This window comes from Elgaria multicarinata, chromosome 3 (assembly GCF_023053635.1).
Source record: "Elgaria multicarinata webbii isolate HBS135686 ecotype San Diego chromosome 3, rElgMul1.1.pri, whole genome shotgun sequence".
NCBI lineage: Eukaryota > Metazoa > Chordata > Lepidosauria > Squamata > Anguidae > Elgaria > Elgaria multicarinata.
Window position 1 is genome coordinate 1182097 of NC_086173.1, and position 271593 is coordinate 1453689.

Genomic DNA, 271593 nt, shown 5'->3' on the forward strand with positions numbered 1-271593 from the left:
AATGCCCGTACCACTATGGCCAAGCTATCCCTGTCCTGGAGAGGCCGTAGTCGGTGAACCAGACGAAGCTGGTAAAAGGCACTCTGAGCCACCGCAGCCACTTGAGCCTCCAGCGACAGAGATGGATCTTGGAGTACCCCCAAACTATGAACCTGTTCTTTCAGAGGCAGTGCAACCCCATCCAGAACAGACAATGAGCCTGTCTCCCAGACTCGGGAACCACTCACCCACAGGGCTTCCGTCTTGCTAGGATTCAGTCTCAGTTTATTGGCCCTCATCCTGCCCATTGCTGAGTCTAGGCACTGTCCATGACCTGCACAGCCTCACCTGATTCAGTTGTCACAGGGAGATAGAGCTGCATGTCATCAGCATATTGATGGCATTTAGCTCCAAATGCCCTAATGATCTTCTCTTTATCTTGAGATTATAACATTGTATTAAATTCTTGTACAGGGCTTAGAAGTTTTAAGTTTGTCTTATAAATAATCCACTCTTACTATTATGAGCTGACAAAAGGGCAGGTGCTGCTCCATAACTTAGACAAATTCTGGCTCAGATACTGCTGGAAGGCATAATGATAAAGACTTTGCATCTTTAATGTCACGATAACAAAGTAATATTGGCTGTCCAGAGTGGAAAAAGCAAAGTACAATTAAAAGAAAGTCAATTAAAATGTAACTGGGCCTTGGTAGTCCTTTCTTTGGACGAACAGAGGAATTTTCTTCTGCCTTAATTGTCATCCAACAAAACAGTCACACTAGGTCTTGTGTAATTTGGCTTTTCATGACAGCAGTAGAACAAAAGCTGGACATGAATCACTGAAGCATTCAAGGATTAACAAACCTTTTGGCAAATAATGTAGATAGGTGTGACGTACCTGGAAGAAAAGCAAGCATCTTAGCAATACAGGAATCTCCTGAAACCACTGCAAAAGGCAGAGTAAAACCCAGAGGAAGGAAATGAATGATGGCATGCAAATCTCGTTCCTGGCACAAGTCATCGGGTTTCTAGAAGAAGAGGAGGAGGAGGAGGAGGAAGAGGAGGAGCAAGCTCTTGAAAGCAGCTTAAAAGACAAGGAACTCAGTGCCCTTTCATAGTTTCCACAGCAGAGCAGAGATGGGCTCCTGGATTTTCCTTGTGGCCCTTCTCTTTCATTTAAGTACTGCAGAAACTCCAAAGCCGTAAGTAATTGTATTTATATACAATGTTCTCTTGTTTGGGATTCAAACACCTAGTGGTGGTAATAGCTAAAACCTAACTCCGGTGATGGTTCATTAAGTGCAGATGTTTCTTAGGATGTATGATAAATGATTTCCATCCGGAGCATGACCTCTCCGCCTAGAAGCCCCCAATTCAAGCTTTATCTCTTACATGAATTCACTGGGCGAGTGAGTGGGTTTATTTAAGTTATTTATGTACTACTTTTCTACTTTATTTCTAAAGTGCCCAAGGCTGCTGACATCACTGAAACGTAAAAACCACTAGCTCAAAAAATCCTGAACTATTGCCATAAAAATTATCCTCATCCTCATCTAATTGAGCACCATCAGTGTGCTTTTCAGAGTGGAGCCTGCTTAAAAGCATAACACAAAGGAAATAACAACAACACAATACAATCCATGGCAGACTTAAGAAACTGCACATTTAAAGGAAGCCTCTCTCTCTCTCTCTCTCTCTCTCTCTAAGCTTCTGAAGATACTATCATTTTAAAAACTTTATTGATGGGTTAGATTCATGAAGGTGTCTCAAATCAGACTAAGGGTTTCTGTACTCTTATTTATCTATTTACTTACTTAATTATTTTTATACAGCCCACTAGCTGAAGCTCTCTTGGAGAGAGGCAGCAGGACAGACCTTGAGGTTATTGCCAGACATTGCCCAAAACACAGTATTAGGAGCAGCTGTGAGTCAACTTGAGGAGCTGACTTACAGATTTAGAGACATTGCCAAAGTCCTGTTTGAGGAGTGGTTCTTATTGCTACAAGGAAAGAGAAAGCTTGAGGCCCCACCCAGGGGAACGTACAGCTTATTAAAGCAGGGACACAATTCATAGAAAGCAAAAGGCAAAAGCAGGTGGAAGCAGAGCTGCAATGAAACCCTGACATTACCAGTTTATGGCCAGATGCAAGAATCAAGAGTAAGCACAAGGGGCCTGATCCAGATCAAGACTCTAGCATGGGGGTTAGAGAGGCTTTATTCCTCCAGATTGGGACTGGCATACTTGCTATTTCTATTGCCAAATAGTAATCTGTTTGCTTTAATGGATCACTTTTGGCAATAGAAATTGCAGCTGTGGGCTCCCAGCAGTAACAGAAAGAGTTAAAGCCCCATACCTCCAAGATAGGGTCCCAATCTGGATTGGGATCACTATGCTTACTCTAGAGGAGCACAGGAATTAGAGGAGCACTATAGAGGAGCACAGAAAAAAGAGTTGCATCTTTAAAGTAATGTTTGCTTTGGCTTCTTTACCTTCACACTGAATGCATGTAAGTTGGGGGTGGAGGGACCGGAGACGCTGGCTTTGGACCAAGCAGCTCTCATCCCTCCTGTTCATTGAATGTTCATTCGGAAATGCCATAATAAGGGCTCTGGTGTGTAAAGCAAATGGTAGTATTTACATTTTTGGTGCTTTGTAATGCCCAGTTTCATAATATTTGAAATTTCCTGGGTATTATTACAAGGCAGGGAGACACAGGCCCAATTCAGACATAACAACAAACCATGATTGTTATTACATGCATGACCTAAGGTGACCATATGAAAAGGAGGACAGGGCTCCTGTATGTTTAATAGTTGTAGCCTAGCATAGCTAGACTACAGTGACCAGATACAAAAGAGGGCAGGGCTCCTGCAGCTTTAACTGTTGGGGTGAAGAGGGAATTTCACCAGGTGCTGCGTGCATATGAATGATACCTGCTGAAATTCCCTTTTCTATTCAACTGTTAAAGATACAGGAGCCCTCTCCTTCTTCCCATGTGGTCACTCTACTATAGTGAGCCTCAGGCTGTCACCCTCTTCCTTCCTTTATGTATGAAAGGAGATGTCAAACTTCCAATCATGGTTTGTAACAAACTGCATTTTTATCCTGGTCTGTTAACTAACCATGGTTTGTTCAAATCACAGTTTCCCATATTCAGATGAAATCAGAAACTGGTTTGTTACTACAATAGAAGCTTTAAATGCCTTTCCCTCCTGCACAAAAGATCCCTTTTATCCCAAGGAACATCAATTGCATCCCACAGGCCAGATTCTGGTTCCAGTCAGGCTCCCTTTTTCATGCTTCTTGTTTTATCTTTCCCTTCTTCTGCCCCTCCTTTTTTCCATTCCAGGTAACTCTTTTTTCAAGCATTTCTAGTTATTTGTTTATTGCACTTCTATACCACCCCTCTCTGGGTGGTTCACAAAAGTTTAAACCATGAAATACATAAAAGTACCATATAAAAGCACAACCAGGATAAAACTGAGCAGCAATGCAGAGATTTATGCAGATTTTAAAAGTCAAAAGATGATAAACTGTTAAAATACTGGGAAAATAAAAAGATCTTCACCAGGTGTCGAGAAGAGTATAACATGGGTGCCAATCAAACTTCTCTAGGGAGCTCATGGGAGGAACGGAGCTCTAGATCCGGATCCGCAGCAGAGCAGAGGCGGATCAACCCAAAGCGGAGCAGACACGATCCGAAGGGAGCAGATCAAGATCCGGAGTGGATCTGGGGGTCCGTGTACAGCCCTAATAAATAAGAGTGTGTCCTTTTCTCTGGATGCCTGATATCCCTTATAATACATTTCCTGTCCCTGAACAGAGGAAAGAAGAGGCAAGACCTAGCTTCTCATATGTGGTTGATAGTTTTCATTTTGACTGGTGGGACTCTGCCCAACCTACCCCACGTAAGGCGGATTAGAGTGCAGTGTGACCTGTGAAAGCCATTGGTTTGGGAGGGAAATAGTCGGCTTTTTTCAGCTTTGTGTGCTGCTAATGGACCAAAGCCGATTTCAGGGAAAAGTGGAGAAAGGCTGAAGGCGATTCTCAGTGCATTTCAGTGAAGATTTCCCCCTTGTCAATGTCCTTGTATGTGACCTCTCCACTTTGTGGCTCCCTTTGACATCTGAAACATACCAGGAGATTGACTACACATATCAAACTTCTGTAAGTGCACACTTGCCAAAGACGACGACGACTACTACTACTACTAATAATAATAATAATAATAATAATGCTAATAGCACGTTTTTGCGGTAGCAGAGGGGATCCAGGAAACAGGTGGCAGTACTTCCAAAGTTCTCTTTTCGCATTGGTGGAAGGGCAGTCACTGGACAGATGGTGAAGAGGCAGTGGCCCAGGGTTTCTGCTACTCGTGCTGAGCAGCTCCGTGCAATTTGTTGCAACCCACAATAAAATCAATCTCCTGGGTTCAGATGACATGACAACCTGCTATGGGCACAAACAGCTCTGCCTAAAGTCATGGTTTCTTGATGTGACTTATTCACACAAAAATAAGTCACCCTGCAGAAAATGCTCCCGTTTCAGATGACATGGTAGGTTGTCATGTCATGCAAACCCAGAGTATGAGTATAATTTTTTGAGTCTCAGTTTGGGGACAAAATGCTCTGGATGTAAGCCCCTGCCAAAGGAAGTGAGGCAGGTGGCTACTAGGAGGAGGGCTTTCTCCGCTGTGGCACCCAGGTTGTGGAACGAGCTCCCCAGAGAGGTCCGTCTGGCGCCTACACTGTACTCCTTTCGTCGCCAGCTGAAGACCTTTTTATTCTCTCAGTATTTTAACCCTTAATTTTAACTTAAATTTAAATTTTACTGTTTTAACTCTGTATTTTAATTTTATATCAATTTCTGCTGTGTGTTTATATCCTGGTTGTGCTTTTTATACTGTATTTTGTATTTGTGTTTTTAAACTGTTGGTTGTTTTATTATGGTTTTAATTTTTGTGAACTGCCCAGAGAGCTTTGGCTATTGGGCGGTGTGGAAATGTAATAAATAAATAAATAAATAAAATAAAATTTCCCTATTGTAAAGCCCATGTTGCCATGGGCACTAGTACTCCTGCTGCTTTTCCACCTTTTTGCCCCTCTGTCCCCTCAACGTAGAGAAGCTCACAAATAATGCAAATGTGGCTTAATTTGCATGTGGCGTGGCCCTGCCCCCTCCCTCACCCGAATTGTCTCCCTCTGTCCTGTTCCCTCCCCCCACTGGCAGCAACAGCCTAACTGGGTCATTGTGCTTGGGACTCACCTTTGCACCACACTGATTGGCTGAATAGGGTTGTCTGTCATCCCGCTTGCAAAGGAGCTGGCCTGCCTGTTTGGCATGCAGGAAATTAATTGCTATTAAAACACAAGCTTTGAACTTTTTTGAACTTTCAAATTTTTCTGCACATCTACACTGATCAACTTCAGTTTAAAACAAAAATGAGCAAAATCAGGCTTGTAGAACTCGAGTTATAAGCCTTACATTATAACATTGTTATAGAGTTTTATGAAAATTCCATTCTAGTCATCTGGATTATTTTAAACTGCATGTCTTCCTAGTCACTTGTGATCTTCTGTTGTTGTTATTATTATTATTATTACAGGCAGTACATCCTGGTAGTTCCGGCAGTAGTGCAGAGCGGCTCCTCAAATGTGGCCTGCCTGGAACTCCAGAACCTCAATGAGACAGTCTCTGTGAATGTTACACAGCAGTACAACACTGAACAATATCTTCTGTGGAGTGAGTCTGTGACCAGGAAAAACTCCTTTCAGTGCATCAGTTTCACGGTACGGAATCTTTATTCCTCCTTACCTTATCCTGCATTGCCAAGAAGAGAGAACAACCTGTAAAAGGGGAAAGATTACTTTATCGTTTGAAAATCTTTGCATTCATTTAGGCTGAATGTTGGATTCAGATTAGGCAAAAGTTTAATTTAACATGTCAGTTTGATCCTAGCTGTGGAAACAGGGAAGAAGAGAGAGCCAGGTTGAACCCACAAAAGCTCAGAAACATTTTCATTGCCAGAAATACCAACCTGAATAGAACCAAGAATAAAAGCTTAATTTATAAATAAATGGTTCCCCACATACATGCTGTTTTTATTATACCATAGTTCTAAACTTTTAAAGCTTTTTATTGTATTTTATCATCTATATGTTATCCTTTGATATTTTATGGCTTTAATTGTTGTGAACCACTCAGAGAGCTTCTAAATATATAAATACATCAATATGTTAAAACTTGACCTTTTTTCTTAGCTGGCCTGATGCTACTAAAGCTGTCTGGATTGCAGTCAAGGGGAATGTAAAAATTAATACACCAAATGGGAGATATTGTGTGTGTGTGTGTGTGTCTCTCTCTCAGGGTGTGTGATGCTGAGTGCTCCCTCTTCCTGTCAATTTCCCTGCCTGGAAATAGCCCAGATTGTATCCAAGGTTCAATACCCAGACATCAAGCATATCAAAGTCATATGACGCCAATTAAAATCGGGAGATCTAGCTGTTGATTGCATGATGCACAAACAAGACTGTTCACCTGGTACAGAATCACTTTTTGTACATTTGTAGGGTAACAGGAGAAAGAGGTGGCAAGTTTTTTTTTCATATAGTGGCCACTTATTCATCACCAAAAAAGTGGACAAAAGATGACACATCTGCATAAAGTTTGCATATCCTTGTGTGTGTGTGTTTGTGCGTGTGTGTCTGTAGAGATGGAAATTTAGAAATCCTGTAATTTAAATAGGAATACAATCCATCTAGCTATAGTGAGGAAGATTATGACCAGTGTGCCTGCTTAATCTGCTGTCTAGGGACTGTTGGCGGGCAATTTCAAGGTCCACCTCTCCTTTCTTACAGTTCTTTGTCTTAAAACCAGACTTGGACTGGATACCCTTCAAGTAGAGGAGGCCTTTATTCCGAGGACAGGCAGCATTTCAAATAAAGGGCACATGGCCACCCTGTTTCCTTAATTTCTCCCCTCTTAAATGTGTTCTTGTCCACAGGTTCCTCCAGCTTTGCCTAACCCACTAGCTTTCATAGTTATTTCTGTCAAAGGCTCCTTCATCAGCTTCTATGAAAGGAGGTCTGTGGCTGTTCGGAACGTAACTACAGCAGTCTTTGTCCAGACAGATAAACCTGTCTACAAACCTGGCCAGAATGGTAAGTAAAGAATGCGTTATAAATCCCTGGGAAGGGTCACCACGAATTTATAGGCAAACAGTACAGAATGAAGACTTTCCTTCTCAGGTCTGCAGTGAGCAAACACTGTCAGTCAAGATTTCCAAAACACGTCTCTTGCAAAACAAAAAGCAAACAAAATCCCTGCATTTGCTTTGTCTTTGAACGCCTTGCTGGGTTTTTAAGATGCCTTGTCCTCTTTTCATCATGAATCCTAAGCTTGTAATGGATAAAGTAGATATTAGGGCTGTACTCCGCTCCGTTTTGGATCATAGAAGCGGCATCGGAGCAGCCTAATTCACCTCCATTAAAGGTGGAGGTGAAACGAGTCAGGGGGGTTAGCGAAGCATCGTGAAGCAAACCGCCCACTCGCGGAGCGATCCACTTGTCACGAAGCTTCGCCCGCCATTTTGGAACTTTCCCCCCATAGGATTGCATTGTGTGAAATAAGCATGTATAACTTTTTTGTTTTTCAAGCTACATCCCTGAAACTTACTGTGCTTAGAGAGTGATGATTGGGGGTCATTTGTGTCGATTTTCAGAGTTTTTTTGTCATGCGGTTTACTTGCTATTAATTTTTATAGAATGGGTAAAACGGGAGGGGGAAACTTTTTTTGAAGTGATGAGAGGCAGATTCAACTCCCAATCGTTATGAGAAGTGATCGCCTCATGTGAAGCATCCTCCAATCCCAATGTTGGAGGGGGACTAAGCCAGAGCCACCAAGAGACAGTTTTCCTTTCTCTCTCTTTGTGGGTTGGAGTTTGTGGAGAGAGGAGGCTAGTTAGATAATTCTGTGAGAAGCTACCTCACACTTCAACTCGTGCCACTCCATTACTTCACCAGCGCTTTAGGCTTGGGCTGTTCTCCAACCTGAACAGGAGGTAACCTGAGAGGAAGATTCTTATTTAGGTTTGTCTTTAAAAATTTGCGAAAAACCAGGGCATGCTTGGGTTTCCTTCAAAATGGGCATGAATAAGGATCAATGTGGAAGCTCTGATGGTGCCCACTTAGAGGTCTGTATGAGGAAAAATGACGGAGATACATGCATTTCTGTAAATGGGGGGGGAATATTTTTAAATATTCCCCCAAAACCAGGGCATGCTCACATTTCTTTCAAAATGGCAAGTATCTGGATACATTTATAAGCTGTCATGTTGCCCATTTTGATGTTTCTAACTTTAAAACTAAAAAAGTTATAGGTGTTGATATTTTCAATGCAAGTCTATGGGGGGAAAAACACGGAGCTCCGATTCGGATCCGGAGCCCCACAGTGGAGCAGAGCAGACCACAGGCGGATCGACGTGGGGCAGAGTGGACCCGATCCAGAAGTTGTGGATCGGGATCCAGAGCAGATCGAGGGGTCCATGCACAGTCCTAGTAGATATCTCTCTGCAGAGGCTCCGGCTGCAAAATGGGTGCAGCAGGGAGAGGGTCAGGGTCAGATTCTAAATTCTGAAGACACCTCTGAGTTAGGCATAGTGTTTAAAATTTTGTTAGATTGATCCCCCAGCTCCTCAAAACAACCCTCATTCTGAGACGTGACCCAGCTGCCCTCACACTTTCTCAGAGTGTTGGCAGCTGTGTGGAAGCAGAAGCCCTCAAGCACCAGAACTGGGAATTGGGCAGGAGGGAAGCCTTGGTTTCCTTCCGCCTGAGGCCTCTGAAGGGAGAACTGGGCTTGAATCCAATTTAGAGGGCCCAGTGTGGGAGAGAAGCTGGCCTCAGAAGCACGCCCAGCACACGCCTCTGCGGCAAATGCCCAGGGAGGGAGCGAGCTTCCCCCACCCTGCGGGCCCTTAAGGTGCTTCAGTTCCTTGAGCTGCTAGGAGGAACACAGTTTGCTGTGGTCATCCTTTGAGCACACACCTGTGGAGCACCCCAAGTGTGCCTGCCTCTTCCTCTTATCACAGGGCCTGGAGAACTGCCCTTTGGTTTGAGCTGTGTGCTTCACATCTGGAGCAGAGGAATGGCCGAGGGGCTGCCCACAAAGCCAGCTCCATGGAGCTGGGTATCCTGATCCAATTAAAGACATGGGTCCTGTGGATCCACGTGGATCCTCTTAGTGGAACAAGAGCAGGTGTACACAGTCTGCTGAAAGTCATGCAGAGTTAATAGTCATTTGTACTTGGAAAGTACATTCATGTCTCCTCCTAATTCAAGTAAGGAGATCCACAGTTGTTCATATCTCCAGATGCATATTTTAATAGGAAAAATCAGGAGCTCAATTGTAATCACCAGGGGAAGAGCCTTCATATATATTCCTTTCAGCGCCTCCTGAAAACGTCATTATTCCAGGAAACCTTTCCTTAATGACCAGCCATGGTTCATTGTACATTTTGCTTCTTTTAAAATCTATTTTAAAGTGTTTTATTCTGTTTTTATTTTATTTTATCTTGCACACTGCTCCGAAATTTTCAATGGAGAGCGGTATGTAAATGTTGTAAATAAATAAATAATCATATATGTATTTTTAAGATTGATAAATAACCAGCTGAAAGGATTGGGATTGCCAAAGGTATTTCTGCAATAGCATAGAAGTGTTCATGAATATTGCTGTCAGAAATGTGATTTTTTCAACATACCATTAAAAATATATATTAAATGGGCTTTTTATCCCTTTTCCTTTCAGTGATGTTTAGAGTTGTTACTTTGGATACCAATTTCAAGCCAGTTAATGAAATGGTGAGTGTAATTGAAAGTATATAGGTTTTTAAGCAACTGAAATCTTTAAAAAACTAAGTTCGTTCTGTTGCTGCCTTCCAAGTTTAATGTTCTTTTTCTTTCTTTGCTCTCCAGTATCCATTGATCTACATCCAGGTAAGAGTAGCACCTCATTATTTATTTATTTATTTTGGTCTTGCTGAGCTTGGTTCAACTTTGATCCTTCTGGTCTCTCAGTTATGACACATTCTGTGTATAGCAGCACACCTTGCCAGCTCATGAGCAACAGGAAACATAACATAAAAAACAGCAAGCTGTTTCTAGATATAAATATGTTATATGAACACTGACCGAACCTAATCACCAGCTTGCTAGCCTGATTTTTAAAAAAAGGAATGCTCTGTTTTAAAGGTCTTGTAGATATTATGATATCCAGAAGGTATATCTGGGGAACTAGGGTTCTACTATGACCTCAAGATGTATTTCCCTCGCTGGAACAAGGGTAGAAGAATCTCCCTAAGTGCCAACCTCATCAAATTAATTCTCCATAAGGAGAATTAAGGACTGCACGGCAGATATAAAATATTTCCATAGCATTTAATTTTCCATTGTAATCTGTAGGGGTGTGCATGGACCCCCCCCCGATCCTCTTCGCGCCTGATCCACAAATTGCGGATCGGGCCCGCTCCGCCCCGCCTCGATCCACCTGGGGGCCACTCCGCTCCGCTGCGGAGCTCCAGCTCTAAATCGGAGCTCCGCAGTGGCGGGGAGTGGCATTAGATAAGGCCCTCCTCCCCCTTACCTGTGTCCGTCGCGTCCCATCCCAGCTTCACTAGAGTCCGCGCTGCGGGCTCTAGTGAAGCTGGGATGGGCCGCGACGGACACAGGTAAGACCCCCGTCCCCCTTGCCCCCTTACCTGGCTCTGCCGCCGTCGCCGCACGGGCGGCAGCAACAGCGGCAGGGCCAGGTAAACCCCACTTACCTTTTTTGCGGAGCTCCGGATCGAGACGAAGGATCCGCCTTCACCTCGATCCGCTCCGCAACGCTCCGCGGGTCCCCCAATCCTCTTCGCCTCCGCCTTAAGGGGAGGCGAAGCCCCCCGATCCGCTCCTGCTTCTCCGGTCCAAGGAGAAGCGGAACACATCCCTAGTAATCTGCTTGCAGACAATGCGGTGAAACTATAACTGCGGTGACACTATATACATTTAAAACATTTAACCCAGCTCATGTTATTTTATTAATTTATTTATTCCATTTTTATACCATCCAATAGCCAAAGCTCTCTGGGCAGATCATAACATTTTACAAAAATCCAAGGAATATCAGACATGCATAAAATATTTTGCTCTAAGTGCTGATCTAAACCAAATTAAGTTGTGCTAAGTTACGCTACATGATACATTAAATACGTAAATAAGTGCAGGCAGCCCCTGTCTGGATCAGGGTCACTGCATGTGGATAGGGAAGGTTTAAACATTTTCCCACACCCAGCCACTTGCTTTGTAAAGTTTGCCCCTCATGTGCGGGGGCTACAAAGAAGTAAAAGCCTATTCCTGTATCTACTGACATTCTCCGTGAAATTGTGCTAAATTACAACACTATACCATTTTAAAACTATTTTTTATGTCAAGAGTTTAGTTTCCGTCTGAGCTACTATGGAGGTTACGTTGACTGTGATAACACCTCAGGATTCCTTTTTCCATGTCTAAAGTGCATAAGGGCCAAACTGATCCATCCTATAATTGGACACCCAAATCCTGTGCTGAAATTACATGGGTTTCAGGGATTTCTAAAAAACAATAAATATGATGTTAAATTAAGAATAGCCTGTATATGGGGCATATTCAGGGATGGCTGGCTTGTGGTAAAAAATAATTCAAGCAGTTCCTTCTCGTATGGTCAATACCCAGTTGAACTCTACATTGTATTATGATCTTTCATAAAGATACTGAAAGATGCTGGCAGATTGTCAGTGAGGTGTTCCAACTGACATTGAATAAATATCAATAAGACTTTTCTTATCTTGGTTTCATATTTGACTCATCGCTCTCCTTTATTCCTCATATTGAGGCAGTAGCTAAATCCTGTCGTTTCTTCCTGTATAATATTGCCAGGATTCGACCATCTCTGTCTGTCTCTTCTGCCAAGACGCTTGTTCATGCACTGGTTATTTCTCGGTTGGACTACTGCAACCTTCTTCTCTCTGGCCTTCCTTCTTCTCACATCAGTCCATTGGTTTCTGTCCACCACTCTGCCGCTAAGATCATCTTCCTGGCTCGCCGCTCTGACCATGTTACTCCACTTCTGAAATCTCTTCATTGGCTTCCAATTCACTTCAGAATCCAATATAAACTTCTCCTGTCGACCTTCAAAGCTTTTCATGGTCTAGCTCCTTTCTATCTCTCCTCTCTCATCTCACACTATTGCCCCGCTCATGCTCTTCGCTCCTCTGATGCCATGTTTCTCACCTGCCCGAGGGTCTCTACTTCCCTTGCTCGGCTTTGTCCATTTTCCTCTGCTGCCCCTTACGCCTGGAATGCTCTTCCAGAACATCTGAGATCCACAAGTTCAATCGCAGCTTTTAAAGCTCAGCTAAAAACTTTTCTTTTTCCTAAAGCCTTTAAAGCTTGATGTTGCTTGGACTTTATACTGTTAGTTCTACCCTACCCTGTGCCTGTTTACCCTACCCAGTGCTTGTTTGCATTCTCTTCCCCTCCTCATTGCTTTACTATGATTTTATTAGAATGCAAGCCTATGCGGCAGGGTCTTGCGATTTACTGTTTTACTCTGTACAGCACCATGTACATTGATGGCGCTATATAAATAAATAATAATAATAATAATAATAATAATAATGGACCTTATGAATCATCCAGTCATAAACTGAATCTCACTAAGGAAGTTTCAAAGAAGGAAGACGATAGGAAATGAAATAGTTGTCCTCCTCTTCCCTCCCAAGGATCCTCAAGGAAATCGGATTGCTCAGTGGCTGAATCAAAGGCCTTCCTTTGGCATCCTCCAACTGGAGCTCCAAATGGTCCCAGATACAAATCTCGGAAGCTACCAGATCGTTGTTGAGAGTACATCAAGCGAGGAAATACCAAGCAGGAAGATCTATCAGTGGTTCAGTATAGAGGAATATGGTGAGTGAGTACCACAGTGAGGTTCACCCAGATTAGAATTTTTAGCTGTGACTCTGTTTCAGTACCAGTATTTTGGTCCAATGAGAAATACTTTCCTTTAAATGTCCTAACACCACTGCCCTACAGAATCTGCACCTGTGGGCACCTGATTGTTGCGCAAAAATATGAAGTTTGGTAGACCTGTACAGATAAGACATGGCCAAGAGTGAAACTGAGCGCTAACAAGTTTTACCTAGGGGTAAATAAGCTAAGTAATAGTCCTTTTCAAACATCACATGAATATGTGGAAGGTGAGAGGTGTTGTATCACATGTGAAGAGCTCTCTTCATGTGAATGGGAACCCTGAAAGGGAACGGTTCCCAACCCCAGGGAGGAGTCCTGGCAACATAGTTACAGTATAACGCAGGGTTCTTTCCAGTAATAAAATACATGCATGGCGGTCGGGTGCAGGTGTGTGGTCCTGCCCCTTCCTTCAGTGCATTAATATAATGAGCTCCATCACACCACAGTTTTTTTCTACGGGTTGTCACCGCACTACCCACTTCCGTTTCGACAGCATGTCAAGCGCTGATCACTTTCTCGTGTCTGCGTTGTTGCGCCATTTCAGTGCGTGCATCCTTTGACCTGTGCAGGCTCGCATCGCTAACCTACTGCCCTGTCACCTCCCTTCTTCTTCCCCTTGCAGTTCATTGGTTGTTGTGGCTGGGAGGGACTTTGAGATGGGATGTGGGACGTGGGTTCCTTGCCCCGCCCTAATTCTTATTTTCCCATGTTTTATTTTTTATTTCTGCGCAATTGCAACTGAATGCAATTATGGTAGGCTGAAATAATGTAATGATGCGATGGCGTAATTAAGGAATTATGGAAAGTCAACCCCTTGCATGTGCATGGACTGTTCTACCTATCCTCCGTTTCAACAAAGTATTGTTGCACTGTAAAACTTAGGAGAAAGTGAGGTGGGGGGAGAAATAGAACACACAATGCTTTCCCTAAGGTCCTTTTAAATCACATTGGGGAGTTGGGCATTCATGTATACAACCAGTTTAGCCTACTTGACCAGCACAATGTGCCCGCGTTCCCTCCCCTTTCCCAGCTGAGCGTCCCTATGGACTACAGTACCCCCCCGCATGAGAATGAGGAAAGCAAATAGAAATGGCACGCTGGAGGAGAACCACCCTGGTCCTCTGCTTTCGTCAGCAACGCTGCCCTACACACACGCCCTTCCACAGACACACATACCCAGCAGAAAAATCAGGACTATCCGAAATAGCATAAAAAAGGAATTTAACAGCGATGTTATCGCGCACGGAGAGAAGAAACTGGACTTTCCTCATACCAAAATAAAACAGAAGAGGAGGGGGAAACAGTGTGATCACAGCAGGATAGGTACAAAGTCATGTGAGTACCGTGCTGCAAAACCAGACACCAGGCATGTCAAGCGTGTGTTAAAATGCTGGTGTTATGGAGTTCAACGTTTGAATAGGCCTAAGTAAGTAATAACAGATAGGAGGAAGTGAGTGACCAGTAGACAAATGTCAGGCCTGCAGGCCTGAAAGGGCTGGCTGTGAGCAGAACTGCTGCTGCCCTACAACAGAACAACTTGCATATCTCAGCTATATCGCAAAACATTAATCCCAAATGATCCCATTTGATATTTTCCTCCAATGTAATTTTGTCTGGATTATTTAATTTTGATCGATGTACACATTTAAAGTGTGTGCGTTTTATCCTCAGAATTAAATGATACACATCCTTGTTCCTTATAATGTGTTTGCCCTTCTAACACTTACTCTTCATCACTGTGCAAGCATTTGCTCCAAACTGACCCTCTTCGCCATGATATATTCAATCTGTTATGTGACCAAGCTAACACTTGTCGTATTTACATTCACCAAATATTTCCAGAGTTGCCAAGGTTTGAGGTGAACATCAAAGCACCAGAGAGACTCTCTGCGTTCGATGAAGAATTCAAAGTAGACATTTGCGCTCGGTAAGTTTTGAAGCTAGGAGAAGTGCCTATGGTGCTGCTTTTAAGCTTGCTAGGCCTCTTTGGAAATGCCTGGAATGGATTTCAGGAATCTAGACTTTGCTGGAGTGGAATGGATCTATTCTGCTCACTGTTAGAACTTTGTGGAGAAGACCCATTTGGTCTCTCTCTGCCCTGGCTTCTCATTGAACCTGTGGTAGGGGGTGACTTGAAACCCAGTCTGCATCTTCCCCTATCTCAACTGTATTTATTGGTTTATTTATTTCTTAGGTATACCTATGGCCAGCCTGTCCAGGGGAGAGTCCAGCTCAGAGTGTGCAGACAACGCTATTACCATCCAAGATGCAATCGAGATTCCAATGGGATTTGTGAAGCTATTAGTGCAGAGGTATAACTGTAACAGGGCAACTACTCTTTTCCTATAACTTTGGTCATTCAGGCCACCGTAGGAGTGTTGGAGTAAAAAGAAAATAAAAACTGGGCTGTCTTCTGAATTTTGCCAGGATACATTTGAACAACATTGAAAGGAAAAGGAGGCTTTCTCCAATTGTCTTTATTATGGCTACATGAATGATCAGAAATACTATCCCTTACGTGCTTCAAACATATGTGGTCTTTTATTTGGGTATTTAGCTGCTACAGAAGTATTCTGTAAACATATATAGAGCCCATAAAGTATGTTAGGCCTCAACTAGACCAGGGGGGTTTACAGAGATGATCTCGTGATATTATGATTGTGAGATCATCGCCCTTGTCTACACGCAGTGCGTGACATCGCACCTGCCATTTTGTGTTTTTTGTTAAAGGCAATGGAGCGCACGAGCGCTCATGTTTTTTTTTTTAAAAAATACTTTCCCCGCTCCCCCCACCCCACCCCCAATGGGCACAGAGCACGTCTCATGGCTCCTCGTGTTTACTCGCAAGGAGCTGGGACAAGCCGTGACGCCTGCCCACACATTCCACGGTCTCAGGTTCAGCTCAAGACTGCAGAAAAAGCAGGCTAGAAGTGTAGGGCGAGATCCCGGGGAAGGGGAGGGATCATCCCTCCCTGCTCCTGGGATTCCCTATGCGTCATGTGGACGCACAGGGATGATCCCAGGGTGATCCCTGGGATATTGCCTCGTCTAGCTATGACCCCAGTGTGTTAGTGTTAATAGTGCTTTCTTGCATGACGTCTTGGTGGAATGAAGTATGTAGGACAATGCTGTTCTGAAAAAAGACAACTAGTCTTTTTAGCCAAATAAGACTTATAGTAGTCTTATTTAGTAACACCAATTTAACTACATAGCTTGTATGCAGTTGGCCAATTTCAGTAGGCAAAGCATGAGATTCACTAGCAAACCTTAGGCCCATCATTAAATGTAAGTTTCATGAAATGCTGCGTATGTGCAATTAAGCCCAGTTTGAATATTGCTTCTGTACTGGGGTGATGGGACAGGACGGGACGGGGGACACATTTGGTGTATGCTTGCTTTGACACCATTTAAAGTGTTTGATCGTCTCTTGTGCACATAAAGGCTACAATGCTTTACTCGGTTAACTGGAAGTAAGCCTCACTGAACTCAATGGGACTTAGCTTTGAGTAGAAATGTATAAGAGGCAAAAGCCCCATCCCATCTAGCTAGAAACGTGCAGCTCCTGTCACTTCTCCGACGTTGCTCCCTGAAAACAGGAAGTAACGAGGCCCGTTCAATCCGGCAGGAGAGAGCAGCAACTGGAGTTTTTCTGGGGTGGGGGTAGGTCGGGGGATTGCAGCGCAAGGAAGGCCAGAAGGGGTGGAAGACGCGCAAGAGGCAGACGACGTCATGTGAGCAATTTGTGAGTGCCCAGTAACAAGCATGCAGTAAAACGCTCATCGGATGGAGCTTTTAGAGTAAATAATTACAAGAAATAGACCACTTCAAGAGGTGTGGGGCTTGTTGTATGTTTTTTTATTGACCACTAATGCTCTCTGATGGAGCCAGCTAGATGGGCACTAGTTGACGATGATCCTGTAAGCCTGATCCTTAAAGATAAGATCAAAGAAGAATTTGTCAAGGCCTTTTAAAGAACAGTTATCATACTCACTGAGCTTAATGCTGAACCAGATTACATTAGTACCCTTTGATACTGTAGGGTGGCATCCAATGTTCGTCTAACTTGAGTCCCTTTCATTTCAATGGGTCTGCTCCAGGAAGGGCTCACACTAGATACAACCCCTAATTACAGAATCCTTTGTGATTGGCAGACGTTGCTTCTTCACTACAGAAAGCGAAGATTGTTTCTCTTTAGATCTTAATGTTTTCTCGCTTGCTATGCAACCAGTCTGAAAAAGCTCAAGCCCATAAAAACTTATGTCACAACCATGCTATTAGTCTTCCTGCTTTGTTGTTGTTTTTGCTACAACAGACAAATGGGATGACCCTCTGAAATTCAACATGCTTACCATAGTTTTTCTTCAATTTCCAGCTCGGCAAAGATGGCTGCATTTCCAAAATGATTAGCACTAAAGCATTCCGCCTTTATGCAAATCTGGATACAGAACGTTTTTTCTTTTTGTCACTCCAAGTGGAAGGAGTCGTCACAGAGAATGGAACAGGTGATGGCTATGGAACAGGGCATGGCAGAATCTGGTTAGCAATGGGGAGTCTTGAAACGACTGCTCTGGGAGTTGTTGTCTTGAGAATAGTCCACTGTGGGTGTCCTGTGCAACACTCCAGTACTCCGTGTACGAGCTTATTTGCTTTTTGAAACAGCTGCTTACAGGTTCTTTCATTTTCATGTGACTTGCAGGCATCCAGATATCATCCTCTAGCTACATCTCTGTCTACCAAACAAGGAAAAGCATAACATTTGAGGACGTAGAGCGATACTATAAAAGAGGGCTTCCTTTAACTGGAAAGGTAAGGAACCGGGGAAGATCTAATCTGTGAGAAACAAAATCTTCCTAGTAGGAGAAAATACCTTATTCTGGAGCATCTCATGATACATGTTCATCCAAAAGCTGGATGGATGTGCTAATTTAACAGCTCGGAAGGCTGGTTAATAAACCTCTTGAAAGAAACATGAAAAAAGTAAACTTGGTATTGTTCTTCATTGCATGGACAGGCTTCTTTAGGTCTCTAATACATGGCCATGTTTTGACAGTAGCTATCCTTTCGGTATTTTACTATCCATTTTTATTTCTCAATTTTGTCCAGTTCGTTACTGCTTTCAGTTTCTTCAATTAATATGTCTTTCCTCCCTCAACACTGATGCACATGTGAAAGTATTGATATTTGATAAAACACTGCAGAAAAACAAATATTGCTGTAGTAAAATGCTTCATTAATTTGTGTAATGGCATCAAGCTTTTCATATGGTGTTTTACCAATTCACAGGATACCATACAAAGGCCAGATCTATACCCAGTAGGATATGACACTTTGAAAACAATTTGAAAACTGTATAGGGACTGTGTCCTGGGCCCAACAGTTGCCACTACTGTTATAAAACGTTTTAAAGCACTAGTGTAGATCCTGCCAAAAGGAATCTTGTATACAATCACATCAAGACTGTGTTTAACCACCACTTTTATCAATGCATGCATTCACATCAGTACCATAGTGAAATGGTGGAGGGGAGATGCAAAGAAACTGAAGGAACAGAAAGCTACAGCAAACTGCCCATGTGCTAAAACTGCAATTAATTTAAACGTCTTCTAGTTAAACTAGAATTCAGGAGGACTGGAGTGCAGAGCAGAGTGAGCCCTTGAAATAACCAAAGAACAGAACAAGGGAAGTCTTCTTGTCTTCTGAATCTACCACTAGCATCAACCCCCGACTGGTTTTGACAAATACTGTATTGCCGTGCACCTGCTGTACTTGTTCAATACGCTATTTATTTAATAGCAACAACCGCTGTAACCGTGATACATGGGACAGTATTTTCACACAGGAAATGCTGAACAGAAGAGCTGATGTACTTTCTAAGCGATATTTCTGAGTTTCCAATAAAGAATACGTGGCCGTTTATGAATCACCAAAAAAGAGAAGTACCGTAACTCCCACACTTTGTGGGGAAGACTGGGACCAGCAGGGCCTGTGCCTGCCTGTTTAGTCTGCTGGGACTAACTGGTTTTTGTGGTTTGTTACCTTTAACTGGAATTGGAGAGGGCAGCCTTTCAGATAGAGAATCTGTAAAAGGAGACACCTGGCCACCCTCACAAACTGCTGGGCTTTGAAAATCAGGGACAGCCCATGTGGATTTAGCGTGTGTGCATGTCTGAACAGACACTAGCATCAAGGGTCTTAATGGGCTGCAGGAGATAATCTCAATGGGAGATCACACACACACACAAACATGGCTGGATTGTCCCTCTGATATGTTGATGCAGATGAATGATGTCATCAGACGGTGCATTTGTGCAGACTGCACCTAGGGTTAGCAACACTTGTCTAACCATTACTGCCATGACTACCACCCCAAAAATAGTGGACAGGGCTCATCTTCTCTTCCTCCACAGGCTCAGCTTAGCTCTGCCCTTGTCAATGTATGGCATTTCATTGTAGTCTGATGTAGGAATGCTTGAGGAATTCTGTATTTGCGAACTCCAATGTGAAAGAAACAGGCCCAGTTCAGAAGACACCTTAAACCACGGCTTTAACCACAGTGAATAAGGCAAACGGCTTTGTTCACAGTGGTTGAAGCTGTGGTTTAAGGTGTCTTCCGAACAGGGCCACAGATTAAAACTTAAGTTATTCACTGGCTTTTGCAATTCCTGAAATTCCAGTGTAGTTCTCTCTCTCCCTGCCCCCACCCCTCTGTGTGTGTATCAGGCTGCATTTTAAAATTGAGAGAAAATATACATTTATACATGTGTACTTTGAGAAAATAAATCTGTTTTAAATACATCTATAAAAGATTAATGCAGAAACAAAATGGAATAGATCCACAAGTGAACGCGTGTGAATGTGACATGGGCTGGAAACGGATCCCTACTTCTCGCCCCCTCAGGTCATGCTGAGAGATGAGGATGGTTTGCCCCTGGCAAATGGACTCGTCTTCCTAGAGTTCAATGGGAAGACTGTTGCTAACTTCACCACAGGCAAGGATGGCAGTGCTCCGTTTTCAATTGACACTTCTGACCTCTTTGAAGCTCGTTATAAACTGAGAGTAAGTAACGGAAGACTGAGGAGCAAAGTTTGCCAGGGAATATGGCCGTGAAAGAAGCTGTCATTTCTTAGCCACTCTGCTGGGTCAGGGCGATGTGCTTGCTGCCCCATTGCTGCCCAGACATGCACTGCAGCCATGTCTGTGGAACCACCTGGGGGTGTGTGACTGATCCCCTCTTTCTTCCCCAGTGGGTGCTGGATGCTGTGCTTAAGTAAGGGAAGGAAAGGAACCTCTCATGCAAGCACTTGAGTCATTACTGGCTCTTGGAGGGACGCCAGCTTTCGCTGACGTTTTCTTGGCAGGCCTTAAAGCGGGGTGGTTTGCCGTTGCCTTCCCTGGCCGTTATTCCCTTTCCCCCAGCTAGCTGGGTACTCATTTTACCAACCTCGGGAGGATGGAAGGCTGAGTCGACCCGAGCCGGCTGCCTGAAACCAGCTTCCGCTGGGATCGAACTCAGGCCGTGGGGAGAGTTTCAGCCACAGAAACTGCTGCTTTACTGCTCTGCGCCACACGAGGCTCATACTTAAGTAAACCCTCTGGTATATTTTGCTTTCCTTCCTGCCCTTCTCTTAACAGGCTTTCTATCAACCAGATCAGTGCACTGACTATGGCTGGCTAGAAACATACCAACCAGAAAGCGTTTACTACATCCAGCGCTTTTTCTCCCGGACGGACAGCTTTGTGAAGATAGAACCAGTTTTGGAGGAACTGCCATGTGGTCAAGAAAAGCCAATCACTGTGCACTACATCCTGAATAAATACCAGTATCAGGATACGGAGCCAAACGACATTATCTTCAGTTATATTGTAGGTGCAGAAAGGCAACGTTGCTTTGCTATGACGCTTCTGCTGGCTCTGAATCCTTGTTGAATGTTAGATAAGTAAGAAATTGCCTGTAGCTTAACAAGTCCAGGTAGCATTTCACTAAAGATTGTGAGCTGAGAAATGGGCTTCATGGGACCGCTAACCTTCTTTGTATTGCTGATACATTCGTTAATGCATTAAGACCGTACAAAGTCTCATATATATATATATATATATATATATATATATATATTTAATTAATTATGTCACAACTGTTTTATGACCATGAGAAGTCCCCTCCCCCAGATACAGAATTATTTAGCTCAGATGAAGCATTTCAGAATAACAAACGCAAGCATGTTATAACCTCATTTCTTGGTTTCTTTTTTACACACAGCTGATGGCCAAAGGTAAAATTGTTGACAGTGGTAAACAGCAAGTCAGCATTAGGGGTAAGAGCTTCAATTTTACTACCAGAGAGTGGGGAAATGAAGGTGTTTTCCTGCCAGAGTGAGGTCACTCTGGCTCTTCTACAATCTTTCCTTGCTCTGGTGTCGCGCTGCGAGCATTCCCAGGCGGAAGGTTACCTCTGATCATAGAATCATAGAATAGCAGAGTTGGAAGGGGCCTACAAGGCCATCGAGTCCAACCCCCTGCTCAATGCAGGAATCCACCCTAAAGCATCCCTGACAGATGGTTGTCCAGTTGCCTCTTGAAGGCCTCTCGTGTGGGAGAGCCCACAACCTCCTTAGGTCACTGATTCCATGTTCGTACTGCTCTAACAGTCAGGAAGTTTCTCCTGTTGTCCAGCTGGAATCTGGCTTCCTTTAACTTGAGCCCGTTATTCCATGTCCTGCACTCTGGGAGGATCGAGAAGAGATCCTGGCCCTCCTGTGTGGCAACCTTTCAAGTATTTGAAGAGTGCTATCATGTCTCCCCTCAATCTTCTCTTCTCCAGGCTAAACAGGCCCTGTTCTTTCAGTCTCTCTTCATAGGGCTTTGTTTCCAGACCCCTGATCATCCTGGTTGCCCTCCTCTGAACACGCTCCAGCTTGTCTGCGTCCTTTTTGAATTGTGGAGCCCAGTTCAAGAAGGATGCAGACAAGCTGAAGCGTGTTCAGAGGAGGGCAACCAGAATGATCAGGGGTCTGGAAACAAAGCCCTATGAAGAGAGACTGAAAGAACTGGGCATGTTTAGCCTGGAGAAGAGAAGACTGGTTGCTGGAAGCTGGGAAGGGCCAGGGGCCAGGCCCAGCGGGCTGAATGGCTGCTGGAAAGCCCGCACTGCCTCCTCCAGTGACGATTACTCACCGCCACCCTGCAGCAGCGAGACTGTGGGTTTTGTCGGCAGAGCGGTGCCAACGCAGCGCTTTGAACGCAGGGTCCTAGTCACAGAGTGACTGCTGGTCATATAGCTCAGCTCCAAGAATAACAACCAGAATTAGAGCTTCCATGTGTTTTTACATGGCCCAAAGTCACCCAGTGGGTTTCCATGGCCGAGTGGGGACTAGAACCCGGATCTCCCGACTCCCAGTTCGACACTTTAGCCACTACGCCACACTGGCCAAGGATAAACCAGTTTCTTTTGGTCTATCCTCCTGTCTCCTCCTTTAATTTCATGTTCTTCCCCACAGCTGGACAATACAGCACCACCTCGATCCCACTGAAGATTGATCAAAAGCTGGCCCCAAGGGCAAGGCTGCTGGTCTACTCCCTTCAGCCGCACGGTGAGGTGGTTGCGGATAGCATCTCTTTCCAGGTCGAAAAGTGTTTCAGAAACAAGGTAAGAATGGAGCCATTCGCTCCCCACCAGCAAAGCTTGTTTCTCTTCATATCTTGGTAGTCAGAGCGCAATCAAATCAATATTAGCAATTTTTTTTGAAAGTAGAATGGATAAATGGCAGTGGTCAAGAAGCTATGGGTATGCGCTTCTGACATTAACCTTTGCCCTCAGCATGAAAGCTTAGGACGCTCTCAGAAGCATTATTGAAAGTTTTCCTTTTAGATTACATCACGCTATGCAATGATTCTGATGACAAAGCCTCCAGCAGGGAGAGCTGTGCTGCCCCCTAGTGTCCCAGAGTAGAAAGGCAGGCAGAAAACACATGTCTGGGAAAGGAGAAGGCAGGGGACAGACAGAAAAGGCAAACCAAGTTCAACCGGAGTTGGGCCAAGGGGAAGAAGGGTTGGAAGAAGGACTAGCCCAGAAGAATGGCATTGAGAGGCCCTAGAGGAGTTTGGGTGGGCTGAAAGCAGAGCTAGATCTGGGAGAGAACGCACAGAAAGACGGGCATCTGGCTAGGAACCGGACAGCAAAATAACTTGAGAAAGCCAGCAAATTGTTGGCTTTGGAAGGTGATCTGATGTCTCTGTTCAATTCCAGGTCAAGCTGCAGTTCTCTGAGCAGCAAGTGCTGCCAGCCTCCAAGGTGGGCCTTTACCTCCAGGCTTCCACCAATTCCTTCTGTGCCTTGCGGGCGGTGGATAAGAGTGTCCTGCTTCTGAGACCTGGAGATAATCTGTCACCCGAACAAGTAAGCCCTAAATTTCCCATTCAGAAGATCAGGGCTCTTCCTTCAGTGGAGGTGGAATCCTCCAACCTCGTGTGTGAACACAAGGAGGCGGGACGTGAAAGAACTTCAGGGAAAGCCAGTTTATCATTTTGACGGGATTTGGGGGCTTGTTTATACAATTGAAATGACCTTGAATATCTCCAGAGACTGTTGTCTCAAACCAAGACAGAGTGGACGTGCCCCATCTCTTCACTGGAACCTGGGAAGGAAGAGGCACATTAATGTAACAAAATTCCCTGTGCCCCTGTGTGTGTAAACACTACTATGAAAACCAGTGGAATTTGAAAATTGGGCTGAAAGAGGGTCGGATCTGCATCCTGGGGGATGCCTGTGGATCCAGCGGCTTCTGTGACACAAAGTGCCTCCTCATCAGCCTTAGCTGGTGCATCAATTCCACCGTACCTGGATGGCGATAGCTTGGTCACAGTTATCCATGTTGTGGTCACCTCCCATTTAGACTAATGCAATGCATTTTGTATGTGCCTTTTTTAACAATAACTGACGTTTGTCCAAATCAGGGCCACCAGGTTCACTGGGACTGGGTGTTTCGGCCACGTTACGCCTGTGCTTTGGCTGCTGCACGGCTCCCCAGTCTGTTTCTGAGCCCAATTTAAAGTGCTGCTTTTAAACTTCAAAGCCCGTAACAGCTTGGGACTAGGGGGGATTCTACATGTCGTACTGAGGGCGCTTCCATACGCCCCCAGTGCGCCCCCAGAGCGATCGTGTAGCTTGCCTGGAGAAGAGACGAGGAAGAGGCATCCTTGCCGCCGCCGCCACCCACCTACCTCCTCACCGGCCGGGTCGGAGAGCTCGGTGGAAGAAGGCGGGGTTCACCCAGCCGGCGAGGAAGTAGGTGGGTGGTGGCGGCGGCGGCGGCAAGGACGCCTCTTCCTCGTCTCTTCTCCAGGCAAGCTACACGATCGCTCTGGGGGCGCATGGAAGCGCCCTCAGTACGACGTGTGGAATCCCCCCCCAGGTTGCCTCAAAGATCACCTTGTCACATGTATGCCTACTTGATCCTCGAGATCCTCTTTAGATGCCCTGTTCCAAGTTGCCTGGCTATGCAAACTGGGGTGGTGGTGGGGCTAAGAGGAGAGAGGCTTCCTCTTACCAGGGTTTAAGGCCGCGTGAAAACCTACCTATTTACCCAAACTGTCTAATCATCTAGGGTTTTTTTTGGGGGGGGTGTTTTTTACAATCTGGGCATCTCAATGTATGATGCATGTCTTGCCATCTTATCAATTGTTTTATTTATTTATTTTTTCCTGCAACAGAAATAACCATTTTATGCTGCTTTTTAGTATCTTACAATTGTACTTTAATATTGTTTTATTTAAGCTGCCCAGAGAACATAATTTACTGGGCAGCCACATAAATGGCCTCCTGAAATGGCCTTCTCTGCCCCAATTTTGGGAAGTAAATTTGGGATGATGACTTTGTTAAATATCATCTGGTGAGGAGTGGCGGAAGGCAAAAAAGGAAATGACTCAAAGTTCCCACCTGAGAAATTGCAGCTCAGTTAATACTGAATGAAATTCTGTTCTCAGAATATTTATCAGAAATGTCTTCATCTGAGAAATTTTGGGGCAGTTCAGTTCTGAATAATCACTCACATATTTCATCAACAACCCTTCAGCATTTTCATACCTCCCTTAACCGAGTTATGGCCATCTTGAAGTTTGCTTGTAGCAAATCACTGCTGGCAAAGGATGCGTTTTTATGTCCCTCCACGGCTTCCCCTCATTCTCAGCTAAGTACAATTCCCTTTTCCTTACCAGGTGTACAACCAAATGCCTTATCTAGATCTTTATGGTTATTACTATGGTGGGCTGGACCTCGAAGATGATCCTAAAGAGCCGTGCATTGAGCTGCAAAACACATTTTTTAATGGCCTGTACTATATTCCCGTGAATGTTAGTAATGATGGGAGTGTCTATGATATTTTCCAGGTATGTTTGTCTGTATATATACTTCTCTTTGGCCTGGCATTGCTTATATCTATTTTGTGGTCAATGGGTTTATTGCCAGAAGCCATACTGAAAATCTAGGAAGCCACAAGCAATTTTCTATATAGAATTTCTCTTCAATTTCCATGTCTAAGTATGCAAAGACTAAGTCTGTACTTCCAGTATAATTATGTAGCAGGAGTAAACAGATCTGGAAGCTGTAACAGTGTCGTAGGAGGCCACTGTAGGGAACAGGTGGCAACAGAGTTTGGGGTGGGGTGGACTGATGAACGCTGTGAGACCGGGGTGAATCTGAGAGAGCGTGCACAGGAATGTCGGAAACCCAAGTGGAGGCAGCCAGTGGTGAGTCCAGCAGGACGAGAAGGAGGTGGCTGATGGGCCAACCCCCTTCCTTCTTTCCTTCCCACTGAGCTTGCTGCAGCCCTATGGCCCAGCTGGCAGGCACCCCCTTTCCCCAGCAAATTATGCATTGTTGTCTATGTCAAAGAACTATTTAAACGGTATCCTGAAAGGCAGGGATAGGCAATCTGGTGCCATCAGTCCCAGCCAGTCTGCCCAGTGGCAAGGAATTATTATGGGAGTTGTAGTCCAAACCATCTGGAGGACACCAGGTTGCCTACCCGTGCTGTAAGTACTTATGGTAAAGGTAGATCGTTCTGCCATTCATGTAGAAGTAGAGTCTGTCGCTTGCATATTTATCCACTGGGTATCACCGCACAATGCTATGCCTGTGTACTCAGAAGTAAGTCATGTTTTCAGTGGGTCTCACTTCCAGGTTAATGGGGTTAGGATGGCAACCTTGGTCATCCACAGCCTCTTGACACATCGTGGATATGTGTTTGGGAGAATGCTCCCACAGGGCACAAGGCCTGTATCCCTGCTTGCACACAAGTGCATAAATATGACAATCCCACTGCCTTGAGCCATTCAGCCTTCTGAGCAGAGGTGGACTTGAGAAGCCTTTTATATTGTATTTGAAGCACGAGATTAAGTTTTCACAAGCAAATACCTGTAGCAATGCAATCAACAACACCTTTTTTGCAATGCAATACCCCTTGGTTTTGGGGTGGTGTTTTTTTTAAGGAAAGAGAGTTGTGACATTTGCCTATGTGCCTAGTATGAAGGCCCAGTTAATAATTAACAGACACTCTGTATCCAGGGAGATAGCCGTGTGCTGTAACTGAGAAATACTTTATAAGTAGTGTGGAAAAGGGTGGTGCCCATTCTACCCTCCCTAAATGCCCCCCCCCCCCCCATTACTCACCAAGCAAGAAGCCTTGCTGGGTCCAGGAGCAAATTGCCAATGAGAAGGTCTTAGAAAGTGTGGTTCATTTTTCTAGTTAATGAAGAAGAAATTAATTAAGTAGCATTTATCTATCCATTTTAAGAACATGGGACTCAAGGTTTACACCAACTCTACGCTGCGAAAGCCCGTTGTGTGCCAAGGTGACTTTGAGTGCAAGAAACTTTCCACTGATGATCCTGATGGTGGAGTTGGTGCTGGTGGTGCTATCGGTAGGTATTAAGGTGGGAGAAGAATTAAAGCCTTCCCCAACCCAGTGCTGTCCAGGGCAGTTCCCATCATCCCAAGCCAGTGTGGCCATTGGCCAAACTAACTCAGGACTACGGGAATTGTAGTCCAACTAGAGGGCACCAGGTTCGGAAAGACTGGATTGAATGAAATTATATGAAGGGAGTGATAGACTGCCATTATTTTACCTGCCCATTCCAATCCTACTTCACATGTAAAGTGAAAGAACCACTCAGTCAGTCTTTTTCGAAACTAGTGCAAATCCCATGTTGCCAAGGGGGGGAAAGCAACAAAAAAGTTATTCTTAAAAAAAAAAAAGATTGCTTACTATTCCTTAAAGTTTGAGGTCTTGTATCCTTTCAGTCCTTTCTCCTCGGCTTCTCTTCCTCCTCCTCTGACTATCACCAACCACCTTTCCTTCAGCCCCTTTCTCAACATGAAGCTCCATCGAGCATGAATGGTGCCGAGCGGACTTCTCCACACACACCCCACCCGCAACCGGGTGTCTTCCAGATGTGTTGGGCTGTGACTCTCACCATCCCTACCCTGCATGGCCATTGGTGCCGCACATCTGGAGGGCAGCAGGTTGGGAAGGCTGTTGTGGAGAGGAGTCTACTTACTTTGGCAGCTCTAAGTACTGCCTTGTGCCAATATGGAAGTAGGTATAGTTTAATGCAGCGTTCAATAAATTCTGAGTATCAGATGCAGTGTTCTGAACAAATACTGGACTTTCTCCAATACCATTCTATTAGAACAGCTAGTTTCCCTCTTCATTGTGTCTTTCTTCTGCTTTCCAGCAGAAAAGGGGATTGCTTATGGTGCTTCTGCTGACCATCTGATAGAAACTGTGAGAACATACTTTCCTGAAACCTGGATTTGGGATCAAGTTCCAGTCAAGTGAGTCTTTCTACTATTCCTCTTGGTTATTGTTTTTTTCTATATTCTGAAATACTGCTTCTATTAGGAATATTATCTCAGACCATCGATAGACCTAAGGTTTATCCCTGGATCGTCCAGGGGTCAAACCTGTTCATCTAGGTGCCACACAGAGGATCCAGTGCTCAGGCAGAGGCGAACCCTGGATGATCCCAGGATAAACCTTAGGTCTAGCTGTGGCCCCAGTCTCATTTAGCTGGAAACTATTTCTAGAGCAATCATCTTTATCATTATTTTGCTAGTTTCATGATTAGATGTGTGTTGAGCTCTTGAAGAAAAATCCCCAAGTACCTAGGTTTTGAAAAAGTGTACTACAGGTCATTAATGACATGTAGGTCAGCCTTCCTCAACCTGGGGCGCTCTAGATGTGTTCGACTGCATCTCCCAGAATGCCCCAGCCAGCTGGGGCATTCTGGGAGTTGTAGTCCAACACATCTGGAGCACTCCAGGTTGAGGAAGGCTGATGTAGGTATTAGTAAAATGAACTCAGAAGCTGGTGGCAATGTCAGCTTTCAGTAGGAAATCCATTCAGGGTATCTAATGGGAAATGCAATTATCTTTTTTGTCAGATGCACTCCAGGGAGCTCTTATCCTCTGTGATGTGGTCTGTGGCTTGTATTAGTAACTAACTTCACCTGTAGTGGCCAACACACTTTCCTGCTCTTATGTTCCATTTCCAGCGGGAGCGCCACCCTCTCCTACACGGCACCTGACACCATCACAGAGTGGCAAGCCAGCATGTTCTGTGTGGAAAGCAGCACTGGGTTTGGCATGTCTGCACCTGCCACTCTGAAGGTTTTCCAGCCGTTCTTTATTGAAGTGACCTTACCCTACTCTGCTATCCGAGGGGAAACATTCCTCCTTAAAGCCAATGTCTTCAATTACCTGGACTCCCCCATTGAGGTACTGCTTCCTCTTCTGCCTCCACTTACCACACTTCTGATCTGTTTCAGAGTGTGGCATCAATGCAGATATAAACTGTATGATCCCATAATGGTAGCACTGCCTCTGCAAGCAAAAGTAAGGGTGACATTTTAAACTATGTCTGGCATTATGACCCATCATCATCATCATCATCATCATCATCATCATCATCATCTATTTATTTCTTCCCCTCCTCTCCCTTTGGATCCAGGCAGGGAACAGCATTAGTACAACAATTGTTGTTTATTCGTTCAGTCGTTTCCGACTCTTCGTGCCTTCATGGACCGGCCCACGCCAGAGCTTTCTGTCGGCCGTTGCCACCCCTAGCTCCCCCAAGGTTGAGTCTGTCACCTCCAGAATATCATCCCTCCATCTTGCCCTTGGTCGGCCCCTCTTCCTTTTGCCTTCCACTTTCCCTAGCATCAGTACAACAATACAATACAATATAAATCAAATACATAAAATTAATTAAAAGAGCATATAAAACAAATCAAGACATCTTAAAATTCTTGGTTTAAAATTCATCTGGGTAGGCCTGCTGGAAGAGGCTAGTCTTTATAGCTGTCTTAAACTCGGAGAGAGAGTTAAGTTGACGAATCTCCTCCGGTAGGCCCTTCCACAATCTGGGGGCGACAGAAGGAAAGGTCCTTTGGGTAACAGTGGTCAGCCTAGTTTTGGCTGACTGAAGGAAGTTCTCCCCAGAGGATCTGAGTGTGCAGGGCGGAGTGTATGGGAGAAGGTGATCCAGCAGGTAACCTGGACCCAAACCATGTAGGGCTTTAAAGGTGATGACCAACACTTTATACTTCACCCAGAAACTAATTGGCAGCCAGTAGAGTGATTTTAAAGTTAGTGTAATACGCTCACCCCTACATGTACCAGTGACCAACCTAGCTGCCATATTTTGAACTAATTGAAGTTTCTGAACTAGGTACAATGGTAGCCCCATGTACAGCGCATTGCAGAAGTTGAGCCTCAAAGTCACCAGCGCGTGCACAACCGTCTTTAGGTCTTCCAACTCTAGGAAAGGGCACAGCTGGCATAACAGCCAAAGCTGGTAGTAGGTACTCCTGGCTGTCACATCTATCTGGGCTGTCATTTGGAGTGCCAGACCCAGGAGCACCCCCAAGCTAGAGGGAGTGAAGCCCCATCCAGAGCTGGTTGACACACCTCCAAACCCAGGTCGGGGCCCTTGACAGCAAGCATCTCCATCTTGTCTGGATTCAGCTTCAGTTTGTTTTTCCTCATCCAGCCCATTACCGCCTCCAAGCATTCATTCAGAGGAGACACACTAGCCTTAGCTGATGCTGTTATTGAAGGCATAGAGAAATATATTTGGGTGTCATCAGCCTCATGCCTCCGGATGATCCCTCCCAGCGGTTTCATGTAGATGTTAAACAGCACTGGGGATAGGATAGTGACTTGTGGTATGCCACACAACAGCTCCTTCTTTGAGGAGCAGCAATCCCCAAGCATCACCATCTGGAACCTACCCAAGTGGTAGGACCGGAACCACTGGAGCATAGTGCCCCCGATTCCTAAACCCCTCAGGTGTTCCAGAAGGATAAAATGGTCAATGGTGTCGAAAGCTGCTGAGAGGTCCAAAAGTACCAGCAGGGACACCCTCCCCCTGTCAATACTCATGCGGAGATCATCCACTAAGGTGACCATAGTGGTCTCAACTCCGTATCCTGCTCTGAAGCCGGTTTGAATTTATTTATTTATTTATTTCATTTCATTTCTATAACGCCCAATAGCTGAAGCTCTCTGTGCGGTTCACAAAAATTAAAACTGAAAATTTTAAAAATTAAAAAAAATCTGTATCATCCAAGACTGCTTGGATTTGGAAGGCAACTACCCTCTCAATTACCTTGCCCAAAAATGGAAGATTTGATACCGATCTATAATTATTAAAGTCCAGGGGTTCTAGGGAGGGCTCTTTTAGAAGCGGACGTACCACTGCTTCTTTTAAACATGTGCAAAACTCCCCTTCTTGAGAGATGTATTAATAATATGTTGTAGTTGTAGTCTAACTGCATCTTCTCCTTGGGTGACCAGCCAAGAAGGACAGGGATCAAGAGGGCAAGTTGTGTTCCTTACTTGTCCAAGCAGCTTGTCCATATCCTGGGTACTCACCAACTGAAACTGATCCAGTTTCATTGTCCACTTCTCTTATAAGGACAGCATCTAAACTGGCTCTTATCCGGAGATTTTACCTGTCAAATGATCATTAAATGCATCACAGTGAACGACTGAAGGCTCTAAAACCAGTTTCAGGGGGGAAGGTGCCTGAGTTAGACCCCTCACCACCCTGAACAGTTCTGCTGGTTGCCACTTCACAGACGCAATGCGGGCAGAGAAGAAAGCTTTCTTCGCTGCCCATATTGCCACCCCATAGGAACGAAGATGTTCTCTATGTCGTGTCTTGTTGGATATAAGTTGAGTTTTCTGCCATCAGCACTCCAGTCATCATCTTTCCTGCTTCAACTCCCTGAGGTCTGCTGTACACCAAAGTGCCCAGTTGGAAGCAGGTCAGAGAGGACATTTGGGGGCAATCATGTCAATAGCCCTAGTTAGGTCTTGATTCCATCTGTTGACCAGGGCTTCAACAGGATCATCAATGATACCAGCCATAGAACCCTCTAAGTCTATCTCGAATCTGAAAAGATCCATCAGCCTTTGAGGGTGCACCATCTTAATAGGTCTGCCACCTCCGCCCACAGATCCAATTGTTCAGAATTAAAACAGCATCGAGGGTGTGACCTGCTGAATGTGTGGGTCCATTAATTCCTGAGCTGCACCTGACAAACTGGTCTCAAATTGGATGTTGAAATCGCCCAGGACCAAAAGCCTAGGTTACTCCAACACCAACTCCAAGACCAGTTCTGTGAGCTCAGCCAGGGAGTCTGATAGTCATCACATATTATTTTTGAAATGTAGAATCCACTACCTTTTATGCATATGTTAACCACATCTTCCTCGGAGGATGTGTTTAGCCACGTAATGGCTGCTGTGGGGATCTGGCTAGTCAAAGGGGGGCTAAAAAAGTGAGGGAGGGCAGAGAAAAAGGAAGACTAGAGGCTGAACAGGAGGGAGAAACAGGAAAGCAAAGTGACTGAGACCTTCTCCCGTCAAATGGGCAGAACTAGTCCAGGGGTCTGATTTGACGTATTCTAGCTCATTATTTCTATTCCCATTGGTTTTTCCTGTTGCAGATAACTGTTACACTGCACGAGTCTGAAGATTTCAAAGCAGAACATCTGTCACAGAACCATATCTCAAGGATAAGTGCAAATGAATCAAAATCCTATACCTGGACAATTAGTCCTCAAAGGCTGGGTAAAGATCTCTGCTCTTCTTTTGTAGTGCTTTGCAATGTTAGCCTTCCTCTGATGCTTTAGAACGTTTTCCCCTGAATTACAACTTCCCCTCGTAAACAATCTGTCTTTATGTTAAAAACATTTGGGTGCTCGGGATGTGTCTGTCTGTGTTATGGACCCAATTGCTTTGAGCAAACCTTGGGGGACTTTTGTATTTATAACACTTCTTAACCATCTTTTCATTAGAAATGCTCAAAGCGTGGTATATAAGTGACTAGTATTTCATTTATCTAAAACTGCCTGCCCCAACCTTGCACCCTGCCAGTTAGGGCTCATGGCAGGTTAGGGGCAACGCTGGTCTAGAACATGCGGGACGACACTGAAGAGGTCTTTCTCGTTTTGCTTCTGGGCCATGCCTGGGATCACGAGTACTTTGGAGATCATAAACGGTCTTTTCATGTGCATTTGGGTTTTCTTTCAGGTACAGTGAATTTCACTGTTACCGCTGAAGCCAAAGCCGGGGACCAAATGGTGGGACGAAGGGACACAGTGACCCTGCCGCTTTTGGTTGAGGTGAGTATGAATCTGCATCTGCTGCAAGACGTGAAAAAATGTTTTGGGAACAGGTAGGAAGTAGCCTGTGAGCCTACACTCACCTTGGGAGAGGAATGCCCATTCTGTTAATACAACAGGGAGATGGGAGGCACACGTCTAGGTTCGTCATGGAAGGGAGAGGAAGGACCTCGAAGATCCAGGCAATGGGTGGGGTGAGCAGACACTGACCGACCCGGTGTGCTGGACCAGGAAGAAAAGGGAGGAAACCATTATTCCAGTGGTGGGATTAATGGCTTCATTAGGAGTTGCAGACTGCAGAGACTTAAAATAACGCATAGCAGCTATTTAAAGTTATAGATGTTTTGTACAAACGTTCTGCACAAAATACCCAAAGAGAGACATGTTGTCCATAAGAAAAAAATCCAAAATCCTTATTGGGTAATACCTTTATTAGGCCATCACAAAGGTCACAAAAGAGATCTTCACCAGGCACGATGTTGCAGAAAGCCTGTTGGTGGCTTCCATGTGCTACTGCTGGGATTGCTGCTTTGCTTCTTAATGGTGTATTCATATTGTGTTGCCTATTTTTCCATTTTTTGCATCATCCAGCCAGAAGGCATCAAAAAAGAGGTCACCCAGAGCGCTCTCATCTGTACCAAAGGTAAGGGGGAATTTTGTGAGCAGCATGCAATGAAGATGCAAGCTTTCTACCATCACTTTTAGACTTTGGCATTAGGAATTTAGGAACAGAGGAAGCTGCCTTATACTGGGTCAGACCATTGGTCCATCCAGCCCAGTATTCTCAACGCTGACTGGCAGCCATGACTCTCCAAGGTTTCAGGCAAGAATCTTTTCCTCACCCTGCTTGGAGAAGCTGGGAGTCGAACCTGGGGCCTTTTTCATGTGCTCTGTCACACTGAGCTATGGACATTTCCCCAGATATTCTGTAACGGTTTTTATTTTGGCAGCTGCAAATATGAAATATGCTCAGCTGCCAACTGCTAAATATGTGTTTATTATATTCAAATTTTCTACTAATTGTTGACTGCCTTGAAAATCCTTTTTATGAAAAGGCAGAAGAGAAATGCTGTAAATAAACATTAATACCATTTCAGTTATGGCTGCCACAGAATAAGACCCTGATCACAACAGAGCTAGGCACTAAATACCTTTGCACACAACAATGTGCAATATATTTGGATATTTGGCTTCATTTCACTTCTCTTTGCCAGTTCTCTCACCAGAAAGCAATATGGCTTTGGCTTGTCTGATATATGCTTTGCTCTCATGTTGTATAATGAATGTTGAAAGGGGACCCTGCCACGACACAGGCTCTGAACACCAGACCCGGCCGCGGCTGCTCCCTGCTCAAGCCAAGCACCACCGCTTGATATGCCTGAGGCAAGGGATAAAGCCCACCTTCCTCCAAACTATGTGGAGGAAGCAGATGGAGAAGGATTTCACTATATAAAATTAAAACACTGTGAGTTATATGTGCTGAGGTGAATGATTGTCAGAGTAGGTGTTAAATGAGTAAACTTTAGATGATAAATGCCAAACAGACACGTGGGATTTTTGTGGTAGTTTATAAACAAAACAATCAAAATTTATTTTCAAAAGTTCACAAGTTTTGTTTCAAATAAAACATTTTAAAAACCTTTTTGAAACCTTTCATACAATCCTTTCACTCACTCACATACGCACTTTCCTTTTTCTCACACAATCACTCTTGAACTTTCTTTATTCTCAGTATTGATTAATATACATCAACTATGTGCACACCACAGTCTAAAGACACCACTCTCTACACTGACCCTCAAATTTCCCAGAACTTAAGTACCCTAAACACAGAGAGCACTAAAGACTTTAAGAGTACCTAAAAAGTCTCTCACAATCCCCTCACTCCTTCCCTTATATATCACTCCCCCCCCCTCCCAAGACCTTCTCACTCCGCCCACTCAGGCCAACATACTAAACTCATCACAGACTTACAAACTGCAGACATACATTTGGAAACTGACTTGTAGGGTGTAACGCCACAGACCCATATTCCCATTATCTATATCTGTAGTAGGCACGCCAGTCTCTGAATCAGTTGCATTGAACTTGCCTGAAAACCTGGTGAAAGGATCAGCCAGAGCCTCTATTTCTGTCCTTGGTAAGTTTTTAAAATGTGCTCATTTTTATTATTTCTTGTCTATACTTCGTGTCTGAGGGTGTGTCCAGGCGAAGCTTTTATTGGGCAGTCACCCATGCCTTCCCACGCCTTCCCACAACCACTTTTGTCTTTTATCTTATCAGGAAAAAAAACCTGTCATGTAGAAAAAGATAGAATAGCTGCACAATGCCTTTTGATTGTTAATGCTAAGAGCCTGTTGTGGCGTTTCATATTGATTGTGAATTTCCTAGTATTGCACTGCTCCGTGAATGCATTGGTGAGCTTTTTTCAAAGCCCAACTGCTTTACCTCAGCAGACACTGGAGCACTGGAGTGTGCAGCAAAATGCAAAAGTTGCCTCTCATCCTTTTACATCCACACCCAAGATGGTTAATAGTGCAGAAATATGTGCATATAGAACTTGAACTGTGAATTAAAATGGTTGAATGAGAGTATAGCCTTTCTTGAGCTTGTGCCTTCCCTTACCCAATGTTTAGGGCAGTGGGCCTGTTCAGACAACACGCTAAGCCATGTTTAGGCCCCTAAGCCTTTTGCAGCAAATGGTTAGTGAATGTGTTTAAACCATGGTTATGTAGCCACCATGGTTAGGGATGGTTCACACGACATGCTAAATCATGGTTCATATGCCATAATATTCAGCTCGAAATGCTTAACCGCATAGCTGAGCGAGGTCAGTGTGGTTATGGCAGTGTGGCTGGGGTGGGTGTGGGTGAATTGTCTTGGTTGTTTACATAAATGTACTGTTTCAGCATGCCATACTGGGACACTGCCAGAAGCTTTCATAAATGAGCTGATATTGTCATGATCCAAGGAATGGCATAATCCATTCCTTGGATTATGTGACTGCAAGGAAATTACGTTAAAGACATGCTAAGATGTGGAGAGCGGAGCACCTGATGCCAGGTTTATGCTCTTTGAACAAGGCAAACCCAGACAGTACATATCAGCTCCGGAATTTCCAGCAGTGCAGAGTATAAAATAGAGTTTGTGATCTAAACTGTTCTGATTGTCCTAGATCTGTGAAATATTTCATATGAATGCATGGCAAGTTTGAAGTTCATTGAAAGAAAATGGTTTGTTCCCTAGTTCCGTTTTTCCATTGTATATTGCTCCACAGGTGACATTTTGGGCACAGCCTTAAGGAATGTTGAGAATCTTGTCCAGATGCCCTATGGCTGTGGAGAGCAGAATATTGCCATGTTCTTGTCCAACTTCATCGTTTTGAACTACCTGAACAGCACAAAGCAGCTGACGGAAGAGAAAAGGTCCAGGATTGTTGGGCATTTAAGCGGTGGTGAGTGGCTTCTAAAACTGGCACCCTGAATTTATGCGACTGGGTCTGCGATACCTCCTTTCAGTGGCTGGAATGTTACTCATTCAGGTCCACATAGATCAGCCTTCCTCAACCTGGGGCGCTCCAGATGTGTTGGACTGCATCTCCCAGAATGCCCCAGCCAGCTGGCTGGGGCATTCTGGGAGTTGTAGTCCAACACATCTGGAGCGCCCCAGGTTGAGGAAGGCTGACATAGATGTAGCACGATGAGCACAAAGAGGGCATTTGCCATTCGGTATTTACCTACTTTGTTGAAGCCACAGACAAGCTGTTTGACTTGGGCCATAAGTAGACGGGGCTTTATCCCAGGGCAAACCCCGGGATTGTCCCTGTGCATCCACATGACGCACAGGGGATCCCGGGATCAGGGAGGGATCATCCCTCCCTTGCCCTGGGATAGAGCCCTCCCCTTTGGCCACGGTTTTTCCACGGTCCCGGGCTGAGCCCGACACTGCGGAGCGATTACTCGCGCAGAGCTGGGAGCCGCACACGGGGCGCAGCGCTCCTCAGGAGCACTGTGTCCATCGGGAGTAGGGTGGGAGGAGTGGGGAAAATAATTTAAATTAAAAAAAACCCACTTACCTTTAGCGCACGAGCGTTCGTGCGCTTCTGGTCCTTTAAAAAATGGCGGACGCGACGCCTCTCTTGCTGAGGTTGTCACGTGTCACGTGTCAGAGGCGTGCCATGTCTCCATCGCAGGATAGCAGGTAGGTCTAGCTAAGGCCTTGGAAAATGGAAAATATGAAATTAGTTGAATATAACACAGAAATTCTAAAGAATAAAACACATTTGTTTAAATATATATAGGGGGGGAAATCAAGCTAAACTCATTGATTCCTTCGCTTGAAAAATGGGTCAGTTTGCACCTAACAGCCTGTGGAGCAGTAGAGGGTGGACATGCTGCCCCCTCCCCGCAAGGCTCCACGTCCACTTTTACCCAACCACCTGTCATTGGCGTGTTCATAGATTGTTGAGCATGATGTGCTTTTAGTTTTCTTGCTTAGTCAATTGCTGGGTTCCTTAGTCCCTAAACAACTCAGTGCTCTGAGTTCACACATCATGCTCAACAACCTCCAAACAAGCCAATCATAGGTTGTTGGTTAAAAGTGACAACCCGTGGGTTGTTTGAACCACAAGCTGATGTTATTTATTATTATTAATTATTTACAATATTTATATACCGCTCCCCATTGAAAATTTCCGAGTGGTGTGCAAGATAAAATGAAAATTAAAACAGAATAAAACACTTAAAACAGATTTTAAGTGGCTGGACATTAAGGAAAGGCTTCCTTGAATAATGATCTTTTCAGGAGGTGCCAAAAGGAGTACAAAGTTGGCGCCTGCCTGACCTCCAGAGGCAGGGAGTTCCACAGGAGGGGGCCCACCACGCTGAAGGCTACATGCAAACCGAGTCCCTGAGTCATTGGACTTTGCTCTCAAGCTTGGTCTAGTTGCATTTTTCGACATTTTTCGCCCAAAAGAGATAAAATCAGAACAGTGATGCCTGCTGCTGTAGGGGGATGCGAATTTTAAGTGATGTAGAATTCTTGGAAATTCTCCAAACGAACCTGCATTTGGTATCCTTTCTTCTGCTTTAGGATACCAAAGGCAGCTCCTGTACAAACTCCATGATGGATCGTTCAGCACATTTGGCAGCAGGAACGCAGAAGGAAGCCTTTGGTAAGAGCTGTGAAACTGCTTTAAGATTACAAGTAGAGAGAAGAACCTGCGGCGAATTGGGCAGAGGACTGTTCCTTTAAACAGGGGTGTGATCGGCTGCTACCAGGGCTGAATATCTGAAGTGGCTTCAGATAGCGGGTTCCACATTGACTTCATGGCGAGCACTTGGGATGGGCAGAGGGAAAATGTACAGGTTTTAATCTTGTAAAACCACCTTGAGTCCCAGTACTGGGGAGAAGGGAGGAGGAGGAGGAGGAGGAGGAGGAGGAGGAGGAGGAGGAGGAGGATAATAATAATAATAATAGTTACTTTTCGCTTCCAGACTAATCCTGTTGCCATTGCTGAAGCTGTATCCAGTTGTGCATGAATCATAGAATCATAGAATAGCAGAGTTGGAAGGGGCCTACAAGGCCATCGAGTCCAACCCCCTACTCAATGCAGGAATCCACCCTAAAGCATCCCTGACAGATGGTTGTCCAGCTGCTTCTTGAAGGCCTCTAGTGTGGGAGAGCCCACAACCTCCCAAATCAAAAGAATTGTCTTGCTAGATCAGACCAAGCATCAATTTAGTCCAGCCTTCTCACTCCATCAGTGGCCAACAATACGTTGTGTTAAGCTCACAGGCAGGGCATGAAGGCCCCCCCACACACACACACGCACTGTTTGCCCCTCAGATTTAGAGGAATACTATCTCTAATCCATTTGGATACACCAGAACTATCATGGCTTATATCCATTCCTAGACCTAATTCCCTGTGACTTTAGCTAATCCCTTTTTTTAAGACAGCCTCTTCTACTCTCTTTACTTTCAGGCTTACTGCCCTTGTCTACAAAACCTTTGCTCAGAGCACACCCTTCGTATATATAGATGACAATGTCCTCAATCAAGCACTTATCTGGATTGCAAGCAAACAGGAGGCCAATGGCTGTTTCAAACCAGAAGGGAAAATCTACAACAACGCCTTACAGGTATAACGGAGAACTATTTATTTTTATATTTATTTATTACATTTCTATACCACCCAATAGCTGAAGCTCTCTGGGCAGCTTACAACACTTAAACCCCTAAAATACAAGACAATGAAATGCAATATAAATGTTTAAAAATTTAGAACTTCAGTATAAAACGCAAAATATTAACTAAATAGAAGCTACCAGTAGTGCAAAAATACAATACCAGATATAAAAGAGAAATTGAAAATCTAAAATGCTTTAGAAAATAAAAAGGTCTTCACCTGGCAATGGAAGGAGCACAAGGTACATGCCATGCAAGCCTCTCTGGGAAACCCATTCCGCAACTTGAGTGCCCCAACCACAAAGGCCTCTTCTTAGTAGCCACCCACCTCACTTCTTTTAGTGGGAGCTCCCAGAGAAGGGCTGCTGGAGATACCTTCAGGTCGTACATGTGGGAGGAGACAACCCTTCAGATAACCTGGCCCCAAGCCGTGTAGGGCTTTGGAAGTTAATATCAGCCTGGAAATGGACTGGTAGCTGGAGCAGATGGGAAAGTAGTGGAATAATATGATCATGTTTTCCAGCCCCTGTTAATAATTTGGCTGCCCTATTTTGGACCAGCTGACATTTCCGGACCATTTCCAAAGACAGCCTCACATATAACACGCTGCAGTAATCCAAACGAGAGGTTATCAGAGCATGGATCACTGTAGCTAGGCTCTCTCTGTCCAGATAAGGGTGTAGTTGGTATATCAACCTAAGCTGATAAAAGGTGCTCTTTGCCACTGAGTTCACCTGTGCCTCAAGTGACAGTTCTGGATCCAAGAGCACCCCCAAACTATGGACCTGGTTGCACTCCAACTCTTTATCCCTACTCGTAGTACTTGACTCCCCCCCCTCACACACACACACACACACACACACACACACACACACACACACATTCTTATCGCTCTTTACCTGCTGGTAGCAGCAGCAGCAGGGTATCATGTAGGCATGGAAATGATGCTTGCATGCCAGGGCAGGGGTAGATGGCTTAGAGAATACCGAAGCACCATTTAAAACATTATAAACAATTGCTGTTCTGATAATATTTTCAATCTAAACCACAGCAACTAAATTTAATGCATTTATTGTGGGGTTCTGCAATGACACAAGAGCAACAATGGATCTTTATCGACTTCCAGAGTAATTTGTGAAGCTGTTCACACCATGCTTAGGACCGCCTCTTTGTGGGGCTTGTCTTCACGAAGGGTTTGCCCCGGGGTGGATTCCGAGTGGCAGCAGGTCATCTACATGACGCAGCTGCCATTGCGAAGCCATCCAGGGGCAAACCCCCGAAGCTCCGCTTTAGAAAAGCCGACTTTTCCTCTCAGCAAGGCTCAGGTGCACATTTGCTGTCTGCCACCTTGCGTTGGAGCTGCTTCCGAGGCGTGTCTGGGCAGATGCCGAACCCTGATTGGTTGCCATCTGCCCAGACTGGGGGGGTGGGGGAGATGGGCCAGCACAGGGAGAAGCCCCCCCCCAAGTTTTTCAAAAGAAACGAAGAGGGATGCCAGGAGGCGCGGCTGTCCCCTGCACGCCTCCTCCAAAGCAAAGAAAAGCAAAACAAAATGGGGAGGCGAGGCGGCACGGGCGGCCTGTGCATGGGCACCCCTCCTCACTTGCAAAGCCCCACACTCGCACTCCTTCCCATGTGGATGATGAGAAGGAGAGCAGGGCTCTGGGGGCTTGGCCCTGGTCTCGAGGCATAATTTTTGAAATGGTGCTAAAAGCCGTTGAAATAGAAAAGCCCTTGCGTGCGCTCTCTCGCTCTCTCTCTCTCTCTCTCTCTCTCTCTTGGGGCACTGAAGGCCAAAAAGCTAAACTTTTTGAGGAGGGCTGAGTCGCAGCTGACCTGCTGGGCACTGGTCCACACACCTTCACACAGGGGATAGCTGGGCAACTTCTTCCTTTCCTTATTGAGAAAGGGATCCTGTGGGCTGTCAATATGCAGAGAAAGCCCCACGGTGGCTGCAAATCTGCGGTGTCAGCTATATCCTGCAGCTGCAGATTTACACTCACTGCAGGGCTTTCTCGCGAAGCTGCACTTTGAAAAAGTAAGGGACTTATCCTGCTTTTTCATTGGGAGTGGGTCCATAGGGCTCTTCCGCCATCTGACCTCACTCCAGGGCTGTTTTGGGGGGGCGGTCCTGGTGGAAGGCAACCGATGATTGGTTGCCTTCCACCAGGAAAGGCGGGGGAGGGCTCAGGTACCTGGATGACATCTGGAAACCCCTCCCTCCTCCCTTAGCATTAGAATTACCTGACACCACCCCAGGGGGAGGCAGCGCCAACTTGGCACCACGAAAACGGCCCCCAGGTGACTTTGTGTTGTCTTGAGATGCCAAATTCTTTCTAGTACAGAAGGCGGAAAGAGTTGGGGATAGGAGTCTCCCAGGATGTATACAAAGTGCGTCATATTTTTAATTTGTGGTAATTAGTAAGTTGCTGTCACTGAATTTCACCTAAAATGGAATCCAAATGAATTGGGGAGGAGGGGGGAGTGCTTCAGTAATGTTTTTATTTTAGCAGTTTGAAACAAAATATAAAATATGTTCAGCATAATTTCTCATGGGTGGGAAGGTGTGTTTTTGCATCCCTGTGGTCTGAACTGGTTTTTCTTTGCAAACAGGATGGAGCAGATTATACCATTCTCTTCACGGCTTATGTCACTGCTTCTCTACTGGAAAGTGGACTTCCCAACTCGGTATGAAATTACTGTGAATCTAGTTAGTTCTCACTGGCAGCTCCTCTAAAACCGTGCAAATGCTGTGCTTGCTCATTCCACAGTGAAGTGGAGCAACAGAAGAGGCCCTCTTCTGAATAGCCACCCGCCTCAATGGGCAATTTTCCCTTAGGCAGAAATAGCTTGGTCTATTTTCTGAATGAGAAATCAGCGATCACCCTGCTGCTGAAACGGCAATTGCCCTTCAGGGAAACGGCATTTTCCAAGGGCCAACCAGGCTTTTGTACTAATTCACTGCTGTGCAGCCGGCCAGGGTTCCCCAAGGGGAAGCCCTCCTTCTGAGTTCTTTCTCTGCAGGGCAGGAGCATAGTGGTGCTCCTACTTTTGCCGCTGCTGCCAACCCAGCCAGGTAAATTGGATTTAAAGAGAAGCAGGAGTGGCAGAGGGGCTGGCTAGGAGGGAGGGAGAAGGAGTTAACCTAGAAATTATTCTTCATAGAACCATAGAATAGTCCTTTATTGAAAGGGAGCAAAAAGGCCATCTAGTCCAACCCCCTGCTCAATGCAGGAATCCACCCTAAAGCATCCCTGACAGATGGTTGTCCAGCTGCCTCTTGAATGCCTCTAGTGTGGGAGAGCCCACAACCTCCCCAGGTAACCGGTTCCATTGTCGTACTGCTCTAACAGTCAGGAAGTTTTTCCTGATGTCCAGCTGGAATCTGGCTTCCTGTAACTTGAGTTTGGGTTTTATTCTGAGCCAGAGATTTGTCCTGCTTGACTCTTCTTTGAAGTGAGTATTAAAAGCCCCCAATCCACATTTCTTGGCTCAACCCGGTGACCTTCATTGGCATCTCTCCAGCTTGGTTCGCTCTTTGCTGGAATGCTGGCCTCACTTCTGGGATAAATCTCTGGCTTCATTGGCATAAAAATGTCCCATCTTGAAACTTTCCTAGTGACCAATGTGACTTAGTTTGTGAGTATACCAAAGCTAATTTTTGTAGGTGGCCTGCAAGTAATTTAACCGTTTGGATCTTCATTTATTGTCTCCATTTCTAGGGAAACACTTCCAAATACCTTTAAAATGTTTTGAGTAATAAAGGGCTCTTGTCCTGTGTACAGCTCAACCATTTTGGCATACATCCTCCTTCTGAGGGAGTGATATACAAATGCACTGTTTTCAGAGATTCCTAGCACTAATTCTTAGGTCTTTTCCGTATGTGCCTGTATCCTAACGATTTTGATACCCTTGTAAGTTAGTGTCTGTCTGTATATAAGTATATCATGTGTAAATAACATGCATCTTATACTGTAGTATCCTGTGGTGAGGAATGGTCTCTCCTGCTTGGATGCTGCTTCCAACAGGGATATGGAAAACACTTACGAAAATGCTCTCTTGGCCTACATGTATGGTTTAGCTGGTGAAATGGAAAAACAGAAATCTATCTTGAATGCCTTGATGAAATCTGCCACCAAAACTGGTAAGTGGCCTGCCCTTAGACCAGGAATAAAGAGACCCAACGCCATTGTTTGTGTTTAAATGAGAGACATACCTTTGTTGATAACCCAACATCTCTTCAATAAGGCAATCTTTGCAAAGTGACAAGTGCCGGTATTACTACCAAGGTCAAGCTGGTGGGTGGTGGGAATAGCCCACCCCTGCTGGCATCAGTAAGAATGTAATTCCAGCTCCTTCCAGCCACATCTGAAGATGTATGGAGGGAGAATCTAAATCATATGTACCACTTTCCACTTCACCCTGGGAGCAGGACAAGGAAAATTAGTTGGATTCCACCCTGGACTGCTGCCTGCACCTCCCCTCAGTAAATTCAAAGGAAAATTATTTCAAGGCAGCATTTGGGTGTGGCTTGCTCTTCTACGTTGGACTTCACTTGTGCATGCATCGGTTGCAGCTGGTCGAGATGAAGGACAGGAAGTTAGATCTAGAAGTATATGCAACCAGGCCTTTTTTCCCTACTGATTGATAGTCTCTTTGCCATTCTCAGGAGGTCTGGTGCACTGGGAAAGGAAGAAGAGGCCTCCAGCAGAGAACGTCCCATCTTTCTATTCTCGTGCCCCGTCTGCTGAGATTGAGATTACAGGCTATATATTGTTGGCTTTCCTTGGTCAAGAAAACCTAACCCAGGAGGACCTGACACTGGCCTCACAAATCGCGCAGTGGATTGTCAGGCAGCAGAATCCCAGTGGAGGCTTCTCCTCCACCCAGGTGACGTTTACCTGAATTATGTGCTGTCTGCAGAATGACTTCTATTTGTCCTGAGTCTCCTGCCAGCCAATTGCATTGGATGACCCTGCAGGCAGGCTGGTATTAGGGAGGGAAACGTCTCTCTGCCCACTTTCTCTACATTATGCATAATTTTATAAATCTCTATCATTTCCCCCCTTAACTCTTTCTGTGCTTAAAAGCCCCAAATGACTTATTACTTGTATGACGTAAACCCCCCATTTTAAAGCAATTGATTCTGTTCCGTATTTGGAAGCCTTTAAACCAAAACCCCCAACCAGTTAATTGGCAATGGTCATCATAGCTTCTTATTTACTGCTGTGTGTAGCCCTATTTTCTTTCCCCCCCTCCTTTATTACTTTGTACTTTCTCTTTTGAGTCTTAGCACATACTGGGAGGAGCCAGGGGTGATGCAGTGGAGAGTGTTGAAACTGGACTAGAGAGTCCTGGGTTCAAACCTCTGCTTAGCCGTGAAACTCACTGAGCCTCACTTGGCTCTCAGGGTTCTTGTCAGAAAATCGCTCAATAATCCCCATTGCTCATCGCCCTGGGTTACGGGAAAGAAGAGTGGGTGTCCAGGCCGAGAAGTGAGAAGGCCTCCGTTGCTTTCTAACCCAGAGTTGTATTGTGCTCTCCAGGACACTCCTGTGGCTCTCCAAGCTTTAGCTCGGTATGGGGCCCTCACCTTCACAAAAGACGCTCAAAGCACGGTAGAGATCAGTGTCGGGGGATTTTTTCAGGAGCTTTTCCAAGTAGACAGAAGCAACAGCGTTCTGCTGCAACAAGTTGCCTTGCCCAACCTCCCAGGGATCTACATTGTGGGAGTGAATGGCTCCGGATGTGTCTACACACAGGTAAATGGCAAGCCATGCCCTTCAGTGAACACCTTTCCTACGTATTAGAGCCACAGCTCCATAGCTATGGATGAAACAGTTGCCTCTGCTATATAAAAGCACCTTTTTTCTTCTTTCAGACAACCCTGAGGTACAACATCATCCTGCCTGAACAGGCCTCCGGGTTTGCTCTGACTGTGCAGACAAGAAATGCTTCCTGTACAGGTGACTTCCTGCCCAGATTTGAGGTTGTGCTGACAGCCAGGTAATGTCCCATCTGAGTCAAGGAATGGGAACAGACATAACGTTCTCCCTGGCTGATAATTTTGCAAATGCACCAATATAAATGGCTCTTGTTGTTGCTGGTGTGTGCTGAGAATCCATTTTGTCTATATGAGGTAGAATGTATGAGCTCATTGCTAACGAAAGCAGACTGCGATTGGCAGAGCTCTGTGTATGCTATGATTCTGTGGAAGCAGAATTCAGCTACCTACAATGCTCCAGTTTTCATTTAAAAATAAAAGCGAGTCTCTAGCACTCATGGTTGTAAAGAGACGCTTGGAAATGTAAGGGTCTTGGAAGTGAGAGGGAAGAGGCTGAGGAATTGTTCCAGTGCCTGGTATAATGCCCTTTTCTTCTAATTCACAGAATTATTATTATTATTTTTAAAAGAAATGGTGGGAAATGGAGATTAAGTTATACATAATTCTGAATTTTGTGTTTAGGCCATAGAAGGGAAAAGGAAAGGAACCTCTTGTGCAAAGCACTTGAGTCATTGCTGACTCTTGGAGGGACGCCGGCTTTCGCTGACGTTTTCTTGGCAGGCCTTATAGCGGGGTGGTTTGCCGTTTCCTTCCCCAGCCGTTATTACCTTTCCACCAGCTAACTGGGTACTCAATTTACCGACCTCGGGAGGATGGAAGGCTGAGTCGACCTGAGCCGGCTGCCTGAAACCTGCTTCCGCTGGGATCGAACTCAGGCCGTGGGGAGAGTGTCAGCTGCAGAAACTGCTGCTTTACTGCTCTGCGCCATACGAGGCTCTCTTAGGCCATAGAAAGAACCCCCAAATTTAGTGAACGATGTAGGGTAGTGAATAGTATGTCATATAAAGAGCTCCTCAGGATATATTTGCAGCTTGCTTTTGACTGGGCTCAGTGAGAATACAATAACCCAGGTTTTTTTTATTTTATTTTATTCAAGTTACACTGGAGAGCGCAACACATCCAATATGGCCATCATTGATGTGAAGATGCTGTCTGGTTGGGTTCCCATCCCATCATCCCTAAAGCAGGTAAAAGCTAAGAACTAAGTGAATGGTTCTATCTGGAGCAGGAGTGAGCCCCATAGCTCAGCACATGCGTTGCATGCAGAAGGTCCCAGGTTCAAGACAAGAATCCTGCCTGAAACCCTGGAGAGCTGATGCCAGTCAGTGTTGACAGTACTGTGCTAGAAGGACCAATGGTCTTCCTGGGAATAAGGCAGCTTCTTATGTGCCTAACTTGTAGCACTTCAGATGTTTCACTCTACAAGTCCCATCAGCCTAAACATCCTAGCCATTGATGAGGGCTGATGAGAATTGTAGGCCAAAACGTCTGGAGTGCCACAAGTTGCCCACCTCTGATCTAGATAAAGTGTCAAGCCTGAAAAAGTGATTGAATAAGCTACACTATTAAGTAATAGGAAAGGAAAGGAACCTCTCGTGCAAGCACTTGAGTCATTACTGATTCCTAGAGGGACGCCTGCTTTCGCTGATGTTTTCTTGGCAGACTTTGTAGCGGCGTGGTTTGCCATGGCCTTCCCCAGTTGCGGTTCCCTTTCCACCAGCTAGCTGGGTACTCATTTTACCGACCTCGGAAGGATGGAAGGCTGAGTCGACCTGAGCCGGCTACCTGAAAACCAGCTTCCGCTGGGATCGAACTCAGGCCGTGGGGAGAGTTTTGGCTGCAGTAGCTGCCGATTACCACTCTGCGCCATACGAGGCTCTTAATTAAGTAATAGCATAGCAGAAAGAACTTGAATCCATATCCTGAACATGATGGGCAGAAGTTGCAAAGAAGGTTGCTACAAATGTATGCCATTCTGCTTCCCCACTTATTCTACAGAAGAGTGAATTATCCTCACATTGACTGGATAAAGGCATATTCCAGTCGTGACAAAAGAGGTTAAATTTTTGATGTCCTAAATGACTGTGCCCTGGAACAGTTGGTCATGGAACTTGTCAGAGGGGAGGCAACCCTGGACATAATCCTAAGTGGTGCTGCCCAGGACCTAATACAAGATGTAAATATTGTTGAACCAGACAGTAACAGCAATCACAGTGCTTTCAGATTCAATATATACTTAAGTGGGAAATTGCCCCAGAAGTCCAACACAGTCACGTTTGATTTCAAAAGTGGAAACTTAAAATGAGGGAACTGGTGAAAAGAGAGCTGAAAGGGGGAATCAAGAGGGTTAAATCCTTGGAAAATGTATGGAGCTTACTCAAAAGCACAATAATAGAAGCTCAACTAAAATGTATTCCACAGCTTAGGAAAGATAGTGCCAAGTCCAAGAGGTCACCAGCATGGTTAACAAGCAGTGTCAAAGAAGCTATTGTAGAGAAGAGGGCTTCCTTCAAAAAATGGAAGTCTTGCTCAAGTGAGGAAAATAGAAGGGAGCACAAGCTGGCACAAGGGCGGTGCAAGCAAACAAGAAGAGATGCAAAAAAGCATTTTGAAGAGCACATCGCTAATAATATCAAGGCCAACAATAAAGAATTCTTTGAATATTTCAGAAGAAGGAAACTAGCGAGGGAAGCAGTTGGACCAGTAGATGACAACGGAGTTAAGGGAGTACTAAAGGAGGATAGGGAGATTGCAGAGAAGCTGAATGAATTCTTTGCATCGGTGTTCACTGCAGAGGATATAGGACAGATGCCTGTGCCTGAACAGATGTTTTCAGGAAGGGAGTCTGAGGAATTGAGGCAAATAGTGGTGACAAAAGATGAAGTTCTCAACCGTATTGACAAATTGAAAGCAAATAAATCACCAGGCCCAGAGGGCATCCATCCTAGAGTTCTCAAAGAACTCAAATATGCTCAGACATGCTACCCAAATGTGTGGTGTTTGCATCTCAGCAGTACCAGCAAAGTCCAGGGGAGGCTTCTACACGCCGTACTGAGGGCGCTTCCTTGCGCCCCCAGTGTGGCCCCAAAGCGCTCGTGTAACTTGCCTGGAGAAGAGACGAGGAAGAGGCGTCCTTGCCGCCGCCGCCGCCACCCACCTCCCTCCTCGCCAGCCGGGATGGAGAGCTCGGTGGAAGAAGGCGGGGCTCTCCACCCCGCCTTCTTCCGCCGAGCTCTCCGACCCGGCCGGGTCAGAGGTAGGTGGGTGGCGGCGGCGGCAAGGATGCCTCTTCCTCGTCTCTTCTCCAGGCAAGTTACACGAGCGCTTTGGGGTCGCACTGGGGGCGCATGGAAGCACCCTCAGTGTGGCGTGTAGAAGCCCCCCAGTACTAGCATGGGAATCTCCAGGTGTTGGTGCAAGGGTATGCAGTAAAAAAGCTTTGAAATTTCTGCCTGGAAGGACCCTGAAAAGGACGAGCATTTCAGCATCAGTAATGTTTCAAACAGCTAGAAACTCTACAAAAAGAAAAAAAGGAAGGAAGGAAGCCATCTGAATTGCCATGATGCTGCATGAAACTATTTTTCTCACTTTGGTGTCATTTGCATGACGTGCCCTCTTTCCTATAAGTAAGTAAATTCCTCCTTGCTTTTCTTCTCATTCAGCTCCGGGACCAGGTAATGCGTGTGGAAACCAGGAATGACCATGTCTTCTTCTATCTCCTAGATGTGAGTTTTTCAGGAATAAAAGCTTTTATTGTAAAGGTGCAACATCAAACACTCTCAAAAGAAGCTCTCTCTGATCCTTTCTCTCTTCCTGTGTTCAGGTATCATCAAAACCAGTTACTTTTGCATTAACTTTAGAACAAGCCCATCCTGTGACCAATAGCAAGCCAGCTGAAGTTAAGATCTATGATTACTATGAAACAGGTAAGACCTCTGGAAGTCCTTAGAATAAGAATTCTATAGAGCTAATGGCAAGTAGGTTGGTGACCCTCTGTGACTTTTTGTATTAATCAGCTGACATGCTTTGTCCATTTTATTTGTACTAACAGGTGAGGAACTCTTTTTTCTATCCTACATGCTGGATCCTTCTTATCACTGGCAGCTAGGATGTTGTTTTTTACAGTTGCAATTTTCTTTTGAAAAGAAGAAACGTCAAGTTTGCACCACTTGCAGTGAAGATGGGGGTTGTGGATTTCTCACCAGATAGCCTCTCTACCTCCCTGTCTGTCTTAGCAACAGCACTATGCTGATTTGTAAATGGTTTTCTTTCCGACAAACAGTTAAAAATAACTGTTTTAATAATACTTGGCATTTATATAGTGCATTCCAAGCGTTTCCTATATAAGCACGTCTGTAATCTTGGAGCTGCTGGGTAAGGCAGGCCAGTGAGATTCACATGTTGCAGTTGGCAGATCTGAGGCTGAGGGGTTGTAGGCTGGTTTAAGGCTACCTAATAACCAGTTTATGACCCGAGGCGCTTAACGCTCACGATTCAGACTCTTAGCCACTGCACAACACCCTTTGTAACCCTGGCATCTATGTCCACTCTGTCTCTGTAGTCCCCAGAAGCCACTTTTAATGTCACTAGGGTTGCCAGATGTCTTGTTTCTACTGCTCCCTAATCTGCAGATTCTAGTATGCAGCGAAAAGCTTCATCTGATTATTCCTGCAGCGCAACTGCTGTAAAAGACACTGGAGAAGTTATGCTATAGTTTTTGTTTTACTTTTCAACAATTGGCAATCCAAAGATTCCTTAGACCAATGAATATGCCGATCTTATGTTTGTATTTCAAAGGCGTTTCAATTACTTCTCCTCAAATTAAAGTCAGCTGTCTTTTTCCTGAATATCTGAAAAAGGAAACTGGATCCATGCAGTATCTGATTTATACTTGTGTGACCTATCTTTCTTTCCCCCTTACCAGATGTGTTTGCCTGGGTAGAATATAACACACCGTGCCAGCAAACTTCAGGTTGAAACCCAGAAAAAGAACGGTAAGAGATGCTAGCTAATAGTAGGTGTAAGGTGGGGTGGGCAGAAGGAGTATCTCCAGGTGTTTCAAATTTTCAACTCCCAGAAGTCCCTGCCAACATGGCCAATGGTCAGGAATGCTAGGAGTTAAAGGCTAAAACATCTGGACATCTACTTTCTGCCCATCTCTGATGTAAGGAAGAGAAAAATGGGTACCATAAGGGCAAGGAAAAGCAAAAATTGCCTAAATAAAGAACAGTGTAGGTGTCTCTGCTATGGCTAAGGACTGCCTCTTGGTGTTAAGTGCTTCCAAAAAATATAGAACTTCTATAAGCACCAGTAAAGGTAATTTAATTTATTTAGAACAGCCTTCCTCAACCTGGGGCGCTCCAGATGTGTTGGACTGCATCTCCCAGAATGCCCCAGCCAGCTGGGGCATTCTGGGAGTTGTAGTCCAACACATCTGGAGCACTCCAGGTTGAGGAAGGCTGATGTAGGTATCAGTAAAATGAACTCAGAAGCTGGTGGCAATGTCAGCTTTCAGTAGCAAATCCATTCAGGGTATCTAATGGGAAATGCAATTATCTTGCTCCCAGGCTGGGGCATTCTGGGAGTTGTAGTCCAACACATCTGGAGCGCCCCAGGTTGAGGAAGGCTGATTTAGAACAATATATATCTTGCTCTTCCACTGGAAAATACTGCACTCAAGGAATTTCTCTGCTTACAGACAGTGAAGCAGAAAAAACAAAATATAGTGAGAAGTAAAGTCAGGCTAGTTAACTTGCCTGCCCCATGAACACTAGTTTGAGCAGACATTGGGAAATTTAAAAGCAAGGGGACTAAATGGAACTCCTGTGGAAGGAACACCCGCAACTGGGGTGCAGCCACAGAGAAGGCTGTCTCTTCCCCACCAGTCTTGCTTCAGCCACGAGTAGAAACACAGAAGGGCTCCCCACCAGGTCTTAGGCTGTGAGAAAGATAGTACAAAAGGATGTGACCTTTCAGGCAACCTGAACCTAATGTAGAGCTTTAGAGTAATTATCTCCACTTTGAATGGTGGCTAGAAACATATTGTAACCAGTGCCAGCTGTTGTGAAAATGGTGTAATATGCCGGTCTGCTCCAATATCCAGGCCTCCATTAACACTGCTGCTGCCCCCACATTATGGGGCAATGGAGACTTTTCCGAGGCAGCCCTATGTAGAGTGCCTGACATTAGTCCAATCTCCATGTAATTATGGTCTTTGTTACCATGGCCTGGTAGCATCTAGACTGCATATGGGGTGGTCGCTAAGAGTGGTTGAAATTTTAGCTCACCCAATCCCAAATGTTGAGTGTACTACAATAAATCTAAACACAATGGAAACAAATTTAAAATTAAACAAGAAAATATGGAAGTGTGACCCCTTTTTCCATCTCCTTTCCCACTATTCCACATGAAATAGTGGAATTATTAAGCAATTATTTGCTTAAAATTAAGCAAATTTTGGCTCAGCTCTGTTTTTGTGTCTGTTTAACTGTTGAACAATTTTCACAGAAAAAGATAGTGTTTCAATTATTTCAGTACAACTGCATCTTGTTAGCTTTGTCTGATGCATTTTTCCGGGTATTGGTGTGTCCCTGGGGGAGTCTACACCACACATTTATTGCAGGATTGTATCACAGTTGTCACCAACGGCACATGACGTTCAACTGCTCCCATAGTGATCTCAGCTCCACCTCCCAGTTTTCCCGGAATATCCCTGACTGCTTTTGTTGTGATTTTTCCAGCTCTCTCACATTAATTCTGAAGAATGTTTGCGGTGTGTCCCCCTTGGTGGGGTTGCTGCTGTTCACCAGGAGTTCTGGGCTCAGCGAACAGCCAATCAGCTGTGAGGGGCGTGTGCATGGGTATCGGAGTTGTGTGGGAGTGGTCCTGTCCACCATTTCCATGACATATTTTGGATGGCTATTGGCATGTTTCATCACCAATTGTCTTTGTTTTTTTAATACAAGCATACCTCTGTGCAGGAGCGCATATTCGAAGGAGTTCCTATCCTCCCCATGTGTGCGCTCCTACGCATGCATCCCTCACGAGTCATTAAAAAATCTCTGCCCCATAACCATATGCCTAGCCCTACCCACTTCTAGCGATACACATGTGGGACCGCCGTAATGGGGCACCCGTGCTCCCACAATGGCACTCCTGTAATTTTGTTGTGAAAAATCAGTTGTGTGATTTTTTGTGTGACAAAAAAAATCAGTTGTGTGTGCCCCATGAGTGGCGATCGTGGAAGCAGGAACTGTCAGAAGCATTCGTCTTCCATAGCGAAAGGGCTGCAGGTGTAGATTAGCCTCCGGTTTATAATAATAATAATAATAATAATAATAATAATAATAATAATAATAATAATATTTTTGTTACCTGCCTCTCCCTCCGGATCAAGGGGGGGGGGGTACAACACAAATACAAACGCCATAAAATACATATAATTGATTAAAACGTTTAAAACTAATACATTATTAAAAGCAGCGCATTATTAAAAGGCATCTTAAAATTCAACTGGTAGTATACTTCAAAAGTAGTATACACCACGACAATGGCAAGTGGTGCTCTGATAGGAGGCAGAAGGGAAAAAAAGTTTGTTCAACATGTTGACACAGATGAGGACCAAAATCACATTTTTTAGTTTATGTATTCTTTTCTGTCCTTTCTTTAAAATGAGAATATTTATTTCAGCAGGAAGATCTGAATCTGTGTCCCCAAGTCTGATGTGGAAGAGAAAATCACCATTCAAGCAATTGCCCTAAAATGTTACAGGACGCTGTTTATGTTTTGGCTCTAGCAGATTTATTTTCCAGTTCCTGATCAACAGTTTAAATGTCTCATTTACAAAATAAACATAATCTGATTGCTGCAGCCATTTGGATGGATCTATTTTTTTGCTGTAGCTTTTCATTACGATTTCACACTCCAAGAATTAAAATGCTGGTTGATCCTCGATTAGCCGGTCAAGTCAGTGGAACAGAGAAGAAAAAAAGCAGTGCACAACGCTATTTTTTTTTTCTTCCATGGTGGCAGAAACACATGAAGCTTTTATTTTTAAAATTTATTTAATAATGTATGTTTTGCTTTCCCTTACCTGAAGGCAAGCCCAAAAGCAGTTCACAAGTTAAAATCAGCTTAAGCATCGTGGAGGTAACACACATCAAAAAATTAAAAAATGAGAGCAAAACAATAATCAACATACTGTAGAAAACGCCTGTCCGTAGAAGCAAAATAGTTCAACAGATTACTATAATGAATAACATTACAAAATATTGGGTTAATATCTAAAAGCAGTGCTGAATCAGCCAAATACTGATGTGCCCCTTTGTGACCCCAATGTTATGAAAAGCTGCTGCTCTTGGTGAATGCCTGCTGAGCTTGATTTGGCTTTCCCAGAGCAAGACATCAGATGTCGAACGCTTCCAGTGGCCCACGCAAGAGGCAAACCTGACCTAAGGTGATCCTTGAGATACCAAGGGTCTGAACCACTGAGGATGGGGTCCCTGGCCTTTTGGACCCATGGGCACACTTGGGAATTTAAGAAACTGCTGTGGACACCACCACAAAATGCCTCAACGGTGAATCACTATTTGGCATCTACCCGACGTGTCTAGATTTATTCCACAGACAAAAATAATAATAAGGGATTGTCTAATTCAGCCTTCCTCAACCTGGGGCGCTCCAGATGTGTTGGACTACAACTCCCAGAATGCCCCAGCCAGCTGGCTGGGGCATTCTGGGAGTTGTAGTCCAACACATCTGGAGCGCCCCAGGTTGAGGAAGGCTGGCTCTAATTCAAGTAAATATTGGTGGTGCAATACAGCTAACGCTTCTTTTAAACATACATTTTGTCAGTGCCCAGTAGTTGCTTCTTTCTGAGGGAGAAGTTATTGCGCAAATAAATTTTGTATTGGAACAGTGTTTAGTACTTATTGATGTACACCCTCTTTTCAATTATTTACCTACTTCATGGAGATTAATAAATGGTCAATGTAAATTGATTCTCTGCACCCTTTTGAGAGCTAAAAGACATATTATGACATTGGAAGAATAAACACTCACCCCCTATAATGAGGACCTTATAACACTTTCAATATTTGAATAGGTGGCACACTGAAGTGTATATTTATATTTATTTATTTAAGCATTTTTATGCCGCCATTCAGCCAAAAAAGGCTCTCATGGTGGCTTACAAAAGTATTTCTTGACAGTCCCTGCCCACAGGCTTACAAGCTAAAGGTCATGACACAAAAGGAAAGGGGATTGGGAGGGAGGAGGGGGGAAAAGGAAAGCAAATTCAGGCACTACAATCTTAGTTGGAAAGTTCAGCAGTTACAGTTGACGGTAGCAGGAGGAAGGGGGCTTTCAGCTGGAGCTGGACTCAGGCACGATGGAGAGGTGCCTGGCTGCTGCTTCCTCCCTCACTGGTGGTCTCTGCAGAGACAGTTGGTAGCAGGAGGAAGGGGGCTCTCAGCTGGAGCTGGACCCAGGCATGATGGAGAGGTGCCTGGCTGCTGCTTTCTCCCTCACTGGTGGCCTCTGCAGAGACAGTTGGTAGCAGGAGGGAGGGGGCTCTCAGCTGGAGCTGGACCCAGGCATGATGGAGAGGTGCCTGGCTGCCGCTTCCTCCCTCACTGATGGTCTCTGCAGAGACAGTTGGTAGCAGGAGGGAGGGGGCTCTCAGCTGGAGCTGGACCCAGGCATGATGGAGAGGTGCCTGGCTGCTGCTTCCTCCCTCACTGGTGGCCTCTGCAGAGACAGTTGGTAGCAGGAGGGAGGGGGCTCTCAGCTAGAGCTGGACCCAGGCACAATGGAGAGGTGCCTGGCTGCTGCTTCCTCCCTCAATGGTGGCCTCCATAATTGCTTGGAAGTTGTAAGCATTTCATACAAATCACTGCTCATATATTTTAAAATGGGGGAGGGGGATCGGGCACCCTTGGGCATCAAGTTGGGGATGCTTTCATTGGTGGCATTGGAAGTGCCTGTGGGCGCCACATTGGGGACCACTGATTTAGGAATTTAAAGGTCAAATCCATTGCCTTAAATTAAACTTGGAAACAAACAGGCATCCAATGCAGGTAACACAAAGTTGGAGTAATATGCTCCAGTCTCCAAGTAGTAGTAGCAGAGGGTGGGTGGGTGTGGGTGTGATAACCCAGCCCCCTCTCTCTCAGTATGTGGGACAAAAGTGGAAGTAAGTGCTTAATTAGAAAAGTGAGACTAAAAGGTCAACAAGTGGAGCCCCGCAACAAAATACTACAGTGTGTTATATTCAAAGGGTCAGACACCCAATTCCATTCTCCCACTATCAGTCAGCATCTGGTGCCAACTGAACATGCCCAGCCCTCATTGGCACGTTTTTGTTTTTTTCGTGCCAATTTGGAGTTTCCCTGGGGGTTTGGGTAGACACACGCCTGCCCAATGTCAGCCACATAGATCTTTGGTTTCTCCATTGATGACAACATTTCATGCCATTGAGTGATCATAGACTATGTGGGGGTGCTCACTCCCTTAGGATTCTTAAAATTGTTCATATTCCTACAAACCTCAGGCTTAGCCCAAGTCTTTTGATACCATTTTCTTGTGTGTGGCTAGTGTGGTTTTTGGCAACATTTGCACAAGCATAGGAAAATATGAATTGGTATTGAAAGGAATAATTATGATAAAAACACACAAAGCAAAGTCACCAATGTGAGCCAAGAGTCAAAACGTTTTGGAGTTAACAAGCGAGGTGCAGGTTTATCAATGCCCATCATCCAGCCCTTGAAGCAGTGTTCTATTTGCCTAATGACACTGCTGAGAGATATGTACTGTAAATTCTGAATCACCCAATCAAAGTCCTAATTCAGACCAAAGCAAATGGCGTCAACGCTGTCAGTTTTAGAAACTTCACTTATGCTCTTTCCTCCTCTAAAATATTTTTTCTTGGGTACAGTGACCATTTGAAATGGAACGGCCTGGGATGTTGAAACCTCTACCCAGGGTTAAATTATCTTTGCTTTCTTGGGTAGGCCCTTAATCTGTGGATGGAGCACTCCACCCAGGTGGAGGAACTTTCTATAGCTGCATTGTCTATTGTCATGAACAGATCACTATGTAGCAGTAGGGCTCAGAACCTCTGCAGTAGTGGAAGACTGATTAAGAAGGGCCATCCCAGGGGGATATGTAGGTTGCTTACCTGTAACTGTAGTTCTTCAAGTGGCTATCTATGCATTCACACATATGGGCTCTGCACCAACGCGGAGCCCTGTACTGGAACCTCCAATAGCTAAAAGAAACGTTTCTGGCGGGAACCATCCCCCCAACGCTACTGCGCCTGTCGCTGTGGTTCCCGCCCATACCTTAGTTATCAGGAGTCCAAGATTGTGGCCCCATAAAAGCAGGATTAAATAAATACATAAATTAATAAAAGTAGCACAAACCACCTAGAGGGGATAGTGGGTGGGTTGTGTGAATGCATAGATGACCACTCGAAGAACTACAGTTACAGGTAAGCAACCTGCATTTCTTCTTCATGGTCTCTATGCATCACACATATGGGCGAATAACAAGCTGACGTACCTGGAGGTGGGTTAGTGTGTCATCTGAAAACTTCCGAGAGGACTGCTCTGCCAAATGAGCAATCTTGCCATGCTTGGACATCAAGGCTGTAATGGCGTATGAATGTGGATGGAGTCGCCCACGTCGCTGCCTTGCAGAGGTTCTCTAGAGGGATTCCTCTTCGAAAAGCTACAGAGGTAGCCATCCCTCTAGTCGAATGGGCTTTAACAGGCTCTGTTAACTGAAGTCCTGCTAGTGCATAAGCCAACTCTATGGTCTGAGTTATCCAATGAGATAGGTGCTGACAGGATACAGGGAAGCCCTTGTGTGGTTCACCACAACACACAAATAACTGTTGCGTCGGTCTAAAGTGCTCAGTTCGTGACTTATAGAAGGCAATAGCTCGTCTTACGTCGAGTAAGTGCAAGGTGGATTCTTGTGGTGATGTTGGATTTTGAAAAAAGGCAGGTAAAACGATGTCCTGTGTAGTGTGAAAGGATGACACCACCTTAGGCAAAAAAAACAATATCAGTGCGAAGCACAACCTTCTCCTTATGAAAAATAAGGTAAGGTAGGTCTACTCTTAGTGCCCTAAGCTCACTTGAACGGCGTGCTAATGTTATCGCCACTAAGAAAGCGATCTTCATTGATAGTAATCAAAGGCCTACAGTGGCTAAAGGTTCAAAGGGTTTCCTTGTGAGCGCTTGTAAAACTATGGACAGACTCCAAGTTGGAACTACTTGTCGAATTGTCGCCGTGTTCTTTACACCATGCAAAAATCCTTTTGTTGTAGGGTGAGAGAACGACGAAAATCCTCCGAATCCTGGGTGTTTTGCAGAGATAGCTGTGAGGCGGATTTTTATAGATGACAATTTCAAACCCCCTTGATGTAGAGATAGTAAGTATTCAAGCATATTTTGCAAGTTGCACGAGGTTGGCTGAAAATTGCATTCCTGTGTGAATAGGGAAAACCGTCTCCACTTGTAAGAGTAAGATTTTCTAGTGGACATCTTACGTGAGGCTTGTAATATCTGCCTGACTGTTACTGGTAACGAGTGTTGTGGCTGTGAGGGTATATCTTCCAAGCTGTCAACTTCAAAGTTTTTTAGTCCGGGTGTTGAACCTTGCCCCCATTCCGAGTCAATAGTGTCAGTATCGAGGGGAGCTTTATGTACATCCTCTTCGATAGCTGTAGGAGGTGGGCAAACCAAGGCTGGTGCGGCCAACATGGGGCTGTCAACACACAATCTAACTTGTGCTGTTGAATTTTTGCCACCACTCTAGTCAGAAGCAGGAATGGTGGAAATACATACAGTAGAGTCCCTGTCCACATTCTTGCAAAAGCATCTCCTAGCGACTGTCGTCCCCAGCACGCTCTGCTGCAATATTTGGGGCAAGCTGAGTTGATGCCAGTCACAAAGAGGTCAACCTTCGGGTTCCCTCAATAGCGAAATAGATTCTTCCTGATCTTCACATTCAGTTCCCACTTGTGAGAAGTGTGGAAGGACCTGCTGAGAGACTCCGCTATGGTGTTCTCCTTTCCCGCCACATGGATGGCAGTAAGATGGAATCCTCTCCTTATACACCAATGCCAAATACGAAGGGTTGACCGAGTCAGTGGATGGGACCTTGTGCCACCTTGCCTGTTGATACAACACACAACTGTGGTGTTGTCCGTCGCGATAAGAACATTGTGTTTCAGTATTATGGACGCAAAAGCCTTCAGCGCTTTCTCAACTGCTAAAAGTTCGAGGTGGTTGATATGTTCCCTGGTCTGTGCGGGTGACCACCAGCCCTGAACGAGAAGGGGTCACAATGTGCTCCCCATCCTATCATGGACGCATCGGTTGTTATTGTTTTCAATGGTGTCGTGATGTGGAAAGGTACGCCCTTGAACAGGTTTTTCATTGACAGCCACCAGATTAGGGAGGATCGGACTGAGATCGGTACGGTTAGTTGGGATTGTCAGGCATCTTCATGTAGGTCGAAAATCCTTAGAAACCAGTTCTGAAGGATCCTCATGTGGAGCCTTGCAAATTTGATGACTGCTGTAGTGGCTGACATTAGACCTAACGGCCTCTAAATAGTTCACGAGCTGACTGAACATTGATTGTTGATCTCGTGGATCAGGCTGCATAACGTTCTTGCCCATGCTTTGGGGAGGAAGGCTCTTCCATCTATGGAAGACAGGGTGACTCCTATGAAGTCTATCCTTGTTTGTGGTGTTAAAATGGATTTTTTTGTGGTTGATCCAAAGGCCCAGTCTGTGAAGGAGTTGTAGTGTTATGTTGATGTTCCCTTGCAGAGTGTGTCTGTCGTCTGCTACCAAGAGCCAATCATCGATGTATGGGTAGACTGCTATGGTGTGTTGTCTTAGATTTGCACAGACTACCGACATACATTTGGTAAACACTCTGGGTGCTGTTGCGAGTCCAAACGGAAGGACCACAAACTGGAAGGGTTGGTCTCCCACCATGAAGCGAAGGAAGCATTGGCTGGATTCTCTGATGGAGATATGAAAATATGCATCCCTTAAGTCTATGACCACAAACCAGACACCCTTGTGGAGAAGATGGAGTATAGATGCAATGGTGGTCATCCGAAATTTTTTGGGGGGTGATGAATGAGTTGACTTGCCTTAGGTCCAAAATCAGTCGAAGCCCCCCATCCTTTTTTGGTACCGTAAAGTAACGGGAATAAAAACCTTGATTCATCTGGGATATCGGTACAGATTGGATAGACCCTTTGTCAAGGAGTGTGTTTATTTCCTGCAGAAGTATTGGTGATGGTGGTATAACTTTCGGTCCCCAAAAAGGAGGGAGGGTATCGAAGTCGATATGGTAACCATTGTGTATGATTTCCAGTACCCACAAATCTGTGGTTATGCGTTCCCATTCATGGGCAAAACTGCAATCGATTGCTGGAAGGTGGACTGTGTTGGAGCGGGGGGCGGTCAAAGGTGCTGCTTCTTCCCAAAATCGGGTTGTCAGTGGGCAGGTTGATAGCAAGGAGGATAAGAATGTTTCCTCCGCATCTGCTGCTGTTGACGAGGCGGCTTGTCATATTGGAACCTTTGTTGTCATGTAAACGGTTGTTTATTCCATCAACTCGGTTTGTACTGAGGAAGTGTGGTGGAGAAACCCGTTCTCTTGGCTGTGGTATGTGCCTTATGGATTGAATCCATAGCCTCATCGGTGTTTGAATTAAAGAGACCTAGTCCATCAAATGGCAAGTTCTCAATACGTGTCCTGTTTTCTTGACTCAATCCAGCTGCCTACGCTTAGCAATGGCTCCCATCATAGCCTTGGCATTGCCGTCCGCCTGATGCCTAGCGGTATTAATTTGCTGCCTGGCAATTGCCATAGCCTCTGCTTGGAAAACTCTCACCAGTTCTCTCTAATCGTCCGGTAAATAGTCACATAATAAGCCAACTTTCTCCTAAAGGAATAACTGGTAGTGCGACATTGTTGCTTGGTAGGTGGTGGCATGCAAATCTAGTGATGTGGAGGAGTAGACCCTCCTCCCCCATTAGATCTAACTTTCTCCCCTCTTTGTCCACTGGTGCTGAGTGGGCCCTGTGGGATTTACCCTGGGATGATTCAACAACAACTGAATTAGGTTTCAGGTATTGAAATAGAAATTCCGCATCTTTCTCTTGGATCCGGTACATAGATTCAAGGCATTTAGAAGTTGGTGCGACTGATGAAGGCCCCTTCCATGAAAGCTGCACCATTTGCAGTAAAGTAGGTGGAAAAGGAATAGTGACCAGTGCATTGACTTTGGTATGGAGAACATTAAATATAGGGTCATTGAGTTTCTCTATCAGTTGTTGGGTCTCCAATCCCCGTGACTGTGCCATCCGTAATATATGACAGGGATGAAGAGTCTCGAGAAGCCACAGAGCCATCAGGAGATGGCGTGGATGGTGCTAACGATGCTGATGATGCAGAGTCTGATTGGTAATCTTCCTCTGGAGAAACAGATTGTGGTGCTGGGGTCGGTGATGGAATCTGAGGCTGAGGCTGTTTTTCTGGCTGACGAGGCGGTGCTGTCGGTATGGGCACCATATTCAGAACCATGGTTACTTGCTCTCGGTATCGACATGATGTCAATGGGACATTGTCAATGGGACATGTCAATGGGACGTGATGTCAATGGGAGTGGCGACTCTCGCAGAGATGGGGCTGGAGGCTCAGGGAATTCTCTCGACACCGGAGGCGGTGGATGGAATGAGTCTCCTGTAAGTTGTCGGTGCCAATATTGATAATCACCATATGGAAAGGAGTGGTATGGTTGGTAATAGTCCCAGCCACCCCATTCATAGGGTCGTCGTTGAGAAGACGTCCAATCCGACCTCCTGTCCCACTCAGAGTGTGGTGAGCGTGACCTATCTCTATAGGTTCTTGGACAAGGTGATCATTCCCTAACTGGAGAGGTTGGAGGGGGTGTTAACCTGTGGGATCTTCTAGTGTCTGATTGATGTTGCTCACACTGAGTGAGTGCTCGCTGCTCACACCTAGACAGCGTCGAGTCTCTTATCTCTCCCTCAGAGATAGATTCCAAAGGTCTCGGTAGCAATGGCAGTTTTTTGTATGCTCTCATAATCCAGTGTAAAAATACAAAACTAACATGTTGCATGTTTAAATAGTGTATTTTAAACACTGATTTGTTAAATGTAAACTACTTAGAGATTTTAATATATTAAACAGTATATAGGTATTACCAAATAAATAAATGAGACTCTGGTCCTTTCGCACAACAAATGTGTGTGTAGAATCATGGCATGAGGTTCACACTCTCTGGCCTCTCTCTGCATTGATGCGTGTTCTCTGAGCTTCTATGCTGTGCAAGCACAGTGTGTACACGTGTGGGTGAAGTTCCGTGATTGATCCTATTGGGCACCAACCGTGATTCTGCACCAACCTGTGTAAAACAACAAATGGCACTTGTTTAAGGCAGAAGAACTTCTACCAGCATCCAATGAAAACTAGACATTTGACCCTCTTATAGTAACTTGTTCTCCTATCTATTCTGTTTAATGCTCTGAGTTTATGAATCAGAGCAACAGAGCCTGGCTTCACTGCCACTTCTATGACCTCAGTTGTGTGAGTAAAGTTCTGAGTGTATTATTGCCCTTGACGTGACTGCCTCTGCTTATCCTCTTAACTTCTTAAGCAAACTTTCACAAGATGATGAAAAGATGTCTTCAATACACAAAAAAGCAATGCACAATATGTTTACTTAACTTGGCTTTTGTTCGCCCTTGGTATGTGCAAGTGGCAGTAATTTATAAGCAAATATTACAAAACAATTGTAGTACGCAACTGATCTTGAGTGGGTTAGCCTGACAATTGAGCTGCTCAGTTATGTACAATTTTTGCCTGAAATCTCATTTTTATTTATTAATAAAAGGCATCTGGAAAGTCTGCAACTGAACACTTTTCCAGGGACTGTGGAAATACGAGCGTCATCACACAGGGGAAAATCACTTTTCCTTACCGTCACTTCTACACCCACGCTTTTGTCCCTCATTACTTCCTCTTTTGAACGAGGAGTAAACAACATGCACATGGACCATTCAGTTGGGCCATTTTGATCATGCTGCTTCTCCTGCACACAGCAGGAGATAGCGGCAAGTTCCGTCACAAAAATATTTTGGATTAACCGGGATCTTCTTTTGTCATGTGAAGAAGGCTTGAAGGGGCAGGATGCAGCCAATGTCATGAATAGGATCTGTGAAAATCCGTGAGTGCCCAGTAATGAGTGTGCAATAAAATGCTTGTAGATGACACCCTACATGTTGCTGTTCCTCAACTCCTGGAAAATACATATATTGGCTGCATTTTGGTTTTTTCATGAAAACCAAGGGTGGGGGATACACATAATTGAGGCCTTAGCTAGACCAGGCTATATCCCGGCGCTTTTTCTGCAGTCTTGGGCTGAGGCCGAGACCGCGGAACATGTGCCCCATTTCCGCGGCTTGATCGCGTGGCGCCGGGAGCTGGGTTCTGGCATGAGACTTCCTACTTCCTTGTAAAGATGGCTGTGCCTGCCAGGGAAATAAGGCCCAATGCAGCTGGGGGCTGGGGGCGCCCCTGTTATCCTGGTAAGTGGGCCCCCAGCACCGGTTGCACCAGTCAGGCTTGCTTCTCCGGAGGTCTCCGGGGTTCCCCGGTGGTGACGGTCAGCCTAGCTGCGGCCAATTCTTTTATTTTCAGGAAATGGTAAGTAAGTGGGAGGGGGGAGTTAGAATGGTGAGCAGTGTGAATGGCGTCATCTGATTGGTTGGTTGATTGGAATGGAGAGAGAGGAGGGAGAATGAGAGGGCAGTTTTGACAGTTGGACAGTGGGAGAGATAGAGCTTTATCACACCAGCATTATACGGTGCAATCACTGCAAATTGCATGCAAAGTACTCAGAAGTTTTCCACCTTATAATCTGCTTTGACTGTGAAGTACTCCCATGTATCCTGCCTTAATTGTGCAACAAAGCAAAAAGATTTGCCGTATTTAGCCCCTACTTTTTGAGTGTATCTTCCGAGCTGCCGCTGGGGCGCAGGAGCAGGATTTTAAAGAAATGCTTTCATCTGCGTAAGCTTTAAAGATAAAGACACCAAAATTGGCACAGTAATAGATATTAGGGAGAGCTTTAAGCATACCAAATTTGAATTGAATTGGATCATCCGTTGATTTTTTATGATTTTTTACATTTCCCCCCTTAAACTCACTTCCTGGTATGCAAAGGATCGCCCAGTAGCAAAAATAACAACCGCGAAAGCTTTAGCACTACGGGGACAATCTGAGGGAAGCAGGTAGGTGGGATGAATCTTTTAGTTAGAAGGAAGGAGTTAGTTAAGGAAAGTTAGAGGGGTCAGTCAGGGTTTTGTGGAGTCAGGGTTGAGGGTAGGAGTGAATGATATTTAGTGGAATAATTGTTAAAGTGTCATTTAAAATCTGTTTCTATGTGAATAAACTTTGTTCTTAGTTTGTTTAAAAATCCATATCTGTTCTATCATTGGCATTACCTCAGGTATACAATACACTCTCACCCTCACAAAAGTATATTATTCCCTCATTCTTTTAGAAAATAAAGAATAGGGTGGTGGCAGCAAAAGAGAGGTTGGATAATAGGTGTCACTGAGGTAGGTGACGCCACACTTGCCTTTTATTATGTACTTAAAATTTACAGTGCAATGTTACATCTGTTTACTTGGAAGTAGGTGCCCCCGTGTCCAATGGAATTATTCCATAGTGAGCATGTTTAAGATTGCAGCTTTAATCTCGGTGTGTGCATTTGGTTGAGGAAGGAGCTGCCTTAGTTTTTGCTTCCAAACAAAACTCAGGTTTCTGCCCAGTGTGACTTCAGAGTGACAGTAAAAACTCATCAAGAAAAGCTTATGTCTTAAAATGCCTTTTAATGCCATTGTAGAATAGTGAGATTGTGTCCATGCAGAAATTGGTATTGGGGGTGTGATGAAGGTGAGTCTCTCCTAGGTTGTGCCACCCCCAAACTGGCAGGTGGCTACATGCCAGATTTGCATTCCTTAATGGTGGAAACCATGTGCTAGCAGACAAAGGGGCAAAACTTTCAACAAATGGAGCGTTGAATGTAACCTATGATTCATTGAGATTGTGCACCTTAACTTGAAAATTGAACGTAGCTTAACTTGCTAATCCAGAACTGACCAATAGAAGGGTTAGAAAGAGACTAACACCCTCTTGTAGTCAGGGCCTATATATAGTGAGATTCCTTTGTTCTGGGTGCCACCATTTTGTAGAACCAGAGAGCACCCCCATACTGCAGTATCAGAAGTAAATGAATTAAGAGCATTCTCCAGCCTCGTGTGTTTGATTGACTACTAAAGCGCCGGGGTAGCGAGCCTTTAACCCCTGGTTGAGGGGCAACAGTATTACTTTAGAGACTGTAGATTGAGTCCAGTGTTGAGTAAACTGTACCCATTGGGAAATGGAAATTCATTTATTCTTATCAGACTGTTTCTGCTATTGAAAAGCAAAGTAAACTGGTAATCTCTGCCACCGTTCAGACCTTTCATGTCATCTATAATTTTGTGTGGGATGTCTGGCTATTTTCAGTTACAAACTATTTCAGATAAATATTAATGCTGCATCATTTTCTGGCAAAATTTCAGTTCCATAAACTCAAAAACAAGAGCAAACAAAACTCTAGGAAAAATTAAGAACATCCAAGAACTGCCACTCTATGGAAAATACTTCAGCCATGTCCAATCCAGTCCAACTGTTCACCGCTAAGAAAGTCTCTAGTCTAACTGGCACACTATCATAAGAGCTTTGCACAGAGTGACCAGATCTACACTTCGTGTGAAATCATTATGATCCCATCATGGTAGTGCTACATACCTATTGTTGATATTATTATTATTATTATTATTATTATTATTATTATTATTATTATTATTGTTACTGTTATTTATATCCCGCCTTTTCCCCAGTATGGGACAAGACAGTTTACAAGATTAAAACATGTACAATTTATTTACTTATTTATTTATTTATTTATTTATTACGTTTTTATACCATCCAATAGCCGAAGCATGTAAATATAAATTGCAAAAGTTAAAATAGAATTAAACCTACAGTGAAATTAAATTCAGGCCCGAACTCCCCCCCAAAATGGCAAAGATCCTGCTGAGTTACCTGATAACTTTGTTTTAAATAGAGGGTTTACACTTACTAGTAGGAAAAATAAAGATTATCAAAATAGAAATATGAATACATCTGGAGGATTTAAGAGAGAAGTTGGAAAAGGGGGGTGGAATTAACAGAGCTGTGGAAAAAATCCACAGATCTGAGAATCCTGAGAGAGAATTTCAAGTAAACCCTTTTTTTGGAATACAGACAAAAGTTGTTATAACTGCATTTTAATGGATCATATTAAACCTAATTGTCCAAGACTGGGAGAGAAGAATGAAAAAACCCACCTCAGTCCGGCGTGTTCAAATACGGAGGAACACAGAACTTGAGCAACCTGAGGCTTCACTTCGTTAAATGTTGAAGTGGGATCAAGTAAATGAATTTGATGACACTTTAAGGAAGAAAGTGACCCTAAATGAATATGTAACTGTTCTTGACCCTGGTGCTGCAATTTACCTAATATGTTCAGATCTATTAATCCTGAGAATATTTTATTCCAGAAAACCATTAAAACTAAAGGTATAAGAGAGGAACCTGTTCAAATTCCTAGCCCTAACCCTAACCTATAGAGATTCTGAGGAAGAATTTGAAGTTGGGGTTAACTCTGAACAATGTGAATTATTTATTTTGGGGGAAGATACTCACAAGAGGCAAATCTACATTGTGACCAGGAACATTACTGCTGTCTATAACCTTGGCGGTGGGAATCCGAACAACCCTATGGCCCCCACAACACTGTCTAGGGGCATAGGACTGCTGTCTAAGTTGATGTGATCCCCAACAGCCTTGGGGATAACACCAATCCTTGTGGTACACCACATGACATCCCTCATTTGGCTGGCCAGGGCAACATGAGAATGAATGAATGAATGAATGAATACATGAATAAAATAACTAGATTTCAACAAGCAGGATAGGTAGGTCTTACCAGAGGTGGCACATGGTGCCATACACACACACACACACACACACACACACACACACACACACACACACACAGTAGCCAGTCCATGTCCTCAAGGCTTAACAGGTTCACAGTGATCCAAGCAAAAGCAACAAGTGTCTGCCTTCAACCCTTCTCTTGTAGTTTATGCATCAATGACAATAGCCATGGTCACACTGGATGTGAGTGACTTGACTCAACAAAAAATCTAGCAAAAGTGTCACAGTGGGCTGCAGGTATTCCTTACTCAGGTGAGAGAGACCTTAGGTGTATCAACCCATTCATCACTAAACAGCTCCACAGCCCTTTTCAGGAGTTTTGAGGTGTGCGACGTCTCCATGGCCATTCTCATCAATCTCTCGACATGGTGACTGCGTGAAGAGAAGAGCTTCCTGTATCAATGGAGACTCTCCAAGGGAGTCGGAACTTTGAGTCTAAGTCACATGAAGAGCCTCCTCAGCAAGGCCAGCCCTCCCCAAAGGTGGAGTGAGTCTCCTGCGCCAGGCAGCAGACCACGGAGAGCAGCAAATTGCACACTCCCCCCCCCACTAGGAGGGCCCCAGAGCCTCACTCCAGTGGGTGCTCCATGGAGCCCTGTCAGCCACTCTCCCAGAGTGTCATTTGCCCATTTCCACAAGGTCTCCAGAGCTGCCAGCCATCTAGTGACACTAGAGCAGGTGCTTTAGGGAGTCCCACCAGACATTCTCCTGCTGTGGCCTCGGCTGCAGCAGGAGAGTTGGGCCAGCAGGACTCTCTGGAGCTACCACCCACTCACAGCACTACAGCAGGTGTTCTAGAGAGCTCCACCAATCCCACTCTTGTGCCACTGCCAATGTCACAGCCAGTGGGCCTTTCCAGAGCAGCTGCGTGCCCTCTATTTCCTACTAAGGATGCCCTCGGAGTGAGACATAGGGTGGGCCGGCAGACTCTCCAGATCAGCCACCCACCGTCAAAGTGAAATGGAGAACAGGTAGCTGCTCTCAGCCACCTGCCATCTGGCTTGTTCTGAAGATCTTGTCTTGCCCTCACTAGAGGAATCCTCCTGAGAGGAAGAAGTAGAGCCTCCAGAAACCAGGGGCATGCTACATCAGTCACTGGCACCAGACCAGGATGATCCTGGGCCTTTAGGGGAGATGGCTTCAGGCCCTTCCCGGTCACAGGGAGGGGAATCTGACCCTGGAGCAGACGCTGAGCAATCCCCAGCCCCAATCCTCAGGAGCACCATTGCCTCAGGTGACAAGCCAGTAGGCCTCCTGCAAAAAGGAGGGCTGACTTACAAAGATGTCTCCTCTGGAGATAGGGACTCCTCTTGAATAGAGCTCTAGCCAGAGAGCTCTAATGGACAGCAGCTGAGCCTGGGTGGGGGCTCAGCAGCCTTTGTGATTAAAAGCCTGCTGTCAGAACTTGCTAGTTGCTGGAAACAATGGCTGAGTTTGGTCCACACGCTAATCAACGGGGGCGGGGGGGTGGTAATAGGAACACAATGGGAAACAACGGTTGATTAGCGTGTCGTCTGAACTCAGCCAATGTCTTCCCAGCTTCTCCTGCCTTGGCTCCTGGTTTCCTGACCCTGCCTGTGCTTGAACCCCTCTGTGATGATCTTGGATTCCTGCTTGACTCTACTACTGAATTGTGTTTGCATTGGATCTCTTAACTGTGCTTTGCCTATTTGACCACGCCTGTTTTGCCTGAATGCCCTTGAACAAATGCCTGTCTGCTGGAACGCTGGGCTGGGTTATTACTTGGCCTTGTGGCCAGCCCTATCATTGGACTGCTACAGATCCTCTCGGTGCAAGCCAGGGGGAAGGGGCTCTCCGTAGAGCTCTGTTGGCTGCAGGAAGTGGCCAGCATGGCTCTTCAGAGAGCAGAGCAGACCCAAATACTTCCTGAGAGCCAAGCACTGGGGGAGGGGAGGGGAGGGGAGGGGAGGGTCAGAGCAGCAAAGCTTGTGGTGCTGCTGCTCCTCAGATACAGGAGGCTGTCCGCTGCACACAGCTACCCTCCATGCCTAGAGGGCAACAAGAATCATGATGGTGAGGGTGGTGCTCATGTGCTCATCCCCATTCTTGTGAGTTGGGCATACATGCTTTACAAAGCCTGAAGAGAGCTACATGCAGGGCCGGTGCTACCATAGAGGCCACTCAGGCGGCCGCCTAGAGCGCCAAGCTAAGAGGGGCGCCAGGCACAGCGCATCACTCACACGCGTTGGCTGTGAGACGGTCTGGTCTGAGGATTCAGCTGGGCCTGGGCGGGCAAGATGGCGCCCTGCGCCCGCCCAGCCAAAGCGAAGCCAGGAACACTGGGGTGGGGGTGGGTCGGCTCCACGTTCGGACTTCCGGAACGCGCCCGGAGGAGAGAGAGAGAGAGAGAGAGAGAGAGAGAGAGAGAGAGAGAATGTCTGGGTGAATGGGGTGCATGGGGTCTTTGAGTGAATGCATGTGTTCATGCGTGTGTTTGTTTGGAGTGAGTGATGCTGAGTGTGTGTGTGTGCACGCGCGTGTGAGTTAGGGGGATGATTTGGAGGTGATATTCCTATTAAATAATGCATTTTACACCCATAGACGTTCCTTTCCAATTTGTTTGCTATAATTGGCATGACGTATTCCTTGCACTTTAAAATAAATTTAGCAGTTTGAAGTTTTGTGTTTCTTATTTTTTTCCCCAGGAAATGTATGTTCTTAAAAATCAAAGTTGGCATTTGGGTGTGTGTGTGTGTGTGAAAGTAGCTCACCTTACCTAGGGTGCAAATAGTCTAGCACCGGCCCTGGCTACATGTCTGTTAGGCAATGGTGGTATTTTGCATAAATGGTGACTTGATACCTACAGAGGGGGAAAGGGTCACATACTTGTCATTGCTGTATGATCTTTAGATATCGCTACCTCAAGGACTGGATGATTCAGAGGATTCTATGGGTTGTTGTTTTTTCGTGTGTGTGTGTGTGTGTGTGTGTGTGTGTGTGTGTTTAACTTACACCAACTTCTTCAGCCTGTGGAAGCATTTTGCTCAGAGCTGCTTAGGGGCAGGAATGCCACCAGCCAGCCGTGACATCACACCCAGCATTCCGGTCCCCCCAGAAGGCCTCCAGGAGATGTTCTCATTTCTTGGTGAGAATGGGCTGGTCTATAACCTCCTTCCATCCTCAGAGACCCTCTCAGTCTTACCACATTTAGCAGAGAGACATGAACTGATGGCCTCCTCGATAGTGGCCTCCATTTTCTAGAATGGCTTCCCTTACAGATTGGACAGGCATCCATGGTGCTGGTGTTCCACTGGTTCGTAAAAATGTCCCTATTCTCATGGGCGTTCCCAGACAGTGGCCTATTGAATTTCTTCATTTTGGATATTTGCTAGATATTTTTGTGGTTTTCTTGTAGCACTTTTCTTTTGTAAACCACCTTGTTATCTCTTAGGATGAAAGATGGCCTATCATAATCAGCAACAACATGGCGGTGTCTTAGATTCCCAAGATCGAATGGGGAGAATGGATGAGGTCAGGAAAAGTTCTGAATGGAACAGAATGGTGGCCTGTTGGCCATCAGTTGACCACCCCTCTGACAACTCTTACAAAAACCTGGGTCAGTGAAGTCAAGGAAATCACTTTGTCATAAAATTACAGCATAATTCCCTGTAATAAAATAGCACGGTAGTTAAGGCAAGTCACGAAAGATTCTGGCATTATAAGCCTCAAAATGCTTACAAAAATGAAACCTGTTTGAGCTTTCATACAGAAGCTCAAAGCAAGGACATTGTGCTTGCTTTGTGCTTCTGTTTGAAATGAACATAGTTGGATATGCAAGTGGTTTGTTTGGCTGCATGAAAGACAGCATGTGCTTTCAGTATATTTTTGGTGTTCAGCACAGTTACACCAAAGTATAATTGTGAGAGTGTTCTATGCACGCACTTCTGAATTAGGGAAGGAAAAATGAGAAGTGGGCCACTTTGGATAATGATTGCTCTTGTCTATTACTTTTTATCTCTTACTTTGCTTTCATGCTGCCCTGCATTGTTTGATAGTAACCACACAAGATTTGCAAAAGTTATTTACCTGACCAACTAAAGAAGGTTTGAAGTTGCAAACCTAAACGGTTTGGGGCCAGGTTATTTGAAGGAACGCCTCCTCCCATATGTACCTGCCCGGACCTTAAGATCATCTACAGGGGCCCTTCTCCGTGAGCCCCTGCCAAAGGAAGTGAGGCAGGTGGATACTAGGAGGAGGGCTTTCTCCGCTGTGGCACCTCGGTTGTGGAATGAGCTCCCCAGAGAGGTCCGCCTGGCACCTACACTGTACTCCTTTCGTCGCTAGCTGAAGACCTTTTTATTCTCTCAGTATTTTAACACTTAATTTTAACTTAAATTTAAATGTTACTGTTCTAACTCTGTATTTTAATCTTATATCAATTTTGCTGCGTGGTTTTATCCTGGTGTGCTTTTTATACTGCATTTTGTATTTGTGCTTTTAACCTGTTGGTTGTTTTACTATGGTTTTAATTTCTGTGAACCGCCCAGAGAGCTTTGGCTGTTGGGCGGTATAAAAATGTAATAAATAAAATAAAATAAAATAAAATATGTGAAGTAAGTTTGCTGGTCTTTGGGTGCTAATCCATTCTGGAATACAAGAATGCAGAGCAAATATATTTGCCAGGAAGTGCTGGGACCAGGGAAACCTGAGGGGAATTCCCTCCCTGACATCCAACTGACAGTAAAGAGGGTTTGTATTTGATTAGCCAAACTGGTTGAATAATAGTCTTTCAGAGAAGCTGTTTCACTATCCCTGAAGGGAAAGAACAGGCTCCATGGTGCGGCAACTGCCGTCATTATTGACACAAGAGATTAGAGTCTTCGTTTGTTTTTTAAAGGTTGTTTCCTATGTTTGTGGCTTTCCCCCCACCTCTGCATTGTTCTCAGTCTTACTTGTCTTTTGTGACTATCCATGCCTCCCATAGAAGCCATTTTGTGGTGGTGCCCAGGACATTTTCTCAAACTGCCAAATGTGCCCGCTGGTCTAAGAAGGCTGCGTACCCCTGCAATCCACCATTCTACCTCAGTCCTACATGGCAGGGAAGTGTTCTCAGGGCTAACCCTAGGATAAAGAGCACCCTGGCTGAGGAGCGCTTCCAGCCTCCCTCCACCCACACCCAGTGGTGCCAAGTTGTGTGGCTTGTGCAGTATTGCAAAACCCCAGCAGTTTAGCAAGGGCTCCACTGCTTCCAATGCAGATTGAAAATGGTCATCTAGTGTTCCTGACAGCCAACCAGGTTACGCATAACTCAACTGCTATTTGTCGTTTTAATCAAAGTGCATTTAGAGCCTTGATGCCTCTGAGCCCTCCTGCTGGCTGTGGCACAATTCCTTGTTTCCTCTGCCGCTGCAATTGGTCTGCCGGGGTTTCTGCAATTGGTCTGCTCGTGAAGAACACCTCCCCCACCCCCATGAAGGTGGTAATGCTTTTGCAATATTTTTTTTTTTTAAAAAAAACACCACCATGGTTTTGTGCTTTTGCACAAGAGTGGCCCTGTTCAGTATTGAGTCCCAGGGATACCCATAAGCTCCTCTTGTCAATGCCCTTTTCAATTTCATGCTCCATTTCCCCTTTCGGCCCTACCTGGAGCTCTTCATGGTTCTGTCTTATTCTCATTCTTGCCTTCCTGGGAAACCTGACTTGCCCCAAACCCAGATCAAGCCCTGATCCATAGTGTAACCCTTCAGCTTAATGGTAAGAGCAGGCTTCAGGTTCAACTTCCAGCATCTCCAGGTAAGGCTGAAAAACCTCTGCCTGAAACCCTGGAGGGTCCCTGAGAGTCCCTGCTGATCATACTGGGCGAGATGGACCAATGGGCCCAGTATAAGGCAGCTTCCTATGTGTCCTTAAGCCAGGCCTCACTAGTGCCCAATGAAACTAAGCAGTCACCATGTCAGAGGCAGAACAGAAAACAACACGCACACATGGCCTGTGTGAGTTGTGAATGCTGCGCTTTTGCATAAAGCAAATGAGGCTCACCTGGTGCCAACGTTGTTATCTTTTTGGCACTTGGTCAAGACTTTTCTCTTCTCCCAGGCATTTAACAGCATTTAATAGCATGTGCTGAGTGGGTATTTTTAAACTGACCCCAGAATAGTTGTTTTAAACCGATAGTGTCTGTTTTGTTTGTATTTTATGCTTTTTATGGTTTTACATTTTGTATATTTGTTTTTAATGTTCACTGTTTTTAATAATAATAATAATAATAACAACAACAACAACAATAATGCACAAATAATAAAGATGGTGCCCAATATTTTCTAACTTTAATCTTCAGTTTGGAACTAGCATATTCAATATAATAGCCAAACAAATTACTGAATAATACTTGCGTACCTAAAACATTTACATTGTTTAATTGTTGTTCAGCACCCTTTTGTTCCCTTGGTTGCTTCTTGGCATCATTTCCTTTTTCTTCCTTGACCTCACTGTCATCAGCTACCTTTGCCCATAATGACATTCAATCCAATTAGCAGTAGTTCCCCACATGATTTTGTTTCCAGTTATTCAGGACATCACCACGTCAGACACAGCTTCATTATGCCATTGACAAAAATCAAAGGAAAACAAAAGAAAATAGTGCTGAGAAGAACAGCATCGAAAACAGTAATATGGTTTTTGATACTTACAAAAATGAATACTAAATGAGGTGGTAATTTACTACAAGTCCTAAAACTGATGATAAGTAACATTTGAAACTCTATAAATTCCTCTAGAGCAGCCTTCCTCAACCTGGGGTGCTCCAGATGTGTTGGACTACAACTCCCAGAATGCCCCAGCCAGCTGGCTGGGGCATTCTGGGAGATGCAGTCCAACACATCTGGAGGGCCCCAGGTTGAGGAAGGCTGCTCTAGAGGTAAGGAGGTGGGAGAACTATTGCAAATTAAACCAGTCTGACAAGCTTATTCTGGAATTTATTTCTTTTTTGTTCTTTTGCTTTCTTGCATCAGGTTTGGAAGCATGGCTCATTGGCTCCATCTTCTTGGTAAAAGGTCATTTAAGATATTTAAACCACCACAACCGGACATAGTTGGATGGCAGAAAGTGCAGTTATTTCCTGATAGGTTGTGAGCGGTCTCAGGGGATGGACTTGGAGACTTGCTAGCATTATAAAGCTGCTGTCCTCTAAAAATAAGAGGTCAGGGAGGCAGAACTAGCTTGGTCCATTGAAGAGGCTGGAACAAAGCATGCTCAAAGACTGTTAAAATAGCCGAATAACCACAGAATCCTAACTGGAAATCCCCCAGCTCTGTTCCTTTTCTCAACTCATTCAGGGCCATGATGTGGCTTCAATTTTTTCTTGGCATATTCATGTTGATTTCTTGTGCTGATGTAAGAGGCAAAGAGGCAGACCTGTAAGTGATAACCTGCTTTTTAAGTCTTTTTTTATATAATTAGCTTGGTTTTAAACATTTAATGCTGTTTTTAACAGTTGCTTATATGTTTTTGGAAGTTAGACTTAGAATCAGACTAACTTTTCAAGTGAGATAGAATAATTCTTCTAGCCTAAGTCCTTAATCGCATGTATTATTAAAAGAGCATGGACGAGGGCAAGGAAACAGAGTTTAATTATAGGATATCTCATCCAGGATTTCACCTTGCTTTTTCTTGATTATGGGTGACGAGGGCCAAAAGGAAAGAAGGCCTCTGTACATTGAGTGGTTGCTAGAAGAATGTAGAAGGTGGGTGTTTCCCCCACACACACAGTCTTGCATGTCAAGCGGCATCTACTGAAGCACCCTTTTTTGCACAACTATTATGCACTAGGGGGTTGGAAAAGGGGAGCTGAACTGTCTTTGCTCCTGTTTGTGTGTGAACAATAAAGTCTTGAATCTGATAATTATCTGATTTCTTCTCACTGAGTTAATCCATACTGCCATGACTTACATGGGCAACTTTCTTCATGAATCCTAAACAATGCCTGCTGCCCAAGACACAACAAAACGATTAGTTTTTCTGTTACCATGATTTCCTTTTGCTGCTAACACAGCTACCTCTTTGGCTTTTCACAGGCAGTACCTCCTAGCAGTGCCTTCAGTACTGCAGACTGACTCCCCAAACACAGCCTGTGTGCATCTCCTCAACCTCAATGAGTCTCTGGACCTGAACGTTCTTCTGGAATATGAAGGACGGAATACCACTGTTTTGGCAGAGCACGTGACAGAACGGAACATCTTCAAATGCAGCAACTTTATGGTAAGTCTTTGTTTCTTGCAGGACAATTAGAATTGTTGCAGATAACAAGCTGAATATGAGCCAACAGTGTGATGTGGCGGCAAAAAAAGCAAATGCTATTTTGGGCTGCATTAATAGAAATATAGCTTTCAAATCACACGAGGTAGTGGTTCCGCTCTATTTGGCAATGGTTAGGCATCATCTTGAGTACTGTGTCCAGTTCTGGGCTCCATACTTCAAGGATGCGGGAAAGATGGAGGGGGTTAGAGGAGGGCAACAAGGATGATCAGGGATCTGGACATCAGGAAAAGCTTCCTGACTGTTAGAGCAGTACGACAATGGAACCAGTTCCCTAGGGAGGTTGTGGGCTCTCCCACACTAGAGGCCTTCAAGAGGCAGCTGGACAACCATCTGTCAGGGATGCTTTAGGGTGGATTCCTTCATTGAGCAGTAGGGCTGTGCTCCGCTCCGTTTCAGATCCCCAAATCCAAAGCGGAGCAGGCCGATCCGCACCTCTGAAGCCCGGATCCGAAGTGGATCGGGGGAGGTGATGATTGGCGCAGAGCAATTCAGACCATTCTGAAGCTCCGGATGCAGGTAAGTGGGCGAGGAAGGGGGCTTACCTAGTGCCGGCGCCACCGACGCAGTCCGTGCAGCAACGGCGGCAGAGCCAGGTAAGGGGGCAGGGGGGAGGGGGGGCTTAACTGCATCCATCACGGTCTGGGTGGCAGCTTCAACTGAGGCCCAGGCCTCAGCTGAATCCACCGCCCAGACCGCGACGGACGCAGGTAAGTGGGGGTGAGGGGGCTTACCTGGCTCCGCCGCTGCAGTCCATGTGACAGCAGCGAACCAGGTAAGGGGGCAGGGGGAGGGGCTTACCTGGCACCACAGGCGCCACTGTCCATGCGGAGATGGCAGCGCCGCCAGGTAAGTGAGGGAGGGGGGCTTACCTAGCTCCACCACCACCCCGCCGCCCCAATCCGCGGTCCTTGCAGCGGCGGATGGCAAAGCCAGGTAAGGGGGAGAAGGACCTATTCGGCCACCATTTTGTCCCCCCTTCCCCACTTACCTGCCTCCGTTGTCCACTGCGGAGGCAGGTAAGTGAGGAAGCGGGGGCAAAATGGGAGCCGAATCTCGATCCAGCCCTCTGGATCTTGCTCCGGATCCAGTTCCGGAGCAGATCGGGAGAGGATCGGATCGACCCGAACCGGTTTGGGGTGGTGGTGCACATCCCTACTGAGCAGGGGGTTGGACTCAATGGCCTTATAGGCTCCTTCCAACTCTACTGTTCTATGATTCTGTGAAAGAGATGTAGAAGGAGAAAAAAAGGAAGCAGAAGAATGAGATGAAATCATAGAAAAGAAGAGAAGCAAGTATTTAGGAAGTGAGTGAAATAACAGTAGCGGGTTGGTTAACGGGTTTTGGAGGAGGGGCAGAAAATGTGAAGGAAGGCTTCAAGGCTGGCCATTCAGTCTGCCCTAAAAATTAACTGCAAAGGCAGCCTTTAAAAAGTTTCCAGCTGGAAGTGGGCACCTTCGGCATGATGACACTCAGAAGTCACAGGTGTCTTCTGAAGGATTCATGGAACAGTCAGTGTGGAAATGTTGGCAGTATCAGAATCTGCAGGTTTGTCTCAAGAGAAGCACTAAAGAACAATGAAGACCTAACAGAGGATGGCCTTTGAGCATGTTCCATCTTGCAGACAGTCTTGCATGTTACTTCTGGAGTGAAATGGTTTAGGTGATGGAGCCCTGCCAGGCACAAGAATCTGCCTTGGAATATCTTCCTCCCTCAAGGTGGATCAGAGCACATGGCCCTGAGACAGAAAATCCAAATGATATCCCCTCCTAATGTTAATTGGCACAACTCTCCAGGATGTTCTCCTACACATGCTCCAGTGAAATGGAGGCCAATACCTTACTTCCTGTTCATTTCACTGGGACTTGTTCAGGATTACAGCCTGGAAGACGGTACCACATGGATGAGATTTCTTTTTTTAAAATCCTTAATAGTGTTTAAAACCTGCTACCAGCACAATTGTCCCATCTTGCTACATGATCGGTTGCCTCTGCCACAGAATTATACATGTTGGACCCACAGTCTAAAAAACACATTGCAAGTAAAATTGTATCTTACATTGGAGCAACTTGTCATTGGAATCCTGCATGCTTTCCACATTTTTCATCAAGCTGTGGGTATTCAGGAAAAAAAAGAATCCCATTATCTGTCTTCTTATATGCCCATACTGATCATTACCAGGCAAGGTTGTAGCCATGAAATTCAGATCAGGTAGTAGTGAAGGCTGGAATTGTTTGCAAAAAAATGCATGGAAACCTCAGTGGAGGTATTCTTAGATGTCCACTGCCTCACTGTTTGGGTTTCTCCCAGGTCCCTCCTGCCAGCTCCAACCCTTTGGCTTTCATCACCATCTCTTTCAAAGGCGCCATCCTCAATGGGTCAGAGAGAAGGGCCGTGGCCATTCAGAATGTAGGCAGTGTTGTCTTTGTCCAGACCGACAAGCCCATCTACAAACCTGGACAGAATGGTGAGTAAGGCATCATTTTATTCTCACTTCTATGGCAGTATTTGTGTTCAAAGACTTTTAGCATAGGATCATAAAATCATAGAATTAGAAGGGGGCTTGAAGGCTATTGAGTCCAATGCAGGAATCCACCTTAAACCATCCCTGACAGATGGCTGACCAGCTGCCTCTAGGGTGGGAGAGCCCACAACCTCCCTAGGTAATTGGTTCCATTTTTGTACTGCTCTAACAGTCAGGAAGTTTTTCCTGATGTCCAGCTGGAATCTGGCTTCCTTTAACTTGAGCCTGTTATTCTGTGTCCTGCACTCTGGGATGATCGAGAAGAGATCCTGGCCCTCCTCTGTGTGATGATCTTTCAAGCACTTGAAGAGTGCCATCATCATCATCTACATAATCTTCAGAATAATAATTCTTATGTTATAATTATAGGAAACTAGGGCAAGAACTATATGTTCAGAATCAGAATAATTTATTACAGTCACAAGACCAGCAAAAAGCAGCAGAACGAGGTCTGAAAAACTGTGCCACTACTTTTCAAAGCAACATTAGTCGAGGTGGAATTACCTGTGAGGCAGAAAAAGCAGGCAGAAGAGTGCTTAAGCCTCCCCGTCCAGCCAGGGTGTCTTGGAAGATCACATGAGGTACAGGGGATCCCAGGATCAGGGAGGGATCATGCCTCCCTTGCCCTGGGATCTCGCCTTTGCCTTTGAGCCCACTTTTTCTGCAGTCTTGGGCTGATTCCAAGACCGCTGAACGTGTCTGCAGATGTAAACAGAAGGGGAGATCTCACAATAAAAATATCACAAGATCTTCAACTCTCTGTCACACTAGACCAGGTAGGTCTAGCTGAGGTCACAGTCTCTAAATGGTGCAAAGAATTCTCAACATAAACACCAGATAAACGTAAGCACCTTTACAACTCCTCCCACACTAGTTTTGCCAGGTAGGGATTGTAGTTAATATGTGCGTAGAAGTCTTCCTGCACCTATTGAGACATTACCAGAAAGAGATTGGAGCTGCTACGCCATGCACTGTATTTTCCTAGTGTTGACACTAGGAAAGTGTCTGTTTCCTCACAGCCCCCAGGAAAGCCAGGACTTCTGAGTAGAAGTGAAATTTTGCTGTAAGTTTACAACCCTCATAACACTTACTTGGGAGTAAGCCCCTTTGAACACAATGGGACTTACTTCTGAGTAGACACAATGGGGATCAGATCTGCCTGCCTTTGTTGTAAGGAGGCATTTTCCCCTCTTTGTTTAAAGCCCTTCCTTGGCAGGTTCATAGCATCAGCTTTACATGCTGCCAATTTTGTGGCATTTGGGATTTATTCCAGTTTTTCTGTGGTTTATTTTAAAATGGAATTGGGGGGGGGGGTGTTTTCCTACAGGAGACCTCCTGTTTGTTTACTACATCATTGAATTGACCCAAACATTTTTGTGAGTGGCCAGGACGAACATGCTACAAATAGCACGTTTAGAGACGCCCAGTAGGTATAACCCACATACATTTTAAAACTCAATCCACCTCACAAAGCCTCTGTTCATAGAAGTGATCTCAGGGAGGGAATCTACACGTCGTACTGAAGGCGCCTGCGTGCGCCTCCAGTCCGCCCTCAAAACGATGGTGTAGACAGAGAAAGAAGAGGCGGAGGAAGAGGCGGAGGAGGTGGCGGCTGGGGAACCAGCACGGTGGGAGTGTGTGTGTGTGTGTGTGTGTGTGTGTCGCCTGAGCAGCCCTGAGTGAAAGGGAGGAGGACAATGGATCGCGGAATTCAAAGGAAGGCAGGAGAGAGAGAGAGAGAGAGAGAGAGAGAGAGAGAGAGAGAGAAATCCCTCCCGAGGGAAAGGCCGGGATGCAACATGCGCCGCCGCCGCCACCTCTTCCTCCCCTTTGCCCTCCGCTGCCAGCAACAGTTTGCCTCTCCAAGGAGAGCGCGGGGGAGATCCCCAGCCACACCAAGTGGCTGCGTGGAAGGGGGTGGCGGAGGAAGCAGGCTGGAGACACACGCGCACACACACACACACACACACACACACACAGACATCCGGGCCCTTTGCACATGCCTCTTCCTCCCCCCGCTCTTTGCTAGCCGGATCTACACAAAGACTTTCGGGTGGCTCTTACCCCGGCAGCAGGAGGCCTGCGGGGAGGCGGAGGTGGCAAGGACGCGGCCGGTTCCCCAGCCGCCTCCTCCTCCGCCTCTTCCTCCGTCTCTTCTTTCTCCGTCTACACCATCGTTTTGAGGGCGGACTGGAGGCGCACGCAGGCGACTTCAGTACGACGTGTAGATTCTCTCTTAATTTATAGCTGAACCAGAATTAGAATGCAGAGTTTTAAAGCCCAAAGCTCTATTCAGTAGACCCCATTTTTTGCTGGAATCCAGCTACCCAGAATAAGAGCTCACATTTCAGTAAGAAATAAGCAAATGAATTTTCCTCAATAACCTTTCAATTTTCTTCCCAGTGCTCATTCGAGTTGTTGCTTTAGATACAAGTTTCAAGCCAGTTCCTGAGATTGTAAGTATATGGTCATGAGGGGGGAAATTCAAAAATCTCCTTACTTATGTTTAAATCTTTGGGAATCATCGCATAGAACCAGTGTGGTGGCCATCAAGTGGCTGAAGTGTTGGACTGAGAGTTGGCAGATCCAGGTTCTAGTCCCCACTCAACCATGAAAACCCACTGGGTGACTTTTGGCCATGCGCAGACTCTCAGCCCAACAGGATTCTGGTTGTGAGGATAACTTGGAGAGGATGAAGACTATGTACGCCGCTTTGGGTTCCTTGGAGGAAAAAAGGCGGGATATAAATGTAATAAATAAATAATAATAAATAAATAGAATCATAGAATAGCAGAGTTGGAAGGGGCCTACAAGGCCATCGAGTCCAACCCCCTGCTCAATGCCGGAATCCACCTTAAAGCATCCCTGACAGATGGCTGTCCAGCTGCCTCTTGAAGGCAGCTGGACAGATCTAGTTGCCGAAGTTATAATTACAGTACTGAAGTGCAGACTGAACTGGGACCTCCATTCTCCCTCTCCCCACCACCTCTTTCTATATGGATAGGATGCCCTTCTTATAACAAAGGCCAACAAAGTAAAGAAATACCCAAAGTCGGAGGCAAAGTCTTGTGGTCCAGTGTTCACTTAGCCTGATAGACTGTAGTAGGTTTCTGGATGTAAGTCTGGATGAGACCATATCAACCGTGAAGCTGATGGTGTGATTGTTGGCCAGTTCCTGCCTCTCAGCCTCAGACAGTCTTTGTGACCCCGACGACATGCTAAACCACAGTGGTTAAGCATTTTGAGCTAAACATTATGGCTTATTGTGTCATGTGAGCCATTCCTAATCATGATGGCTACATAACCACAGTTTAAACATGCTCACTAACCATTTACTGCAAAAGGGTTAGTGGCCTAACCGTGGCTTAGTGTGTTGTCTGAACAGGGCCACTGTTTAATATATGTTACCAATGCAGGCAGGCAAACATTTGAAAAACTAGAATTACTTTCCTCTTCTTACTGATTATTATAGTCTCATTATAAAATGCATTTTCCATTCGCTCTAACAAAGACAGGATCATTGTGTATGGCTGTCTCCTTGTAGGAAGCATATTTTTTCCTAGACGCATTTGCTTATCCTCATGCTGTAGTGTTACAGTTTTGGACGGCATTGGTGCTTGGGCTGCAAATCCCCAAAGAGGGCTTATTTCTAATGTTGCTCATTGCCAGCAAAACGGGTCCCTGTGTTCTTCCACCATCACTGAGACCTGAATAATTCTCTTCCACATATTTAACAGAGCTAAGCTGTGCAGTTTTCATCCAGTGTTAAAAATCATCCCTGTCAAAATCTGCCTATTAGGAGTTCTGCTGCTCAACTTTAATAACTTAAAAAATATTCTTCAAATACTAACATTTCCTCCCCATTCATCTCTTTCAGTATCCTTTGATCACCATCCAGGTAAGAGACTCTCTTTTTAAAAATACCGTGTGAAGGTGAAGCCACTGACTCTGAGAGCCACATGCGGGTGGGCGTGGTGAGGATTGTGTTTCCTTACCATGGCTTCTCCAGCCCCATTTCTGTCCTTCATTACAAGTAAACAAAGACCATGTGGCCCGTTCAGGGGCTGTTTTTATCGCACCGCTTTTCCTGCATGCAGCAGGAGGTCGCGGCACGTTCCACTTTTTTTAAAAAAAGTCAGATTAAAAGGGGTCTATTTTGTGATGGAAAAATGAGCAGAAGGAGGAAGATGTCGTTGTCTAAAGGACGCACAAACATCTAAGTGGGCAGTACCAAGAGTGCGATTTAGCACTTGTCTGATTGGCTACGAGACTAAATATGTTTCTTGGAAGCATGTTAGGGATTTTTAAAACAAATAATACTTGCTATGTGTATGTATGATTTTCATCAGGACCACAGAGGGAGCCCCCCACCCCTTTCCTTACCCAGCTGTCATCCCTCTTCGCCTTTGGAAAAAAGCTCCCTTGGTGTAAATAGGAGCTTTATTTCTATGAGTAATAGCAGTGTGGGATGGGAGTGGGATTTTTGTCAGGATTATGGCTGGGAAGGGGTACAAAAAAAACAACCGGAATGAATACAAACAATCCCCTAAAAATTAATACCAAACCAACGGTTATGAATATGTATAATGTACAAGGCGAAAAAATTAAAGTTGATTGATACAACTTCTAGGGGAAAGAGGCTTAATAAAAGTAGAAAAATAAAATTTAAAAAGAAAAAAGGAGACAAAAAAGGAAAAGAAAAGAAACAACAACAAACCTAAATCATAAATGTGCTGAATTCCTTCATTTGTTGCCACAATGTCCATATATTCAGAGTTGAAGCAGGCAGACCTTGTTGTACATTCGGTTGTGATGCATATTGAATGAATCTCCCCCATATGGCTTTGAACAACGTTGATTCTGATTTTCCTTGAATTTGAAGCAAGTCATAAGTTATTTTTTCTGACATTGCCACAGACCGTATGTTTCGAGACCATGCAGATAAATTCTAATTGTCCAACTATTAGCTCCCCAATTGCGAATTGAGAGAGCTTTTTAAACGCTTTACCCAAAAATGAGTATTGATGTACATTAGGTGCATATAATGAGGCTAATGTAATAGGTTGGGCCATCAAGCTTTCCTGCTAGAAATAAATATCTTCCGTCTGCAAGTTCAAATGCTTTGCCATAATAATTGCTACTCCTCTAGCATGATAAGTCCCACTCACTACATACTGAGACCCAAAATATGGACGAGGTAAGAGTTTTTTCCCTGACTCACCTGCTTTAAATGTTTCTTGTAAAACGACAATGGAGGGCTTACGAACCCAAGATGATGATGATGATGATGATATATTTATTTGTTACCCGCCTCTCCCTCTGGATCGAGGCGGGGTACAACACAAATAAAACACCATAAAATACATAAAACTAATTCAAACATTTAAAACCAGTGCATCATTAAAAGCAGCACACCATTAAAAAAAAAAAAAGATCCGAAACTCTCCGTATCACTTTAAATAATAATAAAAAAATATATTTTTAAAAAAATGGCTGGGAAGGGGTTATAAATCTCCTTCAGCACCTATAAAAAAAGAGCAACCCCTGACTAATTTACGTCCCATTCATTTCAATGGGTTTACTCTATGTAGGTTTTATATTGGATTTGCCCGTTGTGTACATATATGTGGTCTTTGTTTGTTTGGGTTGGGATTAAAAGATTACACAGATCATTAAATGATTACACAGACCCCATCTTTGGTCGTTGCTGACCACTTGTCTAAGTTCTTCCAACTGTAAGCAAGTGTGTAGCATCTTCTGCTTCCTATCTGAACTTGCCTTTATTCTGCACTTCCAGGATCCCCAGAACAACCGACTATTTCAGTGGATAAACGTAACATCCAGGTTTTCCATCATCCAGCTCTCATTCCAGTTAATTTCAGAGCCAATGCTGGGGAACTACCAAATCATGGTGGAGAAGAAATCAGGAACAAAGTTCTATTATTCTTTTAGTGTGGAAGAATATGGTAAATATTTTCATCTTCCATTTTCTAAGAAAATAGTTACAGAAGAAATTGCTGGAATTTCAAATGGTTAGTTTTAAAAGAAGGGTCTGGTAGAAAAACTTGGTTATGGCTCCCATGTGCATGCGTTTCCAGAATCCGTTGGGGCGGGGTGGGGGATTACCATGCACTTACATTAAAACACAACTGGGACCAAAATATACCTCAAATTAAGTTCTGTTGTGCTTTTTAATCTGTGACTGAATATTCCCTGCCTCTTGCCAGGGGTTTAGAGAACAGAAAGAAAATAATCTAAAATCTTAATTAAAAATGAAATGGCAAAACACTCAGTGAGTCAGCAATAAATGAGTCATACATTAAAATTTAAAATGGCAACTCACCAAATGGCTTTTTGAAAGAGAAAAGTCTTCATCTGTCTCCTAAAAGCCAGTGTGGTGTAATGGCTAAGGTGTTGGACAGGGAGTTGGGAGATCCAGGTTCTAGTCTCCCCACTCGGCCCTGGAAACCCACTGGGTGACTTATATTTACCTGAAGTTAGGTGGCGCTGGAGCTCTGGGGGTGGGGTGGGGGACATCTGGTCGCCGCCATCAGTGTGTAATACCTGCTCTCAGGTATCCTTTGTCCTGCATACCTGCACTTAACCTTTCCCCTATATGGTGAGGTCTGGATTTGATGGGATTAACTCAGTTGGTGTTCTTTGGATCTGACAAGGCTAGGGGGCTGGGAAAGTGTCTACATGCTGCTTGCATGGGGGTAAATGGAGTTCTTCACTGGGGGCATCTGGCCACTCCCCCCTCCCTGCCTTGTGCACCCCATTACGTTTTCTAGGTGTGTGTGTGTCAGGGGGAAATAGACACTCCAGTTTTTACGTCACTATGCCCTCACTGACTCCCTGTCCCACAATCCCCAGACCTCCAAGACCCCCTTATTTGCCCAGATCCTGAAAATAGAGTACAATCTTTCTCACCCTTAGGCCCTGGGTTTTTTAAAATTCTTATTATTGGTTCTTCTTTGTTTATGCCTGCCTGTTTCCATTGTCTTCTCAGATTCCTGTTTTGTACCTCAGTGTTGCCTACCTTGTCCTATGGTGTTACGACCATTCCAGCTCTTAACCAACCTGTTTAGTACTCCTTTCTTGCTGCCCACAGCAAGCGTTCCCTCCTGACCTTAAGGCCAACCAACCCCTTTGTGTCTCAGTTCTCTGCCTCTTGTGCCATTTTCCACTTTTCCTTGCGCTCATGTTCTTCGGTGAACGGCCTACCCTGCACTCTTCCTTCAGGCTCAGGTTCCTACACCCTTTAGCTTCCCTGTGTCCTGGGCCTTCTTCTTAGCCAACTCCACAGGGTTATTCCTGCCCCCCAAAGGGTCCTGAATGTGGTTTAATCTCAAGAACAAGAGAGTTAAATTATTCCTAAACAGTGAAGTATCAACACAAAGTGGGGGGAAATCCTAAAATCAGAGTGAAAAGATGTGCAAAAAATATATTCAAATAATATAATGAATGATGAAGGCTTTTCAAGTCAACAAACAACAACAAAACATATTTTCCTGAAACATTCACAACTAAGGCAAATGTTTCAATAATAGTATTGAGGAGCTGCTTCTCAATTTCTCTTGCCCCTCACACACACACAAAAGTATTCAACAATGCAAACTGAGTCGCTGCAAAAGTATGCAGAACGTGTCTTTTTCATTTCTCTCTCTCTAGTGCTACCAAAGTTTGATGTTACAATCAATGCACCAAAAACAGTCTCTGTAGAGAATCCAGATTTCATGGTGAAGGTGTGTGGCATGTAAGTATCAAGCAGAAGAAAACGTTCCTAAGGAAGTCATTGCTAATCAATGTATGGCGGTACAGAATTTATGTCAGTAAACAAAAGTCACCTGACAATTGTTGAGGCAAAATTGAGTATTTATTATTTATTTATTTATTACATTTTTATACCGCCCAATAGCTGAAGCTCTCTGGGTGGTTCACAAAAATTAAAACCATAATAAAACAACCAAGAGGTTAAAAGCACAAATACAAAATACAGTATAAAAAGCAGTAGGAGCATTTGGCAGGGAAAACATACGCGCCCAAATAAATGTGTGAATTTGGAATGCTCTACTTATTTCCAGTTCTTATTTATGCCAAGGCTGTCTTTTCTCTAATATCGTGTTCCCTTCCTCTCTAGGTACACCTATGGGCAGCCACTTGAGGGAAATGCTCAGTTCAGTGTATGCAGAAATCTCAACTTTTTTGGAAACTGCAAGAGGGACCCCATCTGTGAATCTATTAAGAAAGAAGTAAGATGTGTACCCTCTTATCCTTTTATGTGCTTATGCGGATAGGCCCTCATCTCAGACCTCCTCTGCTCATAGACTGAACGTCGAGCAGGAGTAAGATCATGCCTATTGACCCTGTATGCACATATAGCTTCTTCCCACCCATCTGCTTCCTTCGGATTATCCCCGTAGTGCTAAGCTTTCGCCATTGTTGTTGTTTTAGCTTCTGGGCGACAGCAATCCTTTGCATACCAGGAAGTGAGTTTAAGGGGGGAAATGTAAAAAATCATAAAAAGTCAACAGATGACCCAACTCAATTTAAATTTGGTATGCTTAAAGCTCTCTCTAATATCTATTACTGTGCCAATTTTGGTGTCTTTATCTTTAAAGCTTACACAAATGTAAGCATTTGTTTAAAATCCTGCTCCTGCACCCCAGCAGCAGCTCGGAAGATACGCTCAGCTAAATACAGCAAATCTTTTTGCTTTATTGCACAATTAAGGCAGGATGCCTGGGAGTACTTCACAATCAAAGCAGGTTATAAGGTGGAAAACTTCTGAGTCCTTTGCATGCAATTTGCAGTGATTGCACAGTATAACGCTGGTGTGATAAAGCTCATAGAAGCCCCTCTTGCACCTTCGATTGGATGCAAGGAGGTCACGGGGCACGGCCAGCCATCATGTTTCTCCTTTTCATATAAGCATGGCGAAGGTTTGAACAGGGTTATAGTCACTATTGCCTGGACTTCCCAAATGGTTATTGGTTCAGCAGAAGCATGCATGAGAAATGACACTTGGAGCTGACCTTCTGTACAAGGAAGATTTTTGTCAATATGTTGTCTTCATACTTTTCGCTCTTTTAGGGGTGCTGCAAGAACAAGTACAGTACTGATATGTCTAAGAATTAGAGCGTCAGACGGGGAAATCGCATTTCTCCACTGTGGCTTTTTGTGTCCCACAGTAGGGATGAACAGCTCCCTCTTTCTTCACACAGGGGAAAGAAAGAGGAAGCAGCAACGACCACATGGCCCATTCAATGGGTGTTTTTATTGCGCTGCTTTTCCTGTACACAGCAGGAAATGGCAGCAAGTTTCACCTCAAAAAAATAATAATTGGATTTACCAGGTCTTATTTTGTTGTGGAAATAGAGCAGAAGGAGCAGGAGACACATGGGAGGTGGATGGCATCATAAAAAAACTATGCTTGGCCAGTAACAAGCATGCGATAAAATGCTTGTCTGATGATGCTTATAAGAACATAAGAAGAGCCCTGATGCTGGATCAGACCAAGGGTCCATGTAATCCAGCACGCTGTTCACATAGTGGCCGAACAGCTATCAGCCAGGGACCAACAAGCAGGACATGGTGCAACAGCACCCTACCGCCCATGTTCCCCAGCAACTGGTGCACACAGGCTACTGCCTCAAATACTGGAGATACACACAACCATCAGGGCTAGTAGCCATTGATAGCCTTTGCCTCTAGGAATTTATCCAACCCCCTTTCAAAGCCATCCAAATTGGTGGCCGTCACTACATCTTGTGGTAGTGAGTTTCATAACTTAACTAGGCGCTGTGTGAAGAAGTAATTCCTTTTATTTGTCCTGGATCTCCCACCAATCGGTTTCATGGGATAATGACCCCTTTGGGTTCTAGTATTTTGAGAGAGAGAGAAAAATGTCTCCCTATCCACGTTCTCCATACCATGCATCATTTTGGACACCTCTATCATGTCTCCCCTTTGCCTCCTTTTTTCCAAGCTAAACAATCCCAGTTGATGTTACCTTCCATCATAGGGGAGATCCTCCAGCCCCTTAATCATTTTAGTTATTCTTTGTTGCACTTTTCCAGCTCTATAATATCCTTTTTTAGGTGTGGTGACCAGAACTGTACACAGTATTCCAAGTGTGGTCGCACCATTGATTTGTATAAAGGCAGTAGGATATTGGCCATTTTATTCTCAATTCCTTTTCTTATAATGCCTAACATGGAGTTTGCCTTCTTTACAGCGGCCGCACACTGGGTGGACTTTTTCATCGAGCTGTCCACAACAATCCAGAGATCTTTTTCTTGTTCAGTCACCACCAGCTCAGATCCCATCAGGTTATACTTGAAGTTGGGTTTTTTTGCCCCAACATGCATCACCCTACACTTGCTTACATTGAACTGCATTTGGACGCCCACTCTCCCAGCTTAGAGAGATCCCTTTGGAGCTCTTCATAATCCCTTTTTGTTTTAACAACCTTAAATAATTTGGTATCATCTGCAAACTTGGCCACTTCACTGCTCACTCCTAATTCCAGGTCATTTATGAACAAGTTGAAAATAATTGGTCCCAATACCGATCCCTCTGGGACCCCCCTACTTACTTCCATCCATCGGGAGAATTGACCATTTGTTCCTACTCTCTGTTTTCTGTTCTTTAACCAGTTACTGATCCATAAGAGGACCTCTCCTCTTATTCCATGTATACTAAGTTTATTCAGGAGTCTTTGGTGGGGGGCTTTATTAAAAGCCTTTTGGAAGTCCAGGTAAACAACATCCACCGGATCACCCCTGTCTACATGTTTGTTGACCCTCTCAAAGAATTCTAGCAGCTTAGTGAGACAGGACTTGCCTTTGCGGAAGCCGTGTTGATTCTTCTTCAGCAGGACCTGCCCTTCTAGATGCGTACTAATTTTGTCTTTAATAATGCTTTCAGCCAGTTTACCTGGAACAGATGTCACACTGACCAGCCTGTAATTTCCTGGATCCCTTTTTGAAAATTGGTGTTACATTGGCCCTCTTCCAGTCCTCTGGGCTCAGAGGCTGAGCTTAGGGACATGTTGCATATTTTTGCGAGGAGGTCCGCAATTTCATATTTGAGTTCTTGGAGAACTGTAGGATGGATGCCCTCTGGGCCTGGTGATTTATTTGCTCCTTGGCACGGCTCCATGAAATCAATAATGAGTATCAGCCTAAGCAGCTGGGCATTCTGATCCAGAGGCAAACATTGAGCATGTATTATATAGTGGCCTCTCTTGGAAGATATTTCTATTGTACTGTGGCCGGATCTACACTACTGCTTTAAAGCGCTTTATAACAGTTTTATCGCGCTTTAAAGCAGTAGTGTAGATCCGGCCTTTGTAGAATTGGGCCAAAGCCTAAGCAGTGCCAATGGATTTTCTTGTTCATGTTGGATTTCTCCCTTCCCTTCCTTTTATCAGCTGAGCGAGGACGGTTGCCTTTCCTATGTCTTCAACTCTAAGACTTTTGAGCTTAATCGTTCAGGCTACTGGATGAACCTTGATGTGAAAGCCATTGTCACGGAGAAAGGAACAGGTAACCCTTTGCGTTTTATCAAAAATGCTGCTGGGAAGACAGCCGTCATAAAAATAAGTCTGATAACTAATTTGCTATATTTAAGTAAGCTGAGACCTTATTAAACTCAAGACTGATTACCATTTTTTCCCTTACGCTCTCACACAGGGGTACAGATTGACCGTTCAACCTCCATTTCAATTTCTCGGGTACTGGGGAGGGTGACGTTTGAGAATATGGACCAGGATTACAGAAAAGGAATTCAATATTGTGGGCAGGTAAACTGAGAAGCTGAGAATGTTCCAACTAAAATGTTTGACTCAAGAGACGGGTGAATAATTTCCAGGTCTTTGGGGAGTATTATAGTGAAACCTGTTAACTGGGGCCTCATCTACACCAAGCAGGATATTGCTATATGAAAGCGGTATATAAAAGGCAGGAGCCACACCAGGCAGGATGTAACGGTAGAAAAGTGGCATATGGTATATGTGTCCAACAGTTGCCAGTGTACCACTATAAAGCAGTCGTGTGGCTCCTACCTTTTACATACCGCTTCCATAGTGCAATATCCTGCTTGGTGCAGATTAGGCCTAGGTCATTTTAGGCAACCACTATTCTTTCAGCCTCAGTTATGCCCCTGCAGTATAGGGATGATAATACTGACTTACTTTAGAGGGCTGTTGTAGCAGTAGCTAAGATAATGTATATGAAGCACCTTGAACATTTGAAAATCATTCGATAAACGTTGACACGAATCAGAAGTTCTCTTCACATGTGAATCGTTTGAGGAATTTTAAGGAAACCAAAATAATTTCTGTAAGACTAGGATAGTATATTGTGACACTTAATTACACATGCCTAAGTGCTGTATCAGAGATTGACTTAGAACGCATCTGGGGTTTTGCTTTCCCTTCAGCTGAAACTGGTTGGTGTTGATGACTCGCCCCTCGCAAATGAGTTGGTCCAACTGCTACTCAACAACAAGAACGTGGGCAATTACAGCACCGGTGCCAATGGCATGGCGCAGTTTTGCATTGACACTTCAGAGATCTTGAGTCCAGATTTCTCTCTCAGAGTAAGTCGCCAACAGAGCCAAGGTGGGAACAGGAAGTCGTTGCCAGGTAAAGGAACAGCTTGCACCAGTTGCCGGGGAACATGGGCGGGAGGGTGCTGTTGCACCATGTCCTGTCTTGTTGGTCCCTGGCCAATGGCTGCTTGGCCAGTGTGTGATCAGAGTGCTGGGCTAGTTGGACCCTTGGTCTGATCCAGCATCAGGACACTTCTGATGTTCTTATGAGCAGATCCTCTCCCCTGATTTTAACCTGCACCCAAAAGGATGGAACAGCATTCCAGTGACAGTGTGTGCCTGTAACTGATTACAGCCTGATACTTCTTATCAAACTTGATTCACAGAGGTGTAGACATGCAAAGAAAAAGCAAGGATTTTTTAAAAGGATCTTTCAGAGGAACAACATTTTACATTAATACAAAAAGGCCTGTCTCTTATTGCCAATTTCATAAAAACTGACACAGGGTTTGACCCATTCATCTCATTCTCTTGCATTAACTTGATCATCTTTCTGACCTCTCTCACTTCTCAAAGCCATTAATCAATGGGTTTTTTAGGCTGCCTCCACTGAAAGGCATCACCCTTTTCCTCCAGAAATTAATAAAATTATATATGAATGTGAGGGTGCGATTGCATTCATCCTGCTGTGGAGCTCCCAGAGGCATCTGGATGACCACTCTGCAAACAGAATGATGGACTAAATAGGCCTTTGCAAGGCTCTTCTTACGTTCACTTACCTGCTCTTTAAATCCATGTGGGTAGTTGATACTAAACGGGTACTGGAGTTATTACAATAGCTGTACAAGTACCTGTGGCGTATTTCACATCTCAGAACATGACCTTGAACTCTGGGGGAGCTAAAAGGGCAAACTAACCAGGATATGCAAATGTGTGTGACAAAGCTGTGTAAAGAAAAGCAATTTTGGGACAGGGTAAGATTTAGAATGTTCCTTCACATTTCCCTCCCGTGGCTTTGCCTCCTGCTTCTCTCCCACAATAGCAATGAGCGGCTTTCTCTTTCTTCACACAGGGAAGAAAGAGGAAGCAAGTAGTGACCACGTGACCCATTCAGTGGGCATTTTTATAGCACAGCTTCATTTCATTTTCATTTCATTTATTGCATTTTTATACCACCCAATAGCCGAAGCTCGCTGGGCGATTTACAAAAATTAAAAACTACAACAATATTTAACAATGTACAAATCAACAATATCACAATAATATTCAAAATATACTAAATGCACATGTACAGCAAAACAAACCAGGTAAGGAGGGGGAAAAGCCTTCAGCTCCAGCCTTGCTTTAATGTCTCCAGGTGGGGGGAGGAGGGGAGCAGGTGGAATAGCTCACCATTGATGGTCCAGCATTTCTCCCCTGAAGCTTCTTCTTCACACAGCAGGAAATGGCACCAATTATTGTCAGAGCCAAGAAGAAATGGGTTTTCTGGGTCTCACTTTGAAGCATGAAAAACAGGAGGATGGGGGCTACGTCGTCAAAATGGCCTGCCACGATCTGTGAGGGGCCAGTCATGAGCGTGCAATAGAACACTCACGTAAAGACTCTCTTGCAAGGAGGAGGAGAAAGAGACGGAGCAGCAGCAGCAAGTGGTGGAAGGCGGAGTGCTTTATGTCATTCCTACCCACCACTTCTCATCCCACAACCCCCGCCCAGGGCTGGCTTCCAAATGTGTGTTTCTGAGAGCAAACTTTCTTGCAGTAACATGGCAGGAGGAAGCCACTGAGGTGATTGCAAAGAGGAAAGGTTAATCATTCCTCTCCCCCTGCACTGCTCTCGGATCCAAGGTTTTCCTTCCCAATGCTGCTTTTCTCACCTTTAAAAGGTGTTGGGGCTTTGTTAAACCTGCAGTGTGTAGAGTTAGGGAGTGCGTAAAAGGAAATGCCTCCAAGAAATCATTTACAGCACAGTCTCATACATGTCTCCTTAGAAGTAACTCCCATTCACTTCATTGAGCCTTGTGCCCAGGTAAGTGTGTGCCGAATTGCAGCCTTAATCAAACTGACCCTGTGTACAGCTTGTAATCTGAACCAAATGACTCTGAGTTACCTGATTTCCTTTATTAAAAAATAATAATGTGAATTGTACTGATTTCTACAGGCCACAGTGAAATGCACCTGTCCTTACCACCACTCCACTCCTTCTCTCCACAGTTAATCTATCAACCCCATGAGAATTGCAACAGTGATGGCTGGTTATTGCCCTACTACCCAGAAGCCTCGCATTCAGTCCAGCGCTTCTACTCCAGGACAGGTAGCTTTGTGAAGATACACCGAGTGTTTGAAGACCTGCCCTGCGGCCAACGCAGGCCAATCAAAGTGTCCTACATCTTGAACAACATCCAAGATAACACTGAGGACGTAAAAGGAGGGGATACTGCAACCTTCTACTACATTGTAAGTACCAAATCACTGCACAGTTTTATTTAGAGCATTTTCCAGGGTAAAAATGTGATGGTGATTATTTTATTTATTACAAAGGGAAGCTTATGAGAAGGAGCCTGTTTGGACCTGGGGGTCTTGCGTTCCCCCCTCATTTCTCATTGTCTAGTAGAGCCAAGAGGGAGAGATTGGAAGCTTCTGATTCTGATTAATTGCAGAGCCCGAGGTTTGCTGTAGCTCATTCACATCACAATGAATGAGCCACAAGAAAAAGATCCACAAGAAACAAGAAAAATCAGTTTCTTGTTATGTCTGAACAAGGCCAGTGTGTGAAATCTTCTCATCTTGAGTTGCTAACAAATTTCAGTTAAAATGATATTTGGAGTAAATCTAGAAATTCCTCCGCAGGGAATCAAATCACTTGAAAAATGTGCATTCAACTGATTTGATGAACAAAAGCTTTTGTACTCCCTAAAACTGCATTGTCAGGTGTTCCTCATTGTTTGTTTTCTGCTTGATATGTAGGTATTGGTGAAAAACAAATTTGTCCACTCTGGTAAACACACCATCAACTTCAGCCATGGTAAGTAGCACTGCGCTAAAATTTAGGCAGCAATCTCATACTCACCTGCATGGGAACGAGGCAGACTCATTAAATCAATAGGACGTAACATGTAAGATTGCACTATGGGTGATGATGTTCAATCTTCAGTGTGAAAGCTGCCATTTTGAAGGATGCCAAAAGGTCCATGGACACCCACACCCACCACCCTAGCTCCCACTTTTACCCAAAAAACCAAAAACAAAATGCACCTGTTAACATTCATTGAACTGTTCCCAGTTCACAATCTGCTTCTGCTTCACTTAAAAACCCACAAAAAACCTAGATGAACAATTTGTACCAGAAATTAGATTGTTTCGTGAGCATCTCCCTTCAAATACTCCCATGAAAGTGTTTTTCTGATGAAGTCTAGTATGATGAAACAGGATCAACACCAGATGCCTGTTAGACTTATGAAAAACAACTCAGTTATTTTTCTGTTTCATAAAGAATCCACCTACTAAAGTTGTGTAAAAATTCAGACTTGTGCTATAACCAGTTAGTTGACTTATTTGTATTATAAATAACTTATTTTTATTGTACAAAAACAATTTACTTTGTACGCAGTTGTGTGCTTTTTGGCATTGTTTGTTCTTGTGCTTTGTTCAACTGCTGTCCTTTTAATCTGACAGTCCACCCATCTTGGTAAGAACCTACTCAATTATTACAGGAGAAGAGGCTCTCTTGAAGATACCCTCACTTGCAGAGGCCTGCTTGACAGGCGTGTGGGAAAGGGCTTTATACTGTGTTGCTCCCAACCACTGGAACACACTCCCTTTGGAGTTGCAACTGAGCACTAGGAAAGGGACCAAAGTATATCTTTTTAACTTGACTTTTTAAATTGTTGTTATGGTTGTTAGGTCTTCTAAAGGACTTTTAAATGTTTTATTATATTTTTATTTGATTATGATTTTTATTTTCTGAAATCTTTGCGAACTTGCCTTAGTCAGCTTCAGAAAGGTGGTATACACACACACACACACACACACACACACACACACATATATCACATAGATACATACTTCTAAAAAACAATGCATATCTGGAAGTAAAGCTGTTCCCATTGGATCCAAAACTGATTCTGAATGGTGTGTAAACTTTGAAAGATATAATGGACAGTCCCTTCAGCATCTTCCTTCGAAGTCATCTGCTAACAGTCTTGCATTTCATAGGATGCCTCCTGCTAATCCCAGCTTCTTACTTATTGGTTTCTGTGGTAGCTTCCAAAGGTTCCTTCAACATCCCGTTTGCTGTCAGTCCAACCATGGCTCCAGTTGCTACACTTTTGGTCTACACTCTGCATCCTGACAGCGAGGTAGTTGCTGATGTTGCTAGATTTCAGATAGAGAAATGCTTCAAAAATAAGGTAAGATAAGCTGAGTGAAACAAGAACTGCAACACATAAGGGCTGAAATAAATGTTTGAGATGGAGAGAAGGTCTTGTATTCAAATTGTCCTGAAATCAGATGGAATTCTCATTAATAAAGAGGTAAACTTTTAATATTTATTGCCTAATTCCAGGTCAGACTCCAATTCTCTGAGAAGCAAGCCCTCCCAGCTTCAAATATCAGCCTCCGAATCGAAGCTGCCGCCAACTCCCATTGTGCCCTGCGGGCTGTGGATCAGAGTGTCCTTCTCTTGAGGCCAGAGAGAGAATTGTCGGCTGAAAGTGTAAGTTGTAAAAGCTCTGACTGATCTGCCTCTTTCGGGTAACATCAAATCCTGTACGCTTAGTGATTCAGAAGAGAATGCTGCTCCCTCCCTGTTCATCCTTCATCCTACAGTAAGAGGCACATTCCACTCACCCGGTTTTTTCTGTCCTACCTCTAGTCAGGGGACAGACACGTTGTCCAGCTCTAAGCATCACTCTGAGTTCTTGCTAGGTGATTTCCTGTGTTCAGAATTTTAATTTCTACCGCCTGGTGACAATAGGTCTCTGCCCTTCCTTCTCCTTCCTAGGTCTACAGTCTTCTTCCCTATCAGATGTTTGGTTACTACTTCAATGGGCTCAACCTGGAGGATGACCCCAATGAGCCCTGCATTCCACCTGATAACATCTTTTATAATGGCTTGTTCTATGTTCCTGCTGACTTCAGCTATGGCCCAGATATCTATGGGCTTATAAAAGTAAGACTTGCACATTGTACTTCTGTAAGAGGTGATAGAAAAGAAATCTCTTAATGTTCTCTATTCTCTATTCAGCTAATGCAGAATGTGGCAGCCATAGCTGTCAAAGGCACAGTGAGTTGGAATCACATTATATCCATTTTGAAGGAGCTGGACCAGCTGCCAATTCGCTTCTGAATTCAATTCAATGTGCTTACCTTTAAGGCATTTGTTATATTTTTCAAAAACCCTTCCTATATTTTGAAGAATACAGGTGTAAAGTTTGTAACTAACTCCCGTCTGCGACAACCCATTATCTGTTCAAGTGGTCGCCCCTTTCCACATTCTTTCGAAGACTCGGCTGGTCGTTTCCCCACAACCACGTTTCGTCCTACATTTGCAGGTAAACTGAGGTTGGAGGTGGTGCAGCCCTGAAAATTTAGATTTAAAATGGACCCCCTGAGGAGTCGTGAGGGAAATGGTAGTGCTGTTATAAAACTATGGTGATATACTAGTAGTAGAAATTAGGAGTTATCATGGGGAGAGAAAAAGAGAAAAAGTCTTGCCTCTCTGATCTGCCATCCAAAAATGGCAGCCCTGCGTCACTCCCTCCTTCTCCCTCCACCACTTTGGTTGCATGTTTCCCAACATCCCTTTTACCATTACGTGCAGCATCTCCATTACTCCACTTCGCATTATTGATGTTGTGTTTTATGCTGTCAGTCTAAGTAGGCCAGAGGCAGAAGCATTGTTCAAAACAGGTAGAACTCCCTCACAGAACAAACAGGATGAGATTTGACTCGCATAGGTAATAGCTGTCCCCTGCCATTTTGCTCTTGCAAATTCACAGAATTATTTCTTCTTCTTCTTCTTCTTCTTCTTCTTCTTCTTCTTCTTCTTCTTCTTCTTCTTCTTCAAAAAAGATGCTGCTCCTCCTCCACCTCCTCCACCAGCAGGAGACATATCTGGAAGTAATGTTATTATGGAGACTGTTCGGAAGTTCTTCCCTGAAACCTGGATTTGGGACCTGTTTCTCATGAAGTGAGTTATTATTGGTCATCCCACTTTTAAAGAAGCCAGCGCCCACAGATTCTGCAAAGAATAATGAGTGTCTAGTTCAGGGTCTCACCATCTTTTTGGCCCTGTGGGCCGCACAGCACCCAGGGATGGGGAGGTTTAGATCTTTTCTCCCTGACTGCTGAGATCTAACTAGCATCGGGGGTTCCCCAGTGTTTTCCACTGAGATCTCTGTTGTTCCACACCTAATACTGGTAGGAAAACATAAATCTCTGAAGTGGAGTTGCAGTGTGGGAACAGCATCCCCCCCCCCCCGTGCTCCAGCTGTGAGGAGAAGTGAGAGGAGCCAACTTCACAGACTGCACTGGAAGTCTTGAGGGTGTCTAGATGTAGCAATTCCCTCAAAACACTGCAACGTTGCTGCTGCGAAGCAGAGCTGACAAATCTAGATGGCCGGAGGGAGCACGGGCTATCTAGCCAAAAAAGCACCGCTCCGGCGGCCATTCGGTTCATCGAGCCCTATGCTCTGCCCTGCATTCCTACGCTTACCCTGGATGGGAGGAAAATCACAATTGGGCTTGGATCCATCCACAGCAGCCATACGTGGAACCTGAACTGAGGCCCCCCTGTCAGATTGAGAAATGATGGGGTGAAATCAGAGCAACAAAAATAATCACAGTAAAACCACACCGTGAAAAAGCGTAGTTTGGGGGATAAAACCCCCCCAACATGGCTGCGAATTGGTAGCTGCGTCCTATAAACAACGCAACCTCACTGCACAGCCACAATGGGGTAAATGGGCCGAATAGACATCTATTTGGTCTAATTTGTTGGCAATCCAGTTCTACAACAGGTGGAGAACCTTTCATACCCCAAGGGCTGCTTTCATTAATGTGGGGCAGGGGGTGGGATGAATATATGTGAGTGTGTGTACACACACACACACACACCTCTCCTCCATCACTTTCTCTACCTCCCCCTTTTCTCCTCTCCCCATCCCCTCCCCCTCAGTGAGTTCCTGTGCTTAGAAATGGGCCACTCTTTCTCCCTGCAGAGTGAGGACCCCAAGAGAGCTGGTGATTCCATCCCCTTTATCAGGACACTGCACGTGTGCTGAGACAGAGGCCAGAGGTTCACTGCCCCTGTTCTGCACTTTTCCTTTCCTGCATTTCTGCTCAATGACGCCATAGGTTCACCCCCAGAATGGCCAGATTGGTGGCCAACATATGGAGCAAGGAGGTGAGACTTGAGCTCACATGATTGTGAGGTTTGAGCTGAAGCCCCAATATCAGCAAAAGGCCCACGGTCCCAAAAGTGCCACTCCAGAGCACCCAGGGAATTATTTCTTTGCAGGATACTCTTTAGGGTAAACCCTAAAAAGGTGGGTGCGGTCATCTGGAGTTTTGGAGTGCTAGCCTGTAGTCTATTTTGTTCCATGGCTAATGTTTGCAGGATAAAAGTAGTTTATACTCTTTCTGAATGTTTGGTTGCTGGTTTATTGTACTAGATATTTCTGTACTTGTCAACTGCTTCATTTGTTTATTGGTAGCAGTATGCTGAACGTGTGAGCAAGGATATGAGAAAGGTCATGGGGAAAGAGTGTTAAATGCTAGGAAAGGTGAGACTATGGTCATCCAGTAAAGGACTTGCAATCAGAAAAGATATTTGAGGGAAGGGGAGACTGTATCACACAGAGTATAGCAAAAGCTTCAAAGTACAGCAAAAGCTACAAAAGTAGGAATGAGTAAAGTTAATTTCAGATACATTGAATGTCCCACTTGTTCTTTATTCCAGTGATTTTAACATTAAGATGTTATGGGAGAGGGCCTTTTCGGTAGTGCCCCCCCCCCCGACTGTGGAATGATCTCCCCGATGAGGCTCGCCTGGCGCCAACACTGTTATCTTTCAGGCGCCAGGTCAAGACTTTTCTCTTCTCCCAGGCATTTTAAGCAGCATTTAACAACGCTAAGTTTGTTTTTTAATGGACCCCAGAACTGTTGTTTAAATGGATACTGTTGTTTTTATACTGTTGTTTTTGATAGTTTTAAATTTTGTATATTTTTAATGTTTACTGTTTTTAACTTTTGTAAACTGCCCAGAGAGCTTCAGCTATGGGGTGGTATATAAATGTAATAAATAAATAATATAAATAAATAAATAATATAAATAAATAAATATAAATGTAGAACAGGTTTGTCTTAATTGTGTGCTGTGAAATCAGATGTATGACCAAGGCCATGTTTGGGTGGGCACGCCCCCTTGGGGGCTGGGCATGTGGGTGGGCATGCCCCCTTGGGGGCTGGCCATGTTGTCCTCCTTTTTGGTTTCCAAAATATGGTCACTCTAGGCAGTTCCTTTGTCATGGTTAGATCATCACCTGCTGAAATTTAGACTTATGGCAGCTTTTGACATCTGCAAGGGTGGACAACCTACCTGGGAAATTTTTGCAAATTGCTTTTCCGCAAATTTTGCAAATTTTGCAAATTGCTTTTTATGCAAAAACAAAACAAAAAAAATTCCCGGATCACTGGCTTGGCTCACAAATGCAAATCGAGTCAGGGACACCACAGGAATTCGTCAGGCCCCCCAAAGGACTGGATTTCTCAGCAACAAACACCCCTCTGTACAATATTGTATTTTTAAGGTTTTCATCTTTATAAACTGCCTGGAGAGGTTTGGCTATTGGGCTGTACAAAAATGCAATAAATGAAATGAAAAGAGGGTAAGCAGAAAGCACTTGTGTGGCATTATACCCAGCTATGGTAGGGGGAGTTAAAGGTTTTTTAAAGTGGGGGATATGGTTTGCAGTCTTATTTGGCACCCTTATCTCTGAGACCATGAAGTGAGCCTCTTCATCTGAGTAATGTGGCCATAAACTCATTTCTCTCTCTCTTCCTGTCAGTTCAACTGGATATGCTGAACTCTCCTACATCATCCCTGACACCATCACGGAGTGGAAAGCCAACGCCTTCTGTGTGGCACAGGAGGCTGGGTTTGGCATCTCAGGGCCTGCCTCCCTGGTAGCCTTCCTGCCATTCTTTGTGGACCTGACGCTGCCCTACGCCATAGTTAGAGGGGAAGATTTCCTCCTTAAAGCCAATGTCTTCAATTATCTGGGCCAATGCATCCAGGTACATCGTCTCACATCTTCTTTGTTCCCTTTGTTGGCTAGAAGAAGCCCTGAAGCAGACCCTTGCTTATGATTTCTGTCTTGGATCTGGGTGCAAAGTGTCCACCTCAGTGAAACAACTGGAAGAATGTTAAAGCATATCTAGACAACAAACACATGACAGGTTTATACCAATTTAACTGTCATGGCTTACCCAAAGAATCCTGGGAAATTGTAGTTTGGTGAAGTGTTGAAAACTTTCTTTCAGAGCTCCCCAGCCTCGCCTCCCCCACTATGGTTCCCAGAGCTCCTTGGGTAAAGGGCTGACCATTAAATCATTTAAATGGTGTGCCTTTAGTACCTACATGAAGCCATTACAAAGCAATATGTCAATTTAATTAGCTGACAATGCAATCCTAGACATGTCTATTCAGAAATAAGTCCCATTGAGTTGAATTCAACTTGTTCCCAAGTAAGGGTGTAGGATTGGAGGCTGAATTAGTTTTTTTGGGGGGGAAACATATTCCTATTTATTGTTGTTGCATATTTGTTTAAGCTAGTAGATGCAGTTATAGGCTATGAGCCTTTTCAGTGCCTCTTGATGACTCACAATGCTAACAAAGGAAATGTTGAACTATTGATAATTTGGCAGAGGTCTCTGCAAGTATTGTACCAATGCCAGTAACCATTGTATAGGCTGATAATGAATCATATACATTAATGTAATATTTTAAAAATCTGGTGGCGTAACATTTTTCGCATGTGAAGTACCAATAACACAAGATAGACAAGCCTTTCTGGATGAATTTACTCCATTTCATAGGAAACGGATTGGGAGAGGAGGGGGGGACTTAACAGTTTCAGTTATTCTGTTTCAATACAATAGCTGACTGTGCTCTTAGATTTATGGCAAGCCCTTGGCAATGATCTTGCCACTTCTCTTGTTTTCCAGGGAAAGTATTTTCATAAATATTGTCACATAGCTACCAATGAGGAGCAAAAGGACTAAGCTAGCTTGTCTTATTTACGAAGTCTTAATGCTCTAGGGATTAATAACTTTTTCTCCCTCAATAGTACCAGGCAGGACAATCATGATTTCAAAGGGTCCAGTTTGTAACCCAAGTACTTTTCCTTTCCAAATCTATGTACACAGGAAGTGAAAAAGGAGGGACGTAATTTAAAGTCTGTGAGTGAGGGTCCCCCTTACCAAAAATGTCAATTGGCCTGCTTTGGTTACCCCTGATCTGTGCTTATGAGACATGGTACCACAATATGATTGATTTTTTTTTTTTTTTTGGTCAAACAAATCTCTGCCCACACAATGGAAGAATATTTGTAGAACTAACCTGTGGAGGACCCAGCTGTAGTAGAGGAGGCTGAATGATACACCTTATGTTCTGGTGTTCTCTGCCGTATATGTGGTTAAACTTTCCTTCTCTGGGACATGGGAGCCAAGCCTCCGATTAATACTTCGTTTTCCATTGCTGCCAGGTCTCTGTTTCACTGGCACAATCTCAGGATTTTCAAGCCCATCTTCTTTCACCTGTGAGTGATAACGGATGTCTGTGTGGCAGTGAGAGGAAGACCTACATTTGGAATATCACCTCTAAAATACTTGGTGAGCTTTTTCTTTCTTTCTTTTAAATATGTTAATGAAGAGAGTTTGTCTACTCATAAACTACGTATTTTACGTATTTTCTAAAATAATCCAAATCACCAAGCCATAAGCACTGAGGAAGGCTTGCACAATTTTAGACCCAGAAAGCCTAATGCAATCAAATCAGCTGTGTAGTGCACTCTGTCAAATGTTTGACAACCCTTCTGTTTCTGCACAGTCTCATGAAGGCAGCAAAATCAAGAGATTTAATCAAGGTTACTCCTGTGGGCTGCGTTCAGCTTGGCGGGTGACAACCTTGCAAGCCTGCCCAGGAGCAAATTGGTCAGTTCCAGACTTCATGGGCTCTAATCTATAGTTACTAAGGGGTTCATCAGACGAGCCCAGTTTGCCCATTAAAGGCTCTTATTAGGGTTTTCTGCATCTTTTCTTGGAACCATCTTAAAAAGGTAACCCACCATGGGAATTCACAAGTGAGTTCAAAAGAGAAGTGGGTAATCAGCTGTCAAATATACATCCATGAGCTCCTTGATGATGCAAGTGTGGGAGTGGTCTCAATCTCTTCGTTTGACCTTGGAATGATGGTGTCACTCTCAAAAATGGTGCGTTTGAGTGCTGCACGCGGAAAACAAAATGGCCACCATCGTAAACACTTCCCCCCATTTTTCTAAGTAATCGTCCATTTAATACCAAAAAAAAAATTCATACAGAAAATGTTTCTCCTTCAATTCTACACAAAAAAGGTCATTACGTATTTTTAGGACCTACCGTTTTATCAAAAAGTTTACTTTTAAGGTTTCCGTATGATATTTTCTGAACATTTCTTCTGAAAAGATTAGTGGTTGAAATAACCCCATAACTTGCTTAATTTTTGCTACACAATTAACAATTATATTTTGTTTGAAAAAAATTCTAAACCAATAACCCAATTAACGTCTTAATTTTCTCTATTGTTTCACAGTGATACATGAATAGACTCCAAATGGAGCCTGTGTTTGATGCTAAGTTGAAGAAGAAAAGGAAGGCAAACAATAAGCCATGCTGTTTCATTTGTAGTTCTCAATCATCCAAGGGATGTGTTTCACAATCTTCAAATGACAGTTATGAGAAAATTGTTGAGTGCCTTACAAAGCGAGCAAAATATGGTGAAGAGAACAGTGACAGAATTGTGAAAAATTTTGGCATTGATTTTAATATTGAGACACTGAAACACAACAATGTGAAGTGGCATCAATCATGTTACCAATCTGTTACCCACAAAATATTAATTGGAAGACTTCAGAATAGGTATGAATTTCCAAGTCGAGTGCATTCAACCTCAGGGACATTCAATCTCTGCACAGAGTGCTAAGTATACTCGGTCACAAACTGTAGCTTATGAAAAGGACAAGTGCTTTTTTTGTGGTCAGCCAGCCCCAAGGAAAGAAAAACTAAGAAAGGTTTCAACCGACAAAGCTGGTAGAAACTTACGTCAAGCTATTGAACTTAGAAAGGATGATAAACTTAGAGTGAGGTTAAGTGAAGCAATAAATATGAATGATGACACACAATTGATGTAATGTATTATTGAAAATGTTGGACTGAATATGCGACGGATGTTTTTCGATCTCAAGAGCATAGATGCAATGAAGAACATTCCAAAAAGGGAAGATGGCAGCAGACGTCTAATTCATCAATATTCTTGAAGAATAACTGTCAGTGGGGCAAGTTTTTGGAATGGACGTCCTTGAAGAAACACACAAGTCTATTTTAGGGTGTTCTGCTTTTAATGATGCACTAGTTTTAAACGTTTGAATTAGTTGTATGTATTTTATGGTGTTTTTATTTGTGTTGTGCCCCGCCTCGATCCAGAGGGAGGGGTGGGTAACAAATAAATATGTTGTTGTTATTATTATTATTAGTTTTTCAAATAATGTGCATGAATCAGCTATTATGTCACGTAAGCAAATGAAGATATTTATTGAGACAGAGCTGTCAGACAAGGAAATCGAATTATCTCGACCCAGACAGCAAACCAACCAGAGAGAGTTTCAATGAAGTGTACAAGGGAAGAACTGATAGCAGAGGCTGAAAGTTACGGTGATCAAAAGATGAGAGAACTGAATGTTTTGTTTGAGTCTGCAAACATCATCAGAAATCTTGTACTGCAATCAAAGCCGTGGACATTTGATGGTTCTGTACCACACAATCTCACTGATATTATTCCAAATGATATTATTCCAAACTTCTTTAAGTGTTACATTTGGAGGAAAAGAGACATTTCAGCAGAGAAGAAGGAAAAACATTAAGAAGTGGAAAGGCGAGCTTGTCACAGGTCACAAATTCTGATGTCAAATTGTCTCTCTTGTAGGCAAGTGGAAAACACGCAATCTACTCAGTTTCATCATACAAGAGACTTTCCACTTCAGGTTGCTGTTGGTCTGACAATTCATGGGTCAACCTGCAGCCAGTTCCTAGAAAATATCGTGCATGGTGTCGGCTGTAGCATTTATTATAAATGGGTCCTATGGTTAGAAACGCAAATCGCATCAAGTGTTTTGAAAAGAATTCATGAAAACGATGGAGTTTCCATTCCGCCAGACATTGTGCCAAATAGATTTATGCATCGTGTTGTTGACAACCTTGACTTCTCTGAAGACACAGCAGATGGTAGAAGAACACTTCATGGGACTGTCATAACGATGTACCAAGTTATGAAAGAATCTGATCCCATTAGACCACTGTCATTAGCTTCATCAAAGGATTGGCCGGGAGAAACCTTTGACACTGCTCTACCAACTGTACTTGCATGTCCAAACCCACCCAAGTGGAAGACCTGCTGCCCGGTGCCTGTGGTTTCACACAAACAAATGAACTCCCTGGCAATTCTTAACAAGGCTGTACTTGGTGAAGCTACTTGTTTTTTTCTAAGAAGTTACATACTGACTGCCAACAAGACATCTACTGCCTACTCTCTAACATCGTCTGGCTATAACAGCCTCGTAGTAGATGAGAGACCTGTCTCAAGAGTAGCCGTGCTACCTATGATTCCAGAGTCACCGACCCATCGATCAGTGCAGCTTTCTGTCATGAGGCAACTGGAGAAACTTAACAGTACAGCTCATCGCAGCAGTTTAGTGCATGATGCCAGTTCAGTACCTCACACAAGTTCCGTGCAGGCCATGAAAAAAAAAGATAGTGGTCACAGTTGACATGGCTCTTTACAACCCACTGAAACAACTGGAAAAGGCTGTCGAAGACTGTCAGGGGAAATGGCTTTTGAAACCTGGTGCGCTACATATTATAATTGCTCAACTGCGCACAATCGGAGAACTTATACAAGGATCTGGTATACCTGAATTATGGGTAGATTGTGATTTATATTCTGCAGCAACGATGAAACAAATCCTTGATGGAAAACGCATAAGAAGAGCAGTTGAAGCTCACATCACCACAGTCTCTGCATTGGCTCGTCTGCTTCTAGAAGAATTAGAGGAAGAATATCCCAGAAAACTAGACTGTGCGAAGCCTCTTTTCCAAGAAGTGGTTGAGGGCTTAACAGCTGGAAATAAAAAAAGAGCTTCAAACAGCACATGCCGCTTTAATTTCTACCATAAAAGAAAAAAGGATTATTATTGAAATAGACACATTTTCCACAACAAATGTTTGTTGTTTATGTTTTCAGACTATCGTGCACATATATGGATATGGTGCTAACAATGATGGGCCTCATAAGACCTGTAGAAACATTGGATTGGACACTGGTGAAGGACTTCTTTGCATTTAATCAACTGAATTATGCATGGATGATCACCCAATATCTTTCAGAGATGGAAAACTTGGAGTCAGAAGATCCAGAGATTTGGAAGCAATTCATGGAGCAGATTATATGGAGCAGATTATAAAGAAGTCAGTCTGTAAGCACCTTGAAAACAGTGCAGTGATTACTAGAAGCCAACATGGATTTGTCAGGAACAAATCCTGTCAGACTAATTTGATCTCATTTTTTGATCGGGTAACCTCCCTTGTGGACTGTGGGAATGCTGTGGATGTAATATATCTTGACTTCAGCAAAGCTTTTGACAAAGTGCCCCATGATATTCTGATTAACAAACTAGCTAAAAGAGGCTAGATGGAACAACTATTAGGTGGATTCACAGTTGGCTACAGAATCGGACTCAAAGAGTGCTTATCAACAGTACCTTCTCAAACTGAGAGAAGGTAACGAGTAGGATACCGCAGGGATCAGTCCTGGACTCGATGGCCTTATTAATAATAAGCCATTAAACAGTATGGCTTATTGTCTGCCTTCCTTTTCTTCTTCAACTTAGCATCAAACTCAGGCTCCATTTGGAGTCTATTCATGCATCACTGTGAAACAATAGAGAAAATTAAGACGTTAATTGGGTTATTAGTTTAGAATTTTTTCAAACAAAATATAATTGTTAATTGTGTAGTAATGATAAAGCAAGTAATAGGGTTATTTCAGCCACTAATCTTTCCATAAGAAATGTTCAGAAAATATCATACGGAAACCTTAAAAGTAAGCTTTTTGATAAAATGGTAGGTCCTAAAAATACGTAATGACCTTTTTTGTGTAGAATTGAAGGAGAAACATTTTCTGTATGATTTTTTTTTTTTTTTGTATTAAATGGACGATTACTTAGAAAAATGGGGGGAAGTGTTTACGATGGTGGCCATTTGTTCTTCACGTGAAGCACTCAAACGCACAATTTTCCAGAGTGACACCATTGAAATTACATTTCTCCAAGGTCAAACGAAGAGATTGAGACCACTCCCACACTTGCATCATCAAGGAGCCCACGGGAGCCTGGTTTTGTACACTTGAGAGCCGACTAACAAAGAGAATTAAGCCTTTGTGCAGAGAAGGCAAAAGGGCCAGGATCTACAGTTGGGCTCGAGAGGAGGAAAGGGATTCTCAGTATTTTCTTCCTCTTGGATATTTGCTTCCAGGTGAAGTGACCTTCTTTGTCACTGCTGAAGCTCCACAAACCAGTAGAGCTTGTGGAAATGGAACATCAGGGGGCTTGGAGATGGGACGGAAGGACACGCTGATCAGAACCTTGCTAGTACAGGTAAAGTAGGAAGACATCGCCTTGGAAAAAGTATACTCTAACTGAAGAGAACTTTCTTAAATTTATTTATTTATTAGATTGGTAAACTGTCCAACTGGCAAATGCTCAATGTCTACTTCTTCATTCTCTTAGCCTGAAGGTGTTGAAAGAGAAGCTACACAGAGCTCCTTCATCTGCGCCAAAGAAGGTAAGAGTTCGCTCTGCGTGGGTGGACTACCCAGCATGGGAACCTTCTGTCAAAAACGAAGGCCCTCTCCACGTCCTCCACCATTCTGTCAGGTCACTTACTCAGCCTTCCCACTGCCCAGAGCCCCCACACCCCCTGTTACGCCATCAGGGGGGGATCTACACTACTGTTTTTAAAGCGCTTTAAAGCATTTTGAAAACGTATTGAAAACTGTATATGCAGTGTGTCCTGGCCCCAAACAGTTCTCAAAACTGTTATAAAGTGCTTTAAAGCGCTTTAAAGCAGTAGTGTAGATCCCCCCAAGTCATCCCCTGCGGTTGCCCAGTTCCCCCACTTGCCATCTCCAGGCCTGCAGGAATTGTGAACACCAATTCTTGCTGCTTCTTTTCTAAATCAGCCTTCCTCAGCGTGGTGCCCTCAAGAGGGGACTACAACCCCTTTGGTCACAGCCAGCATGCCCTAATTTCAGGTAGCAGGGGTTGTGGGCCAGCACACCTGAAGGGCACCAGGTGGAAGAAGGCTATTCGACGTAAAGCAGTAGGCATCTTTTCATTTAAAGAAATTAAGTTTCATATTTTCGTTGCAGGTGCTGTGTTCTCTGAGCCAGTGTCCCTGAAGCTGCCTGAAAATCTGGTAGAAGGATCAGCCAGAGCTTCTTTCTCTTGTATTGGTCAGTTCGTAGGTTTTTTTCTAAAGACAAATGTGTTGCCTCTCACTCATTGGGGTAACAGCCTTGAAGCTGCTTTTATTGTAGTCTTGTTTGGACATGAGTGTTTGTTTGTTTTTAAGAGTCAGGAGACATCCTACTTATCAGGGGGTTGGGGAATATAATCTTTCCTGTTAGCCGTTTACCTCTTCTCTATTGCACCAAAGGCTTAATTTCCACTTCTCTCTTTGCAATAGGATTGGGAACAGATGTCAGCTGCCGTGCAATTCCACCTTAGTCAGTCTTGGCCAAGATGTGGGGTGCTGGTGCTTCTGCAATTATTCTTGCTCCCTCGTTTAGCCTTCCTAATTCAAAGGTCGCAACCCCCACATACAGTCTCCTGGAAGCAATTTCCACATGGTCACCCTACATAATGGGGCCAAAATGATTGTAAGCCTCTTATCTGTGTGAATCACCCTGCTTCAGGGAGTTTCATGTTTTGGGCAGCCAGTAAAGTTGGAGGTCTTCATGGAATCTAGCTAGCTGCATGGAAAACGTTGCACATCTTAACATGTGGGTAATCAATACACAACAGCCATTTCAGCAACTTTCATGAGGGGCCTATATTATATGAAGTAGTCAAGAGATTCGGGAATAATATCACTGTTGTGATATTAGCAAGGAAAAACAAGCCTTTTAGTAGCCAGCCTCTTCACTGCTTATCACTCATTGGTTAGAACAGGGAGAGGGTGGGAAGAGGGAGCAGTATTGTCTTAGAATCATAGAAAAGTAGAGTTGGAAGGGGCCTATAAGGCCATCAAGTCCAACCCTCAACAGTGCAGGAATCCACCTTAAAGTATCCCTGACAGCTGTCCAGCTGCCTCTTGAAGGCCTCTAAAGTGGGAGAGCCCACGACATCCCTAGGTAATTGGTTCCATTGTCATAGTGCTCTAATGGTCAGGAAGTTTTTCCTGATGTCCAGCCAGAATCTGGCTTCCTGTAACTTGAGCCCATTATTCTGTGTCCTGCATTCTGGGATGATCGAGAAGAGATCCTGGCCCTCCTTTCAAGTATTTGCAGAGTGCTCTCATGTTTCCTCTCAGTCTTCTCCAGGCTAAACATGCCCAGTTCTTTCAGTCTCTCTTCATAGGGCTTTGTTTCCAGTCCCCTGATCATCCTCGTTGCCCTCCTTTGAACACGCTCCAGCTTGTCTGCATCCTTCTTGAAGTATGGTTCCCAGAACTGGACGCAATACTCTAGATGAGGCCTAACCAGGGCCGAATAGAGAGGAACCAGTCCCTCACGCGATTTGGAAGCTATATTTCTATTAATGCAGCCCAAAATAGCATTGGCCTTTCTTGCAGCCACATCACACTGTTGGTTCATATTCAGCTTGTGATCTACAACAGTTCCAAGATGATTCTCGTTTGTAGTATTGCTGAGACAAGTAACCCCCATCTTGTAACTGTGCCTTTGGTTTCTTTTTCCTAGGAGTAGAACTTGGCATTTATCCCTATTAAATTCCATTCTGTTGTTTTCAGCCCAGCACTCCAGCCTATCAAGATCACTTTGAAGTTTGTTTCTGGCTTCCAGGGTATTAGCTCTCCCACCCAATTTGGTGTCATCTGCAAATTTGATAAGCTTTCCCTGCACCTCCTCATCCATGTCATTAATAAAAATGTTGAAGAGCACTGGCCTAGGACAGAGCCCTGCAGTACCCCACTCATTACCTCCCCCCGGTTTGAGAAGGTACTGTTGATAAGCACTCTTTGAGTCCAATTCTGTAGCCAACTGTGAATCCACCTAATAGTTGTTCCATCTAGCCCGCTTTTAGCTAGTTTGTTAATCAGAATGTCATGGGGCACTTTGTCAAAAGCTTTGCTGAAGTCAAGATATATTATGTCCACAGCATTCCCACAGTCCACAAGGGAAGTTACCCGATCAAAAAATGAGGTCAGATTAGTCTGGCAAGATTTGTTCTTGACAAATCCATGTTGGCTTCTAGTAATCACTGCATTGTTTTTAAGGTGCTTACAGATTGACTTCTTTATAAGCTGCTCCAAAACTTTCCCAGGGATTGATGCACTTCGGCCTTTTCTTTGTCATCTGTTATCAATTTGCCATCCTCATTAAGCAGTTGAACCACCATTTCTTTCCTCTGTATTTTACTGACATACCTGAAGAAAGCTTTTTTTGTTGCTTTTAGCATTCCTCGCTAGCCTCAGCTCATTCTCAGCTTTAGACTTCCTGATGTTATTCCTGCACTTCTGTGCTACCTGTCTGTACTCTTCTTTTGAAGCCTGGCCTTCCTTCCATTTCCTATCCGTGTCCCTTTTCATTTTCAGGTCATCTCTAAGCTTTTTGTGAAGCCACATTGGTTTCTTCTGTTGTCTTCTATCTTTTTTCCTTGTTGGAATTGTTTGTAATTGTGCCTTTAAGATTTCCTTTTTTAAATACTCCCACCCATCTTGGACTCCTTTTCTCATTAGGCTCACTTGCCATGGGACCTTACTTATCATAGTTCTGAGTTTATTCAAATCAGCTTTCCTAAAACCCAGAGTACGTGTATGGCTACACTCAGCTTTTGCTTCCTTTCAAATCTAGGACTCAAGTATGATGATGCCACATTATGTTTCACTGAGTACCGGCATCCAGCTACACATTTTTCAATTTTTCTCAGTTCCACAGTTAGTAAGTAATCAGTTGCTTCCAAGAATATGTAGATTGGAAACCATTTGCACAGTTGCTCCCACCTCCATTAGGACGCTCTGCTCCCTAAACGTGGATGTCTTTTTGACAGGAGACCTCATGGGCACAGCCATGCAGAACTTGCAGCAGCTCCTTCGGATGCCCTTCGGCTGTGGGGAGCAGAACATGGCTCTCTTTGCACCCAACATCTACATCTTGGACTATCTGAATGCAACAGGGCAGCTGACTGAGGAGATCAAACTCAAGGCCACTGGATACTTAGTCAGCGGTAGGAGGCTTACACTTGCCTTGGCTTTCTCTTTGTCTGGAGCTGGGGTGGGGGGCGGGGGTTTTGCTTGCTTGCTTGATTGATTGATTGATTGATTGCATTTCTGTCCCACCTTTTTTCCTCCAAGGAACCCAAGGCAGCATACATAATCCTCCTCTTCCTCCATTTTATCCTCACAACAACAACCCTGTGAGGTGGGTTGGGCTGAGAGTCTGTGACTGGCCCAAAGTCACCCAATGGGTTTCCATGGCTAGAACCCAGATCTCCCGATTCCCAGTCCAACACTTTAACCACTATGCCACACTGGCTTTAGCTGCACCTTCACAAATGCACACAGCACCAATCTTCCGCTGACAACTTCCACTGGAGAGAAAATATCATCTTATTTTCAAAACCTTTTTTAGTTTGATATGATAATTTAATGGGCTTTTTGGATCCTGGCTTTTAATCTGTTTTTCTTTTTACTAACTGTGATGTACTAATCACATAATGTTGTTTTGTGTGACAGCCATGTCTGTCACCTTGAGCATATATGGCCGTGATGGGGAAGCTTTGGGCTGCGAGAGGTCCCCGTGTGGCCCACAAGCTTCCCAGCTGCCTTATCTCCATCCGTGATTGGCGTTTCCTCTTCTTCCCTCCCATGCTGCAATGAGGCTTTAAAAAAGCAACGAAGCTTCCTAAAAGCTGAGTTCCCCTATGAATGGGGAGCAGTGAGTTGTGGAAGCATGCCAGCCTTCAGCGAAGGGAGAAAGGCTGGTGAAGAGCAGCTCCCTCTGTCACCCGCCCCCCCTTGCCACCCACCCTCCCATCCTTCGCCCTCCCCTCTCTTCCCCCCCCCCCACCAATGGGCACAGCGCTCCTATGAGCACTGTGCCAGGTCCGCGGCTTTTCGCGGCTCCTCGCCGCGGAAGTTTCCACACGTCCCCCAGCCCAGGCCTGACGCCGGAGCTGGGGAAAAAGCACGCCATAAGCGCATTGGCTTATGGCGCGTTAGACCAGGCCTCAGCGCGGCCTGTCTCCGGATTCCCCTGTGCGTCATCTGGACGCCCAGCAGGGAAACCGGGTTGCAAGGCGCTCTAAGGCCTGGTCTAGCAACGCCCAGAATGTATTGGGGTCTCTTTAGTCTATGGTAAATGAATGCTTTGTTTTAAATGTGTGTGTTTTCAGTTTTAACAAGGGAGCATTTCCCACTTCTTTTTCAGGGTACCAGGGGCAGCTGTCATACAAGCATTCTGATGGATCCTACAGTGCCTTTGGCAGCAGGGATAAGGAAGGCAACTCCTGGTGAGAGCTTGGGAAGGGAACATTGGCTGGCTGCAGTGACTGGCATCCACGGGTCACTGGAATCTCAATGCACTGGTGCCTTAATGGACAAAACAGAGATTTAGTAGTTCATTAAGCTGCTTCCCTTGCCCATCTACACAACCAAGAAGGACCACAGCATGACCAGCCCAGTATGTGACATGTGCCCAGGCCAAGATAGAATAGACCACATTTCACTTTATCGGGCATGTTCTTCTGAACTTCTGTTTTGGTACTGAAGCAGGAGCAATCCCTTACAGGCACATTGTTCTGCAAACACCTAACTTATACAACACTTGGAAGACTGTGACGTTCTCACTGCTAGACCAGGCCTGCACAACAATGGACCCACCAAGTTAAATGCTGCCCACCAGACATGTATGATGGTACACCAAGGGATGAATAAACCTCCTGGTTTTACTGTTTGCTGGGGATATAAAAACAAGAATTAACATCTTCGCACTCAAAAATTCTGAAAAATTGTGTTTATAGAATAATTGTATTTTCTAGAAAAACATCAGTCCTAAAACCAAATTTTGCATTGTCTTCAGTTGGCTTACTTATGAGTAAAGCATTTTAAAATCTAAAATGGCAATCCTATATGTCTACTCAGAGCAAGCCCCATTTGGTTCGGTGGGACATTCCTCCAAATAAGTGAGACTAGGACTGCAGGCTCAGAGTTATCTAGGAGTATAACAAAAAATCCACTTTGTTATGATCAACTAATCTGCTACCCATAATAACTGTCTGCTTAGCAAAGAAGCTTAGGGACCAACGTTTCATGATATATATTCCTTCCTTTGCAGGCTCACTGCCTTTGTGTACAAGTGTTTTGCAAGTGCATCGCGTGACATTTATATTGACCCAAATGTCCAAACTCAAAGTTTACTTTGGCTATCTAACAAGCAAAAATCGGATGGGTGTTTCCAAAATGTTGGGAAACTCTTCAACAATGCTCTAAAGGTGATACAATTTAGTTTATTAATTTATAGCACTCCTACTGTGCTGATGCTTTTTAAATACTGGAAGTTATCACACATCCATCCCTCAAATTTCTGCCCCTGCTAGGTAGCTAACCTGTACTATTTGTAAAACGGGAGGGAGGGAGGGGGGGAGAGAGAGAGAGAGAAGGAGCAAGAGAAGAAATGGGGCTGGTCTATACAGCTTGTTTACCCCAACCTAAATGTGCATATTCGCATTTCAGGACACATGACGCAGCGGTCCATTCGCTGTAGGGCCGGGTTTTTAATGCAATAACGCACATATTCGTAGTGGCAATTTATTGCAACTTTTGGATCGCGTCCAAGTTTGCACCGCGTTATGGTTATGTGCCTTTGGGGGAGTTAAATCACATTTTGACATGTGGGCGGAGCTTTGAGGATAGGACAATGTGATTGGCCAATTTCCCACCTATTGGCTACTTCATTCCTTCGCGCTGTTTTTAGTTTGAATTCTCTGATTCTGCGGAGCTCCGCAGAGAGAGCTTATTGAAACAAAGAGGGGGGAACGGGCAACCTCCTCTGCTGCCTCGTTCCATTCCCCCCCTGCTCTCAGTTTGTCTGTTCTATGAATCTGCGAAGCTCCGCATATAAAATTTATAGTTTCCATTGTCTCTACTCCTTAGCATCTAATCTGCGTATATGCGCATGTGTGCATTTATAATTGCACTACATAAAAAAATTCAAGAAATAAATCGCTGCTGCTGCTGCAGCGTGATGCTCTTTACCTACATTCCAATCAACGGAAATCCGGGTTTATATTTAATGCGGAGCAATCCCGTTGTCATATAGATGGGGGCGTGGTGAGTGTCAGACCCAGGTCTCCTTCCCCAGTTCCAGCCTAAGGGAGCTGTGAAGCTCCTTCGATGACCTTTGAAGCTCTCAGCCTAACCTGCCTTACAGGGTAACTCCAGTGTATGCCACCTTGAGAACCCTAGATAAATGTTGGAATACAAATATAATTTTTAAATAATTTTAATAATTGTCACAGTGAAAACACTGTTACTAAAGGCCCATTTCCAAGATATTGTGTGTGTGGGGAAGGGGGGAGGGATCCATTTCCACCACCACCACTCGCACAGAGAACACGAAAACTATCCTGGGTGGCTGGTGTTAGGTGCTCTAGGTACTGCTCTTCTCCTTACCCACTGCACATGGGAAAGGGTTAACACTTTCCTCTTTTACCATGGCCGATAAAAAAAAAAACACCCCCAGTTTCAAATTGCCTCATCGTTCCCTGTTTTGTTTGTTTTTAAACCCTGCTCTTTTTCTGTGTTTTGTATTTCCAGGGGGGAGTACAAGATGAACTTTCACTGTCAGCCTACATCACCTCTGCTTTGCTTGAATCTGGATTACCGACCGTGGTATTTATTTTCTGTCATTATTCAGTTGATTTGGGGTTCTGTTAATTTAGGCTCACACGCTGCCAGCCAGTGCCTGTGTTATTGGACTGGAAAGAGGAAGGGTGGATGTACCAGCAGGGGTGGAAGGCCCTCCCCACTAGTCACTCTTTTCCCCCAAAGGCATGACTGTTGCCAGTGTCAGTAACTATTAGCCTGCTTTTCCCATTCATAAAAGCAGGCTAGCTGTTTCCTCTTTCTAAGGCAGTAAGTAAATGCATAATTTTGAAGTAAAATTGCCATTATGCATTTATGAATGGGAATGGCAAGCTAATTATTCTCTCTGCTTTTCCCATTCATAAATGTGCAATAGCGATACTTCCCTTCAAAATTGCGCACTTACTTACTGCTTAGAAAGAGAAGAGTAGCTAGCCTGCTTTTATGAGAGGAAAAGGCAGGCTAGTTATTCTCACTGGGCCCATTCAGAAGACACCTTAAATCATGGCTTTAACCACGGTGGTTAAGCCAGAAAGCTGAGCCATGTTCAGAAGACACCTTAAACCATGGCTTTAACCATGGTGAATAAGGCTTTTTGCTTTATTCATGCTTAAAGCCATGGTTTAAGGTGTCTTCTGAACACGGCTCGGCTTTCTGGCTTAACCACCGTGGTTTAAGGTGTCTTCTGAACGGGGCCAGATTCTTTCCCATTAGTTGGTGGAGAGGAGTAGCTGGAGGGAACATGGAGAAGAGCAGGAAACAAGGTCTGCAGTGGGGCTGCTTTCACAATATGTAGCCTCCTTTCCCCTCTCGTAATAGCTGCAGCGATTTCATTTGCAATAGTGGAGTTGCCATTTTATATGTAGTCACAATAAAGAATACAAAGAGGGGAAGGAAAGAGGGTGGCCAGTCACGGTATTTTGCATTTGTGAGACACCGACAACTAAGGAATACTCAGAAGAGAAGGAGAAAAGGCAGCCAGTACAGCTAGGGTGCATGGGTAGGGCTGTGAACAAGCCTCCCCCATCACAGAATCATTTTGGGTCGCCCCTTCAGAGGAATGCAGCTGTTTGCTTTCTCCATCTACAGATAGCAGCTGCTGATTCATTCATGACTCCCCTTCAGAATAGGCTCCTGTGTGTTTGTGGGGAGGGGGAGGAGGAGGAGGCTTAGTTCCAGCAGGGGATGGAGGCAGCAGCAGCAACAGCTGTAGCAGTAGTCCCAGTTGCTGACTCCAGAGCGCTTGCAGAGGGAAGGAATCCCAGCCTTTTCCTTCTGTGCAGGACCTTGGCACGTCCTGTCTGCCCATCTGTCTGTCCCCAGGCTCTTAATATTACAGTCAGTGAATGCAAGGGGGAGAGGTAGAGGGGAAACTCTCCCACATTACTCATCTCTTCCCTGAGCAGTGGAGCAGGACAGGAGCAAGCCTCTCTCACTGGCTAAGCAGCATCAATGGGGCAGACGGGGTTCACTTCTACTAGGGACTCCGCCCACTCTACCCCAAAGTCAGGTGATTCCAACCACAGTCTGACCTTTGAAAAGTGGTTTTTAAAGGTACTGTTTACTCCACTTTTCTTACTGAATGTGCTACTGATGGACCAAAGCCAATTTTATGAAATTCCAGCTGATACCCCAGTGCGATTCTCACTCATTTTTCATGCAGACACCCGCCTGGATGCCTCTTAGATCCTCAGTGCCTGTGAATGGGAGTTGATGAAGTGCCAGAAGGAATGCTTTGGGAGAAGACCACTTTAATTGCTTGATGTTTTTGTGACACCTGCAAATTCTTTAACAGAACCGTTTCTTTCCACTAGCACCCAGTAGTCCGAAATGCCCTGTATTGTTTGGAGGCTGGATTAGAAAAGGGAAATATAACTGTCTATGACCAAGCCCTTGTGGCCTATGCCTTTGGCCTAGCTGGTAATAAGCCCAAACGGGATTTCTTATTGGATGAATTGAATAAAACAGCTAAGAAAGTAGGTGAGTCACCAATTACTAATGTAATTGCCACTGTCTAATCTCTCTGTATTTCATTTTCCTCTGATCTCAGTTACATCTCGCCACCTGTCAACCAGGTATATGATTGACCCCTAACTCTGGATATCATTCCATGTATCTGATGAAATGGGATATACTACACAAAACCTTATGCCGTTAGAAATGTGTTACTTTTTAAGGTTCAACAATGCTGAGTTGTTTTGCTCCAATGAACTTACAGAACTATCCCTATGGGAATTTAGTGTATTTGACAGACTGAACTACTTCCACAAAAACAAGAATGAGTAACTTAGTGAATGATATTATATAATGTCTTGGGCACTGAAGCATTGAAGTGTAAAATGAAAATAAAAACCCTTATTAAATAAGGAGGGGTGATTTAGAGTAAATCATCATGGCGGGGGGGGGGATTCTTTATCCTTTCCCTGCCTGCCATGTTCCCTCTTCCAGGGTCCTAGATGTGTGTTTGTTTTTGAGAATAAGGGGGTCATCAGACAAGCCCACTTACAGATGTTTGCATGTCCTTTAGACAATAATGTCCACCTCCCACGATCCTTCTGCTCATTTTTCTGTTGCAAAACAGGCCTTTTACTCCATCTTTTAAAAAGGGGGATAAGAGTATGCTGCCATCTCCTGCTCTTCAAATACTTGTTGAGTAGTTGAGTAGTTGAGCACCAGGATCTCTTCTCGATCCTCCCAGAGTGCAGGACACAGAATAATGGGTTCCAGTTACAGGAAGCCAGATTCCAGCTGGACATCAGGAAAAATGTTCTGACTGTTAGAGCAGTACGACTATGGAACCAGTGACGTAGGGAGGTTGTGGGCTCTCCCACGCTAGAGACATTCAAGAGGCAGCTGAACAACCACCTGTCAGGGATGCTTTAAGGTGGATTCCTGCATTGAGCAGGGGTTTGGACTCGATGGCCTTGTAGGCCCCTTCCAACGCTATGATTCTTTAAACGGCCCCTGAATGGGCCACTTGGTCATTGCTGTTTCCTTTTTCTCTCCCTGTGTAAAGAGAGCAGGAGGAGGCCATAGCAATGATAAGGAAAAGCAAAAACCCACCTGTCTGATGACGCTCTAAGCATGCATCTGTAATGGGTGGGTGTAATACCCTATTTCTTCGATTCTAAGACACACTTTTCCCCCATATAAACATCTCTAAAAATGGGGTGCGTCTTAGAATCGCAGGTGTGTCTTAGGAGTTTTTTTTTCTGTTGGTGGTACTGAAATTAGTGTGTGTCTTACAATCGATGGCGTCTTACAATCGAAGAAATACAGTATATAGAAATAGCCAAGGATGCATTATTTTGGGCTACAAGAGGGGGCAATAAAGAGCACTACACACTTTGGTAAAGAAAGTACTGAAAGGATGAATAAAAGAGGTTGTTGTTACAAAGACAAGATGTTGTCTGCCTGTTTATGAGAGACCAGAGATAGAACAGGGGTGCGCAGCTGGGGGTGATGTGGAATGGAGAAGCAGAGGGCAGGGAAACAATGAAATGGGCACAGATACACACAAAATCATCATTATTATTAATTATTATTATTTCTCAACTCCAAACCACCCCATTTCCCAACTAGCTTTTCTTTAAAATAAAGATGTCACAGTTTGGTCCATGTAAAGGATAGTTCAGCCCTTATAGATAAATGCTGCCCGACTATCCCTGTTAGGTTCAATAGGAAGTCTACTGGATTTATACTAAATAATCTCCAACACTATTTATAGAAGTGCCTAAAATATGCTAGGCACTGCATGTGAGTAAAGAAAACATCCAGGATTCCAAAGATTCACAATCTCAACACAGGACTGTAGAGATCTTGGTCCTGAAGCAGAAAGTAGGACATCAGATTCCTGCAAGGAAACACTGCTTTGAACTGTGCCTGGAGTCTGCACTGCTAGTCTCTCTTTGCAATTTTCAGGTGGCTCAATACACTGGGAGCGTGATGATAAACCATCAGCCGAACAGTTACCTTCCTTCTACTCCCGGGCCTCATCAGCTGAGGTTGAGACAGCTAGCTACGTTCTCTTGGCACTGCTCACCGAAAGCAACCCAACTTCAGCACAAATGGCAATAGCATCACAGATTGTGCACTGGGTGACCAAGCAGCAGAATTCACATGGAGGCTTCTCCACCACCCAGGTAAAATAGCTATCAGCTGGAACACATGGACTATCCCAGGGCTCTGTGCACTCTCCAATAAAAACAATCCAATCAAATCTGTGTCCACAGTAAATCGACTAGGGTCAGTATGGTGTACAAGATGGTGTACAAACTGAAGAGGCCTGGTTTCTAATCCCTGCTCATATATTAGAAAGTTAATCTGGGTAAGATTAATTTTTGTTTGAGAAGTTAATCTTACTCAATCTATCTATCTACAAAGTTGTGGTGAAGCTTAAATGGGATAATTGCTGTTTAATCTGCTTTGAGTTCCTTGAAGGAAGAGTAAGATAAAAAAAATATGATCAATAAAAATACATTCTACATCAAGAAAAGCTGGGTTCTGCAACCTTCATAGTTTATGCACATTTTCACGGTTTCTTGAGAATATAAGAACCTCCCTCATACTAAGGCTAGATCTGCACTACTGCTTTATAGCGGTATGGAAGTGTGTTGATAACTGTTGGGGCCCAATCCACACTCCATAGACCGCTTTCATAGTGTTATTTCCTGCTTTTTATTCCACATTCATAATGATTTGACACAAGGTGTAGATCTGGTCAGACTATTGATCCCTCTATACTAGTGTTTGTTTTCTACTGTGACTGGAGGAATCGCTCCTGGATCTCAGGAAGCGGTATTTCACATCACCTGCTACCTGAGATCCTTTTAAACTGGAGATGAACATGAAACCTTCTGCATACAATGTACGTGCGCTGCTACTATGCAATGGCCCCTCCATCATCATCATCATCATCATCATCATCATTTAGCATGCATCAATTATTCTTCAGTTTTTACTATTTAAATCTCTAGCTAGTTTAAATTATAAATATTTCGTTTGTTCAGCAGTGTAAGAAGCAGAACGTGTGCAAGGTCTGTCATGGATAGTTATATGAGGATGTCCGTGTATCTTTGACTGGACACTGTTCCATGCAAAATAGCAGTTATTATCACTGCTAAAATTGAGTTGACATACCCACAGTATTTCAGCTAGAGCTGCACTGAAATTCTGAATTTTTGATCTTTCAGTTGAAATTTGTCATATTTGATAGGGTATAAAAGTATCCTGTAAAGCAGTTTGAAGCCCTACATGGTTTGGGTCCAGGCTATCTGCAGGATCACCTTCTCCCGTACAATCCGCCCCGCACACTCAGGTCCTCTGGGAAAAATCTATTTTAAGCAGTCAAAGTTAGGCTGACGGGCATTACTCAGAGGACCTTTTCTTCTGCTGCTCCTAGTTTGTGGAATGGCTTTCCGGGAGAGATTCATCAACTTAACAGTCTTCTGGAATTTGAGAAAGCTATAAAGACTGATCTCTTCCGGCAGGCCTACCCAGTTGAATTTTAAGATGCCTATTTAATAATGTGCTGCTTTTAATAATGTATCAGTTTTAATTAGTTATATGTATTTTATGGTGTTTGCATTTGTGTTGTACCCCGCCTTGATCCAGAGGGAGAGGCAGGTAACAAATAAATTATTATTATTATTATTATTATTATTATTATTATTATTATTATTATTATTTCATCTTTGGTCTATGCTGTTCAGCATCATTGTGAACCAGATTGATAGGTACAATGTGATCTTGCTAATCAGACTTATTAAATTCAGATGTTACAAAGGGCAAAAGAGAGTGAGGGCAATGTAAACGAATAAGCAATTATTTTCACAAGAAGCACTAAAAAAAAAAAAAAACAGGAGGCATTTGTGGCCCTGCTAAGAATGTTCCTAAAAAAATGGGAGATACTTCAGCTCAGCTCTGATTTTAACAACTGTCTGTGAAGGGCCAAGAGGGCCCTTACTAGACTGAAAGAAGACTGGTCTGTACCAGCCTGGCTTCTAAACGTCTTCCCTGCCAACATTCCAACACCTCCAATGTCCTCTCATTGCATTATCATTCTACTTAATTGGTGACAATCCATGTTGAACTGGGACTGATGTCAATAAAAGTTGAAGCCCTTAAATTAGCTTTGTTTTTTGTTGTTGTTAAAGGTGATATTTAAACAGGCTTCTGAATTTATACTCACTGCAGTTGAGGAAATAGGCTCTATCTCTTGGGAACAAAATATTCTTCTTACCATGTCAAATATGGGATTTTCTACATCCTTTTTATTGTCACTGGGTTATGATGGAGCAAAGTCAGCATTGCTGCAACGTCTTAAAGATATTAAAATGCAGTCTCAAATGGCTGAAATTACAAGTTGTGCATCTAATATGTACGCTATATGTGCATTTAGCCCCTTCTTTCCTTAACCTTCCAAACTATCTGGTTGATTTACCCTCTGTTGAGATGAGAACAGCCTTTTCCTGGGCAAGGTTAAATGTCCTCCCCTTGGCAGACTGTAGGGGGCGCCTCCAGGGTATTCCCAAAGAAGCCAGAGGTTGTCCTTGCAACTGTTTTACTTTAGAAGATGTCACTCATTTTATTTTAGAATGCGAAGTCTATTCAGACATTAGGAAAATTTATATCCTTCCTTGGCTAGTTCGGATGAAGGGATAATCATCCCTCGAAAAGCTGTGTTTTTTATTGAATGGTTTTAATAAATATGTAACCTTTAGAACTTCTAAATTTCTTGTGCTGGCCCTGCTCTTGCGCACAAAGGCCAAGGGGGTGAATGAATGAATGTAACACATCTATGTGATACTGTATAATGGCTGGTTGCTAAATACAATAAACTTGACTTGGACTTGCATTATCCTCTTTCAGGACACAGTGGTAGCTATTCAAGCTTTGGCTAAGTTCAGCCAGCTGACCTTCTCTAAGGATGGTCAGAACTCCGTCAAGATCCATTCCGCCAAGCCTTTTGAGAAAGTCTTTGAGGTAGACAATAGCAACCGCCTACTGCTGCAACAGACGTCCCTGCCTGATGTCCCAGGGGAATATACAGTGGATGTGAACGGCAAAGGATGTGTCTTTGTACAGGTAATTGTTTGCATAGCTCAGGAGTGGAAGGTAGGATTAGGTTGTTGGAATCTCACCGTTGTGAAGTTGAAAGAAGCTCCTGTGGCCATTTTTGCAACATGCACAAATTCTTTATGACATCAGCTCTAAACCTGTAGCATTCGGTTCCAACCCTTTTAAGAGGAGGTGAAGAGCCTTGTTGAAGAGAGGTATCCTTGCTGTTATGGGGGAACCCTCTGGTTCTCTTGTAATATACAGATCAGGGGCTGTGCTGTGGGCAGGGCAAACACACACACGTTCAAGGAGAAAGGGAAGGAACTGTTCTCCACAGGCAGGACATGGCCATAGGAGAAAAGGCAGCCTTGCTTGAATTCAACGGCCACTTGTCTGTCATCAAACATCCTTGGAAGAGGGCAATTTGCAGTGAACAACCGATGGGCTTAAACCTTCCCCACCTTCCCCTTCTGGCTGGTTTCCCCCGCCCCCCCCTACCAAGGTTCCAGACCTTTATTTGCCTTATAAACACATGCCAGAAGGCAGCTGGAGCCTATTCAGGGTTAGGGATATGTGACGCAGCATAACGCAAGCTTGCCAACGTTCTCTGAATTCTATCATGACGTTTGTTCCAACTTGAGTTGTTACCTGATTGCAAGCTTCGTTTTTTTCTGTGTGCATGAAAATCCGTGCATATTTTCATGCATATTTTTCCAAATGCATGTATCAGTTGTGCATTTCTCTGTAATATACACACTCGTCTTCCATTGATTAAAGTGTATTAATGCACATTTTTCAAAAGTATGCATGTTGTCAAATGCATTTTTGAGGCGGGTGTCTCCAAATCACACTGCAAGCTCAGATATTCATTTTGACCACGTTCCAGCCCACGTTCAGTCCATAAAAAAACCAACTGAAATGAATTTCTCATACATACCTAATTCAGGAGAAAAGTGCCCCCTCTTCACTGCAAATAACCACTTCCCAGAGTTGGTCTGAAGTGCCAAAATAGTCATTGGGAAAGATGTAGACTGTCCGACAAATGCTATGTAGACAAATATGAAACACACAGGAGCTCACCAGCTAGCAAGCGGGAGACTAGTTTCACCAGCAATCTCAGTTATAGTGTGAGTGATGGATTTGTAGTAATGCAACCAAGAGGGAAAGTCTATTCCTCCGTTGCAACTGTAAGAGTTATAAGCAGAAAATGTCATTTCTTAGAAATTGAAACCACCGTGCAAGTCCTTAGTGATGTACCTCTCCTCAAGAGGCAAATTTGACCATTACCTGGGTATCTGCAGCCCTGACCTGGTTTATGAAGGTTCTTCATCCAACTCTGGGACACAAGTCACACTTACAAAACGAACATGGTTTTTTATGAGAGCCTACGGCAAGAGCTAAACCAAAGAGTTGAAAGTGATATGAAGAGGAATCTTCTCCTGTGATGCACAGGAGAAAAAAGCTGTGCATAAAAAGCTATAGTCAATGTTCAGACCATGTCAATCCTTGAGCTGTGCATAAAAAGCTATAGTCAATGTTCAGACCATGTCAATCCTTGAAACACACTGGAGAGATCACATTGACTCCATTTGTTTTTCAATCATGTTTATTTTCCATCTTTTTCCAGACAAGTCTGAGATACAACATAATCCTTCCCCAAAGGTCTTCTGGGTTTTCCATTTCTGTGCAGACTTCAAATGCCTCCTGTGCAGGCAGCTTCCAGATAAAATTTGCCGTTGGCATTACAGCCAGGTACCTTTAATGTAGCAGCCCAACATGCATTGATGATTGTGTGTACGTGAATGCCTCACATCGGCAACACGCCCTGTACTGAAGCATCAGAGATGTGCAAATCACTCATCTAAACCCATCTTGTCCGAATGGACAAGCATATCAGCCTGCACTGCAAGATTTAAAGGCTGATGCATCATAGGAAATAAGGACTGCTTCACAGTACATCCTACTATCATTCTGCACCTTTCTGTGAAGCACCAGCACGGCCCAACAATCTTGTAGGCAATTCTTCCACATGACGGTGCTGCGAGAGCTACTCCATTTGGAGGAATTTGATTCAACAAATGGGGAATCCGCACGTCGTACCGAGATCGCTTCTAAGCAACCCCAGTGCGGCGTGAAAGCGATCGTGTAACTGGCCTTTGGAAGAGCCGACGAAGAGACGTCCTTCCTGCCCCCGCCCCCGCTGCCACCTGCAGACCTCCTCACCGGCTGGGACGGAGAGCTCGGGGGAAGAAGGCGGGGTGGAGAGCTGCTTCCACTCTCAACCCCGCCTGCTTCAGCCGAGCTCTCCTCACCAGTCGGCGAGGAGGTCTGTGGGTGGCGGGGGCGGGGGCGGGAAGGACGTCTCTTCGTCGGCTCTTCCAAAGGCCAGTTACACAATCGCTTTCACGCCGCACTGGGGTCGCTTAGAAGCGATCTTGGTACGACGTGCGGATTCCCTCAAAGTAGGGCCTCCTAATCAGACCTGCGGTCAAATTTTCAGTGTGCTGCCAGTACATTTGATGAGGAAGAAGTGTAACTTAAAACCATATGTGAGAATAGTGCAAACAGTGAAAACAATAACAAATGAAGCAACGGATAAAAAAACAGTAATAAGTCAGTAACTAAAACTTCATAAACCTGTAGTAAATCCAGAAGGACAAGTTATTTTAAAAGACATCATATGCCATTAAATGCCCAAAAGATGGACCTTACTTGGCACCTTAAAAAATAGAGCTGTGCTTGGATGTCACAATAAACCTTGCCTCCCCGTAGGCTTGTATACTCTCCCCTTCTGCTGCAAAGAGATCAGAAATTTTCACTTCTGATATTGATTAACCACAACTGAACCCTAAACTTTGGTTTATCATAACAATGGTTTGTTGAAACAATCCAGCTTAATAAACCATGATTTGAAGTTGGGTTGTTTGAAACAACCCATAGTTAAAATTAACTAGTTTCTATGGTTTGAACAATACACCAAATGGCAGTTAAATTAAAAAATGGGAGCAAAAGCTTCCACATTCCTTGTGGTTGTACCAGGAGGAAAGGAAAGGAACCTCTCGTGCAAGCACTGAGTCATTACTGACTCTTGGAGGGACGCCAGCTTTCGCTGATGTTTTCTTGGCAGGCCTTATAGCGGGGTGGTTTGCCGTTGCCTTCCCTGGCCGTTATTACCTTTCCCCCAGCTAACTGGGTACTCATTTTACCGACCTCAGGAGGATGGAAGGCTGAGTTGACCCAAGCTGGCTGCCTGAAACCAGCTTCTGCTGGGATCGAACTCAGGCCGTGGGGAGAGTTTCAGCTGCAGAAACTGGAGCATTACCAGTCTGCGCCACACGAGGCTTCTCTGTACCAGGAGAGGGAAGGGGAAATCATGTGAACCTGGGGAGAGGCTAGATTCATTCCTGTCATAATAAACCATGGTTTATTACAACATCCTAATGTAGTCAGTAATGAAGGCAGAATGTGCATGTACCTAGTGAGGGAATCTTCACAATTTGACCACCACAAAAAAAGTCCCTCTACTGATTAACTACATATCTAGTCTCTGAAGGCAGAGGCACCGGAAGAAAGGCTTCCAAAAGAGACCTTAACTGACGGGTAGGTTGATGTTGGAGGAGACAATCCTTCATATACTCTGATCCCATGCTATTTAGGGCGTCAGAGTCCAAGACCAGCACCTTGAATTGAGCCTGGTAACAAACTGGTAACCAGTGCAATTTTTTTTCAAAACTGTCATGATGTTTTTATGGTAGTCAGTTCCAATGAAACAGTTTTCTGTGAGCTGTGCTTCCCATATGCTTTTCAAGGGTATCCTCATCTACACCTCATTTCTGTAATCTAGCCTGGTTGTTAGTAAGTAGGGCTGTGCACCGCCTCAGGCCAAATCCCCGAATCTGAGGTGGTACCGGGTCAGTTTGAAGTACCCCAAGGCTGAAGCAGATTGGCACCGAAACCTCGGGGCAACTTGGGAGAACTTGGGGTGGTGCTGGGTTGCTCCCCACGCCCACCTGGGAAAACTAGTACAAGGCCAGCCGTGAATTCAGGTGAGTCCATTGGACTCATCAAACTCCCTTCCGTCCCACCACCCTTCTTGCCCTCTCTGGTCACCTCCTGTCACTGCTGCTGCCAGAATTTACCTTTAAAACACGTCTTCCTCCCTGAGAGCCAAGCTGCGATTTAAAGTTACCACAGGGGCTCTCTGTTTTTAAAATATCTGTGGCTGCAAACTACAGGGCCATTTTCTCTGGGTTGGAGGGGGGAAGGGGTCTGCAGAGAGTTGGACTCCCGGTTGGCCTTGTGCTCGGCCTTCCTGGGTGTCATACACATGGCCAGCACCCAAGAACCCACAAGGCTGACCTGATTTGCAGGGGGCGAATATCACCTTGGCTTCAGTGCCAAGGTGAGGCGGATGCCCCCTGAAGCACTCTGTCGAATTGGCTCCATTTTGGAGGCTCCTGAACGGTCTTGAAAGCAAGTCGGAGGGGTTGTGGACAGCCCTATTAGTAGGGCATGGACAACATCAGCTAGATCATCTTTCCAGGAAGGGATGCAGCTGGCATACCAACAAAAGCTGCCAAAAGGCACTATCTACTACCAATGCCACTAGAACTTAAGGCAGCAGTGCTAGATAGAGCAGCACCCAAGCTGTGAACCTGAGAATATGATTTCATTCAGAACAGGTTAGGTGTTACTCTCCTAGGTTGATAAAGCATTCATAAAACATAGTTTGTTTTTAACTGTGCATATTTATTGTTTTATACTGTATGCTTTTATCTGTACGCCGCTCTGAGATCTTAATGATATAGGGCGGGATATAGATGTTTTAAATAAATAAATAAATAAAATAGTGGCACCTTGATAAAGCATTCATAATGGAGATCTGAGGCTAAAAGAGTAGCAACCGTACAGAACAATGAAGGTGGAGGAGGCAAAACAGGTCCCCGCAAATAATATATAATATACCAGAGAGTTGGTCCCTGCAAGTTTGCAAGTAGGTCATAAATTTGTTATTGATATGAAATATCATCGACACCAAATGACTAAACATGTTGGCAAGTACAGATTTTTTGTATCATCTTAGCAATGATTGTTATAAGAACTGCACATTGAGGCTTGCAACTCAACCAGTCAAATCTCGTTTTCATTGGCTTTATCTCCAATCTCCTGGAAAATTACTTCCTCAGACATTTCTGGCTAGAGTCAGATATTACTGGTCAAATAGACATAGAATGTCAATGGCTAAGGCATTTGCACCTGAAGCGGTTTCATGACTGCTCTGGGGTGGTATGAGATTGCTGAAATTAAGCTTGGAATATGATCTCAGGTAAATACAGTCAGAGTGCAAACTCAAGTTTATAAACACTAAGGAAAATTAATCCCAAATTACCTGTGGGGAAAGATGCATTTTAAACAGTTAAAAATACTGTATTCCAATATTACTTTGGTAGAGGTATTCGTATTGATGTCTTTTCCCCTGTCCTTTCAGATACACTGGGAAACGCAATAGCTCCAACATGGTTATCATTGATGTAAAGATGATTACAGGTTTTATACCAGAGCGGTCATCCCTGCAAAAGGTAACATCTGGTTTAAAATAAGTGTCTGGAGTAGGGCTGTGCTCCGCTCCGATTCAGATCGCGAATCCGGAGCGGAGCAACCTGATCCGCCTCCGCCAAAGGCGGATCCGAATCGGGTCGGGGGAGCTGCGGATCGAGCCGAAGCAGTTCGCCTCCATCCAGCGCTCCGAATGCAGGTAAGTGGGGAGAGAGGGGCTTACCTGGCTCCACCGCCGCCGCCGCAGTCTATTATTATTATTATTATTATTATTATTATTATTATTATTTATATAGCACCATCAATGTACATGGTGCTGTACAGAGTAAAACAGTAAATAGCAAGACCCTGCCGCATAGGCTTACATTCTAATAAAATCATAGTAAAGCAATAAGGAGGGGAAGAGAATGCAAACAGGCACAGGGTAGGGTAAACAGGCACTGGGTAGGGTAAAACTAACAGTATACAGTCAGAACAAAATCAAGTTTTAAAAGCTTTAGGAAAAAGAAAAGTTTCTAGCTGAGCTTTAAAAGCTGCGATTGAACTTGTGGATCTCAGATGTTCTGGAAGAGCGTTCCAGGCGTAAGGGGCAGCAGAAGAAAATGGACGAAGCCGAGCAAGGGAAGTAGAGACCCTTGGGCAGGCGAGAAACATGGCATCAGAGGAGCGAAGAGCACGAGCGGGGCAATAGTGTGAGATGAGAGAGGAGACAGATAGGGAGGAGCTAGACAGTGAAAAGCTTTGAAGGTCAACAGAAGAAGTTTATATTGGATTCTGAAGTGAATTGGAAGCCAATGAAGAGATTTCAGAAGTGGAGTAACATGGTCAGAGCGGCGAGCCAAGAAGATGATCTTAGTGGCAGAGTGGTGGACCGAGACCAACGGACTGATGTGAGAAGAAGGAAGGCCAGAGAGAAGAAGGTTGCAGTAGTCCAACCGAGAAATAACCAGTGCATGAACAAGCGTCTTGACAGAAGAGACAGACAGAAATGATTGAATCCTGGCAATATTATACAGGAAAAAACGACAGGATTTAGCTACTGCCTCAATATGAGGAATAAAGGAGAGCGAGGAATCAAATATAAAGCCAAGACTATGGTGGCAGAGCCAGGTAAGGGGGCAGGGGGGCTTACCTGCCTCTGTCGTGGTCCAGAGCCGGCTTCAACTGAGGGCCAGGCCTCAAACCGGAAGAGCAGGCCGTGGCCTGCTTTTCCGGTTTGAGGTCTGGCCCTCAGTTGAAGCCTGCGATGGACTGCGATGGAGGCAGGTAAGTGGGGGGGAGGGGGCTTACCTGGCTCCACCGCTGCAGTCCGTGCGGCGATGGCAGTGGATCCAGGTAAGGGGGCAGGGGGAGGGGGGCTTATTCGACCCCCATTTTGTCCCCCCTTCCCCACTTACCTGCCTCCACCCCGCCACGGAGGCAAGTAAGTAGGGATGGGGGGGGGCAAAATCTTGATCCACTCCAAAGCAGATCAGCCTGATCCGAAAGTTGCGGATTGGGATACAAAGCGGTTTGGGGGGGTCCGTGCACATCCCTAGTATGGAGTGAGGTTTTGAATTCCAGGTGTGAGGAAATAAAAGGATATCCATGCTTCAAATTACAAAACCACTTTGGGGTGCAAAGGAGATTTGCAAGTAGGCCAAATAAGGGTTTTGGATTTCACACTTCCTAGAAGAAAGTGTGTTGCATTCCCCATCTTAGTAGTATACTCAACCTAAGAACACTCAAGGCAAAGCCCTAATTTCCATACACATTTGCACTAGTATGGTGGGCATCTTGCAAACATGACACGGTTTGCCTGCATTCATATTTTATGTAACGTGCTAGCCACAGCATTATATGGATATCAACAGATTTACCTTATGTAAACCAAAATACAATTACAAGACCCTTAATTTGATCCTTAGAGCTATTTAACTCATGGCAGCTTTCCCCAACATGGTGTCCTCTAGATGTGCTGGACTACCACTCCTATCTTTTGTCCTTTGGAGTGTCCCTTGTATTCGTGAATCTTTGTAGAAAATGTGCCCCTGAGGTTTTCTAGAATGTGTTTGGCTTACAATAAAACCTTTTCTTAGGATCCAAAGTTTCCTCCCTTCTTTTATTTCCTGTTTGTGGTGCCATCCTGTTTTCAGTGGGTGAGTGTTACAACTTCCATGACCCCTGCCATGGGCCGTGATAGCTGGGATTAACAGGTGTTCTAGGCCAACACATCTGCATGGCACCAGGTTGAAAAAGACTGCTATAAAGCGTTGGAAGAAATGGACAGACCAAATGGAGCATAGCTCTTCAGTTTTAAAACATTGGCTTCGAATCTGATAAGCACAATTCAAAGTGTCAATTCTAACACTTAAAGACCTTCACTGCTTTGGAATCAGGAATCTGAAGGATCACCTTCTCCCACATGAGCCTGACTGATTATTAAAATTATTTTCTGAAGCCCTTCTCCAGATAATCATCAAACATTACACACGTAAGGACTGTGGAAAGGGCCTTTTCAGCAATGGGGTCCTGTCTATGGAATGCATGAGCTCTCAGGGAGACTCACCTGAGACCAAATTTATCAGCTTTTAGGTGCTGGGCAAAGATCTTTTTATTTATTTTGGCCTTTTTAAGGGGAACAACAGCAGGAGAAGGCTATTGCCTTCCTGTCCTGTTTATGAGCTTTCCATAGGCACAACTTAGGATGGCTAAGTTGGCCACTGTGGAAAACAGGATGCTAGACTCGATAGGTCTTTGTTCTGATCCAGCATGACTGCTCTTATGTTATTAAAGATGAGGTCCTCAGTAGCCATTAGAAGGCACATCATATGTAATCAAGTATGCTGTGCCTTCTAATGGCTAATGAAGACAATGCTGCACACAGTACATGCAGCAGCAACAAATACAGTCAACATTAAGAGTCTTCGTTTGTTACAGATTCTCTATACGATTTCTTTGGAGAGAGGTTTAGACAAAACATTTTCATCTTGCCTTTCAGTTATTTTAAAAAGAACAACTTCCAAAGCAGATTTCAAGGTCTGAAATAATATATTCAATAAAAAAAAATATATAAACTACCAACAAATTTAAAATAGTAGAGCAGAAAATGGTAGGAAAAAACAAAAACACAATAATATCTAAGTTAAATGTGTTTGCTGGGCTTCCTTGTTCACAGCTTCGTGGTGACAATAATGTGATGAAGGTGGAAACCAAAGAAAACCATGTCCTCTGTTATCTGGAGGAAGTAAGTACTGTTCAAACCTGTCTCTTGCTTTGTGAAGTATTAACTGACTACAAGACTAAGCATTCTCCTGTGTTTTTACTCCTAGCTTTCAAAAAAGGAAATCAGTCTTAGTTTCATAGTTGTGCAAGACCTTTCTGTTTCAAATCTCAAAGCAGCTTCAGTGAGGATTTATGACTACTATGAAACAGGTAGGTCTTGGAGCAGTAATATGCCTTAGGGGTTTGGTGTTCATTTGAAGTTCTTCCCTTCTTCACCCAGTGCACAACTAGCTTATGGAATTTCTTTCCACAAGATGTGGTGATAGCCGCTCACTTAGATAGCTTTTAAGAAAGCTTTAGACAGGCTTATGGAGAATAGTTCGTCCAACTGCCATGAATAATATCTAAATGGAAGCTCCATATTCAAGGGCAGCATCCTTCCAAGTATTCAATGCTAAGGATGGGCAACACGGGAAGGCTGGTGCTTTCAGTTCTGTTTTCGTGTTCTCCTGATTTTGTCTGATCTGATTTTTGGCTATTGAGGTTTTGGAGGAGGAGAATAACACAGTCACAGCACCAACCTGGCCAGTGAGGACTGGCAAGGTACTTTCAGGCTTTGTAGTGCTTCTGTTTCCTCTACGGTGAGGCAGAACCATATACTCTCTCAACTACCCCTTAATTTGTCAGTACCTGTTCCCCATGGGAAGGGAGTTGTTAATTTTTAATTTCCTCTCATTTTTTTTATTGCATTTCTTAAAATTGCAAGATAGTGCTAATTAGGGCTGTGTACCGCCTCAGCCTGAATTCCCGAATCTGATTTGAAGTGGGCCGATTCAGCCTGCCTCGGCCTGAACCTGAGGTGGTTCCAGGTTGGCCTGTGGCACCCCAAAGCTGAAATGGATCAGCACCAAAGCCTCGGGATGCCTCAGGTTGATTTGGAGTAGTGCTGAGCTGTCCCCCCACCCACCCCCGCCTGCCTAGAAAAGTTGGCACAAGGCCAGCCATGAGATCAGGTTAGCCCATTGGACTCCCCAGACTTACCTCCCTCGCCCTCCCCAGTCACCTTCCACCACCACTACCACCACTGGAACTTACCTTCACGTACAACCTCTTCAGAGCCAAGCCGCAATTTAAAGGAAGATTGCAGGGGGCTCTCTATTTTGAATAGTTCTATGGCCACAAATTATGGTGGCTGTAAAGGGCCATTTCTGGTATTTTTTGGGCATAGGACTATTCATAATAGAGAGCCCCGTGATCTTCCTTTAAATCATGGCTTGGATCTGAAGAGGACGCACATGAAGGTAAGCCCTGGAAGTGGCGGTGGTGGTTCTGGGTTTGGAAGAGGGGGCAGGAGTCCAGTGGACGCCTGGTCTGCTTTCCTCTGACTTTCCTGGTGGCCCGCCGTGTGCCACCCAGGAACCGTGCAAAGGCGAACCACCTTGAGGGGCCCAAATCCTGCCTCAGTTTCAATTCCGAGGCAAGGCTCAATGCAAATCTGGGCCATTTCAGAGCCCCCGGAATGTTCTTGGAGGCGAAGCGGGGCGGGGGCTGTGTACAGCCCAAGTGCTAATAGAGGGTTCAGGTTTATGTGAGATAGAATTCATTTGCCTCAAAGCATAAGGGATGGGTGCCAAATAACATTTATGTTATTTTCTTTCCTCCAGATGAGATTGGTGTTGCTGAATATGAGTCCCCTTGCAAGGAAGGAGATTCTTGAGCCTGCTGAATATTATAGCGAGGGTAAGTTGGATGATAGAAACACTAAACTTGGGAATGGGAGTGAGGCTAGGTTGGTTGGTAAATGTGTGGGTGGCAGGAGGGAAGGACATGAAGGGAAGGGTCAGGGGGTTGATACTGTTTCTAAATGGTGTTTTAGACATCTTACTGATGAACTTCTATGGCTTTATTGGGAATTGGTATGTGCCTTCAACAGGAGATCAGAGAGTTTTAGCTGATATGATTATTGTCTCAGCTCACCTGGTTTTGTAGGTCCTTGTAGTGCTTTACAAACTTGTGAAATCTGCTTGATTTTTGTTCAGCAGGACAAAAAGAATGATTGTGTACCTTATGGGAAATGTTATTTAACTGATATGACATGTAACTTTACTGTATATCTATATCAGGACCATGGTTTTCTCTACCATTTTAGGTGTTAAGCATAGCAAAGATAAAAAGGTTGTATTTCTCACTAACTAGTGCTATTGCAAATGATCACTGTACTTATGTGCATTTGAGGTTTGCAGTGATACGTTGCAGACATTTTATGATTTTATGGGCTTTTGACACCACTGTTCATATCATCTATCTCTCCATCTATCTATTTCAGTATCTGTACTTTAAACACGTACAAGTAGGCCTTACCACAAGTAGCCTTTCGTCGTTTTTAAATGGATTGGTTTGTTTTAACTGAATCACTTCATAATAATAATGGTTTATTATGCTTATTTCCCTAGGGCAAAGTTATGTCATTAGAAGATATATTCCCTCTGCAACCAGCCCAGAGCACCTTGGTGGTGCCGGCAGTGTGTGGGTGTGTGGGTGTGTGGGTGTTATCTCGGGAGAAAATCACTGGAAAATCATAATGCAGCATTTCAACTGGAAGTTCTGCTCCTCCAATGAAAGATGATTGCACCACATCTTTGTAATAAAATCTTACGATTCTGCAGCTGTACGCCTTGTCCGTTCATCACAATCTTTGACACTGATAGTCCAATGGGCAAGAATCCAGGTTCAATTTACATTGTGTGGCACCTGCATTCCAACAAACCCAAGAGCTGGGATACCACAGTAGCTACATAAATAATACATTTAACACCCATTTCTCAGTTTACCTCAGACTACTCAATGATGATTTCCAGCAAAGGAGATCGTTACCTTGTCGTGGTGCTGGAACTTGAGCACCTCAAGGATGCCATGAGCTAAATCGTGAAGGGACACCCAAGACGGGAAGGTCATGGTAGAGAGGTCAGACTAAATATGATCCCTGGAATACCCACCCCAGTATTCTTGCCGTGGAAACTAAATGGATCAGTACAACCAGAGATATGTCGGTATACCATCGGAAGATGGGACTCCCAGGTCGGAAGATGGTCAAAATGAAGATGCTGATGCTAGGGAAAGTGAAAAGCAAAAAGAAGAGGGGCCAACCAAGGGCAAGATGGATGGATGATGTTCTGGAGGTGATGGACTTGACCTTGGGGGAGCTGAGGGTGGTGACAGCCAACAGAAAGCTCTGGCGTGGGCTGGTCCATGAAGTCACGAAGAGTCGGAAGCGACTGAACAAATAAACAACACTCAATGATGATGATGATGATAATAATAATAATAGATTTATTTCTTACCCGCCTCTCCCTTTGGATCGAGGCGGGGAACAACATTAGAACAGGAATCAATACATCTTAAAAATTCATGATTTAACATTGATCTGGATAGGCCTGCCGGAAAAGGCTAGTCTTTAAAGCTGCCTTAAAATCACACAGAGAGTTAATTTTACGAATCTCCTCCGGCAGGCCATTCCACAATCTGGGGACGACAGAAGAAAAGGTCCTCTGGGAAACTGATGTCAGCCTAGTTTTAGCTGACTGAAGTAAGTTCACCCCATTGGACCTGAGTGTGCGGGGCGGACTATATGGGAGAAGGCGATCCCGCAGGTAACCTGGACCCAAACCATTTAGGGCTTTAAAGGTAATGACCAACACTTTGTACTTTGCCCGGAAACTAATTGGCAGCCAGTGGAGTGATTTTAATGTTGGTGTAATGTGGTCACCCCTAGGTGTACTGGTGACTAACCTGGCTGCCATATTTTGAACTAGTTGAAGTTTCCGAACTAGGTATAATGGTAGCCCTATGTAGAGCGCACTGCAGAAGTCAAGCCTTGAGGTTACCAGCGCGTGCACTACTGTCTTTAGGTCTTCTGACTCTAAGAAGGGGCGCAGCTGGCGTATCAGCCAAAGCTGATAGTAGGCACTCCTACTGGCAGTCACATCTATCTGGGCTGTCATTTGGAGCGACGGATCCAGGAGCACCCCCAAACTGCGAACAGTCTTTCAGGGGGAGCGTAGCCCCATCCAGAACTGGCTTTCACACCTCCAAACCTAGGTCAGAGCCCTTGACAGCAAGCACCTGTCTTGTCTGGATTCAGCTTCAGTTTGTTTTTCCTCATCCAGCCCATTAGTGCCTACAAGCATTCATTCAGAGGAGACACACTATCCTTAGCTGACGCTGTTATTGAAGGCAAAGAGAAATATATTTGGGTGTCAACAGCATACTGATAGCACCCCGCCCAATGCCTCCGGATGATCTCTCCCAGCGGTTTCATGCAGATGTTAAACAGCATTGGGGATAGGGTGGTGCCTTGTGGTACACCATACAACAGCTCCTTTTTTGAGGAGCAACTATCCCCAAGCATCACCATCTGAAATCTACCTGAGAGGTAGGACCAGAACTACTGGAGCACAGTGCCCCCGATTCCCAAACCCCTCAGGCGTTCCAGAAGGATACCATGATCGATGGTATCAAAAGCCGCTGAAAGGTCCAAAAGTACCAGCAGGGACACACTACCCCTGTCAATACTCATAGAATCATAGAATAGCAGAGTTGGAAGGGGCCTACAAGGCCATCGAGTCCAACCCCTGCTCAATGCAGGAATCCACCCTAAAGCAGTCCTGACAGATGGTTGTCCAGCTGCCTCTTGAAGGCCTCTAGTGTGGGAGAGCCCACGACCTCCCTAGGGAACTGATTCCATTGTCGTACGGCTCTAACAGTCAGGAAGTTTTTCCTGATGTCCAGCCAGAATCTGGCTTCCTGTAACTTGAGCCCGTTATTCCGTGTCCTGCACTCTGGGAGGATCAAGAAGAGATCCTGGCCCTCCTCTGTGTGACAACCTTTTCAGTATTTGAAGACTGCTATCATGTCTCCTCTCAATCTTCTCTTCTCCAGGCTAAACATGCCCAGTTCTTTCAGTCTCTCTTCATAGGGCTTTGTTTCCAGACCCCTGATCATCCTGGTTGCCCTCCTCTGAACACGCTCCAGCTTGTCTGCGTCCTTCTTGAATTGTAGATCCCAGAACTGGACGCAAGACTGTAGATGAGGCCTAACCAGGGCCGAATAGAGAGGAACCAGGACCTCCCGTGATTTGGAAGCTATACTTCTATTAATGCAGCCCAAAATAGCATTGGCCTTTCTTGCAGCCATATCGCATGCGGAGATCATCCACTAAGGCAGCCTTCCTCAACCTGGGTCGCTCCAGATGTGTTGGACTACAACTCCCAGAATGCCCCAGCCATTGGCTGGGGCATTCTGGGAGGTGCAGTCCAACACATCTGGAGCGCCCCAGGTTGAGGAAGGCTGCACTAAGGCGACCATCGCTGTCTCAACTCCGTATCCTGCCCTAAAGCCAGTTTGAAATGGGTCTAGAAATTTGATAGGGATTCTATTTATTTATTTATTATCTTTGGCTTTAGTTTTTGCAAGAAAGAGATGGATTTGGCAAGGCCCAGGCCGTGGTTTCGGTGAGGCTCTGAGGGGAGGGGCGAGGGGAGCACGTGAGACGCCACGCCCCTTCCGCATGGCGCAACTGAGGCGCGTGACAGGAAGGCGCCTGCCTAAGCCCCGGGTGGGGCCTCCAGGGGGCCACCGTCACGTGGGGGCTCGCGTGGCCGGCGCTCTCCACGGCCCAGTGCGGAGGAAGCGGACTTGGGCGGGGCCTACTGGGGGCCAATCGCTGTGGATCGCCGCGGCGAAGCCCCGCCCCTCGCTTCCTGCTTCCGGTACCTGGAGGATGGAGGCCGTTCCTTTCCTCTTCCGCCAAGGCGCGCGGGCTGGAAGCCGGAGTGGCCGCTCGGGCGGCGTGAGGAGTCGGTCGCGAGGCCCCGCTGGGCTTTGAGGAAAGGGGCTTCGGGCTTCTAGCGGCGGGATCCGGTGCCGTGGACGAGCGGCAGGCCGTCGCGTCGCACGGCGTGGTCCAGCGCCCCGTCGAGTGGCTGCAGCCCCAGGTGAGGCGCTCTGCCCCCCTCTCCTCCTCCTCCTCCTCCTCCTCCCGTTCCCTTCTCCCCGCAGCTCCTGAAGCGCCGGCTGAGGTTGCGCCATGACTCCCCTTCCCCCTCAGCTTCTACCCCGCCTCCACGTCAGCTTCCCCCTCCCCCTCAGCTTCCCCCTTCAGCTTCTACCTCCCCTTCAGCTTCTTCCCCCCTCAGCTTCCCCCTCCCCCTCAGCTTTTACAGCCCCCCTCAGCTTCTACCCCGCCTCCACGTCAGCTTCTCCCTCCCCCCTCAGCTTCTCCCTCACCCTCAGCTTCTCCCTCACCCTCAGCTCCCTCCCCCCCTCCCCCTCAGCTTCCCCCTCAGCTTCTACTGCCCCCTTCAGCTTCTACCTCCCCTTCAGCTTCTTCCCCCCTCAGCTGCTCCCTCCCCCTCAGCTGCTCCCTCGCCCCCTCCCCCTCAGCTTCTCCCTCACCCTCAGCTTCTCCCTCACCCTCAGCTTCTCCCTCACCCTCAGCTCCCTCCCCCCCTCCCCCTCAGCTTCCCCCTCAGCTTCTACTGCCCCCTTCAGCTTCTACCTCCCCTTCAGCTTCTTCCCCCCTCAGCTGCTCCCTCCCCCTCAGCTGCTCCCTCGCCCCCTCCCCCTCAGCTTCTACTGCCCCCCCTCAGCTTCTCCCCCGGCTGCCTTCTCTTCTCTCCTCAGCTCCTGAAGCGCCAGCTGAAGTAGCGCCATGACCTCCCTCCTCCAACATCAGCGACGGGGCTGACAGGAGGTTTGATAGAGTCCAGCTGCTGCAGGCAGGGCAGGCCAATGTGGGACTTCCGGGGTGGGGGAAGGACGGGCATTGCTGAGCGGAAGAGCGTCAGCCCGGCCTACGGGATGCCTCGGGGTGCTCCTCCAAGCCAAAGAAACCAGATGGGTCGGGGTAGCCACGTGTATTCTCTTACCTTGTGACGAGAAGGGGCAGATGTGTGAATAAGATGTGCGGGCTGCTCGTCTGCCTTAGACGGGGCCTCGAGCAGCAAGGCTGAGAAAGGCAACAGTGGGACGCGTCATCTAGTCCCCATCGTCATGACTCTTATTCCGAAACCTAGGAAGAGTGCTGCAGATGTCTTGTCTTTGGATTGTCTGCTTCACACCGTTAAAGTGTGAATGGGTCGCAGGCATTGACAGGTTGGCCAAGGGTGGTGGGAGGTTGCTGCTGACCTTTCCCTGTTTGCACCTGGGGCGCAGCTGTGAGTACAGAGGGTCGGCTGCAAACATGAACATTTCGAACATGCTCAGAATCTGGAGAGTCCATTCTTTTCCTTTAGTGCAATGAACAATCGGAGCTGAGCACTTCCATGCCTTAATATATTTCTACAGAAAATTATTAAACATGTACTAAACTTTCCCATTGAAGTGTGGCTAGATTGTGCCCACAGGTAGAGATTTGATTATCATGAGTGCATCAAAATGCATTCAGATGTGTTGACTAGATTTGACCCACCAAATCTAGCCAGAATGGGCAGCCTTGCAGATAAGTTTGCAGATGTTATATGGCATTTGGAAACATTTACTAGCCCGCTCACATCTAAATGGCTTGAAGTGTAAAAAAAAGTAACAAACTAATAGGGCCTTCAGGCCTTGCTTTGGCGTTAAACTCAAGAAGTAGAAGTAGTAGTAAGCAATTACCTTTCAAGTGCCAAATGTCTCCATGTCTACTCTAAATAAATAATCACTTTCTTGGCTGCTGTTTAAGAAACAACATAAAAACAGCATCTGATAATGCAGACTGACTACAATAAAAATGTGAAGGTTGTTTAAGGAGATGGTAGACAAAGGGTAGCATTTGACTGTAGCAAAAGAAAAAGTGTGTGGCTAGTCAGTGTTCTCTTAAGAGGAAGAAGCTTCAAGATTAGGATCTTTAGTGCTAAGAGTGGTACTGGACTAACTGATAAAATGAAGACTACTTGTACTTCTGGTCATTTATTTATTTATTAAATTTATATACCGCCACATAGCCGAAGCTCTCTGGGAGGTTTACAAAAGTTAAAAACATAGAATCATAGAATAGCAGAGTTGGAAGTCCCCGACAGATGCTTGTCCACATGCCTCTTGAAGGCCTCTAGTGTGGGAGAGCCCACAACCTCCCTAGGTAACAGTGAACATTAAAAAAAAAAAGTATACAAAATTTTAAACCATCAAAAAAATATAAAAACAATGGTATAAAACAGTATCCATTTTAAACAACAACAGTTCATATATCTCAATGCGGCATAAAGAGGATGTGAAACACAGGTTAGTTAGAGAAACCCATGATTCAGAGTCCTTTGTGTGTCATTGGAAAATGTGTTGCTTTTGCAGTCATGTTCTGTTTTGGGTGAAATTGAAGGACACAGGGCTTTGTCTATTTATGGCTTTGTTATAGTGCACAACGCAAGGATCTAAAGCCGATTTCCCCAAGCTGAGGGCCTTCCAGATGTTTTGGACTACAATTTCCAGCATTCCTGACTATTGGCCATGCTGGCTGGGGTTGATGGAAGTTGCAATCCAAAGCATCTGTTGTGGGAACACTGCCCTATAAATTTATATCACCTATTCTCTGCATGCCTTCTTGCAGTTCCAACTTCCTCCTTCCTTGACCAGAATCGTTGTGTGCTTTTGCCGGGCTTTGGTAAGATAAAGAGTCAGATTCCTCCTGTTGAAAGTAGCTATAGTTATTCAATTTTTGTTACATTTCTAGACAGCCCAATAGTGAAAGCTAGTTAATGTGCAAAACTACATTCCTTTGAGTGATAACCATTCCTGAAATGTTATGGAAATGCTGGTGTGATGCTCTCTGAAGAGCCAGTTACAAGAAATGTCCTGTTGGATCAGACCAAGATGAGTCCATCTGCTTCTAACTTCATCCACTGATCTATCCTTTTAAAAAAGTAATGTAAGTTAGTATCTGAGACTTTCACCACATCTTGTGGATGTGGTGATAAATATCCACATTCCAGCATCCCCTGCTTAACCAGGCAAGAAGTCACATCTGTTTCATATGCTAGAATGGCTGGAAGACCTGCAAGCTTTGTACCCCACTGATAAACAATGTTTTTCCTCAATAATTGCAGTGAGAGGGAAATGTACTAGGGGTTCAATCTAGGTTGTGTCTGCAACTCATCTGGGCGTGGTGGCTTTCTCACCTTTACTCTTGCAGAGTCCTACAATATTTGAGGTGCTGCTCATTCCATAGGACTTTACCTCTTTTTAAACTCTAACCTGTCTAAAGCAAACCTTTGGCCAGGACAGAAATTGTCTACCCGAGGGAAGGGAGCCTTAGGTGAAATAAGTTGAGCCTCATTCCTGTCGTGGTCCTTTCATCATGTCATAAACTTTAAATCTGTTTCATCATCATTTCCCAGTTCATACAATAAGGTGATTCATCATTATAATATTGTGCAACTTAAATGTCTTTCATTTTTATTATTACATTTATATCTTGTTTTTTCTCCTCTTGTAAGGAACCTGAAGCGGCATGCATGGTCCTCTTCCTCCTCTCCATCATCACATCAACCCTGTGAGGTGGGTTAGGCTGAAAATCAGTGACTGGCCGAAAGTCATCGTGAGCTTCACTGCCAAGTGGGGATAAGAACCTGGATCTCCTGAGTCCCAGTGCAATGGTCAAACCCCTGCACCACACTGGCTTTCTTTCAGATCTTCAGCTACGGAAAACTGCAAGTGCAGAACAGTAACGACTATTCAGTTACTGGGATCTAGGCACTTGAATTGAACCAAACCAGAGTAATTCCAGTTACCTTTTTGTAGGCACTTTACATAAGGGGCGCAAAATCAGTTGAAAAGAATGCTAGTTAGTGAATATCCTGACAGTCTCCTCCTTATAACTCAGGTGGTCCCCTGATTTTAAGAGTGGCTGTGTTGGAGGTGGCCCTCAGACATGTCGTACGGGTGCATTCCTTAAGCAGTGACTCTCCTTTGTCCTTGTGCTGAATGACTTCAGGTTGTCATTTACATGAGACCAGTGATGTCCCACTTGTCTTTGTCCTAATTTGGGGCTGTGAGATTATTATCACAGATAGCGTTCACCACTCGCCTTAAAAGCCATAAATGTAAAAGAACATTTTAATTGTCATTTTGAGCTGTAGAATTCCGGTTTCACACATCAGGCAGAAGTATTAATGGTTTGTTTACATTTCTTCTTTATCCTCCTTTCTCTATAGAATGTTCCTGGCTCACTCTTGCCTCTATGCCATGGTGCTAGTGGTCATAACCAATGTGACAGCTGTGGAAAAGACATGTGATCTTATTGGGGATAAAGGCCAGGAATCCCACAAAGAATCATCACTGCTGACTAAACTGGAGCCACTTTTCAACCAAAGGTACAGTGCTTGTAGCAATTAGACTTGCTCAGAAAAAGGGTAGCTGTGGTGAGTTCAATGTAATGTAGTCAGGGGCAATTGCTCAAAGGGAATATTAGGGAATATACAACAACCATAGCTGCTTGTCAGTCCTAGAATTTTGTTAGTGCTGCTAGGATTGATAGAAATTGTCCTGAGATTCCTGCTTGCTCACAATTACTGCATTGATGTTCCTATTAGCTCCTTCAGAAATTTTTCAACATCGCAGTGGCAAGATTCTGTTTCTCATGAAACTTGTAGTCATCAAGAATTAAGATATTAATATCTTACACATTTAACACACCCACCCACGATGTACTCCCATAGTTCTAATCCTTTCCCAGTCTCTCAGCCTCCTTCCCTGCCCCCTGGTACACAATCTGCAAAAAGAAATTAATAAAAATGAATATAGAGGGAGAGATATGCGATCTTCTTATTTTGCATGTTTTAATCTAAACAAAATTTTAGAGTGTTTCTTGTTTGATATGGAACAATGTATGTAGAGCCATGTGAAAAAGTAAGAGAAAGCCATGCCCTATAGAAGTTGGAAATAAACAGAGGATTCTAGCTACTGGTTTCTCCTTCATTTGAGAGGCAAGAACCAGATCAGAGTTCTCAAAAGGGCTCCAAGGTACACTGTTGCCTTTGCTACTGCTTTATTCCCCCAATATTGGACTTCTGGTTGTTTCTACATGTGGAAGCCCTAAAGTTTTAAATGGCTCTGTGATGTTTGCAGTTTTGAAACAGAAAGTACGAATGAAGGAGAACATTACATCTACAAATTCAGGGTATGTCGAGAAGTTTCCGGCGATATGGCTGGCCTGGTGCAGATCAATAAGTTAAACCAGACAAGAGTGTTGGGTCGGATCAATGAGACTCACCTGACCAATGGAAGTAAGACACTTCAATTTTTCTATAGACCATCTTCATTGCTCTGTCAGTAGCACTCATGCCTCACTTGGGTGTCTTTTATATTTGTAGGTAAGTGGATTCTGCTGATCTATAAGGGGGGAGATGCCTATAACAACCACTGTGGAAATGAGAACAGAAAAGCCTTTGTCATGATCATCTGCAACCGGAAGACACTAAAAGTGAGTAGCTACTAAGGAAGGGGAAAGTGAAAATAAAATCCAGCGTGTTTTCCCACCCAGTGCGCAGGAGGCCTCCGTCCATCACGGGTTAATTCCTCCCACTGCCCTGGGCAAGCAAGAAACATGTGGCTGAGCTTTTCGCCTTGGCCCTGGCCTCGGTGGCTCTTCCCAGTCAGCCATTTCCAGGACAGAGCTTGCTCTTATCTCTCCTCAACAGTCTCTTCCTTTGCAAGCTTTCCTTTCTTTCTAGTTTAGTCCTTTCTCTTCTTTAAAAACTAAACAATAAACAGGAGAGATTTTGCTAATCTTTCTCTGGCTCTTCTGCCTTGTTACCACGAGATGGCACCACCTAGCATAGCCTTCCTCAACCTGGGGCACTCCAGTTGTGTTCGACTGCATCTCCCAGAATGCCCCAGCCATTATTATTATTATTATTATTTATTTATATAGCACCATCAATGTACATGGTGCTGTACAGAGTAAAACAGTAAATAGCAAGACCCTGCCGCATAGGCTTACATTCTAATAAAGTCATAGTAAAGCAATAAGGAGGGGGAGAGAATGCAAACAGGCACTGGGTAGGGTAAACAGGCACAGGGTAGGGTAAAACTAACAGTATAAAGTCAGAACAAAATCAAGTTTTAAAAGCTTTAGGAAAAAGAAAAGTTTTTAGCTGAGCTTTAAAAGCTGAGATTGAACTTGTAGGTCTCAGATGTTCTGGGAGAGCATTCCAGGCGTAAGGGGCAGCAGAAGAAAATGGACGAAGCCGAGCAAGGGAAGTAGAGACCCTTGGGCAGATTTCTTCCCCGCCCCCCACATTCCAGGTCTGTTCACAAGGAACAACTGATGTCAGCAGCAATTTCCCATCTCCAAGAGATAGGAGCAATAGAACCTGTTCCATCTCCTGAGCATTTCCAGGGGGTATACTCCATTCTGCTCCTGGTCCCCAAGAAGGGAGGGTCCTCTTGGCATGCCATGTTGGATCTGAAACACTTCATTTGTGGCCTCCAGACTATCAAGCCTCTGAATCGGGGATTACTTTTCATCCATAGATTTTATGGTGGCTTATTTCCATGTTTCCCTTGCTGCATAACACTGGAGATTTCTCCATTTCTGCTAAATGGGGCACCATTTTAATCCAGGCTATTGCTAGCACTGGTAGTCCACCTCAGACTCAAAGCCTCCAACTGTCCTGATCACTTATATACCTGGGGGCAGTTTTAGAAAACTCCAAAGGAATAATCACCCTCCCCCCCCCCCCAGACAGGTTATCAGACATTCACCAGGTAGCAAAGTCTCTCCTTCAAGCTCACTCAGCAGATAACATGTTCCTTGCACCAGTGTTGGGCCTCATGATATTCTGCTCAGGGATCATCCCATGGGCCAAGTTACATTCCAGACCCATGCAATGGCTGCATTTTCCTTTTCAGCCCTCTCCCTTGTCCTATCGTAGCGTATATGTTGCGTTGGTGAGTGCGGAGAAGGGCTCCTCCAACAGATCTCAAGTCTTGGGCAGGCATATATAAGGAGAGGCGTTCCCTCAAGTATCGAGGTCCCAAGCCGTTTAAAGCTTTAAATTACCAACACCTTGAATTCCGACCGGAAGTGTATAGGCAGCCAGTACAGTTCCTTTAAGACCAGTGTTATGTGGTCTCTGTAAGATGCACCCGCCAGCAGTCTAGCTGCTGCATTTTGCACTAGCTGCAACTTCCAAGTCATCTTCAAGGGCAGCCCCATGTAGAGTGCATTGTAGTAGTCTAATCGGGAAGTTACCTGTGAATGTGCCACTGTGGCTAGGTTGTCCCTGTTTCAGCACACTCCACTAGGGCCACAAGCAACCTCAGCGGCATTTTCTACTGACACCCCCTTAGCAGAGATCTGTAGAGCAGCCATGTGGTCCTCACGCCACACATTTGTAAGGCATTATTGGTTAGATAAATGCGCTTCTGCCGAAGCAGCATTCAGACATAAGAGTGTTGCAACAAGTATTACCTCAGTCATTGGGTCGGCCTGTTTTCAGTCCTGCCCTATGGGAATAGTAGCTTTTGTTCATACCATGATAGATGGTCCCTCACACTGGATGGGAATGGAAAGTTGGGACTTACCGTGACGTTGCATTTCAATTCAGTGCATAGGAGACAGCCACCACGTGCCCTCCGGCAGGCTGACCACCCCTGTTGATACTCGTGGAGTGTGCCAATCCCCAGAAAGGGGTTTTTCTCCCTTTCCTTTCTCTCTTCTGGTTTTGAATTACTGCATTAACAGCTCCTCAATAGTTACTCTGCCCAAACGCTCAGCTAGAAAAGAACTGGCTGGCTGTGAGGAGCCACAGAGGCCGGAACAAGGAAAAAAGCTTGGTCACATGTTCCTTGCCTGTCCTAAGTAGTGAAAGGAGTTAGCCCATGGTGGATGTCTCCTGCGCACTGAATCAGAATGGAACTTCACAGTAAGTACACAACTTTCCATTTTCAGGAGTCCGCCCTCATCACACTACCTCCATTATTGATGGCACAGAATATAATTTAAGATCTGAGCTATGCACTCAGAAAAATAAAGTGATACCGCCTGAGAGGGATGACATCACATCAGAATGGGGTGTGGCGGGGAGGCATATTGCATGTTTCAATGTTCCTTTGCTTAGAAAATAGGAACATATTCATGGAGATGGCTAGGCTAGAGCCCTTCATCCTGACCCGTTTTCCATGAGCAAGGAGTTCTTGATGTAGAGAACCAGTCAAACGTACAGCCTGGTTGGATCCATTCTGCATTCTGAAGTGGTATGCACTCCAAGAGGGCCATGCGGCATGTTGATCTGAACCGTGCTGGCTCACACATGGGGTGCTCATTCTAAATGAGCGGATGTGTGGGTGAAGATACTGAAGGAGGTAGAGGACTGTGGCCAGTACAGATCTCTGGGAAAGGTTGGGTGGATTTTGTTCCTGTATAAGTTATAGGGGGAAAGATGTATTTTGCTGAGCTGCCATGAGGCTGTTACCTTACCCCAACAGAGTCGTTTAACAATGGTGTCAGAAGAGCGGGAGAAGTTGAAAGACTGTTCCTATATCTTTGAATTTGAGAGCAGCTTGGCCTGTTCTCCAGAGGACTTGGAGGTTGCCTCACACCTAAGCGTTGGCTCCATATTGATCATCACGTAAGTTCGTTTATTTAAAACTCCATCCTTCAGTTAAGCAGCTTTCATAACAACATGCAATAACCTATATCCTTAAAAATATCAAAATTAAAACGAGGGAAAAGCTACTTGGTAGGATAAAACCAATCTAATAATGTAGCTTAATGATGTCTGGTTTAAAGAGAAAGATATGAGATTTGGCACTAAATGAGCCTGGTCCGTTCGGTTATTTCCAGTTAGAAAGTTAAGAGCTGTACTTTGGACAAATAGCCATTTCAAAGGCAGCCCTATGTACTGAAATAATATGGATGAATAAGTTTGGGGCGTGCACTCTGCCCCGGAATTATCTGGTAACCACAAACATCCGCAGAGCATTCGATCTTCCAGAGCAGAGACTGGCTGCTTCCAAACCCATCGATTAATATCAGAGCAGCGATGTGCCCAATCGGAGCTTCTAAATTCTCCGGAATTATCCTGCTCTGTGTGTGTGTCTAAATAGAAGATCTCCATATTTGGAAGACGCTGAGTGGGGTGAGGGGTAGTTTTGATATTGACTTCTGTGGCTAACCAATTAGGAATAGGCACAGCGCTGCCCCTGACAGTGTTCTCCTCCAATCTCAATGTTTGGGGAAGTGGGAAACACTAACTGGCTGCTGATTCTGGCCGCGGGGGCAGGGGGAGGGAGAGGGGGGGGGCGTTTCTGCTTGGAGTCATAGAAGTCAATCATTCACATTTCCACAGTGTGAATGTGCTGCTGGGCTGGCTGGTTGGCATGGTGAGTGAGAAAGCTTCTACACCTGAGTCAGGCATAGGCAGGCTCTTTATTTCAGTGGCTGGATGCAGGGTGGGGTGGGGGGGCTCTATCCAATAGTACTGAAGGGCACCAAGTTAGAGAAGGCTGGAGTGGGGATTTTTTTTTTTAAAAAAAAATACCCTAAAAATCAAGGCATGAATGGATCTGATTCAAACTTAGCATGGCTAAAGCCCTCTTTAAGAGCTATCACGTTGCCATGTTTCATCTCTTTAGCTGTAAAATTTTTGCAGATGTAAGCATTTTTGTTAATTTCCATTTAAAAATTCCTAAAAAAAATCAAAGCACGAACCAATCTGATTCAAATTTAGTAGTGCTAAGGCCCTCTGTAAGAGCTATCACTGTGCCAAGTTTTATCTCTTTACCTTTAAAAGTGAGGGAGCTGTAAGCGTTTCTGTTAGTACCAGGTCCCCGAATACTGAACGGTTCTCCGACTGATAATCCAACAAGGCAGAAAGACGGGGTGGGCGCTCCAAAAACAAGGCAGTGAATCACCGGACTGAATTTCGAGGTAGAGAAGATGCACTTTGCACTCCCCTAATAGTTTTTATGTATAACAGCAGCCAGGCTATCTCTGCAGGAGGAGTTGCAGTTGGTGCACTGCACTTAGTTGATAGAAGCCACAGATGCCACTTGGACCTCCAGTACAAGGATGAATCTAAAAACACCCCAAGCTGTGAACCTGATCCTTTAAGTCGAGGATGGGGAACAGCTTACCCATATCCCTGCCCTTAGCCTTCCCAACTCACTCCCAAGCAGCAATTGGACATTTTCAAAAAGTTCCCATCCCTGTGCACTTCAATCTTAATGAAGATCTCCGCTGCCACTTAGACTTGGTGAAAAGCTCCCATTTACTCTTATGGGAAGTTCTATTAGTCCAAATTACCATGCCAGGAACAGAGTAAGAGTGTGACCTGGTTCACACAACATGACAACCCACCATGGTTGATCAGCCATGGTAAGTTGTCATGTCATCTAAACCCAGCAGGGTGATTTTGTCATGGGTTGCGAGAGAGCCACTTGGCCAGTGTGGCCAAAAAGACCACCTGCCTCCTGGTGATGGTCGTTCGTGATGCCTGGAGTCTCCCTCAACAGTGACTCCCCAACAACGCCCAACCAGCACTTCAGAGGGCTGTCACTTTTCTGCCACCATTGGAATAAAATAGTGCTTTGAGAGGATGCAAATAGCTTTTTTAAAAACAACCAAACAAACCATTTCCCGTTCTTTCCCAAATGTGCAGATTTGGCTGTACAGTATGTGCAGTCTTGCCTTGTCAATTTCCTTGAGTGTCAAAGGAGTACCAAAGCAGCAGTCAAGGGGGTGGTATCTCCCACGTGGCAGTGTAATCCTCCAGCTGTTAAGTGTTGAACAGTGCCTTCCCCCACTTCATCATTTACCTGAGTTGAGGTATTTGTTTTTGTTGTTTTGTTTGTTTTTTAAAAAAAACCCTCAAGAATATTTGCACTTATTTAAAGGCCGGAAAGTAGATGGAGGGGGAAATGGAGCAACTGCACTAACTACTCTAAAAGAAGTCACAAAGTGTGTGTGGGGGGAAGAGCCAATAATTCCCCTTTCTAGAGTTGCTGGAGACGGCGAAGTCTTGAAATGGGGGGAGGCCACTGGCAAGTGTCAGTCCAACAATTAATAGCAGGAGAATTGCATCGCTAAGTGGGAAACATTGTCCCCCTCCCCCCACTTCATTCACTTTTCACCTTTTTCAGTGTTTCCGACTGGAAACATACAAGGAAGTTGACGTGGCAAGGCTACACATACCAGACGAACCTGCATTCTTGCACACTTACAAAAGACTGGGGACAGACAGACCCTGACCTCATTTGCATATTGAAGCACTTTTTTTTTTACATGGCAAAGGAACGAAGTGTGCTGCAAGGGATGGTGATTGGAATGGGGAGGGGGCTGGGAGGAGAAGACAAGACAGGTTGTGCTGCAAAGGTGCCTGGGATATGTAATGGAGCTGGGGGTGGGGGACAAGGCACAGCAAGCATGATAGTCTGGCGGGAAGACTGGGGGTTCCAGTCTATTACTAATCTGTGACACCAATTTAACATCTGTTCACTCACCTGAGACTGTCATCAGCATTATGATGGCATCTTATTCCAAATTTTCAGATGACCTCACCCAGCAGTTTCATGTAGACGTTGAACCGAATGGGAGACAAATTAGGCACCTAAAAATGATCTAGCACAAGTGCCAGGGAGAGGAGCCAGAGTCGTCCAGCACCACTTTAACAAATCAATCCGAGTAGGAATGAAACTACTGGAGAATATTATCTCTAATTCCCATTCTAGATAACAGGTTACAAAGGATACCATGGTCTGAGATCGAAGACAGTTCAGAGATCAACGAGAATTAGTAGGTTCTCACTCCCCTGTCCCCCAGGCAAAGGTCATCTATCAGGGCAACCAAGTCTATTTCAATGTAAAACCCAGGTCAGAAGCCAGCTTGCAATCTATCCAGATAATCTGTGCCACCCAGGAATGTGTGTAGCTGCATGGCAACTACCCATTCAAGTTTCTTGCCCAGAAAGGGAAGATTTGCAAGCAATGATACCTTCAGGGACCTGGGAAAGCTTCTTTAGGATTGGTCTCATGACTGTCTCCTTCAAAGCAGCTGGGACCACCTCTTGCAAGGAAGCGTTAATTGCCTGCCCTTCATCCCTTTCGTGCTAGATCAGAGGTGGGGAACCTCTTTTCTGTTGAGGGCTACATGCTGGCGGTGGGTGGGGCTGAAGCCGGTGGTGGACAGGGCCATCCCTTCTGTCTCCATCCAACAGATTGCTGGGGAAGGTACAGATCATTCAGAGGTCTGAACTGATTACTTGTAGAAGACTTTTGAAATTAGATTGAGGGTCACATAAATTGGCCTAAAGCTTTAGGCTGCCCAGCTTGGTACTACATGTTATGAGCCAGGAGAGGCAACAGTTCAGCAAACAGGGGATAGGACTTGCTCCTCTGTGCACCTTATCTATGTCCTCAGACCTCAATAACTGAATCTCACCCAACAAAATCTGACTAGTTTGTGCTCTGGAGATATTCACTGACTCACAACTGCAAAAGTCAAGGTGGCTGTGATTAATTTTATTTTGAAAATGCTTAACACAAGCTGACACGGGTTCTTTAAGTTTATGGGCTGAATTGGAGAATGCCACAAACCGCTTTGACATCTCTGCACAGCATTGGTTGGACTCAGTATTATGGAAAATATTGTTGCTTTATTGCCGTAACTGCCACAGAGAAGGCTTTAATGAGCTGTCAACTCTGGTCAGTCTTGTTCCAAGTTTTCAACGTGTGATCAAGCAGTTGTCCCGTCTGTTTAATTGCCCTCAACTACCTGGTAAACCGAGGAGCCAGACAAGCTCTATACAGATGGAGAGGGGCCCTGGAGCAATCATGTCACATAATGATAACTAGAGATTTTAACAGGAACGCCAGCCAGAAAACTGAATCTATGAACTGCCAGGCACAGACCATTTTAACTGGCATACCAACCCTGCAGTCTCTGCCAGCCTGAACCTCAGCAAGGGACCTTTCAGATATTCCTCCCCTTCCTCATTTCAGCCCAGTGTTAACACAGGCCTAAACAGTGAGTGGCATGTTCAGGCCTCTTATGTATCTGTCTTGAATTGCAATACCCAGAGTTCTTACAACAGATGCTTAAAAAAAGAGATCTACCAAAATGTTGGCTCATAATAGCAATTCCTTCTCTCCTTCCCTTCTCATTTTTTAAAGCTGGCTGCAGAATCTTACAACTATTAAACCTGAGTTTTTGGCTGGGTGTAAATTATGCAAATTTATGTCCTTTCTCAAAATTAGAACTCATTGTATAGAATCATAGAATAGTAGCGTTGGAAGGGGGTTAGTAGACGCTGGGAGGGATTTGACCCAACATTGGGGAATGCAGCTGTATAATAAAAGGGTAGGAATTGGCAGTTACGCAAGGCCAGACTAGGATCTCCTGAGTTTGCTAACCACCTGATTAGTTAATTAAGCAATTTAGTGTTCTTTAAAATGTGTGTTCATTTATTTAATTTATGGATCATCCTGTAATTGAAGTTTTGCAAGCATGAGGGCTTAACCTGCTTTGTTCTCTTAATGAAACCACGTCTTCAGAGTTTTGTAGCGGTAGGGATCCTGGAGATGTAGAGTCATCTGTGGCTGTGGAGTTACCATATTCTTAGAATCACTCACCAGTTCTTTACTGGTGTATTTTGACTTTCTCTTCCAGGTTTGCTTCGCTGCTTGCAGTGTACATCATTGGGGGATTTCTCTATCAGCGTTTGTTAGTGGGAGCAAAAGGCATGGAGCAGTTTCCCCATTGTGCTTTCTGGCAAGATCTGGGCAACCTAGTGGCAGTAAGTAGTAAAACTGATATTCACATCCTGCAATGGGAAGAGGGCAGCGTTTGGTATTTTAAAAGTTTGTGTCAGATCTCGCACTCAGGAGGCTCTTGCGGTACGTGGAAGAGTGCTTGCTCTTCAGTGCCTGGCTATGCCACAGGAAAGGAGTGGCTGTGTTTATCATGATGGAAAAGGCTCACAGCAAGCTTTGGGTGGTGAAACTTTAACAACCTTAAATAAAAGCTTCTGAGCTGGTCTCCTTGCAATCATGCCAAAGGAGAATGAAGTGGAAATGAGCCACAGCAAACCTAGGATTTGCGCCCTTAGGTGCAGTTGCAAGGAGCATTTCTATTTCAAAATGTTTGTTTCAGTGGAAACAATGTTTTATTGAAAATTTCTCTGAATCTAAGCTTTGAAAACAGTCATATTAAGTGTCTATCGCTAGTCTACACTGAGACCTTTTGATACATTTTAGGTAGGGCAATCATACTGTTTTGGCTGCATGCATCTTTTATAATTGCCTTTTGGCTCAGGAGTTAATTATGTTCACTTTCTATAGGAAAAGTTATAAGCTGGTCCTGAAATTTCTGTATGGAGGAGAGGGGGCTAATGTTGTAATCATTGCTTGTTGTCTGCTGTTAGTATATTAACCTTTATTTACAGGACGGCTGTGATTTTGTGTGCCGGTCTAAACCGCGAAATGTACCAGCTGCATATCGTGGTGTCGGTGATGACCAACTTGGGGAGGAGTCTGAAGAGCGCGATGACCATTTGCTACCCATGTGACCTGCCTTTTTCTTCTGTTTTTATGCCCGTCCTTCATGTGAACACTTCCCCCCTCATCTCTCTCTTCTAGCTGCCCCTTGAGCTACTTGCTTTCATTATGACTTTCCTCACTTCAGATATCAATGAATTCTGGGTCAAGGCTTATGAATGTAAAGGTGTGCTAGTGGGCTTTGGAATAAGGGGCTGCCTAGAGAGGTGTGTGTCAAAATGCTGACTTCCAATGCCTGCAGAGACTCAAGATTTCCCATAATCTGCGGACAAATTTTTGGAGGCCTGGCTACAGAAGTGTTGCAGCCAGGGCTTCAGTACATGGAAGGAAAAAGGGCCTAAATGTGCTGGGAAATGCTAGCAGACGTTAGGGTTGGAGCTGCTGTATATTTTACATATTTTCTGTGGGCTTTATTCTGCAAAACACTGGATTTCTATTTTCAATTATTCAGTTGGTACATTTTTCTTGTCTTGTAATTTGAGGGAACTTTCCCTAGTATTTTCAAATCCTCCTCTGATTGATGTACAGTAGACAAACAGTCTGGAGAATCTCCATCTTTTTTCCTTAACCAAAGCTTGAATTGAATGCAGATTTGAGGGGGTTTCAGTCACTGGCAAAGGACGCTGCCAATAATATGTATATTTTGTTAAATGGTCTGAAGTGTGAAATGGGAGTGAAGAAAAGCACAGGGAGAGTTTGTCTTTAAAAAGTGCTAACAGTCCATTTCTGTAATATCACTCCATTCCCTTTAAAACAGCCTTCCTCAACCTGGGGCGCTCCAGATGTGTTGGACTACATCTCCCAGAATGCCCCAGCCAGCTGGCTGGGGCATTCTGGGAGGTGCAGTCCAACACATCTGGAGCGCCCCAAGTTGAGGAAGGCTTCTTTAAAAGCTTTACTAATACAATCGGTCATTCAGCTTTAACGGATACTGACTGCAGCTGCAGAATATAGGGAAGACAGATCCACATGGGTAGGATTTAACGAAAAAGAGCAGGAGGGCAGAACCCAACAGCTATATGAAGAATGCAAGTCTTATATAATTGCTTGTTCCAAACCTTTTCTGGTTTTTTTAGACATTGGCTATGAAATGTGGCCTGGATAGAACAAGCGAAGAAACAAATTTCTGCCAAGATTTTTACAACAAATGAGGACTCTTTTGTACTTAGTCTGGGGCAGATAATTCTGTTTGCTCTTAGTGATGTCAAGTCTAATCTGTTATAGCATTTGCTTTCTGACGGGATGGTACATCGCAGCTGTATTATTTTAGGGAATTGCTTTTCAGGGGGTGCATATTATACTGTTACCTAATGAACAGGGAAGTCAAAATACTCCTTGCTATTGCAGATTGGCCAACTATCGTTCAAGTACAGTTTAAGGACTCCTGAATTCACTTGCAACACCCAGCTCTTTTGGTAAGGAAAATACACCACTTACATCTGTTTGTCATCCTATCAGAAGAGCTGGTGGTTCTGGTTAGGAATAATATATGGGTGCACGTAAGGGCATACCTATTGTCATGACTTATGGAAGAGCAGGGACAGGCTGTCTTGCTGAAATGAGATTAGATACACTTGATGCAGCCTTTGTTGTCAAGCTCCTAACAGGAGAGAATGAGTCACTGCAAATATCACTTTTCCATGGTGGTGTTTATGAGACCTTGTACTGTAGAGTTACAACTTTGACATTAAAATGGCTCAAAAGCCATAAAATGTGTTTAATGAAAATGGTTTGTGAATTACTGATTAGGAAGATCATCTTGAATAAATAACTACAGAAAGGTTGTAGATAAATAAACAAAGCCATGATCTACTTTTGTATGAAGGGATATGCTATAGTTATTTTATGCTTCTGTCTTGCTCCTTTGAAAATTACTTACATGTGAGGAACTGTAGTTCAGTGGTAGAGCACAGCTCCTGACATCTCAAGGAGCAGGCCTAGGAAAGAGCTGAAAAGCAACACAGTACAGAGCACCTCCTTTGCTTCAGTGCTGTAGCATTAAAAGGTTCCCCATCATTGGAGAGGGGGTGGGTGTCGTTTTGTTGAAGTACAGAGTTTAGCACACAGCGGGTTGGTTTACACTGGCTGCCATTTTGAGAATGCTACCCCGATTGGGGGTTGCAGTGTGGTGTGCAAACCTGGCCATCATAGTTCATTTAAAAGTTAAATAACCCTCTCGTAACCATAATACTAATCAAAAGTTATGTGAGGGTTGTTTAATTCTCAAATAACCCATGATGGCCAGGTTTATACGACTTGGTGCAACCCCCAATAGGGGGCTGCATATTCAAAATGGAGGCCGCACACACTGCAGCGCATCATGGGTTAAATAAATGGGCTGTATTGTTTCCACACACACACCTATATTAGCTGCGGCAATCTCCTAGCCCAGACTAAACTAGTGATTGCGATCAATAAATGACACACTAATCTCATCACCTGGTCCTTTAATGCTCCTGAGCTTCAGTGTCGGAACGAACTACACTTCTAATTCTTCATGATTAAAAGCCCTCCCATTTTTTGTAGATATGAAATTTTGTATTCAGTTTGAGTCAAGATTACAAAAACATGCACTAGGCTACAGCATAGCTGGATGGTATCAACTAATACTGTTAAACTCTGATTGTTATGTGTGTGTATAAAGATAAAATCAGTTGAATCCTGCAAGTACTATTTACCCTAGCATTTTAAAAAAGGAGCGCCTTTTGTTAGAGTAGCAAAACTACATTCAACGCCATTTTACTATTCTAAACGAGATGCTTTTCCTTTCCAATAAGGTATTAAGAAATGTATAAATTGCTACATAGACAACTAAGATGTTGAAATCCGTGTAGTGATTGAAGATTAGATATAATTGTCTCGAGCCCCCTTATTCCAAGAAGTGTAGCTAAATGTTTTTTTACACCTTCCAAAACTGTGGCAGGGTACATACTTTCACTTTTACATGAAGTTAACGCATTTAGCAATTTTCAGTAGTCTTAACTGCATTCTACAGTGAAAGACCACATCTGGTTTCATAGTTACAAATAAGGAAGCGTCATGTCTTCCTTTTTCATTATAAGCCCTCTTCTGGCCAAATTTATTGCTTTATAAGATCATATGCACTAAAATACAGTTATTAGAAAGGAAAGGGGTAGAAAAACAAGTTCCCATCTAAAGAGCAATGGCTACCGTATTTCTTCGATACTAAGACGCCATCGATTCTAAGGCACACCCCATTTTTAGAGATGTTTATTTGGGGGAAAAAGGGTCCCCAAATTAACTTAGAATCAAAGAAACACTTCCCTCACCGCCCAGCCAACCTCCTCCCCCTCCGCGCTTTCTTCTAATGGTTGTGTCCTTTTCTTTTTTCCCTCTGTGAGAGAAGAAACCGCCGTTTGCGCGGGAAGAAGGGGGGGGGGGCGTTGAAACAAAGAGTAAACTTAACTCTCCAGTCCTGCTCTTTACTTGTCTGTGCACCAGGGGACGACGACACACGAGTGAGTCCCATGGAAATGGATGGGACTTACGAATAAATTTGACTAACAAAAAAACCAGGCGCTTACCCTCCCAGCTCCTCCTCGCTCACATGGCTCGAGGCTGCTGCAGGAGCTTCCTCTTTTCCTCTTACCGTATTGCTTCGATTCTAAGACGCCATCGATTCTAAGACGCACTCCATTTTTAGAGCTGTTTATTTAGGGTAAAAAGTGCATCTTAGAATTGAAGAAATACGGTATTATCCAAGCAGTTGCTGTAAATCTTTTTTAACCCCATTGAGTGTGTCATGCTTCAAATGTAATAACGGAACTGGCTTTACGTCTTTCAGCTTGTTCCAAACATGGGGGATGCCTAAATGGTTAAGCACAACACAGAATTTGAAAAGGCACAGAATTAGTGACAGGTATAAAAGTTACAAGAATTTCAAGGACTTGAGAACCTCAATATGCTCGGCGTGGATGTAAAATTTCTTTCTGCAATTAGAAAGAGACCAGCACATCATTTTGGAATGTCTCTTAATCCTGGTAGCAGCAACAAAGCGTGTGTTTCTTCAAAGCCTGTTGTAGACCTGAATGAAAGTTTAGTGAAGCTTGTCTCCTCTGCTGGTGCATAGCATGAACATGGGTCAGGAGAAAAATCAGGCTACGAGAGGACCAGCAACAAACTTTTTGAAGCATTCATTTTACTGAGGAAGAGAATATTTGTATAATAAACAAAAATAAACAGGCTTTGACAGGGGATACAAACCTGCTAGAAGAAGCTTTGCTCCATAGATTCTCATAGGAAGAGGGCAAGATACAAAACTGAGAAACGAAAACGCTTAAAAGCAAGATAGAAACCACTGGAACCTCAGTCCATTTGGATTCTCCTTTGGATCTTGAATGATATTTCCCAACCACACAAGACACGACAAGTGGATTAAAGATCTTTAAAAGAAATCCCCTTTGATGCCATAGTCAGAAGTGCTCAAGTTGTCTTGGGGAGGTTTCCTGGGCATGAAGAACTTCCAATCTTTTAAGTCATCTACAACGCTTTGCCTCCAGTGCTCTGTACGAAGTCAGTTTGCTACTGACTTCCAATTGACTATGAATTGGAGAAGATGACATTTCAAACTTTAATTCCCCTCCATGCTCCAAATGGAATCTTCCAATCTCACAAACCAAGCTTTGACCCTTGCAAAGTGAATCTGTGTAGGAGAAAGATTCCACGGGAAGGAGAATGAAAATCCAGCAACTACTGTGAGGAAGGGTGCTCTCCAGCACAGAACAACTCCTATTCCCTTTGCTGTGTTAGCCTCAGGAACAATTTAGAGGCTAGAGAACCTGCTGACAACACGAGAGGCTCTTGAGACCACGTTTCAAGGCCTCCAAGGGAGTTACGACTCCCCTATGTAGCACCAAAATTCAGGCTCGTGAGAGGTCAATTTCCCTCCAGTTTTGAGAGCCTGAAGAAATGGTCCCAGGCTGGAGAAGGGAGAACTCTGGCTTCTTGTGTCATTAAGTCTCTTTGAGGATGTTGATCTTGGCGCAGATCTTGAGGGCTGGACCGAGCTTGATGTTCATGGCGCTCATGAGATGCTCTTCCTTCAGTAGGAGCAGAGCCTGGCCATCAATCTCCTGGGATCGAAACTCCTCTGCAATTTCCTGGCAGCCTAAGGGATTCAAGAGCAGAGAAACCTTGTGAAAGAGAAGCATCTGATCCACCTAGCCTACTACACAGGTGCCATTTTGAAGAATAGGATGCAATACTTATGAGACTTCTATGTACAGTCTCATTAATTCTCAGAACACCTGTGCACGGTTCTTGTATTATTTCCACCTTAGAATAAAGGCTTATTTAAGGGCACCTCAACCTAGAACAGGGTGGGCAACTTATGGCCTTAACTGATCTTTTGGCCTACAGCTCCCATCATGCCTTACCATTGGCTATGCTGGCTAGGACTGATGGGAGTTGTAGGCCAAAACATCTGGGGAGCCACAAAATGCCCACCCATGAACTAGAATGTCCTGAGCTACTGATCACATTTTTAGACATCATGCTATCACAGTAATTGCACCTTCAAAATTTCTGGACCATGGGCAATAGTGTTCACACTAGCCCTATTGGGCATTCGATTCTTCACACAATTAGAATGAGGGAACAGCAGGGGGGCATCCTTGCTGGCTGTTCCCTCTGTATGGGAAAACTGAAGGCCCAAATACAGCTACTGTCTATTACAATTATACAAATCGAATCTGTACTTCTGCTTGAGCACTTGTTTTTATCCAACTTACAACTACTGCCCAACTCCTTTGCTTCCGGGCATTTGAGAGATGTCAGACTTGCCTTGTAGGGATGCAATGAACTCGTACACTTCCTCTACACTCCAGCGGCTGGGGTTGCTGGACAAGAAGACTGGGTTGATGCCATGTAGGTCAGGGGTAGGTTGAGTCATGTTGGAGCTGCCAAGATCTCGCTCTCCATGACTGGCCCTCACTGACAGGGGTCCTGGTGATGTAGGGGACAGAGCTTCATCATAACTGGAGTTATCAGATCCTCTGCTTGAGTCTTCCTGGCCCTGCAAAACCCAAGCACCAGAAAATAGATCATGACGGGGGAAATGCTTGGGAAGTGGGGGAATCATTTTTTTTAAAAAAGCACAGGAGTAGCCAAGTTCGTCCATAAGAAAAAGTCCCAACTGAAGAACTCAAAATCTTGCTCACTGTTTTGTGACATTTTGATTGATTTTTAATACCAAACAAGAAGACCCCCAAAAAAGCCAGGCTACACAGTCCGATATCTGCTTTTCTGTATTAGTTACTGATTGGCAAGTCTAGAGAGTAGAGGATGTGCTATTGACACATAAAAAACATTTCTAAATAACAGGCTCCAATTAGCCCAATTTGGTTCAAGCCTGTTATGGGTAAGGAAGTGGCACTCTCCTTTTGTCTTGGCAACTAACATGGGAGGGAGTTTCATCATATTAGGAACAAGCTACTGAAGACGGCAGTTCAAGACAACCTTCAATTGTTCCTATAATATTAGAAGGTAGCCAGTATTTACCCTGGAGCTATGTTGTGGCTAGTTCAAGTCATACCACCATGATTTACACCAGGGGTGGGCAGATATTTGACTTATCTATTTATTTTTGTCAAGATCCCCCAACAGCCCATCACAAAATGGTGGCTTTGGTGTAGAGCCTCTTACAAAATGGCAGCTTCATTCCATGGTAAGTCCTACACCAGAGAGGACGGCCTCAACTGATACACAATTTACTACAGATCAGAGATTCTAACCCTACAAATAAACACACCTGGTTAGAGTGATGAAATGTATTTTCTACGCAAAAACATTAAATTTGTATAAGTTTTCTACTCTTGCCACACTTAGTCCAAGCAAAGGAATATTTTTTAGGAGTAGAAAAAGATGAAAAATTCTCAACTTGAAGAAAGCAACCAAACCAAAGTAGATACAGAACTCTTGCACTGATTTTCGTCTGCAAGTCTATAATATATTTAGACCCACGTATTGCACAAACCACAATAGTGCACTTTCATTGTCTTACCACAAATTTAGCTCAGAAAATCTGTACAAACTTCACATTTGCTCCCAGCTCTAAATTTCTGCTGCTCCTTATCTTTACTGGAATTCCTAAATCAGCACACAAACACGCACACGCACACTTGCCTGCTGACTGAGAAGCATCTTGCTTATCAACTGCACAGCTCAATGCTTCTATTTTATCGAGTCCCTCAACTCATACTTCCTAGGAAAGAGTAAGGATTTGCAGAGGGGAAATGAAAGAAATGCATAAAAGATGGCGTTCAGGCCCTTCCAAGTGCAGCCAAGAACCTACCTAGCTCATTCCACTGGCGGAGGCTGCCCCAACTGCACACGGGCAGGAGGGGTGGAGCTCACGCCTCTCCATGGACCTGCCAGGAGTTTGCTCTTCTGACCCTGACCCACATGGTGCTCAGCCACAGCTACTGCTGCCACCGCTAGAAACCTGCACAGCAGCTACTGATGGTCTGGCTGCCTCATCCAAAGTAAGCTTGGCTAGTGCTGGGCAGACACTCTGTACTCTCCCTTGCCAACTGTAAAGACACGGAAAAGGAAAGGAACCTCTCGTGCAAAGCACTGAGTCATTACTGACTCTTGGAGGGATGCCAGCTTTCGCTGACGTTTGAACGGAGGTATAAATCCCATTTTATTCTATTTTTTGGAGAGCAGATCTATCCAATCCTCAAGTCAGAGCACTGAACTCTGTCCTATTTAGCTTCAAAGAAAACTGCAATCTTATCCTAAAAAGAATGATAGGGGAGCCTACACCCAGATGTAGGGCTGCAGTGCTACACACATGTACTTGGGAGTACATCCCAGCGAACTTATTGGGATTTGCTTCTGAGTAAACACAGAATTAGGCATCATACATATTAATACCTGACGGAACGCCTCTCCAGACATGAATATACCCGGTCACTACGTTCAACATCTAAGGTCCTCCTCCGGGTGCCTACTCAGAGAGGCTCGGAGTGTGGCAACGAGGGACAGGGCCTTTTCGGTGGTGGCCCCCAGACTGTGGAATGATCTCCCTGTTGAGGCTCGCCTGGCACCAACGCTGCTATCTTTCCGGCGCCAGGTTAAGACTTTCCTCTTTGCCCAGGCATATGGCGGCACATCCTAATTACCCACATGTTTAGTTTTTAATTGGTTTTTAATGCTTTATGTGTGTATGTTCTGAGTTTTAAATTTTGTATACTTGTTTTTACCTGAATTTTAGAATTTCTGTAAACTGCCCAGAGAGCCCTGGCTATGGGAGCGGTATATAAGTGTAAATAAATAAATAAATGGAATGAGGAGAAAATCCCACCTAATCCTGCCATCCATTGCTGTCATCTCCACAGACATTTATAGGAGCAGTTCTTGGGATAAATGTTTTTGCAAGTAATTATGGGCTCCTACATGGAATAAAATTGATACTGCTCTCTGGAACAGTCGAGAGGAAAGCAATGGGTCCGGTGCGTGGGATAAAGTACGTTAAAACACTACAGAATCTTGGCCGCACCTAACCATCCAACTTAGACCTTCAGCCTCTGCTGGGTAAAAGCCCTCCACAGCATCAGTGCAGAAGTTTAGGCAAATCTCCAGGTGAAAAGTCCCCCTTCTCCTGGCCGTGGAAGAAAAGGAGGGCAGCACTGGAGGACGGCACTCACCCGGTGGCGCTTGCCCTGGATCTTGGCCCGAGCAATCTCTGAGCTGCTGCGCCGAGGCCCACGCCTCCGACGGGCGTAGTTTGCTTCCTGGAGCTCCTTCATTTTTTTCCTTTGCAGCCGAAGCTGGTGGCTGCAGCCGACGTTGTACCTGGCATGAAAAAGAAAGATTAAAAAAAAAGTCTTGTCATCTCGATATGAAGCAAGTATTAACGGAGAACTCCTTTGCAAGCTGCACGTCCTTGCCCAGCAAAACAGTATGGCGTTTAGGGTGCTAAACTCTACATACTTGCTGAAAGAGTTATTCCTAGGTCAACCAGCTACCAAGGTATATTGATATAATGGCCCTAACAGGAGGCAAAAATAACTTATAATCTACTTAATCATATTTGTACCACTGTCAGATCTGAGAATAAATATGAGCTAACTGTGTGATATGGCTACAAGAAAGGCAAATGCTATTTTGGGCTGCATTAATAGCTTCCAAATCACATGAGGTACTGGTTCCTCTCTATTCGGCCCTGGTTAGGCCTCATCTAGAGTATTGCGTCCAGTTCTGGGCTCCACAATTCAAGAAGGACACAGACAAGCTGGAGCGTGTTCAGAGGAGGGCAACCAGGATGATCAGGGGTCTGAAAACAAAGCCCTATGAAGAGAAAGTCTGAAAGAACTGGGCATGTTTAGCCTGGAGAAGAGAAGATTGAGGGGAGACATGAGAGCACTCTTCAAATACTTAAAAGGTTGTCACACAGAGGAGGGCCAGGATCTCTTCTCGATTTTCCCAGAGTGCAGGACACAGAATAACGGGCTCAAGTTAAAGGAAGCCAGATTCCGGCTGGACACCAGGAAAAACGTCCTGACTGTTAGAGCAGTATGATAATGGAACCAGTCCCCTAGGGAGGTTGTGGGCTCTCCCACGCTAGAGGCATTCAAGAGGCATCTGTCAGGGATGCTTTAGGGTGGATTCCTACACTGAGCAGGGGGTTGGACTCGATGGCCTTGTAGGCCCCTTACAAATCTACTATTCTATGATTCTAATGAAAAAGCCCAAATGGGAAAAGCAATAGTAATAACTCTTATTGGTAGTATAGGTTTTGCCACAACTTTAAGATCAGTTCCCAGGGAAGTCATCTGTTTATAAGAACACATGAAATACAATGGACACATCTATGCCTGCAGGCTTACAAATTCATACCTTGGATGAGGGATTCACAACCTGCAGGCTGCATGTGCCCCCCCCCGGGCAGTTTTTACAGCAGCCTGCCACCCAATTCTCTCCTCCTAACCAATTTGCCCCCTTCCTGTACTTTCTATTTCCCCCAGAGAGATCTGTATCAGGATTGTGTGTGTTAAGAGCTCCAAGCTAGGACTAAATGAGGCCCCTGCCTTAGATGTACCTTGATAGCAGAATTAGAAGCCTGCTATATAAAACTATAGTTCAATGATCACATGAAACCTGAACAAAAGCCTCAAGAAAAAGTTTACGTCCAATTATCTCTTACCTCTTGGCACACGTTACAGAACAGAACCTCTTGGAACCACGGAATTGATTGGATGGGCCGTATTTTCCACAAAACTCACATTTCAGCAGATTCCCTTTCTTATCTTGCTCTGAAGAGATGAAGACATATATAGTCAGTCAAGAAAATAACTTCAAGTAGCAGCAGCAGAATGCAAGCGTAAGGTCATCTACTTGAGAGACAGCTGTCCTCTTTCTTCAAAGGCTACACATCAAATCAATCTGGTATGAGTCCCCAAAGGGAAATTTTGGAAACCCCATTAGTTGCTACACTGCAAATTAGGGATGTGCTCCACTTCTCCTCGAACCGGAGAAGCAGGAGCGGAGCGGGGGGGCTTCGCCTACCCTTAAGGCAGAGGCGAAGAGGATTGGGGGGGCCGGCAGAGTGTTGCAAAGAGGATCGAGGTGAAGGCAGATCCTTCGCCTCGATCCGGAGCTCCGCCAAAAACGTAAGTGGGGTTTACCGGGCCCTGCCGCTGTGGCCCATGCGGTGACAGCGGCAGGGCCCGGTAAACCCCCCCTCCCTCCTCTGCCTTACCTGCGTCCATCCGCGGTCCCTCGGCTTCTTCAATTGAGCCCGCGGCTCAACTAGGAAGTCTAGGCCGCACTTGCGGCCCAGACTTCCTGGTTGAGCCACGGGCTCAATTGAAGAAGCCGAGGGACCGCGGACAGATGCAGGTAAGGCCCCCCTCCCCCTTGGTCTCTGCGGGTAAGGGAGAGGAGGGAGGGGGGCCTTACCTGGCGCCACTCCCCTCCACTGTGGAGCTCCGCGGCGAAGAGGAGCGGACTATGGGCTGAGCGGGGGGTCCGTGCACACCCCTACTGCAAATGCTCCGACAACTCATATGCAATTTGTAAGCTCTGCCGTATGGCCATCAAACAACTCCACTGAGGGGTAAGGGAACAGACCTTGTGCTCCTTTGCTCCAGGCACCCGTTCAAGAAAGACTAACCAAGTCAAAGCACTTGGCTCTCAACTGCTTGCACCAGAGCTCTTCACAGCAAGGCCTGAGAGCCACGGGTGGCTCCCAGTCCCCGGAAGCGCTCTGCCTCTTCCTCTCATTCACTCCCTCTCTCCTTTGCAAGAGCTGCTCATTCTCAGCAGGGGCTTTCTAGCTTTGCTTCGTTTGCTTGAGCGATGGGCCAGCTGCTGTGATCTGGGCTATCTGAGGAGGCACCGAAGGTGGGGAGTCCCAAAACTGGCTGTAAGGTGGCTAGAAGGCAGGGAAGAGGGGGACAATCACGGGAACAATCAGCCAATTCGCTGTGGTGCGAGAGGAGCCCAAAAGGCAAAGAGCCACATGGCTGCAGCAGTGCTCTGCACAAGGCAAGCAAGAGAGTGACATGGACCTGCATCGGGAGATTTTGCAGCACTGCGTAGGGGGGAAGCACTTTTTCAGTGATGAGAAGAAGATCTACCCCAATCCAAGGGCCAAGTGAGCCTGCGGGAACGGGCCTGCCTGGTGATGAATAAGGCCTTCCTTGGACAACGTAGAGAGGGGTAGGGAGAAAAGGCCTCCAACCAAGTCCAGTGCCCAGCATTGTGCTTGACAAGTGAGGCCACATCATGAGCAACAAGCAAATAATTCACCCACCCCGGCACTGTTAAGACACTCACCTGCTGTCATGCTTTCCCCTCCTGGGGAGTTGCTAGGCTGGTTCTCAGCCTGCCTAGATGGAGCTCCTCCCTGAAGGGGCTTTTCAAACTCTTTTAGGAGCTGAGAGCAACCAACCTGCGTTGAAAAGAGAGGTAAAGAAAGCCTGCATCAACAAGCAGCCTTGCTAGAGCCTCAGTGCTCAGTATGCTTTGCTACGGAGGTCTACAAGACCAAGGCAAAGGCTTCTGGCTTCAGCAAGCATGGGCCACATTAGCAAGCTGCAGAAGCTGGTAGGACAAAGCAAGGAGAGGAAGGAGGAGAGCAGACCTTGCCCAGGCTACTTGGTGCCCTTACCGGGAAAGGCTCTGCCCCTTCCTGGATGACAAAGCCCTCTATGATGTGCGTAAGAATCTGAGGCTTGACAATGGCTTGTGGAGGCTTGGAGTCTCCCGTCTGGCGCGACAGCATGGCCAAGGTAGGCACAGGTGCAGCTGTAGGAGTGACAGAGCTGGGGTCACGGGGGGGTGCATTTAGGGTGGCACTGGGGAAGGACTCAGATTTGTCTGAAAGAACAAACATTGTATTAATTAGATCCATCTGAATTACGTATTTAATTGTGCAGGTTATATATCTGCATTCATTAGCTAAATATGCAGGATTTAGTCTATTTGTAATAGACTTTAGCAGGCAGCCTTTTAGGTTTGCAAGTTGTACGTTGTTTTGCATCAAAATCTTAATGTCCACCAGTGCAGGAAGGCAGACCTAGAACTGTGGAACAAGAGGTCTCTGAGCACATACTCAGCTGCAGCAGGACAACTGCTGCTCGGGTCGATGTCTAGCCGTAAGGGCTGCCCATGGAGGTGATCACATGTTGATCAAAGGCACAGAAAGAACTGTGTATTTATGAACTGTGGAAGGGAGAAAGCTATCTATGGGGAAAAACAAGACCTGGTCCAAATCCCTCCTCAAGATTCAGAAGCTTTGTGTATATTATTTTAAAGTTATATATCATGAGCCAGATTCTGCTTTGTGTGCAGGAACATCCTTGGCCACTAGACCCAAGCAGATACATGCTCTACAAGAAGCAGACAGAACTCACCCTTGTTCCCATCATTTGCAAGGCCACTCATCGCTTCCACGGCTTTAGGACTCTCAGCCACAGGGGAAGATTTGGAAGCCAGGAGAGAAGATGGTGCATTGGACTCTTCTCTCTCTTCTTCCGATTCTGCCTTGCGCTTGACTGCCAAGGTCTGAGGCTTGCTCTGTGTGGGAAGAGCAAGGTGGTTTGAAGGAACAGGTAGACCAAGTCAAGGGAGGAGGGGATTCCATTCTGGAAAGCATTTGGGAAGGGAAATGCTGACCACCGCCTGCAAGCTTCTATGCAAAGGGCTGCTTCTAGAGAAGCACAAGCAAACCTCATGCAAAGAGGATTCTCCCCCCCACCCTTGCATCTGCCCCCTCTCTACAGGAGGTGCTGCAGGAGGGGGAGCAGTGTTACTGGGACAGGTTGAGGGAAGCTTGTGTAAACAGAATTGCCTTCTACTCACACATGGAACTCTCTGGATCCCAGCCAGAAACATATACAAGGTGAAGCAACTGTGCCAACTCAAATACATTACATGCTATTACAATTTTATACACCCAAATGTGAGGAATGTGTCTGTGATCAAGTTAGACCTTCCATCCCAAGATCAGTTGATTCCCATTTCCACACACAAAAAGAAAAATATCTGGAGGGCTATTTTGAAAATTTTGCTTTGCTATGAACAGGACATTTCAATACCTGCAGCAGGTGCACAAGAGAGTACTGCTGTGCAGGACAATATCTTAGTGGATTGTGCGCATAATGGCTCAATCTGTCTTTATCCCACCATGGCACTCTTAATTCAAAACCTGCTGCCTCAGGTAACTAATGTAAGGTTTGGTACTCTGAACACGCCAGAGATATAAGCAAGGAAAGGTCCTGCAGACATTGACACAGAGGCCCGAGCAGCTAACAAGAGGTAGGAACTACAGCCACTAGTTAAGTAAGGCCTGGTGATAGATGAAACCATTGGACAAGAGTAGTGAGATAGGGTCTCCCACAACGTCCCATGAGAAAAGTTCCCCAGTCATTTGTTTGCATTGGAAAGATCCATATCCAGCAGACGACAGATCACATTCCCTTCACCATCCTTGTTTTGGCTTGACAAAACTGGAGAGATTGGCAAATGCTACCTTGACTGACATGTGTCCATTCCAGGAATGGACACATGTCAGTCAAGGTAGCAGAGAGCCTGCGATCTAAATGCAGCCCACCAACCAGGGGCTCAATACATTTCTCATTTGCTTCCTAACTTCATCTGCAAATTCAAGGGAATTGTACAACGCATAGCAAAGCCAGCATGAACTTGTTGGCCTGAGCTGCACATGGTGAAGGGAATTACCCTTAATTGCTAGCTAACTGAGTGAGATCTCGCCCTAAGCCAAATGTGTAGGAAAGTGAGGATCCGACACTCCCGTGATGTTCCCCACTCCATTCTAATGGTGTCACTTACAGGCAACTGGACAGGCTGCACATAGTAGGCTGCCGGCGATGCCTGCATGACTGGAGACGAAACCGTGCTCTTCACCTGTGCCATGCCTTGGACTTGGGCCACGTTGACTCCAGCAGAGAGTGGAGGAGGGGCTTCTTGTAGCAGAGGAGGCGAAGAAGAAGAAAACGAGGCCGAAGAGGCCTGAGACAACGAGGCGGCCGTATGGGACTGGGGGGCAGGCTGGACGACCGCTGGCATGCCCCGGGGGGGCTGCACCACGGCGTTCATCTGAGAAAGCCCCAGTGCCTGAGCTTGCGCTGAACCTTGCTGGCGGCTGCCCACCACTTGCACAGGGATGTGAGGGGGGGGCTGCTGGGATGCTGACATTTTGGCAGCACCGAGTTGTGGAAGTTTGAGAGGGGCGATGGGTGGCTTGGACTGGATTGGGACAGGCGACTTAGTGGTGGCCTGGCAAACGCTGTCTTGCTGAAGCTGCACTGACTGCAGCATGGGCTGGACCACGAGGGTCTGGGCCTGCTGCTGGCCCTGAAGAGGCTGGGCCTGCTGCTGGGCCTGTGGGGGCCCCTGCTGCTGCTGCTGCTGCTGGGTCAGAGATGGAGCTTGCTGCTGCTGCTGCTGCTGCTGCTGGGCCAGCTGGAGGTGAGTGGCCGTGTGCAAGAGCTGGGACTGGCGATGCTGGAACTGCTGCTGGTGATGGATGGCGATCTGCTGCTGGATCACGACTTGCTTCTGGAGGTGAATCTGCTGTTGCTGCTGGATCAGCGAGTGAGGCTGGATTTGGGTATAGGTGGCTATAAGCCGCAAGAGAAATCACAGAGTGCCATCAGAGTTCTATGCCACCTTAAAACAACTTTAAGCTAAGTGAGCCAGGCACCCGCCCCAAGAAGATTACTATCTGAGGAAGAGGAAGGAATGGAAATGCCGAGGCAACGAGGGGTGGATGCAAGCACATGCATCTCCGTACACATCTTCGGAGGGGGCAGGGGCCACAGCTCAGCAATGGAGCACATGCTTGGCACGCAGAGGGCCCCTGGCCGAGTCACCGGCATCGCTGGTGAAAAAGGAAGCCAGGATGCAGGAGTGGGCAAAACACCGGCCTGCCCGTGACGCTGGAGAGCCCCTGCGAATCGGGACAGGCCAGATGGACAAGCAGTCGGGCCCTGTAGAGGGAGGCTTCCTATGACCAACACCTCATTCATAGCCCAGAATGAAGGAAGTGTTGGCGGAGCACAGCTCTCCTCTCCAGAGCACACCAGCCCCAGATCGAGCCGTTCCCTCCCAAGCCAAGAGGCTGCAGTGAATTAGAGCCAACCTTCCCTGTGGCAGCTAGCAAGGGTCGCGTAACTTTCAAGATAGTGAATCCAGTTAAGGAAGACATGGAGGAAGGCTCTCAAGACAGGAAAGTGCCAACGGTCACCTACCAGAACTGATCAAAGTCTGGCTTGGGGCTGGGGTAGCTGTCCTGGTCAGGTTCATCCCCACAGTCTGTTGACCATTACCATCTGCTTCTGCCTTCTTCGCTGCTGCATTTTCTGCCTCTGTCTGACTGCCCTGGCTCACAGTCACTGCCTGGGCAGCAGAAGCTACTGGTAAAGGCTGAACCACACCAGTGCCTTTCCTCTGGCAGCTGCCCCCAGGGCCAGACGAGGTTGCTTGGCTCAGCCCAGAGGTAGCATGATTCCCCCCAGAAGATGCCACCCCCCCAGAAACGCCATTACTTCCTGCCGCCCCTTGGCTGAGATTGAGCGACTGGCCTACATTGCCAGAAGAAGCTTGCGTCACTGTCAAGGTCTGGCCAGCATGTGTGGCCTGGGGTAGTACTGAGGCTTGGGGATTCCCAGGCAAAGCAGCCTTTGGAGCGGAGGACTGGAGCTGTGCATTAGCTGCTGACGTCTGCTGACTCCTAACAGCCAAATTCTGCACCTGGAAAAAATGCAGAGAGAGAAAAGTCATTAGCTTAAGTTCCGAGAGGCAAATTGCCCTGGAATCTACTCTGGCTTGACAAGCAGTAAAACGAAAAGCCGTATTGGGGATCAGCGGTCTTGCTCTTTTCTTCTTGTGCTATCTAGGGACATGGGAGAAATCTGCAGCAGGTTCTAATGAGTTTGAATTTCTATGAATCCAACCTGCAGATTCCACAGTGAACAAAGCTTTTGCGGATTCCATGGACCTGCAGTCTGTTTTACTTTTTGGGGGGGGGGGGGCAGGGGGTTGCAAAGTGCACATTTGCAGAAGCGCCAATAGGGATGGGATTCTCATACGTCTCTTTTAAAAATCTGATTCCGTCAATGAGCGGACAACAAAACGAAAGACGCCTGACAATCTGTGAAACACAGACGGAACAGATGTGACTAGATCCATATACCCCTACCAATATGACAAGGTACTACAGAGAGTGAGGATCAAATGATTGAAAAACAAGATCAATCCTTTGGAAGAAGTTTTACTCTGAGCCCCCTCCTTCCTTCTGAGTGAAGTTAAAGATCTCATGGCACTTTCTAGATCAGCCTTCCTCAACCTGGGGCGCTCCAGATGTGTTGGACTGCATCTCCCAGAATGCCCCAACAGAGCTGGCTGGGGCATTCTGGGAGTTGTAGTCCAACACATCTGGAGCGCCCCAGGTTGAGGAAGGCTGTTCTAGATGGAACTTGAGGAAAATCACCCCCCCAGCCCCAGTTAGAGGTTCTAACTCAATCCCAAACAATCCCTTCTCAGAGCTCCGCTGCTGCTAGCATCCTGACAGCTCATTTCTTCGTACTTCTCCAGCTCAAACTGCCCATTTTTCTCTGCCTTGTTTTCCCTCTGGTGCAGAGCTTGATATTAACTAGGCCTAATTCAACTTATTGCCTGTGCGCAGATACCCTTTCCTTCTACTGTACTCCTGGGATCACTTGAAGTTAGCTTTTGCTAAAAAACAAAACCCACATTAGTTAAGATAGGAAATAAATGGAGAGAGAACAGACGCAGAACAAAGGCAGAGCGCTTAGCTCCAAAAGAGTTCGGAGAAGTGTTGGGGAGGGAGAGGAAGAGGTCAGGACAATCCACTCAGCAAGCCAGAGAGCACCAAAGCAATGCTTCCAGCCCTTAGAGGTCCTAGTCGATAGTTTATCCATTTCAACCCCAAAGCAACTTGTAAAAGTTTCCCCTACCTTACCAAATTAATTCCCCATGTACAGTACTTGGGAAATCCCCTATCATGAAGAAAGCAGGCATCTCGGTTTTCTTGAGCCCAATCAAACTTTGAGCTAGCACTTGTTAAATTGGGAACATTTGTCCATGTTTATGCAGCAAATAGTACATGTTCTTCTTAGGATGAGAGAACAAGGGCATTCCACACAGGATAACCGAAACACACACAAAACTACAAACGGCTATCTGGTGTTAAGTCAACTGTAGAAAGCAGGCCATTAGCTGCAATGTGCAAAACTTGAATAGAGGCTGCCATGAACCCCAGAGCACAGCACAAAATCAATGCTCTACCCATGGAAAGTTTGAGCAACAGGGACACACCCCAGACTGGGACAGGCCAGGTTGGTCGTGGGAACCCCGGAAGAGGGTGTCACTGACCTGGTCCGTGTCTGTGTGGACCCCGGGAGAATGAGTGGGCGGTGCTTCCTGCTGAACAGCAGCCACAGCCCCGTTAGGCATCAGGATGAGCTGGGAGGTAAGAGGTACATTGCGGCCCAACGTCCGGTTCACCTGCAACAGGTTCCCCAGCTGCGGCTGTGGGGGTAGGATTAGGTGGTGCAGAGATGAAAAGAGTAGAAGGGACAGAAAGGAGGAAAGAAGGTGAACCACAAGCAAACAGGTTATAAAGTGACATGGAGCCCAGGGTCTACGACAGACGGGCATCCTGCCTCAGGGCGGCCACTTCGCAGGGTATGGAAAGGGCGAAGTTTCTTCTAAAAGCCAAATCACCCTTCACTCCCCATACTGGGCCAGCAGCATAGGTTATCTAGGAATAAATACCTATGGATTTGCGTGTAGCAGTGAAGGGTGGAGGGACTGATGGCGTGAGGGACACTTGCTGAGAAACAGATTTTTCATTCTGGAGAGCTATAACCAAGATAATGGCTACATTAAATAGAAGAAGGCAAAAATCTGAGGCCAGCTAGAGGTAAAGACTTGGTTAATTTGTAGATATGCATCTAAAACCCAGATGAAATGGGGGTGGGGGGAGGAGAGAGCAAGAGCAAAGCAAGTCGCTTGTTTCTCATTTAGCCTAATTAAGGTAATGTCTTTCCCTCCAGTTACTCTTAAATACAGACTGAGTATCATAAACCAGAGTATTTAAACTGATAAGATGGGACGCATATTTTAGATCACTAATTTTAAAAGTGATTTATGCCTGAGGCCCAGATTAACCAAAAGAAGGGATCTATATTCCAACACATTCTACAAAATCATACTAAGTGCCATGTGATCTTTAAGGTTCGTGGAAAATAAAACCGTGACATTCACACAGTATCCTCTGTCCCTGTAGTACATCTACACTGTAAATTAACCAAGTGTTCGAGGTAATAGAGGTTGCCAACTCACAACTAAACACAGATTAGCAAACTATATGAGAATTGGAGAATCACAGAAACATGCGATTGAGTAAGGGGACCGAGACAGATCTTTATGAGAGGTGAAAGCAGTGTTTGTACATCTCTTACCCGAAGATACATCTGAGCTTGTGACTGGTTTAGAGGGGGTGACGTGGTGTTCCCCAACAGCACGGACTGTGTCAGGGTGGTGGCACTAGGTGAACTCACGCTTTGCGAGCGGCTGATTAACTGTGCAGCTGATGTGGTCGCCAAATTTATCTGTAACGTCAGAACATTTAACATAATCCAAGTTGAAAGCAGTTTCAAAAGGGTGTGGTACAACTCCAGGCCCAGAAAGGCTGTGCCCTCCCTCCTGATCCCAACAGTTACTTATAATTCTTAATTTCATGCCTTTATCCCAGCTGGCCAAGAGCCCAGAGAAGGTCTGGAGCAACCTTGGGTCCCCAAGATGATGTTGGTCTTTAACTCCCATTGTAGACCAACAACATCTGGGGACCCAAGGTCAGGAACTTCTAGGAAGAAAGAGTTGGCCACGCAACCTAATCTTTTCAGCAGCACTAATTTGATCAGAAGAAACATAGAATCATAGAATAGTAGAGTTGGAAAGGGGCTATAAGGCCATCAAGTCCAACCCCCACTCAATGCAGGAATCCACCCTAAAGCATCCCTGACAGATGGTTGTCCAGCTGCCTCTTGAAGGCCTCTAGTGTGGGAGAGCCCACAACCTCCCTAGGTAACTGGTTCCATTGCCGTACTGCTCTAACAGTCAGGAAGTTTTTCCTGATGTCCAGCTGGAATCTGGCTTCCTTTAACTTGAGCCCGTTATTCCGTGTCCTGCACTCTGGGAGGGTCGAGAAGAGATCCTGGCCCTCCTCTGTGTGACAACCTTTTAAGTATTTGAAGAGTGCTATCATGTCTCCCCTCAATCTTCTCTTCTCCAGGCTAAACATGCCCAGTTCTTTCAGTCTCTCTTCATAGGGCTTTGTTTCCAGACCCCTGATCATCCTTGTTGCCCTCCTCTGAACACGCTCCAGCTTGTCTGCATCCTTCTTGAATTGTTGAGTCCAGAACTGGATGCAATACTCTAGGTGAGGCCTAACCAGGGCCAAACAGAGAGGAACCAGGACCTCACGCGATTTGGAAGCTATACTTCTATTAATGTAGCCCAAAATAGCATTTGCCTTTTTTGCAGCCATGTCGCACTGTTGGCTCATATTCCAAGAAGCTGGGGTGGGGGTAGAGGTTGAAGGTCATAGTGGACTTGTAAACCAATGCCATCCAATTATGGCTTACACATCACCAAAATTACTAAGAAAGGCAGTACATGCAGTATCATTCTGTAAATAGGATGGGTCATAAGTGCTATAAAGGAAACCCCACTTTCTGTGGCTGATGATGTAGGCTTCCCTTCTTTAGGGTGAGGCATCCCTCTTACATCAGCCTCATCACTCGCAAAAAAACAGCCCTCTCCTCCCAAGAACAGGAGATCTTTCTAATTCCATCTGTCAGGGATGCTTTAGGGTGGATTCCTGCATTGAGCAGGGGGTTGGACTCAATGGCCTTATAGGCCCCTTCCAACTCTGCTATTCTATGATTCTTCTCCTCCACCAAGAAAGCAAATGTCCCTTTCTGGGCTCCAAATTACCAAATTCCATTCACAGCCAAGTAATTCGGTAAAGAAATGGCAAGTTACTCAAGGGCCGTTACGTACCGAAGCCTGCGTGGTAGTTGCCTGTTGAGGAGTGCTTGTGTTTGGAGAGCTCGCTTGTCGACTGGCTGCGATTGTAGCCTGCAGGAAACAATAAGCTTTTCTTACAGAACCAAGATTCTTTACCCCACATTTCCATCCTTTCTTGGCCTCAAAAGCACAATAAAATGATCATAGAATTCTGCATCAGGAATATTCAAAATCTAATCTTATTTATTTGAAGTATTTTAGGCCATCTTTCAGGGTAAAAAAAGCCTCTCAAGGGTTTTTGTACCCTTAAAAGATCAGAATAAACATCAGAATAACAAACATCAGAATAAAAGGCAGGGGCAGTAATGAAATATTCAGAACACACAAAAAATACTAAAACAAAAAAGTTTCAGTCGAAACTATCAACTCAGGAGACCAAGGAAAGCAAATGAGAGAAATGGAAGAACAAATGAGGCTTTCCTGCGTGCTTGCCATGATGTGACTTAACAGGTTTCCAGAGGTGTGGGGCCAGGGGCCTCTGTTGTAAGAACTAGTGTGGGTAGAAACCGTCCTTCAAGGAACTAGGTTAAAACTAGCACTTTAAATACTGGCAATCCATGCAGCTGGCACAATATAGGTTTTGCATGAGCCAACCTCACCCACGCAATACTCGGGCAGCTGCAGCTGCACCAGATGAAGCTTCTGAATTGTGTTGAAAGCAGCCTTGCATAGAGCACATCACAGCAGTCCAGGCTGGATGTTAGTATTCCATGAATAACTAAGGAAATGTAAAGGTTCTCCAAACAAGCACTCCTGGCCATCAGTTTCCCCAGTTAGTGATGCATTCAGGATAACTCCCAAGCTGCACACGGGGTCCTTCAGGGGAAGCACAACCCCACCTAAGACCAAATCAAGCCTGCATCCAGAGTGGCTCATTTCCCTACTCACAGCACCTCTATCTTGTCTGGATTAAATATCAGGTGGGGTTTTTTTTTTGCTCTCATCCATCACAAAACGGGCTTCAAACACTAGTTTAAGAATTCTTCAGCCTCCCTGGGATTAGTACAGCCTTTCCCAAACACGGTGCCTTTCAGAGGTGTTGGACTGCAACTCCCATAATTCCAAGACAGCATGGCCATTGGCTATCTCAGCTGGGAATTATGGGAGTTGCAGTCCAACACCTCTGAAAGGCACCATGTTTGGGAAAGGCTGTACTAAATAAATGAATAAATGAATAAATAAATGAATTCATTAATCATTATAATTAATCATTATAATTCATGTATAAATGAATTCATTAATCAAGCCTTCTTTAACCTGGTAGCCTCTAGGTGTGTTGGACTGCAACTCCCATAATTCCAAGACAGCATGGCCATTGGCTATCTCAGCTGGGAATTATGGGAGTTGCAGTCCAACACACCTAGAGGCTACCAGGTTAAAGAAGGCTTGATTAATGAATTCATTTATATCCCGTCTCTCCTCCAAGGAGCCTCCTCCTCTCCACTTTATCTTCACAATAACCTTGTGAATTAGGTTAGGCTGAAAGTCAGCGACTGACCCAAAGTCACCCAGTGAGCTTCATGGCTGAGTGGGGATGAGAACCCAGATCTCCCGAGTTGCAGTCCAGCACTGGATTAGTAGACAGAAACAAGAAGTAGAGTCAGGTATCCTCTGCATACTGATGGCACTACAGCCCAAACTCTGGAAGACTTTCCCCAGTGGTTTCATGAAGATGTCGAACAGCATAGGAGACAGGATGGAACTCTTTGGCATCCCACAAACTAAAGGCCATGGGGTAGAACAGAAGTTCCAATCCAGCTGTTTCTCACTTCCGCAAACTGCCCTATTTCAGCCAACTCTTGACTTTTGAGCTATCGGTCTCACCTGCTGCACTGCAGCCAGGCTGTGGAGCTGAGCACTGTTGAGTTGCTGCTGGAGCATAAACTGATGGAAATACTGGGCTGCATTGGGCTGTCGCTGCAGCGCTTGAAGTGCCTACAGTAAAGAAGAAATACAAATTCAAAATACAGAATGCACATCTTAACACACCTAGGGAATCTGCAGAACTACCACCTTCGTAATAAATGGAAGTATATAGAATCTCAGCCCCATACATATCTGGGCCACCACCCGCACGGCAGAAGCAGAAGGTATTACCTGTCAGAATGGTCGGGAGCAGGACATGGGGTTAGACTAAATTTCAAACAGGAATGGCCCATTGGCAAATTTCCCTATCCCCCTCACACTGGAGTGCAGGGCAAAGCACAACCTTTCGCCTGTCAGCGGTTTCTCCTTTCCTATGAGGTGACCCTGCAAGATAACTTGTAGTGCCATAACTCTACCCGACCTTGGCTAAGGAAAGGTCACTCCAGAGGTAATACCTGACACCTCTAGACTTACCTCTTCTTTCCTGCAGAGAAGGGTTCAAAAGGAACTTGCAATCTTACATGCTGCAATAGCCAACTCAATATTGTTCTGCCAGAGCCGCAATGTACGGCGGATGCCTTTGGGGCAACCTGCTCTCGGCTAACGGGCAGGCAACAGCAGGCGGCTCCTCCAGCTGAGCTTCTTTCTCAGGCACTCCTCCCCTTTAACTTCTGAGCCAGGCTGAGGAGGTGATCCCCTCTCCTGGCCATGTTTCTGGGGGAAGGAGGCAGTCAGGAGCACACTGAGAATCACCCCTTCTCTCTCAAAAAAGCAGCCACTGCTAAATACAAAAGTACTATCTGAATACAAAAGTACTATCTGAATACAAAAGTACTATCAAAAGCTGGCCTCACCGAGCTGTTAGTTTAGCCCATGAGACAGCCACCACTGTAATCTCCAAAAGAAAGGATATGAGCTGGGGAAACTGTCTGGATAAAAGAGGGAAAACTATGCATTGAACAGTGCTGTGGGATGACGATGGCACCACTGCTGGATCTCATGCAGAGGAAACGCCAAACTGTGCACTGGAACCTCCTCACGGTCTGACCGATGCGAAGTTCTGCAGCCATATGCGAGTTGGCCGTCTGAGCTAGTCATTCTGTTAACAAGCCGAGTTATACCTGCAAGAGCAGTTCTCCCATCCCCAAGTACAAGGGCAACTTCTGACCTGTACTGCCTGCCGCTCATAGAGCGTCATTTGCGATATCTGAGGGCGAGTGCTTCCTCCAGAGCCTGAGCTGCCACTGGCTGAGTTTGAGTTCTGCTCACTTTCCGTCTCCATGATGTCGGGTCTCAAAGTTGTCTGCCTGAAATTTTCTCTCAAGCCCTAGATGATGGAAATTAGAAGTTACTTTATTTCAAACAGCCACATTTGCCTCTTCCTATATAGCAAATTACTTTAATGTTTCCTTCCTGGGCTCACAACTTTGCCAAAGCTCTCAAAAATCTGCCCTATAGTACAGAGAGGAGTGATAGTTAGGACTATTGTTTAAATGACCATTAAAAAATACACAATTTGTATGCAGATTTTCCCAATTCCTAACCAATCTCCTGTAGCAGTACAGCAAAATTAGGAAACCTGAATAGGCTTAAAGACAAAGAAGAAAAGAGCCAGATATTAATTATTCTGAGTAATCATCCATCACTGGTGTTCATCAAGGATTTTTCCTGCAGGAAGCAAAATGTGGGAAAGGGAAAGTCAACTCGATGCTAGCCCTAACACACATAACAGTTGACTAAAAACATATCATGCAGTGATTACTCCACAGTTGACTATTTAGGGGGTCCTCCCCACACACGTTTTTATTCTTTATTTATTATTATTATTATTCTTTACACTGATGATCTTTTATTGTTTATTTCTAAACTCCAGGCATCTATTCCTGCTTTGATGAAATTGATTAATACTTTCGGTGATCCGTCTGGTTATTCAATTAATTGGTCAAAGTCTGAACTGATGCCGATTGAAGACAGCATATTTCTTAGTGGTTTGGCTAATGGTCAATTTTGATGGTGTTCTGATTTTATTATCTATCTGGGAATACTCATTCCCAAAGATATATCTCAATTGATTAAAATAAATTTGAATAAGCTGCTTTAGGGTGGATTCCTGCATTGAAGGCCCCTTCCAACTCTGCTATTCTATGATTCTAGTGAGATTGTACGATATAGATAGATGGGTACCATTAAAGTTGAGTATGTGGGGTAAAGTCAACACACTTAAGATGAATGTTATACCTCGAATCTTGGGTAAAGCTCTTACCCTCGCCTGGTTCTGACAATGCAGTTTCTTTGAGGACTCCTGATCCTTGATCACTGCTTTGCAGTGGTTTCCTAGAACCACTGCTTTGGTTCTAGGAGCAGCCATCCGAGAGGCAGTGTGGACGGCTTTCCCTCCAGAGATGTGGGAGGAGATGGAAGTCTGCCCTGAGGTCATCCCTGCTGGCCCTGTACTGCAGGCTCCAGTGGCACCCAGGCAGCTTAGTGAGGAAGTGGAGCAGGAGACCACAGGACACACCATCCTGGACTTGGACTGGCACGTCCTGGACTCTATTATGCAGAACATGACAGTCACACCTGATCTCGGAGATCAAGTGGAGTGCATCATCTTATCTGAGGTAACTCAGGTCCTGCCCCTGACGTGTCACCTTCCCATGAAGAGCTGCAATGCATCTTTACGCAGCCCAGCAATGACACCTTCGTGAGATTCACCGGCACAGAGGGGGACATGTTCGAGGATGGAGCCGCAAGGCAAGCGGCCATGACCGTGGCCAAGGAGATGGACAGTGCACAGCAGCAGGATGAAGAAATGCATGAGCCACAGGCCCTCGAAGAGGAGCCGCCTCCGCCGCCTGCTGCCATGGACCGGACCAAGCAGCCCCTCTGCGACATGCCCACCCACCTGATGAACACCGTGGACCGCCAAATGGAAGCAATCCACACCTTAGCTACGGCCTTCCAAGGAGCCTTTCATGCCAGATAGCTGCAAGCCTCCGTACGGATACATGCTGCCACAGCACTACCTGCCTCTGACTCCTGGCCCTGCATATGGGCCCCAGCATCCACCACCAGGGCCCGTTGCGATGCCAGAAGGAGAAATGGGAGGTGGTGCACGCTGCCCCTCTGGAAGCCTGCCTAAGTGTACCCGCATCATGCCGCAGGAGTCGGAAGATGAGGGTGAGGAAGGGCATGGGCCCAACGTTTCACAGGAGGTGGGCCGGCCCCCTATTACCCCTCCCCTTGCCTTCTGCTCTATCCCCTCTGCTGAGGCATATGGCCACCACACCGTGCCCCCTCCACTTTCTTTCTTTCTTTCTTTATTATTTAAAACATTTGTATCCCACCCTATATCATTAAGATCTCAGGGCGGCGTACGTTATGCCGCCCGACCCCTATTTCCGGCCATTTGGAGCAGCACAGCTGGACCCTCAAGGCCATGCCGCTCCACCACACCTGTGACAATGTTGCTGCTTGTAGAGTTGTCCCATGAAAAGCAATCCCCTTGCTCATTTCATCGGAAAACCCAACCCAAGGGGCCCGCCCTGCTCTTATTTATTTATTTGTTGCATTTTTATACCACCTAATAGCCGCAGCTAGCTCCAGGCCCAGTACCGGCCCCACAGACTTTTGCAGCAATGAGGTGTGTATGTGGGCATCTTTAAGAAGATGGATGAGATGGGAGCCAAGATGGAACAGCGTATAGATCAGCAGCTTAAAGAAACTAAACAAGAGATTAGAGGAACAAAAGAGGAATTGATGCAAGAAATCAAAAAGATGGATAATGCCTTAAAACAAATGATAGGGGAGATCCAGGCAGTAGCAAATAGAGTGGACTTACTAGAAAGCGAAGCAGAAATTTTGAACACAGAATTGGAAAAGGAACAGGAACTGCTATCACTGAGAGAACTAAAAGGCAAAGAACGTTGTTTACGTTTGAGATCTGTTTCTGAAACCATCCCGAAAACTTGAAATGATCTTAGAACTGAAGCGATCAAAAATTTGTCAATTTTTATGGATATTGAGGAGGAAAACATGGAAGTGGAAGTAGACCGAGTCTATAGAATAAACTCCTCGTAGGCACAAACAAGAGGAGTTCCGAGGGACATTATTGTTGACTTTGTGAGAAAAATGACAAGAGACCAGATTCTCCAGAAGCATTACCAGAGTAAAATGAGGTTGGAAGGTAAAGAAATAATTGTATTGAAAGAGATTCCGGCAAGAATTCTACGCAGGAGGAAAGATTATGCATTCTTGACAACTATACTGAAACAGAAAAAGATCAACTTCCGTTGGGAGATCCCAGAGGGGGTTGTATTTACCTTTAAGGAATGCAGAAACAAGCTGAACTCTGTACAGAAGGCAAGACACTTAGTGGAGACCCATAAAAAAGAGTGGGGGAAGACACAACCAAAAATGAAAAAGGATTTAAGCACCAGGGGTGCTATAAGTAGAAAATGAGATGGTCTCTTTCCCTTTTGCTTTTTTTTTAATACAGAGAAAGAGATGGATTGTAAGTTTTTTAACTTGGGATATTAATGGAGCAAACGCTCCCAAGAAAATATTTCATTATTTAAAAAAGTTAAAACAAGATATCATTTGCTTACAAGAGACGCAAAGGACACAAAATATTTAATTGACAAAAAAATAGGTAAAGAATTTATCGCAGCAAGTGGAAAAAAGAAAAATGGAGTTGTCTTATCTATCAAGTCATACCTAAACCCAGAATTGATACTAAGTGATGAACAAGGAAGATACGTAGCAGTTAAAATTATCCTAAATGGAGTGTCAACATTGGTTGTGGGGGCTTATGCTTCCAATGATCATAAAGTGGAATTTTATAAGAATTGATTACCGGGCTATCAGATTTATCTTATGATAATTGGTGCCTGATGGGAGAATGGAATGGAGTTATCTCTCCGCAAATAGACAGGACATTGGAGAAGAAGATCCAAAGTCATCAAGGCAAGCTCCCTAAAAGATTTTTTTGGATCTGATGGACAATCTGAGTTTAGTAGACGTATGGAGATACAGAAATGGCAACTCAAAGGAGTATAGAGTATACCTATTTTTCAGAAAGGCACAAGTCCTTTCAAGAACAGACATGATTTCGACAACCAAAGAATTTTTGACAAAAGTAAGCAAAACAGAGATCTTACCTAAATCTTTCTCAGATCACAATCCTATATCTATGGTCTGTAGGAGAAAACGTAAAACATTTAGATGGAGACTAAATGAAACTTTGCTGCAAGATAAAAATATGGTGGACAACAGTAAAAGAAAATTGAAATAATATTTTGAATTGAATCTGAACAAAGGAACAGATCTCCGAATGGTCTGGGACGCAAGCCTATATGAGAGGACATTTTGATCAACAAAATAGTCAACTTAAGAAAAAAAAGGAAGAGAAAACACACAATATTCTGAATGAGATCAAAAAAAGAGAAGAAGAACTAAGGAAAATGCCTGGAAAAACAAGTGTACTTCAACAAATTAAAATGCTTCAACAACAATTATCAATGTTAACAATATGGGATATCGGGGGGTAAATTAAATTATATGAAGCAAAGAAGTTTCGAATCAGCAAACAAGCCAGGAAAATGGTTGGCTTATAAATTGAGAAAAGAAAGAGAAAAGAAAACAATATTTAAAATAAAGGAAAATGGAGCAGAATTAACAGATGATACAACCAGCTTTGATGGTGGCGGTGATAAAGAAAATTAAGTTGGGGAAATCCCCAGGACCGGATGGACTGTCAGGTTTATACTATAAGATACTTGAGGATGAACTCCTACAACCACTAGTCTACAACGAACTCTATTTTGAATAGTGGGGAGATACCTGATACTGATATCTCTTCATTGGCTTCCAATTCACTTCAGAATCCAATATAAACTTCTCCTGTTGACCTACAAAGCTTTTCACTGTCTAGCTCCTTCCTATCTCTCCTCTCTCATCTCACACTATTGCCCCGCTCATGCTCTTCGCTCCTCTGATGTTTCTCGCCTGCCCAAGGGTCTCTACTTCCCTTGATCGGCTTCGTCCATTTTCTTCTGCTGCCCCTTATGCCTGGAACGCTCTTCCAGAACATTTGAGAACTACAAGTTCAACCACAGCTTTTAAAGCTCAGCTAAAAACTTTTCTTTTTCCTAAAGCTTTTAAAACTTGATTTTGTTCTGACTTTATACTGTTAGTTTTACCCTACCCAGTGCCTGTTTACCCTACCCTGTGCCTGTTTGCATTCTCTTCCCCTCCTTATTGTTTTATTATGATTTTATTAGAATATAAGCCTATGCGGCAGGGTCTTGCTATTTACTGTTTTACTCTGTACAGCACCATGTACATTGATGGTGCGATATAAATAAATAAATAAATAATAATAATAATAATAATAATAATAAGATGGCTTATATAACACTTATACAGAAAGGACAGGACTGAACTATAGACCGATATCATCGTTAAATAATGATTATAAGCTATTTACGGCAATTTTGGCGGAAAGACTTAAGAAAGTCCTACAAGAATTTATACACGATGATCAAAGTGGCTTTTTACCTAAGAGACAGTTGAGAGACAATGTAAGAACAGTCATAAATGCTGTGGAATAGTGGGAAAAACATCCAGAGAAACAGGCTGCTTTGATCTTCCTTGATGCAGAGAAAGTGTTTGATAATCTTAATTGGCCCTTTTTATTTAGAACTCTAGAAGAACTGGATTTTGGAGCAAACTTCATTAAATGGGTGAAATCTATTTACATCTTGCAGAAAGCGCAAATAATTATCAATAGAAATGTGACCAAATCATGTGAAATAGGGCTGTGCTCCACTCTGATTCAGATCAGCGAATCGGGAGCAGAGCGGCCCGATCCGCCTCCACTAAGACCGGATCTGAATCAGGTCGGCAGAGGTGTGGATCGAGGGGAAGCGGATCACGCAGCCGCAGATCGCTTCGCCACGATCCGGAGCTCCACACGCCATTTTGAACGTTTTTTCCCCATTGGATTGTATTGGGCGAAAAAACGCTCATAACCTTTATTTTTAAAGATGAGCACTGGATGAGCAGAGGGCAAGGGGCTGGGGCATCCAAAGGGCAAGAGGGCGAACTGTGTGGGAGAGGCATGAAGGGGGGAGGGGGTGTCCCATTGTCTGCCAAGCACCACTTTGCTGAAGTTCCCAGCACCGATTGGAGAGAGGGAAGTCTGCTCACAGCTGCAAAGGAGCCAACGAGGTATGAGCGGTGGCATTTCCTGTTTGGTGATGGCGGCCATCATGGATTTCGGGCCCCAATGGCTGCTGGGATAGTGCTGGGAGGATTGAGGTAGAAGTGATGGTGGGGAAGTGGGAGTGGGCTCTGTCAGTCAAGTGCCGTGTTAACTATTAGTCCACTTGACATGAGCTTCAACCACTCGACGGGGCATAGCAACATGTGTGGGGAGTAACCCCTCATTAGCCAAATAGTGGAGGTGGATATTCCCCCTCCGTTGACTAATATGTCGTCTGAACGTAAACATTCTGTTATCTGGACACGCTTATATTGACCTTTACACTGATTTTAGTTCTATTCTCTTAGTGTAAAATTTAGGCTGCAATCTTACGCAGTCACTTGGTAGTAAGTCTCACTCAACTCCATAGGGCTTACTTCTTAAGTTACATATAGAATCATAGAATAGTAGAGTTGGAAGGGGCCCATAAGGCCATCGAGTCCAACCCCCAGCTCAATGCAGGAATCCACCCTATCTTGACTTCAGCAAAGCTTTTAACAAAGTGCCCCATGATATTCTGATTAACAAACTAGATAAAAATTGACTAGATGGAAAAACTATTTGGTGGATTCACAGTTGGTTACAGAATCGGACTCAAAGAGTGCTTTTCAATGGTATCTTCTCAAACTGGGGGGAGGTAACGAGTGGGGTACGAGGAGGTGCAGAGAATGCTTATCAAATTTACAGATGACACAAAATTGGGTGGGATAGCTAATAACCTGGAAGACAGAAATGAACTTCAAAGTGATCTTGATAGGCTGGAATGCTGGGCTGAAAACAACAGAATGAAATTTAATAGAGATAAATGCCAAGTTCTACATCTAGGAAATAGAAACCAAATGCACAGTTACAAGATGGGGGATACTTGGCTCAGCAATACTACAAACAAGAAGGATCTTGGAATTGTTGTAGATCAGAAGCTGAATATGAGCCAACAGTGCGATATGGCTGCAAGAAAGGCCAATGCTATTTTGGGCTGCATTAATAGAAGTAGAGCTTCCAAATCGCGTGAGGTACTGGTTCCTCTCTATTCGGCCCTGGTTAGGCCTCATCTAGAGTATTGCGTCCAGTTCTGGGCTCCACAATTCAAGAAGGACACAGACAAGCTGGAGCGTGTTCAGAGGAGGGCAACCAGGATGATCAGGGGTCTGGAAACAAAGCCCTATGAAGAGAGACTGAAAGAACTGGGCATGTTTAGCTTGGAGAAGAGAAGATTGAGGGGAGACATGACAGCACTCTTCAAATAGTTAAAAGGTTGTCACACAGAAGAGGGCCAGGATCTCTTCTCGATCCTCCCAGAGTGCAGGACACGGAATAACGGGCTCAAGTTACAGGAAGCCAGATTCCAACTGGACATCAGGAAAAACTTCATCACTGTTAGATCAGTACAACAATGGAACCAGTTACCTAGGGAGGTTGTGGGCTCTCCCACACTAGATTTTTTGTGATTGTATTAAACAGTTCTGACCAAAGCTGTATAGGACTGGACTGGTTGCAGCACAGAGTGGATTAAAAAAGAAAGAAAGAAGATTCTTAAATTCTTAAAATTAAATAGCAATTTTGCAAATATTTTAGTTAACAGGAAATCTTAATTTAATGGAAACACATGTTAAAGAGCGTACTACTTATAAATGAAACGTGATTATATTGAACACTCTGAGCAAAGGTGTGTTTTTTTTGGTAAGAGAAAAAAATGGATGGAGAAAGACGACTTAAGGTTAAGCATTATGTTACGCACAATTATGAGGTGTATTTATTATCATAAGCCTCCTACTACATCCAGGGTCTGGCAAGTGATAGACAACATCCCATATCTCAACAAGATCATCCAATGAGCCACTAGGTAATCTTTTAACCCTCTTTGATATCAACTGAACTGTCCAATGGCCTGGCTCATACTAAGAGAGGGTTTAGCAGTACAGCATTGGCCAACAGGAGGGTAAACTAGAATTTTTTTTCACTATAGCAGATTTCAGGCTTGTCATTGCATGCAAACCAGGAAATGTGGTTAAAATAAACTCTAGCCAGTTGCTAAACAACCATCAAACCCTTGACTGTTTTTTCTGATTTGTTTAGCAAACTAGTATTTTCAATTTCTGGTTCACACATAATGATGTACCAGGAATCAGCTAAAGCGAGATTAATTGTGGCTTACTACTACTCTCATATCCAAGCAGATAAAGCTTTGCAGTGTAGGGGGAAGGTGAACTACATGATGAAAGATTTTAGATTTTGTTCATAATCTGTATAGACAGCCTGGTGCCTTCACTAATATCTTCCTGACATCAGGACCTTTGAAATATCTTAATATTCTTAAGATCATTTAAATCTTGGTATTATTTATTTATTGCATTTTTATACCATCCAATTGTGAATCACCATCTGGGTGATTTACAAAAATATTATTAATAATATTAGTATTTTAGGGTGTAACCCTAGGCATATTTAGACAGAAAAAAGTCCTACAACTCCCAGCATTCCCCAGTCAGCATTTTTAAATCTAAATATCCATAGGGTGGCACACTTAGTCCCTTACTGTGGTTGGGATGTGTTTGGTTCTTTTAAACTACCTTAGTTTTATGGGATTAGGTCATTTTCTCTGTATGGGTTCTGTATTATTTGAACTTTTAATGTATATTGTGATTGTATTTTATAGAATCTATGTTTCAATTCTTTTAAATGGTATGTATGTCACCCAGAGAATCTATGCTTTATTGTATAATAAATAGTTGGTATGCACACCTGTTCAGGAAATATATGAATTCCAAAATGCAAAACTTTGTTACTTAAAAACAATTCCTAGTAAATTGATCAATGTACCCTGCTTTAAGAACCACTATACGGAACGTACTTTACATTCTGTTCTTCATCCTCCCACTTTGAAGGCAGGAGGACGAAGAGTGGAAACACTGAAGGTCACGGCATCATGGCCCTATTCAAGAGATGGATGGGTGGGATGGTTAGCTGGTGTGGACCATCTGCTCACCATGCAGAGGGAATTCTCCACACACACACACACACACCCTGACACACTAAGCCATCACTGCTTATATTTTTTGAATGGTGCACTGAGGCTTAGCATGAACAGGGCCCATAGGTGCAGCAACCACCCAGCTACCCAAAGATTCCTTCTTTCCCTACGCAGCATTTGTTAGTAGTGACAAGATGTCTCTAGTGAGGATGGAGGAAACATTGACAGAAATCAAGAGACAACTGTGGTTAGAAGGGTGACTCACATCTCAATACAAAATTTGGCAATTACTATCGCACAGCAATTTTTCAGTAGATTTCCCACTGAAATGTGGCCTAATTATACCCCTCACAAGGCAGATTATTAACATCAAATTTCATACTGATAAAATCAAGACAATGCATTGAATTCACAATGTACCTCCTGCAGATGGAAGCACTCCTTCCGCTTGCAGAGGGCTTGTGATCCAGGGGAGCAATCCCACTGTCAGAATAAACGATTCTCCTCTCCTTGCAGCCCCTGTCACCACCCAATCTGCTTCAGGAAGTTGGGAGACCTTTCAGAATAGTAAGGGAGATGATGCTGGAAGGAAGCCGTACTGGAGGGATGTGGTGATCACATTCCGAGTTGAACTCCACTCAGGGAATTCACCTATCAACGGAAAACAATCTGGGCTCAACCCATAATATCTTCTAGAAATATAGTGTTCAAGCTTTATAGTGGTAGAACACTGAAAACCCAAAACACCTTAACTACAGAGTTGCTCCTACATCTCTATAATTAAAGAAAAGTATCAGTTGAGACTAAAATGCACAGTAGCATTTCTGCTCACCTTAATTTTTTATTATTTTTAAAAAGGCATTTACTAAACCTGGTTTTAAAGAATTTAGAATAGGGTAAACTCTCTGTTGAGACAAAGGGAATAAAAAAAGAAGAGTACACTAGATTCTAAATCTTGCTCTGGGGATATGAAAGATCAGTACATATGTTTCTGCCACTATGTCTACCTTGATACTATTACAACATTATTTTGGAGTAAAATGAAAATCTGGGATAAGTTCTGCAAATCTCTAAATATGAATATCAACCATTAACTACGCTTGCTTTAGAAAATAAGGGACACTCAGTTTGAAACTGCTAGTGCTCTCAAAAGTTTATAGAACTAAAATTTTAACATTGGAACTACTTGAACCACTGGTTTTGCACCAGCGAGAAAGTATGGAGATCCTCTTCAAGAATTCACAGAATATCCATATATGAATGTTGCTGTGCCTGACCATTTTCCTTCACCAGAGGAAAAAAAATCAATGATTTTTATTTTTTAAAAAAAAATATGACACCATGTGCAAAAAATATCACGTTATTCATTATCCTGATTATATACATTCAGAAGCAGAGTGCTTCCCAATACATTTAATAACTGGAAAAAAATATTTAATTTTTGCCCAATAATGTATTTTGTACAAATGTTTGCTCAACTGCATTGGAAGAAGTTATCATGATGCAGCATTTATAAACAAATATCTTAGGTTATCTTGACATCTTAGGTTTCACATCATGTTCACTTCTATCCCTTGCAGAAGTGGGCAACTTGTGGCCCTCCATATGTTTTGGCCTACAACTCCCATGATATGACATTATTGGCTCTGCTGACTAGAGTTGATGGGAGTTGTAGGCCAAGATATATGGAAGGCCACAAGTTGTCCTCTGCTACACAAAAAGGCCTGTTGGTTGATTCATCAATTAAACATCTTCTACTTGAATCCAAGATTAGATTTCTGCTTAGCCTTGGGGGCTCAGGGTTAAACGGTATAAGTAGGATAATTTCAGAGGCTGAATTTTTAGACCTCATTGTCCTTTCCCTCAAAGGATTACAATCCACATTTGTGTGTGTGTGTGTTTTAAAAGTCCTGTTGCCTCCGAGACTGCAGTTGAACCAAACAACAATTACTTTAGAGTTGGTGTAGTAACAGTAGCCAGGACATCCCTGACTCAGATCTCACTTCTGCCAAGCACTCACTAAAGCAGCCTTCTGCCAAGCACTCACTAAAGCAGAATGCAGGGCATTCTGGGAGTTGTAGTCCAACACATCTGGAGCGCCCCAGGTTGAGGAAGGCTGCACTAATGGGTCTTCACAAGGCACTGTTCTCAGCCTTCACCCCCATCTGCACTGTAGAAATTATAACACTACCCTGTCCTTCAAGGCTGTCATAGATACATTATTTCAGTAAAGCGATTTAACACCTGAAATATGCTATAACGTCACTTATTTATTACATTTCTATACCGCCCAATAGCTGGAGCTCTCTGGGCGGTTCACAAAAATTCAGATCTTGTTCATAGCAGCTTTGTTATTACTCACAGTTGGTATGAAGGGGAGGGGGACAGATGTCTCTCTAAATTTGAAATAGTTTGTAGCTTCTGGTACAAATCCACTACATATTTTGTGATATACATATGCATCAATCCTTCACATGTTACATTTACTATGGGAAACCCTCCTTTAACACGAGCGTTGTCACATAAAAGTCTGTAGCAGCCTTTATATAGCACATTCCACGCGCTCAAAGTATTTCACATTCATAATCACAGTAAATGTAAAACAGGCCTGGATTATTATTATTCCCACATTGCAGGGAAGAAGTGTTACGTCAAGTATTCTCAAAGCCTTTAATTACAGCTACACAAGAAGTCACCTCCGAGGCGTATGAAGAGGACAGTAATCAGTCAGGGCAGCAGCCAGAGAGAAGAAACGAAGCAGAGTTTCAAAGACAACTTGGAGAGCGAAGAATACTGGAAAGACCCCTAATGGACTGCTTCGCTAAGAGCGCCCTAAAAACGCTGCACACCTAATGTATGAACACGACACACACGTGTTTACAAGTGTAACCAAAGGCACCAGAAGGGCTTCACGTCCCCTGCACAGGGACCCCCACGGAGCCCAGCCTGGACTGACCACGACGACCACGACGCCTGAGGTGCGCTGCTCCCCCAAAGAGCAGCGGGAGAGGGCAGAAAGGCCCCGTCCAGAAGACACCTTAAGCCACGTTGATAGCCGTGGTGGTGAAGCCAGAAATCCGGGCTGCGTCCAGAAGACACCTTAAGCCACGGCTTTAACCACGGTGACTTCTGAATGTGGCCACTGAAGCGGACCCGACGGAGACCAAGAGGCCCCATAACAAACTCATGGGCAGGAGCTGCGGGGTGGGGTGGGGGGGCGAGGGGGGGGCGAGCAGCCCCGGGAGGGGGCGGAGCTGGTCCCGTGGGGGGCGTGGGAGGGGCCGGGGGGCGGGGCAGGCTTCTCACCTGCGGCTCCAGCTAGGCCCCGCTTGTGCCCCGCGGGGGGGCGCCGCCTCATGGGGGGGCGGCCGCGGAGCAGACGGGCCCCCACGGGGGGGGGCGGAGAGGGGGGCGGAGCCGGGGCCCAGCGGAGGGCGAGGGGAGAGGCGCCACGGGCAGCTACCGCGCCCCCCTCCTGGAAGAGCCGCTTCCCCCTCACACGACACGACACGAAGCCGCCGCCGCCGCCTCACCGCTGCGGCCGCCGCGGGTTTGATTCCTTTGGCCGCGGGCCTCCCGCTCCTTTCTCGCCCCGTCTCGCTCCTTCCCACTTCCTGCCAGAGGGGGCGCCCAAGGGCCGCTCTTCCGGGGCACGTGACCACCGCCGCGCCGCCCCGCCCCTCCGTGCCTCTCCGAGGTTTGCGGTTGCCATGGAGATCGGCGAGCGGGCCGCGTCGGGCCTAGCCAGGCCGCCAGGCGCCGGCCACTGGGCTGGCCGAGGCTGTCCGCCGTGTTTCGGGTGGCCCGGGCGCAGAGCCGCGGCGCGTCCCTCTCGTCTCCCTCTCACCCCCCACCTCCCCGACCCCTCAACGGTAGATGAAGCTGGAGGGAGGGGGGGGATACGCCTGCTTGGCGGGTGGGATTTCCGCCTACGGAACGCCCCGCGACGGCGCACGAGCCCCGCGCCAGAGCAAGGAAGGAGGGCAGGAGCCCTACCTGGACTCCAGGTGTGAAAGATTCCGGGGAATTAAGCCCAGTTTTTTTTTTTCTGAGGAGCGTTTTTTTGTTTTGTTTTGTTTTTTCTGAAAAATTTGGACAGCTTTGGATTATGAAATATTTCTTTTAGAATTTAAATCCAAAGTATTTATATTTTATTTATTTACTTAAGCATTTTTATGCCGAAAAAGCCAAAAAAGGCTCTCACGGCAGCTTACAAAAGTATTTCTTGAGAGTCTCTGCCCACAGGCTTACAATCTAAAAGACACGACACAAAAGGAAAGAGGATGGGGAGGGAGGAGGAAGAAGGGGGAAAGGAAAGCAGATCCAGGCACTACGATCTTAGTTATATGTTGATCCCCCCCAGCTTTTACTCCCCCCAAATGATTTCTAAAATCTAATAAGAACACTTTTATAGAAAGACTAGAGATGCAAAATGTCTTGAAAACTTAGTTAAAAACAATGGTAAAACAAATACATTAAAACCACAAATAAACACTCGCAAAATTTACAAATAAAATAGCACCCCACTGAACAGAACAGAACCTTAATTGTAATATCCCATTAGCAAATGGTATGTGACTGAATGTAGAAATGTCTATTCCTTTAATAATTTTATGTTTTAGCATTGAGTTAAGGCTACCATACTAGTTGTTTTTATTAATCCTATATAATGCTATTAGTGTGTGGTAGTTTGCAGCATAACCTAAAGGAAAAAAAATAAAGTCCCAAGGAGATGATACTTCCAAGTTGTAGCACAGTCCTTCAAGTTGTAGTACAATCCTTCAAGTTGTAGCACAGTCCTGTTTGTTTGTTGTTGTTTTTATGTTTCTGATGGTTTTTTTAAATTTTGTATACTTTTTAATGTTTACCATTTTTAACTGTTGTAAACCGCCCAGAGAGCTTCGGCTGTGGGGCGGTATATAAATGTAATAAAGAAAGAAGAAGAAATAATAAAGCCGCCTCTCTGTAAGCTTCCCAGCGCTAGTTATTGCTTTCATTCCATACTAAATTATTGGTCTGGCATATATTTCACTGATATACATTTATGCTGTTTCCCATCATGTGAGTAGAGTCGCCACTGAGCATTCCTGACAGCAAATGTGCTTTCTTAATGATTTGGTTTTTGTTCTATAGAGTATTTCCGATGTTGTAGCAGTCATTTAACCTAGTTCTAAACTATTCAAGCAATAATTATAAATTTACTAACTGTTTACCTTTAAAAGTTTTAAAATATAATGACGAACAAACAATGAACAGATACGATTAACAAACTAAGTTATACATGAAATAACTTTAGGAACAGAAAGGTTGCTTTATTTTATGTATACCGAAAGCAGTCTTCCCCAACCTGGTGCCCTCTGGATGTTTTGGACTACAGTATCCAGCATCCCTGACTATTGGCCATGTTACCTGAAACTGAAGGGAGCTGAACTATAAAATACCTGGAGGGCACCAGGTGGGAGAAAGCTGTCTTAAAACAACAAAGTAACTTTAGATCTGTAAAGAGTGCTTTTAAAAAAAGAAGTAGTATTCCTTATGTTTCAGTTTTCCCAGCAATTCCATTTTTTCACCATAGTCTTAACATTTCCAGAAATTTTACATCTCTAACCTGGACCATCCCAAGAAAGAACATATAGGGCTCACCTACTATCTTCACCTACAACTCCCATCAACCCTTAGCCAGCAGAACCAATAATGAGGGATTATGGGAATTGTAGGACAAAACCAAACACCTAGCGTTGCGCACCCTGATATAGGGGTTGCTAAAAATGTAGCTACAGTCACAAAAGCCTTAGGTTACATCAAAATTTGATTACTGTTGTGTGCTCTAATTGAAGCTGCTTTTTGTTTTGACACCCCAGCTGGTACAAAACGCTGCTGTCTGTCTGTATAAAAGCAGCCTTCCCCAACCTTGTGCCCTCCAGATGCCATTGTTATTGTTATGTTTATTTGTATCCTGCCTTTTGCCCAATACTGGGCCTCAAGGCGGTCTTACAAAATTTAAAACATATACAATTTAAACCTAGGAAAAGAAATGTACCAAAAAAAATTACTATATTAAAACATAAACTTTACAAGTGCTTAATATAGATAGAAGACCAGATTATTCTCCAAAGGCCTGCTGGAACAAACAAGTTTTTGCATGCTTCCAAAAGCCCATCAAGGAAGAAGCCAGCCTAGCTTCCCGGGCAGAGAGTTCCAAAGCACTGGAGCAGCCACCGAGAAGGCCCTCTCCCATGTTCCCACCAAGCGCGCCTGTGAAGATGGTGGGACTGAAAGAAGGGCTTCCCCAGAAGATCTCAAAGCACGGGCAGGCTCATAAGGGAGAATACGGTCTTTCAGATAACCTGGACCTGAGCCATATAGGGCTTTATAGGTCATAACCAGCACTTTGAATTGTGCCTGGAAACAGACTGGAAGCCAGTGGAGCTGTTTTAACAGGGGAGTTGTATGCTCCCTGTAACCAGCCCCAGTCAACAATCTGGCTGCAGCTCTTTGAACCAGCTGGAGTTTCTGAACACTCTTCAAAGGCAGCCCCACATAGAGTGTGTTACAGTAATCCAATCAGGATGTAACTAAGGCATGTGTCACTATGACCAGGTCTGACATCTCTAGAAATGGGTGCAGGTGGTGCACTAGCTTTAACTGTGCAAATGCACTCCTGGCCACCACCAAAACCTGGGCATTCAGGCTCAGGGCTGAATCCAGAAGTACACCCTGTGTCTTCAGGGGGGAGTGTAACCCCATCCAGCACAAGCTGAATCCCTATTCCCTGATCTGCCTTTCGACTGACCAGGAGCACCTGCGTCTTATCTGGATTAAGCTTCAATTTGTTTGCCCTCATCCAATCCATTACTGCCAACAGACACCGTTTAGCACAGAAACCACTTCCTTGGAATTGGGTGGAAAGGAGTAGTAGAATTGGGTGTCATCAGCGTACTGGTGGCACCGCACCCCACAACTCCGGACAACCTCTCCAAACTGTTTCATGTATATGTTAAATAGCATGGGGGACAAAACAGAGCCCTGAGAAGCCAATGGCCAAGGAGTCGAACAGGAGTCCCCCAGTACCACCTTCTGGGTCCGCCCATCCAGGAAGGAATGGAGCCACTGTAAAACAGTGCCTCCAAGACCCATCCCAGCAAGGCGGCCCGGAAGGATACCATGGTCGATGGTATCGAACGCCGCTGAGAGATCCAGCAGAACCAGCAGGGACACACTCCCCCTGTCCAGTTCCCGGCGAAGATCATCCACCAAGGTGACCAAAGCTGTTTCTGTTCCATAACCAGGCCTGAAGCCAGATTGAAATGGATTATTATTATTATTGTTATTATTATTATTTATGTATATAGCACCATCAGTGTACATGGTGCTGTACAGAATAAAACAATAAAATAGCAAAACCCTGCCGCATAGGCTTACATGCTAATAAAATCATAATAAAACAAGAAGGGGAAGAGAATGCACCAAACAGGCACAGGGTAGAGTAAAACTAACAGTATAAAAGTCAAATGGATCTAGATAATCCATCTCATCCAGGAATCCCTGGAGTTGGGAGGCCACCACATGCTCTAATACCTTGCCCAAAAATGGGATGTTGGAGACTGGCCGGTAGTTATCCATACCCTGGGGAAGAAGGAGGGCTTTTTCAATGTGGGTCTTACCACTGCCTCCTTCAAGCAGGCTGGCATCCTACCTTGGCAAAGGGAGGCATTGACCACTCTGCTTACCCACTCGGCCAGTCCCCCTCTGGCAGCTTTTATAAGCCAGGAAGGGCAAGGATCTAGTATACACGTGGTGGCTCAAACTATACTAGAGTGATCAAGTACAAAAGAGGGCAGGGCTCCTGTAGCTTTAACTATTGTGATAAAGAGGGACTTTCACCAGGTGCTGCATGCATACAAATGACACCTGCTCAAATTCCCTTTTCTATACAACTGTTAAAGATATAGGAGCCCAGTTCTCCTTTCCATTTGGTCACCCTATTTATACGTTCTGCAATAATAAGATAGAAGAGTCAATTGGAGAGTTCTTGGACTATGCAACCTCAGATTCTAGTTTGGAGATGGCACATTTTTAAATGATCTGCCCCCCTGCCCATGAATAAGCTTTCTGCATGGAGAAAACTTGCACACAGTTAAGCATAGCATTCTATCTTAGGTGCTATGTTACATGTAAGTAGCATTTTACATGGGGTTACTACATCTAAGTAACATTTATTTTCAAGAATATCCACACACCTGCAGTCTAAAATGATACAGAATTTTTTCACCTTATTCTGTGTTGACCAGCTCTTGATTAAGAAGTGGTGTAAACCAGTGCTCTATTTATGACTTAATGAGCTGAGCTGACAGCGCTCAAGAAGGAGTCTGCGTTTCTCCTAGGAGCTGGCCATATCTCTTGATGGAGTCATAGCTAGGGTGAAATCATTGCATGTCAGCATAAAGCCAATGCCAAACCAGCTGTGTTGGTGTGGTGTCATGGTTTCCAAATCCATCCAGTGTCAGTGAGTCTCTGCTGAAAATATGTATGACAAGATGCATAATTGGTTTGGTTGTCTGCTCTGTATGGGACATTCAAGATGATCAAGATTCAGTTTTCATCTCCTCCATATAAACCCAGTGTTTTCTGAAGATGCTGCAATTTAAGCCAAGTCTAAGGTTTTGAGCTCCATATTAATGATGTTACTAATTGATTGGCTAGACTTTTTCTAGCTCTAATTGTGATGTCTGTAAAATGTCCATTGTCTAGCTGTCCTCACTGAGAGCAATAATCAATAGAGCCTCGTGGCTTCGCCAACTCTAGCTCTGGCTTCTCCCAACAAAGAACAAGAGTCCCAGTCTGCAAATGAAGGTAGCTTTAGAGGGCCTTCCTCATTTTTTCTTGAAGAGTTTTTTTCAGGATGCAGATGTTCATAGCAGAAGAGAAGGAAAGACTGGGATAAAGAGTTGGATACCTCAAGACTATTGTTCCCAGGATTTTGCCAGCATGTCACTTTTCCTTCCCATTTCCAACCACTCCAACACTTTAAAGTCCAAGGATTCGGAAGGCATCTCGCAGGTCATCAACCTCATAAAGTGGCTGTGGAAAAAAGGAATTAGTGGTCAGATTTTCAGGGAGCAATTGTTTTAGGGACACAAGAGTAGAGATGTGAAGGCCTGGTGGGGGGGAACTGGAAAAATTCAAGGGGGAATGTTTTTTCCTGAAGCCTTTTTTTCCTGAAAAATGGGGGGAAATGAAAAAAAGAATTATGGAATGTTTTATTTTAGCATGATGAATACAATGTTTAAGACAAGGTGTTCAGATATTTACTTCTCCAAATGATTTCTAAAAACTATGTACAATATCATATTATTATAATTTCTGTGCACTCAGAGCAAGCAAGTCCTAGGTTGCAAACTGAGGCTATAACACTCAAATGCAAGAGCAAGATGCATTTCTGCCTCTAGGAGGCAGCACTGCCATTGAAGCAGAGTCTGAAATTGATAGTGATGGCTATAGCTCAGGAAAGGACTCTGATTAAATTCCATGCATATTCATTGAATCTTGGTCTCCCCCTTTTTTTTCTCAGTTCTTTTTATGGGAATGGGTGCGTTATGTCTGCTTGACACTGTGGAGGACTAGCAGAGACAGAAATCGTTTTCTTTATTACTAAAGTTGATGGTTTCTTCTATGTGTGGGGGTATTTTTAATTACTTTTTGCCTGCTCCTCATAAACTGGCAAAACCAAAGAGGTTCCTTACAGTTCAGGAACTTGTAGCTCCATTTGTTAAAAAAAAATTAAAAAGTAAATTCAATTTGCAATAATTGTTTGAATACACTATACTTTTAATATACCAAATGTGATAATGTTGTGCCAAACCAACTTGTACATAATTACATTTTATGTTCCTAAAGTAACAAAAATGACTTTCAATCTGTAAAAAGTGCTAATATTGCAGTTTTGGCAATTTCCCCCAAAAATTCCATTTCTTTCTGAAACCTCCCACCACCACCACCACTGGAAAAATGGGGTTTTTTTCCATGGCTTCAAAATTTCTGGAAATTTTACATTTCTACACAAGAGGAAGAAAGCCAGACAAAAGAATTAAAGGAGGGGGAGCAGAAAAAATGGAAATATAGGGAAAGCTGGGATTGTAGGGAAAAATTAGGGTGAATGAGGAGAAGAAGAAAAAAAAGGTGAAGGAAAAGTGAAGAGGTCAGGGGAGGAAAAGAGTCACTGTGAAATGGGAGCTAGTGAGTCCGAAGAATGCGTTGAAGAGAAACAGAATAGCAGGAGTAGGGGTGGGAGAGAAAACAAAGGAAAAAGAAGATGAAAAAGAGAGGGGGAGAAATAAGAAAACACTCTAGGGAGAAGGGGCAAGCGGTGCCTCACCAAAAGAATACGACGGAGTTTTCTGGCAAGACGCACAGAATTTTCATGAAGCCCATCCCAAGCTTTGAAGGTCTTCTTGCGGTTCTCTACAAAGGTGTTCCAGCAATAAAAGTAATCTAACAAAGGGGGACATGGAAGATTCCAATTCACTTTGGCATCTTAACACATATCTACATATCAAATTGGCTTCCGTTTTATATTGCTTTAACTGTCATAGCTGCTCCCAATGAATACTGGAAACTACAGTCCCCAGGCTCCCTGGGAGAGAGGGAAAGAGTATTACTAATCCAGTTTAAGTCTGTAATGTTGCTAATTCCTTATCTTCAATATATGACTGTACCTTTCTTTATCTGACTGCCTGTCTCTCCCTCTTCCCCTTCCTATATCTGCTTCTGTCTCTTAGATCCAACACTCTGCCTCGTCTCACCTTTGAAAGTCATGATGGCAATCTGAGCTCCTGCACGGTGGAGACGTCGTAGCCCTTCGGGCTCAGCATTGCGCTCCTCACAGAAGTACAGGCGGGCAGCAAAGATGCGCAGAGTTAGGTTAGGATAAGCACTCAAGAAGTCAGCCACATGCCGGGCACAGTCGTAACAGGGGCTCCAAGACGTGAACCAGGTGATCCGATAGCAGTGCCTTGGATCCAGATCCCAAGTGGAAATGTAACGCAGAAAGAGAACTTCGACATGGCAACCTGACTGAAGCAGTGACATAGAAGGATGGAGAGTAGGACCAAGATACGGCTGATGGACAAATGAATGATCAGAGCATAGGGGTGAGTTTACAGGTATAAGAACTGAGGCCATGATAAAACATAAGACAGGGCTAGAAGTTCCCCACCTCCAGGAGTGGGTTGGTCAGTCTACAAATAAGTGTTAGGGCTAGTCTCTACCGATAAAGCGGAAAGTATGTGTGTGGAATGTATGTCCGGAAACGTTTACCCACTTCCAGATGAGTTAGAAACTTGATATTTGTTGCGCTGATAGGTCTAGCTGTACAATGTGCCAGAAAAATGGAAAACCACAAAATTTGGAGGTTTATGTATTTTTAAAGGATTTCACCAAAAAACATAGGCTTATGCCTACAACTCCCAGCATACCTTGGGAGGCCAGACTTACCGGCCATTGTGAGAAAACACTTAGTCCTGAAAAAAATCTATTTTTCAGGACTGTGTGTTCAACCTTTGAAGCTACACAGTGCTGCTTCCTTATGATCCATGCCAAAATAAAAATCTCCTACCAACTTAAAGATGAATAAGTTACAGAGATATTTGTTATTTATCAGATACACGATATTCAGGGACCTGGGCAATGCCGAGTATATCAGCTAGTTTATAATACAATCAGCAGAATCAAAGGTTTTCCTGGACTGTACCGTTTCAAGCTCTAGGTTAGGAGTTGCATAGATGAATGATCTCCCACCCACCTACACCAAAACCCTCTGGGCACACAGAAAAGTAGTGTGTCGGAAGATTAGTTGAACATTACATATGTATGAACAGAGATTGAGATATCATTCCAACATGCAACTTCCCATCTCTGTCCAGGTAAAAATTTTGTCATTTGATTCTGTAAATTGTATTAACCAGTTTGTAGATGGAGACGTTGAGCAAGTATAGGGATAATTGGCCATGGAACTGGAAGAATGCGTAATAGAGGTGCATGGTTAAGTGAGGGAAAATCAATACATTGATTCAAGTAGAATAATGCATGGATTTACGAGGACTTAACGTCCAGAGCTGAGCTTACATTAGTTACGTGGTTGCTATTTCCATGCTAGTGTAATGTAGTGGTTAATTCACTGGATTTCCTTCTGTCCCTCAAGGTAGAGACCATCAGGTACTGTTCATCAGAGATGCAGACAGTTTTTTGGGTCTTCCACTGCATTTTCTGCCATCAACCTGCCCAATTTCTTTTTAAAAAAATTATGACAGCTTGAATATCACATCTTGAAATTCTGGTTAGGCAGGCTATTGCTCACTGAGAATTGCCTTGTTGATGATAAACTATGATTTTATGTCTATCAAACTATGTTAGCAAAGCCATTTCCAAACCTCTCCTCAAGGCACCCCAGCCATTCATTCCACCACCAGCACACCTGTTTCAGCTAATCAGTAACTTATGAAGTTGAATCTGGTGTGCTGCTGGTGGAATTTAACAAATAGAGTACATGAAATGAAACCATACATGGAATAGCCGGGGCGCCTTGAGGAGAAGTTTGGGAAACAAACCTGTGTTCTTCTAGCCATTTCACAAGATATCAATAACTTTTTGGAAAATGCAAGGAATTCTTGTAACTTTTTTAATTGTATTAATGTTTATTTGTATTTATTCTAATGTTATATAGTGTTTTTTCTGATCAAATAAATACTTAACGTTGGGATAAATAACTTAAATCATAATTTTCTTGGGTGGCCTAAGACTTTTGCACAGCTGTGTGTGTGTGTGTGTGTGTGTATGTTTGTTGTGTGTATGTTGTGTGTATTGAAATATTGGAAGTGTTCATGCAGAAATGACAATCACACCACTAGGATATTAGTAGAACTGACCCTAAACTGGGTGATTTAATAAAATTATGGACAAGATGGCATACGTAGGCACAGAGACCTCCATTGGCAGGTTGGTAAGGCTATGAATGGGCTGTTCACAAGAGCCTCACTCGTGTTCTACCTTATTGCGCAGATATCCAAAATCCAGAGAGCAGGATGTGGCACTGTTCCGACGTTTCACCACGTAGCAAAGGTATGTTTCATGACGGCCTTTGGCCCAGCGCAAGTTCTTGAAGTTGTAGAGGAATTTCTTCTGTTTCATTAGGAGACTGCGGGAGAACACAGGTGTCAAAAGTATTAACAGAACATATTCAAGTATGAAGGTGGTGCGGTGAAACGCGAAATCTTAGTGGAAGTTTTGACGAAAAGAAAAACGGTGACTGTGAACGGCAAGCTGATCCTGCCCTACAGCCTCAGTGAGGTGAGGGGCCTTTGTGCTTGGTTGGCAGTATCAAAAAGGATATGGAAAAGGAGGACATTGCAGGTGGTTGTCTTGGCTCATGGGGTGGGGAGATTGGACTCATTGATTGGACTCATTGGGGGGAGATAGTTCCTTATGCCAGATCCAGGACTTGTTGTGAAGTTGTGCCACCATGGACTTGAAAAGTGTAGGATACAGGGTGTGTCCTCTTCTCCTGTCCTGCCCACAACTCTACCCTGTCCTAGATGTTCTGCCTCCATATCTTTGCCCCCATCTTTGTTCCACCACCATATCAGAGGAGACGCACCAGTGGATATTACATGGTGGCAGTGGCATTCAAAAATTCCCCAAACTGGTGCCCACCAGATGTTTTGGACGACAGTGCCACATTGGCTGTGACTGATGGGAGTTGGAAGTCCAAAACATATTGCAGGGAGCCAAGTTGCGAAATGCTGCTATACTAGCCCTTCAGTTGGCATATCTGGATAATGCCCTGAAAATCAGGAAACGTTATTTTCTTTCTTTTCTTTTCCTTTTAATCACATCAGAGAGTGGGGAAAAGTTGTTTTAAAAGATTGTATGACTTAAAGGGAAGAAACTTTGATATCTGCTAACAGGCTAGCAGGCATGTGACGAGTATAACAAGCCATGAACAACTGTGCTCGATGAAGCAAAATGCTCACCACCCTGCAAAGGCAATGCAAAACAGGAATGAATGGGTTAAAAATAATCCCAGCGCATCGTCACCTTCTTTCTCGGTTGCAGTGAGAACTCAGCCAGCTATTTTAACCTCATTTTAGAAACCTTGCATGGACAGCCAGAAAGGGACGAGTGAGAAATTAGTTTCAGTTCGTTTTTCACCAGAATTTATCTAGCTCGCAACTCCCAGAACTGGACACAGATTCAATCTACGGTTTGAAATCCATCCATTTCCAAGCTCGTGATGCAATTCGCACAACAAAAATGTGTACATTTGAAAAATGTGCAAAAGCATTCTTTAGTCCACAGATGGGCAACTTCTGGCTCTCCAACTCCCATCAGCCTACAACTCCCCACAGCTCTAGCTCAAGGAGAGAAAATGCGTACATTTCGAAAATGCATACAGTTGATGGGTACGTTTGGAAAAATGTGCAGAAAAAATAGAATCTGATATGGAGTCAGAACACGTTTTGAGGGGGAAATCAGAGAAACTTGAGGAGCTCAAATCCTGCTGATTTGTACATCTCTATGGCCATCGAAAAGGTAAGGCTTGGGGTTTTTTAAAAAGAGATCCAGCTCCTCCCCCTGATGGGCACAGAGCTCCTGAAGAGCTCCGTGCCCCATGCCCTGTTCCTGGCTCCTTGCGTTTACTCACGAGGAGCTGGGACGGCTGCCCACGTGTCCCACGGTATCAGGGCGATCCCAAGACCGTGGGAAAAGTCGGGATTAAAGCCGTCCCAGTTATCCCAGGGAAAGGGCGGGATCTACCTGGGGCGCTGCAGAGGGGAAGGGAAGGAGGCTGGAGAGGGGACACTTCCTCAGCTGGCCCCTCCAGTCTCCTCCCCTCCCCGCTCACAGGAACACCCCCTTTACCGCCTCTCCGAGGTTGCTTTTGCAGTCCTGGAGAGGCAGTTCTCTCCACGTCGGCTGCAAGGAGGAGAAGGAAGGCAGCCCTGATTCTATATCTGAGGTCTCCAACCTCGGATCCAGGAATCCAAAATACCCTATGCCCCCCCCCGCACCCGACACTGTCTAGGGGAAATAAGATTGCTTCTTCCTACACTCTAAGGGTATGCTCGTGTTTATCTCCCTCCTGTTGAAATAAATGGACTTGTAAGTGATTAGCTTTGGATGGATTGCACCCAGAGCTTCCATTATCCTGGATATGAAAGGTTACAGGGCGGTGCCTATATGGCCTATCTATCTCATCTTGGCTGTGCGCTGGCTTGGTGCTGTTTGCATGACACAGCTGCCCACTCGCAGCCACTCGGGGGCTTTTACCCCCAAAACGGTGGTGTCATTTTACCATGTTTTTTTTTTTTTAGTTGTTCCAAGGTCACCAAGTTGTTTCTCCATCTGTCAAGGGTGGCCTTGGTGTGGGTTAAGCCAGTGGGCATTGCTGGGGGCAGATCCAAAGTCCAGGATAAGCATGGGAATGCGGGGCAAGGCGTCGGCTTGACAAACTGAATGGCTGCCGGCGTTCCCTCCGGCCGGCCGAATTTATTGTTCCCACCTCGCCGCAGCAATGCTGCGGGGTCTTGAGGGAATCAACTACAAAGTAGTAGTGTATAGACACCCCCCAGGTTTCTCTAAATGAGGAAGGATAGAACAATAGTTGGGAAATGAGATATCATGAGACATTTGTCCAGGTTACTCATGGAAAGGCTTCAAATACCTGAAAGGTTGTGACACAGAAGAGGGCCAGGATCTCTTCTCGATCCTCCCAGAGTGCAGGACACGGAATAACAGGCTCAAGTTAAAGGAAGCCAGATTCCGGCTGGATATCAGGAAAAACTTCCTGACTGTTAGAGCAGTGCGACGGTGGAATCAGTTACCTAGGGAGGTTGTGGGCTCTCCCACACTAGAGGCCTTCAAGAGGCAGCTGGACAAGCATCTGTCAGGGATGGTTTAGGGTGGATTCCTGCATTGAGCAGGGGGTTGGACTCCTAGAATCATATCATAGAATCGCAGAGTTGGAAGCGGCCTACAAGGTCATCGAGTCCAACCCCTGCTCAATGCAGGAATCCACCCTAAAGCATCCCTGACAGATGCTTGTCCAGCTGCCTCTTGAAGGCCTCTAGTGTGGGAGAGCCCACCACCTCCCTAGGTAACTGATTCCATTGTTGTACTGCTCTAACATTGCCGTACTGCTCTAAGACTCGATGGCCTTATAGGCTCCTTCTGACTCTACTATTCTATGATTCTATAACACTTTAATACATTTTTAACTTTCACATCTGTCCAGATTGATCAAGGAACATTTTTGACTCTTTACTAAAGTGATACTTTTCAGAGGGTGGGGGAATCCAGGAACTAGAGCCCTGACTGGAGGCAGATTGCAGAATGAGGTGGAATAACCCAAATTGTACCTTACACTATTTTCAGTGACAGACTGCACAAAATGAGAAACATTTTTGTGGTTGCTGCAGACGTAGCCTATGGCATGTATCTCTCACATGTTTTATTTAAAGACAGCAAACAGCAGAGGTGCATACAATGCAAATTACAATTCTCAATGGTGAAGGAAAATTTCACAATACACAGATTGAAATGTTTTATGAAACATATTGTTATGCGTTTTGAAAATTTTGGTTGAGGAACCTTAATTGATGTATCTGTGTCTTAATTGAGGAATCTAAGGATAACCACAAAATCACTAGAGAGACTGGAAGGCAAATTTAATGTAAGACCAATCAGATGAAGACAGCAATACTTAAGTTAGTTTAAAATTTGTTTTAAAATTATTTTTTCTATTTAAATTTTATTATCTTTCAAGTTTTGAATTTTAATAAGCTGCTTTGGAGTCCCATTGTGAGACAAATTTTGAGTCAAAAATATTAAGACACAGACAGGCAGATGAATAGTTCAGATTTTAAAGCTCTGCAGTTAGATCCATTCCATCAATAGAAAGTTACTAGCTGGCTATTCTGAAATAAAAGATACAAACTCATAAAGATACTGCATTTGTTCTCTTTATTGGAGCAACTGTTCTTCAAGTAGGAACATGTAATTACACAGAACACTCCTGTCCACTTGTCTAATTATCTTAATACAAGAAAAAAGGCATTGCAATGAAAGCCTAGGGCAGCTAACCTATGCACACTTAACTGGGAGTAAGCCCATTGTACATATGATTGTGCTTTAAGTATGTGTAACTAAATTTGTGTACATTTATCCCCTTTTCACCATCTTCTCTTCTCTCTTTCCTACCTTTCCCTCCTATCTGTCCATGGGGCAGGTTCCTGTCTCTTTTGCTTATGTTATCCTGTAACACAGCAGGTATATTGAGGGTAATAATAATAACAACAAGGATAATAATCTATACCTTACTTTGAAGAATGGATGGAATGAAAGACGAACAAAGGATATATAGACATCATCTAAGCAAACAGATTACGTATATATGAGAGAGAGAGAGAGAGAGAGAGAAAGAGAGATTGATTGATTACTGGGGAAATGACAAAAAACAATAATGAGAGAAAATATTGGTCAGAAAGAGAGAGGCTCAACGTGACAGCATCACGCGATTAGTTAGTGAAAGCGATAAGAAGAAGCCATCTGAGTCAGATGGGGAAAAAGAGAGCCGTTCACAGAGCAAGTTCATACCAATTATGTTCTGGATGTTAGTAATTATGCACAGGGGCAGAAACTGCCCATTTACCTGTCCATGACTGTGGGGGGTTTCTTTGAGTCGCCAAGCTCCTATGCTGTGTCTGAATAGCCCTTCAACTTGACATACAGAAATGAGAAGTACGGTGAGTGAGTATCCCCACCCCATTCTCAACACCCCCTTAGGAGTCAGCTTGTCTGGGGTGGAGCTATACAGATCACTGTTGATCTGGGCACCCATGCTTGAGCCCAATTGGCTGCTTGGCCCCCAATTTTATCAGTCCCCTCCTCCACTAAGAAATATAGCTGCCAATTAATTAGAATAAAATGTAGGTAGACCAAGATAGCCATTGATTACAGCAGAAGACTCAGGTGCCTTAGTTTTATTTCCAGTATTCCCCAAAAGCTGTTCTGTGGCTGTTATTGTGTCCCAGCTAGGGTTCCAATAGACGTTATAATTCATTGGATGGAGTCAGCTTATTTTGCATATGGAAGAGCAGGCCACAATAAATCACAAGTACATAAGGCACCACCAGCACAGTAGCTAGTCGCAAACAGCTGCACTACATGCTACTAGTGACTTGCTTTTCTGATTTCCACCTTAAGGATGGCTTTGTATTAGGTGGTATATCAGGATTTCCCCTTTGGGCTGGTCTCTTCTGACCTTCTTAGTGCCAGTGCCTTCAAGTGCTTCTGGAATAATAGAACCTGGCAATTACAAGCAGGATTTTCTTCAGGAGTTCCAGCCTCTGAGAAGGACCAAATCAGATGTTAGTGTAGTTGTTCACCATGCCTGGGGTATGGAAAAAATTAATACCAGGTGCACGTGGGTGGGGGTGATTTCCAATGGCACTGCAGCATGCAGGAAGGGAAGAATTAACTCCCTCCTGTGGCTGTGAGTCCTTATAGCTGCTTGTCGGAGGGGGTGGATTTATTTATTTATTTAGAATATTTGTATATCGCTCTCCATTGAGAAATTTCGATTTTTCATGATTTTCTAGGATTTGTCATGATCGGAACTGGGTGGGAAGGGTTAAACCTCCCCATGGACTGAAATCCCATTGAAAAGCACCACCATCCCACAGATGGTATTTTAACTAGGGGTGTGATCCGCTCCGATTAGGAGCGTAGAAGCAGTAGCGGATTGGCCTGCTCCGCCTTACCCAGAGGCGGAGTAGGAGCGGACCGCGGACCCCCTAGAAGCAAGGCGAAGAGAAGCGCCCATTTTTCGGAGCTCCTAGTTCAGGCGGAGCGCTCCGGTCGCCATCTTGAAAACATTTCGCCATAGGATTGCATTGCGGCAAATAATCGCGCATAACTAGGTTGTTTTTGAAGCTATCGTTCTAGAAATTCTTGTGCTCAGAGAGTCGTGGATGGGGGTCATTTTGAGACCACTCTCACCTCTCTGCGTTGTCTGGGTCGCGTGCTATATTTTTGTGAAAATCGGGTCAACCGCGCGGCTCAAACGGCGTTTTCGGCTTTTCGCCCATAGGATTGCATTGAGGGAAAGAATCGGGGATAACTGGGGGGGGTTTAAGCTATCGTTCTGAAAATTCTTGTGCACAGAGAGTCGTGGATGGGGGTCATTTTGAGACTACTCTCAACTTTCTGCGTCGTACGGGTCGCGCGCTAGAAGTTTTTAAAAAATTGGCGGGAAAAATACCTTTTTCAAAGGGCTGAGGGGCAGAGTCAGCTCCCGGTCATGATGATCCCAAAGTTGGAGGAGGGCATAGGCAAAACAGGTAACTTGGGATTCTGGGAAACTTCTCTTTCTTCATCTGAACGGGCTTTTCCCCGTGTTTTTTAACACAGTAGCCCCACCAAATGCACAAACACAACCTGAAATCATATACTAAGCCAAGAATAAGAGATAGAAACACAGCACTGCTCCCCACCCTAACCTTGGTGAACAACTGAATAGATGTGGTGCAAGGGGATGAGCTCCCCTAGGGCATCTCATCGTGGACGTGCCCCCACTCTCTCCTGCACTGGAAGGCCATTAGAGCCTTCCAAAGAGAGTAAAATGGTGGAGCAATGCCTATCATGAGTTGAAGTGAATGGTGACTTTTCAGTGGTGGAGCAATGCCTGTTATGAGTTGAAGTGAGCGTTTTACTTCTTCTCAGAGCTGTGGCTGTCAGTGTCTTGAACTGGCAGCTACTTCCCCCTCCCCCGGGCACGTCCCCCTATTGCTGGTAAAAGACAGATATAGCCTTTTTAAAAAAATTCTTCTTGCTGTTTATTGAGCAACACTGCTGCTTTTAATTCCACCCCTCCTTTGTTTATTTATTGATTTATTCCTTTTTATATGCATTACTGGCTTATCCTTGGCTCACTTCCTTATGCCCCCAGAAATGCCAGCTGCATGCCTGCTTGCCTTCCCTCCCTCCTCCCCTGCCCACCTCGCAGGGATGTTGTGTGTGGGGTGCCCGATTTTCAAAAATTCGCCAAAAATCAGGGGATGATGGGATTGCTTTGAAACTTGGCGTGCGTGTGTATATCCCCATGAGGTGTCATGGTGCCAAACATGAGGTTTCTAACTTGAACAGAAAAAAAGTTGTATAATTTTTTAGCTTTCAATGCAAGCCTATGGGGGGGGGGGAAACGGAGCTCCGGATCCGGATCCAGAGCTCCGAGCGGAGCGGAGCGGAAGTGGGCGGAGCGGGGGCAGGGCGGAGCGGCCCGATCCGGAAAATGGCGGATCTGCAAGTGAAGCGGAGCGGGGGGTCCGTGCACACCCCTAATTTTAACTTTTTCTTATAATCCCCAATGCAGTTAGCTATTAAAATAACGCCTGGTTTGCACCTCAGCAGGTAACAAGGATGCTGGTTAGGTCTTTCCAGCAAGGCAGGCTGTCCCCATCTGAACCCGTAGCTCTTCTTGTGCATTGCCGATGAGCGATAGACTAAGATTCACGTGACGGTGCCCTGAGCCCTTGGCCCAGTTGAGTTTCCTGAGGTTTCATCCTGCAAGGATTCTAGGGCTTGCCCTGCGTCTTTCTCTGGGGACTGGCTCTGGCAGATAGCTGTGGGACTAATCTTGCCCCTGATTTGGCGATGTCTAAGCCCCATTGTGATTCCTTGCCTGCTTTAAAATAAATAAATAAATAAAAGAACGTCGCATACATGATCTCAGTTATTCTTAGCATAGTCCTACAAGACAGGTTAGTGTAATTATTGCCAAAACAAAGTGGGGCTCCTCCGAATCAGATTGAATCTGAACCCTCTCAAAACTTTGTGAGCGATTCAAGATTTAGAGAGACTTTATTTATTTATTTATTGCATTTATATTCTGCCCATTTTTCTCCTAAAGGAACCCAAGGCGGTGTACATAATCCTGCTCTTCCCCATTTTATCCTCACAACAACAACCCTGTGAGGTAGGTTGGGTTGAGAGTCCGTGACTGGCCCAAAGTCACTCAGCGAGCTTCGATGGCCAAGTGGGAACTAGAACCCAGATCTCCTGATTCCCCATCCAACACTCTGGCCACCTCACCGCATTGGCTTACATGGTGTCTGCAAAAATGAATACATTTCTCCTCAAGCTCTCCACATTAGGAAAATGGAGAGGGAGGGGTGGAGAAGAGGGGTGTGGCTTGGGCAGGGATGTGGAGATAATATATCGCAGGAGTGCTCTGGGGTTCAATGCTCTTTACTCGTTCTTTCTCTCAGGAACAGGAATGTCAAAAGGGGTTTGGTGGAGTCTGTGGGATCTGGGAGGGTGTAGCATTAGGTACTTGTCTGGAAAATGCTGGGTGTTCCAGTCCTTCAGCCTCTGCCACTTTATGCTCTGCATCAGCCACCACTCACCCATGTCCTATTTCACTTTCTGTGTCAACTGAGCAGGTTGGCGGGGGGGAGAGCCTTTACTCCTTTTCATTGATCCTAATGCCCTAGCCCAGGAGTAGGCAACATTTGGGGGCCATGAGCACATTTAGATGTGAAAACTGCCCTGAGCACTACCACAAAATGCCATGGGAGGCATGGCGAAGGACAAGCAACCTGCCCCAAACGTGGAATACAAGGCACAGGTAGGGTTGAACCCCAATCTGCTAAACAACTTCTTTGAACACACAGTTTTCAGTATCGACACAGTATTTCAAAGCAATCCCAGCTGCGGGCAAGGAACTGGGAGGGGTGGGGCACCGTGGCCGGCACCAAGGAAGGTGCTTGAAGAGGCATTGTGCCCGTGGGGATCCCACTCCCTAGCCCTGCCCTAGCCCCTACAGCTATCCTTCTGAAACTTTGCAAATTTCCTACCTAGGGTCACTGCTATGATTTATACCATTTTCATTCAAATTGCCGAAAAAATAAATCATAGGAGGGAGTGGAAACCCACCCACCCCGCCCATATTTGAAGCCTTTTCTTCCACAAAAATACCAATCATACTCAAATGTTGCCGTTTCTTAGCTAGGGGCCGCAGCACCATTTTCATAACATTGGCCCACAAAGCACCAAAGGGTCTGTGTTCATCCTTTTTTGGAAATCTCCCAAGTGTAAAGGCAGCTCTTGCACAAAATACTCTGAACTTATTCATCTGAAACCTGGCAGGCTTGATCCCATCAGCAGGGGCAATTGTGTCTGCAATATTCTTCCCAAATGCAATGGCATTTAGCACAAAAACCAATGGACCTATTTGCCTGATATTTGGCAGGTTTCATCTGCTCACAGGTTTGTTTGTCTAGTTCTACGATAGCTATTTGTTTGATATCCTGAAACTTGAAGCTTCAGATTTCTGAATGGCCCTGAACTGAATCGGGCAGCTCCAAATCAGTCTAAGGTGAACTGGTCTGTTTTCCAAATCACCAAATTGGGGGCCAAACTGAATCATGTGGTATTGAATAGAGTTCTTACTTCTAATGTAATCCTCTACAATGGAGCCAGTTGAATATTCACAGTGCACTCCTAACTCCCAGATGTATTTGCTAGAGATGGTTACAACAGGGTGGAGGTATCCTTCGGGATGAGATTGACCGGGGGCGGGGGAGACTGCCTGCACTTTGATTTCAATGGGGGTGGGAAATTCCAAAATATAAAGATGTGTCAGATTAAAAAGGCTGGTAAAACTAACCCCCACCCCACTCCGGCCAGCATGAACTGGCAGGGATTTGGAGGTGCCCCTCACCTTTAGAATTGCTCTGTCAGCAAGTAATCAAGTGTAAATAAATTAAGTAATGTTTGTATTTGATGGACATTGTCTTAAAATATCCCTCAAACCATCAGTCCTTGCTGACGATTCAGTCAAAAGAAACACAGAACAGGGATAGATATCTGAAAGCAAAATTTTAGCCAAGCCTTGGGAGTGGGGGCAGGTCGGCTGTTTTAATCAACAGGAAGTTGATGTGGTTATAAATAACTGTTTGTTTTCCACTCACCTCTTTGCTCAGAAATCTCATTTTGAATTGCGCGCCATCAGCTTCAGTTGGTCAATTTTTTTTCGTAGCCACATCTGAATATTCACTTCCTTTCCCCTAAAGTGAAAACCTCGTGGTTAAACTTTCTCTGCTTGCTAAAGGCAGACGCTGAAACTGATTGCAAGTTGCTGCAAACTCTGCTCTACGGCATGATGATGATGTTTCATTTTGTACTCTGATATAGGTCTTCATTCTTTTCTATTTTTCAAATTTATATTCCCAGTATTCTGGCCCAATGCAAGCCTTCTGTGCAACCAGTAAAATAACGATGTATCGTAGAATATCCCAATTTCAAATAATAAAAACCAGCAGCAAAGTAAAAACAAGCAGATCACCCAGTTTGCCTCAAAGGCCCAGTAGGCTTTTGCCACGAAAAGTGTGTCTGGCAAATTTGTCAGAGAAGGCATGAAGTGAAAAAGCCCCATCTCTTGCACTTAACGGTCTTACTTCCAAAATCCAGGACACCCAGAGATGAACCGCCTCTGATGTCCAGAGCACAAGGCAGAGTATATATGGGAAAGGCCATCTGAAATGTATACATACAAGACCGAGGATGCTCCTAGCACTACCAGCCAAAACGCATTGCAGAACTATTCCATCGTTCACTCCTTAATGGTTTTTGTGTGTGTGGTAAGAAAGACAGAGAAAATAGGGGGGGGGGAACCAGGAGGGTTATAAATGGAAAACAACCTCTGGACCCACCACCACATGTAAAATTGTGTGCATGAGGCAGGCCAAATGCACAATGAAAGCCTTGTTTGGAATCACCCTTAGAGGGTTTGAGGCTTAAAGGGTTTAAAGGGCACCTTGAATTGGGTCCAGAAATTCACTAGAAACGGGTGGAGCTCCTTCGGAACGGGTGCAATGGCTCCCTGCAACTGGCACCAGTTAATAAGCGGGTTGCCCTGTTCCGTACAAAGATAACGGAATACAAAGAATGCAGCTGTTGTCGAGTCTGAATGGAGGCTGTGTGTAAAGCCTGGTGTGCAAGCGTGTAAAGAAATAGGGAGCTGATCCTTCCTGGCTGTCGTCACGGTGAGCTTTAAGGGGGCAGGCACAGCCTTCTGCCCTTGTGCAGCCCTTCACGCTTGATGTAACTTGGGTCTTCACGCCACATATAGGTCTAGCCCTTCCCCCACCATGTCATGCTCCAGAACCGCCTGTTCCTCCATCCTTCAGCAACTCCTACGGTGTTTAACCACCAAGTTTTGCCTATTTGCATACAGTTCAACCTGTCACTGTTAAAATATAGTTGTAGCACACTGATTTTCATACCCAGGATCTCTGTTCAGTGCCCTCACACCATCACTATTGCACATTGCTGAAGGTTCTACAGGTACTTATATGCATGTGCACTAGAAGCAAACTCCATCATCCTTCTACTTAGAGATGTAACTGTTAGAGACCAGGGGGGATTCCACACGTCGTACTGAGGGCGCTTCCATGCGCCCCCAGTGCGCCCCCAAAGCGATCGCGTAGCTTGCCTGGAGGAGAGACGAGGAAGAGGCGTCCTTGCCGCCGCTGCTGCCGCCGCCACCACCCACCTACCCTCAGCCGAAGAAGGCGGGCTCTCCACCCCGCCTTCTTCCGCCAAGCTCTCCGACCCGGCCGGTGAGGAGGTAGGTGGGTGGTGGCGGCGGCAAGGACGCCTCTTCCTCATCTCTTCCCAGGCAAGCTACACGATCGCTTTGGGGGCGCATGGAAGCGCCCTCAGTACGACGTGTGGAATCCCCCCAGGAGAAGAGGTTAACCTGAAGAATGACAGCTCTATCAACTGACACTAACACTTCAATAAAGTATTACCAAAAGGCAAAAAGAGGGACACAATAGTGCCCAGTGATTTACCAGGGGCAGCGCCCAGGAGCAACTGAGACTACCCTCAATCAGCTTGCTCTGTCAGGCCGGTTCGCATGGTGTGATAAGCCATCCTGAGCATAAGCTGTAGTGAGTTGGCTGTTGATTCACTAAGCTACACCACTGCATCTTGCTATGGCTTGTTTCCCCTTTAGTCCTTGTGCTGCCATATCTCCTATGGGCCATTGTGGGACAACCTCAGCAGCCTACACTGCTAATGAGTGCTTTACTGTGCTTTAGCTAATTTGCAGAAATCTCCCCAAAAGTTAAAATAACTTAAAAAATAAAGTTCAATTTGCACAAATCTCCCCAAAGTTGAAAAGAGATTTTCGTTGCTTCTGCCAGGTGGATCTCTGTAGCGCTTTCCAAAAAGCCATGGACCAGCCAACATGTCAAGTTCGCACATAATAACAAGCCACTCTGGAAACAAGCTACATTGAGCAACTCAGCAACAAGCCATGAGTTCTCAGGTTGGTTTGTGCATAGTTAACAAACCACACTGAGGAAATGATGCTGGATTCAGATGTCACAACAAGGCATTCTGAAACAAACAAGGCTGACACCCCACTGGGTTGGGCAAACCTATAGTACACTTTGTCTTAGAAGCAAAGTCATGTATGCCTTGGGCATGCATACAGAACTCCATTTAAATGTTTATACCAGTGTGTAGCACCATTTTGCTGGCCTGAGCTAGAGGTGCTTCTGGGAATGAATAATGTAAGGTCTAAAACATAGCCCTGCCTTAATGAAATCCATCTCTCCCCTCAGCCCTCTCAAGAACAGATATTTCTGTCCTCAGAATTGGGTGTTTATTAATCACTGGGACATTCTTTGGCCCAGTTGATCAGGTCCATGCTCTGGGATTGGTGGTGGAGGGGCAACTGAAGGTCACAAGTTCTTGCTGCACAAGTGTCAAGGAGGATGTGGTTTGAAGCAGGATGCAGCCTGCAGCAAGGCCTGTTCGTCTTCACCAGCAGATGCCTAAAAGCGTTCCGCATTCAGCTACAGCCTCCATTGCCCTTTGACATAAGACAAATTCAGCAAACGCACATTCACATCTAACCTCAGCAGCATGACTACAAGATTCCCATGTAGTGGCCATAGCTCAGTGAAAGAACACGTGTTGCCTGTGTGAAGTACTTCCTTTTGTCTGTCCTGAAACTCCACCACTCAACTTCAACGAGTGCTCACTGTGTTTTTGTATTATGAGAGGGAGAAAAATGTCTCCCTATCCACGTACTCCAAACCCTGCATTATTCTATATGCCCTCCCCCTCCCCCCTCCCACATTTTCCCCAGTACTGTAATGTCATGTTCCCCCATTCTTGCCTTTCCCCCCTAAGCTCAACGTCCCCTGGGCCACTTTCAAGTCCCCTGGTACAGAGGCCAAACTAAGGGACATGTTATACATTTTTGTCAGAAGTTCAGCAATTTCACGTCTGAGTTCTTTCAGAGTTCTTATATGAATATCATCTGGACCTGGTGATTTGTTTTCAATTTGTCAATAAGATCCAGAACTTCCACCTCATCACAACTATTTGTCTCATTTCCTCAGACTCCCTTCCTGAAAATGTCAGTTCAAGCACAGCTACCTGTCCAACATCTGCAGTGAGGATGGATGCCAATAATTCATTTGGCTTCTCTGCAATCTCCTTATCCTCCTTTGGTACTGCTTTAACTCCTTTGTCATCCAGTGGTTGACCTTCCTCCCTAGTAGTTTCCTGTTTCTGTTGCATTTAAATATGTTTTTGTTATTGTTGGTCATAATGTTATAAGTGACATGTTCCTTGAATTCTTTTTCTGCATTCCTTCTTGTTGTTTTGCATTTCTTTTGTGCAAGTTTGCATTTATTTTTGTTCTTCTCATTCTGTGAAAAGGTCTTACAAATAACTATTTTTTGCTAAGAAGGAAGTTGTTCAGCAGACCTTGAAGAAATAAAAAGAGATCAAAACCAGAACACATAAAAGAGCAACAGGTACTCAATTTGTCTTTTAAAATGTTATGTATGCATTCAAAACAATATAAAGTTTATGTAGTGCTCTTTTCTAGAAATTCTACTCCATGACCCTGCATAAAGTATGACAGTGAAGCAGCACAAGAAATATCTTGCATTCTCTCAAAATGTGTGAATGTGAATTTTATAAAGGAATATTTTGTCCAATAACTATGAAATACATTCATATGTGTTACATTTGATCTTATATTTGGTATTCAGAACAGATTTAAATCTATTATATATGTGCCTCTAACAACTGATGTATAGCAACTTCCCATAGTATGGACATTTCTTTCTTTCTTTTTTTAAAGCAAGTAGCTATTTTTTATCATTATGAATTGGTTTTCCTGTTTGTGTTTTTGTTTTACCAGATCTGCATCTGTGGCTTTAATAGCAACCAGACATTGTGCAAAAATATAGGGGTTAAAGCTTTTCCTTGCACAGACATAAAGTGCTGGGATAAGCTTCACCTGTTTAATTTCTGCCCATCAGACTGCTGCTAAAGGCCTTCAAGGCTTTTCCTTAAAAAGGTCAGCTGCCCTATTGATGAACTAGCCTACCCATTTAGTAACTACAGGCTTGTTCACATATGCATGTTCATCATTCACTGGTTGTAGCATCTAATGAATACATGTGTGAATAAGCTGCCACCAATAGAGTTTCAGTAGAAAGCATTCAAACATGCAGTCAACGGTTCTCAAGTGCTGAGGGAAATCAAGTGACATATATGCTGTGCTGCTTTCTAAAAGGGAATACTCCTCTATAAATATATGGGATTGGAAGGCAAAAATCACATAAACATCGTGGCACCCTATAGCCATCATGAGTAATTAACGTCTTGTCTCGGCCACCTGGTGTGTGCCAAATTTGCAGCTCATCCCCTTAAGGCAGTGGTTCTCAACCTGGGGCACTCCAGATGTGTTGGACTGCATCTCCCAGAGCTGGCTGGGGCATTCTGGGAGTTGTAGTCCAACACATCTGGAGTGCCCCAGGTTGAGAAAGGCTGCCTTAAGGGAAATTGTGAAACCATGGGTTGAGCAAGCAGGTGTTTTGTAAGGCACAACGTTGACACATGTCACAGCATTCACAAAACCAGTGACTGCATCAAAAATGACAACTCCTGGTGGCCACCCTAGGTCAGAATTATTCCATGTTATCTTTTGGAAACACTTTTCTCCCTACTATTTTCCCCCTGTGCCATGTTCCATGGATGGCACCACAATTCTGTCTTTCCTACTTTTGTTTCAGTGGGACAGTTATTTTTCCCCCTGCTCTTATTAACTGGACAAATGAAAAACAATCACACCACAATTAATTTGATTTTCTTCACTTCTGGAGACAGCTGAGGGCAGTTTGTGCCCAAAACGAGGGGCAGCAGCAATATCTGCCCCACTTCAAGTCAAGTGCAGTTTATTCCAGCATTGCGGTATTCTAACGTTCATTCCCTCCTATTCAGGTGCAGACTGACTTGGACGGGTGTGGGCCCTGCAGCAGAGCCAATGCCGTTCGCAGTCAGCATTCCCTTGCACAAAACAGCCAGCACAGATATGGCCCCGTAGTACAACTCACTGGGAGGTTCTCATAGGCAAGCTGTACTGAAGTGAATTATGGAGCGGTAGTGCTCTTGCACTACCTTGATTGCACCAGCTTGATCGATAACTGGCAAATAGAGGGAGAAAACGTGGAGGCAGTGACAGACTTTGTATTCCTGGGCGCAAAGATTACTGCAGACGCTGACTGCAGCCAGGAAATCAGAAGACGTTGACTTCTTGGGAGGAGAGCAACGACAAATCTCGATAAAATAGTTAAGAGCAGAGACACCACACTGACAACAAAGGTCCGCATAGTTAAAGCAATGGTATTCTCCGTAGGAACCTATGGCTGCGAGAGCTGGACCATAAGGAAAGCTGAGCGAAGGAAGATAGATGCTTTTGAACTGTGGTGTTGGAGGAAAGTTCTGAGAGTGCCGTGGACTGCAAGAAGATCCAACCAGTCCATACTCCAGGAAATAAAGCCAGACTGCTCACTTGAGGGAATGGTATTAAAGGCAAAACTGAAGTACTTTGGCCACATAATGAGAACACAGGATACCCTGGAGAAGAGGCTGATGCTAGGGAAAGCGGAAGGCAAAAGGAGGAGGGGCCGACCAAGGGCAAGATGGATGGATGATATTCTGGAGGTGACAGACTTGACCTTGGGGGAGCTGGGGGTGACGACGGCCGACAGAAAGCTCTGCCGTGGGCTGGTCCATGAAGTCACGAAGAGTCGGAAGCGACTGAACGAATCAACAACAAGTGCTCTTGCACAACTCCCATTCATATAGTGGGACTTTCCCATGGAAGAGAACAGCCCAGTGGGTTGTTGTTTCCCTAATCCTAGGCATCACATTTTCATCAGTCGCTTTGCCCATTAGTGACACATTTATCTATTGCAATCTGACCAATGGTGCAGCTGGATCAGGAATGTGCTACAAAACTATACGCGTACAGCAATACTTTATACTGTTGTTCTGCAGGCAACGGTGCTGGTAAATGAATTCAGTTCAGTACATATAAACTTCTAGCACCAGGTGGCAGCATGGATGATTTTGAGCCATCTTAGATAGGGACGTGGAAGAGGCAGCCAAGAGGAGAAGCTATAAGGCAAGGGAGCAGCTGCCTGGGCTTAGGCAGACCTTAGACCTATTCAACACTGCGAAAATCCCTCTGCTGTTTTAAAAGTAAAAGGAACCATCACCATTGGGCAGGTTTTATATATGACGGATGTAAGGGGATTGTAGCAAAGGAATTCTAAGCCTCCACAGAGATAAAATAACAGCCTTCCTTTGGGACACACTATGGTTGGAGACAGCTGCTTATTCAAATTAATGAGATAGGAGAGGTGGACCACAGTTCTGTGTTGGATCACCTGTTTGGCATGCAGAAGGTCCAAGGTCCAGTCCCCAGCACTTCCAGTTGAAAGGGTAGCAGGGCTGGAAAAATCCCTTCCTGAGATCCTGGGCTGCTGCCAGTCAGAGTAGACACTGCAGAACTTGATGGACCAGGATAAGGCAGCCTTAAAGCTCCATCACACCTTGGAAGAAGAAACGCTGGGTAACGCTGGCTACCGTCGTTTCCCCGTGGACATTTAGTTACTTCCTGTTTTCAAACAGGAAGTAAACAAGGTGCACGAGGGCCATTCAGTCCCTCGTTGTGAACATGTGGCTTCTTCCACACACAGGAGAGCGCAGCAACCGGTTTAAAAAATATTTCGTAGTTTTTCTGGTTTTTCTTGCAGCGCAAGGAAGGCCAGAAGGGGCGGAAGGTGTGTGAGAGGCAGATGACGCCATGTGAGCTACCTCTGAGGAATCCGTGAGGAGTGCCCAGGAACGAGTGTGCAATAAAATGCTCGTCGGATGGAGCTTTCAGTGAACTTTCAGTCCCCATTTTTCATGACAGGCAGACTTGTTTCTCTCCACGATTATCTGCCATCGGACAACTCGTGCAAAGTCGTGTGCTTTGGCCAAAGACAATAACGGAACAAAGGAAATGAGGACGTGTGCTATCAGCAATGATGGCTTTATGACACCCCATTCAACTCTCTTGCAAACTATGGTCCATTTCCTGCCACAGGGGATGGGGAATAAGAGCTCATCGCTGGCTGCTTCCAGGTGAGGCTTTTGCTGTGCAACCGCCCTGCCTCAAACAAGGAATTCTGCCGGGGGTGGCTGGGAGTAGGGGTAGACATGGTTGCCTTTCATTTGTAATGCTCCCATGTTTTCCCACTGCTGCTGCTGCTGCCGCCGCCTCCTCCTCCTTCTAATAACAACAGTCTGTTGTGGAGTAGCTGCACAGCGCCTTTTGATGGGAGGCTGGGAGCTGGTCTGCCTGGAAGCACCACTGGTGTAAGCAGGCCCCGGGACCACTGTGAAAGGGAGAGCATGAGCAGCCTCCGCCCTGAGATGCACACTTGCATCATGGCTTCACCCTGGTTTCGAACATGTGACCACCACTGCCACTGCCCAGTACCACTGAGAGGAGCACACCTCACAAACACCTTGGTTTAAGGTTTAGCTAATCCTGCCTCCTTCCACCTACTCTCGCAGAGCGGGTGCTGCTTCTGCCTACTCTGGCACATAACTGCACTGGAATGCTTCATCCCCACCTTTGTACCTCCCACCAAAAGAATTAGGTTGCATTCATTAGTCACTTTTTTGGTGGGGAAACATGGGGACCAGGACCCAAAAGGGGATGGAATAAAGAGACAGCAGAGCGGAAACCAAGAAGGGGCAGAGGGATGCTGCTGGTGTACTGCAGTGATGTCACCACACCTTAGAACAGCCTTCCCTAACCTAGTGCTCTTCAGATGTGTTGAACTGCAACTCCCATCTTTCCCTTGCAGGCTGAGAATGATGGGAGTTGCAATCCAACACATCTGGAGGACACCAGGTTGATGAAGGCTGCAGTAGAACAGAGCGAAGTCTGGATACATCCCCAGAGAGGCACATCTGGCCCTGGTGCGTTTAGGGACCCCTCCATCACCGCCACAAAGACCCTAAAATCAAGTGTATTCCTACTCCTGCTCTTCCCTTGCAGTTCTTCCATGTGCAATCAAACTCGAGCGGGCCGTCTCTGTAGTCCCTCAGCCTGCACTGCCTTGGTCTCAATACTATTGTGGAACAGCTGTCCTGGACAGATTTATCAAGTGGAGACTGGGGCACTGTCTAAACGCTTGGAAAGCCCTGGGATGGGTGCACAGTGGCGCTGTGTCTATTATACGATGCAGCTGCAATTGTGCACCCATATCGGGGCTTTCCACCAAAGTTGCGGAGCAAAAAAGTTGGGGACTTACGCCAACTTTTTTCTCCAGAGTGAGACGAGGACGCTCAAGACAGCCCCAAAGCCTCACTCCGGAGTCACAGCAGAGGCGTGGCCATGACTGGTCGCCTTCCACTAGGAAGAGGGCAGCAGGGTGGGCACCCAGTCCTCGGGTGGGCAACCAGAAACCCCGCGCTCCCTGCTGTGCTTCAGGATTACCTGACGCTACCCCAGGGGATGGAAAGTGTGGGGATTTTGAGGGATGTGGCCCCAACCCGCTGCCATCAAGACACCCCAAGGGACAGTCCTAATAACTCAGCCTGTTTCACAGGGGTTTAAGTGGTGAGTGCAAAAGACCATGTTCCTTTCCACTGCAAGAGCAATGCAGACATTAAGCTGAGTAACTCGTGGCCATCACTATGTTGTGCCTCCGTCTTCATGTCATTCCTGAAACAAGTAGAGTTGACTTTAATTGTAGATGCACACAGCCGGTTTACTTCAGGTGAGATTGGCAATGGGATTCCAGCCACCCTGCTCTTAGGCAGGTTGTTCTATGTGCACAAGACAGACAAACGCACTGCTGTTTACGTTCACTGAATCCAATATATGATCTTTACCTCCTGATTTTGCAGAGTAAGGTTTGCCATTATCAGCCCTATGCAAATTGACTGCAACGTGCATATCCTATACCCACGACAGCCAGTACAGGTAGACAAGCTGGCTCTAGACTGAAAGGGGACAAGCGTTGGGGAGGGGGTGGCAGACATGATCCCACCGCTGCTTATATTGAATATATGCATATGTATGTATATATTAGGGCAGGTGTGCATAGGGTTTATATAAGCAGCCCTCGGGCGACAGCGACACGCAAGTGAGAACATATGACACGGGCCTTACTATCGCACCCCAAAGGTGACATGAGCTGCCACTAGTGGCATGCAGGCAAGGAGGCTCCCAGCACTGGAGCACCGCCCGAGACAGGGAATTGTGGGAAGAAAGCAAACTCATGTTGTGTTGCCACCAGCGGACGGTTTGGGTTCATCATGATTTCAGTCCCTCCTCTCCTGTAACATCCCCACGCTCTGAGGCTCACTGAGCTTCAATGGTCTGCTGCTGCTGAGCCTGAGCCCGTCGGCAGAGCGGTCCTCGAGGCTGGCCGGAACGGCGGAGGCGGCGGGGTGGCAGGCCAGCCAGCTGGCGGCAGATCTCATCTAGAGGAAGACCAGAGAAAGAAAGGCTCGCTTGGTCACCCTCACATCCAATACCCTGCCATGCTTGCCGCCATTTTTCTACGTGTGCACAGAATTACTTTTAGTCATGACTGAGATGGTGGTGGTGGGGAGGCATTTCTGGGGATCTTAGCACTGTACACTGTTACACACATCTGGGACCCTGTGAAGGTAAAAGGCCCAGGGGGGGACTTGGAGTGAGGAAAACCTGGGCAAGCAAAGAGTTCAGCAGCTCCTTCCATCCCCTCCCACTTCTCTGTTCTAAATCGTCTCCTCCCGAAGCAGCTTTACTTTACTAACAAAGCAAAACAAAAGTGCTAGGGGCATTATATAACGAGCATGTGCCTCTCTCAGACTCCTCACGCTGTAGCTACTGAGTAAGGATAGACTAAAACTTGCTTCCATATGTGCCAAGTATAGAATCAAAGATATTTCAGCTTCAGTTGCAAGACCAGTAGGCTGTCTATACGCCAGCAAGTTGCTACCGCGATGAGCTCAAACCCCTCACTTTCGCTGGCGCAGGGCGGCAGCGGGCAATCCCAATGCCACAGTGAACGCATGGGGTTCCTGGCACCAGGGGGGATTCTACACGTCGTACTGAGGGAGCTTCCATGCGCCGCCAAAGTGATCGTGTAGCTTGCCTGGCGAAGAGACGAGGAAGAGGCGTCCTTGCCGCTGCCGCCGCCGCCACCCACCTACCTCCTCACCGGCCGGGTCGGAGAGCTTGGCTTCCGCTCTCCACCCTGCCTTCTTCTGCCGAGCTCTCCGACCCGGCCGGCGAGGAGGTAGGTGGGTGGCGGCGGTGGCAAGGACGCCTCTTCCTCGTCTCTTCGAACAGGCAAGTACACGATCGCTTTGGGGGCGCACTGGTGTCCCGATCCTCTCCACACGTTTACTCGGGGGAATAAGGCTTCCGAGTAAGGAGGCATAGGCGGATCGGGCTGCACCGGTGCCTCCCGGTGCAAGGCTTTCTCGGATGCAAGTCCCGTTGATCCACGCGTGCAGGATCGGGAAGCAGGAGAGTTTGCCTTGCGAGGGGTCCACAAGTCCCTAGCTTTCCTGGGGGAAGGGAGAGGGAGTCCCGCTTGCCCGTCTGCCTAGACATTGCAGCCTGTTTGAGGAGAGAGGCGAGGCGACCCGGTGCCCTTTCCTCGGGAGTAAGGCAGAGGCTGGCTTGGGCCAGGGTCGTGTTTGCCACGTGCTTTTTCTTCTTCTTCTGGCGGCGGCGGCGGCCTCCTGGCTCTGGGAAGGCGGCTTCCGGGCGGAAGTCCGAACGTGGAGCCCCCACGCCACCCCAGTGTCCTTGGCTTTGCTTCAGGTGGGCGGGCACAGGGTGCCACCTCGCCCACCCAGGCCCAGCTGAATCCTCGGGCTGGGCCAGCCCAGCTCACGGCCAACAACGCGCGTGAGTGCTGCGCGGCGCCTGGCGCCCCTCTTATCTTGGCGTTCTAGGCGGCCGCCTGAGTGGCCTCTATGGTAGCACCGGCCGTGGTTCATTCCTAAGTCCGTTCAGTCATGTTTCTACATCCATCTCCAGGTTTTTTTTTTAAAGCCACACAAAAATCCACATTATTTGTAACATAGTTTTTCACAAAATATGGATTTTTACACACTTAACCCTAAAATGCTCATCTTTGTACACACATTTGGTATGCATTTTAATCTAAAATATGCATTTCATATGCACATTGGTACATTTTCTGAGCTGAGAATTGTGTTGGAAAATTCAGGTAAGTTTTAAATACATTCCACCATGTATTACTCCAGCAGGTATAAATTAGGTTGGTTTGCTTAAAAATACAGAACAAATGGAATCCTTGAACATCCCTAACATTAAGGGCATGTGTGCACCAGGGGAGGGGAGGGGAGGGGAGGGGGAGGATCTTGTGTTATGCGGATCACGAGATCCTCCCCCACAGTCCACACGCAGCATGTGACGTCCCGGGAGGAAGGAGGACGTTGCGGCCACCATTTCAAATTTTATTTTATTGAAGATGAGCGCACGAGCGCTCCAACGATAAGGTCAGTTTAAAAACAAATCCGTTACCCCCCATCCCACCCCCAATGGGCACGGAGCACCTGAGGAGCTCTGTGCCCCACGCCCGGTTTCCAGCTCCTTGTAAGGAGCCGGGACGAAACCGGGACGGCCACCCATACTTCCCGCGGTCTCGGGACAATCCTGAGACCGCAGGAAAAGTTGAGCTAAAAGCTGTCCTGGTAATCCTGGGGAAATGGAGGGATCATCCCTCCCTGCCCCCAGGATCCCCTGTGCGTCATATGGATGCACAGGGATGATCTTGGGGCGATCCCCGGGATAAGGACTCATCTAGACATGCCCTAAGTTTACTGGTCAATTCAGTATTTTACTTTTTAACACTGCAATGTTATACATGCCTACTCAGACATAAGCCAACCTATATTTAAGCTTAATGTGACTTACTGCCATGTAACTCTGCATGGGATTGCAGCCTATGTGAATTATTGCTATTTATTTATTTATTTATTGCATTTCTATACCGCCCAATAGCCGAAACTCTCTTTGAGCGTGTCATTAGTGCAAACACACCTCAAATGTATGTAGGGTCAGAGCAGCAGGACTGGAGGTTATCAATGTAGTTGTTTTGGAGATAACAGCATATAATCTATAATTTGATTAGATTTGTTCCTTCCTTCTTCTGATGTCCTTTGATACCTTTGTTATCATATTCTCTTTTTAACCTACTTTTACTCCAGGCAGAATATACTCTGGGCCTTCAGCCTTTCTTCTTCTTCTTCTTCTTCTTCTTCTTCTTCTTCTTCTTCTTCTTCTTCTTCTTCTTCTTCTTCTTCTTCTTCCCCTTTTATCACTTTTGTACCTTTTCCCATTTGTAAGCGTCCCTCTTGAATTATGGGGTCCACCACTAAACACAACCGTATGGGTGAGGTCATACAACTAGGACATACGCCAGGCTTCCCCAACCAAGTGGCCTCCAGATGTTTTGGACTTCAACTTCCATCAGTTGTGGCCAGCTGGGCCCTGGGGAAGACTGGTATAAACCATCTTCTTACTCTAGGAGAAGAAAACTTGATATACCTTCCTTTCTTCCTGGTATGAGATTGTTTGTGGGGAAAAACTTTATCATAAGACTTTTCTCTTCTCCCAGGCATTTTTAGCAGCATTTTAACAGCATTTAACAACGTTAAGTTTGTTTTTAATGGACCCCACAATTGTTTTTAAATGGATACTGTTGTTTTTATACTGTTTTTTATGTGTGTGTTTTTTTAAAAAAATTGTATACTTTTAATGTTTACTATTTTTAAGTGTTGTAAACCTCCCAGAGAGCTTCGGCTGTGGGGAGGTATATAAATGTAATTAAATAAATAAATAAATAATAAAAATCATCTTTACTCACCCTGCATGGCTTCATCCTCTTTGCAGACAATACGAGAGCAGATCTCCTTATTTATCATGTATGTCCGACGGAGGCTGTCATGGGAAATAATAGGGTAAGGGTGGCGAGAAAACAGGCAACAGAACTGAAAAATCAATGAGAAACTCAAACTGACAGAGGCAAGCACCTGTGGATAAAGAAATGCTAGTAAGGGTGCCAAACTTAACATATTATATACAAATGTGTGTGACTTAGGGTGACCACATGGAAAGGAGGACAGGGCTCCTGTATCTTTAACAGTTGCACAGAAAAGGGGATTTCAGCAGGTGTCGTTTGTATGCATGGGGAACCTGGTGACATTCCTTCTTCATCACAACAGTTAAAGCTGCAGGAGCTATACTCTAGTGACCAACTGTGGTGATGAAGAGGAAATTCCACCAGGTTCCCCATATATACAAATGACACCTGCTGAAATTCCCTTTTCAATACAACTGTTAAAGATACAGGAGCCCTGTCCTCCTTTCCATATGGCCACCCTAGTGTCACTGAACCCCATTTTTCAGGAAAAGCAGGTGACATTTGAATGATTTAGAATGAAAAAGCAGTGATGGGGTGGGAGGTGGGGTGGAAGGGTTCCCTTCCCTCTGTTCCAGTATCCAAGCTTAGCAAACTTAGGTTAGAAACCCCAGTGTGGAAGGGTCTTGAAGAGGGTCAAATTGGAAAAGCAGCAGATGAGGAACAAGTGAAACACCCTTCTCCCTTCACTTATCATTTCAAATCTCCCGCTCCATAAGCAAATTTCCCTAAAAAGAAGAGTCACTGGGGTTTGATTATATGTTGGCATACATCAGGGGTGTTGAACCTCTTTCAGCTCAAGGGCCAAATTCAATTTCAGAGGCTGCATTCCTGTGATGGGCAGGGCTGAAGGGGAACGGGGAGGGGCAAAATGCCAGCCTATTTAGCTTAAACCTCTTCCTGACAGTCACTGAGCCTGAGGAGAGGGACTTCAAGCTTTTAGAATGGGGAGGGGTGTGCAAAAGCTGGTGGTTCACTCTCTACTTCTCTTGCTCGGCTTCATCCATTTTCTCTCTCTGCTCCTTATGCCCAGAATTCTCTTCCAGAGCATTTGCGGATCACGAGTTCAATTACTGTTTTAAAAGCTCAATGGGAAAGTTTTCTTTTTTCTACAGCTTTTAGAACGTGACTTTGTTCTTACTTTCACATTGTTACTTTTATTGTCCCCTGTGCCTGTTTGGTGCCTTCTCTTCCCTCTCTTATTGTTTTCTTGCGGTTTTATTAGAATGCAAGCCCATGGGGCCGGGTGTTGCTGTTTTATTCTTTTACTACGTACAGCACCAGGAACATTGATGGTGCTATATTAAATCATCATCATCATCTACCGAACGATGGTGGGTTGTGGGTAAGAGGAAGAGCGTGTGAGGAATCCTGGAAAGCTGGATTGGGACCCCAGGTGGGTCACATTTGGCCTGCAGGCCTCAGGTTCAACACCGCTGTGGCATATAACATATAGTTGGATCCTAAAGTCCTGCTCAGTTCTTAGTGATAAATCATTTTGCCTCGACATCCATTTTTTCCCTTCATGTGTTGGGAACTTTCAACCCAGGTTGATCTAAGAGGGAGGGAGGAAAGAATGTTTTTTAGATTCAGACCAGTGAAATAAATTATCGATTGATTATCAATTATCAACTGTTCACCAAATGTGCATTCTGGGATGCTGGTGATGGCCTCAGACCATGGTGAGGTGATTGCTGAGAAATATGGACAATCTGAAATTTTGTTTATTGTTTTGTGGGGAAAGCAAGTCTCCAGCCTTCATGGCTGCAGAAAATACATGAATATTGGTGTCTAGTTCTTGCTTCAATGCTGCAAAGCTACGGGGTGGCATGTTCCATTGGTAATATTTCACAGGTTCTTGTGGCTTTCCTGGCTTTCATGGTTTTGTCTTTCCACCATGATATCCCAGTTGGCAACAAGCAGGAGGGTCTTCTCTGTGGTGGCCCCCCAATTATGGCATGATCTCCCTGATGATGCCAACATTGCTAACTGTTCGGCACCAAGTTTTCTCTTTTTGGCACCAGCTTTTCTCTTCTCCCAGGGATTTAGCAATTTGTGCTGAGCTTCACCAATCCTTGATCTGTTTTTAGGTTCATAGCTTAAAGTTGTTTATAGCTGTTTTTAGATGTAGTTTTTTCTGTAAGTTGCATGTTTTTGTGGTTTAAAATTTTGTATATTGTTTTTAATTGTTTTAATCTTATGTAAGCTGCCCAGAGAGCTTCAGCTATGGAGGGCGGTATAGAAATCATCATCATCATCATCCCTATCTGTTAATCCCATTATTCTTTTCACACACCATTAAAATAATCAAGTTGAATCAGTTGGCCGAAAAATTGTGCAACAGAAACTCAGCAACAAACCTAATTTACATAATTTAGTCTAACCATAGAATATGGGGTATCTTAATAAAAAAAACCAAAAGCTCTTGGCTTCTTCCCCCTTACCTGGTAACACATAAGTAACTGATGCATTGCTGCACAGGCTTATGAACAGAGTACAAACGTGTGCACGGAAATTTCTCTTCGTGGCATCCTGGAAGAAAAGAGGGACACGTCCCAGTTAATGCCATTGATCTCTGAGGGGGGCTCGCGACTGGGATAAAGTCAACTCAATGGAGGGGATTCATCAAAACCAGCTGCCTGGAGACCAGGGACGTGTATACATGGCCGCTTATTCCTTAAAAACCCCGTAGCATTGCAGCTGCAGGGTGGGAACAGTTAATCCCTGTGGCAGAAGGTTACACGGGCTTTCTGGCAGCCATTCGGTTTGTGAAACCCACCAACCCCCCCCTGGTATCTGCCCCGCCTTTCCACACTCCAAGCAACCTACCATTGGCCTTGATCTGCCCCTGGAAGGCTCCCAGCACCACTGCACAGCCCACCTCAGGATAATACAGGGCATACAGACAGATTAAAATCCAATGAGACATTTCCTACACAGTGCCCTTACAAAGAATGGGGCAGGCTTCCAAAAAACCGTCTCTGGCCTTCAGCTGGCACCTACACTGTACTGCTTTCGTCGCCAGCTGAAGACCTTTTTATTCTCTCAGTATTTTAACACTTAATTTTAACTTAAATTTAAATTTTACTGTTCTAACTCTGTATTTTAATCTTATATCAATTGTTGTGTGGTTTTATCCTGGTTGTGCTTTTTATACTGTATTTTGTAATTGTGCTTGGGTGGCTCTTAGGCCGGCAGCAGGAGGCCGGCGGGGAGGCGGAGGCGGCGGCGGCAAGGACGCGGCCGGTTCCCCAGCCGTCTCCTCCTCCGCCTCTTCCTCCGCCTCTTCTTTCTCGGTCTACACAGTCGTTGTGGGGGGCGCACTGGGGGCGCATGTAAGCGCCCTCACAACGACGTGTAGATTCCCTCCTGGTGATCCCAGAGCAGGTGTTCAGCCTGTTTTGGATGGGGTTCGACTGCCCCCCTCATTGCATTGCTTTTTAGCTTTCTGCTCTTCTGTTTCAGCCACTTGTATTGTTTTTATTATTGTTGGTTTATTGTTTGACTCTATTTTATATTGTTTTGTCATATTGTTTTGTCTAAAGATATTGTACGGAACCATGAATGGCATGAGTGGGATAGTTTTTATATAAATAAATGAAAGTTTCCAAATCCAAAATAATGTTATAAGCCACCCTGGAAACAGAAGTTGCAAAATCAGATCAACAAAGGTATATACCGTATGCCATCAATGAATACATTTCACCTATACTTGGGAACTGACGTTGGTTGAATGGGTGAGGACAAATAGGACAGAGAGGGATAGACTACAAAACTACACTTACCAGATGCTGTTGTTAGGTCACCATCACCTGGAATTAAACAGGAAAATAGGCTATTGTACTGTTATTCCACTCAAGGGCCAGCTGCAGAAGAGATTAAATGAATTCACTCCTGACATTTCTCCTCAGCAAACTGCGATGTCAAATACTGGAGGCCCTTCCACACGCCGTACTGAAGGCGCATGCATGCGCCCCAAGTACGACCCCAAAATGATAGTGTGGACTACAGCCAGAAGGGATGGAGGAGGAGGCGGCTGGGGAAGCTAAGGAGGCTACAGGCTGTCAAAGAGAGGACTGTGCAATGAAAGACAGGACACTCACACATACGCCTCAGTCATCTCATAAGTGTGGTAAACACAAGAACCCTGAACCACACCCATGAGAATTTCGCCGAAATTTCTTCTCCTTTGAATTTCTTTTCAAAAGCACTTTCTTTTCTATCAAATTGAATGAGAATGGTCAAAATCCCCTTGGGAGACATTTTTGGCACAGCACTAGTTTAAATGCAAATTGAAATTTTTAATTAAAGTTTTCAGGATTTGAATGGTAAAATTTGAAATTTCAGTAAATTTCAGATGTTCATTTCAACTCTTACTCTAACATCAGCACCATCAAGCCTTGCCCAGGAATGAAGCTAAGCATTTTCTGACCTGTACCAAAGAACCAATTCTAAGAAGAAGGTGGAGTGTATTTTCCTATCTTAGAGAGAATATGTCATTATTTGCAAAACGGGCCCTGCGCTTACCTTGATCATCTGCTGCTGTTTTTCCAGGATCGTCCAAAGCTGGAGAGAGAAGAAATAATCTGTGTGTGTGTGCGTACGCACGCGCGCATGCACAATGTACAAGAATGGGAATGGAAGCATTAAAAAAGAGAAAAGTGGATCTCTAGTAGAAATGTTTTGGAGAGTCATTTCAAATCCAGGTTGTCCAGCAAGGGGACAATTCACAAGGAACATCAGCCAATCCTGGCTCACTGATGTGTATATGACATCCATATTTGCAAACAGTCTCATTCATTAAGCTGCAGACTTTAAAAATCTTAGCATGCCCCTAAAACCCTCAATTTTGAATCAGCGCTGACACTAGTGATGGATATGGCAAAGAAGAAAGAACTCACCTAAGTCTTTTGCATCAGTGGGCACTTCTGCATCAGGCACTGCTGGAAAAAAGAGACAATGGACTTGTAGGCATCAGTTGTTTTGTGCACAGCTGTGCAAAGGTGATGGAAGTGCACATCTGGCTAGTGTGCTAACAGATCTGGGGACAGGACAGGTCCATGAAGGAGAGGGTAAAGAGGCTGCCATTCTCTTCCACTTATATCTGCACATTTTGCTGCCCTCAGGCAAGTCTCACTTCCATTTCAAAAACATCTCCAGAGCATGTGTTTGAGGGAGGGAGCAGCAGAGAGGGTGCATGGCTGTAAAGAAAGACAAGAAGAAATAGAAAGGAGGGATGGGATGAAAGAGGAAGAGCCCAACACATCTAGGTAGAAACGCTCCCATCGCTTCTCTCGTCGCTCCGTCGCTTCCTGAAAAAAGGAAGTAACGAGGCCCATTCAGTCCGGCAGGAAAGAGCAGCGACCGGACTTTTTTGGGGGGGCGGGGGGGTTGCGGTGCAAGGAAGGCCAGAAGGGGCGGGAGACGCACAAGAGGCAGACGACATCATGTATTGCGTCCAGTTCTGGGCTCCACAATTCAAGAAGGACGCAGACAAGCTGGAGCATGTTCAGAGGAGGGCAACCAGGATGATCAGGGGTCTGGAAACAAAGCCCTATGAAGAGAAACTGAAAGAACTGGGTGTGTTTAGCCTGTAGAAGAGAAAATTGAAGGGAGACATGATAGCACTCTTCAAAGACTTAAAAGGTCGTCACACAGAGGAGGGCCAGGATCTCTTCTCGATCCTCCCAGAGTGCAGGACGCGGAGTAACGGGCTCAAGTTGAAGGAAGCCAGATTCCAGCTGGACATCAGGAAAAATTTCCTGACTGTTAGAGCAGTATGACAATGGAACCAGTTACCTAGGGAGGTTATGGGCATTCCCACACTAGAGGCCTTCAAGAGGCAGCTGGACAACCATCTGTCAGGGATGCTTTAGGGTGGATTCCTGCATTGAGCAGGGGGTTGGACTCGATGGCCTTGTAGGCCCCTTCCAACTCTGCTATTCTATGATTCTATGTGAGCAATCCGTGAGTGTCCAGTAACAAGCGTGCAGTAATACGCTCGTCGGGTGGAGCTCCAAGTTACAACTGGTAGCTCAGGATCACGAACAGAGAATTCTTAGCATCCTCATCAAACTACAGTTCCCAAGATTGTTTAGGGAAAGCTATGAAAGTAGAAGCTGCATAAATGTTTGAAGTGCAAATATGGCTTTTGGAGTAGAAGACAAAGTTAGTGTTTACTTACACATCGATACTCTGTGCGCTGCCCACATTAATTAATAACATTTTGATAGTCATGATGAGCACTTACGGATGCACTGATCCCAATAACCATTTAAATACATTAGAGCAGCTGCAAGGAAGCATGGGGGGGGGGGCAAGGGTCAGGACCCTCCCTCGTGAAATGAAGTGTTTCCTGGGAAGGTGTTCAGACCTTATTGATGTGGGTTCTGTACAGTACAGGTCTGTATTTCCCCGCAAGGAACATAATCTGAGTTTATTTGCAGTTTATTTACAGTATAGGATCAGAATATTTTTGGTCAGCAAGGAATCTATGTGGCATAGGATACATAAGGGCCCCTTGGCGCTGGGTAACCGTGGCCAGGAAAATGGGATGATGAAAAGAGGGAGAGTCATCATGGCAACAGTTGCTAGAGGAAATGGGTGGACCGAAGGAGGGTGGCTTAAAAGAAGGGGGCAGGAAAGGAATAGTGCTAAAGGAGGGAAGAAGCAAGAGGAGAAGAGAGTTTATCTTTCTGAAGAGAGGGGCTAATCGTAGCTTCAACCAAAAGGCTGCATTAAGGAGCCCTCTGTTCACCTAGGATGGCAGCAGAAGCCTGAGCAGGCTCCCATCTATACGACAACGGGATTGCTCCTCATTGAATAAAAACCCGAATTTTTGTTGATTTGAATCTAGGCCAAGCGCGTCACACTGCAGCAGCAATTTATCTCCTGAATTTTTTTGCAGTGTAGTTATTAATGTGCACATGCGCGCACACACACATACGATGCTATGGAGTATAGACGAGCGAAGCTATAAATTTTATTTGCAGAGCTCCGGGGGAGGAGGAATGAGGCAGCAGAGGAGGATGCAAGAGGGGGAAGCAGTGCATTGCAAAGGACAACCCTCCAAAAAGGAAAGGGTTCCCAAAGGCAGGAGAAGCACAGGGCGCTTGTGGTGAGGTGAGAGGGGGACTGAATATGTCTCCTCCCTTTGGCTGCCCATTCCCCCCTCATTGCTTTAATATTCTAAGCTCTATCTGCGGAACTCCGCAGAATCATATGATTCAAAATGAAAACAGGGCGAAGGAACAAGGGACCCAGAGGAGGCCATGATAGGTGGGAAGGCAGGAAATCGGCCAATCGCTTTGTACTGCCCTGAAAGCTACACCCACATGTCAAAATGCGATTTAGCTCCCCCAATGACACACAACTATAATGCGGTGCAAATTCAGACGTTGATCCAAAAGTCGCGGTAAATTTCAACTACGGATATGCACATTATCGCGGTAAAAACTCGGCACTACGACGAATGTGTGGCTGCGTCATGTGTCCTGAAACTTGAATCTGCATGTTTAGGTCGGGGTAAAGAACCTGTATAGACCTCCCCCAGGTTTTTTATGAAGAAGACACCAGAAAAGCAAGCCGTTGCAGCAGAAAGAGCTAAGATGCCGTGAACGCACACAGCAACTGTAATGGAGGAACTACAAGATGGAGGAAAGAGGTGATCCAACTGTTAAAGTGAGAGAGGGAGAGGAATTTATTATTATTTATTTGAAACCCAATAAAACACTGTTGGCATCCATGTGCTTGACTAAGGCCATAGCTAGACCTCAGGTTTATCCCTGGATCGTCCAGGGGTCAAACCTGTTCATCTAGGTGACACACAGGGGATCCGGTGCTCAGGCAGGGGCGAACGCTGGATGATCCCAGGATAAACCTGAGGTCTAGCTGTGGCCTAGATCTTTCATCTTCAACTCAGAACTCTATTTAACTAACCTGTGGCCTCAGATGCCTCATATGAAAACAACTCAGTATAAGAACAGCAGTATAAATAACTCATATGCTCAAAATAAATTTATTTTATTATTTATTTATTTATTTATTTATTGCATTTTTATGCCACCCAATAGCCGAAGCGCTCTGAGTGGTTTACAAATTCAACCCATATGGGTAAAATCTAATGTAACTCCTACTTAGTATAGACCCACTGAAATGAGTAGGGCAAATCCTACTCATTTCAATGGGTCTACGCTAAGTAGAACATGTGGTGGAATTTACTCTACAGCTCCTAATTCCCCAGAAATTGCCACAGCCCCTGTCCCTCAACTGCCCACCTTGACTGACCTAACTCTCCCTTCCCCACAGTCTCATCTGCCTCCCTAGTAAACAGCCAGCCTTGCTTCCATTCCACCAGCTCCCAACTGGTCATTTCCACCGAAGGGTCATTACACCCTCCTCCCATGCTACAGCCCTGATCCAAATCAGGGCTCCACAGCAGCTTTTACAAAACAAAAAATGATGTTGGCAGTTTCAGACATGGAGCTCTAACTTCACATGTACTTTGGCCCATAGAGAATTTGGTTGCTAATTATCTGGATCCATTTCAGTCCATTCCCTGGAAGATTGATCCCCCTTGATCATCCTGGACTCCTCAGCTGATTTCAGTACCATCCACTATGGGATCCTTTTCAACTATCTGGCAGGACTGAGACTGAATGGCAACTGCTTTGCAGAGGTGCAAGCTAGGCCCCCATCCCCAGTGATCCTGGACAGGCTCTGAAGGCTCCCTGTGAGAGCATCCTCCCCACCCCCACCCCCCAATACCACCCCATTCCAGCAAACTTTCACTGAGTTATAGCTTCCTACCCCTGATGTGGAGGAATGGGGGCAGCCCCCATTCCCGGTTTGTCTGTGATATGAATCTGTGGAACTCCACATATAAAATTTATAGCTTCTCTCAGCTCTACTCCATAGATTCGTATCACTGTATATGCGCATGTGCGCATTTATAACTGCATTACAAAGAAAAATTCAGGACATAAATCGCTGTTGCTGCTGCAGTGTGACACTCTTTACCTACATTCGAATCAATGAAAAATCAGGTTTATATTTAATGAGGAGCTATCCTGTTGTCGTATAGATGGGGGCAAAGAGCCGTGCTGGGAGATTCCTGTTCTGCTCCCGTGGGATTTGTTCTCTTCAGTTCCAGAGGGTTCCATTCTGTCTCCATCCTTTTTAATATGCACCTGAAATCACTGAGAAAGTCATACAGGGTACTGGAGTTCCTCAGCTATGTGGCTTTCCATATTGTATAGAGATTCAGGCATGGTTTAGTACATCTTGATGAACGCAGCTAATTTCCATGGAGACTTTCAATCTCTCTACTGGAATAAGGGTATATATAAAATCTCAAAATAAGGGCCCTGTGGCACCTTCAAAGGGACCAAGCCTTATTTGATATATGAGAAGGTCAAATTTTACATGGGTTTGTATGATTTATGCTTCAAGACAACTCTTGTGCACACACACACACACACACACACACGATACATATGGGGTTCCAACTAAACACCTACTAATATTTCCCTTTGTGTGGGTGAGCTCCCCAAATTCAAAGACTAGATACAAATTCACATCGTGATCCTAAGCATAATTATTCTGATTCATGTCCACTCAGCTTGTCCAATTACTCCCATTTACGACACTGGAAATGTACCTGTTGGGTCTTCGGGAACATCCTGAGCATTGACCACAGGCAACAGCCAATCTAGGCAGGAGGAAGAAAATATTGTTTCCATTCTGTAATTTAATAAATTATCATAAAATGGCTCTTACAAATTCCCCCCTTCCCATCCCCCAAAGTTAGAACTGTAGTTCCCAGATTACAAAAGAGATACTGTTATGGCCATACTATTATTTTATGAGCACCATTCTCCCATACTTTGTGCAGCTTGGCATGTGATGGTCAACTGCAGAAGCCTGATTAATGGGGCAGTGAGGGGCAGTGTCCACTCCAAGCAACTGGAAGACATCATAGGACCAAACTTCACATGACAGAGGAGCTCTGAGGTTGGAGCGCTTGACTTTGACTCACATGCTAATTTTATAGGGGAAATGGAACCGTGGGAACTGAAATGGAATTCTTCTCCCTCCGTGGTGGTTCGGGAAAGAGGAGGACTGCCAAGTAGGGCTTTGCACCCACCCCCCAATCCGCTTTGGAGGCCGATCCGGAGGCCCTGAAGCAGCCCTGATCTGCCTTGGGGCTGCCTTGGGGGGTTCCTGACCTGCCTCGGCGTTGAAGCCGAGTTGAAATTTGGGCCCTCCGAGGCGACCTAGAAAAGTCTCCCCATTTGCCTGGTGCCTCCGCCACCCGCTGCTGTGGATGGTGAAGTCACCAGGTGAGCCCCCCTCCGCCTTCCCCCTTACCTGTGTCCACCGTCCACCACCGGGTGCTTGCGTCTGGTGGCTTCCACTGCCACCGATGCTGAAGCCTGGAAGTAGGCCGCCAGACGCAAGCTGCCGGTGGTGGACAGTGAACACAGGTAAGAGGAGAAGGGGGGAGGGGGGCTTACCTGCTGCCTCTGTCAAAGAGAGACAGGGGAAACTGTGAACCGTCAGGTAAGGTACACGTGACAGTGGGGACGGGGTTCCCACCTTAAAACGCCTCCAGCTGTGGAAGTTTCCCGAGCTCAGGCTCCGCACAGGCACAGAGCCCAGGTGTGTGAAGCACAGAGACCACGAAGAAGTAGATGGGATGACAGCATCATGGCAGTCCAGCTGACATGGCAGGAGGGTGGTGAATAAGCCATGGTGCCTCGTTAACCCTTCCCATGCATGGTAGTCATGTGCTGCCTGATTTACCTAATTATCCTCGCAAGGTGCAGTTTGTGATGAGGTCCGAACCTGGCAAAAGTGCGTGGTGAACCTATGGCCTGTTCTAGGGTTGTTGGGTGGTTTGTTAACCACCTCAGCCACCCAACCTTGCTGGGTACAGACGTAGTAACAAGTTGCGACTGGCAAGGGTAAAAGTGCCAGTTGACTGCCATGTGTGGAGATGGCTAACTAAGCACCATGGTTTATTAACCAGCTCCCTTTCGTACGGACCCAGTCAATGACCTGGCTTTTGCCATGTTGGGTTACATCGTCCTCAGGAGCCACGTTGGCAGTCTAAGCCCCCACCCCCACCCCCACCCCCACCGCTTCTCATACATGTGAACCTGGTGAAGACGGGCGGTTGACAACCCATCCAGACTCCATGGGATGTTTTGGCATTGTGGGTGGCTTGTCAGCCGCTCCGACAAACCATCCTCACCAGGTTCACGTGTAATGACAAGCTACAGTGCTCCCCACTGCTGTGCCCCAAATATAAAAATGGCAGACTCCATGGGATGAGAAAGCCCACAGGAAAATTCACCCATGGCAGCTTCTCATTACGTGGGAACTGGACCAGTGTCTTTGCATTGGTAGTGCTAGGAGCTGTCGGTCTTGAAGCTCACCATGAAATAGAATGTGTTAACTACAATCTTCTATTGGATTTATGTCAGTTTAATTCCCATGACATCTCTCAAAAAAATCCCGGGAATAGTAGTTTAGTGATAATGCTGAGCATTATCTGACACAGAAGAGGTGCCAAGATTCTATAGGAACAGAGAATTACTCTTAAAAGCAATTTAACCGTGCAAAATTCCGTGCACTGAATTTAGTGAGTCTTACCTCTGAGGATCAACAGCATGTCTGTCATATAGACACGCAGTGATCACTGATCCCACTAGTAGCCATGCTGCATCCTCTGCAGCAGCCCTTTCCAACCTGGTGCCCTCCAGATGTGTTGGATTCACTTCCTACCTACCCCCTGCCAGTTTTCTATTTACTATTCTCCAATGTTTCCACACAGTTTCTTCCACCTTTTTCCATTCCACAGAAAAGCCATTAAGGAGGGAAAGTGGAACAACTGCACCACGTCTTTTGATATTAGCTCTAGGCGCTTATCTGTCTGAAAGCACCCAAAGTCTTTTCTTTTATTCTGCAGCCATGGACTAACATGGCTTTGAACTTGAATGCTGTCCATTCAGTGCAGGCTCTTGGTCAGTTTTGCATCCGTGGCAAATGCACCTATCTCCCCAACCTGGTTACACAACTCCTCCTCATGTCCTTTCCTTCCCTTCCATTTCATTGGTACAAACTCACTCCTACAAAGTGCAGGGTAATTAAGAAAAACCCTGATGGGGCAGACTCACCAGATGACAGGACAGCAAGAGCTGTGAGGCACAGCAGCATTTGAGCTCCACAGCCCATCATCCCTGCAGAGTGAGAAAGAAAGACAGGAAATAATTGGGAACCGCTTGCAAATGCCTCGTACATTTCCTCTCCTTCACTGACGGTTGCAACAACAACTGTTGCGTTCCCCTTCCTCCCCACACTTTCTATGATCACCAACCTTGCTTGCTCCATCGGGAAACCAAATAATTCAAGTTATACATAACACTCCCTTTTTCCTTCTATTCCCCCACCCCACCCCACCCGCTTATATCCACCAAAACATCTATCCCCTGATTCTCATTCATTAGCTGGGTTGATTACTCCCTTATTTGAAAAAATATATCCTTCAAAAAGTCGCCTTCTAAATATTTTTAGGGACACAACTCATTCCACTCACTGTGATCCCTGCACTCTGTTCTTTTCCACTGCAGACGCTGCCTCTTCCCCCTTCAGCTGGTCCCCTAATTTGGCCAGAGTGTTCAGCCACTCCCGATCCCACCAAATGTTCTTCCTTGGCTTGTCTTCAAAATTCAACTCAAGAAAGAAGTAGTAGGATTTGGTGTCATAATGCAAATGGAATGAGAAGGGGGGAAATTGTCCCATGACCTCATTCCAAAGTTTATTGTAACTCCAGAGAAATCGGTTCCTCCTATTCCCTCTGGATGAGGAATGGCCAAGGACAGAGTCCCACTGTCTGTCCTGCATGTGGGTCAGATTTCACTCTGCCCTTTAGAGGATGAGGAAGCACTTGGCATGTGTTTTCCATGTTAATTCTCCCTAAAAGAAAATATCGTTTTCCTGAATTTCTCCCCAGTAAACCAGAGCTGGCTTCAAGCAGGTTGCCTCAGGCAATGAATTTGGAGAAGGTGTATCATCAAAAGGGAGCAAATTATCAATAATTTCTTGTTAACCATGCTTTTTACCACCAAAAGAGTCAACACTGGGATTCCCCACCCCCCCAAGCACTAAAATGTTTTGGGTCATCTCTGGCCCAAATGGTCACCTCGGATGACAGAGTTTGGGCACTATTAGGATTGTCTATTTTAGCAACCTGTACATTGCCTGAGGCCCAGGGCAGAGTATATACATGGAGAAGAAGCCTGAAAAAGCCCTATGGTGGAGTCTATGCTTAGGAGCGGAGCCTGATAGCTTCATCCCACATAGCTGTTTCCCTCAAATTATCCCCTACAGCGCTAAGCTGTCACCATTGCTGTTGTTGCTACCGGGCAGCTAGATCCCTTGCATACCAGGAAATGGGTTTAAGAGGGGAAATGTAAAAAAAAAAAAAACCCATAAAAAATCAACGGATGACCCAATCCGATTCAAATTTGGCATGCTTAAAGCTCTCCTTAATATCTGTTACTGTGCCAATTTTGATGCCTTTATCTTTAAAGCTTATGCAGATGTAAGCATTTGTTTAATTTTTCTTCAAATCCTGCTCCTGCGCCCCAGTGGCTGCTTGGATGATACACTCGAAAACTAGTATCAAAATACAGCAAGTCTTTTGCCTTTATAGCACAATTAAAGCGGGATGCATGGGAGTACTACACAATAAAAGCAGATTATAAGCTGGAAAACTTCAGAGTCCTTTGCATGCAATTCGCAGTGATTGCACAGTATAACGCTGGTGTGATAAAGCTCTGAAGGTGCCTGGAATGGAGCCCCCAGAAAATGCTCTGTTCATTACATGGGCTAGCAGGGCCTTTAAAACCCTAAATGGTCCTGGGGCTGGACTATCTCAGGAAAGGCCTTCTCCCACATGAACCTGCTGAGAAACTTTGCTCATTTTCTAAAGCTCCTCTTGCTGTCCCACAACTACTAATAGACATTTGGCTATTTGACAAGAGAAATGGCCTTTTCCACCACAGTACCCAGATGATGGAATGGCCTCCAGGCAAGCATATCTGACACCCACCCACCCCATTGCCATCATCAAAGAGGGAGCTTAAAACTGTTTGTTCTGGTGGTCATTCTTCAGTTTCTTTTGTTTGTTTAAAGTCCCTTGGGATTTGGAGCCGTTTCCCTTATGTCTATGAAGTTTTTGCTGATGAGATAGTGTCCTTTATTGGATTTTATATTGTCCTCTAATAGCCCTTCAAATATAGGACTCCGCCCTGTAAAATAGGACAATAGGACAACAGGACAAATGAACAAAATAGTCAAAGTTCAATATGCTTTTGAAAATATAAGTTTTTACTTCTAGCAATGGAGACCTTACAATGGTAATGTTAGACAACAGAACATAATTCTGGGGAAGTTTAACAAAAATATGGCCTGCTCTGGTTGAAATTATAAGCCTTTAAGGCTTTAATCTTCTACACCCAGAGTGGGTAATTGTGGAAGCTCGGGGGGGCTATTTCCCCACCCCACCCCCTTGGGCACAAATTATTGTTATTGTGCACATGGTGTCCTGAGATTTTGTGTCCCCCCAATTGGCAGGAAAACATGGTTTCGGACAGAAAGACCAACAAGAAATGTGGTGGGTGTAAGCAGGCCTAGAGTGAGCATTTTTACACAAGGCATTTATCGTGCATTTGTGATTGTTCACTCACGAAAGTTCGCAGGTCCTTTCCATGAGGTTAGCAACTTCCAGGGCCTCTATGGTTGATTTTAAGTTTATTCCGACATTTTAACAATCTCCCCAAATGCAGTAACAAATAAAACCCGCCAAAAACTGTCATTGTAATTAAAGGATCTCGCAATATTTTAGGACCCTTGCAGTGCCATCTACTGGTTGCATAAATGAAACATATGGAACATGCCCACAAAGGAACCAGGGGAAAGGGGGCAAGGGGAGAGCGTATATTGTACCCATTACAAACCTGCAATGACTCTGGAAGATGAAGCCCCAGTAAGGCTGTGGGATTTTTCCTTAATGTATGTAAAGTAAGTAGACCCAGTATATCTATTTACATTCTCAACCTGATTGACAAACTGAAAGTAGATAAATCTCAGGGCCCAGATGATATCTATCCTAGAGTTCTTAAGGGAGTAATCCTATGTCCCCCTACACAGCATCTGGGGGGATATAGGACTGTTCAGTTTCCGAGTTGGGAGCCAGGAAAGTGTGCTCCCCACCTCCTCCCCATCACAGCCAGCAGAGAGAACTGCGGTGGTGTCATGCCTAGCTCTGCTCCCCCTAGTTTGGAAGAAGTTGTTTCAGGTAATCAATCAGAATCAGGCTCTGAAGTAGAGGAGTCAGCGCCAGAAACAGGCCAGCCTGTACCAGTGGGGGAGAAAGCTCTCACGGGCTCTTCTCCAGCTGGGAGTGAACCCTCTCCAGAGCTTATCTCCTCAAGGCCAAATCCTACACACTCAGTGGGAAGCGATCTTTCTTCCGGAGGAGAGCGCCCCGACAGGCTGACTGATGCTAGGCTGTGCTGCAGGCTAAAATGGTGGCTACCTGTCTGAGCTTGCAAACGGAGCACGGAAATGCTGAAAAGCAGGCATTCCCGGGGGCGGGGGAGGAGACTGAGGCGGCTCCCTTACACTGTTTCCAATGGGTGCCCCAGTCTCCTTCCCTCCCTCTCCAAGGCACTGCTGCTAGATGGGTGAAATTTCCCATCAAGCGGGAATGCAGGGTGGGATGGAACATGGATGCGAAGTTTGCCTCTGTGCTGCTCCCACTCTACATAGATGCCTGTCAACCTCCAATATCGAATGTGGATGGGAATCACAATAGGATTGCACCCTAAAGAACTCAAATGTGAAATTGAAGACCTTTCAACAAAAATATGTCACATTTCCCTAAGATCAGAGAATCAGAGGACTGGAGAATGGCCAATGTAAGAGAACCAAGGGGGGGGAATCAAAACAATTACAGGTCAGCTTAATCATAGAATCATAGAATAGCAGAGTTGGAAGGGGCCTACAAGGCCCTCAATTGCCTTTGGGTGGGAGAGCCCACCACCTCCCTAGGGAACTGGTTCCATTGTCGTACTGCTCTAACAGTCAGGAAGTTTTTCCTGATGTCCAGCCGGAATCTGGCTTCCTGTAACTTTAATGTCTCTTCTGGATAAATTAGTTGAAAGCATTATTTAAAATAAAATGAGTAGACATATAGAAGGACAAGTCTGCAAAAGTAAGCCATGTCTCAATAACCTTTTAGATCCTGTTCAGACAACACACTAAGCCATGGTGGTTAAGCATTTTGAGCTAAACATTATGGCTTAGCGTGCCACGTGAACCATGACTTACTGTGTTGTGTGAACCATTCCTAAGTGTGGCAGCTATATAAACAGGGTCTAAGCACACTATTTAACCATTTGCTGCTAAAGGATTAGCAGCCTAACCATGATTTAGTGCATTGTCTGAACAGGCACTTAGAGCTCTTTGAGAGTTAACAGACATGTAGACAGGGGTTTACTTGGACTTCCAAGTGAAGTCCCTCACCAAAGCCTCCTGAGAAAACCTAGCAGTCATGGGATTAAAGAGGTTAAAGAACAGAAAGCAGAAAGTAGGAATAAATATAAATTATCCCAATAGAGGGATTTAAACAGCAGCATCCCACATGGATGTGTATCGGCACCAATGTTTTTTTAATTTGTTTGTAAAGTATCTTTACAAAAATGAGCAGTGAGGTGGCCAAGTTTGCTGATGACACCAAATTTTTTAGGGTGGCTAAAACAGATAGGCATTGCAAAGAGGTCCACTGGGGGAATAGGCATAAAAGTGGCAAATGTGGTTCCATGTAAGCAAATGTAAAGTGAGGCACATTGGGACAAAAAAAAAATCCCACTTTACACGTATGCTGATGGGATCTGAGTGAGCGTTGCCTGACCAAGAGAGAGATTTTAGGGTTGTGGTGGACAGCTTGATGAAGATGTCAGCCCAGTGTGTGGCTGCTTTGAAAAAGGAAAATTCCATGTTAAGGAATTGAAAATAAAACGGTCAATATCATACTGCAAAGCTATGGTGTGACCACACTTGGAATAATGTGTCCAGTTATAGTGACCACAACTAAAACGGACACCGTAGAGCAGGAAAAAGTGCAGAAATGAACAAGCAAAATTATCAAGGGATGAGCGGGGGCTGTTGCATTTATGCCCCTCTTCTGAGATTCCTCCAGGCAGCTGCTTGGCCCCTGTGTGAACAGAATGCTGGACTAGGTGGACCCTTGGGGCCTTTCCACACGTCGTACAGAGGCTGCTTCTAAGTGACCCCAGTGCGACCCCAAACCGATCGTCCAGCTTACCTTTTCGTCTCTTCCAAAGGTAAGCTGGACGATCAGTTTGGGGTCGCACTGGGGTCGCTTAGAAGCGGCCTCGGTACGACGTGTGGAAAGGCCCTTGGTCTGACCCAGCCTCAGGGCACTTCTGATGTTCTGATGTGAAACTGAGCAAGATATAATCAAGCACAGAGGCCATATCATTTATATAACATACATTTTTCATAGTTTTTTTTGTGCCTGAGTGAATTTATAAGCAGCTTTAACTCTTGCCATTTTGACCCTAAAATTGCATGAGCCCAGAGCTCATTTCTCAGGAAAGACAACCCTGGAATTAAAAAAAAAGCATGATTATTATATAGAACCCTGACAGATGGAGGGCCTGGCTTTCAGCCAATCAGCTGGCAAAGAGTGTGATGACATCAGCTGAGAGTCCTCAGGCCAGATGCTTAAAAAGCTAAACATCCTCCCTTTAGCTGGCTCCTTAGGCGGGACGTGGTCCTGGGGAGCTAGACTGTATATCAGCGGGGAAATGGAGAGAGCAAAGGACAGAATGTGCAGGTTAAGAGGGGAGGGGAGCCTTCTGCATTTAATTTTGCTTCTCTTTTGCACAACAGAAAATATGCACATAGGAAAAAACAGAAGATGGGAAAGTGGAAAAGAAAGGGGAAGGGGAAGTCAATTATTTATGGCATGATTGTTTGTATCTGTAAGTCCACTTAACTTATTCCTTGAGTTTGAGACAGCTCAAATAGATAGGTCTTGCAATGCTTCCCAAGGTCCCTCACATTTGGACTTGGGGGAATCTCCAGAACTGATAAGAGGGAATCATCAGTTTATCTTGTTGTTTTAAATGGATGATGCTGTTTTTATACTGTTGTTTTTATGTCTCTGATGGTTTGTAAATTTTGTATGTTTTTAATGTTTACTGTTTTTAGCTTTTGTGAACCGCCCAGAGAGCTTCGGCTGTGGGGCGGTATATAAATGTAATTAAATACATAAAAATAAATAAATCTTGGAGTTGGGCAGCCTTCAAATGTTTTAGACTTCAGTTCCCAGCATTCTGGAGCAGTGCTCATTTTGTCAGGTTGATGGGAGTTGAAGTCTGAAATATCAGAAGGGCACCAGACTGGGGAAAGCTAGTTTAGTATTCTATGTGGGGCTGCCAACCAAGAGGTGGAGAAGAACCTGGGTGTTTGGGGTGTGTGTGATGTCCTCTTTTTGGGTCTGTTGCTAGAAAAGCAAGGGGCAAAGTTGCCTCCCTCCACACACAGCAGCCTTTTAAAAACCAACCAACCAACCTGTAAACGAGGCAGCTTTTTTTGCTGGGCTCTGCTCCCAGAAGCAGCAAACACCTCCTCTTGACTCCTCCGTTGGGCTTATTCTGGGCTGCACTCCCAGGATCCAGTGAGCTACCAGGACGTCTTGTTTCACTGCCAAGTAGTTAAATGCATTCCAAATGGTGGGAATGAGTAGATAAATATGGCCATAAACTGCTGCCGAGTGAATGGCAGAGTGCTGGCTCCTCTTCTCCTCCCAGCTCACCTTGCCTGAACTTTCTTTCCCCCTCGGCCTCTGCTTTTTCCATTGCGACATTGCTGGGAATCTACACCTCGGCCTGCTGCATCATCCTCTGTGTCAGTCTCAGGATCCAGCCCACTTCCTACCTCCCCTTAAATTGTATCCCACTTCAACCCATCCCCATAGTCAGGTTAGTTGTGACACCAGTGTATGTGAATGGCGGGTGTGAGTGGATATGTGGGAATGGGCTATAGATATATGACCTTGTCCACATCCACCTCTAGCAAGGGGATTGGGGCTGTTGCTGCTGCCCCCCCTCTCTCTTCCATTCTCTCTTTCTAACACCCTTTCTCTCCCCTCCCTCTGCCACCCATTTTATCATCTCTCTCTATAACCCTCCCCCATTGATCCTTTCTGACACCCCTTCATTCTCTCTCTCCGTCCTTCCCTTTTCCTTCCTGCCCTGCAAGGTGCCAAGGCAGGGACAGATCTCTCTTTCTGACACCCCATTTCCCCCCTTCTCTCTTTCTCTCCATCCATCTAGCCCCCACCCAACCTGTTGCTGCCCAGATGTGTTGGATTACAACTTCCATCGGACTGAACAATCATGGACAATCAGGGATGATGAGAGTTGTAATCCAAAACATCTGGAGGGTCCCAGGTTGGGGAATGCTGCTTTAAATCAACTGGTGGGCTCAGTGGCAACTTTTTTTAAAAAAAGCTATTTTCTGATTTTATAATAGGCATAATTTAGGGGACACGCAGACACAGAATTTGGGAGGGGGGAGAAAATTAGGGGAAGAGCCAGAGAGAGATGAGTGGGGGAGAAAGAAAAAAATGTGTTTACTACTTTCCTAAAAAGTTAAATAATCTGGGCAGGGGGTCCAGTTACCCCAACTGTGTATTACTTATTCCCAAACCCAGTGCTTTCAATATGTGTTGGACTACAACTCCCATCATTGCCAGCCAAGATGGGCTGGGGAAGGCTGGTGGTGCATTAAGTCATGTGGTATGTGTGTCTTTGTGTTTGATTTGCTCCTCATGTCTCTCTATCCCAGGACACTTAATGCTAGTAAGCCTCCAGCTTCCTAGCCTGCTCACTGATTGTGTGTTCTTCTGTGTGTGTCTCTGTATCTCTGTGTTGGGGTGGGAGCAGTGAGCGGGCAGTTTACCTCTTATTCCCCTTCAGGAGATTCAAGGTCCACCTGAAAGACTGTAAGTATTTTGGAATGTATAAGTCTTGTTAGAATCCACAGGGTTTATTTTTGTTTTTTTGCAGAGGATTTAAAGATTCAAGAAAAACATGGTAGATTTGTTTACAACTAATTTTAAAAGCATTAGAAAAAGGCATTCATGAAGCCTGAAACTGAATGAAACTGGAAATGGATGCAAGCTTTGAAACTGAAGATTTGTGTTTAAGGGGCTTAAATCTCATTGAACTCAGTGGGACTTAATTCTGAGTAAATATGCATGGCCTCTGCTTTACCTCGCTACAGTATCTCATTGGCAAGTCTCCCATTAAGGTATTTCCATAGTTCTACTGAGGAAAATTCTGACCAGCAAAATATCACAACCTATGCCAATACGAGCAACATTTCCTAAAACCTTTGCTGAGTCAGCAATCTTGGGATCAGAAGTTTTGAGTCATGAAAGAAATTATTTCCCAACAGCGATAGTTGTTTTTAGCCATCCTCTGTGGCATGTGGTTTGGCTCACTTGCTTGAGTTAGTTGTGCCTACTTGCTCTGTAGTACAAAGGAAAAAGTGGGTCTCTAGCAAGTGCTAGAAGATAGAAATTTGATTTTTTAATAATCTATTTGACCCTTCCTCTCTAATTTGTTTGAAATAATTGGCATGATGTAGTTTTTGTAACAATTGCTGATAATTGTTCATCCTTCTTAAAAAAATCTTTTAAAAAATTAACAGGGTTGCCATTATTATTATCATCTCTCTTTTCTTGTTCATGGTGTTTTTTTTCTAGATGAACATGATGGGCTTTGCCAAGTCATGCTGTCTTTTACTGATTTAGAAATTCCCTGACTATTGAACGTGTTTTAAGTATGACTGCTTTCTGGTTGTTGGTGTGGATGTATTTTGATAGGTCTAGTTTCTGAAGTTTTTTTTTAATGTGATGCTGGTGAGTGATGTGACTAAGAGAATAATTGTAACCTTTTCCTGCTGCCACAGTTCTTTCATTTTCATAGCCAGTGGTGTATGTTTCTCTCTCTCTTTTCTGCTTCCTTTTCTGCAACATTTTTGTCATTAGTTATTGCTATGTCAAAGAGGTAGTTGTGTTTTTCTTTTTTGTTTATGACTGTTATGTCTGTTTCGTTTATGACTGTTAGTTCATTTGAAAAGTATTGTTTTGTCCCAGAATTGTTCTGTCCCACTGTAACTTGGCTTGACTTGTTTGAGTGTGTCTGGATCTCCTAGGATCTGAAGCCATCTTTCTGGAGAGCACCTGCTGGTTGCATGATCCAGGAGGCCAGGTTCTGTGAGTGCATAGCTGTCCTTGACAGGAGGGGCTTGCACTTGCTAGAGTAAGGTGAACAGATGTGAAGAGGCTGCAACCCTATATGCATTTATCTGGGAGTAAGCTTTATTGAAATCATAGAATCATAGAATAGAATCATAGAATAGCAGAGTTGGAAGGGGCCTACAAGGCTTGGGCAGTTTTCTTTGGGTCCCTAATTGGGATTTCTGTTCTCTGTACACTGAGGCAGTGAAAATTCAGGAGATATTTGGATGAAGGGAGGGAAAGATCTTTGTCTAGCATTGTGATAATGGACATCCATTGTGATAATGGGCACCCAGAGGACCTTTTCTTCTGCTGCCCCCAGACTGTGGAATAGCCTGACGGAGGAGATTCATCAGCTTAATACTGAGTTTAAGACAGCCATAAAGACTAATATCTTCCAGCAGGCCTATCCAGATGAATTTTAAACCTAAGAGTTTTAAGATGTTGTGACTGTTAAATGTTAAGGTGAGACTATGGTCTTTGCAGTCAGAAAAGATATTTGAGGGAAGGGGACACCGTATCACACAGAGTATAGCAAAAGCTTCAAAGTACAGCAAAAGCTGCAAAAGTAGGAGTGAATGAAGTTAATTTTGGATACATTGAAAGTCTCACTTGTTCTTATTTCAGTGATTTTAACATTAATATGTTATGTAGTACAGATTTGTCTTAATTGTGTGCTGTGAAATCAGACATGTGACCAAGGCTATGTTTGGGGGCTGGGCATGTTGGTGGGCATGCCCCCTTGGGGGCTGAACATGTTGTCCTCCTCTTGGGTTTCCAAAATATGGTCACCCTAAATAAGGGACAAATGTGCAGGTGGAGAAGCAATGGTAAGGAAATGCCATTTCCCCCCATGTGATGACGCTGTAAAAGCTCTATCACACCGGGGTTAACACACTCCCTACCTTCGTGGTTTCGTTCCTCAGGTACTTCCTCTTTTAAAAAGGGAAGTACCCAACAAGCCCGAGGCCCATTGAGTCTGCTGCTCTAATGGCGCTGCTTCTCCTGCACACAGCAGCAGAGAGCAACGATTCCAAGTTTAAAAAATCGTTGGACTTAATGAGGGTTTATCTTTGTTGTGCAAGGAAGGCCGGAAGGCGCGCGGGAGGCAGACGACGTCATGGGAGGGACCTGAGCAAACTCCGTGAGGGCCCAGTAAAGAGTGTGCAATAAAACCCTCATGGGATGGAGCTTTAAATCTTATCTAGAATAAAAATGTAGGCAATGATGCTATTTCACAAAGCAAACACAGGAGGGGGTTGCAGTATAGCAGCAGAACAAAGCGCAAGCTTCAATCCACCTCTATCACATCACATGCTTTTACAAACAATGTTCAGTCTCTGCTTTATCAGCTGGAGATCTAGGTCAGCTGATTTCCCTCGCCTCAGAAGTATCCCTGTTTTCTAGACCACAGGCTGATGAGAAATCTTCAGTTCTCCTCCTGTATATTTTCCTAATGAAAATGATAAAATACTGGGATTTTCAAAACAGGTTTTTGCAAGGGACGTCAAGTCATATCTACTCTCAGAACACCACCAAATGTTGGAATTCCCGTTCTTTCCCCACCCCTGCTTTGGTTCATGTTACTTACAGTGCATTTACTAACTGCTCCTGTTGAGGCACATTTTCTTTCAAGGGCCACCCTGAGAACGGTGTAAAAGCCGGAATGGAATGAGCCAGAATGATAATTTCATATTAAAGAAAAACATGCCAAAAACATGTTAGAAACAACCGAGAACAATATTTTAGGACTAAAACTCTTGCAATATTATATTACTATTAATTCCATAACTCCCTTGCAATATTATATTACTATTAACTCCATATTAACACATCTGGAACAGAACGGAATGGCCCAGAATGGCCACTTACAAAGGAGTCACACATTACTAGATGAGACATTGATGTAATGTGTGACTGGTGAGTTTGGCTGATTTAGCTCACTTGAAATTTGCTGTTCCGGCCTGTTTTGCAAAATATGGATTATGGCCCAGAATGGGTATTAGCACATGGTTTTTATAGAAGTTTGGGAGCTTATTCTATCTGCCCCATCTAGTAATGTGTGACTGGTGAGTTTGGTTGATTTAGCTCACTTGGAAGCTGCTTTTCTGGCTGTTTTGTGCAATATGGACTAGACTACGGCTCGGAACGAGTGTTGGAACGTGGTTTCTATGGACATTTGTGGCTTATTGTATCCCTGCCATATAGTTACGTGTTACTGGTGCGTTTGGTTGATTTCACTCATTCAGAAGTGGCCATTCCATGCCATTCTATTCTGTTCTGGATGTGTTCTGGGAGTTATGGAATTAATAATAATATAATATTGCAAGGCATTTAGTCCTAAAATATTCTCAATTGTTTCTAACATGTTTTTGACATGTTTTTCTTTAATATAAAGGGGTCGTTCCTTTCCATTTTTTACACTGTCCCACCACTCCGCATCTAGTTTATAAAGGTACCTGCTCTGCCCTATGGATGTTTGATTCTCCATGAACTTTCTAGACTTAGCTTTATCTTTTATTTACAAACATTGCACAATTTTGCACTTGTGGGTCACCAAACAGGCTGCTCAGAAGGAAATGGAGCTGTGAGCTGGGAAGGGAGGGAGGACCCTCTGGATGTGGTGAAGAAATTGATTCCATATTATTACACTTCAGCGTTGAGAATGCTGGAACCTTAATTTCTTGGACTTTGGGCAGGAACAGAGAACTCTCTCACCATACAAACATTCCCAGAGGTCCAAGGTCCAGTTTCTTGGAATATCCAGTATTGGTCCAATGCTGTCATAGCAGCATAAGAAGAACCATGCTGGATCAGACCAAGGGTTCGTCTGGTCCAAAAAGCTGTTTGTGTCCAACCAGCTGTCAACCAAGAACCCACAAGTAGGACATGGTGCAACAGCACCCTCCCGCCCATGCTCCCCAGCAACTGGTGCACACAGGCATACTGCCTCTGAAACTGGAGGTAGCACACAGCCATCAGGGCTAGTAGCCAGGGATAGCCTTTGCCTCCGGGAATTTATCCAACCCTCTTTTAAAGCCATCCAAACTGGTGGCTGCCACTACAACTTGTCATAGCAAATTTCATAGTTTAACTATGCACTGTGTGAAGAAGTCCTTCCTTTTATCTGTCCTGAATGTCCCTCGCATGAGTGGAAGTTTGCTCATGCAACATGACTTCCACATCTCTGATCAGTCCTCCCCCCTGCAGCCTCCCATGCGTGCCACAAATCTGCATGAAGGTCCCTCAACCCTCTGGGGCAGATAGAGGGGAATGTGAGTGCTTGCATGGGAGAGGAATCTGTTCAGATGGGGGTGATCAGAGCTGTAGTCCAAAACATCTGGAAAGCCCCAGGTTACGGAAGTCTGCCTTGGAAGACAGAAACAGGATTCAAGAAGACCTTGACAGATTGGAGAACTGAGTCAAAACTAACAAGATGAATTTCAAAAGAGAGAAATGTAAAGTTCTGCTTTTAGGTAGATGCTCAAATGTAGAATGGGTAACATCTGGCTTGACAACAGTACATCTAAAAAGGTTCTAGAGATTCAGTCTGTTTCACTGGCATGCAGTTCATACCATTAGGAAGTTCTTCCTAATGTTAAAATGACTATCCCTTTCTTGCAATTTGAATCCATTAGTTTGGATCCTACCCCATGGAACAACACATAACAAATTTTCTTCATCAACTATGTGACAGCCCTTGAAGATGGCTATTATATCGCCTCTTAATTGTCTTTCTCTAGGCTAAACATGCACAATTCTGTGATCTTTTCTTCACAGGAAGTGGTCTTCAGGCCTCTCACCATCTTTGTCTTCCTTTCCCAATATTCTTCTTAAAACGTGGTGCCTAGAAGTGGATGCAGGACTCTAGATAAGGTCTTACCAAAGCAAGGTACCATGACTTTTCATCATCTAGGCACTACATCAGTTAATGCAGCCTAGAATTTCATTAGCCTTTTTAGCCACCACATCACACCCCTGGCTCATGTTTAGCTTGTGGTCTACTTAAAATTAGTCTAGAGGTCTAATGGTGGGGAAAAAGCAAGGGAGACAGGAGCAGGCAGAGACCATCAGACCCTGCTTCAGTCGGACACTCCCCCCCCCCTTACAGGGCTAACTGTCATCTTGACCCTGTGGGGAAGAAGAAGGAGCTGTTGGTCTGCCCCTCCATTAGGAGATGAGAGGATGGAGCAGGGCCTTCCCACCAGCCTGAACAGTTTCCTTAATTTCTTTTTATTTTCTCCCTCTTCCCTCCCCATCCCCTTTTCCTTGTGTGTCATGTCTTTTTTAGAATGTAAGCCTGAGGGCAGCGACTGTCTTCTTTACTGATCCATTGTAAGCCGCTCCAGGAGCCTTTTTGGCTGAGGTGCGGGATAAGAATACTCTAAATAAATAAGTCACAAAAGCATGAATGACCATAGCTAGATCCTTTTCTGCCAGTAGAGGGTGCAACTGGCATATTGAGCACCCCAGGCCACAGCGGCTACTTCTGCATCTAGAAGCAATGCTGGAAATAGGAGTGGTTCCGAATGGCAAACATGTTCCCTAACAAGAGCAGATATTTCCTTAACCAACCAGTTGACTGAGTTTCCCTGCTAGCATCATCGTTATCTCTGTCTTGTCTGGACTGAATTCGTGTATTCATCCTTATCTAATCCATTACTGGATTAGAGACCTCCGGCTATTGGGTGGTATAGAAGTGTAATAAATAAATAAATAAATAATACTGACCAAGCACTCATTAAGGAAGGTAACACCCCCACCTGAGTCTCTTAAATCTCAAAGTTGCCAGTGCAAACTAAAGCTGCAAAAATAAATGAGTATTGTGTTGGTGAGAGAAGGGGAGAGCAAACGGAGAGAAATGTCTTGTTTGGGGGGTGAAGAATCTGTTGGATCTGGGAAGGGACACCTTTCCTCCAGCAGTGGCCAAGATCTTTAAAGTGTGCCTCTAGGTCTGCTTTTGGAATAGAAACAATTGCACTGTTGAGCGGTTTGTGTCCGGAGGATAGGGGGAGCGTGTTACTGCTAAAAAAGAAGAAGACGGCGATCTCTCAGCAGCTTTGGATACCCCCAGCCATGGTATCCTTCTGGATCAACTGCACAGGTTTGGAGTTGGGCAGTTTGTCTTATAATTGTTCTATTCCTATCTGACTGATACGGTCCAGCTGCTGATACTGAAAGACTATTGTTCCTGCCCTTGGGGAATCTATTGGATTGTTTCACATGCTTCTTAACATCTACATGATACCATTAGGTGAAATTCTTCAGAGTTTTGGATTCTAATATCACCAATACATTGAGGACATTCAACTCTCTGATGACTCTGAAGTGCATATGACACAAAAGAGCATTGCATCAATTCTTTAAAGTGTCATTTAACCCTCAGTCATATGCAGCAGAAGGGCAGACTGGACTGTGAGAAAATAAAGATGGTTCTAAAATTTTCAATCAAATGTTGCCCCGTGTTTCTAACAGAGATAAAACTAACCTCCTGTGCTTATATGATCCACCTTTAATTCCATACTCAAGCCAATGCCATTCCTGGTCACTTCTTCCTTTCACGGTTTTATGTAATCCCATATAAATTACTCCAGATGCTCCCTGGAACTGCCTTTCTCTTTAAGTTGTCGCAAAAATTTAGGATGATAAAATATTTTACCATCTCTGCAAAATATCCTAACTATCACAAAAAATCCAGCGTATTCCAACCACAGAGCGTTTCTGCACTAGATATCAATAATCTTCCATTATCTGAATTAATGTCATAGAATCATAGAATAGCAGAGTTGGAAGGAGCCTACAAGGCCATCGAGTGCAACCCCCTGCTCAATGCAGGAATCCACCCTAAATCCACCCTGAAATGCCCATATTTATTTCAACATGATCATACCCAGACCCCAAGAGGCTGATATGTCTATGGGTTGAGGGTAATAACCTCTAGCTGGAGAAATAGTTAAAACTTGGACAGAGATTCAAGCGTGCCTCACATTTGTCACAGCATTTTATTTTAGAATTTGAGGGCAGTTTAGCACAGGACAACACGCCCACACTTCAGCACCATGGATCATTCTCGCCAGAGCAACATTTGGGTTCAAATTAATGTAAAACACTTTGCCATTTTCACCTGATAAGAGGGGATAAACTGCACTCTTCAAGTCAAGAAACAGCTAATTGGTTGGCCCTTGCTGCTCAAGTCAATGGATGAATGGGGAGGAGAGCTTCCCTCTGCAAACACTGTACAGCAGTAACAGTGAAAACTCTCTTTGGGACTGACAGGCTTTTTTTCCTGGAACTGTACCGCTGTTTCCGCTCCCTCTTGAGTCACAGGCCCTTTACACATAGCTAGACCTACCAGGTCTAGCGCGACGGAAGGAGGCAGATCTTGCGATATGGTTATCACAAGATCTCCCCCTCTGTCTACACGCAGTGCGTATCGTCCTAGGAATCATAGAATAGCAGAGCTGGAAGGGGCTTACAAGGTCATCGAGTCCAACCCCCTGCTTAATGCAGGAATCCACCCTAAAGCATCCCTGACAGATGGTTGTCCAGCTGCCTCTTGAAGGCCTCTAGTGTGGGAGAGCCCACAACCTCCCTAGGGAACTGATTCCATTGTCGTACTGCTCTAACAGTCAGGAAGTTTTTCCTGATGTCCAGCTGGAATCTGGCTTCCTTTAACTTGAGCCCGTTATTCCGGGTCCTGCACTCTGGGAGGATTGAGAAGAGATCCTGGCCCTCCTCTGTGTGACAACCTTTTAAGTATTTGAAGAGTGCTTTCATGCCTCCCCTCAATCTTCTCTTCTCCAGGCTAAACATGCCCAGTTCTTTCAGTCTCTAGGAGGAAGAGGACATCGCAGCTGATATTTTTTTAAAAAGGAGTAGGAGCTCAGGAGCACTTGAACACAAAATGTGAGGGTTGGTTTTTTTTTTTTAAAAAAAAAATCCCCACTCCCCCCCACCCCACCCCCAATGGGCACAGAACTCCTGAAGAGCTCTGTGCGCCATGCCCGGCTCCCGGCTCCTCGCAGTAATTCGCAAGGAGCCGAGACAACCTGTGATGGCCACCCACATGTTCCGCGGTCTCGGGATCATCCCTGCTCCCAGGATGCCCTGTGCGTCATATAGATGCACAGGGATGATCCCGGGGCAATCCCCAGGATATCAGCTGGTCTAACTACACACTGGCTGTTTTTATCCTGGGACGTTCCATTTCGTTCCACAGAGAGGTAACACCTCTCCTGAGCAGCAGCAGCATGGTTGAGAGTCAAGCCTTGAAACTCTCACATCCACTTTCGTGGTTCACACCCATTTCCCTCCCCCTAGATGGCTATTGATCACCCTGTCATGATTGATACAGCCTTCTAATACAGGTGACTGGCAGCCCAGCCTCACTGTAAAAAAAACAACTTCCCAGGTCTCTGCAGACCGGAGGGAAATCTCATGCTCCCAGAGGTAAAGCAAGTGGAAGGAAAGTGGCCAATTCCGAAGACTTAGAACACAGTCACAACCCTCGTATCCAGACTTAAGTGGTGTGTTGAGGGGAGGACAGAGAGACTTAAAAGGGCTAAGATGGAGTTGGGGCTGCTGCAGAGCTGCTCCTGTATTTTAGCCTCCCCCCCCCCAATTATCCAGGGGATGGAGGGGTTCTCGGTGGCACCAAGAAATCCCAGGACCCTGGCAGGCAAATGGATCAGCAGCAGCAGCGGGAGAAACGACGGCTCAACATTCTCAGCCATGTCATCATCTACCCTTGTTCAGCAACGGCTGTCCTGCCGACCTCCGACCTGCTGGCGGAACTGTAAATGGTGGAGGTGCCCACAGTGGGGAGGCACCACACCGCCCCATTCTTGTCACAGCCTCCTAACCACACCCCTCAGCTCCACAAACATAAAGCGATATGGCAACCATCAGGTAGGCAATGGTGGACTGATGGCATGAGTAGAAAAAATGCTGCATTTTCCCCAGCTTAAAATAAAACGTGTTAGGCAAGGGGAAATCTTGGGAAAGAAACAATAGAATGACAGCATCCTAGTAAATGCCATGCTTGAGGAATGTCGATTGCACCACAAAAATCATCACGTGGAGAAACCCTGAATGAACCTAAGATGTCAGACAATGCTTAATCATTGATCTCTTGCTACTCAGCCCTGTGGCTATCTTTGAAATGCCCTGCATCTCTCCCACAATTGGGCATGGAACTGAGACTCAACAACAACAGAGCTATTTTTCTTTTATATTCCTTCTAAAGAATTACCTAAAACTTTCTCAATCTATCGTAGCTTCTGTATTTAGACTTTTAACACACTAGAATGATTTTAGCCTTTTTGTAGCAATGCGCTAAGTGAAAGCATTCTAAAATTAAAAATGCCTGCTCACGTCTCTCTGCCTTCTTGTTCCCTTTCCTTTTGTTCTGAGACAGTTTCCCTTTCTAAATCCACCGTTTCCTAGATCTTTTTGTCTTTTATATAGATTGTAATCTGCACATTTTGCCCACATTTCCTTTTCTGTGCCTGCTGCTCTGCGTTTTCGTTTCCTCTTCCTTCCATGATGGCTGCTGGCTTCCTTCCTTGAGATCCCTGTCCCCTCCTCACTCGGCTGGCTTGCTCTGGTCATCTTTCTCACAGTTTCCATCTGTGATGCTTGCTGCCTCTCGCTCGGCCGGTCTCCTTGGTTTCCTTTCAGTCACCTTCACTGGAATGTTGGCAACAACATCTCTCTCCCCCCCCCCCTCCCCTTTACTCCTCCTCAAAACCACGAAACTAAATAAATTAAATATCTTAAAAGCCTCGTGGCTGGCTGGCAAATTCTGTTGCTGAAGGCTTTGCATGCTGATTGCTGAACGTCTTTCTTCTCCATCGTCAGTGAATCCTTGCGCTCTTTCGCCACCCCGCCCCACCAGATCCTGGGAGTGATGGATTACACTGCAGTAGCGGCTGGGAGCCCTGCAGAAAGACACGGCTGGGTTGCGGAGGAGCAGGAAAAAGACCCTCAGCATCAGGGTGGGGAAAAGGGGGGCGAGCGTGAGCGTGAGCTCAGCAGATGGAGCTGGCATTCGACAAAGGGAGCCCAAAGGCAGGGCTCTTGCAACTGGTTGCTGCGTTGGCTTCTGAAGAGGAGGGGACGCTGCAGAAGTACACACGAAGAAAGCAGCAGAAAATGCAGTGTTGGCAGGAATGGCGAAAGCAGACAAAGAAAGTGTGGCAGGCTGTTAAGGGGGGTGGGAGAAAGGTAGGATATGACTTGGACAATGCAATGCATATGACAATGCAAAATGAATGTGTACCCTTTGTGGTATGGCGAAGGCTCCCCAAATGCCTGCCTCTTTGCATCAGCTAATACTTCACCAAACAGCTGGTAAGGTTAGAAATGTGCAATGCTAGTAATGTTTAAATTAAACAGTGTTATCTGTACAGCACCATGTACATTGATGGTGCTATATAAATAAATAAATAAATAATAATAATAATAATAATAATAATAAATGTGCAAAAGGTTGAGGGGTGGCTTTTACCAGGCTTCTTGAGACGCGGGATGATTATGCAATTGAGAAATGTGATAATATGGCCTTCAGGTCAGAACTAGCAAAGCTGGATGAGTGAGGAGAATGTAGCTCAAACCGCACAAGGGACTCTGCAGCAAGAAGGATTATGGTGCTGGAAGGACTGGAAGTATAAAGAAGGAAGTATCCTCGCCAGAACTAGAAGAGTGTAACAGGCCAAAACTGGCTTTAAGGCATGTCATGAAGACTTTAGAACGTGGTGATGTGAGCGTGCCCTTCATCGTCATGTAATAAGCACTGAGTTCCATGTATCGTATTTCGGAATATTTCACCCAAATAAAATGACTATTTTGCCATAACATTGATTCCAAGAGTTTGCATATTCTTCTAGAATGTATCCACTGTTCTCCAGTTGTCTTCCACCCCACCCACCCGGTCCCTCACAATCCAGCGTTTCTTCCATTTATCCCACACACACACACACACACACTTCCAATCTCTTGCTGCCTTTCTGCCTCTTGTAATGGTGGTTCTCTCCTTTCTATTTCCGTCCAAGCTTCTGCAACATTTTTTTGAATCAATCTTTCTTTCTTTCTTTCCATCTATTGACATCTTCATCTCCAGTTCCTCATTTGTTTCATGCATTTCAACTGTATGAATGCTTCAGTCTTACATTCTGTTTAGGGAAAAGGAGCATATTCTGTAACCTTCCCTTGTGATCTATTCAGATCCAGGCAGGCAATAGTAAGTATGCTTGTGGCAGCCTTTTTCTCAAGCTCAGACATGGTATCTTCCAGACAGAGGAAACAAACAGTGAGGTGAAAGTGGGGGTGGGGGGGAGTGTCTGGTGTTCCTGCAATCAGCCTTCAGGAAGAGTCCCTACCCTGCAGCTGCTACCAGAAACTCCCACACAATTCCCTCCTCCTTAGTGTTACTGAAGCTTCTCTTGCAAACTGGCTTCTCACCCCTTTCCACCCTTCCTTTCTCTTCCCCCACCCCCTCCACATCCTCCCACCCAGCACCACACTGCATCAGAGGCAGCTGCCATCTACACACTGACCTACTTCTTTCTGCAAGGCTCCTCCTCCTCCTCCTCCTCCTCCTCCTCCTCCTCCTCCTCCTCCTCCTCCTCCGTTTCCAGCAATGGCACTGCCTGAATGAGAAGGAAGGTGTAGAGAAGGACTGTTGGCTTGTATTCCCAGCAAACACATTTACCATTTTTATCATGTAAGAAATTAGCTGGCTAGAGAGGCCTTTCTCTTTGAACATAACCCAAGATCATTTGGTTGTAAAACGCCACTGGAAAAGAAAACTGAGAAAAAGAGTTACTTCCCCACCAAAAAGATTGGTCAATCTTTCTTCATCCCACCATATCAATTTCCGTACACAAAGGCACTGAGAACTAGGATATAAATGTGCTTTACATTGTTCAGTAGAAGCATTTAGACTACAGGGCAAATGAAATGTTCTTGAAATGCACAAGTTTTCTATATCAGCGTAGAAGGCTCAGATGAAATTCAGATTCAGCCTATTTTTGCCAGATGTTCAGCAGAAGGCATCTGGCAGAGGTCGAATGTAAATATGGAATGCAGGAAGACTAGAGAGTGGATTTGTCAGGGACAGCAAGAAACAGAAGAACACAGAACACAAAGATGCTCCACAATTCACATCGTGACAGGCCAGATCTACACGTCGTTGCGAAGGCGCTTCCGTGCGCCATTTTTAAATACGTACCTAAATGAAGCGCCTCTTTCTTTACTGCCTCATGCGCCTTTTCTTTCGTTTCGTTTCATCGGAGCGGTTCACACTCTTCTAAATTTCTGTCCCTTCCGTCCCAAGTGAGCGTTTCTTAGAGGCTGGCTTTCGTGGATGCTTATGACGTTCTCTCTTGCTCCCCCCCTTTTTTTTAAATTCCTCAAATCCCAGAATTCCCTGTTTGGGTCATTGTGGAGAAGATGGAGTCCATGGATAGTGCTAGGTTATGGACGGTTTTTTCTCCCTTTGTCCCGAAGTTGCCTGTCCACGTGCGCATGTGAGACGATCGAAGGAGAGTTTTGTATAGCAAGGTTTTTCTCCCTTTGGCCCCAAGTTGCTTGTATACATGCGCATGTGAGACAATCGAATGCCTGTTATGAATATAAGAAGTTTTTTTTCCTTTGGCCCGTAGTTGGATGCGCACGTGCGCATGTGTGATGAACGGACTAGTGCTACGTATAGGAAGGTTGCTTCTCCCCTTTGGCCCCAAGTTGCCTGTCCACGTGTGTATGTGAGACGAACGAACAGGGTTTTTGTATATGAAGGTTTTTTCTCCCTTTGGCCCGAAGTTGCCTGTCCACTTGCACATGTGAGATGATCAAAGGAGGGTTTTGTATAGCAAAGTTTTTCTCCCTTTGGCCCCAAGTTGCCTCTATACGTTGCCTGTATCGGCATTTTCTTCTAAAGGAAAAAGTTAATGAGAACACAGCTCCCCTCTCCTCGCTCACGGGAAAGGTGAAAAGATGGATGCTGCTTTTCGCGCTGGATTTGTGGGTTGGCTATAGGCTTTAAAGTACAATAGACGCCGCTCTGTAAACAGCAGATTAACCCTAACCGAACATGCACATATGCACATTCCTATTAAGAGCTAAAAAAAATTTTTTTAAATGGGAAAGGCAACAGAGGAAAGCAATGAGGAAAATGGAACCGACCTCACCTGTCCTCGCACACGGGAAAGGTGATGATTAAAGATGGATGCTGATGTTCGCACCGGAAATGGTATCGGAAGTCGAAAGGCAACAAAATACGTCTGGGTGGAGCGGGGCAGGGAGGAAAGAGCGAATAATTGTTACACACGTTGAAAGAAGGAACGCCTTAAATTGACTTAAGACGGAGAAAATAACAGCGCTCAAAAGCCGGAAAAATGCGATTTGAAAGTAAGCCTGTGTGTCTCGATGAGCTTCGGGGCGCACTCCAGACGCACGCAAGCGCCTTCGCAACGACGTGTAGATCTGGCCACAGACACACTTTGCTCAAGTATACTGATGTTTCACTGGTGTTTTCTACAGAACATATGTGAAGAGTAGATAATGTAACTGGCCTCTAAAACAACCATGTATCTGTATTGGTTCAATCAGGATTTCCAGACATGTGCACATGGATGTTTAAAATACAGGAATACTATGCACACTTGAAGAGGAAGAGGAAGGTGGGAACATTAACTCCACTGAGATTTTAAGTGTGCAAAGGACTACAGCCTCAGATTCAGAACCCTAAATGATTGTTTCCGTCCACCAGAGTCTATCTCCTAAGTATTATTTCCCCAGGATATTTTATCTCTTTCAATGTAACACCATGCATAGTTGGTTTTTTTTTACAAGTGAGGTCAGGGTGGTGCCCTGCAATCCCCATGGCCCCCATGACCCCCCCAATACCCTCCATGTTACTATTTCCATTATCTCTCCTTATCAAAAGTAAAATTTGTAGTGTCTCCTCAGTCTGTGATCTTACTGGCCATCCTTTAATTATGAGAGCGGAGTCAGATGCAGGGATGAATGAAAGGTAGTATGGCCGTAGGTTGCTGTTCTTAATTCAATTGCTGCATACCAATACTTCCCTCAGGGTTAGACTTGGGGCAAATGGGCTGCTATCTGATAATATCCCTGTTGATAGGGGAGTCCGACAGGGATGCCTCTTAGCACCATTTCTATTCAATTTTTATATAAACGATATTGTTTAAGAACTGAGAGGGTTAGAATATTTTCCAGTCTCCATTCAAGATGTCAAACTCTCAGTTCTTTTGTAAGCTGACGATATTGTTTTGATTTCTGCTACCTTAATTGGGATGCGGAGACTTTTGAGGAAGTTGAACGTCTTTTGCAGAAGCAGGGATATGTTCTTTCTGGTTATTTTGCCCTAGCCCTTGGCTTAACTAACCCCTCTCCTCAAATTGCTCAGGAATTCCCTCTTGATAAGCTGTTTCTATTCCCATTTCCCAAATAAGAACTGCCTCGTCTCTACTCCTTCCTCCAAACACTAGTTGAAGCTTTACTTTTCTGAGAAGCAGCTGGCAGAAAATATAGCTATGAGCCAGACTCCTCCTCCTCTTCCTCCTCCTCATCCAAACAGCCCTCAGCAGCAATACAGGCAGGGTGTGAAATCTTCTGACCTTCCTAGCTGGACACCAAAGATTTGGGGGCCAGGCTCATAGGATACAAATCTGAATACTAACTTCATGAGCTACTTTATCCAGGTCTCTGTGGAATAGATCCGGAGGCCTGTGAAATAGATTTTGGGCTGGAGCCCCATGAGTCTAGGGCTAGCAACACCCCTGCTTCCAGACAAGGTGTTTATGATGCCATCGGCGTGCTTCATTCATGTAAATGTTGCATGAGGGTCCAAACATTGAACGTCATCAGACGAGCATTTTATCACACACTCGCTACTGCCCACTTATGGAAGTTTACGCGTCCTTTAGACGACAATGTTGCCTGCCTCCTGCACACCTCCCGTTCCTTCTTGCCTGTTTTCCATCACAAAATGGACCCCTTTTAAACCAACTTAAAAAAAAAAAAAACCACACACACGGAATCTGCCACTATTCCCTGCTGTGTGCTGGAAAAGCAGCCCAATAAAAATGTCCCCTGAATGGGCCACGTGGTTTTTGTTTACTTCCTCTTTCCTCTCCTGGTGGAAAGAGTAGAAAGAGGAAGTATTGTGGGACAGGAGCAGGGGCTGAGAAGTGACGGACGTGAACTGTGATTTCCCCCCCTGACCTCGTCTGGTGACTCTCATCATTTTATGTTCATTACCATCTGTAGCGTTACCCACATTTCTATTCCCTTAGGTACGTCTGATGAGTATGTCTAGAGAATACGGAATGTTGGACGGAGTGGGTGTGGCTGGGGATGCTGTGAAAAGGGGGGAGGAGTCTATATATATGGGGGAGCTGAGTGGTCTGAGGTGTTTGGTGGGTTATTGAGTTTGGAGGGTAGAGGTGTTTAGCTGTGTGATTTTTTGTCAGGAGTTGTGTGAGGAGTGAGTGAAAATAAGATCATAGGGACTGTTATTATTATTAGATTGGTTACTACCAGTATTATTAAGAATAGGCAGGAGTTGAATATAATTCGAAGGAACTAAGAACTGTAAACAACAATAAACATTTTCTTTGTTTTGCTACCATAAAACTATGTGTCAGTTTGGCTGAGTCTCCTGCTCTATTGGTTCATAAATAAGCACATTACATTAAACCTTCAGCCTGCTATATTCACAGAAAAACCTTTTCCAAATCTGCTAGGTAAAGGTTATACTTTTCTTTTACCCTTCCTCAAGTATTTAAGTGGTGGTGCTTAGCCTGAGAGAGGAGGTGTGCGCATCAAAGGCGTGTGTGTGAGGTAGCAGCGTTGCACCATCCCATGTTTTCCCACCACCTCTTCTGTCTTTTTTTCTTACCTCAGAAAATCCATCAAGGAGAGAAAGACAGAATAGTTGCACAATGCCTTCTAAATGTTAGAACAAGGAGCCTTCTGCCTGGAAGTAGCCCAACTGGGTGGCCAACTTGTGTAGCAAATCCACTGCATGCAGGACTTCCTTTTTTTCTGCTCTGAATCTCCCACTATTCTGCTTCATAGACTCTGAGCGCTCAGGCAGCGAGTTGTTTTCCCTCATGTGTGTTTTTACTTAAGTTTCTGACCGTTCAAAATATGAGAACATCAAGGGTTCATTACCTCTGCAGGAACTTCTACTTCCCATGAACCTTTAATCTCTCAGCTTCTGGCTGCTATACAGCTTTCTTCTGCTCTGTCTGTCATTCAGTGCAAGGCACACAGTGTGCAACTGACTCTGTTGCACCAAGCAACCCTTTTGCTGACGTAGCTGCATGCCATGCAGCTCAAAGTGGGACTCAGGCATCCCCCCACTTACAAAATGACAACACTTTCTGAAAAAATATTTCCTCTTTCCTCTGAGGTCTCTCCTCTGCAGGCGGCCACCTCACCCAGGGAGAAGAAGTTTGGCAGCATCTCGGTTGTCATGCCAATTCTAATAGACTGTAGACACATCTGGATAGACGTGCAGTCGGCCCAGAGGCACTGATTCCTATCCTTGCCCATTCTCCCATAACTTGGGAGACAGGCAAGGGCGGGGATGATAGGAATCCTTCCAGGGAACTGGTCTGCTCCCGGATAAACAACAAGCTGCTGCTCAACTCGGTACAACATGTCTCAACTGTCTGGAGCACAACCCAGGGCTGCCTGTAAAAATGGAGTCCTGCCCACATACTGACTGGTCTCTGGCCATTTTCCCACCTCCAAACTGACTTTGTTGAGATGCCTCCAGCGGGAGGGTTCAAGTATGTCCTTGTGATGGTTTGTTTGTTTGTTTTCAGGGTGGCCAGAGGTCTTTCCTTGTCAAAAAGCTGACATTTTTGTAAACCGCCCAGAGAGCTTCGGCTATTGGGCAGTATAGAAATGCAATAAACAAATAAACAAGCAAACATAGTCAGGAAACTGCTCCATGACATTTGCCCCAGCAAGAGGTTTTAAATATGGTTTTGCAAATTGTTTGTTTTCTGGATGACTAGAAATTTTGAAAAATGTTTGCAAAGCACTGTACCCCGACACCCACAAAGCAGTGGGGAAGTGGAAGAAGGGATGAATGCCCATGTCAAGAGCCAACTGGCAAAGGTATGTGCAGAAACAGGGCTCAAGTGGACAGAGGCCCTGCCCATTGCTGCCCTAACAAGGAGGCAGATGGTAAAGAGCGTGCTGTTTCCCATGTACGGAGTGGGGAGAATCAGATCCGCTGTGCTTCACTTATAATCTGTAAGTCAGGCCTTTTGCAGAAGGAATGTTGCATGTATGTGTCTGACCATTCTGAAACCATCTTTGAACATGTGACAAACATCCAAGAGGCTGCAGAAATGGGGGAGGAAGAAGACTAGTCCATTTAGTCTTGGTTATAGAGATCTTTGAGACTGTACTAAGATTGTCCAGCTTTTAGACCTCTGTTTTGATTTTCCTGTACCTTTCGTGTTTTATGTGATAGTTGCCCTAATCAAACTGTGTTCCCGCAGCTGCGTAAACCAAAAGCAGCAATAGACACTCAGCAGAAGGTTAGCCAAAGGGTTTTGCGTGAGCTGGAAAACCAGGAGTGGAATTGGAAGGAAATTTTGGAGCTCATGTCTATAAATTAGTAACTTCAAATGCAGTTGTGTGTGGGCATATTAGAGGTTAAAAATGGACACAAATGGAGAAATGAAAAAGAAATCTGAAAAGCCCACCTGAAGCCCCTTACTCCAATGTGAATAAAAGTACAAAGCATGCACACTTCTGGCCCTTTGTGCCTCTTCATGGAAAATAATAACGTTTCCAGTCTTCACTTGAGGCTCCAAGGTTGTCCTAAACCCTTTGCTCCACATCCGATAGCAGAACATATCAGAAAAAGAAGGCCTTGAGGCCAGAAGCAAGTATCCATGTGCCCCAGGAACAGAGGCATCTAAACCATCTGAAGCCCTCTGACAGAGCATACTCCGAAATCCCTATCTCTCCTTGTGGTGCATATCAAGGAACAGAATGCAACTTTTTGTACTTTTCATAGGCTGCCAAAATATGGCCTTGTTTATGTAAGAATGGGGTTCTGTTTTGGAATATGTATGGAACTTGTGATCAGCCAAAGGAGGGAGGAGGGGAAAGTATGACTTCATTAGAGCAACTTGGATGAGATATAACTGTATGCTGATGTAGCTAATGGTTAGAGAGTCTCTGCCTTCGGTTTGTACAAGGTATGAGGCTGTTCTCCTGTGTGCACAGAAAATAAAGGATCTGTTTCTGGACCGGTTGTGAAGTCATCCCTTCCCTAACAGGTTAGGGGAATTCCCCTAACGACAGCATGACCTCAGGTTCTAGCATGATCCTTTCTCACCATCTCCTTGCCTCATGCATAATCTAATATCCCTCCAACACTTCCCCCCCCCTTACTTGTCTGTTTTCTAAGGTTTAAAAGCCCCAAATGGTGTGTAACCTTTCTTCGTAAAGTTGCTCCTGGTCATTGGGGGTGCCCTTTCCTGCACCTTTCCCTGTTTTAGTCTACAAGATTCTTTTTAAGGGTACAGTGCCCAGAATACACGCAGCAGTCAGTATGGTCACACCACGTTAGTGGTTCAGGGGAGGCCTGGACAAAGTCCTCTCCTCCCTCCCACCCCCCAAAATAACAGAAATCATGGTATTTATGTAGACGAGCTGAATTCCAGCCTCGCCTCGATATAATGTCGCGCTGTGCCACAGCAGCAGCAGCAGGCAGCGCTCGCAGGAGCCCCCCCCCCCTGCACACACACCCCACCCCCCCGCTTTTGCTAGGCAGGGGCGGGGCGCAGGCAAGGCTGGAGCAACGTGCGGGGGTTTAGTCATTCAGCCGGCGGCGGCACTTCGCTGCTGCTGAAGAAGCCGGTTCTAGCCGGCTTGTACCAGGAAAAGGGAAGGCTGCGCAAAGCTGGAGAGCCGCCGCTCATGTTCCAGCTGGCGCCCGAGGGGGAAGGAGCGCTGCGCACCGCACCGCACCGCACCGCTCGCCTGCAGGCCCCGAGCGTCACGGCCCTCGGGCGCAAAGCTCCTCCGCCAATTCCTCCTCCTCCTCCTCCTCCTCCGCGCCGCCGCCGCTGCCCAGCGCCAGAGCCACGGACGCGCCCGTTGCGCTCTTGGACGCGTCTGCTGCGCGGCACGGTGGGAGCCCAGCGCCGCCGCAGAGCGCTTAGCCAGTGCCCCGATTTGCCAAAAGGCCCGGGCGCGCTTGGGGAGCTGGGCTCGCGTTTCGGAGCCCCCCAGCGCCAGCCAGGGAACGCAGTGGGCGGGAAGGAGATCGCCCGCTTCGCCAGAACAGCCGCGCAGGCGGCCCGGCGGCGTTTAGGCTCCGGGCAGTTTCACAAGTGGGAAGCTGATAGCCCCCTTCGGGACACAGGGATCGCTGCAGGAGGGGGCGGCCGGCCGGGCGGCCCCCAGTTCCCAATCAGAAAGCCTTGTGCCGCTCTTCCCTTTCGTAATGGATCCTCTGTGGAGGAGAGAGAGAGAGCGCCACGGAATTTTAGAAGGGGTCCAGACATTGCCTTCCACTTGTAGCCTTTTGTGTTTTCCATTTTCTTCTTTTGTGGTGAAGCTGCTTCTGAATCAAAGTTTACAGTAGCCCTGGATGAAACATCATTATATTGACCATCTGTCAACATATGTCCCTTGAGCAGCTCATGGAACTGATAGGTTCTTGGTTGAAGACAAATTGTGAATGCCAGGAATGTTATCAGAGCCCCAAATCCTGTAATGTCCGCATTCCAAACCCTAACGCTCCCACTTGTTCATACAGCTGCATCACTCAGCACTCTTCCCCCCCCCCCCGCGCCCCAGCTTTCTCTTGCAAGTATGAGGGGCAGATTTTTAAAAATCAAACGAAACGGTAGGCTGATCATACTAAAGTCACTGACAAAATCCCTACTGATTTTCACAGGTCTGGACTGCCTCGATTTTTTTCATTTGTGTTGTGAACGCAGAAATCATGGATCTTGTACAATGTGCCACTAATAATTACGTTAGCTAACCCTGCCTGTTTACACACACAAAGGGACAAAACAGTAAATATATTAATTCCTCAAGTACTGCCCACCCCACTACCCAAGATTCCTTGTCTGAGCTGACTAAGGTGGTCGTGAGTGTGGTATTCAGGACCCCAATGTTCTTGCTGAGGTGGGGCACTTTAATGTTCATGCCAAGGCTACTTTGTCAGGAGCAGCTGAGGATTTCATGGCTGCCATGTCACCCATGGGCCCGTCTCAGATACTATCTGGCCCAACACACAGGGCAGGACATATACTGGACCTGGCTTTCTGTGCTGTATTGGGAGGATATGATCTGTGCATTGGGAAGCCAGTAGTGACTCCTTTGGCATGGATAGATCATTATCTGATCAGTTTTGACCTTCAGGTCACCTATAACATCTGCAGGAGTGGGGGAACAAGTTTGATGGCCACCCACAGAGGCTGGTAAATCCAGTGGGGTGCCTTGAACAATGTTGGTTTGCCGCTTGTTCCCTCAAAACCCCACGGCATCACAGCTGCAGAGTGGGAGCAGCAAATCTCCACAGCAGGAGCGTGGGCTTTCAGGGCAGTGCTGGCAGCAATTCAGTTTGAGCCCACTCCTTGCTCTCGGCCTGGCCTTCCTGCGTGTTCCCCCAACCTACCCTGGGCCTCAATCCAGCCCCAGCCTCAATCCAAAGCTTGGTCCCCACCGACAAAGTGAATAAGGGGATGACCTTGGAGTAAAGGAGAAAATCGTGGTTAGTCAGCGACTTTTTAAAAGCACAGTTTTGGGGGGAAAGCCTGCAGTGGCTATGAGTTGGCGGCTGCGTCGTATAAACAGGATATAGACAAGCCCCAAATGAATTTCTGAGGTCTCTTGGGGATTTTTCAGCAGGCTTAGCCAGCAGGCCTGTCAAATTCCCTCCTGGTTACTGCTTGGAATGAGATGACCTGGGTTATTGATATGATTGCTTCCAAAAGTCCTCAACATTGTCAGCTTGTTGGTATTCCAAGGAGCTGAGAGTGATAGAACTGTGTCGAAGATTAGAGCACAAATGGTGGAAGACTTGGAACAAATAGGATCAAACGCAGGCAAGAATCCATTTGCTATCTTACTCTATGGTGGTTACATCTTCTCAATGTCATTCAGCAGAGCTCCTTCAGGTGATTAAAGGCCACTTGGATGTAGGTCAATACCCTGAACCCTCAAAGCCCTGCTATGAGCTATTTGCCAGACACTTTGCAGATAAAGTTACTCGTATTTGTGCTGACTTAGATGACATTCCTTTGACAGAGTCTGAGATAGACAGGCTAGTGCACCATCGAATCAGGTTATGGATACTTTGGGGGCTGTGCAGCCTGAGGATGTGGACAGCCTGCTCAGAGGCCTACTACTTGCCTTTCTATTTTGACTCCCAATGCTGGCGGAAGTCATCAGGAGGTTTGGGCTGAAGTGTCATCATCGCTCTGAGCTGCCTTGGAAGGGCTTCTGCCCTGAAAGGCAGCCAACAAATATTTTAAATAAATAAGTAAATAAATAAAAAGTAAACTTAGTCCTCACCTACCTTCCTGTGCTTGTGTGCTCCTCTTCAAGATGCTTTATTTTGCTCTTTCCCCAGATTGCTTCCCTAGAATAAAATCAAACATCGTGTGAACAGAATGTGACTTTTTCCTTCTCTCCACCTCACCGCTGCCTTTTGTGCCCTGGAGGGTCCTTCAACCACCTGGAGCTGCAGGGCGAAGGAGGAATTTTGTTCCCCTCCTAGTTCTGCTGATGGAAGTGGTTTGGATTTCACCCTTAGTGATTTGTCCACGCTAGAATGTGTCTCCTCTCCATAACTGCTAACTAATTCAAATATGAAGCTTTTGACATTATACATTCCTCTTATGTAACTGCATAACCTCAAAATACATTTATTTATTTATTCATTTATTCATTTATTTAGAATATTTATATACCACTCCCCATTGAAAAATTTCGGAACGGTGTACAAGGTAAAATGAAAATAAAAACAGTTAAAACAAAATTTTAAAGAAGCAATAACAGTAATCCAAGGCTGCATGTTAAAGAAAGGCTTCTTGGAATAAAGATGTTTCAAGAGGCACCGAAAGGAGTACAAGGTTGGTGCCTGCCTGACCTCCAGAGGCAGAGAATTCCACCACGCTGAAGGCTACATGTGAGGAATTATATACTTGAAACTGCTCCCATGTCAAAATCTCTCTCAATATAGTCAGCATACATGATGCCAAATACAAAGGAATATCTGAGGTCACAAATTGCCATTGGACAGTTTTGATATGTGCTCCCTTTCAAACAAGTAAACCCCCCTATTTGAATTCTAGTACGGCCACATAAAAGAACAATACCGTGTCAGAATTTGCATTCTTGAATTGACTTTTACTCTGCCAGGCAAATACGGTTGCAAGTAATGAAGAGGCATGTTTTTAAACAGGTGAGCCACAATTAGATGATGTCAGGAAGAAAGATTGGATGGAGGAAAGTGAAAGGATCCAGACTGCTTCTCATGTGGACAGACTGACTGGTCACTGACCCACAGATGGTTCTCCTCCCATGTTTGTCCATCCTTCTCACCAAGTATAAAGTTCACTTTAAATCTATTCGGTACCTTTTGAGACACACGTGCACACAAGGTCATCATCAACCCGGCAGCCTCATTTAAAGATCAGTAAACAGGAGGCAATGCAAATGTGTCTGGTGACTATATAGTGCTTGCTGCGGCAAGGCCTCCTAAAGCAACCATTCAGGTCTCTACTTCTTGCAATCCACACACAACAAACACCACATTTGGGATGAATGAATCTATTAGTTTTGCTTTCTCTTGCATCCATTTTTTTTAAAAAAAGGTTCTTTCTATCCTCTTTATGAAGAAATTTGCAACTTTAGTAAAATGAAGTGAATAAAATCCTCACCCAAAAGGCCTTGTTGTATCTGTATGCTATGTAATTGTTAGATGAGCCCAAGTCAGCATCATCAACATGACTGAATACTCAGGGATTCAAACCCAAACTTTTAAGAGCTAATCACGCAAAACCCTCTGCCGGATGGACACATTTCTCAGTTTTGCTTTCTCCTATGTTCATCCCCCCCACGCCCCATTAAATAAATCTCATTATGGAGAATAGTTATTTTCATCCCATTTATGAAGACATTTGTGAATTTTGGAAAGTTTTGATCAAAAGATGGAAGAGAACCCAATTCTCACCCATTCCAATCCTGAGCCCACCCTTTATTGGTCCTCCACCCAGATGGACAGGGAGATTATGGGGCTTAAGCATCTTGAGCTCCCAAATGGTGTTGTTGGTGTTGGGGGAAACCCATTTGACATGCCGTGGTTCTTGCTTTTTGAGTGGAATCTAGTGACTTGTTGGCCTTGGTGTTAAAGAGACCTTTTCTGTTGAAAGGCAAGTCTTTGATCCGTGTGTGTGCTTCTTGAGAGAGACCTGTTGAGCATAGCCACACATGCGATGTAAGGCAATTGATCCAGCAAGAACAGTAGAATCGCAATCAACTTGATGCTGACTAGTATGTATTTGTTGCCTTGATAATTTCAATGCCTCATTATGAAAATGCTTAGCTAACTGCCATTTGTCTTCAGGAAAGTGGTCAAACAATTTCCCCATCTTTCCCCATAATAATAGATGGTAGCCCGACATTGCTGCCTGATAGTTTACTGTCTTCAGACCAAGTGAGGCTGACAAATACTAACGCCTACCTAAGTGGTTGAGTCAACGGCCCTCTTTGTCAACCTGAGAGGACATTTGATGGCTCAACTTTCCCAGTGCTACCTCTACCAGAAGAGTTTGGGGCAGGATGTTGGAACAAAAATTCAGCATCCGCTTCCTGGGTATTGTATAAGCCTTCCAATCCTTTTGAGTTCGGAGGCATGGAAGAAGGGCTTTTCCAAGATTGTTTGATTATGGTTAGCAGAGCAGGGAGCATCAGTATAGTCACTGGTCGATAAGCTTCTGAAGTAACTACCCTATTTCTTCAATTCTAAGACACACTTTTTTCCCATATAAACATCTCTAAAAATGGGGTGCATCTTAGAATCGTGGGTGTGTCTTAGGTTTTTCCCCCCTGTTGGTGGTACTGAAATTAGTGTGTGTCTTACAATCGATGGCGTCTTACAATCGAAGAAATACGGTACATTGAATACTGGGTCTTATACTGAAGGTATAACTGACTGTTATACATCACCCTGACTGTTAGGTGGACAGAATTTGGTCTGCAAACTGATTGAGATCATCGGATGATGATATTGTTTCTTGTGAGCGTACTGCTACTTCTGGAAAGGAGACAGAAGGATGACATGATGAAGGGGAGGTTGAATCCGACAGATAGACCTCAGATGTCGGTGATTCAGTGGGCCTCACTGGAGCTTGTGTCTCTTCAATCTGAGTGGGTGGTTGGACTAGATCCTGCAATACTAGTTCTGTATGTTGAGGAAGACTGTGATTGATTGCATGGCAGCTCAGCTGCAACAAGAATAGTGTGCCATGGTATCAAAGATGCCACTGGTGTGGCTGGTATTGGGGCTGAAAGTGCCCTATCCAACTGTGCCAAGGGCATGTGAACATGACTATTAACAGGTGAAGGCACTAGGAATTGCTCTTCTTCCAAGGGTGGTCTCAACGCCACGGCCAATGGAATCTGATGACGATTATCTTGTTGAGGCCGATTATATCTATAATAATCTCTGGAGTAATCAGGTCTATCCTATTCTCCATAATGATAAGGTGAGAGAAGGTAGCCCCAGTCCCAGGGAATGCTTTGGAGGCTGTCTTAACTTCTAAAGCTATTTTGCCCATTGATCTGGATAAGATACGTTCTGATTAGAATAATTGGGGAGATGAAAATGCCTTACACAGCGAGTTTAAGGCGTTAGTGTTATTACATAAGAACAGCCCTGATGCTGGATCAGACCAAGGCTCCATCTAGCCCAGCACTCTGTTCACGCAGTGGCCAATCAGCAATCGGCCAGGGATGAACAAGCAGGACATGGTACAACAGCACCCTCCCACCCATGTTCCCCAGCAACTGGTGCACACAGGCTTACTGCCTCGAATACTGGAGATAGCACACAACCATCAGGGCGAGAAACCATTGATAGCCTTTGCCTCCAGGAATTTATCCACCCCACTTTTAAAGCCATCCAAATTGGTGGCCATCACTACATCTTGTGGTAGTGAGTTCCATCATTTATCTATGCACTGTGTGAAGAAACACTTCCTCTTATTTGTCCTGGATCTCCCACCAATCAGCTTTATGGGATGAGCCTGGGTTCCAGTATTTTGAGAGAGGGAGAAAAATGTCTCCCTGTCCACATTCTCCACACCGTGCCTAATTTTGTACACCTCTATCATGTCTCCCTTTAGCCTCCTTTTTTCCAAGCTAAATAATCCCAGTTCCCTCATTCCTTTCAGATTCCTCAATTTCTTCAGTATTCCCTGCCTTCATAAGGGAAAATGAATTAATCTCTTTTTCCAAACTCTCCAGGTATGTTAAGGGAGCCTTTAAAATATTAATCACCCTAGAGCCTTTTTAGCAGGCCTCCATAGATGCCATGCAAATGGAAGTCTGCTCAAAGGCCTCAAACATCAGAGGTAGGTATAGCACATGGCTCCATCTATGAGGCTAGATTTTCATTTGAAAGCTAACTTTTCCAGAGTGCCTTATGAAGGTCAGAAGCTTTTCAGAGATTCATTTAGCATTGTATTGGTCAAGACTAGAAACGCAAGGGAGGCTTTTTCTGTGCCTCCCAGGAAAATGAACAAGAAGCCCCCCTTTTGGAAACATTTCTTTCATCCCTCCAGCTCTTTCTTTTCTTCCCAGAACAGACTTGATAATATGCCAAAATGGCATTTTTCCAAGTCAAAAGGCAGCTCTGTACAGTCTCATCACTCTGATAATAAATCCATTTCTTTCTCATCACTATAGATGCCCCAGCTTCAAACACCTTCCTGTTGGAGGCAGACTTCAGGCCTTTGCAGACGCTTGGAGGACCATCATTTTGTACAGGTGGGTGTTACAAACTTTTCACGAAGGCTACTCCCTGAAATTTTCATTTATTTTATTGGATCCTTTCATTCTATTCCCCATCTTTAGCAACATGGTGATACACTGTTATCTCCCACCTTCTGAAGATTGAGGCAATAGAGGCTTCTCCGATTTAAAAGCATTTCCCCAAGATATTCTCTGTATTTTTATGGTATTCTGGTAAATAATTCTGGATTTAAAAAGATTGAACAAATCCAGGATTCGACATCATCAGCCCATTCTGACAAATCTGAACCAGATAGACTTCTTGGTATCCATAGACTTGGCAAAGGAGTATTTCCACATTCGTTCACTCTTGTCATCATTTCTTTCTGAGATCCAGCTTCAGAAATAACCAGCCTAAATTTGAAGTTCTTCTCTTCAAGTCTGTCCCCATCATCTTGAAGATTCTGATTGGCCTGGTTACTCATCAGGCCTCTATCCACAGCTACCCTTACTTAAATGATTTCCTGATCAGCTCTCTCTCTCTCCGTCAGCTGAGGGACATCTTTATCAGAGATGGCTCAACTTCCCAGTCAACAAAACAAAGAGCTCCCTTTATCCTGCTCAAAAGATCCAGCATCTGGAAGTTCTCCATCAGAAGGCATTGTGCAGTTATTCCACCCTTTCTTTCTTAACAGATTTTCTGTGGTGATAAAAAATGTGAAAGAAGCAGTAGGACCTGCTCCCTTCCCCCAGTAAAATTCTGTGAATGAGGCAGGGTGATTGCATATTAAATGTCTCGTCTGGAAGCACCTGCAAACGGAGCCTGAATAGGGTTTCTCTCTCTTGGAAGAGAGGATCTTAATTTTATCAGTTTTTAGCTCAAAGATCAAAAGGAGCCGCTCAGTTTGTCTGCAGTCCCTTGCAAGACTGTTGGGAATGACGATTTCGAAAGACCAGCTGCATCCCTATTTATGGTTCCTGATGGTTTTAAGGATGTCTTTTTATCAAGGGCACCTCACACATGGAGTGAGTTAGAAATCATGAGTTCTAAGCATTGTTTGGAATTTAATAGGAGTTGCCCTTGATAAAGAGAAATTCTTGGGAACCATAAAAATTGGTGCATCTGACTTTTGTCTTTGTTTTGGCTTTTACAGCTGTTTCATCCTTTTGCTATTGAACGATGATGTTCACCGTTGGTTTCTGTTCACCACTCTGCCGCAAAGATCATCTTCTTGGCTCGCCGCTCTGACCATGTTACTCCGCTTCTGAAATCTCTTCATTGGCTTCCAATTCACTTCAGAATCCAATATAAACTTCTCCTGTTAACGTTCAAAGCTTTTCACGGTCTAGCTCCTTCCTATCGTTCCTCTCGCATCTCACACTATTGCCCCGCTCGTGCTCTTCGCTCCTCTGATGCCATGTTTCTCGCCTGCCCAAGGGCCTCTACTTCCCTTGCTTGGCTCCGTCCATTTTCTTCTGCTGCCCCTTACGCCTGGAACGCTCTTCCAGAACATTTGCGAACTACAAGTTCAATCGCAGCTTTTAAAGCTCAACTAAAAACTTTTCTTTTTCCTAAAGCTTTTAAAACTTGATGTTGTGCAGACTTTATACTGTTAGTTTTACCCTACCCTGTGCCTGCTTACCCTACCCCGTGCCTGTTTGCATTCTCTTCCCCTCCTTATTGTTTTACTATGATTTTATTAGATTGTAAGCCTATGCGGCAGAGTCTTGCTATTTACTGTTTTACTCTGTACAGCACCATGTACATTGATGGTGCTATATAAATAAATAATAATAATAATAATAATAATAATAATAATAATAATAGCATATACTATCTTTTATGGTCTCACCTTCCCTCCAGACCTCTTCATCCACTCAAGGGGAGAAAACAAAGTTCTTGTCTGTCTCTTCTGCCAAGACTCTTGTTCATGCATTGGTTATTTCTCGGTTGGACTACTGCAACCTTCTTCTCACTGGCCTTCCTTCTTCTCACATCAGTCCGTTGGTTTCTGTTCACCACTCTGCTGCTAAGATCATCTTCTTGGCTCGCCGCTCTGACCATGTAACTCCACTCCTGAAATCTCTTCATTGGCTTCCAATTCACTTCAGAATCCAATATAAACTTCTCCTGTTGACCTACAAAGCTTTTCACTGTCTAGCTCCTTCCTATCTCTCCTCTCTCATCTCACACTATTGCCCCGCTCGTGCTCTTCGCTCCTCTGATGCCATGTTTCTCGCCTGCCCAAGGGTCTCTACTTCCCTTGCTCGGCTTCGTCCATTTTCTTCTGCTGCCCCTTATGCCTGGAACGCTCTTCCAGAACATTTGAGAACTACAACTTCAACCGCAGCTTTTAAAGCTCAGCTAAAAACTTTTCTTTTTCCTAAAGCTTTTAAAACTTGATTTTGTTCTGACTTTATACTGTTAGTTTTACCCTACCCAGTGCCTGTTTACCCTACCCTGTGCCTGTTTGCATTCTCTTCCCCTCCTTATTGTTTTATTATGGTTTTATTAGAATGTAAGCCTATGCGGCAGGGTCTCGCTATTTGCTGTTTTACTCTGTACAGCACCATGTACATTGATGGTGCGATATAAATAAATAAATAATAATAATAATAATAATAATAATAATAATGACCTTCTATTTTTCTCATGGATAAGAGGACATTCTGCCCACCCCAGCATTTACACAAGTTATTATTTTCTTTTTGAGATTTCGTTTTTTTTTTGAGGGAATAAGATGTCTTTCTTTTTTAAAAATATTAGCTGTAATGATAGCTAACCTCCAATAGGAGAACGTACCCTAAGAAGAACTTAAATCACTATGTATATCACTAGCCAACATCAAATATGTGTTACATATAGAAATATAGCATTACATCCAAATATTAACAGAACTACTTAGCAACCTAATACATACAACTTTTCCCCTCAGCAACCAACACATCTACTTATCCAACCTATATCCCATCTCCAGTTTCACCTACAAATACCAGTCTTAGGGTGCAATCCTATACATGTTTAGGCAGCAAAAAGTCATACAATGTTACCTCTAGTCCTAATAAAACACCATAATGAAATACACCTATGATTCTGTTCTAGCTGAACAGAGCAGAGCAAGCTGCCCCAGCTGATCTAGAAGGTGCATAAGAAAACGAGCTCCCAGAGAGCAAGTGATCAGAAAGAGTGAACAAGTAGACCAAACAGGAGTTTGTCAGGGGAGGTGTAGTCGAAGAGAAGACCAAGCCCCCATCTATACGACAACGGGATTGCTCCTCATTGAATATAAACCCGAATTTCCATTGATTCGAATCTAGGCAAAGAGCGTCATGCTGCAGCAGCAACAGCGATTTATCTCCTGAAATTATTTATGCACACATGCGTATATACGCATATATGATGCTACGATGCTACGGAGGAGAGAGGAGAAATCACACGTGCAAGGCACCCTTCATATGCCAGTCATTCAATCAAGACATTAGCCTCTCAGTACCGAGAAATACACCCTTCTCCTTGCCAACCCTCCCTCTCGGTCCCCCCATGCCTGGCCATCTCCGGCTGGCGAAAGCATACACTCACGCCCTGCCTTCTTTACACGCGAGGCAACCTCGCCAGCCCAGAAGAGTGACAGCTGCCACCCCCCCCCCCCAGCAATCACTCCAGCACAGCAGAAGAGCTAAATCGGCCCTGGGGAGAGGCGGGGTCTGGGAGATGTGTTCCTGGAAGTCCCAGCACGCGTCTTCCTGCTCCTCCTTCCAGGGCCGATCTAGCTGCACTAGATCAGCGCTGGGGGAGGGCTGGAAGACCCATTCTAGGAAGTCCGGGAACGTGTCTCCTAGCCCTTTTCCCTGGTGAATTGGGGGCCAGTCCCGGTTGCCCTGGAGACCTCCATTTTTCCAGAGTTCTCTGGGGTTTCCCGGTGTATCTGGTCACCCTATAACTACAGACTCACTGCAGCATCACTGCAATACACTGCAAGATCTGCACTGCAAATCACTGCAAATCACTGCAAGAGCTTCGGCTATTGGGCGGTATAGAAATGTAATAAATAAATAAATAAATAAATAATAAATAAACTTCACTGCAGCCTCACTGCAGCATTAACCATTCCAAAGTATAGAAGAGCATTTACCCTTGTACTCTTTAATGTGTTGCCATCAGCACTACTAGAAAGAAGATTTAGTAAAATCCTGGTTAATGAATGGATATGTCCCTGTGGCACTGGAACAATAGAATCTGTCGAACATGTCATTTCGCATTGTAACATGTATGAGGAATGCAGAAAGAAGCTAATCTTTCCATTATTAACAGCCTTTCTAGATGTAACCCCACAACTTTGGTATTAATTTGTTTTAGGGATGTGTCCTCCCATATTACTGAAAGGGTCTCTAAGTTTCTTGTGACCTCAATGCAAATTAGAAAAAAAAACAACCCATTGCAATTGTCCTGAGAAGGGACTTCACAAAGATGTATATTGTTTTTATGGCACTTTTTAATCTATCTTTTGTATGTTTTATATTGATTTTGCTGGTCTGCGACCGCAATAAATAAATAAACGATTGATTGATTGATTGATTGATAAAAGGTTGTCACACAGAAGAGGGCCAAGATCTCTTTTTGATCTTCCCAGAGTGCAGGACATGGAATAATGGGCTCAAGTTACAGAAAGCCAAATCCCTGGCTGTTAGAGCAGTATGACAATGGAACCAATTACCTAGGTCATAGAGGCGCTCCCAAACTAAAGGCATTCAAGATGCAGCTGGACAGCCATCTGTCAGGGATGCTTTAAGGTGATTCCTACATTGAGCATATGGGTTTTGCGCCTGTGCGGAGCTTCATTCGGGAAGTTTCTATAGCTGATAGAGATTTTTGGAGGGAACCCTCCCCCAACATTGCATTGCGCATGCACAGGAGGGTTCCCACCCAGCTCCTCAGTTCCCTAGAGACAGACATTGCGGCCCCTGGACTGAAGAACAGTCCCCAAAAAGTGCCTGAAGAGACACCCAGAGGGGAAAGGTGGATGGGTTGTGTGACTGCACAGATGACCACTCGAAGAACCACAGTTACAGGTAAGCAACCTATTCTTCTTCGAGTGGTCTCTGTGCATCACACATATGGGCGACTAGCAAGCTGACTTACCAGTGGTGGGTAGGTGTCTTATTGCAAGATGGATGAAAGTACAGCCCTTCCAAAAAAGCAGTCTGCTCTGGAGCAGACATCTAGCCTGTAGTGCCTGATGAACGTCGTTGGGGTAGACCAAGTTGCAACACGACACAACTCTAGCAAGGAGACCCCATGTCCAAATGCTGTTGACGTAGAAACAGCCCTAATGGAGTGTGCCCTAACCCTGTTAGGCAAGTCCATCTTGGCTAATTTGTAAGCCAAGGAAATTGTCTGCACTATCCATGCAGAGAGCCTCTGTGTAGACACAGGATGTCCCTTCTTCTGGTGTCCATAACAGATAAATAAACGTGGTGGGAGACAGAAGTCCTTTGTGTGTGCCTTATAGAAGGCCAAAGCATGTCTGACATCCAAAGTATGAAACGTGGCTTTGAGAGGAGTGGAAGGGGATGGAAAGAATGTTGGTAGCACTAAGTCCTGATTCACATGGAAGTCAGACACACCTTGGGTAAAAACTGGACATCAGGGCGTAGCACTACTTTGTCACAATGGAAGATGAGGAAAGGTTCATCCACTCATAAAGCCACAAGTTCACTTGCACGTCTTGCAGACGTGATTGCTATAAGGAAGACTACTTTCCATGTCAGGAGGCTAAGGTCTGAAGTGGCCATTGGTTCAAATGGTTTGGCAGAGAGGGCATGTAGGACCACCGATAAACTCCAGGAAGGCGTGGGTTGTCTGGTTGGTGGCTTAAGGTTTCATACTCCTTTCAAAATATGATGGACTAAAGGGTGAGAGAACACAGAATACCTGTCTACCGGGATATGATATGCTGATATAGCTGCCGGATAAACTTTTAACGAAGAGAATTAGAGACCTTTGTCCCCCAGCATTAACAAGAACGATAACACCTGTTGAATCGGTGAGGAAACTGGCCCTAACTACCTAGATAAGGCAAACTCCTTAAACTTTATCCACTTCCTTGAATAGGAAGAGTGTGTGGATGGCTTCAGTGCTGCATCAAGAACTGCTTGGAAGCAGTCTCTATGCTGTCAGTCGCAGGGTGTCTATCTCTGGTTGGTAAATGCGACCCCCTTGCTGATGTAGTAGGTCGTGACATCGTGAAAGGTGATAGTAGAGGCCCTGAGACCTGATCAGTAGTGGGGCATACCAGCCCTGTCTGGGCCACCACGGTGTCACTAGTATTTCCTTTAGCACTACTTAATATATCTTAGAAAGCAATCCTATGGCCCTAGACAGCGTCTGGGGGATATAGTGATTGTTTGCTTTTTTGGCTACGAGATTAGAGACAGGGCTCTGAACCTGGAGCCAGGACACCGCACTCCCCTCCCATCCTGTGTGGAGAGACCCAGGCTGGCTGCTTCTACGAGCTCTCAAACATGGCCTTATACAAGGGCAAAGGAAGCATGCTGATGTGCAGGGAGAGGAGGAGACTGGAGCGGCAAGAATCCAGGCAATCTCCAACATCCCCTGCCTCCTTCCCTCCCCAAAGGCTCCACAAGTTGGGTGAAAATGCCCATCTAGCTAAAATGCAGAGTGGGAGGCTCCACATACCTCCCACTCTGCACTGGATACTCGTAACCCTCCAAGTTCAGAGGCTTACGAATACCCAGGATGGATCCCATAGGATTGCACACTCATTAATATGACCAATGTTCAAATGGGATTTGATAGGCAAACATTACATTAACTGTGTATCTAAGCTTACTCCAAAGCGTGGCTGTTTTAGTGCATGATCATCAAATATGCCCTAAATCAGCTTGTTCCTGTGTACACCGCCAACGCTGTCCCATACCATTCTTATAAATTGTATTTAATTGTGTTTGTGTTAAATACCACTGGAATAATACCTTAATGATTTTTGCTAGTGTTTAAACAAGGAGACAGTGTTGGTCCTTTTGTGAAGATAAATTGCCACATTG

At 45.0% G+C, this 271593-nt stretch overlaps 6 protein-coding genes across 13 annotated transcripts; 3 read left to right on the forward strand and 3 right to left on the reverse strand.

The window, feature by feature from the left end:
* The first annotated feature begins 1081 nt into the window (after nucleotides 1–1081).
* On the forward strand, nucleotides 1082–52613 carry LOC134393966 (ovostatin-like). Of its 4 annotated transcripts, none has more exons than XM_063119000.1 (36): nucleotides 1082–1181; nucleotides 5586–5769; nucleotides 6984–7140; nucleotides 9789–9841; nucleotides 9956–9976; nucleotides 12781–12964; nucleotides 14870–14954; nucleotides 15222–15339; nucleotides 17400–17529; nucleotides 17724–17833; nucleotides 19926–20084; nucleotides 20661–20891; nucleotides 21286–21340; nucleotides 22523–22671; nucleotides 23272–23421; nucleotides 25239–25409; nucleotides 26816–26942; nucleotides 27756–27855; nucleotides 28575–28797; nucleotides 32034–32157; nucleotides 32620–32711; nucleotides 33303–33354; nucleotides 34765–34851; nucleotides 35989–36165; nucleotides 37803–37884; nucleotides 38697–38853; nucleotides 41513–41587; nucleotides 42878–43043; nucleotides 43569–43789; nucleotides 44446–44661; nucleotides 44781–44905; nucleotides 45841–45931; nucleotides 48407–48469; nucleotides 48568–48670; nucleotides 49669–49738; nucleotides 52434–52613. In XM_063119000.1, the coding sequence occupies exons 1-35, from the start codon at nucleotides 1117–1119 to the stop codon at nucleotides 49719–49721; spliced, it is 4356 nt and encodes a 1451-aa protein (XP_062975070.1). In that variant the 5' UTR covers nucleotides 1082–1116; the 3' UTR covers nucleotides 49722–49738; nucleotides 52434–52613. The 4 variants fall into 4 exon arrangements, with proteins under 4 accessions (XP_062975070.1, XP_062975071.1, XP_062975072.1 ...); XM_063119001.1 differs by having other exon boundaries at nucleotides 52437–52613; XM_063119002.1 differs by having other exon boundaries at nucleotides 34768–34851.
* A 7847-nt stretch (nucleotides 52614–60460) lies between these two features.
* LOC134397009 (ovostatin-like) lies at nucleotides 60461–131133 on the forward strand. The gene is made up of 36 exons (XM_063123619.1): nucleotides 60461–60522; nucleotides 73930–74113; nucleotides 76481–76637; nucleotides 79098–79150; nucleotides 80572–80592; nucleotides 82492–82660; nucleotides 84366–84450; nucleotides 84835–84946; nucleotides 88129–88243; nucleotides 88391–88500; nucleotides 89139–89297; nucleotides 91460–91702; nucleotides 92213–92270; nucleotides 93509–93654; nucleotides 93810–93959; nucleotides 94248–94415; nucleotides 94662–94797; nucleotides 95351–95435; nucleotides 98314–98542; nucleotides 100012–100138; nucleotides 105089–105210; nucleotides 105343–105397; nucleotides 105984–106067; nucleotides 108844–109020; nucleotides 110223–110304; nucleotides 111129–111285; nucleotides 112610–112684; nucleotides 114472–114637; nucleotides 116579–116799; nucleotides 119528–119743; nucleotides 121344–121468; nucleotides 125205–125295; nucleotides 128430–128498; nucleotides 128584–128686; nucleotides 130141–130216; nucleotides 130930–131133. Exons 1-35 carry the CDS (start codon nucleotides 60461–60463, stop codon nucleotides 130191–130193), a joined length of 4365 nt encoding a protein of 1454 aa, XP_062979689.1. The 3' UTR covers nucleotides 130194–130216; nucleotides 130930–131133.
* Nucleotides 131134–134320: 3187 nt separating this feature from the next.
* Nucleotides 134321–150815, forward strand: M6PR (mannose-6-phosphate receptor, cation dependent). Of its 2 annotated transcripts, none has more exons than XM_063119005.1 (8): nucleotides 134321–134469; nucleotides 137944–138004; nucleotides 138661–138819; nucleotides 139574–139731; nucleotides 139819–139928; nucleotides 142937–143079; nucleotides 148116–148242; nucleotides 148891–150815. In XM_063119005.1, exons 2-8 carry the CDS (start codon nucleotides 137958–137960, stop codon nucleotides 149011–149013), a joined length of 867 nt encoding a protein of 288 aa, XP_062975075.1. In that variant the 5' UTR covers nucleotides 134321–134469; nucleotides 137944–137957; the 3' UTR covers nucleotides 149014–150815. The 2 variants fall into 2 exon arrangements, with proteins under 2 accessions (XP_062975075.1, XP_062975076.1); XM_063119006.1 differs by lacking the exon at nucleotides 134321–134469 and adding an exon at nucleotides 137068–137111.
* A 2327-nt stretch (nucleotides 150816–153142) lies between these two features.
* On the reverse strand, nucleotides 153143–185318 carry PHC1 (polyhomeotic homolog 1). Of its 3 annotated transcripts, none has more exons than XM_063119009.1 (15): nucleotides 185241–185318; nucleotides 172644–172802; nucleotides 171434–171544; nucleotides 169583–169660; nucleotides 167980–168129; nucleotides 166889–167044; nucleotides 164743–165244; nucleotides 163322–164112; nucleotides 161884–162046; nucleotides 161139–161347; nucleotides 160805–160919; nucleotides 159171–159279; nucleotides 157672–157819; nucleotides 154805–155036; nucleotides 153143–154130 (listed from the first exon to the last, which is right to left on the reverse strand). In XM_063119009.1, exons 2-15 carry the CDS (start codon nucleotides 172755–172757, stop codon nucleotides 153976–153978), a joined length of 3033 nt encoding a protein of 1010 aa, XP_062975079.1. In that variant the 5' UTR covers nucleotides 172758–172802; nucleotides 185241–185318; the 3' UTR covers nucleotides 153143–153975. The 3 variants fall into 3 exon arrangements, with proteins under 3 accessions (XP_062975079.1, XP_062975080.1, XP_062975081.1); XM_063119010.1 differs by lacking the exon at nucleotides 185241–185318 and adding an exon at nucleotides 185014–185101; XM_063119011.1 differs by lacking the exon at nucleotides 166889–167044.
* A 5416-nt stretch (nucleotides 185319–190734) lies between these two features.
* Nucleotides 190735–203169, reverse strand: AICDA (activation induced cytidine deaminase). Its single transcript, XM_063123620.1, has 5 exons — nucleotides 203166–203169; nucleotides 194752–194975; nucleotides 192510–192780; nucleotides 192083–192198; nucleotides 190735–190788 (listed from the first exon to the last, which is right to left on the reverse strand). The coding sequence occupies exons 1-5, from the start codon at nucleotides 203167–203169 to the stop codon at nucleotides 190735–190737; spliced, it is 669 nt and encodes a 222-aa protein (XP_062979690.1).
* Nucleotides 203170–214167: 10998 nt separating this feature from the next.
* On the reverse strand, nucleotides 214168–230876 carry MFAP5 (microfibril associated protein 5). Of its 2 annotated transcripts, XM_063119014.1 has the most exons (9): nucleotides 230689–230876; nucleotides 230270–230332; nucleotides 227749–227799; nucleotides 222992–223033; nucleotides 222618–222656; nucleotides 221876–221902; nucleotides 220535–220622; nucleotides 218037–218110; nucleotides 214168–214626 (listed from the first exon to the last, which is right to left on the reverse strand). In XM_063119014.1, exons 2-9 carry the CDS (start codon nucleotides 230328–230330, stop codon nucleotides 214505–214507), a joined length of 504 nt encoding a protein of 167 aa, XP_062975084.1. In that variant the 5' UTR covers nucleotides 230331–230332; nucleotides 230689–230876; the 3' UTR covers nucleotides 214168–214504. The 2 variants fall into 2 exon arrangements, with proteins under 2 accessions (XP_062975084.1, XP_062975085.1); XM_063119015.1 differs by lacking the exon at nucleotides 222618–222656 and having other exon boundaries at nucleotides 230689–230855.
* Between the last annotated feature and the right edge of the window lie 40717 nt (nucleotides 230877–271593).

What these genes read in the sequence shown, in the direction of transcription:
- LOC134393966 (XM_063119000.1), top strand. Translation starts at nt 1,117, where the DNA reads ATGGGCTCCTGGATTTTCCTTGTGGCCCTTCTCTTTCATTTAAGTACT. An exon ending in ATCCATTGATCTACATCCAG is followed by an intron (nt 9,977 to 12,780) that starts GTAAGAGTAGCA and finishes TTCCCTCCCAAG; the next exon opens with GATCCTCAAGGAAATCGGAT. An exon ending in GTTCAGTATAGAGGAATATG is followed by an intron (nt 12,965 to 14,869) that starts GTGAGTGAGTAC and finishes AAATATTTCCAG; the next exon opens with AGTTGCCAAGGTTTGAGGTG.
- LOC134397009 (XM_063123619.1), top strand. Translation starts at nt 60,461, where the DNA reads ATGGGGCTGGAGGCTCAGGGAATTCTCTCGACACCGGAGGCGGTGGAT. An exon ending in CTTCATCTGCGCCAAAGAAG is followed by an intron (nt 105,398 to 105,983) that starts GTAAGAGTTCGC and finishes TTTTCGTTGCAG; the next exon opens with GTGCTGTGTTCTCTGAGCCA. An exon ending in TTATGACTACTATGAAACAG is followed by an intron (nt 128,687 to 130,140) that starts GTAGGTCTTGGA and finishes TCTTTCCTCCAG; the next exon opens with ATGAGATTGGTGTTGCTGAA.
- M6PR (XM_063119005.1), top strand. Translation starts at nt 137,958, where the DNA reads ATGCATGGTCCTCTTCCTCCTCTCCATCATCACATCAACCCTGTGAG. An exon ending in CATCACATCAACCCTGTGAG is followed by an intron (nt 138,005 to 138,660) that starts GTGGGTTAGGCT and finishes CTTTCTCTATAG; the next exon opens with AATGTTCCTGGCTCACTCTT. An exon ending in ATCTGGGCAACCTAGTGGCA is followed by an intron (nt 148,243 to 148,890) that starts GTAAGTAGTAAA and finishes CTTTATTTACAG; the next exon opens with GACGGCTGTGATTTTGTGTG.
- PHC1 (XM_063119009.1), bottom strand. Translation starts at nt 172,757, where the DNA reads ATGGAGACGGAAAGTGAGCAGAACTCAAACTCAGCCAGTGGCAGCTCA. An exon ending in TGCAGCCTGTCCAGTTGCCT is followed by an intron (nt 162,047 to 163,321) that starts GTAAGTGACACC and finishes CTTCCCACACAG; the next exon opens with AGCAAGCCTCAGACCTTGGC. An exon ending in GTTCATTGCATCCCTACAAG is followed by an intron (nt 154,131 to 154,804) that starts GCAAGTCTGACA and finishes TGAATCCCTTAG; the next exon opens with GCTGCCAGGAAATTGCAGAG.
- AICDA (XM_063123620.1), bottom strand. An exon ending in TTGGATATCTGCGCAATAAG is followed by an intron (nt 192,781 to 194,751) that starts GTAGAACACGAG and finishes TCACTGCTTCAG; the next exon opens with TCAGGTTGCCATGTCGAAGT. An exon ending in TGCCATCATGACTTTCAAAG is followed by an intron (nt 192,199 to 192,509) that starts GTGAGACGAGGC and finishes CCCCTTTGTTAG; the next exon opens with ATTACTTTTATTGCTGGAAC.
- MFAP5 (XM_063119014.1), bottom strand. Translation starts at nt 230,330, where the DNA reads ATGATGGGCTGTGGAGCTCAAATGCTGCTGTGCCTCACAGCTCTTGCT. An exon ending in AGTTACTTATGTGTTACCAG is followed by an intron (nt 218,111 to 220,534) that starts GTAAGGGGGAAG and finishes TTCCCATGACAG; the next exon opens with CCTCCGTCGGACATACATGA. An exon ending in AGAGGATGAAGCCATGCAGG is followed by an intron (nt 214,627 to 218,036) that starts GTGAGTAAAGAT and finishes GTCTTCCTCTAG; the next exon opens with ATGAGATCTGCCGCCAGCTG.